Source organism: Denticeps clupeoides, chromosome 13 (assembly GCF_900700375.1).
Source record: "Denticeps clupeoides chromosome 13, fDenClu1.1, whole genome shotgun sequence".
In the NCBI taxonomy this organism is placed as follows: domain Eukaryota; kingdom Metazoa; phylum Chordata; class Actinopteri; order Clupeiformes; family Denticipitidae; genus Denticeps; species Denticeps clupeoides.
In genome coordinates, this window is record NC_041719.1 from 2,364,846 (window position 1) to 2,607,334 (window position 242,489).

At 47.3% G+C, this 242,489-nt stretch overlaps 12 protein-coding genes, 3 long non-coding RNA genes and 1 other non-coding gene across 24 annotated transcripts; 7 read left to right on the forward strand and 9 right to left on the reverse strand.

Annotated features, from left to right (window-relative positions):
• The first annotated feature begins 17,567 nt into the window (after nt 1-17,567).
• Nucleotides 17,568-22,446, forward strand: LOC114802703 (uncharacterized). Its single transcript, XR_003751763.1, has 2 exons — nt 17,568-18,301; nt 21,284-22,446. It is a non-coding gene; the product is annotated as an uncharacterized LOC114802703 (long non-coding RNA).
• Nucleotides 22,447-22,454: 8 nt separating this feature from the next.
• Nucleotides 22,455-25,460, reverse strand: ptmaa (prothymosin alpha a). The gene is made up of 5 exons (XM_029001883.1): nt 25,298-25,460; nt 23,535-23,603; nt 23,329-23,419; nt 23,119-23,192; nt 22,455-23,034 (listed from the first exon to the last, which is right to left on the reverse strand). The coding sequence occupies exons 1-5, from the start codon at nt 25,340-25,342 to the stop codon at nt 22,996-22,998; spliced, it is 318 nt and encodes a 105-aa protein (XP_028857716.1). The 5' UTR covers nt 25,343-25,460; the 3' UTR covers nt 22,455-22,995.
• A 3,904-nt stretch (nt 25,461-29,364) lies between these two features.
• Nucleotides 29,365-32,338, forward strand: LOC114801819 (uncharacterized). The gene is made up of 2 exons (XR_003751627.1): nt 29,365-29,987; nt 30,170-32,338. It is a non-coding gene; the product is annotated as an uncharacterized LOC114801819 (long non-coding RNA).
• Nucleotides 32,339-55,307: 22,969 nt separating this feature from the next.
• Nucleotides 55,308-61,386, reverse strand: phb2b (prohibitin 2b). Its single transcript, XM_029000176.1, has 11 exons — nt 61,290-61,386; nt 60,511-60,640; nt 59,926-60,010; nt 59,773-59,852; nt 59,021-59,205; nt 57,731-57,860; nt 56,591-56,694; nt 56,433-56,510; nt 56,204-56,280; nt 55,746-55,811; nt 55,308-55,658 (listed from the first exon to the last, which is right to left on the reverse strand). The coding sequence occupies exons 1-10, from the start codon at nt 61,308-61,310 to the stop codon at nt 55,790-55,792; spliced, it is 912 nt and encodes a 303-aa protein (XP_028856009.1). The 5' UTR covers nt 61,311-61,386; the 3' UTR covers nt 55,308-55,658; nt 55,746-55,789.
• A 1,353-nt stretch (nt 61,387-62,739) lies between these two features.
• pde6d (phosphodiesterase 6D, cGMP-specific, rod, delta) lies at nt 62,740-68,357 on the reverse strand. Of its 2 annotated transcripts, none has more exons than XM_029000177.1 (5): nt 68,120-68,357; nt 64,228-64,316; nt 63,713-63,838; nt 63,523-63,628; nt 62,740-63,259 (listed from the first exon to the last, which is right to left on the reverse strand). In XM_029000177.1, exons 1-5 carry the CDS (start codon nt 68,167-68,169, stop codon nt 63,178-63,180), a joined length of 453 nt encoding a protein of 150 aa, XP_028856010.1. In that variant the 5' UTR covers nt 68,170-68,357; the 3' UTR covers nt 62,740-63,177. The 2 variants fall into 2 exon arrangements, with proteins under 2 accessions (XP_028856010.1, XP_028856011.1); XM_029000178.1 differs by lacking the exon at nt 68,120-68,357 and adding an exon at nt 64,885-66,246.
• A 30,998-nt stretch (nt 68,358-99,355) lies between these two features.
• LOC114802680 (uncharacterized) lies at nt 99,356-102,001 on the forward strand. Its single transcript, XR_003751756.1, has 3 exons — nt 99,356-99,462; nt 101,329-101,494; nt 101,645-102,001. It is a non-coding gene; the product is annotated as an uncharacterized LOC114802680 (long non-coding RNA).
• Nucleotides 102,002-103,106: 1,105 nt separating this feature from the next.
• pex5la (peroxisomal biogenesis factor 5-like a) lies at nt 103,107-152,181 on the forward strand. Of its 3 annotated transcripts, XM_029000233.1 has the most exons (15): nt 119,010-119,299; nt 129,103-129,207; nt 134,295-134,406; nt 137,104-137,313; nt 137,567-137,690; nt 137,784-137,877; nt 138,289-138,318; nt 139,443-139,538; nt 144,771-144,887; nt 144,987-145,130; nt 146,934-147,004; nt 148,377-148,586; nt 149,765-149,930; nt 150,887-151,044; nt 151,864-152,181. In XM_029000233.1, exons 1-15 carry the CDS (start codon nt 119,258-119,260, stop codon nt 152,063-152,065), a joined length of 1,881 nt encoding a protein of 626 aa, XP_028856066.1. In that variant the 5' UTR covers nt 119,010-119,257; the 3' UTR covers nt 152,066-152,181. The 3 variants fall into 3 exon arrangements, with proteins under 3 accessions (XP_028856069.1, XP_028856066.1, XP_028856068.1); XM_029000236.1 differs by lacking the exons at nt 119,010-119,299; nt 129,103-129,207 and adding an exon at nt 103,107-103,328; XM_029000235.1 differs by lacking the exon at nt 138,289-138,318.
• Nucleotides 105,435-105,553, reverse strand: LOC114802762 (5S ribosomal RNA). The gene has a single exon (XR_003751780.1). It is a non-coding gene; the product is annotated as a 5S ribosomal RNA (ribosomal RNA).
• A 2,710-nt stretch (nt 152,182-154,891) lies between the features above and the next one.
• On the reverse strand, nt 154,892-174,061 carry usp13 (ubiquitin specific peptidase 13). Of its 3 annotated transcripts, none has more exons than XM_029000729.1 (21): nt 173,867-174,061; nt 173,426-173,551; nt 173,064-173,124; nt 172,625-172,746; nt 172,166-172,308; nt 169,815-169,999; nt 169,134-169,228; nt 168,861-169,048; nt 168,716-168,787; nt 168,543-168,615; nt 165,307-165,432; nt 163,937-164,090; nt 163,240-163,414; nt 163,076-163,164; nt 162,562-162,684; nt 162,161-162,187; nt 161,694-161,837; nt 159,840-160,000; nt 157,582-157,774; nt 157,043-157,127; nt 154,892-156,837 (listed from the first exon to the last, which is right to left on the reverse strand). In XM_029000729.1, the coding sequence occupies exons 1-21, from the start codon at nt 173,975-173,977 to the stop codon at nt 156,741-156,743; spliced, it is 2,550 nt and encodes an 849-aa protein (XP_028856562.1). In that variant the 5' UTR covers nt 173,978-174,061; the 3' UTR covers nt 154,892-156,740. The 3 variants fall into 3 exon arrangements, with proteins under 3 accessions (XP_028856562.1, XP_028856561.1, XP_028856563.1); XM_029000728.1 differs by having other exon boundaries at nt 168,510-168,615; XM_029000730.1 differs by lacking the exons at nt 173,064-173,124; nt 173,426-173,551; nt 173,867-174,061 and having other exon boundaries at nt 168,510-168,615; nt 172,576-172,697.
• A 1,139-nt stretch (nt 174,062-175,200) lies between these two features.
• On the reverse strand, nt 175,201-177,361 carry ndufb5 (NADH:ubiquinone oxidoreductase subunit B5). The gene is made up of 6 exons (XM_029000816.1): nt 177,216-177,361; nt 176,024-176,109; nt 175,862-175,928; nt 175,700-175,761; nt 175,508-175,614; nt 175,201-175,441 (listed from the first exon to the last, which is right to left on the reverse strand). The coding sequence occupies exons 1-6, from the start codon at nt 177,331-177,333 to the stop codon at nt 175,321-175,323; spliced, it is 561 nt and encodes a 186-aa protein (XP_028856649.1). The 5' UTR covers nt 177,334-177,361; the 3' UTR covers nt 175,201-175,320.
• A 242-nt stretch (nt 177,362-177,603) lies between these two features.
• On the forward strand, nt 177,604-181,344 carry mrpl47 (mitochondrial ribosomal protein L47). The gene is given in 7 exon segments (XM_029000815.1): nt 177,604-177,672; nt 177,675-177,900; nt 177,982-178,042; nt 179,198-179,294; nt 180,319-180,449; nt 180,533-180,628; nt 181,125-181,344. Coding segments are annotated over 7 exon segments (789 nt in total). The 3' UTR covers nt 181,234-181,344.
• A 98-nt stretch (nt 181,345-181,442) lies between these two features.
• Nucleotides 181,443-186,763, reverse strand: actl6a (actin-like 6A). Its single transcript, XM_029000814.1, has 14 exons — nt 186,587-186,763; nt 186,389-186,465; nt 185,722-185,896; nt 184,867-184,967; nt 184,667-184,764; nt 184,457-184,551; nt 183,945-184,051; nt 183,331-183,420; nt 183,164-183,225; nt 182,958-183,072; nt 182,798-182,878; nt 182,404-182,499; nt 182,205-182,291; nt 181,443-181,848 (listed from the first exon to the last, which is right to left on the reverse strand). Exons 1-14 carry the CDS (start codon nt 186,609-186,611, stop codon nt 181,768-181,770), a joined length of 1,290 nt encoding a protein of 429 aa, XP_028856647.1. The 5' UTR covers nt 186,612-186,763; the 3' UTR covers nt 181,443-181,767.
• A 303-nt stretch (nt 186,764-187,066) lies between these two features.
• Nucleotides 187,067-197,503, forward strand: LOC114801965 (guanine nucleotide-binding protein subunit beta-4). The gene is made up of 10 exons (XM_029000489.1): nt 187,067-187,188; nt 191,568-191,698; nt 191,796-191,834; nt 191,914-192,020; nt 192,906-192,969; nt 193,454-193,616; nt 193,719-193,785; nt 194,982-195,183; nt 195,271-195,487; nt 196,336-197,503. Exons 2-10 carry the CDS (start codon nt 191,642-191,644, stop codon nt 196,440-196,442), a joined length of 1,023 nt encoding a protein of 340 aa, XP_028856322.1. The 5' UTR covers nt 187,067-187,188; nt 191,568-191,641; the 3' UTR covers nt 196,443-197,503.
• Nucleotides 197,504-198,794: 1,291 nt separating this feature from the next.
• mfn1b (mitofusin 1b) lies at nt 198,795-209,952 on the reverse strand. Of its 2 annotated transcripts, none has more exons than XM_029000181.1 (18): nt 209,480-209,952; nt 208,849-208,979; nt 208,634-208,769; nt 208,232-208,394; nt 207,720-207,844; nt 207,098-207,206; nt 205,777-205,884; nt 205,552-205,705; nt 205,312-205,379; nt 203,257-203,378; nt 202,974-203,100; nt 202,393-202,497; nt 201,600-201,702; nt 201,296-201,522; nt 201,031-201,192; nt 199,872-200,068; nt 199,474-199,608; nt 198,795-199,388 (listed from the first exon to the last, which is right to left on the reverse strand). In XM_029000181.1, exons 2-18 carry the CDS (start codon nt 208,961-208,963, stop codon nt 199,316-199,318), a joined length of 2,229 nt encoding a protein of 742 aa, XP_028856014.1. In that variant the 5' UTR covers nt 208,964-208,979; nt 209,480-209,952; the 3' UTR covers nt 198,795-199,315. The 2 variants fall into 2 exon arrangements, with proteins under 2 accessions (XP_028856014.1, XP_028856013.1); XM_029000180.1 differs by having other exon boundaries at nt 209,615-209,951.
• Nucleotides 209,847-218,368, forward strand: senp5 (SUMO specific peptidase 5). The gene is made up of 10 exons (XM_029000179.1): nt 209,847-210,195; nt 211,914-213,480; nt 214,647-214,752; nt 214,843-214,987; nt 215,126-215,173; nt 215,327-215,404; nt 215,502-215,639; nt 215,733-215,816; nt 217,218-217,268; nt 217,407-218,368. Exons 2-10 carry the CDS (start codon nt 211,971-211,973, stop codon nt 217,515-217,517), a joined length of 2,271 nt encoding a protein of 756 aa, XP_028856012.1. The 5' UTR covers nt 209,847-210,195; nt 211,914-211,970; the 3' UTR covers nt 217,518-218,368.
• An 888-nt stretch (nt 218,369-219,256) lies between these two features.
• Nucleotides 219,257-221,777, reverse strand: s1pr1 (sphingosine-1-phosphate receptor 1). Of its 3 annotated transcripts, none has more exons than XM_029000183.1 (2): nt 221,678-221,777; nt 219,257-221,419 (listed from the first exon to the last, which is right to left on the reverse strand). In XM_029000183.1, exon 2 carries the CDS (start codon nt 221,250-221,252, stop codon nt 220,164-220,166), a length of 1,089 nt encoding a protein of 362 aa, XP_028856016.1. In that variant the 5' UTR covers nt 221,253-221,419; nt 221,678-221,777; the 3' UTR covers nt 219,257-220,163. The 3 variants fall into 3 exon arrangements, with proteins under 3 accessions (XP_028856016.1, XP_028856017.1, XP_028856018.1); XM_029000184.1 differs by having other exon boundaries at nt 221,514-221,689; XM_029000185.1 differs by lacking the exon at nt 221,678-221,777 and adding an exon at nt 221,579-221,648.
• Nucleotides 221,778-242,489: the final 20,712 nt, after the last annotated feature.

Sequence of the window (242,489 nt, forward strand, 5' to 3'; positions counted from 1 at the left end):
CCCAGTTTGGCCCGGTACTCCTCCAGCAGTAGAAGTGCTCTCTGGGCATCTACACAGAGAGAAGACGAAGAAGAAGAACATTTTTAAAAAGTGTTTTTTTAGTTTGTTTTTTTTTTTTGTTTAAAAGCGCGGCGGAAATTCACCTTTTTTCCGCACCGGCATGGTGAAGACCACGAGGCGCAGCCCCACTTCCTAAACGGACGGCCGGGTCCGACCGAGCATGAATCCGGGAGGACCGACCGGCAGGGAGGGAGAGACGGACAGAGGGAGGGACGGAGTCCCCGGAGCCCCGGAGCCGCTGCGCTGTCAGTGCGGGACGCTGACAGCGGCCGGACGCGCAAACTTTCCCCCCCCGCGACCGGCAGCCGGCCGCGTCGCCCCGCCCGATTCCACACCGCGGCGCGGCCGCGGCGGAGGAGTTACAAAAAAAATTTATTAAACAAAAAAAAAATACCCGCGCAAACTTTCCGCCCTTCGGCTTCGGCTCCCCCGTCCAGCGAATCGCCCCGAAATTCCAAACTTTCCTCCAAAATGGCGTCCGCGCTGAGGAGACGCGTCACGTGACCGCCTTCCAGCACCTCCCGCGCCCAATGGAGTCGGCGGCGAGTTACCTACGAGTAGGGAAGGAGGAGGAGGAGGAGGAGGAGGAGGAAGTAAGACGGGCGAGGATCTTAAAGCCGCAAGGTGCCGACCTCCGCGCGGCGTTGGTCCTTTAACGTTCCGGTACGCACGACGCGACAGTTATTTTACACGGTCGTGCTCGAGTTTCACCCTCCGGTGGACGTCGCGCCTGGTTTCACTTTTTATAAAGTCGCTTCGGCACGATTAGTGCGAACTGGTGGAGCAGGAAGTTCCGTCCACAGTTGCATCCACAGAGCGCTGTTCAGTCGGAGTTTGCTTAGTCGTGGGTCGTGGGTGCTTCCATTACCGAAAAAAGATTTGCACTGAAGTGAACGTAGCCGCCATCGATGATCAAAACGCGAGGCCGCACTGTCTCCTGTTTTACTGTGCAATAAATCACTTATTGACTCTTAACTTTGAACTCATTACATAATGTGCAAATGCTGCTTTAGCCATACTACATACTTATTTTTTTGTTGCTTCTTTTTAGTTCATTTTTACTTATCATCATAAATGTATGTCTGTCTCTCAGTCCCTCTGTGCGGCTTCTTGCATGTCATACATTGTAAGTACAGTACAGGCCAGAAGTTTGGACGCACCTTCTCATTCGACGTGTTTTCTTTATTTTCATGACCATTTATGTTGGTAGATTCTCACTGAAGGCGTTTCAAAACTATGAATGAACACATGTGGAGTTCTGTACTTAACAAAAGTGGAGACCTGGCCTCCACAGTCACCAGACCTGACCCAATCCAGATGGTTTGGGGTGAGCTGGACCAACAAGTGCTAAACACCTCTGGGAACTCCTTCAAGACTGTTGGAGAAGCATTTCAGGTGACGACCTCTTGAAGCTCATCGAAGAGAATGCCAAGAGTGTACAAAGCAGGAATCAGAGCAAAGAAACTAGAATATAAAACATGTTTTCACTTATTTCACCTTTTTTTGTTAAGTCCAAACTTTTGGCCTGTACTGTACATTGTGTGTCTTTCCCTCTAAGCAGTTGTAGCATAAGCAATTTTCTTCGGGATTAATAAAGTTTTCTTATTTTATAATGATAATTTATTTCCGCACTTGTGTTTGCGCGTCGCTGTTGTGTATTTTGAGCGATTGCTAGATCAGTCCGGCCTGATGACCTTTACTGGACGAGGCCACAACAATTACGGACGGGGCGAGTACACAAAAAGCCAGGGGTCACGGGGGACAGGCTGCTGGGACTCAGGTGATGACCATCTGTCAGGATTTGTCAGGCTAGGCCATAAACCAGAATCTGCAAGTACGCACGGCTTCCGACTTTCGGAAGTTGAAAAAAAACGATGCGGGCGTCCTTTCCACAAACACACTTTAAGGAAATTAAGCGATTTGGCCGCCCACAGTTGGTACGGCTTTATTAAAAAAAAAACATGCTTTTGGAATCATTCGTTTCACAGAAGCTGTAGGGGGCTTAGCCTCAACATCACGCGGTCAATCTGTCGGGCCAAATGCTCGGGAATCGGTTTCAGCCGACGAACTGTCAGACGATGTGCAAGTAACCTTCTTGCACCAGCCTGGCTTTCATTGGGCCAACTTCAATCCGCAGGGGAACGAGATCCCAACGACCAGTCCCACGCACGGAACAGTAAAATGTTCGTCTGTTTGCGTGTCTTTTGGACGGCGGGGAGGACATCGACGCGCGAAGCGAGCGCAGAACGGGAAGCGTGCAGTAAAAATAGCTCTGGCCCCGCGCTCGCGGAGGGAACCTCGCCGTGGACCGGATTAGAAGCGCGGCAGGGCTGCGAGAGAGGAGCTATTTCCGGAACGTCATGTTTTATGAACACGAACGTCTGGATGCGTGTCCTGCAGGTCGCCCCCACTGCCCGCACCACGTCTGCAGGAGGCGGGCTCACCACCGATGGCCACTGAAGTTCTGCTCTGATGAGGACGCTAAATCAATTTTACAAAGTCGAAATGAGAAATTAATTAGAAATAAAATGGTTCTTGATTACTGGGAAGCGTCTATTTAAATAAATAACCGCTTTACCGGTAATCGGAAAGTTGCCGGTTCGAATCCCGAATCGCTGGAGTGCTGCTGCCCTGTCTTGCTTTACCAAGGTGTGATGGTTAAAATGCAGAAGAAGCACATTTCACTTTAAATGCAACAACAGCCAAAGACAGACCACTACCACCTTTAAAAAAACAATTGAAAGCCCACTTGTTTAAAAGTAGTTCAAACGAGTTAACACTAACACACACAACACACACACACTACTCACAAAAAAACAATTCTAGCACTTAACAATTCCCCTGCATGTTCTATTCCTGACCCGTTCGGCCGTATCAGGGCTCTTAGTTGAGAATTGCTGGTGTCTGTCCTCTTGTAAGTCGCTTTGGATAAAAGCAGCTGCCAAGTAAAGTAAAGTAAAGACAAGTTAGCTCATTAGAAAATACGTTAATCTGGAGTATGTATATATCTAAAAAAATCCATTAGAATTAATTAATCGGCTACATTCCTCAAATGAACGTGTGTAGGATATTTGATTGCATTACGTATTATTGGGTTCGGTGTGCTCTCTCGTGCCCGTGAAGAAGGTTTGTATGCTGGATGAATTGAATTTTGCTTGTAATTTTATATTTAGTCCCTCGTCACGGTGTTGGTTTTGGTTTGCTGTTGTTGACCGATGTGTGGTTTCACGCCCTGAATCACTGTTGAATACTCGTAACAGTAAAGTACACTTCTTTTCAAACAGTGCGCCATTGTGAGCCTGCATAATGCCTCACACTGTCCCGCCTTTATTACGAACGTCCCTGAATGGTGGTCTTGTTTGGGTAAGTGTATGGTTTTAACTACGCCGCCACGAACCGCTCCCGCGGTTCTGATATATGGCCGTTGATCCGGCAGGACGGGGCGGAAAAAAACCGTAGCACCTTGTGAAGAAAAAAAAGAACGGCCCGTCCGGCCGTCGCCAATTTCCGGCCTCCCCAGACACCTTCGCGATTCCCCGCGGCCGTGCCGGCCGAGTTCTTAGCCACGGTATCGGGGATTTCCTTGTGATCTCGCGAAGCCTATCGCCGATGAGGAGAGGGCCGGGCCAGATGGCGTCCGGCAAATCCTGTCTTACATCACAATGTAAGTATATTAAAGCAATCCCTCAGGAGTATTAAATCATAAGCAGGTGATCTCACGCTTCTCGCCTTCCTCCGGTCGCGGCCACAGCAAGGAAGAGGCTTCAAGAGTTCATTTAATTGCTAACGGTAGAATAACGTAAGACTTGTAATATTTATCCCCCTGAATTATTCATCAGCGAACTTTTCCACGCGTCGGAGTCACGATGACCCCTGACCTTGGCGGAGACACCGCCATGAACCGGAGCAGCAGGAGGAGGAAAAAAAAAAAAAAACGCAGCGTTCTGTTGCTTGTTCTTGCGCTGCAAAATGCGGCCCATTGTGAGAGGGCCGATGCCAGTCACCAGATATCGCCGCGGTTTGGGTGGGGCAGCGCCAGCCACTCGCGGAGCACAACGGCCCCTCTTTCCCCCCCCGGCACCTGACAGACAAAGAAGGGATTACGCCGGAGGCGCGGGGAAACAATACCGTGGATTATTCCGGTGTGAAGGTCTTGCTGGAGTTTAAGAACTGATTATTTTTATTTTTTTTTTTTATTCATCCTTCGTCCCTCCACGACCCCCAAAACCAAATTTAAAACGACCACGCCTGCTTCCTGTTTACATTAAGGATGCTTATTAAACTCTGCAGCGATGATCCTCCAACGCAGAATTCTGCATCGCTGTCCGTTGTTTTCGTACAGGCTACTTCCATTTCTCGTCACACGCACACATGCTGGCACACGTCTGGATAAAAACAGCATTTATCAGCTAATCCTGAGAAACCTGGAACCTATTGCAGCATATTTTGCTGTGTCTATGAAAGGTTATAAAACCGTGCCGACCACACCCCTTGGATACCGCAGTTGCAGTGAACGCTGAAGGAAGATTAAAAAAAAAAAAAAACAATCATCTGTTCATAGGCAATAAATCAGGTTTCCCGGTATCTTGGTCCCCAACCCAACGCTTACAATTAATGAAATATAAATTTGGTGAAGTTTACAGCATTTATCAGAGCGGCTTTATCTGGAGCGGATTGTAATCAGTAGAAACAGGGACAGTCCGCCCTGGAGACACTCAGGGTTCGGTGCCGTGCTCAGGGACACGATGGCAGTAGGTGGGGTTTCCGGTTCAGAGCCGAGTGTGTTACCTACTAATCTACTACCAGCCTATAGAACACAAACATTAAGTTTGCGAAAATTTTTAATTCTTTTATCAATTTACATTTACAGCATTTACCAGACGCCCTTATCCAGAGCGACTTACAATCAGTAGTTACAGGGACAGTCCCCCCTGGAGACACTCAGAGTTAAGTGTCTTGCTCAGGGACACAATGGTAGTAAGTGGGGTTTGAACCCGGGTCTTCTGGTTCATAGGCGAGTGTGTTACCCGCTAGGCTGTCTTCCGTCTGTCATCGTTATTCGTCATGTGACCATCCGCTGAAAGGGCCTGATGTTTGTGATGCACGTGAAAAGCTTCGCCGCGTGTTTCAAGATGGATTTGGCGAGTCGTCCCCCCCCCGAACCGCAGACATCGTGGAATTGGCTGTCAGGGCAACCAGACGTGAGTTGGGGACAGGAACAATCGGCCCATTTTTCAGGCCCATGTGACCGCCGGCTTACATGCAGGTGTGACTCCATTAGCCTGCTATTCTCGCACCAGTGTCCCACCAAAGAAACCCCCTCAGAGTCAACAGCTGATTGGATAATTGGGGCCATGGGGTCTTCCCGCGTCCTGCTTGCCGGGACATTCTGTTTACTTCATCTGCTGAGGGTGTCCGGCTGCCAAGAGCAGCATCTCAGCTCAGACTGGCCGCGTTCCGCGGGCCCACCAGACAATAGGCACTGCAGCGGCTCTGCCGCTTTCGCACACCCACCACGATGGCCCAAGTCAGGCTGTCTCCCACACAGTGAAACAGTGTCTCCGGGCCCAGGAGGACATTTCTCAGAGGGCCACGTTGGCGTTCCGGCTCTATTGGATAAATGGCCTATTTATCGTGTCCCTGTGTGAGACCGTGGGCGGACATCAGGGTGTTTCACAGCGCAAGCAGGCCGTTCGAGGACCTTCTTTTGCCGCGTAGCGTAAATGGACGCCTGCGCGCTCGCTTACCTCTAATCCCCGCCCAACGCCGTGGAGCCCAACATGTGGATTAGAGTTGTAAGTCGGAGCGGAGACACGACACAGAGATTGGAGCACGGACGCTCCCGCCAGGCGCCGGCGGCGCTGGGGACACACTTGGGGACGTCTGAATATGCCAATCATGGTGGCCCACGCCAGACGCGGCGCATGCTGGTGTTTTCGCCGCCGACATATTCACATCAACTCTGCCACTGACCCCCTTACTCACCATCTGGAGGCAACATGGCGGCCAACTAATGTGACTATCTGTAAATGTGACTAATGCCACCACCCCTCTGCTGCCCTGACCCTTGCCAGGGACAGAAGGGGGTAGGACACAAATGTCCTTATTTTTAAGAAGATACAATCCAATCCAGTGTACCTTTACTAACCCCTCCAGTTAGAATATGTAAGGCAGGGAGATGCAGATTCTTGTGTCTCAATAGAAATGTTACCCAGTGCGATGAGGAATATTATTTTATTTAAAAGAGAAGAATGAATAATTCTCATTCCACCTTCATTTCAACTGGCAACGGACCTCCTTGTAAAATACTGCAGCTCTTGGCTGGTGCGTTAAATGTCACGTCGGTTAATCAGGAGCGGTTAACGACGTTGGTGGACGTCGGCCCAAGTTCATCTGGTTGCTCCCATTTCTCGGATGGACTCGTCAGTGTTCGTAATGAACTGGGTCTGCTGCTTCACACACTGTAGCAGGAATAGAGGAAATAGAGGGCGCAGTATCACTCACTCACACACACACACACTCACTCACATTCTCACACACTCACCCACATTCTCACATACCAACTCACACATTCACTCACCAACTCACACACGCACACATACACCCACGCACCCACATACTCACACACACCGACCAACGCACACACACTCACATACGCACACACCACACTCACACACCACACCAACCACACACACACAACACACACCAACTCACACACTCACACCAACCACACCACTCACATACACACAACAACAACACACTCACCGACTCACACACTCACTTACCAACTCACACACACACACACACAACTCACACACACTCACACACGCACACCAACCACACACATCACGCACAGACGCACACACAACTCAACACTCACCGACTCACACATTCACTCCACTCACATACCAACGCACATACTCCAAACTCACACAGCACTCACACACTCACTCACCAACTCACACACTCACTCACACACTCACCCACATACTCACACACCAACTCACACATTCACTTACCAACTCACACATTCACTCACATACTCACACACCAACTCACACACTCACCGACTCACACACTCACTCACATATTCACACACTCACATACCAACTCACACACTCACCAACTCACACATTCACTCACACACTCACTCACTCATACTCACATATCAACTCACATACTCACCAACTCACACATTCACTCACACACTCACTCACATACTCACATACCAACTCACATACTCACCAACTCACACATTCACTCACACACTCACTCACATACTCACATACCAACTCACACACTCACCTACATGCTCACCAACTCACACACTCCCTTACTAACTCACACACTCACTCACACACTCACCAACTCACTCACACACTCATTCACTCAGTCTCTCTAGTAAATGCTGTAAATGTAAATGTAGAAATGCATCAATAGTACATCGTCAGAATACCACATACGGTCATTCTGATTTCAGATGAATAAAGAAAAGATTTTTTGAAAATCATGCCACATGTGTGGTGTTATGCAATGTATGCAGTCAGCTCTTTATTGGTTTTGAAGACCTATAATGTCTGGGGACTTTTGCATAAAGCTTTAATAATTCTTGTTCTTCCCACTGCATACTGCTCACTAAGGGTGATACAGGGTTAAATACAGAGGACACCTGTATTTAATGGTTGTGAATGGGCTGTGAATTTTTTTGGTTTTCCTTTTCTTTTTTCACTCTACAACTGAAGAACATAAAATGCTGATTATGGTGCTTATTTAACTTCTGACGGTAGGCTTTTACCTGCCACTGTGAGCCTTTTATGCCTGGCTGGGTCAGGAAACATGCACATTTCCTCTCCAAACTCCAAAACTTGCAGGTTCTTGGGCTTGCAGGTTCCACAGTTCGGAGGTGGAGTTGGAGAAAGGCCGTTCTGTATTCACATGGGCAGGGAGTGCCGGCTCTGCTGGACGGAAGGTAATGAATGCGCTCAGGAAAGGAGAACAAAAAGCCCAAAGCTGGCTGGTGCTTGCTGGCAGGGCCTTATCAATCATCGGGACAAAGAGCACCATTCAGAGCAGATATCTTAGCATTCGTTCCAATACAGTCGAAAGAAAGAGTACGTTTATATTAGACCGTGTCCCTGTCTACCCCCCATCTATTTCTGACTTAAGCATTCCTGTGTAGCCCCTAGGTATGAAAGTTGGCCCTGGGTTTGTGCAGACCTGCTCATCACTGGCATGGATTGTTTGTAGGTGGCAGGTGTGTCTTGCCGCTGCTCGTGATAGAGGATATGGACTCACAAGATTGGATCTTTTTTTTTTTAACCACTTTATTTGTAGAGTACATCTGCTGCTCTTGCCACCTCTGGTAATGAAAAAAATAAAGGAATAGAAATCGATTGATCTGGAAAAAAATACAATTCTGAGCTAACACCAATTAATTTTAGGAAAGAAAATCCATTCTCGTGCATTTCAATCCATGTATTTCATGCAAAGTTAAAAAAAAAAAAAACTCTCTCTGCCCTCTGCTGATTCTCAAAAGCCTTTTAAAATGGAATGCGATCCAGCAGCCACCTCTAAAACACATTCATGGAAGAACCTGTTGGTCAAGATAACATGAAAGCAACCCCTTTCCTATTTTCTGTTTGCCCTTTATTCCTCGTAGAAAATACTGTGGTAATAATATGGTAAAATAAAAGGCTGTAGCCGTATCTCAGGAAGTGGGAGGATAAGTCTCAGCAAAGCAGTGCTGATTATCTCCCGCATTAAGATCCCACATGAAATCCCAGATCAGCATCTAAGATAAGCCAAGAGAAATCCATAGACCCGACAGATCTTAATTACAGTACACAACAAAATCATAGCATTTCTTTGTGTGAGAGGATATTAATCTAGAAATAGTTAAAAGAAAAGTTGAAATTTAAAAATGAATGTGATAAATGTGTGTTGGTTCTGCATAAATAATATATTCATGAAATTCTGCATTTAGCGAGCTGACAACAGTGAAAGTATTTTATGGATGATTCCAAAATCTTCCATTAAAAAAGCAGACTGCGTGCAGCAGCCTCATTACTGCTCGTCTCCCAGCTGACACCCGCACAGAAAAGCACTATTCACTATTTATTCTGACACTGATGGACCAGATCTTAGTGATTCTAACTTTAATGTATGAAAGAAATCAATCATTTGAAATTATTATCAGTATTTCACTGTGAATTAACCGTGGAGGTTAGTGGAGGTCTTCAGTTTACAACCTTATACTGCCACCATGTGGTAAAGAACAGGAATTACAATCTAGACTGGTTATACTGTGTGCTTCAGTTTATTTTAAATCTTAAGTAATGAGTCATAAAAGTGTCATATTTGTGTTAACAACAGGATTATCTCTAATTTGGCTGAAACCATAAAATCTTTTAATTACAGGGTTCAATTTGTTTCAATTTGTCAGTCAATATATATGATATGAATATAAAGGAATTGTTCCAGTATTTCACTTGAAATTACACTTGGAAATGTCATATAAAAAAGAGCATTTCATACTTATTGTGGAGCAAAGACCTGACAAAAACCATACTGAGATGGTTACCATACACAAACACACGCACACACATACATACGGTACATGCCAAAAGTTTGGACACCTTCTCATTCAACGTGTTTTCTTTATTTTCATGACCATTTACGTTGCTAGATTCTCCCTGAAGGCATCAAAACTATGAATGAACACATGTGGAGTTATGTACTTAACAATAAGTGGAGACCTGACCACCACAGTCACCGGACCTGAACCCAATCCAGATGGTTTGGGGTGAGCTGGACCAACAAGTGCTAAACATCTCTGGGAACTCCTTCAAGACTGTTGGAGAAGCATTTCAGGTGACGACCTCTTGAAGCTCATCGAGAGAATGCCAAGAGTGTGCAAAGCAGTAATCAGAGCAAAGAAACTAGAATATTAAACTATATATTAAATGGTTTCAGTTATTTCACCTTTTTTTTTGTTAAGTCCATAACTCCACATGTGTTCATTCATAGTTTTGATGCCTTCAGGGAGAATCTAGCAACGTAAATGGTCATGAACATAAAGAAAACACGTTGAATGAGAAGGTGTGTCCAAACCTTTGGCCTGTACTGTGTGTGTGTGTGTGTGTGTGTGTATACATGACAAATATGTCAGTTATATGTCTATAACCATGAACAAGTAAAAAAGCAATCTGGCTCAGTCAATTTCAGTCACTAAATTGCATTGCTGCAATATTGTATGAATATTATGAATATGATTTGTTTGACTTTGTCAAATTGCTGTGCTGTGCTGTACATTCTGCCGGTGCTCACTGTGTGTGAAAGTATGTGATTGTGAGAACTGGAACACTGGGGCAGAATATTCCAATTTAAACATGCTCCTAATCTGAAACTATACATGAATCATCTGAATTCCTCACACTCCTGCGACATCCGATGCACTGCTATAAAACTTTGTTTATATAAAAACATTAAAGTTCATCTTCTGAGTGGCACAAGTAATTACACTGGAGTTAGTTCCTGCTCACCAACATACATCTAACCAGCCACAGTTTCACCTTGTGTCACGTCCATGCGGGCATGACGCGGCGGGTGAATGGAGAGGAGGACGAGGGGTGACGAGAAGATGTGGAATGAAGGACGCTTTCACCTGACATCACGAAACCGAGGTTTAATTGTGAATCACAAGACAGGGGAGACATCAGAGACGTAGACACTGGTGAACATGGAACATAACGTTAAAGACCTGACAGCGGACAGAAACGAACAGGGCAGCTTTATACAATTAACACAGGTGAAAACGATTAGGGAACATTACACATGACAACAATTAAACTCCGGTCCGGATCCTGTTCCGGACTGGAGTAACCCCATTCCGGACCGGATCCTGACACCTTGTGCAATATTAGAAGCTTCATATCGGCGGCACTGGGAGTCGCCGGTGGAGAAGACGGAACACAATGCAGGGTTTTTCCCGAGGGCCGCTGGTTGTGCCAGGCTGGTGCCGACACGGGAGCTGCAGCTACTGGGTGGCACGACTTTGACCAGCACGCGGCAAATTCAGCACGTCCATGCAACTTCCTCACAGTCTGCTCCAACGTCTCGTACCATGCAGGAGTAGTGCCTGCTGCTTTTTGAAAAAATGCTGGATTTTTGCAAAAATCACATATCTGGTGAGGAAATATGATTCTGCTATGATGAACAAACCTTTTGTTCACCTCCTGCGGAGGGATAAATCAGTGTTTCTGGCTCAATAAAGTCGAACTAACAGCCATTTAATGCAGATAATATTAACACATGACAGCACTGTAGAAAACCGCATGGTCGGTATGGGTGGTGGAGACTACGCCCACCTCAAGCCATTTTCCACCCTGGACAAGTCCATTTATTTTTTATGGCCAAATCAATAAAATGTCTGTTCGTGCAGCAAGGCCAGATGGCTATGGAACTTCAGATGGTCTTTTAGAGGGTTGTGAGGGTTGGAGGTGCTATACGTAAAAGCATTTTGATTATTAAGTGGAAGTTCTGCTTGTGAAGTGGACTTGTTAAGGCTGCTCCATGTTCCTCCGGGTTCCAAGATCCAGGTTTAAATGTGCCATTTGCAGTTGCAGCTTCCAGGCTATGGAATAAACTATCTCTGCATGTCAGATCTTCACCACATTTTTACACATTGGCTTTTAACTCTGATTGAATGTATTTATTACTTAAATCTTATATTCTTAATCATTTTAGTATTTATTGTTAAGCACTTTGGTCAAGTCCTGTTGTTTTTAAATGCGCCCTATAAATAAACTGACTTGACTTGGACACGTCCACCAAGCCCCGCCCCCTGTGAGCCCTGCCCACTCCGGGAGCACATCTGTGGACGAACAGAGAGGAGTAAACGCTTTCATGCTGGAGCGGAGAGGCCTCCGTCACATCCACGCTCCTGACCTCTGACCTCTCACCTTGCCTGCCCCCCCCCCACATACATTACGTTCTATAGCCAGTCACACCCAGTAAAGGGGAGGGAGTGTGATGAGTGAAAAGTCCTTCTGTGTCTGAGCCGCACCTATAAAAACCCGGCTGAGCCAGCAAGCCGTAATATTGCAGTAAAACGTGGAGACAACCAATCAGCGGTGGGCAGCGGGTAACCTGACGCAGCTGTACAAATGTTAGCACACTGAATGGACCTTTGTGGAAGGGTCCGTTTGATGCCAACCTTGCCCATGCTGTACAAGAACCTACACTTCAGCAGTGTTTAAGAGAGTATAGACAAAGAGCATGATTTATAACACAACAATATAAATTCCCACATTCACAGTGGGGTCAGCAGTCCTGTCTTTACCGTGGCGTGAGTCTCCGGGCATGAAAAGCCTTTAGTTAGTTTCACTACTGACTGAAACTTGCACAGTACCGAACATATATGATGGGCAGCATGATGTTTGTGTGCTGTGTGTCCGGATATGGTTGTTATGGGGAAACATCATCTTTGGTCAAGTGTGGCGTGCAGCATCACTGTGGCCTGGTCTGTCGCATCACTCTGTTCCTTAACAAAATTACTTGTATTTGCGTTGTAATCCTATGCATTTACCTTTACAGCCTTATAACCAGTGGTTACAAGGACAGTCCCCCTGGAAATGCTCAGAGACACGATGGTAAGTGGGGCGAGTGTCCTACCCACTAGGCTACTACCATCCCACCCTTCATTTACACAATGGAATATGAGGTAATTACAACATTTTGTATTCCACAAATTCCATCACCAGCACATAGTGGAAAAAAATGGATGGGGAAGCTGTAATTTCTCATATTTCAAGTATTACTTCCTATTCCGTTATGTAAATGCATAGAATTACAATGTAATTACACAATGTAGTTACGTGTACCAACTGCCATGTACAGTAAACTGTTACCAGAAAGTTTGAGTGAGATCTCTCTCTCTCACACACACACACACACACACACACATCTAGCAAGTGGCCACTTGCTGAAGTGGGGTGTGGTATGCGGCCTTCCACATTCCTTTTGGAGGTTGGGGCTCCATGGAGAAGACCCACCTGCATAAAGTTCTAGGTAGGCGCTGACTAGCCATACCTGGAGTTAATCTCAATGTTGCCTTCTGCTTGTTTGCCCCGCCCATTGTCGGTGGGGCCACGCCCCTTCCATCTAAAAGAATTTATTCTTGGGTGTCAGGCGCCCACCAGCAACAATGAAGTCCACATTCCTCATGAGATCCATACAATTTCCCATAATCCTCATCTGCAAACAGTCTGTGTTTAAACAGTGGGAGGAGGGTGAGACTAATCAGCAGAATCAAGGGAGGTCCACACACGACAGAATAAAGATCTGATAATGAACTTTACCCCAAACACGCTTGACTTCTGCACTTTAATCCATTTGAATCCTCTCACAGACCTGGCAGAGGTGCTAAAAATATTTTTTTTGTAGAGCGTGGCATGATTTGAAAATAATACTACATGTGTAGAACTATGCAGCTTGAAGGCATTACTTTAGATTGCATGGAAGTTCACGATACTGGACGGACCAGCTCCACCGGCGGAGACTTTGATCCTTGATATCATTTTTCAGCGCAATGTGCGTTTTATTCTTGAAGCTTTTTGTAAAATCCGAATGCTGCTCCACATGGATCTCCCGGACAGGAAGAGCTTTCCTAAAATCACTCTGCAAATTCTGTATGAAAGAGGTCAGGCATGCAAGACAGGACTGTGTGATTGGGATGTATTATTTATAGCAAATCCAGAATTTTATGGATGTCATATATCTGTCTGTCATATTTCACAGACTCAAATTGGACAGCAGGGGACGTGCCCACAACCTCACTTTTTAATAATTCACGTAGTAATAACAGTTCGTGTGCAGCAAGTTGTACCCACTGTTACCACAAGAGGGAGACGAATTGGGGTTTAAAGGCATGGAGAAGGAAAATAGCCTACTAGCCCCTTATTAAAACAATATACTGTCTTTGAACCTTTTGCTTATTTGGTTTCACCACCTAGTTTTCCCGTGATGGGTTGGTTACATTTAATTATATATTCATATACAGTTTCTGTGACCATTACTTCTGTTAAAGAACCATCCACATGGATGTGAGATGTTGTTTTTCCTTTTTTAATAAGCAATACAACTTCCGGACATAATCTTTCATGAGGAGTTCTATTCAGACTCCTACCTTTTTGGTAAAATCATATATAGTTTTAAGGGTAGTGAACGTAATAATCTGCTAGTATGTCTGAAACATTAACAGTATGTGAATGTCCAGGTCTGGTTTTCTGGGGACAAGAAAAAGGAAATGAAATATGTGCGGCACCGACCGGAGTTTGTCTATCTTGAATGGTTTAATTTTTGAGATGTTTTAAATTTAGAAGTTTGGCCTGAAGCTGAAGAAGTGAATCACAAAGTCGCAGAAAACCTTTTCCCATGATGGGGGAAGCACGATGAGCAGATACTCCCGGATCCCCAGGGGATGGGCTGATAAGTCCCTCAACATCGGAGCATGTTCGCAGCTTATGACAACTGGCATGTGTAAAATTGTATTATAAGCAATAATGGAACATGCATTCCTACAAATGTACTGTTGCTGGGTTCACAACCCAACAGTTCACTGCAGCAGCCCTCGCTGTGACGTCTTGGGATAATATGTGGACACCAAAAGGCGGATGGCATGAAGAGCACGAAGAGTTATAATTTCAGGCCCGGCGCTGCAGCCCCGTAGATTGGTGTTTATCTGTCTCCGAGCCAGGCGCCGTCCCAGGCAGCTTCCTGCATGCCAGGCTTTTAACCCCACCACATCCTGTTCACAGACAGAGCGGCCCTTCCCAGCATGCCTCAGCCAGGGTCCCAGGATGGCTGAACACCCCTGACCCTCCTCCACACCCACACTGTGCTGCTTAAGGAGGCGAAACAGGATTTAATCTGCTCACTGGTGTGTTGAGGATATTCGTGGGCGTGTCACTGTGTCACTTCAAAACATCCTTTTTTCTTCAAAGTGTCGTTGTGATACACAGCAGTACAGCACATGGTGACACGGTGAAATGTGTCCTCTGCATTTATCCATCACCCTTGGTGAGCAGTGGGCACCATGAAAGGCGCCCGGGGAGCTCAGTTTGCTCAGTGGCACCTTGGCGGATCGGGATTCAAACCGGCAACAATCACAACCTTCTGATTATGGGGCAGCTTCCTTAGCCGCTGGAAGCCCCATCGAGGTGTTGAGGCACAACTTTTCATGTTCAGTGTTACTGTATTAGTGCATTGGATGGAACTAGCATCCTGAAGAGAACAGCGTGTTATTTATATGTTGATAAATCTAGATGGGAAATTCGCTCTTTTAGACAAACAGAGGTAATGAAAATAAGAGCATAAAAGATCCTACTGCAATATAAATTTGAATATATGTGCATGTATATGTACAAAATATATACACGTGGCTATACGTATGGCTATAATATATTTAGTTTGAACACACCTTCTCATTGGAGTTATGTACCCTGCCTCCACAGTCACCGGACCTGAACCCAATCCAGATGGTTTGGGGTGAGCTGGACCAACAAGTGCTAAACACCTCTGGGAACTCCTTCAAGACTGTTGGAGAAGCATTTCAGGTGACGACCTCTTGAAGCTCATCGAGAGAATGCCAAGAGTGTGCAAAGCAGTAATCAGAGCAAAGAAACTAGAATATAAAACGTGTTTTCAGTTATTGCACCTTTTTTTGTTAAGTACAGAACTCCATATGTGTTCATTCATAGTTTTGATGCCTTCAGTGAGAATCTACCAACGTAAATGGTCATGTAAATGACATTGAAAACACATTGAATGAGAAGGTGCGTCCAAACTTTAGGCCTGTACTGTGTGTATTTAGCGTTTAAAGTGTTTATTGCACAATCTCCTTCTTTTCATGAAACAGTGACATGATGTGTGTAGAGAACGAGACTCTGAGCAGAAATACAACACTGTTCTCCATCTGTAGATTTTTGCTTGTAGGAGATCATTCATTATTTTACAGAGTTGGGAGAGAACGACACCCAGTTCTTCTACAAACATCTCTACATACCGACATTATTACCACTTTCACTGTTTTAATCAGGATTAATTGTGTTTTACACTCTTATATGGTCCTTTACTGAACTATTTCAGAGATACTGTTGGGAAGATGAAGTTGAGGACAGATTGCTGTATTTGTCCGTTAGTGTCCAGACAGTGTGGACATTTAGCACAGGGATGTGAGGTAGAGCGCCATGAGAAATATAGGCAGATGAAGAAAGAAAGCTCCGGCCTTCTCTGTTTAAACCATTCATCTGAAAGCCGCGAGGGTGGTGCCACTGAACAATTTGTAACCAACTCCTTTGTGGAAATGTGCACAGTTATGGATCAAAATCGGATCAGGCGTTACACATTGACTTTTAATGCTACCTGTTCAGCTTGCACGTAATAAAATGCAACAAAAATGCACTGGATACCTTGAAATCTTGCATTTAGTGATTATTTAGCTTCAACGAATGCAACACTCTCATTTTCAATCATTTTCAATCAGCCAAAATACACCCATGTTACACCTCTTCTTACCTCCCTCCACTGGCTCCCGGTAGCTGCTCGCATTGAGTTCAAATCCTTGATGCTTGCCTACAGGGCTGTAAATGGAACTGCGCCCTCCTACATCAACACACTACTACCTAGCTACACCCCTGCACGCTCTCTCAGATCTGCAAACGAAAGGAGACTAAAAATTCCTTCTTCACGGGGTCTCCGATTCCAATCATGTCTGTTCTCTGTTGTTGTCCCTGGCTGGTGGAACAACCTGCCCTCCTCCACACGACTAGCCGAGACTATCACCACTTTTAAGAAGAAGGTGAAAACCCTCTTATTCCAAAAATATTACAGACAAATCTAACACTTACACACGCACATGCGTACACATTGCACAAAATAATACAAAATGTATAAATACATTATCATTTTTCTTAGTCTAGCACCCAACAATCTCCGAGCATGCTCTTCACTGACAAGTCTGAGCCTTATCAGGGCTCTTAGTTTGTAAACTCGATATTCTATAGAAATCGAACGAGAATTGCTGGTGTCTTCCTATTGTAAGTCGCTTTGGATAAAAGCGTCTGCTAAATAAAGTAAAGTAAAGTAAAGTAAAGTGTTTTTATGATGAGCTGGACTCACGCAGCCTGGTCAGGGGCTTTGTTAGGGACACCTACAGGCTTGCTGCCATCGTGTCACACCGCACATCGATTTATGTGGCGGCCGTAGGGCCTGGGCATGGCGTGCGGATTTACCATGTCACGCCCAGTGAGCTTCGGCGTGTTGAGTTTCACTGTCAAATCCACACACAGGCGTCTATTTCTGACAATGACATTACCAGGGTCACCGTAACAGACCGATGACAAAAAGCACATTTCCTCTCAACGAGATGACATCAGTGTGACATCAGCTGTTCCAGAATGACTGATAAGTGGCGCGACAGGATGCGAGGCGATCGGCGGATTCTCCATTAGTCCCTTACATAATGGTGGAAAATGGTGCATGGTGGAAAATGACGTGGAACGGCTGAAAACGCCACCGTGGGAAATGCCTCGTTATTTCATGCATTGTGCACGTAGGAGAATATACGATTGGCTTCTCGTGGTTCCACTGTGAGGCTGCAGTGATGCAGACGATCCACCTGGTGGCACCAGGGGCTCGGGGAAGGAGGCCATTGTCACTGCTGCGGAGGAGGACCACGGGGCTGTTGCGTTTGGCGGGGGACCGAACCCTCGTTCTCAGACCGCTATTTCACATCCAGCCACTTCGTGGGCAGCTTCACGCGCCCAGAACTCTGAGAAAGGGAGCGTGGAAGTTCTCGCTCTTAAAACCCAAACCTCCAGGTCTCAGCCTTCCTAGATAGAAATCTATCTTCATGCGATGTCTTTTTTTATGCCGTTTCTTTTTCTTTCTTTTTTCCTTTTTGAAGAGAGACAGAAATTTCTGTGGACTGATGAAGGTGCCCGCCCTGAGGCGTGATGAGAGGGGAGCTGACGGAGCCACCTGATCCTGAACCTGGACACGAGGAAAGGGGATATGAGCGATTACTGAACCCATGAGTGGATAACCACCATCGGCTGGTCGACTGGAGGGGGCAAGCTGGATATCACCACACACACACACACACACACACACACACCTGTAGACTCTTACACACAAACAGAGCTAAATCGACGAAAACAAGGTGCTGAAAAATGGCCATCATGTAAGTACGCTGTGCATTATGATTTTAATTCTATTCTTGTATGGAATTCTTGGTTATATATTTCATTTTAAGTCCAAATGATTCTTAACAGTGGCCAAAAAATGTGAAAATAAAATCCTAAAATACATCCATCTTAAACGTGGTCTAAAAATACAAAAATGGATTTAGTAATTACATGGCATGAATGCAGTAGGTACATGGTTAATAAAAGATAGGGGGCGGTCCTTAAGAACGTCCCTGCTCTTTCGCGTTGACGCCATTCGCCGGACGCGACGAGCTGAATCATAGAAAGCGGTGACCCAGTGAGACAATGACCTTTGGACAATTGCCTCAAGCTCCTCCACTTCTGTCAGTGCAGATCAGCTAATGGTCTCAGCCACACTCAGCCGCCCTGTGGTGCACACATACACAACACACACACACACACACGCATGCATTTAATCTCTCTCTCTCTCTCTCTCTCTCTCTCTCTCACACACACACACACACACACGCATTGCAACGCATGTGTTGGGAAGGGCTTTTCACGCGTGGCCCTGGACCCTGGCAGCTGTGTTGTCAATCGGCCATTTCCATCGCGGAGCAGCAGCTATTATCACAGGCAGTGGAGAATGTGGCAAAAAAGCGGAGAAAAGCTTTCTAACAGGATCAGAAACAATCCCATGGGCGACGTGTCTAATGGCTAGTCGGATTTAAGGCTTGCCTGTCAGCACATAGATTCTAATTCTTAAAGAAGCAGCGCATACATCTATAAATACAGTATGTCCAATCCCTGCAATACCAAACAATGCAACGTCTATCACGTACGACTTTCGTCTTTAAAGAATACGTAGACTAACTTGTAATTTTCTTATAGTCTGATTTATACAAGAAAAAAACTACAACAGAGTGAATAAAATGGTTGTATTCATGGTCTGAGTCCTGATGAACCAGAACTGACCACTTCATTGGATAAGGACTGATTAAAACAAGCAGTAATATTTCACACTAGTTGAGTATCTGGGTTCAGTCATAATTTTTTGGTCATTTCTATTTCTCATTAATACAGTATAAATTCCTAATCAAACTCATTTTCTAAATGACCCTAAACTTTTGAATGTTTTGAGGTGCATGGAAAGGATTCAACAGATTCAATGGCAGCAGAATTTGAGGACGCCTGCACTGCATTATGTTGGCCCTCAGAAACACTAACGCACACACGCTGTACACTGGCTGGGCGTGCAGGTCGTGTGCAGATATCGGTAACAGTTGTGTGGGTTGTGAAGTGATTTTTCCAGATGCAGGGTCCTTGATTAAAATACCCGCTCCACGGACGTCCACACGCCCTCAACACTGGCAAACCTGCAGAAATTCAACACTAAAGCAGAAGAGTCATTTCGCTTTCTGCTCAAGTGGTTCGAAACTCGGCCTGCTGTGGATCAAACATAAAAAAAGGAATATTGCACGCTGTAACACACTGTATTGCGAATATACATTACCTGACAGTCTTCGAAGACCTGATTATTGCATTTTATAAGTATTTATTGGAAACGTACAGTACAGGCCAGAAGTTTGGACACCTCATTCAACGTGTTTTCTTTATTTTCCTGACCATTTACGTTTCTCACTGAAGGCATCAAAACTATGATTGAACACGTGGAGTTATATACTTAACAAAAAAAGGTGAAATAAGTGAAAACATGTTTTATATTCTAGTTTCTTTGCTCTGATTACTGCTTTGCACACTCTTGGCATTCTCTCGATGAGCTTCAAGAGGTCGTCACCTGAAATGGTTCTCCAACAGTCTTGAAGGAGTTCCCAGAGGTGTTTAGCACTTGTTGGTCCAGCTCACCCCAAACCATCTGGATTGGGTTCAGGTCCGGTGACTGTGGAGGTCAGGTCTCCACTTTTTGTTAAGTACATAACTCCACATGTGTTCATTCATAGTTTTGACGCCTTCAGTGAGAATCTACCAACGTAAATGGTCATGAAAATAAAGAAAACACGTTGAATGAGAAGGTGTGTCTAAACTTTTGGCCTGTAATGGTTTCATTAACACATGCTTCACAGTGGGTTTCTTCCCCTTTTTCACTGTCACTGCTGCACTAGGCCCAGTGATTTACATACACATGCAGAATACCGTGTTCCGGAGCTCTGGTGGACTGAAAAGCATCCATAATGGTGGCAGGTGAGCTGGGAGATAAATGTCGGCTGTAGCAGGAGAGGTGAGGCCTGCGTAGCCATGACTTCTGATGAACCAAGCTCACACAGGCTCAGAATGGGATAGTTAAACTAACTACCCTCACTACCCTCAAACTAACCAGTACTCAGTAAGTCCAGTTGTTCCTGCCATGGTTGGAGCTAATTTAACATGTAGTATTATTAATGGACTGATCTCACTGTGCCACTTATTTTGCATAAACCTATTAAACTCCTATTAAACTACCATCCAAAGATTAGGGTCACTTAGAAACATTCTTGCTTTCCATAAGAAAAAAAAGTTGCATTAATGAACACAGCATCGTTCCGTCAGAACTCAAGACTCATTGTTCCATCATTTCCAGCCACCAGATCCATCTCTGGACTGGAGATTTCATGAGGATGTTTCTAAATGACTTCTCGTATTTTGTCAGGGAATCCCATGCACACATCACTGGAAGATGTCCCCCCCACAGCAGCGTGCATTTCAACGGCAATTTCCTCATTTCGGCAGTCATACACACCGAAAGCCGTGCAGCGGCTTTTCAACACAACTTGCTCGTAAATCCCCTCAGAGTGCAGAGGATCTTCGCTCACTGTCATTAAGCCGCCTTTCTTGCGGCGGTCTAGACCTGTTCCCGTTCGTTTGATAGTTGAATATTTTATTCTTCAATATAAGAGACTGTAAGATCTCTTGATGAGTATATTTATACACTTTAACCTGCCCCGTCGATCACAGCTCTGGTGCCCTAGTTCTGCGGAGGTCACAGGAAAGCCACCAACGTTCTATTCTTTCTCTTCCAGCGACAGACGCGGTGCAGAGGGGGGGAAAGCTTCGCCTCCTCCTCCGATGCGGTGGCAGCTTGCAAGCCTCGCTCACAACGCTTCAGCGCGAGGAGCGGAACCACAACGACTTCTGGCACCCGGCGCCCGGAGCAACATGAGCGCTCGGACGTTTGTCGGGTGCAACAGTATCTCCTGCACGTCCTCGCAGAAAGACACACGCGTCTCTGCGCGAAAGCTCCATTCAAACATTCAATTCATTAGAACGTGACCTTGTAAAAAAAAAAAAAAAAAAAAAAAAAAGAGGAAGAGGTAAAGACACATTCCAACAAGCCTTGGGGTGGTGCTGTTTGAGCTATTGTTCCGCACAACCCTGCTGACCTTTAACCCCTCAACACCCCAGGCAGAAAGCAGAGCACTCTCGCTTGCGCGGTGGGATCTCAGCTGTTAATCACTTCCTGCCTGAAAGCAGGTCACAGCGGCCGACCGCAGCAGCGCTGAGCAGCAAATCAGGCCGATATCAGGACTTCCAGCCTCAGGAAGCGCTGCCAGATGGTATCGGCACAATCCTTTCCTGCACGGTTCCTCTATCGGATGTTTTAGAGCATCACAATGAACGTTCATAAGTTCGTTAAAATGAACGAATGAGTGCCAACTGTGTAGATCGGGAGATGGGAACATGGGAAACATTCCATTATTCACTCGAAAAATCCTTTTTTATATAAACTAGTATATTTTGGAGGTCATAAAACATCATTTAAAACTGACTACACTTACCAGCGAACATGACTGAGCTCCTGCACGACTTCCAATCTTACACACACATTATTATACTGACACATTATTCTCCACACACACACACACAAGAAAGTGAAAACAGAGCAAACAAACCAGCGTGAATTGAAAGGAAAGCAATCACTCAGGTAAATTTATTAAATGTAATATAATTTACCAGATCTTGAAGTCTTAAGGCAATGAATAATTTACATTGATGTACATTTCTTTCTAACAGGCCAATAAAATGTCAACAGCACATCTGTAAGGATAGTTTTGTACTGATTATAGCTTTTATGAGCTGCTCGTCTAAGGGGTTGAGGTCGTCATTACATTTCAAATCCTGGCTACAATGTCATAAAAGGGACAAAAAAATAAAAATAAAAAACTGAAAAAAAAAAAAAAAAAAATTAAGAACTCACAAAATAAAATTCCGGTTTATTGTTGTACAACAAACTTCACACATACATCGAACAGGCCACAACAGACAGCAATTTAATAGACAATAAAGAAAAGAAATCCTTTTCTTTGGCCTTGCCATCTCATACAAACCAACTACTTATGGTACAACTAAAGTACATACACAAAGTTACTGGAATGCTTTGAATTGAACGGTTTTTGATTTTTTCTTTTTTTGTACAAGTTCCTGTTGAGATAACATGACATGGTCAAACCACAAGTAAAGTTTATTTTATAGAGAAGCATCAACTTCAAAGCACCGTTTGGTAACCAGAGATCACTGTCAAAAATGGCTGACCTCCTAACAATATGTACAAAAATATAAAATGTAAATAAAAATACAAACAAATTCTCCTTTTAAAGTATTTTGTACGAAGGTAGAGCTTTGAAGTCTTGGTTGTTCCTAAAAAATTTGCAGTTGGGTGAGAAGATACGGACGGTGAACTCTACTTGATGACCACATTTTTGTTTTCCAAAGGGAATCTCAGCAGGGAAGCGTCCTAATCGTCGGTCTTCTGTTTCTTGGTGCCCACGTCCTCCTGCCAAACAGAAACAACGAAACGTCAAAAGACGGTTTGTGCACGAAGGCGGCGAAGTAAACGCTCAGTCGCATGACACCGCACCTCGTCGTCGTCATCTTCAGCTGCCCTTTTGCCCGCGCCTCCCTCAACTTCGTCGTCTTCCTCATCATCATCACCTGCAGCATAAGGGACATCAGGGTTACCACCATGCTGTTACACCAAGCAACACACAGAGGGCGCCCTACTGGCACCTTCTCAAGTGTCACCTAACACAGGCACGATCATCAGAACAATGAGGTTCCATGAACACACCTTCTCCATCGTCTTCCTCGTCGTCCTCCTCGCCGACGTCATCGTCTTCCTCATCTACTTCATTTTCTGGATCTCCATTCTCCTCGTCCACCTGAGGCAGCAGGAAGAAGTCATTAAACGGCACGATGCAAGTAGACATGACAGGCTGATGTTGGTGCAAGCTGCACAACTGCAACGGAGGTTGGCTCGAATGGACCAGAACATACCGCGTTGCCATTCGCAGGGGCATCCTTTCCGTTTTCTGCCTCCTCCACAAGCTTCTTTTCTTTAAGATCCTGAAAAGGGAGCAAAAACGTATGAGCCATTTAACTTGCACACCAACAAAAGGTAAACTTGGTGAGACACGCTTTCGCTTTACATTTGAAATGCGACACTTTGATCCTCCGCAGCCCATTGGCTGCCGCCCGGTCCCTTCCCCCGCCCGCGTCGAAACGCCTTATTGAAGTGTTGTTACCCGATACGCCGGCGGGGGGGCGGGGCGCGGGGCGGGGCCGGCGCTGTAGTCCTCCGGGCGCCCGGCGACCGCCGCCCTCCCGGGCAGACACGCCCGGCCGAGAGACTACAACTCCCAGCGTGCACCGGCGCCCCCCCGTCCCGGCGCGGCCAATCAGAGCGCGGCTCCACAGCGAGGCTGCCTAAATTAACTCGCGAGAGGGGAGACAATAGCGGCGCGCGAGCGATACGTTCTACAGCCCCGCATTTTCCGCCGCCGGAACTGGGTTTTTTTTTATTATTCATTTTCTTACGGTACTCCGCGTTTGTCACGAACACACGCAACGTGTAACCCTGACAAGAGTTTCCACGTCTAAACGGCCGCCAGGGATTAAACTAAAAACGATAAAAAAAATAAAATAAAAAAAAAAACGGCGGTCATTTTACTACATTTCCTCAAGGCGTCTTCCGAAATGGCAAATCGCTTATATTAATTAGTGTTCGGTAATCCTGAGCCTTTAAGCCGGTTACCGGCTACATCACGCCAGTAACGCCTCCTTCACGCCAGCAGCGCCCATCACCATCATCACCAGCACAATCACCGCGACTCCACCAGCAGCCTCGGACCAAAAAAAGAAACAGGTCTCAAAGCACCCAAATATTTATCTGACGTGTGTGTAATGTAATGTAATATATATATATATATATATATATATAAATAAAATAAATAAAAAAAGTCCCCGGGCAGCTTCTACTCGTACGCGGTTAACGGGTGACACGGACCGAGGAGTTAGAATAAGAATAATGATTATTCCCATTAGAATAAGAATAATGGACGTTTCCGGTGCCGGAATCGCAACTTTTGGTCCGCGCCGTGCGCTGGCTGCGCGGCGGCCAGCATCCCGGCAGCCGCGGGTTCGGCTCGGGGCTCCACATGACCCCCGGGGCCGGCGGGGTGCGGGACGGGAGGACCGGCGATGCTCGTCCTCCGCACGCCGGCTCTCCCCGCGGCGAGGGTCCACCATCCCACTCCAGCCCCGGAGGACCGCGAACCCCGCGCCGAACTCGCGGAGCGCCCGGCGGGAGGAAAACAGAGACGCGCGAAGTAACGCGCTATACGGACAATAATAATAAATTGAGTTTTTTTTTTTTTTTTACTATTTTTAAAAAGTACCGCGCGGCGAGGAGACGGCGGGACGCGCCGGGCGCCGCGATGCCAGAGCGGCGCGTCGCGGGTAAAAAGTGACGACGGCGGGACCGCGGCGTCACCCGCGGACGCGGGGAACCGACACACGTCTACAAACAAAAGAACGCGGCGCCGGAACGCGACCACTTATTTATAATAATAAAAATAATAATAACAATAAAGCCACAAAATGATCGATTCTTGTTAACGAGTTAGCCGCGTTAATCCAGCCGCTGTGGCGGACCCGCGCCCCGGCCGAAATCTCGCTTTTTAATGATCATTTTTCGCACCCCGGGATACGTTACCCATCAATCAGAAATAAAATCCATCTGGATGAGATCGCGCACGTACCTTTGTTGAGATTTCCGAACTGGTGTCGACTTTTGTGTCTGCCATTTTTTGTACGTTTAAAATACTACGCGGGGGGGAAAAAGAACCCACAGCAAAAAAAAAAAGAAATCCACTCGCTGTGAAGGTTTTAATAAAGAAAAAAAGACTATTAAGTGCCAGTGGCGAACTCACGCGGCGGCGGCGCGTTTAATATAGAGTAAGGGGCGGAGTCGGGGGGGCGGCCGGTGCGCCGCGATTGGCTGGCGGGGGCCGAAATCCGCGACTCCGATTGGCCGACGCGGAACAATGGACAGTATTTCTCCAGCGCGAGGCCCCGCCCCCCAAACCAAGCTCTCTGAGTCATCTGTGTGACGAGTCGCCGCTCGCTCCAGCCTCGATTTGACGAATCGATGGCCCCGCCCCCCACACGCCCCACCCCACAACCGGCCCCGCCCCCTCACTCTCCCGCCTCTTCTCTCTCTCTCTCTCTCATACATACATACAAAAAAAGCGCAATAATAACACCAGTAATGGCATCAAACAGCTTAAAACCGACGGACCGGCTGTAAAAACACGAACGAGGCCGGTTTCTCCCGTCCGCCCACCCGCGTTTACTGTTCACTGTGTCACAACACGCTCACTGGCGCGGTTTGGGGGGGGAAAGTGGATCTTCCAGCGCGTCCCAGGGGTGCGCGTTTACGCGTCCAGATCATACGAATCCGACCAAAGCCCGGGCCCGACCTCCGGTACAGATCTCCCCGCTGATTGGTCCTGACGTCCCGCTACCGAGTCTGGAGTCGGTTGACTTTGGCCGCGGCAGGTAGACTGTCGGCTCAGCGCCGCGCAGTCGTTATGTGTTCACAAAAATATGAATAATGACGATAATAAAAAAGATTACATTAAAATTCGTTCAAAGTCGATCTCGGTGTCTTAACACCGTTTTCTCGATTATTCTAATCAAGCGCACTGTGAATTGTAGGGAATATATCAGGTTCCCATTTAGAATGCGTACAAAAACCGCTCAGAGACGTCGCTGCGTAATAAGAATAATTGCGGAAAATTACAATAGTCGACGCTGAAAATGCCACAACAAAGATGGTCGCCGCGCCGCGGACACCGACACAGTTGGAAAAGATACTAAGAAATATTTCGCAAACGCTCTACGTAATACGTAACACAATACGTGACATTCTTTATTTCAGAAGCTGCAAGTATTTCATGGATTGTGTCACAAAATTAGACATTTGACGACGACGTATAGTCCTCTTACCTCACCAATATGGCCAACAAATTTGCCAAATGTCGTCTTGAAAGAAACGCTGTTCCATTTTTTTGTCTGCGCGATAGGCTGTTCCCAGATCAGAAGCACCAACGATGTATCCCGCCCCGTCTATTAGCATAAGGAATTACAAGCTGATCTGAGACCAGCTGTAACACGCCTACGCATTGTTCGAGTGGGCTGGGTAAGAAAGGACTCTCATTGGTTCGTGAATTGGAGCGAACGCAGACTTGACGCTTTGCGGCTTCCGATTGGCTGTTGTCCGCGTCTGTCAGTCACGGGGCTTCCCGTCGCAACGAAAACGCGGAACGGCAGCGAACGAACTAGGTTTTTACGGAACGCACTAGTGCGCTCCTGACCATTTCCAGACAGTATTCGCTGACCTAAATGCTGCGAACCGTGAGGAGACAAACTTCTTTAGAAAACCAAACAGTACAACCCGTACACACTGATCTGCTCGCCGTCATTATAACACGCAGGCACTGCAGTACAACTCAGTGCTGTACCGTGGAAATGTCCTCACAGCTTTCAACTTTGGCTACTGTTGAGGCGAACCGGTGGCCGTATAAAGGAAGCCGGTGGAAAAATCTGCATTCAACGTTCTGTTCGGGCCACTGTGGTGGAGAGCTGCATTAATGCAGAGTGGAGGCATGTGGAATCGCTGGCTTCTTCTGGGGCCCTGGGGGTCCGTGCATGTAGGTACCTGCAGCGAGGCTCCTCATTTCCAGCCCCGTCGGGCGCTGGCAGAGGTTCCTTCCAAATCCTGCAGTCCCCTCTGCAAAACGCTTCTAGCAAACGTTGGGTGGAAAGATTTTTTAAAGAGTTACATTTCAGAACCTCCAGGCCACGTGTACCAGGTTTCAAGTTCTGTCTTAAACAGAACTGTCAAGATGAACCAAATCAATACGTTCCATGTGGCCAGTTTCACCGAATGCTGCTGTGATATTGATGGTTTACAGTACTTCCCCGCGCTAACCAGTCCTTTTATTATTTAAATTCGTTTAGGTGTGTGTGTGTGTGTGTGTGTGTTAACGCTCAGTGATGATGTGGAGTAGTGAAGGCAAGATACTGTGCAGGGCTGGAGTACAGTAGAGTAGATCTTGTGTAAACTGTACATTTCTCATTTTTTACATTTATATATATTGTGTCATCCAGAGAGACTTACAATCAATCAGTAGTTACAGGGACAGTCCCCCCCCGCCGGAGACACTCTGTGTTGAGCTCCTTTCTCAGTGGGGTTTGAACCTGTGGCTTTGTGGTCGTCTGGCCTCACCCACTTGGGGGGTTTATGAGGTTTTCAACATTTCAACGTTTTAACACAGTTGATCATTATACCTAATTATTTATGACAACATTTTATATTCCCTTCTAGGCCATAGTAGACTTCTGGGCTTAGACCGTGCCAGGTATGAAAGCACGGCTGTAAAAAACCACTTATTGTGGACAATAAAATAAGTTTAATTGTTCTTTGTACAGAGTACAGAGTGCAAGATCACAGTAAACACGGACTGTGTACAAAAGCGCTGAAAAAGTGGAACTGGAAGTGTATTGTGGGGGCTCATGATGGAAACGCGTGCTTGTTGCTGCCCCCTGGCGTAGCGATGACGACGGACCCCCACCCTCCCTCGCCCAAAATAACTCCTCTATCTCTCCGAGCAGGCCTCGGGCTGGAAATCCCCCCGCAGACCGTGCTGTGGGTCTCCAATCGAGGCAGGTTCAAACGCACATCGCTGCCAAAGCAGGACACGCGTCCCCCACAGGCCGACAGGAAGCGTGAAAATCTCTCAAGCAACCCCTCTTTCCCCTCGCTCGCCTTTCCTTGTTGTTTAAATACAGCCTCGCACTCTCTGGGACGGACCCCCGGGGGTCGTAAGGTGACCCGATGGGGCTCAGTGACGTAGCGTCATAAATTAGGCATGCCGTCCTTGGTTGCGGCGATCGATGGCGACCGATCGATGCCGCTGATGCGCCGGGGGACTTGACCCCGTGACCTCTGCTTGTGCTCGCGCCGCTCGCCTTTGTCTCAGCGGTCAGGAATGCGTGCGAAGTCCCGCCCCCCCCCCCCCCCCCCCCGCTGCCTGCGCCGACAGCAGCGTGAACGGACCTGCGAAAGTGCGTCTGTGGCGCGTCGTCTCGGGCCCGCGGCAAGCAGCGTGTTGCAAGGGGGGGGGAAGCGAAAATAGCCGCCGCCCGCTTCCTGTCTGCTCCGCCGCAGAGGCCCGACGGACCCCGGCCGAGAAATCGGGTTGGCAACCGGAGCGCCGCGTTGCACAAGCCGCCGTCTTTCGCTCTTCCGAACGCTGCCAAGCGCAGGAAAGCCAGGTGGCTATTTTAAGCGTCCTGGAGGAAGGCCAGTGGACACGGGCCGGATCCACAGGCTTTCCCAGCGGCCCTCTGTCCTCCATTCACTCGCACAAAGGGCGGCTTAGCCATTGTCCCCGGCCGCCCCCCGCGAGTCACTGATCTCTAACCCTGGACGCCCGCCGCAGCGGCCGGCTTACCGAAGAGGAGCTCCGGAGACGAGTTTTTACCAGGGGACGCAGTTCCAACTCTGTCCCCGACCGAGTTTTACCAGGGGGCGCAGTTCCAACTCCGTCCCCGACCGAGTTTTTACCAGGGGACGCAGTTCCAACTCCGTCCACGACCGAGTTTTACCAGGGGCCGCAGTTCGAACTCCGTCCCCGACCAAGTTTTTACCAGGGGACGCAGTTCCAACTCCATCCCCGACTGAGTTTTACCAGGGGCCGCAGTTCGAACTCCGTCCCCGACCGAGGTTTTACCAGGGGGCGCAGTTCCAACTCCGTCCCCGACCGAGGTTTTACCAGGGGACGCAGTTCCAACTCTGTCCCTGACCGAGTTTTTACCAGGGGACGCAGTTCCAACTCCGTCCCCGACCGAGTTTTTACCAGGGGACGCAGTTCCAACTCCGACCCCGACCGAGGTTTTACCAGGGGACGCAGTCCGTGGGGCTCGATGGGCCGAGTCGCCCCCCTGTGACAGTGATCTCTAACCCTGGACGCCCGCTGCAGCGGCCGGCTTACCGAAGAGGAGCTCCGGAGACGTCCTGGACCTAGTTTTTACCAGGGGATGCAGTTCGAACTACGTCCCCGACCGAGTTTTTACCAGGGGACACAGTTGGCGGGGCTCGATGGCCCTGTGTGACAATGATCAGTAACCCCGGCCGTCTGAAGAGGAGCTCCGGAGACGTCCTGGACCGAGTTTTTACCAGGGGACGCAGTTCATGGGGCCGAGTCGGCCGCCTGCATTCTCACGGACGGAGCCTAGGTGGCGCTGTGTGGCGCGTATAAAGCGGCCGCTCTGTCTGCAGCAGACTCACTCGCACGGCTGCCAGGTGAGAAGGCAGAGACTCCATCGCCACAACGTCCCCCTCCCAGCCCGCTCCCGGCACACGTGGCAGATTTTAACCGCAGGGTAAGTCCTTCTTCGTCCGCTGATCAAATAATACTCATTAATACCAAAAACTTAATTAATACTCAACACATTAATACCAGAAAACATGCCTCAAATGTCACCGTTCGGTAATTAACCGTCTAACGTACCGCAGCAGCGCCGTTTAAGCCTCATTACAGGCTGTGGCTGGTGGTTTATTTAAGGTTCAACGGGCCTTCTGTCCTCCGCACTGTCCTCCTGGGTGGAAGTGGGGGGGTCAGGGCCGGTATCTGAGGGGTCCCAAATATGGTGCCACTTTGAACCCTGATTGGGCAACCACCAAACGTACCCCAGGCAGATGCCACGTGGGGGTACGCAGCTGGCTTCCGGCGCAATCCCAGTGTCGAAACGCGGCGGAGTTTAACTCTGCCAGAGGGCACGCTCGTCCTCCACTTGGAGGACATCGGACATTCCCGGACGCTCTGAAGCCCGACTTTCCAGCCCGCTGTGGAGGAGACAACAGGTGACATGCTCCGCAGGGGACTTTTCCTGACCGGAGTAACGAGAATGATGCTCGCAGGTGACATCCGGCAGTGATGATCCGTTTTTAGCCGAAGAGCAGTAAGTAGCGATGAAGATTGATTCAGAACGCGTGATATGAATATTAATTGAATGAAATTAATTTACTCCCCATTTTAAAGACCAGCGAGCCCCAGTGACAACATACAACAAACATACATGTTCAAATGCACAAGTGAAAGTGTACGATCCCACACATCCATGCGTCCCTGGTCCAACTTCGGTCCGGGGACTTTTCCCAGATTCTGGTCTTTATGAGCCTCTCGGATCTCACGTTACTGCTGGTCCAGGCTGCCAGGTCTTCAGAGACCTCACACACACACACACACACACACACACACAAACACAAACTCGTGGCTTCCAGCTCCACCCTGTGGACAGGACAGGCATCTGCTCTGTGTGGGAGGGAGCCAGGAGAAACTCCCAGGATGCTCAGCAGGCAGTAAGTGTGTCGTTATTAGTCCATAAAACCAGAGAAAGCACATTTATCTCCGAGCACCAGGAAGAAGCCGCCTTCACTCTGAATACGAATGCGTCGCAGATGGTAGAATCTGTCTCGTCTCAAGCTGGAGGAGGGGGAGAAGTCCCATCGTCCCCCTCATCTGGACAGATGGACGGGGTGCAGAGGGGGGATCGGGGTCTGGAGGTAGTAGCCTAGCGGGTAACACACTCGCCTGTGAACCATAGGACCCAGGTTCAAACCCCATTTACTACCATCGTGTCCCTGAGCAAGACACTTAACCCTGAGTGTCTCCTGGGGGGGGACTGTCCCTGTAATTACTGATTGTAAGTCGCTCTGGATAAAGGCGTCCGGTAAGTGCAGACGTCCAGATGATTCCTAATATCCTTCCCCTGGTCAGGCAATTCTGGGACACGGGACACTTGTCCTGGCCTGAACGTGCCTAAAATGTATATTTTTACTCTTCCATTATTGCAAACGTATCTGACAAACAGTCTAATAATCAGTAATAATCAATTTGTGGCGTGTACAGTAAAATAAAACGCGCCTCAATAAACCATCTGTACACAAACTCATTTGATCTGTTGTCAATATTCTGGATTTTCGGTGACTTATTTGGCGGCGCGGAGGAGCCGGAGCGCCATCGCCGTCTCCCGCCACATTCCAGGCCGGCGTGGGCGGGCCCCCGGCCCCTGGCAGGCAAACATTGTCGCAGCTGCCGGCGGCGCGTGCAGCAGCTTGTCCCTGCAGTTGACTCCGTGGACTCTGAAGTGATACCATGAGAGCTGTGAACTGCTGAGCCCCGCCTGTGTGTGTGTGTGTGTGTGTGTGTGTGTGTGTGTGTGTGTGAGTGAGCGCACACCAACTCAGCCGTGAAACAGAACAAGCAGCCATCATCACGGACAGGAGGTTTCTCGCAGCCGCGGCGCCGCCTGGGAGCCCGGGGCCTGGGAAAGGGCAGGGACCTTCACAACAGACGCTGCCACCCTCTGCAAGGACGTCACCGGAGTGCCACACACTGCAAGACACGCGGCCGTGATGATGGCAGTAAATGGCCGGACCACTCCACCGGCTCGCTAGAAGGTGCTGTCGTGGCGACCAGCACCGAGGCCCCCGGAGAACCCAGGAGAACAGGAGGGGTCAGCGGGACCATTAAACCGGCGAAGAAATCGACGAGTAACGAGAGGAGGGGCGGTGTGGGCGTGGCTGGGTCATCAGAGTAGATTGAGAGACCACGACGTCCCCTCCCCTCCTCTGTCTGTCTGTGTTCTGTTGTCAACACAACGTTAAAACAACGTTTCGCCCAAATCCTCCACAGTGCATTAATATAAGAAGAATAAAATACATCTGTCTACCTGAAAGTGATGTCTCTTATGTGTCTATACAGTGACAAAAAGGACAGAAGGTGACAGTGTGCATGACAATATGTAAATTAAACATTTTTTAATGCACTGAGCAGCTTTATCTGACAGTCAGTGTTCTGCTGCTTTGGAACCCGTGGGGGGGGCACGGGAGGACAGCGGCGTGATGGGAGGGTGTCCCCGCACGTCCCCGGCATTCGCCATAAATCCGCTGTACGGGGCAATAAAACGCCGGCTTCGCTGGTTTGGCCGAGACCCTCAAGTGACGTTCGGTAACGGGCTCGTGTTGTGTAATGCGAGGACCTTCAGTCATAAACCGCGGAGCCTTTCCTCTCGAATGTCCCCCCGACGTCCCAGTCCCCCCCCCGCACGCTGCCTTATCCCGCCGAAACACGCCGCCTGCTATTCTGGAATACAGCGGGGGGAGGGGGGGGGCGCTTCCCTCTGATGCTCGACGTCCGTCTGGGCGGCAGATTGGATTACGTCTTATCCCGATCAGCAGATGCAGCTCCCCTCCCAAGGCCCACCATTCACCGCCGCCTTCCCTCAAAGGGCCGGGGCCCAATCCACAGAGCGCCGGCAACAAGACACACACACACACACACACACACACACACAGAGTGGGAGGTGGGAAGCAGAAGTGTGTGGTAAGATGGCGGGGACACTGCTGTCAGCTTATTGTCCTCAAACGCTCAGTCGGGGGCGCGGACCTCGGCCGTCCGCTCACTCCATCCCTCTGTGGCCGGTGACGCGGCCGCTCCAGGCACCCCGGTCGCGCCGGAACACTGTTTAACCCAGGAGGTCAGGTCGGGTCACAACACCATCATGTCTAGATCTTCTAGGTCACTAGAACAGCAGAGAAGGTGATCGGCTGCCAACTCCCCTCCCGGGACTCTATTTGTGGGGCGGTGGTGGCCTAGCGGTTAAGGAAGCGGCCACGTGATCAGAAGGTTGCCGGTTCGAATCCCGATCTGCCCAGGTGCCACTGAGCAAAGCACCGTCCCCACACACTGCTCCCCGGGCGCCTGTCATGGCCGCCCACTGCTCACCAAGTGTGATGGGTTAAATACAGAGGACACGTTTCACTGTGTGCACCGTGTGCTGTGCTGCTGTGTACCACAAGTGACAATCACTTCACTTTCAATTTTAATTTTTAAATGGCCAAAAGCAGGTGGAGCTCCTGCTGGATGAGAAGCTCATGTCACCATTATACAGGACGAAATGTAATGCAGCATTTCAACAGTCAGCAGGTTTATATTTAGGTTTTTAAAGCCACCGTGTCCTTTTTCAAGCACAAATGATTTAATTTTATTTTTACGGTTTTACAGTTGACAAAATGCGGCAGAATGTCAGCAATGTTTTAAATACGTTTTTTTTTTTTTTTTGTCTGCATACTGTCATGTAATCTGCATTTCAGTTCCACGCTCTCAGCAGACTTCACAGCGTGAGCGTCTAACATTGTGCAGGTTAATTTCATTAACCTACTTGGATATGACCCACTTTGGACCGGATTTTTTCCACTTTGCTCCAGGGTGTGTGTTTGATTATAAGTCCATCTGATCGCCTGTGTCCTCCAGGGGAAACGCGGAGTGTGAAGCCACGCCAGGCCCAGGAATCCCGGACAATGGGGGCCTGTGGCGAGCCTTGAAACGACGTCAATAAGGGCCCCCCCCCCAGCGGACTTGTGCAGCCGCAAATGAGTTTCTTCCGTACCTGTATGTGTGCACCGGTACCGAATAAATACAAAAACCATCAGCATGTGAGGCGGGTGGACGTGGCGGAGACGGCATGAGCCATGGAGAGTGTTAATGGGCTTAGTGGCAGTAAGAGGCGTCTCCCTATAATGCGTGGAGTGGATTATTCTAAAGCCCCCCCGGGCCTGGAGTCGCCCGAGGAACCCTCCCCACAGGCCGCGCTAATCCCCCCTGTCCACTTTCCACAATTCCGACTTGGCCAAGGGGAGCCGGGACAACCTACAGTCTCCGGTTGTTGACCGGGACGTTTAAAGCGCGGCGTAATTGCATTAGGCTGAGGTGCTCTCAAACACGCGCTGACCACAAACGACACGTATTATTTCAGTGCGGCCCCGCCCCCGCCCAGGCCGGCCCCGCCTCCAGACAAGCGCTCGCATCTGTTAAAGGTCGGTGGCAACGCTTGTGCTGGCTTGGCTGCATTAATGACCCTGCATTCTGCAAGTCAGCCGCAGTGCTGACAGTGAATAAATGGCCTCGGTGTAATTACAGTGCTAGATGCTGAAAGCATCCCTGCAGCACAGCACACGGTGGCACGGTGAACTGTGTCCTCTGTATTTAGCCTTCATGACAGGCGCCCGGAGGGCAGTGTGTGGGGACGGTGCCTTCATCAAGGGGACCACAGTGGCGCCTTGCCGGTTCGGGATTCGATTTTGATTACAAAAAAAATAAAAAATAAAAAGTGAAGTGATTGTCACGTGTGATACACAGCAGCACAGCACACCACACCACACACAGTGTTACAGTGTCCCCTGCATTTAACCCATCGCCCTGAGCGAGCAGTGGGCACCATGACAGGCATAAAATCATTTACAAAAGCATGGCCTTTTTGCTGATCCACAAGATTTTCAACTAGTCTTAATTTGTCCAGTTTTATTGCTGAATTTAGTTGTCAGAGACACGTCATTACTGCATCATCACTCAGTATGAACAATGGACAGGAGTTTTCGTCAATTCAGTTCTGTTTTGATTGATTCGAACAAATTTTGTTCTCTATAAAAAAAGGATATTTCTGAACAAACAAAAACACTTGAAAGTGAAGTGATTGTCACTGTGATACACAGCAGCACAGCATATGGTGACACAGTGAAACTTGTCCTCTGTATTTAACCATCACCCTTGGTGAGCAGTGGGCAGCCATGACAGGCGCCCGGGGAGCAGTGTGTGGGGACGGTGCTTTGCTCAGTGGCACCTCAGTGGCACCTTGGCGGATCAGGATTCGAACCGACAACCTTCTGATTACGGGGCCGCTTCCTTAACCGCTAAACCACCACTGCCCCATAAATGGAAGTACAGGTCAACGCCCACTTACCTGAACTCATACTCCATCTGGACCACTGCGTTCCTTCGAAGAACATCACCTGGCAACCACCATCAGAGCGGCTCCGCCACTCCTTACCTTCAAAAATCTTCAAGAATTTCTGATACAACCGTCATCTTTAACATTCATGTACTTCAGAAGGAGTTTTTTATGTCCTAAGCTTGAACATCAGTCCTCGTCTGTAAGACGCTTTGAAGAAAAGTCTCGGAATGCGACATGAACAGGGTGGGACAAATATTTCAAAAGATTTGCATACCGCTGGTCAAAATTTGAATGTAATTCCTCTGCAGCAGAAATATTGTGAATTCTGAAATGGACATCTTTGGGGTAGTGGTGGCCTAGCGGTTAAGGAAGCGGCCCTGTAATCAGAAGGTTTACGATCCGTCAAGGTGCCACTGAGGTGCCACTGAGCAAAGTCACCGTCCCCACACACTGCTCCCCGGGTGCCTGTCATGGAGCCCACTGCTCACCAAGGGTGATGGGTTAAATGCTGAGGACAAATTTCACTGTGTGCTGTGCTGCTGTGTATCACAAGTGACAATCACTTCACTTTAAGAACACATTCTGAACACGCATCACTGTAACGTCCCAGCCCTGAATGTAAATGGATGGGATGATGGTCATGGAGATGATTAGTGGATACTAGCTAATAATATGGAGGGACTGGATGTGTAAAAGACCCGGAAAAGCTTTCCAGAGTAGGACAGTCCCCCCCCTGGAGACAAGTGTCCTGCTCGGGGACACAGCGGTAGTAAGTGGGGTTTGAACCTGGGACTTTGAGGTCTTCTGGTCCGTAGGTGAGTGTTTAACCCACTGCCACCCATATAAACACAATTAAGATCTCAACAAAGGCTGAAGCAGCAGAAGATCAGATGTGCCTCTGGCCTGGTGTCACACACGGGGACCACGTCAGACGTGACACCGAGCTCGGAGGAAGTGGACGTAATTTGGTTGGAGAGAGACATGCATTGTCCCCGTCCTCCCCCCAGCCCCCCCTCCGTCTACAATGCTGCCACATTGTTCCTCGCTGGCGCGGCGAACGAGCCAATCGCAGACTCCGGATCTGAGCGGGCAGCGGCGTAGCAGAACATGTGGCCATTTTCTCATCGGCCTCAAAAGGCACTTTCATGAAAAACGAAATAATATTCACGTGCGTCCCGCCCGCCCCCCGCCAGACGTGCGTACAGGCGGGACGATGCAATCCAGAGATGCTTTCGTCCCACCACAGCTGACATTTTATTCAGACCTCCGTCGTTCCGTCCTTCACTTCAGCTGCAATGAAACGGAGAGGCAAAAGACGGCCGTGACAGACGTGTCCCCAGACTCGCATGAGAAAGTGTTCAGGGCGTTCGTCCAAATCTCTCGACTGGTGAGCCGCACTCGGGTTTAAGGAGCGGAGGTGACTTCTTCGGACAGAGGACACAGAGGACACATCTTCCACCTTAATTAAAACAAGGTCATCTAAATGGCGAGCCACGTCAGGGTCCGTGTCTTATGTAGGTCTGCACGGCTCAGCACAGCAAACTAGACTTCACAACCCCTTGGGTCTGAAATATATATTTGCTCTTAAATTGCATCATGAATTAATTTGTTCCCAATTGAAAGGTCAATGTGACCTTGAGCGATTCATTAATTATGTTCCAAAAATGAGCTTTCGCTGTCAATTAGAAACAGAATAACGTTTTTTTTTTCCTTCCTTCCTCTTCTTCTTCTTCTGTGGTTGCTCAACCCCTGCAGGCAACCTGCTGCCACGGTGATGAAGATTGCACCCTGAACCGCGCCTAGGTTGGAGGAGGGCGGAGCTGCAGACGCTGCAGTGCCGCGGCCTCTTAACAAACTCACGGAGGGAATTAAGATGTGAAATATTATACTTGCTAAGTGACTTGATCTGTGCCCACCAGGGTCATCCAAAATGACATTAGTGTCGTCAATTAAACAAGCGCTAATCATGGCCTCCCAGGGTCCAGTTCACTTTCAGACACGAAGATTCTCAATATGACCCGGGTTCGAATCCCACTTACTACCATTGTGTCCCTGAGCAAGACACTTAACCCTAAATTGCTCCAGGGAGACTGTCCCTGTAATACTGATTGTAAGTCGCTCTGGATAAGGGCGTCTGATAAATGCTGTAAATGTAAAATGTAAATGTAAAAAAGGCATTTAATCCAAAAAGCCAGCATCAAGTTCGCATTTTTATTCTCGCATGTATTTGCCTGGTTTGTGAACAGACAATCAGCAATGTGCTCAATGTGCTAATTCGCAAGGTTGGCAAGAACGCAGTACGTAATGTGATACACAGCAGCACAGCACACGGTGCACACAGTGAAATTTGTCCTCTGTATTTAACCATCACCCTGAGTGAACAGTGGGCAGACGCCCTTATCCAGAGCAACTTACAACCAGTAGTTACAGGGACAGTCCCCCCCTGGAGACACTCAGGGTTAAGTGTCCTGCTCAGGGACACAATGGTAGTAAGTGGGATTTGATCCTGGGTCTTCTGGTTCAGAGACGAGTGTGTTACCCACTAGGCTACTACCACCCGCATGCTGCTGGCCGCTGCGAAGTGATGAAACTCTCTGTATTCTACTATTAATGGGAGCATTTCGATGCAGGGAAATGAACCCCGCTGTCCTCGTATGATATCAGGTGTCCCAGTGGCTCATTCTGTTGCCTTCAACATTCAGGGATCAAATGGTGGCTGCTCAGTTATGGGAATAATCATTTTTAGGGGAAATTTATCTCAGGGTGGCAGAATGAGACGTCATTAGAGTAAGTGCGGCCTTCATCGAGCTCATTATGCTGCTCCCAATGAGACGCGGCGGCGGACAGGGACCCTGCCGAGACGGACACGGAGGCCGAAAGCCCCGGCTTTTAAGCTAATGAGGGACGGCGCAGCATTCGATAGGCGCTTTCTCCGGGCGAGGTGCCTTCCCAGACGCTCGGTCAAGTTACGGTGCCAGGTGTCACCGCGGCCGCCCTGTACTTCACCAAAGCTGGAAATACAATAGGTTCAGACCCCCTCAAAATGTTCACTCTTTGTCATAAAGTGAAGTGATTGTCACATGTGATACACAACAGCACAGCACACGGTTCACACAGTGAAATTTGTCCTCTGCATTTATCCCATCACCCTCAGTGAGCAGTGGGCTCCATGACAGCGGAGCAGTGTGTGGGGACGGAGCTTTGCTCAGTGGCACCTTGGCAGATCGGGATTCGAACCGGCAACCTTCTGATTATGAGGCCGCTTCCTTAACCGCTAGGCCACCACTGCAGCCATCTGCTAAAATCATTTTTTAATGAATGTACACACGGTGCAGAATACTTTCAGTTTTTCTTTGTTAATAAATCTGCAAAAATCTGTCAATATTTTTGCACATAAATGACTTTATCAAATGGCTGCAATATAACCAAGAGTGAAAATTTTGAGTACTTTCCCTACACACTTGCATGAAGGTGCTGTGCAATAGGGTGGATGTTACACACTCGCCCATGAACCAGAAGAGCACAGAGTCCCAGGATCGAACCCCACTTACTACCTTTGGGTCCCTGAGCTGGACACAGAACCCTGAGTGTCTCCAGGGGGACAGTCCCAGTCACTACTTATCTGGTGGGAAAATGCCGTAAATTTAAATGACCTCTTGCAATCGTGACCTCCCAGCCTGTGCCCTCGAATGATGATCAACAACGAATTATTTTTGAGGTTTTATGCATGTTGACAACAATGTGCAAAAACTAGTGGAGAACCTGCACACGCATTTCAGACATGCACGCAACCAATCAAACATTTTGGGCCGTGTAGAAATCCGTGGAAATCGTTACCGTATTACTAGTGTCATTAGCAAATGAATAACAATCGAACCTACATATGTTGGTGCCCCAGATCAAGTGTGACTGTGTCCAGTTTTCTGTGTGCACTGTTCCACTGGACGACCGGCATCGCAGTTTTCAGACGGAAGCCTGGCGCATGTCCGCATCAGGCCGCTCAAACCGCTCCCTCGTACGGAGATAATGGCACGCGGCCGATAAATTGCGCCGATAAGAGGGGATCACGGAGGAAATGAAACATTAATGGTGCAAATGCCATGCAAGCACTTAAACGTCAATTTGGGATTTTTTTGGCCCTGCACACTGGAGACGGAGAGAGAGTGGGAGATGGTGCGATTAAACTCCATCCATTTTCACTCCGGTTTACCCGGGTCAGACACACACACACACAAAACAGGTCTGGTTTAGCATTGCAAGAACCCCGGGAGGAGGAGGTGAAAGACCAGATCAGGACACAGAACCGGGTCTTCTAACCAATAAAGTGTCAGTAAACCCAGACACCAGAACCCATCTTCCACTGCAGTCACCCCAGGGTCAGCAGGTTATGACCTTCACTGTGCACGTTTAAATGAAAAAAGAATAAGGCTGGACTGGAGGCGGCGTGGTTCACTGGAATTGTGTCTTCAGGATTCCCAGAAGAAGCTGATAGAAACAGAAAACGTGGCTGCCTGGAGAGGAGGAACTAACTACCCACCAGGCCATTTCTGTTGGTCTGTAACTCTTTCTGATGCCCAGAAGATGAGCTTTAATGTCTGTTCAAATAGGGGAGGAGCCTGTAGGCATGGCTGGCAGCTCACAAACCCCCTCCTGTCACCACGTCCATCTCCTCCCTTCTCCACCCTGTTTTTAATACTCTAATCTATACAGGATTGAAGGGACCAACTGCAATAGGCCAGAAATGTTGAATAATCATGTGATAAAACACCTTCGCGTGAGAAATACGGAACCCGGAAGCATTATATCCCTCGCGCTCTCTCTGAGGACGCACTTCTCTGCTCTAATGGACTTTAAGACATAAAACCGAGACGGCTCGGCTGAGAAAGTGAGCTGGTACTTAAGATGCTCGGGAGGGATTCGGCCTCGGCTCGCACACCAGACACGTCTCCTCGTCCTCTCTCGGCTCAGGACAGCGAATGGAAGGCGGGGACCGTGGGGCCTGGCACCGTCCTGCAAGGTGACGGCCACCAGGAGCAGGTCATCTCCAGCACTCTGACATCCTCTAGTGGTCAGACCCATAATGCACAGGGGCCTGCGGTTTTTTACCTTTTTTTTTTTTAGGTCCTATTATAATTGCCTGATTCCAGCAGCCTGGTCCAGTATTCTCAGGCCGGACTGAAGCAGGCGAGAGGAACGTGTGAATAATTGCACGCTTCGTGTTCGTGGAAACGGCACATTTGTGCAGGACATGAACAGCCACGTGAACGCAAATAAAAGCAGGTCCTGGATGCAACGCTAGGTCTTCATGCAGTCGAGACAATGCGCTGGAGGACAAGCAGATGTTTGCAGGGATGGTTGGAATCCTGATACGAGGGGGACGAGTCGCCAGGCAAGGCGATAAAGACGCCATTCAAACCAATTTCAGAAAAACTGACTCAAGAAGCATAACAGTAATTACAGAGATTATTCATTCTTCATACCAGAATTGCAGAAGTAACACATGACGTTATGGCATGAAAAACTATTTCTTCTGCAGCACTGACTACACTTACACTGTGAATTAAAACTTGTTTACTGCAGCTTTTCAGCCCGTTTTTTAAATCATGGTAGATATGGATCTATATAGTGTTTTAACAGCAATTCCAGTCTTCGCTGGAAGTACATAAATGAATAGTAAGTATATGGAGAAAACACATGGCTGCCCCACAGGACGCACCAGTAAACAAAGCAATATTTTCCCACATGGCCCAGTGTCGGCTAATGATGGGGTGTCCCTCCGGGGTTTTGGGACGGGGGTGGAGGCAACGCCTTTGTTCCAGGGCCCTTGTTAACACGCAAGACTTTTCTTTAAAATCACTGCGTATTGAGGCTTTGTGCGTGTGGAGTTGTTGTTGTTTTTGTAACCAGACATAACCTCAAACTTGTATATTTGCAGAAATGAATATACAAAAGGCTTTTGTGACCCGTGGACGAGCCCTGCAGCTCGGACCCGGGTGAAGAATCACCCCGCCGCTGCTGCCACCTTGTGTTGAAAGACGGTCACTGCACCCATCTTCCAACTGTATTTTTAAAGAAAATGTAGATTAATAACACAAAAAACTAAACGTTTTTTTTTCTTTTTTTTTGGGGGGGGGGGGGCGCTTTAAATAAAAGCACGTATGGCCTGCGGAAGGAAAGTTGATCGGGGGAGGGGGTCTTCCTCGGGTAAATGCCCCCGGGACCACCTTCTTATCATATCAATGGGGAATTAAGTCATACCAATAACAGTTCTGCGTTAAAAGCACGATGGGGGTTTTATAATCACGACGTGAACGTGCAAACGTGCGGCACGAAACAAAGTTCTTCTGCAAACAAAGTTAAACCTTCATTCTGGCAATAATTAACAAAAAAAAATAGACCCAAGGTTTCCTTTCCGCATTTTCTCCTCGGCCAATCGGAGACTTTCCAGCGACGCTGCCCCCTAATAAACCGGCTCGGCGTTTATAAACCGGCGTCCGTTGTGTTTATTAAGTTTGTGGGTGAGCGTGTATGAAGCCGGGGGGTGACCCTGGTCGCCACGTCCCGGTTTTTTTTGGGGGAGGCGTCGGAGCGTCAGACACCGTCAGGGTCGCCGGGGTCCGGGCGGGCGGGGCTAAATGCTGCAGTCCGTCGCGCAGGCGCAGTGCTGCGCCTCCCCAGGCCCCGCCCCCCCGCCCGCGTATACACTGATAACAAAACGAAGTAGGAATAATGGCGCCGCGGAGCTTCGATTCGGTTCGGGCTTTTTGTTTGTTTGATCCCCTTCTTCGGAATGAAACTGCGTGGCCGCCGGTGTGAAGGCGCTGCGTAAAATCTGAAAGTGCGCGATCAGGTCGGGATACAAAACGCAGCAAAAAGAAGCAAAAAACGCGCGGAGGTCGAGTACGCCAATTAATTCAAATCCGGAAAATAAATATTTCATAGTAAATACATTCGATTAAAAAGAAAATGTGACAAACCAGAAAACCAACGCAATAAAACCTAATCCCTGTTAAAAAGAATAAAATAAAAAATATAAATATGTATATATGTGTGTAGGTATATAGATATGTGTATATATATATATATATATGGGCAGGTAGATATGTAGCTTTAAAAGAAGTAAAGTGCGCCATGTCGCCATGTCCTCCTCCACCTCGGCCGCGACACACACGGACGCCCGGCCCTCCATGACACGGCGGGGGAGAAGTCGCCTTCCCGTCATGCGAAATGGCGGAGCGGAGGAGGAGACAAGGACGCGGAAGCCGGACACTGCGCAACTCGCGGCGGCGCGCAAAACGCGGAGCGCCGCTCCGGCCGCGGATCCGGACTCCGGCCCGCTCGGCGACGGCGTCCCGGGTCTCTCGCTGGTCCGCTTTTTCTGTGTCGACGTCGTCTCGGCGACGTTTAAAAAAAGAATCGTGAAAAATATGGAAAAGTTCCAAATCCCCCCCTTCCCAAGGCAGGTTTTTGTGGCCCCGGTGCTGGTGCAGAACCAGAGTGAAAACGTGACTTACTGGCCGCAGTGTTATTAATAATCCGAGCAAGGGTGACCTTTCTGGAATCTGGGTCAGCGTTAATGTCACAGAACAGGACGAGCAGCTGCTCCGCCGCCACGGGGCTTTTAGCACATTCTCACGCTTTTCGGGGCCGAGGCTGCAGACCAGGAATGTGTCCTGTCCAGACAAGCCCCTATCCCTTATCAGTGCACAACTTCCTGCCCCCGTCCCCCCGTCCCACGGCGGGAAAAGGCCTAACAAAATGAGGCTGTGGTTGGAACTTGACTTCACCAGGCTCCTGCCATACATGGGCCTGATGGAGGAAGCCAGGGAGGAGGAGGAGGAGGAGGAGGAAGTGAGACGGGGAGGGAGGGGCTTTTCCTTTTTTTTTCTTTTTTTTTTTCTTCCATCTTCTTCTTTTCGTGGGACCTTCGACTCACCTGCTCGCCAGCCTGCTGCGCTCTGAATTATTTAATAACCGGTTACTGATTCTGTCGTGATGTAAAACATACTCTCTCTCTCTCTCTCTCCCTCCCTCCAGTAACCGGACCTGAAGGATGTAAAGAGAGGCGGTCGTTGGCGTCCCGCGGTAGGAGCGGTAAGTGGCGTGGACCTTCAGCCAGCGATGAACGTCAGTCTGTTGCTTATTTCTGCTGCCAGCGGAAGCCGACAGGTGCCGGTGCGGGCGACAATAAACGGAGCGCGTGGTCCCTTCCTTGTGCGTTGCTGTAGTCCGGGCCCTGAATAAAGTGTGGCAGGTGTGTTCTCTCTGTTCCTTCTCACTCCAAAGAGTCTCGGAACTGCTGTGGTCGCACAAGTCAGCGCAGAAAAAGTGAGACGTCCGGTCTGCAGGGTCCACGTCCAGGGGAAGAGTTTGAGGAAGCGTGGACAACTGCAGGTCACTCGTGCTCGCACACTCACGATCATCACCTCTGTGTGTGTGTGTGTGTGTGTGTGTGTGTGAGACCTCCTCATCCCGGGGTCGATCCCCGCTCTGTATCCCCTTCTCGGTCACCACGGGGAAGCCACCTGCTGTCCCAACGCGGCCCAATGCTTCAGCGAAGTTATTTTGGTTAAACTGAGAACAGTCGGCTGTAAAATCGGGCGCGGTTTGTTCCCATGAATGGAAGTGGGATAAATAATATCTCGGGTTAATAAAAAAAAAGGTAATTTTGAACCAGAAACATTGTCTGAACATAATAATCTGAACCAGATGTGAAAGGGGGCGGGGCTTGTGTTTTTAACAGATCCGGGATGTAAATGTGCAACTGTTGTTGTCGCGAATGGACTCGACGGCCGTGCATTTGCCGGCGAGGCGGAGGGAGGGAGGATCATGCATAAATGATGAGTGTCATGTCGAGTGTAATAGCGCGCCAGGAGTGTGCATTTCAACCTGCCACTTCGGGCACCTTTCACTTCAGCGCTCAGCATGCCCTTCGGATATTATTTTATTGAGGAATAAACGCCGTGGGCGGTTACAGTGACGGTGCAGTCGCCGAAACCAGTATTTCCAGTTGGAACTGGTAACTCTGCCATTATGCTGCTCTCTGTCACAATCTTGAAGCTCATAATATTAAAAAAAACCATTTTAAAATAAAAAAGAATAATAATAAAAGTGAAGTGATTGTCACATGTGATACACAGCAGCACAGCGCACACAGTCAGATTTGTCCTCTGCATTTAACCCATCACCCTGAGTGCGCAGGCGCCCGGGGAGCAGTGTGTGGGGACGGTGCTTTGCTCAGTGGCACCTTGGCTGATCGGGATTCGAACCGGCAACCTTCTGATTACGGGGCCGCTTCCTTAACCCCTAGGCCACCACTGCCCCAAAGAAGTTAATCAGAATAATCAGAAGTTGTAGGCAAACTTGTTTTTCCTTTAGAATCTTTGTCGTAATAATTTCTAAGCACGGACTCGTAATCGGAGGGTTTAAATCCCAAACCAACAAGGTGCCACTGAGGTCCCCTTGATGAAGGTACCGTCCCCACACGCTGCTCCCCGGGCGCCTGTCATGTCCGCCCACTGCTCACCAAGGGTGACGGTTAAATGCAGAGGACACGTTTCACCGTGTCGCCGTGCGCTGTGCTGCAGTGTACAACAATGATGGTCGATCACTTCACTTTCACTTCACTCCCTTTCTAGCTTCAGAAATGGCGGATGACTTATTTCCTGGACGGTCACGTGTCCTCGCCAGGCTTTCCAGACAGATGAGGCCGCGCGTCCAATTAAGATCAAATCGGCCCTAAACGGCGAGGTTGGCCAACCGATGCAAACTTGGACTCCGGACAAAATGGAATTGACACTTAGTGCATCGCCATGGCTACGGCAGCGAAAGTGGCAGGGTGACGAGGAAGAGCGTTTCTCAGCAAGCAGCAGTCGTGTGCCGACGGGCTGTCGGCCGGGGGACGGGGGGGGGGGGGGGGGGGGACGGGGGTCCTCCATCCAATCACACGTCGGCGGCGAGCGTCACTTTTTCAAGTTTCAACACAAGCCGGCGTAATGAGACCATCAATCAGACGCCCGTGCCGAGATAAAGATCATGTGCCAACGCAGCTATGAACATGGAAATCATCTCTGCAGCCCTGCGGCGGGGCGCAGCGGCCACTTACCTCTGCGGCTGCTCGCAATGTGCTGTGGGGGGCGTGTTTTTCACATGCACGGTAATCCACACACAGTGCAGGTCAAACGTTCGGAGACACCTTCTCATTCAACGTGATTTCTTTACCTTCGTGACCATTTACGTTGGTAGATTCTCACTGAAGGCATCAGAACTATGAATGAACACATGTGGAGTTACGTACTTAACAAAAAAAGGTGAAATAAGTGAAAACATGTTTTATATTCTAGTTTCTTTGCTCTGATTCCTGCTTTGCACACTCTTGGCATTCTCTCGATGAGCTTCAAGAGGTCGTCACCTGAAATGCTTCTCCAACAGTCTTGAAGGAGTTCCCAGAGGTGTTTAGCACTTGTTGGTCCAGCTCACCCCAAACCATCTGGATTGGGATCAGGTCCGGTGACTGTGGAGGTCAGGTCTCCTCTTTTTGTTAAGTACATTCCTGGTCCCTCCCTTTTTTTTCACTGGTGTTAGAACATGACGCTCAACCAGACCCACGAACTGAAGCCACTAGTCTGAAATTGGTGACGTAACAGGTAACAAACTCACCAATCACCCAGGTGACAGGTTCCGCTCTGCCTTTCTTACCATGCGCACCCCAAAGCGTCACACTTGACCCCCACAGAGACTGTGCCAGTAGTTGGAGAATGTAGGTCGCCCTCGAAACGAGCTTCCCCCCGGGCCTTAGATTCCCTTTCTGTGGAGAATATGCAGGCACCGGAATATTCAGGGAGCGAAGACTCCCGCGGTGCCCAGAGGAAATGTGTGACGTTGTGTTAATGCATTTTGGAAAACACGGATGACAGCATAACATAGGGAACCATGTTTTATATTTACTTCAAAAATTGTCACGAGCTGTTTTTGTTAAATAACGTAAAAACTAGTTGAAAAATGATTCATGTCCTTTTGCCGGTTAAGTGAGCCAATTGGGAGCTTTTCTTTATATCCGAAGGTCACTGAAAACCAGCAAAATGCCACATCTGTTTAGTAAATGCACACTTATTCGTACACGTGAGTTGCAAATTGTTTCTGCAGCAGCGGCAAGGATAAGTAAAGTAAAGTGAAGTGATTGTCACATGTGATACACAGCAGCACAGCACAGGGTGCACACAGTGAAATTTGTCCTCTGCATTTAACCCATCACCCTGAGTGAGCAGTGGGCAGCCATGACAGGCGTAATCAGAAGGCTGCCGGTTCGAATCCAGGTCCGGATTAACCGCTAGGCCACAACCGCCCCTATTCATGAAGGGGGCGTACAAAGCCCACATCGCCCTTCAAGGATTCGCCGCATCTTGATAAACCCCCCCCGACCCCGGCTTTATCAGCTTATCTGCCTTAATGGTCGTCATGTCGGGTTTCTGCCGAGACACGCCAGGCTCGTCCAGATAACTTCATTCCATTCCGTCCACTGGGAGATAATTCTTCTGGACAAGTTAAAAACGTGTTGAAATGCTGCGCTGCTCGGATTCCGAGTAGTCGGGGAAACATCTAGTTCCCGCCCACCCGGTACGATAGCCAACGAGAAGCAAGAACACGGGACTCTCTGTGGTCACGGCTCTGGACACCTCTGGGGACGTTCCTAACAAGGCCGCCCCTCACACACACACACACACACACCGTGGGCATCCGCTAGTAGAACATTAATCACAGCTGAGCGACAGAAGGGGTGGAGGCGGGTCGAGTTCCTCCTCTCCACCACACCCGCACGTCACCATCTCTCCCCCCTGACTGTTTACGTTCAGATTCCACTTTCCCGCCCTTTTCCTCTCCCGCACGGGTAGGGATACGTAGGCCGAGCCACGGCGCTCTGGTGTCGTGGCTTCATTCGCTCCCTCTGACCGCAGAATCCGATCTCTGCTCTCGGAATGTGTTCGGAGGTGCGAACGTGCATGGGCCCGTCGCCATGGGTAACAGAGGCAAAGCCGCCTTGCGCCGAGTCCGCGTTACGAGCGGGAGAGTGTTGCCGCTGCAGGGTCAAGCTCAGGGTCGCAACAGAACGCGGAATAACGGCAATTCGGTCCCCCGCATTTCCACCGGTCCCGGTTCCCACCGCCGCGGGCCTTCTGGCGTGCAGAATAAACGCGGAGTCACCTGACACTGTAACCAACCTGCAACGGGCCGAAATTCCCAAACGCCTCAGGCGTCCACAAGACGGGACACGTCACCAAGCCGAGCGGTTTAACACGAACCAAACCGACCGCATTTAATAGTCATGGCCGCCTGGTACAGCTCTAATGGAACGGGACCGGTTTTTAACTTTTTTACTCCGGTACGTGGATTAAAAAAACACAACAGGCTAAAACTAAGCAAGTTCCCGACCGCGCGGGGAGGTGCGTGAAGAAAATATCGAAAAAAATATGCGCACCTACGCGGTTATGACTGGCCACGACATGTCTTTCTTTGGCATTCATGCCGTTCATATTCCAGTAAATCCGATCTGGCGATCAGAAGTTAACGTACAGAGTCGAACGCTTGCAACAGGGTGCGTTCTTCATAAACACGAGTGTTACAGCAAGCATCCTATTAGAAAATAGCCCGTTAGAGCCAATAATAAATCGCTGGGCTTTTATTTCTGATGCTGAAGTACATTTGAAAGTCGTTACTTTAGAACTTTTAATTTTTTATTTTTTTTAACTCAAGTGCAATTGTCACTGTAGCTACATACGTGTTGGACAGTACGTCCCGAGCGGAATAGTAGAGCGAGGAGTGGTTTTTACACGATAATCCCACCGCCGCACACCTCATTACCACACAAAACCGCGAACAGTCCTGCCCTGGTTTTATTTCGTCTGCAGAGTTCCCAGGCCGAACGCTGGAGGAAAGTCCCCATTTAGGACACCCTCCTGTTCGGAGCCGGCAGAAAGTGCAGGCCCCTGTAAATGTGGAGCATCGTGGGCCTTGTGTGACGTGTGTGTGTGTGTTTGATGTCTGCTCGTGCACCACAACACCAGACAGCTGAAAGAAGAACCAGTGAGAACGTGTCCGGGCTGATGCCGGAACAGCGAGGCGGTGAGAGGGACGTGGTGGTGGTGGTGAGGGGGGCAATAAATACGCATTCGCTGTTCGCTAACGGAGACTCGTCTGTCCTCCCATCTCCATTTCAAACATTCTGCTGTGGAAATGGGGCGTACCATTATTGAAGGTGATGACGGGGGTGACCCAACCAATAAGACCTGCTGCTGGCGGCGCAGATTTAAACTAAACCTACAAACGAAGAGCAAGAACGTAACAGCGAAAGGAGGACAACATTCCGTACAGCAAACGGAGCCCACTGACACCCTTTTGTTCATGGCGTCTCCAGAGAAACACGACACTGTGTGTGTGTGTCTGTGTGTGTGTGTGTGTGTGTGCGTGTGTATATGCTTTAATTAACCTGCAAGATCATGCAAACTGTTCACCACCATCCCAGCACAGAACTTTCCCATAAATACAAACTAGCAGCCACAACCAAAGCAGAGGACATTGTTTCTGCTAGGACAGGAAACAAGCTCCATCCTCTTCATGGAAAGCTGAGATAACTTCAGAGCTGCGTTGCCAGATTTGATAATTAAATGAATTAAAAACTTTCAATTTCTCACACATTTCCACTCAAATTCTACAGACATCAGCCCGTTAGTTCAATATGATCTCAAATGTATTTTTTAGTTCCTCAAAAGCACGGGCACCTAGCAAACTGCACCACAATTGTTCCTGCATATTTATTTCTGAACTAAACTTTTTCCAATGAAAGCACTTATGTCTGGTCTTAAGTCATAAAAGCCCAAACAAGCGACAGCAGAGCGCCTGAAGCAGATGTCCGATGAAACAACGCTGAGATGTTTGGTCAGAATCGGTCTGGACCAGCAGCTCATAGTGGAACAAGTGCTGTCACGCCTCTGATGGGGCTGTATTCCCATGAAGAGGCGTGACCACAACAACACCGAACCTCCACTTCCAGGGAAAAAGCTTGAGGATCCGGGAGATGAGGCAATTCCTTCGGCTTTGAAGTTGGGTGCTGCTTGGGTGGGAAGAAGAACCTCGGGAGTCCGGTGACATCTGGTGAACAGAAGAAGGCCCGGAACCCAGGAAAGCTGGTGTCTGCTGTGTCTGGTTTTACGCGCCGTGATAAATGTTCCTCCTCTCATCCGGAGGCCTCCGCCCCCGCCAACCGCCAGAGTCAGCGCCGCAAGCAGATTACAAGCAGCACTTTAAGGGCGCCCCTGCGAACCATCTGGGCCCAATTGAGCCTGCCGCACCCCGTCATTACCGCCGGCAAATCGAATCAGGAGCTTCTCTTTGGCCCAAAGCCCCGACGGCATGAAGGGTGGTGCCGAGCGAGAGCGAGAGGAGGACGCTTTATACGACCTTGGCACAGAGGTCACGCCCCTTGAGAGAATACTGAAGCCGTTTCAACAAGGCGGCAAAAGGAGACTTCCTTCAAAAAAAAAAAAAAAAAAAAACCTTCTCGTGCAAACGCTGACCAAATGATTCCGGCCAGATAAATAGTGCCACGCACTCACCATCAGACGGAATGAGGAAACGAGCATAGGGATTTTCCTCCTCCCCACCCCGGTCTGGCCTTTTTGGAACAATGGAGGAAAGTGTGAGAGTGAAAAAGGGTCAAAGGTCAGTAATAGAACAGCAGGATCACGTAGCTGGGCAAGGTACAACATAACTTCCTTTATTTAAAATGGGGTGCTAGAGTAAAATGGGGTGCTAGTAGCCTAGCGGGTAACCGGAAGACCCAGGTTCAAACCCCACTTACTACCATTGTGTCCCTGAGCAAGACACTGAAACCTGAGTGTCTTCAGGGGGGGACTGTCCCTGTAACTACTGAGTGTAAGTCGCTCTGGATAAGGACGTCTGGTAAATGCTGTAAATGTCTGATAAATGTCTATTACATTCTGGGCTTAAACAACCTTTATTGTCAATAACTCCATATACACAGTATAGAGCGTATCGACGTGCTGTTTCACCCCAAGCCTACAGTGGTGCGTTTATAAGAACATCTGAATAAATAATAATGGCGCATTTCACATGATGTAGTCGGCGCATTGAAATTTCAGCTGTAGTGGAACTACAGTAAAGTAAAGCACAGATGCACAAAAGTACGGTAACAAGTGCACAGTCTAAGGCTAAGCACACTTCCTTTATATCCAGTCCAAGTGGAAAATGACTCCCGCCGCAGCACATCAAGGATGGAAAGTGTCCAGCGAGACTCCATGGTCATTGTCCCGGGGACCCTGACACAAAAAGGCAACTTCCATGAGGATTTACTTGAGAGCACATCTTCAATTATTGTGCTGTATTGCGGTAAAGTTGTTGTAAAACTTAAACCACATTTTAGATGTCAAAAAATGTCATGGGCACCTTTTTACCAGACGCCCTTATCCAGAGCGACTTACAATCAGTAGTTACAGGGACAGTCCCCCTGGAGACACTCAGGGTTAAGTGTCTTGGTCAGGGACACGGGGCAGTGGTAGCCTAGCGGTTAAGGAAGTGGCCCCGTAATCAGAAGGTTGCAGGTTCGAATCCCGATCCGCCAAGGTGCCATTGAGGTGCCACTGAGCAAAGCACCGTCCCCACACACTGCTCCCCGGGCGCCTGTCATGGCTGCCCACTGCTCACCAAGTGTGATGGGATAAATGCAGAGGACACATTTCACTGTGTGGTGTGCTGTGCTGCTGTGTATCACATGTGACATTCACTTTACTTTACTTTACAATGGTAGTAAGTGGGGTTTGAACCTGGGTCTTCTGGTTCCTAGGAGAGTGTGTGTCCTTGTCCTTGCTCCAGCATGACGTGTGCATGTGATGAACGAAGGTGTCAGTTTGTTAAAGGTGCGGCAGAGGGACAGAAAGGTGGAAAGTCCCTGACAAGTAACATTCACTCCTTCCTGAGATGAAGCGAGAGATGAGAAGAAAAAAAAAAGACGAGCTTTAATTTACTTCATTCTAACACGCGGAAAAGCAGAAGTGGGGCGTCCACCCGGCATCCAACCGCGCACCCCCATAAAACACAGGCTGCTGACACAGATCCCCGGACTGCAGTGCGGCTCGGCGGGCGGGGCAGCTTCCCGGAGGTCAAGCGCCGGTCCGTCAGGGGGGTCTGACTGGCGAGACCCCGTAATACGGTGGCGGGGAGACGGGGGGAGACCGTGGGGAGGTGGAGCAACGGGGCGAGACAGATCAGAGAGAGAGAGAGAGAGAGAGAGACCATCATTCATCATAATAGGGCGGGTGGGGTGTTTTTTTCCTCGTCTGCTGTTTGTGAGAACCTTCACATATCTGGTCGCACCTTTAATTAGCCCCATGACAACACACACACACACAGACACACACACACACCTAGACAAAGGTTGCATGCTTAATCTGACCTTGACATAGAAAAAATTACAGACAGGGAGTGCAAATAACTGGGACACACACACACACACACACTCCTCTCAGCACAGAAAGTGTCTGGCATCGTAACCATGGAGGAACATCAGAGCTTCGTTCTCCAGACGAGCAGAGCCGACGTGACGCTGGACGAACCCGAGCCAGGAGCCGAGGAGAGGCAGCGTGCGTGTACGAGTGTGTGTGTGCTTGCTGAAGGACGCTGAATGACCCACAGCGCCATCTTTGGATTAGATGCATGGACCATAATCCTTCACGCGTCCTTGGAGCCCCACGCAGGCTCAGTGCTGACAACACACACACACACACACAGACAGATCAGTGCTCTGTTCCGAAGTGGACAGGAAAAAGTCGTGTAATTGTGGGGGAAGTGCTGCAGGGCTGATGTTTACACGCACGCGCACACACACTCCCACTCCCACTCCCACACCCTCAGTGCCGCGGTTAACAGTTGCGGGGTGCCGGCAGCGGGTTCGAAGCGGGAAACTGGGACGCTGCAACTTCTCTCACGGCGCCGCACAGAAATAGCTGCTGAGCCAGAAGGTGTGGTGCCATGGCAACTGGAGCTCAGGTTTGATGTCATGGCTGGTCTCCATGGCAACCAGCCCAGACCGCCTGTCACAGCGTGAGGTCAGTGTTGCCATGGAAACACACCAGCTGAGCAAGAAGGCTGTCCTCTGCGCGCGCGCGTGTGGGTGTGTTACCCCCTCTCCCGCCCCGTTGCCTCCCCGTCTTGCCGAGCGAGAGGACGAGGGGAGGGAGTGAAGTGTGGCAGTCGCCCTCCTTTCATTCCCTTTAATTCATGAATGCGGGGCGCAGGCGGCCCAGCAGGTGTGGGCCCCCCGGGGTCTCCTGTCCCCACAGAAAGAGCCCCGTTCAGTCGGCCGGCTTCAGAACCCGCGGGAGGAGGACGGAGGTCGATGCGCCGCTCTGGTGGCGGAGGGCAGGGCCTGTAAGCCTCTTTTCATTCGACAGGCAGACAGCCAGCCTTCGTGAATGCCCGTGTGGCCCTCGGCATTCGGCCCCTGAGGCCAGGGCCCCCCTCCTCCAACGAGACCCGCCGCCCGGCACAGAGGTCCAGGATCAAGTCTCGACAATGGCACCCGCGTCCCTGAAGATGTCCCTGCATGAAACGAATATCCGGATGTTTGTAGCGTGGAGATGTGTGCGCCGCGCCACCTTGTGGCAGACATGAGGAACTGAAGCAGGGCCAAGCACAACCTACGGGGTTTCAGACCCAAAAGTCAAGGGATTTGGGGAGTATATTATGGTAAACGTGTTTTAATTATTTATAGCCTCTGACTTAAGGCTGCTTATGATATGAAAGGCTGAACGTTCTCAACAGAATAAGAAATTGGCAAGATGAAAAAAAAAGTTTTATGATTTTTTTGAACAAGAGGGGCAACACACATCTGGGAAAAAAAAGAATAGGAAAAATATTAAGGTAAATAATGCTTAAAATTTTCAAAGAAAAATGTCATTTGCACCAGAATATATTTGACCTTAAAAATCATTTCAGGTGTTTCTAGACTGACTGGAGAAATAATTCACCGCAAACCCTTTTTTTACATTTATTTTAAGTTTTAAGAATTACCCTTCGGCACATTTGCATAAATGCTCATGAGCGGCATGTTTGAATGGTGATTTTGAGTGACGGGGCTTATCGCTGTTGTTAAGTCTGCACTTTTTCCTCTGCATGCTCATAAACTGTTCGAACTCCTCACCATGCGTGCATGCCCGAGCACGCAGACAAAAGGACATCAGCGCGATCCAGTTATGCGCCAGACAAAAACATCCTGGGATAAGAGCTTAAGCGGAGCCTCCGATGATCCATTAAAAAGTGCTCTCTGTCAGCTGCTTTCTCCTCCTCATCCATTAATCTGCAGCTTGTTTACAGCGAGGCCGCGGCCGGTGCCGGGCACAACCTTGCTCGGCACGTGTTCAGACTAACCGAAAAGAAAAAAAACCCAACTTTATTTATTTTAAGTAAAAAAAGAAGCCTCCGGCCCAGTTTTAGCTCCTGGGTAAAGTGCTGACTGGTGCCGGACGGAGGAAGCGGAACGTGTTGGTGAAATGGAGACGACTCGCGCGGCGGCCCAGATGGCAAAACCTCCCCAGAGCTCCGGCGCGCTCGGCTTTTACGATCTGATTTTCACAACGTGCAAACACACGCGGCCCTGCAGAAGCCCACCGCTTCCCCTTCTCAGAGCAGCTGCTCATTGGCGCCGTTTGAAGAATGCCGGCACACAAAAGAGCCAATTGGGGCGCGGTGAGAAAGGAGCCGGTGGGAGGGCACGGGCCCTTGTGGCAGGTTGGACGGGGATGAATAGGCCGGCCTGCTGCAGGGGCCACAGACGGAGCAGATAAAACAGGGGCCAGATGGAGGAGGGTGGTGCAATTTGGAGGGGGAGGGCGGCCAGCTCTGTTCTTTTCACACACACACATACATATATATACACATATATATACACACACACATATATATATATATATATATATATATATATATATATATATATATATATATATATATATATATATATATATATATATATATATATATATATATATATATATATAAAGGTATATATAGTTCCTGTTCGGCTCCATAGCCCATCTTTTTAGACAGGTTTTAGCGAGCCTTCTGCAGTCAAACGTCTCAAAACATTACAAATCCAACTTTATCCAGGTAAAAAGAATGTAGGAGAGAGAACACATGCATTGGGGTTTAAGGCTGATTAGTTTCTAATTTAAACTTTAATTCATAGTCTTAATTAAAACCTATTGGGACTTCTCTTTGAAATAAATGAAAGAGTCCGCATTAAACCAGACTTTGACCTGAAGAGAAGCCTTGAGGCTTCTTCCGATCAGGATATTTTACAGCGAGAGCGTGGGAAAGGAGGCCATCAAGAGGCGAAATGGCCAAAGTACAACTGAGCTGTAGGATTTTTTTTATCCTGGGAAACCGTTTTCATGACATAAAAGGTTTTTGCACTGTTTTTCGTGCTGATTTTGGCTACTGGTCCTTTTTTTTTATATTTGATTGTATGTGTCCATGACACAGAAGACTTGGTTGGGGCTAAATAGCTATAGATTTATATGAAAGCAAGTGAGTTAGTTCAGCAACTAAACCTATACTGGGGCAGTGGTGCAGGTAAGGAAGCGGAATCAGAAGGTTGCGGGTTCGAATCCCGAAGCGCCAAGGTGCCGCTGAGGTCCCCACGCTCTGCTCACCAAGGGTAATGGGTTAAATGCCACGTCACTGTGTGCTGTGCATCATTACTTCCCTTCCCTTTGGAGAAGTGTGGTAAAATGAAACGATCTCTCCTGGTCAGGCACTAATTGCCAACATTTAAAGTTCCGGCCCTTTATTCTAGGGAGGAAAGAGAGTGAGAGAAGCATGGAGTACAACACATCAGTGTATAGTTATTGAAATATAAAATTTATTGTTTTATAGTGCCGTCCTTCTCAAGTTACAACCCCAATACCATTAAAGGAGCCACAAACACTCCGAAAATACACTCGTCTAGTCACATGATCGATAAGAATGTCAGAATAATGTTAACATGTCCATAATCTTAATAATTTTACAGCAAAAAATTATAATTCAATGAAACGTATGAGTGATTCCAGGCCAGATCTGACAAATCCGTAGAATCACAGAGGCGATTCCCACCCGGAGAACTGAACAGGGTCTGTTTGGAACTTACAATCTTGAAGGAAACAAAACTTGCTTCAGTAGATCGATCCTGCGCTCACTAAATGGAGAACACTGAAACACAAAGACGTAGTTGAGCATGATCACCTTCAGCCTCCAAGAGCTGAAACATCACGTCATAGGACAATTAGAGCCGGGCACCTTCGACAGACACTTGCTTATGGCCGTTGTGGAATGCATTCGTGTTACTTCTTTCCCAGAGACAATCTGGAAGAAAGAGAAGTCAGGATTAACAGCATATAAATATCCACAGCCAGGAGGTTCCTCTGCTCAAACGGAACAGACACACAGCTTGGATGAGTGAGGGATTCATGGAACTGGTGCAGATTACAAACCGTTTTATAAAAGCCACTTTGAGTCAGCATGACTGCAATTGTTAGGCTATTATAAGGTTGCCCAGGTGAATCAATGGAAACCCCATCATCATTATTTTTAATATTTTCCAAAAAAAAAAATAAAAGAGGAAGAGGTGTGACAGTTCATGCATGTAAAAATACAACAGTAATTAATGTTTGTATTCAACAATGATAACAGTAAAAATTATACTGTGTGTGTGGTGTCACATTCACTAGAACGAAATAAAAACCAAACACACTTACTTATTAAAAGAGTCGTCCTGGAGGTTCAACACTAAACTGTCCGCATTCAGGTAGATCTTGTTCTGTGAAGCCGCCACCTGCAACACAGAGAACCTTTCTGAGCGGGATGGCGAGGCTTTACAAGCGTTCCCGGGCCGCCGGCGAGGAAATGAAATACTTCCGCCGCTCCTCAGATGGGAAGCATTTAATGCGCCGGCCACGTGGAGCGCGTTAGCAGCTCGGTTCTTACCGTCTTAGCGATGTTCTGGGCGGCCCGGATTCGTCGAAGTTTCAGGTATCCAGGGTTCTTAGTCACGGCTTCTCCCAACTGAGCACAAGCGGACGGTGAAAATCGGTTACTGCTCGGGTAAAAAAAAAAAAAAAGATTCGCAGATAAGAGATTCTCACCATTTTGGCCGCCTGAGCTTCACCCTCAGCCTGGATGATCTTCTGCTTTTGATCTTGTTTGGCCTTCTCCACAAAGAACTGCGCCCTCTGAGCCTCCTGCTGAGCTGTGGTAAGACAGACAGGGGAACGCGGAACCTTAAAAGTCAAGACCCTGGCACGTCACTGCGGATATCGATAACCACTCCGCTACATTCCGCTATTACTGCAATGGAGATAGGGGTTTATTAAATATTTCTCTATTCATAGATTCTTTGGCTTAGGGCTGAACAATGGAACAATTTTTTTTTTTTTACCGAAATCACGATTTGAATAAAGGCAGTTTTTTTTTTTTTTTTAACAACTGTGATAATTTTTTCGATTATTGTCAGGGCTGCTGCGGGAGGACGCATGTGCAGACATGTTGGGTTGGCTGGAGCATTGCGGATGCAGGAAGAAGAGAGGCAGCTGCAGCGACAGGGCGGCTTGCGTTTGGCGGCGAAAGCGCCGAACAGTGCGTGCATGCAGCTGAATGGGCGGAGCTTGACAGGTGCCATGACTATTAAATCTCGTTCCGTTGATGTCCCTGTATTAAAGGCGATCACGCTCACCAATCAGATGCATCCCAACATAAAGCCACGCCCATTTTAAATGCAAGCAAGGACACTGGCTCTCAACTTGTGGAGTGCTATATAGTGTGTGTGTGTATATATATATATATATATATATATATATATATATATATATATATATATATTAGTATAGAATATAGTATATACTATACTGTGCTATATAGTATATATTTCAATGTATGGTTACGATACAGTTTTTAATACGTATAGTGAATACTGAACAGGCGTCAAAAATTGCCAAATTACATGGCAATCGCGATATCGGTCAAATCACATTTTGATGCTTCTTTTAATTATATCAACAGTTTGGCTTCCAAAAAAACCACAGAATTCCAACACTGCACAACTTGGGAGCGAGTTCAGGTTCGGCAGATCTCGTGCTCGTGCTCCATCTTGGGTTTCAGAGGCAGCTGCCATTGCGGTGTTTCGAATGGTCACATAAAACAAAGTCATTGTCGGGATCCAACTGCGACGTCACTTCGGGCCAATCTCTGCTTTAAAACAAGGAATAACGATTTAAAGGGTCACGTACCGACTTGCTTGGCCTCTACGGCAGCCGTGTACTCCTTGCTGAAGCTCAGCTCCGTGATGGCCACGTCGTCGAGGATGATGTTGAAGTCTTTGGCCCGTTCGAAGAGCTCTCTGCGAATGAGCAGAGACACCTGGGCGAAAGAGAAAAGGCGGGCAGCGTTGAGGTCGGGGACGCACTGATCCGGCTTGCTCAGATCCGATGCCAATAACTGAAGTACGAATATTGGCCGACGCGGAGTATCGATCCGATAACAGAACTGAACGAGTAAACTGAGATTACTAATTTAAATATCCATAAAACGATATAACAATTACAGAGACATCCGAATACATGACTCTTCTGGATGCGGTTTATAAAGATTGGTTTACGTCCCAAGGTTTGGAGCTGCAGATATCGCAAGCAACCACAGAACATATTACAGGATTATTATACATTTAAAAAAAAGAATATAAGAAATAAGACATAAGAAGATAAGAACATATTTTCAAATGTAAATTTGGAAATAAAAAAATTTTAAAAATCCATATGTATCATTGTTATATTGTTAGCTGAACTTAAACGACAGTGAGTAAAATGGCCCTAATCATGTTCCGGCATAGATCAGCTATAATTTACATGACTTTAAAGGAGATACGCAGCTGTGGAGGTGCTGGAATATGGAAGCAACGTGGAAAAAACTCTTACGAGAACTACGTACTTCGTAGACTTTTCCAGAATTTTACATGTTCATTTCGTACTCAAACTTTTCAAGACCTGGACAATTCTCTTTTCAAATTCCATGACTTTTTGCAGGTTTTTAATGACCGTAAGAACCCTGATGCAAAAATAAATAAATAAATAAAACACAAAAATAATAAAAGTTTTATTGTTCGTGACCTCCATACAAAGTTAGCCATCACTTAGCAAAACCACCACTGTGCACGGCCTACATATGTGGCCTAGCGGTTAAGTGGCCCCGTAATCAGAAGGTTGCCGGTTCGAATCCAGATCCCACACACACTGCTCCCCGGGCGCCTGTCATGGCTGTCCACTGCTCACCAAGGGTGATAATTAAAAGCAGAGGACACATTTCACCGTGTCACTGTGTGCTGTGCTGCAGTGTTTCACACTGACAATCACTTCACTTTCATAACAGAGAGCACAAATGCAAGATTTAGTGCGGGAGGCGTCCAGACGGCTACGCCGGATCGGTTTCATAGATCGCCGCACGGCTGGTTGAGGGCGAGTTGGGAGGACGGCCGAGTTCGTAAAACGTGCGAACGCCTCTAGCATTTGAAGGCCTCTCCGTACCTGCGCCCTCTGCGTGATGAGCTGTGAGGCGTTGAACTTGGCCACCACGCTCTTCAGCACCTCGTTCACGATGGAGGGCAGGACTCGCTCGTCGTAGTCCTTCCCCAGCTGCTGGTACAGGACGGGCAGGTTGGCGGCCACCGGCCGGGACAGCACGCGCAGGGCAATGTTCACCATCTGGAGGTCTGACACACACACAATAGCCTGAGTCATGACGTCCAAGAATTTACATTTACAGCATTTACCAGACGCCCTTATCCAGAGCGACTTACAATCAGTAGTTACAGGGACAGTCCCCCCCTGGAGACACTCAGGGTTAAGTGTCCTGCTCAGGGAGTAGTATGTGGGAATTGTAGTACTATGGTAGTAAGTGGGAATTTGAACCTGGGTCTTCTGGTTCATAGACGAGTGTGTTACACACAAGGCCACTACCACCCTGAATTGAAACATGATTAAAAACGAAATAATATATATTTTTTTTTAACAGTGCATTGTCTGTTTCTCTTTCAGTCTCCTTTCAAATACCCTTTTAATCTAGAACTAGGTTTAAAACAATTAATATGACCTGTACAAGATACAAACTGCGAATTATAATAACAGACTCGCATTTCGTCACGTGGCCAGGAGAACGCGTATGAATAAAACATTTTTTTTTTGTTGCTGTTGCAGGAAACAGACCGGCGGGTTTACAGAAGGCCTGACAACTTGCCGGGGTTTGTGTGACGCCAGATCGCGCCCACGCTGCAACGCACCTTTGCTTCCGGTCAGCGAGGAGATCTTCCTGGGTCTGGCTCTGATGTCATAAATGATGGGATACTGGAACCACGGCATCCTGAGGGCGAAGTCGGTCAATAGCCAGCCAAATTGCGGTGACACGAACCCCACCCGCCCAAAAAGGTCGGTACCTGAAATGAAGGCCCTCAGCCAGGACCGTGTCCGCCTGTATTCCACCGATTCGGTTAAAGACGATGGCCCTCTGTCCACCCTCCACTGCCACAGTCAGCGTTACAAAAGACGCACAATTAAATCACACAATTAATTAAAAAGCAGGTTTAAAGCACGCAGTAATCTGCACTTTCTAATCGTCTTACCTTGCAACCCTGCATTGACCTACACGTGACCTCTAACCTCCTCATCACGTTATTAAAGCCTGAGCACTCCCTGTTCTCCAGGCGTGAAGCCGGCTGTCCTGAAACACGTCTTTCTGAACTAGAACATCTTTACGTGGCTGTTTATTTTACAGACACTGTGCAAACAGACTTGACACTCAGGTTTCAAGTTCACTTGTCATGCATGATCCATTTTAGTCTATTTAGTCGCAGGTCACATTGCATAAAGATGCCGAGAATGAGTCGAACCCGCACCACCTTCGCGCACAAAAGGCACGCGAGGACGCAGGACACCGCCTCAGTGTGTCGTGCAGCTTCTTTCATTCTCAGTGGCGGCGAACGCGGTCTCGGGACATCAGGGCGACCCGAACGAAGACGCACCTGTGTACATGGCCTCCTTCAGGCCGTAGGCCATGGCTCCGGCGCCCACAAGCAGCTTTATTCCCAAGCCTGCCCCCTTGGAGCCGGAGGACATCCTGCTGGCCAGGTCCCTCAGGTGCTGGACAATCCTCTGTTGACAGGGAAGACGGGCCTTTTTAAATCATTCGTCTCAGGTGAAACAGAGAGCCAAAATTAAACTGAAAACCGGACATTACAACAGAAACTCGGACTAATAGGTGAACTTTAAAAAGGAATGTACGGTGTACGGCCGCGGTGACACCGACCTCGCGCCGGCCACCGCCTACAAGTGACATGCGCGGCGGTGACATAATGTACACGGGCCGAGGATAAAAAAAAAAAAAGGCGCGACGTGGAACGAGACGGCGAGTTTTATTAACGCACGACACGCGAAATCTGAACGCGGCCTAATAAAAGGCGGCTAGCCTGGCCGGCTAGTTAGCCAAGTTGCGCCGAAGACACGTGTCTTCCGGCGCGAATATTACTGAACTGCGCTTCATATTCAGACGTCGCGGACGAATAGTCTGTATTCGTCGCTGTCCCTGGCTGCGGCAAGACGCCATGTGCCCGCAAACAAGCCAGGTCTCCCAATCATAGCGGCGGACACATGCACCGAGCGGCACCGCTTCACGAACACACGTGACGTAAAATACGCTTTACAGCATGTTTCTGCTTTGCTCGTGACAAAGGGAGCGTTCTAGCTGAAGTCGGTTAGACGTCACCGCTTTTCCGAGCCTTTCGTCAAGACGAGAAGTACTCACGTTGGGCTCTTTATTCGCCATGCTTGCGCTCGGAATCCAAGGTCGCCTGTCGCCACGGACACCTTCTGGAGAGCCGGCCGCGAGGGCTGCTGGGATTTGTAGTCTATTAAAAGAAAAGAAAAAAGAAACATGGCGGCGCGCATGTACGCGCAAAGTGACTTTTCCCGTTTCACCTCCAGAGAGGGAGGGGGGTGTCACCTCACTGTTAAATAACGCGACAAATATGAATGATTTAAAAAAAAAAAAAACGTATTTGACATTTCGTAGATCACTGTTGTGGAAATGACATTTGGAGCTGTTCTATTCAAATGAAACGACACCCGTTAAACATCCAGTTCTCCATTCAAGCACCATTTATATACAGTACAGGCCAAAAGTTTGGACACCTTCTCATTCAACGTGTTTTCTTTATTTTCATGACCATTTACATGTTGATGCCTTCAGTGAGAATATACCAATGAACACACGTGGAGTTATGTATTTAACAAAAAAAGGTGGTAGTAGGGTGGTAGTAGCCTAGTGTGTAACAAAGACCCAGGTTCAAATCCCACTTACTGCCATCATGTACCCGAGCAGGACACTAAGCCCTGAGTGTCTCCGGGGGGACTGTCCCTGTAACTACTGATTGTAAATCGCTCTGGAAAAGGGCGTCTGGTAAATGCTGTAAATGTAAAAGGTGAAATAAGTGAAAACATGTTTTATATTCTAGTTTCTTTGCTCTGATTACTGCTTTGCACACTCTTGGCATTCTCTCGATGAGCTTCAAGAGGTCGTCACCTGAAATGCTTCTCCAACAGTCTTGAAGGAGTTCCCAGAGGTGTTTAGCACTTGTTGGTCCAGCTCACCCCAAACCATCTGGATTGGGTTCAGGTCCGGTGACTGTGGAGGTCAGGTCTCCACTTTTTGTTAAGTACAGAACTCCACATGTGTTCATTCATAGTACTGATGCCTTCAGTGAAAATCTACCAAAGTAAATGGTCATGAAAATAAATGAGAAGGTGTGTGCAAACTTTTGGCCTGTAATGTATTTACTGAATTTCATTACCTCTCATTGAGCCCATTGATTTTTTTCAGCTGAATCTAACGTCTGGTTAAGAACAAAGGCCATATAGTAAAAACCACAAATGAATGCTTCTTGGTGTATAATAAAAATGGTGAATTAAACTGTTACTTGGTGTGAGGCAAAAGCAACAATATTTAAAATATACAATTACTTCCACTGGCAGAAAATATACTAGAGTTAAATAATAAAAATAAATAGAATAAAACTTTTTTAATACGCAATCAAAAAGGCAGCGTTGGTAAGGAAGCGGCACTGTAATCAGAAGGTTGCTGGTTCAAATCCCAAACCGCCAAAGTGCCACTGAGCAAAGCACCGTCCCCACACACTGTTGTGCTGTGCTGTGCTGCACTGTTTCACAATGACAATCACTTCACTTTCAAAAGGCAACACAAGGGATATAGGAATGTTTAATTACATGTATTATTTATAACAACCTATTTTACAGTTTAGCTAAAAAAATAACATATAATATCAAGAACATAAGCATCCACATCAAAAGGAAGCAAACGTTGTTTTCTTTAAAAAGAAGACAGCACAGCAGTGTACATTTGTGAGGTGTAATTTAGGAATGACGGGGGGGTAAAATGTTCAAATAAAACAACTTGTGTGATCGGTCAGCCACGAGCACTTCTGCTCACGTATACGAAAAAAGTCGCCCTGCCACGTGCTGGTGTGATCTTTAAGACATGATCTCTGGTTCCTTGCATTGCTCCCTTGAGTGTACCAGTGGCGGTACTAAACAGCACCAGCACCTTGCACCTATGTGAGATTTCCAGATATTTCCTCCTTTTCAAAAATGGACAATAAAAAAAGCCCTTTTCAGCGTCAGACGTAGAAAAGTCGTACCCGAGAGGTGCTGACGTGAAGCTCGTCATCATAGAATTTGGTCTCTATAACAACATTGCCACTGGGGAGAGAAAGACATGGACAAACATTAGAAGAAAGAAAAAGCAATCTCTGATAACTGGGCCAATTACGCAGAATATTAAAATTCTTTGTACATTTCATTTACACTGTAATTCTGGACAGGCTACTTTTCTAGGAAATGAAAGAAAATTGTTGTTTTTTTTGTCCAAATTACCCATCATTTAAACAACATGATGGCTGTGTGAAATTGTGCGGACATTAGGCATTTAAAAAAAAAGAAAAAAGAAAGAAGGGGGATCTTACGTTAACACGTTCGCTGGCATCATCTGTGATTCTGGTGCTGCCTCTATTAAGGACTGCCATGTGTTTGTGGAGTTGGGAATCACGAAGCCAAACTCAAAGAACCATTCTGCGGATCAAAGTGAAAATGAAACGCACTTAACGCGGGTTTATTTTGCATCTTGGTAAAAGCCCGATCATTACAGGTGCCTACCTTCTAGGCACTGGCCTTTGAAGAAAACCTTTTGTTCCAGACGAAATTTCTCCAGCTTTTCTGACGAAGAGAAATTGAGCTCCCTGGAGACTGCTTTGCATTTCAGTATCTTTTTAGGAACTCGAGCTGCAAGGTCACAGGAGAGAATTTTTATTCATTCATTATTATTATGATTCACATGAACAGGAACAGCCCACGTGAGCCATGTTCCTCATGAGAGTGATCTTTTAAAAATAAAAATAAATAAATAAATAAAAAATAGTCCATAAATGATCTTGTAATGTGGTATGAATAAAAGCCGAGCACATGTTATACAGCATTGTAATTTGCCTGACAGTTTATATATATATATATATCGGGCCGGCCCCAGGAGGAACCAGAGCGAGGCAGCGAATGCGTTGCCAGGTTACACCTACATCAGAGCGCGCCTTGGCTCGGAGTTAAGCCCCTAATTACTTAATGAAACCCTCAGGTGAACTTTCGACAGCCGCACTCAAGACGCTCTCGCCGGCTACCTTCGTGCTCGACTCCAGGTAGGGACAGGTCCTCCGTTCCTTGCCACAACACCTTCCCCGTTTCGGCATCGCGCAGATTCATCCAGTTTCTGCAAAAGCTGTTAAAGGAAAATTCTCACGGCAAAAAAAAAAAAACTATGAATTTACAGAATTTAGATAGGATGAGATCATAGTCCTCTCAGAATGCATTTTTATATTCAGCTCCCAACCACGATTGATATACACCAACTTCTTACACATTATACACCACGCCCATGGCCTGGTGGATTGTAAGAACACGGTCTGGGATGGAATCAAATTCCCAAAAGAGGAGGTGCTGTTCCAGTCCACCCACGGTAGAAACGATCATGAAAATTATTAGCATTAGCAACTGCACATGATGAATATTTGAAGAAGCACAGTCGAGGTAAAAGGGTATATTTTACACTATATTTTCTTATCTAGTTAGTAAATTGTGCTGATATAAAAGTGGCGACTCACAACAAGAATATTCTCCATCTAAAGCTTTTAGTTTCTGCTAGATGGTTTACCATTTACTGATGATTTGATATGTAATTAATAGGATTCATACTATTTGAACCTATATCTGAGATAAATAATGATTTTTAAAAGGCTTTATTGACAGCACCACTCGCCAGGCTGGCTGCAGACGGATACCAGAGTAAACCAAACGCCGCGCCAGCTGCTACAAGAGCCGCTTGAGGACCGGTGAGAGGCTTCAGGTGGGCGTCCCGCATGTCCAACGCTACAGCGTGTGACAGCCCCAGCCACTCTGTCAACGCCATATGACCACCATCTGCCGGCGTGTCCTCGGTGGACGCACTGACACCGGAGCAGGGATTAGGATGGTGGCGGCAGTCCCAGTCTCAACTGGCAACGTGGGTTAAAAATAAAACATATAATGAACACAAAGTCCAGAAGGTTTTTTTTTTTTTTTTTTCCAGTAACTCAAAACTGTAGTTAATTACGTAAAACATATAAGTTTCTCACCCCAGAAAGAACTACATAGATTAAAGTAACAATGTTAAATTCTTATTTTAAAGGGAAAATTTGACCCATTTTCACTTTTGAGTTTCATAAATTAACGGTTCCTTACCCTGCCCTCTTACTTCGAAACCTGAACTGTTATATAAAATTCGGGTGGTAACACACTCGCCTCTGAACCAGAAGGCCACTTAGGGTCCCTGAGCAAGACACTTAACCCTGAGTGTCTCCAGGGGGACTGTCCCAATCACTACTGATTGTAAGGACGTCTGGTAAATGCCAGAAATGTAAATGTGTGATAGAATTGCATTTGTATTAGGGGATTGGTCTCTCCTAAATCTGTAAACAATGAATGATTAACATAATGGTGCCTAAGACTGCAGTGTAGTATATACACTTACAAAAAAGGGAACAACACAATGTAACTCCAAGTGAATCAAACTGTCCACTTAGGAAGCAACACCGACAATCAATTTCACACGCTGTTGTGCAAATGTAATAGTAAACAGGTGTGAATTATAGGCAATTAGCAAGACGTCCCCAATAAAGGCGTGGCTCTGCAGGTGGGGACCACAGACCACTTCTCAGTTCCTGTGCTTTCTGGCTGATGTTTTGGTCACTTTTGAATGTTGGCGGTGCTTTAACTCCAGTGGTATCAGGAGACGGAGTCTAGAACCACACAACTGGCTCAGGTAGTGCAGCTCATCCAGGATGGCACAATAAAAGCGAACTGTGGCAAGAAGGGTTGCTGTGTCTGTCAGCGTATGTTCTGCTGCCTGCAACATCCTACTGCATGACCGGTTTGGCAGTGGGTCAGTAATGGTGTGGGGTGGCATTTGTTTGGGGGGGCCACACAGCCCTCCATGTGCTTGCCAGAGGTAACCTGACTGCCAGTAGGTACCAAGATGATCTCCTCAGTGGGGCAGTGGTGGCCTAGTTGTTAAGGAAGCGGCTCCGTAATCAGAAGGTTGCCTGTTCGAATCCTGATCCCCTTGAGCAAAGCACCGTCCCCACACTGCTCCCCGGGCACCGGTCACGGCTGCACACTGCTCACCAGAGGTGATGGTTAAAAGCAGAAGACACATTTTGTTGTGTCACAGTGTGCTGTGCTGCAGTGTTTCACAATGAGTCACTTCACTTTCACTAATTGGTCTTCCTATTGCAAGACAATGCTAGACCTCATGTGACTGGAGCGTGTCAGCAGTTCCTGAAGACGAAGGCATTGATGCACATCTGGGACATCATGTCTCGCTCCATCCACCAATGCCACGTTGCTCCACAGACTATCCAGGAGTTGGTGGATGCTTTAGTCCAGGTCTGGAGATGCCACCTCATCAGGAGCATTGTAGGGAGGCCACACCCACTACTGAGCCTTGACATATATCAATATCAAAAGAGTCTTCTGGAGGTCTGAACGGACTTCAGTACAGGGGAAGGCTTAGCTAAACGTGCACTGAACCTCGATTATGGGTCGGGTAACACATGAAGCTGCAGCACCACTTCCAATACTTTATCCTAATCTCCTTAAATCAGGATGACCAGGTAGGAAGTTGTCCTCTCCCCATGTCCACCAGAACATTCCAGGTTCTGAACGGTCACCAGCGTTATGTGGGTTTATCGAAGCTTCTTCCCCGGCAATTTTGGAAATCGACCCGACCAAGTGTCCCTTTCAACACCTGACCTGGTGCAACCTGAAGCAATCAAACAACTGAAGAAGACCTTCCATTCTGTGATATGAATCACAGACCCTGAAATAAAAACACACACACACACACATACATACATACACACATACACACATATATATATATATATATATAAAGTTCCAGGAAGTGATGACTGGCATCTGCGTGCTGGAGTATTCGAGATTAGGGGTGACAGATGTCTCTGGGATCACACCTGCTGAGCACCTCCACCGGGAAACCGGCCCTTTTACAAGCAAACATTGAAACCGTTTGCTTAATTAGGCCCTGGAGCTTTGCGACAGTCAAGCCTCATGCACACTTGAAAAGGTGCCCATCGCTTCCTGCAGAAAGGACCGCTCGGCTGCATTACCGTCCCAACGTCGGTCGGTCGAGAAAACACCGAGCACGTGGCACAGAAAGCGGGATCCACTTGAGCACACAGCGCGGGACAAACAGCGCCTTTTTTTCCATTCGGCGTCCCGAGTTCCTGGACTCCACTCAGGGGACGCCGCCGCGCACGTCCTCCACCCCCCTGGAGCCGGCAAGAGGACGTCCATCTCCGACACCTGCTACAAGAGAAGACGCACCTCCATAAAATTCACTTTTAAAAGGGAACGGCAACCGATCAGGGACATAAACAGCCAACATGTCCCCGTAATTCGACGGTCACATCAGCAGGAAGCCCTCCAAACATCTGGCGCAGACTTCCACCAAGTCGACATTCTTCTTTACCAGCACACACTTCTTTTAACCGTATTGCATTTCTCCGCTCTGCCCATTTTCAGCTAATTGCAGCGATTGAGTGTTAATGAGCTACTAAGCGAGGGGTATTAAAGTTGGAGTGTCTGGGCAGGCACCGTGGACGCCCGGCGCGGTGCCCACTGGGAAATTTGCTCCATGTCTCATGCACACACCGAGCAGGTGAAGACGCGGCTCCTGCAGCGCCAGCGCCGCGGAGCATAAGGCAGCAAATCCCTGGCCTTGCAAATCAAGGATTTAAGAATTACCGGCACGCCGCGTCTTTCCGCGGAAGGTCACCGAGAGAAGCCCGCCGCTTAAGCCAGCAGACGGGGGGCCGGAACGGGCCGCTCCCGCCGCGCAGCCCCCGTGTTTACACCCGCGGCCAACTCAGCCCGCCGGGTCGGCGCATGAAGGGGAACCGCGGCCCCGCGGAGCCCGACGAACCCCTAGCCGGCTAGCAGAACCGCGGGCGAAAAGGATACAGTTTAAACCCCTTGAGGATCTCCTTGGCTCGGTCTTCGTCGGAAGACATCGTTGCAGAAATCTTCGCTTGTGACCTTTAATTATATATTTAAAAAAAAAAAAAAAAAAAAGCCCACCGACGCGACCGGCCGAAAGAGTCCGTTTTCCGCTGCGGGCGACCGGGCGAAAAATCCACTCGGCAGCCTGGCCACCGCCGCAGCCTTCTCCGCTAATCTCGACGCCTGTTTACGTGAGCCTGTAATCAACCTACCCTAAATATGGGCGCCGCCGAGATGGACAGCCGCCTCGGCCAATCGACACGCGAGCTTTCAAAGGCAAGACACCAGGCGAGCCAATGGCGATCGAGAGGCCGGACAGGCGGGGTGGGGTTTGGTTGAGAAGGACGCGTCACCGATGGCAACCAGGTCCGCTCGACGGACACCGCTGATCTAAGACGCCTTTTAAAATATATTCACCATAGGAGTGTCATTCTGTGGTCCGTACTGGTCACGGAATTTTTTCTTTTTTTTTTTTTTTTAGAAAATCCAACTGTGTATTTTCACTCTATATTAAAAAAAAAGTTTATATTGATTTACACTACAGGCCAAAAGTTTGGACACACCTTCTCATTCAATGTGTTTTCTTTATTTTCATGACCATTTACATTGGTAGATTCTCACAGGCATCAAAACTATGAATGAACACATGTACTTAACAAAAAGTGGAGACCTGGCCTCCACAGTCACCGGACCTGAACACAATCCAGATGGTTTGGGGTGAGCTGGACCAACAAGTGCTAAACACCTCTGGGAACTCCTTCAAGACTGTTGGAAAAGTATTTCAGGTGACGACCTCTTGAAGCTCATCGAGAGAATGCCAAGAGTGTGCAAAGCAGTAATCAGAGCAAATAAACTAGAATATAAAACATGTTTTCACTTATTTCACCTTTTTTTGTTAAGTACATAACTCCACATGTGTTCATTCATAGTTTTGATGCCTTCAGTTAGAATCTACCAACGTAAATGGTCATGCAAATAAAGAAAACATTGAATAAGGTGTGTCCAAACTTTTGGCCTGTACTATATAAATACTTAACGTTTCCTTCAGCACTTTACATTCACATTTACATTTAAAGCATTTGGCAGACACCCTTATCCAGAGCGACTTACAACGTGCTTCCATGTTACCATCAATGAAGTGATCAATTCGGGTTCACATTTCTGCGGTGTTTCTTTTACATTTACAGCATTTTAAAATGTCACAATATATTGTTAATGCAACATTTAGAGTGAGCATATATATATGCTAAACCCAGCCACTTACAAATGCATATCATTTCTTGGTGTCAGTCCCAAGCCCAGGTAAATTGGGAGGGTTGCATCATGATAGACATTGGGACAGAACACATTTAATGCCCAAGCATTAGATATGACTGATATTACAGAATTTACAAGGTAATTTTTTTACTGTATTCACTGTTAATTTCATGTAGAAAATGATGACATCACATCTACATAACATTTAGTCTCTGGCACTACAGTCCGCTACAGTAACTAGAAGTGTGCAGTAAGCACCCTCGTTTCTTTTTTTATTTTTCTGAATTTCACGAATGCAGCACACAAATGTTCAGAAGAGTTTAATAATTTAAGGGTTTCTCCACCATTTTCATTACATCATCAGAACATTTTCATTACATCATCAGATTTTTAACGTGAACCTGGTTAACCATGGCAGCTAAACTCCAGAAGATGGCGCTAGAGCACAAGAAAAAGCGCCCTTGAACACAACACTTTGTGAAATGCATTTAAAAGTGAGAAGAATAATTCGCTTTAATGAATATTTTCTCACCCCAAATGATGCATAATAAATATGCCCCTTTTGGCAGTAAAAATAAACAAGCCCACGTGATTACAACTTTAACAAGAGTTTCGGCGATTTGGCATGTGATTCTGTGAGTCAGGGAGAAAGGCTGCCAAAGGAGGAGTGAATGGAGAGCTCTTTCATATTTAATCAGGCAAGTCTGAATACATATCTTACATAATTCACCCTGAAACAGTCTCAGTAGACAGTTTAATTCTGTGAACAACATAGTAATACTACATAATATTAACTACTATAATAAAAATAGCCATATTAATTGCAATACCACTACTACTGCTACTAATAATAATAGCTTTTACCACTGTTGTTAGTATTGCTGTTATTATCAGTAGTATTGCTTTTTTATAACCAATTATGCCACTAATTTTCAATATTGACTTGAGTGCAGGATAAATATCATTTGTAAGGGTCAGTGGTGGCCTAGCGGTTAAGGAAGTGGCCCACACACTGCTCCCCGGGCGCCTGTCATGGTTGCCCACTGCTCACTCAGGGTGATGGGTTAAATGCAGAGGACAAATTTCACTGTGTGCACCGTGTGCTGTGCTGCTGGGTATCACAATGACAATCACTTCACTTTCACTTTATTATGTGGTTCCTGAGAAGACAGAAAAAATGGTCTTCCCAGCATTTATTCAGGTACAGTATGTTCTAGTGAATGCATTAGCATTTGCACCCTGTCACTGTGGACATATGCTCCATGACCATGTCACTACTGCGAAATTAATGGCTTGGGACGCCGGTGATGATGACAGGGCAGGCGTTACATAAAAGGACAATTTTTATGTGTGATGTCACAGCAGCAGATGCCGAGCTCCTTTCCAAAAAGCCAACCGAAATCATTATAAGCTTCAGGCCTTTGGGAATGGCAAGCGATTCGGGACATTTTTCACCTAAGCTAGACCAAAATGTAACACGAATCATTAGAGAAAATCACTTTTATTTTCTCACATTTAAAACAGTCCCTGTAAATATCATGTATGCAGGTAAAGACGGTGCCGGTTCACAGATCGGGTCAAGTGAGCCTGCATCCTACACAAGTTTGTCTTGCATTAATCCAACCTTTTTACAGCATTTGCCACATACGTTCCACATAGGGTGGTAGTAGCCTAGTAGGTAACATACTCGCCTATGAACCAGAAGACCCAGGTTCAAACCCCACTTACTACTATTGTGTCCCTGAGCAAGACACTTAACCCTGAGTGTCTCCAGGGGGGACTGTCCCTGTAAAATACTGATTGTAAGTCGCTCTGGATAAGGACATCTGATAAATGCCTTTAATGTAATGTAATGTAATGTAATGTAAATACTGCCCTCAGTTTGCCGTGTGCTCTCTTGCGTTCGCTATTAATGATGTTGAGTGTCTGTTCCTCCCTCACCTGCCGGCATTACAAACCCACACGATCATGGGAAGAGCGTGCAAACTCCACACATGCGAGGTCCTAGTCGGGATTCAAACTCACGACCGTGGACGCCGCCCCATCATGGGGCCCTGAAATTTTTCTCAACAATACCAACAATAACAACACTTCATAGAACTCCAGTACACTCCAGCACTTTCACTTTCACTCTCAATCACTTCTGGACTCAATTCCCCTAGAAATCCTTGCACAGACCTTTAATTTCATTTTTAACTCTTTTTACCTTGAACATTTACCTTGTTATACTTTGTCACTTTATACTTTGACTCCACCTATTTGCACACCTTCACCCTACCTGTTACACATATTTAATATTTTAGGTTAAAGACATTAAAGTGTAAGATTGGTTATGTTTGCAATATTTGCATATTGGTAATCATTGTACACTTGCAATATTTGCAATACTGTGGTCTGTATCAGTCGCTAAAAGCATTTCACTGCATATCATACCATGTACGACTGTGTATGTGACAAATACATTTTGAATTTGAATTAGAATTTTTGATGGAAAACGCCCACCTTGTTCTTCCTCAGACTGCTCCATCTAGTGGTCTTTCGTTACATGACACCGACCGCTGAGAAGCCTCCACAGAAACCTGCTGACTTCCGTTTCTTGCGTTTGGTAAAGAAGCGGGGTTTGAACAGGCCGCGGTTTGACGCGCTTGACGTTCGGACGTCCTCTCCGCTCCCAGCTGGAGGGCCGTGAAGGAGTGATGAAACGCACGCTGCTGCTGGAAGTTCAGACAACAGGCTGAGTCCTGCACTCTCTCGAGGACTCCGCGGCTTTGACAGCTCAGACGCTGTCAAGAGTGAATCGCTCCGGCAGTCTTTTATTGTCAAAGGTCAAAAAAGTTCGGCACAGGGCTTCCGAAGTTGCTTTTCGAGACGATTGCGTTGCTGATGTTGTTCTGAAATGGAGCTGAGCAGGTAATAGCGTGTGTGAAAAGGCTCCATGCGGCTAAATGGGGAAGAACGCAGGAAAGCGGGGGAAATTAAGCAAAGCTCATCAGTGCTGGATGTGGGATCCGGGGGACAGGTAGAGTGTGACCGCTCTATTATCGCGCAGCTGGCACCCATAAAATTGAACGTAGGCGTACTCGTCCCCGGCGAGACGCTCAGAATGACGCCGGACTTGGTCAGTCCAAATGCTCGGTGGTCTGGCGGTGGCACGGGTTCGGGGGGGAAGGTAAAAAGAATGCAGAATGGGACAGGGGAGCCTTGAGCAGAGGACAGTCTGAACTTGAGACGCGATTAAGCAGGACCTCTTGGCAGTAGCTCCCTGGAAATGTGGTTTACTGTATTGTTTCGGCATCAAAGTTCTCGGCGGCGTCACCTCTACGTGCCCTGAGGCCTTCCCGTAGACGCAAAGCGTCAAATGTCAAATGCTACACAATGTCCAGCGACGCAATGCAAGACGCGCCGTTCACCTTCCATTCACCTTCTTCGGTGGTGGGTCAACCTTTAGAACATGAATTCACGTCTTTCCATTGTCACCATGGCTATAGAAAGACCCGCATGAAGAATCTGTTCCTTACGGTTGCGTGTCAAAGCAGATAGGAGGACGAGCGAAAGCGCTTAAACAATTTTTTTAACAATAAGAGATTTGGACCGGCGAGAGACGGACTTTAAGACGAAGTGCGGACGCCCGTCTGAGGTGGCTGCTGCGGTGCCACTTTGAACAGACAGTGACTGTCTCTTGAGAAACCGTATTTGTGCTTCTGAGGGCGCAGATGAAAAGTGTGAACTTCTCGGCACTGATGGCTCTGACAAGGCCGAAAATATCCTCATGATGTAAATAAAAATGAGCGCATCCAACACACCTCAACAAAAGAACTACAGAAAAACAGGCATTCGCGGCAACGGATGTGGAATTAAGGGCAGATTCCAGTCCCAGAAGGTTCAAATCTCACGCCTGGCCCCCGGCAGAGCGTCTCTCCAGTGAACACAACTGTACTAGAACATGGTCTCCTGGTGTCCCCCCAACAGCTGCTCAATGGAAACGTTTAAGCCGCTTCATATATAGAGAGGGGATGGAGTGTCTGCAATAATCTGGGTAAGTGAAGACACAAATTCATTTTAAAACAATTTCAAGGGTGCATAAGTGTGGACACCCCCTTCTGAACCACTTTTTGAATGCATGTGTAATGCATTAAATGTTTGTGAGACTTTCACAATTCAAACCTCTTGATTGCTTTTTAGAACCGTTCCTCCCTCAGGGGTTCGAAATTCTAATTGCATGACAATGCTTGTCACATTTTTCTTACACAGCTAGGCCCTTTCATTTATGTTAAAATAATTAGTCCAGTCTAATAAAGATTAGTTTGAAGATTACGGACACTAAGTGCTATTAAAAGAAGCTGAGTGCTAGTAAATCCAACTCTGAAGCTGGCTTCAGCACCTGCCAGCCGCGGATGCATTATTCAGCCAGACACCTGCGGCGGGATGATTGGCAGCGTGTTTTGTACAACGCTGCCCGGCACTGGACCACGCGGCACAGGCGTGTGATGTATTATGCAAGGAGCTGATGTTCTGCCACCTCTGCGAACCCGGAACGACCCTGCCGGGGGATGAGAAGGAAGGGGCTGCACGGCAGCTGCACAACACAGGCGCTCGGTGGCCGGTGGGCCGGGGGCGAGCACCACCTGGCCGCACCGAGGTGCAGATGGGCCGGACGAGGGCCCGGGGGGGGACCCTGGGGTGATGTTCTCATTGGCACTCGGCAGCAGGGAGCAGGAAATCCAGATCGGCGACTGCTGAGCCACCACTGGTTTCAGGCTGGTTGTGTAAGGTGCCCACCCACACACACACACACACACACACACACACACGTTTTGGATAGTTTAGAAATATTTTCACTTTTGATAGAAAACATTTGTCTTATCCAACATGGAATTGATTGAAACTAGAAATGTCTGTTAATGATGGAAAATCTGCATACATGCTCAGCATCAATTAATCTCTCTCTGATGGATTGATGCTGTGTTCACTAATGCCACGCTTCTGAATAAACCAGATTGTATTTACTTCTGTATTTACTAGTTAATTATGTGAGTATTATAGGTTTAAAAGCATGAAACATGTGTTTATCTAATAATGATGGTACTAATGGCTAGAAAAAAATGTGTGTAAAGGTTAGACGACCCCAAGCTCAGAGGAGGAACGCGAAGCGCCATAAATGCAAAGATGGCGAAATGGTTGAGTGAGTGTCCAGATTGAGACGCCCTCCCGTCTCCAAACTCTTCATTGTGGGGTGAGGTGCATTTCGGCAGGATGTGTTGGGTAATTCTGTCCCCATGCAGCCCAGGCCCTTGGAAGAAACCCAATCTAAACTTAATCCAATCAGCAGTTCTCTTTGATCCCCCGGTATAGAAATCAAAAATTTTATGAGCTGCAGTAACAGACTTGCTTGTAGAGAGGAAGTGCATCAGGCTTTAGAAGCACATCTGACACCTGAGGAGGTCCTCTTCTCTTCTGGTGGTCTGTGGAAGTCTCGGCATGCGCTGGAGGTGGGAACAAAGGGCTCTTCAGTGCTCCAGCTTGCCCTGTCCTCCATCACGTGATTTCCAAGCTGTTGTCCCCTGTCATTCTGAAGAGCGATCGAGCTGCATGAAGAGGTCCAGCACGCAAGTGTTCCTCATTCAGACGGGACTAAAGACTTCTCTGTGTCCAAATCAAAATGCCAGATGAGGTCTCCGCTCCATTAATAAACATTAAAGAAGAGCAGTGTTTGGAATTCGAGAGCAGCTCTGAGATCTCCAGGAAGTGTGTGAGGAACAGGGCAACGTCAAGAGAGAGAGCGAGACCTCTCCTAACCCCCCTGCCCCGCCCTCAATTAATGCACATACTAGATCTTGCCTCCCGAGAGCCCCTGTCCTCTCCCTCGACCAGCAGGATCTACTAAACCACGTGCTGCAGAAGGCGTGGTTAAGAATTCCCTCCGAGATGCCTCCCAGGCTGCAGGTGCTGAGGTACTGATACTCCTGCAGCGGTGACAGCATCCAGGCAGCACCAAGCAGGACAGGTTCAGCCATCCAAGGTGCTTTCAATTCTCAGAGGAAGGTGCTTCAATGATCTTTACTTGTCTATTTTTTTAGTAATACAATTTTATTTGACTCAGTGAAAATAGTAAAAGTTCCTGGGAGAACAGACAAAAACAACCTTTTTATTTCAGTCAAACCCATTTCATAATTTAAACAAGGTTATCTTATTATTGTTAGGTTTCTTTTTCCGTCTATTGTAAAATAAAGTGCATCTAAAGATGGCTTTGGGAGAAACTTTGATGAAATAAAGCGATTAAATGCGAGGAAATAACGTCTCACCTTGTTTTCCTCAATGAGAATGAAGAGTATATTTTAGTCTAGTTTTTATCTCTGAAACCATATTAATTATTGTCTTTATTCATCAACAATTATATCATGATATATTTCATTATAGTTATTGTCACATGACCTGCATTTAAGTCTCTACATTTCTTCGTAAATTCCGTTGACGAAATCTACACTACGAAAATCTTTAACCCCTCGCCATCCACTTATCATCAACATGTACATCTTCCTATGAAATATTTTCACACAAGGAGTATGGATGGCTCAGATATATCTTCCATTACCGACCCTGCTGACCATCATTGGCCCTTCAGCGTGTGATGCACCAATATTCATCATCTTGACTACCATCGACCCGCACTGACTAACTGTTGTGTTAGTTATTTACCAGTCTGACATGAACAATGGCCGTCCCAACAGCAGTTCCGTAGAAGGTTCGATAGGTAGACTCAGACTGGGAGGTCAAATCGGAAGCATGTGCATAATGTGAGCAACCTGATCATGCCAGTGTGTGTGTGTGTGTGTGTGTGTGTGTGAATAACCTGATATTCTGCTAACGTGTGCATCTTGTCATGATGCTTGCCTTACAGGCTCCATCACCAAATGTAATATAAAATGACTTGAGAAGAGCTGTTTCATTACTGCTACTCCGCGCAGTTCTTCAAGCCCATTTTTCACGAGGGAACCATTATCCTCCCCAAATCACTCGCAGTCACTTCGTCGCGAGTGTAGGTGTTCTACAGAAGCCCCGCTAATGGCTTCTTCTGGATGCCTTGTGTTCAGGAAAAGACAAATAGGTGCAGGCGGCACTTTCCTTATGGCTGTTCATGGTGGTTACCACGGTGACCAGCTACCAAAGCCATTACCATTGACAACGTGCGTGAACGTGTGGCAAATTACTCCTGCTTAAAAGGATTTCTACCCGCTTCTACCCGCTCTCACAACACATTCTTGTTCAAAATGTAACTTTTATAGCCTTTGCCCACCTTCCATGACCCTGACCCAGGTTACAAGCTTGAAATGGCCTTTTCGCCCCATCCTACAGATGACTGTTTCTTGAACACAGACCCCATTTCACGGCCAATTTGTGCCAACATCACCTTTGGGAAAGCCCCTAAAATTGAAGCATCTCTTAATGGCACGTTTCATGACACACTTGAGGCGGCACCATGAAAGCCATGCCAGGAGGAGTTCAGAATGAATAAGTTTGTATGCAGCAGGATCAATCATGACAAGCGCTGCTGTTGTCAAGGGACAATTTCATACGGTATTTATCCATCCACCACGGCTCTTCACTTGTTTTTAGCCCAGCAAGCAGCAGCAGCAGAAGCAGCAGCAGCAGAAGCAGCAGCAGCGTGACGCTCTGGAGCTCATCAGACGTCTCCCGGGCAGCCTGGAGGATGATAATGCAATCATGGCAACCGATGAAACCCACACACACACACATTGAGAAGAGAAGTGGAGCTGGGCACGCTGCCCACCGACTTCTGTTGTTCTACTTTTCTACTCCAGGTCTCTGGAAGAGAGAGATATGAGGCCACACAGGCCTAATGGCCTTCTCACGCGGCCGCGGAGCTTCTCCTGCGGCTCGGCTACAGTCCTGCGAGGACCCATCACAGAGCCGCCTGGAAACAGAAAAAGAATGCGGTCCTGTGCACGGATTCCGAAACGGAGAAATTAAAACCAGCACTGCTCTCAGGTGCCACGCCGCGTGCCGAGGCTTAGTTGCACTTCACTGCGACACACAGTTCCGGGGCAAGAAAATCAATCCGTGTTTTAGCCAGTTTTCGCTGTAATTTTCTGCATCACCGACACAGCGAAAGAAAAAAAAAATTAGATTTTTCCCCCCTCATAGATCCCATTAGGCCATGGAGAATCTATCTACGTTCTGGACAAATGGCTTCTGATGTAAAAGCAGTGAAAGCATTTTTTTCCTGTCAGCGCACCTGAATAAATCTTGATTTGAAAAGCGAGTAGATGTTCACACGCGGCGCTTTGTTGAGGCAGATGCCTTTCGCATTATTATAGCGATATGTCAGGTGACTTCATTCAGTCTGGCCCGCATGAGGAAAATAAAAAATGAATTCCCGAGTGGATGATTGCTCAGACGAGCTGGAGGGGGCTGATTTAAGATTGTGTCCCAGTGGCTGCAACGTGAGCTCTGATTCTGCCGGGACTGACAATGTGGCCTCTTCACAAGTGGGCGAGAAACTGCATTTTTATGAATCTGAAGATGTTTTCTGCTCATTTGAATTGGTAGAACCAACACTTGGACACAAACTGAATTCAACACTTCACGTGCACACACATGTGTACAGCCATACATGTACGCGTAAGTAAATGCATCTATTCGCATACAGTAATGCACATAAATTCATACGTACGGGCATATGTTTGTCTGTGTGATTGTGAATGCATGAGTGAGGATGAATGTATTTGCAAGATAAAATGCAAATATGTGTGTTTTAGCATGCATGTATCCAAAAAGCACCAGATTTGAACCTGTACTGAAATACGTGAAAGAAGAAGGAACAGATCTGAATCTTCTTTGAGCTTTAAGTTCATACCAGCATGATGGTGGTAAAGAGATGAAAAATGCCTTCTTTTCAGCAACATAAAATCCAGTTTATATAGTGAAGTGACTGTCATTGCGATACACAGCACAGCACAGCACACGGTGAAATGTGTCCTCTGCATTTAACCCATCACCCTGAGTGAGCAGTGGGTGGCCATGACAGACGCCCGGGGAGCAGTGTGTGGGGACGGTGCTTTGCTCAGTGGCACCTCAGTGGCACCTTGGCGGATCGTTGATTTGAACCGGCAACCTACTGATTACGGGTCAGTGTAAAGCATGCAGTGGTCTCTCATGCCTTACACTGACTTTCCCATTGTTTGCGAGGTGATCCCTGAGCAAACTGAAGTCCTGATGTACTGCAGCAATAAGGCTGCCTTACTGAGATAAGGCATAAAAATTGACCAGCATGCCATTACATTACAATATGAGTGCCTGGTGGATTGTAGGTATTTTTTAAAAAAGTGGTTGGAGAAATGTAAAAAGCTTTGTGATTAGACCTCATGTTAATGAACAGCGTTCAGTGAGATAATGGCACTCCATTCATCATGAGGTGCGGAGCTGAGACGTTCTGCTACCTTGAAGTAGTGATGTGCTTGCCTCTGGCAGATTTATTATTGATGGCATTTCATGAGGGGCTTTGCTATAATATTCCTCAGCATATATGTCTTGATGTACCGATCCCTGGCATGGAGGAGGCAGAAAACTTTTCCTTGAAGGGATAGATAAAGTGTGTCCAAACATGTGTCCAAACTTTTGGCCTGTACTGTATGTGTGTGTGATTAATCTTGATTTATTGACTTTTCAAGACCTTTCTGTTGAATAAGCATGTAATGTGTATACGTGAAAATGCTGGAAAAATTGATTGCTTTAGTGATATTTACTCCATTATCGTGCACATTAGGATTACGTGGGAGGAAAGCACTGAATAGAGATAAATGACATGGACAATTCAGAACTGGCTTTTTATTTAACTTGCTCTGTCCTTCAGCTGATAAACGGAGTACGTTGCAGTGAACTGTGGACGTGTTTCGACGTGAAACCCATCCTACAGGGCAGGGTAAAAAAATGACACGGTGTATGTTACATGACCGCTGAGGATCTCTTACATATGGAGGTAAATCATTAAAGGCTTCCCATTTCAGAGGGGACAGTTCACCCAACAGGAAGCTGTGATGACATAGCATCTTCTCTCTGGCTCACCGGTGACCTTTCTCAGGTGTGCTGGTGAGCCTCACGCCGACAGCTGCGAGGCGGGAAGACTCTCGGCAAACGCTCCTGACTGCACTGACCTTTTGCAAAGGCAAGTGTCTTAAAAGCGTCCTTTAATCGTTTTAAAAAGGCCCTTTCACGTTTGCCCGCCTTTTTTGGACTACAAAGCTCCTCTGATTTCATTTCTATTTGCTCACATCAATGCATTTTTATGGACCAATGTGAGGGAAGAAGAATAAAACAGTCTTTTTAAAACTTTTTTGCTCTGAGCAAATTTTGAAAACCAATCCTACATCTTATAATTTACTTTTCATGTCTTAAAAATATCTCAAGCAATCTGCATGTTTATATTATTCTGTACACACACACACACACACACACACACACACACACACACACACACACCTTCCCTAGAGCTGATGAAGATATCTGAACCACACTGTCACTCCCCAGTCTCTGCCCTGTGATGCCCCATCGAGATGAGGCGATGCGACCAACCAGAGTGCTCTATTCAAGTGATTGTCATTGCGAAACACTGAAGCGCAGCACACTGTGACATGATGAAATGTGTCCTCTGTATTTAACCATCACCCTTGGTGAGCAGTGGGCAGCCATGACAGGCACCTGGGGAGCAGTGTGTGGGGACGGGACCTTCATCAAGGGGACCTCAGTGGCACCTTAGCGCAGCCCAAACCGGGTCACAACGCCGCTCTCCCTTCCTGACGGAAGATTCTCTGTCTCTACATTTACATTTACATTTACAGCATTTATCAGACGCCCTTATCCAGAGCGACTTACAATCAGTATTTACAGGGACAGTCCCCCTGGAGCACCTTAGGGTTAAGTGTCTTGCTCAGGGACACAATGGTAGTCAGCGGGACTTGAACTTGGGTCTCCTGGTTCATAGGCGAGTGCCCTGGTTCATAGGCGAGTGTGTTACCCACTAGGCTACTACCAGCCTAGTGGCAGACACCAGCCTAGTCTCCCAAGCGCTGCCTTGCTACCAGCCACAGCGCGCCTCCTATGAATATTCAAATCTTTTTCATTCGATTTTTTACTTATCTCATGGAGCAGTGGTGGCCTAGCGGTTAAGGAAGCGGTCCCATAATCAGAGGGTGGCCATTTTCGAATCCCGATCCGCCAAGGTGCCACTGAGCAAAGCGCCGTCCCCACACACTGCTGCCCGGGCGCCTGTCAAGGCCGCCCACTGCTCACCAAGGGTGATGGGTTAAATTTAGAGGACACATTTCACTGTGTGCACCGTGTGCTGTGCTGCTGCATATCCCAATGACATTCACCATCTTTTTATGGGCCTTTGACACAGTTTAAGTTTAATTTTTGTTTGTTACATTGTTCACCTGTATCTGTGTGAGTTTTCAGTAGTATAAATGCATGCTTATCAGTTTCATATGTGAATGTGTGGCCCCTCATAAAAAAGCATGCAAATACATACAGCATGTCAGAGCCATCAAAAAATAATTTTTGGCTCCAGGCAGAGGATAATTACAGAGTTGGGACACCCCCCCAGGTAACATCATTTTAGTCACACATCTGTAGTGGTGTGATGAACCCTCCTTGACCAATCAAAAAGAATCTCGCTGTCTGTCCGCCAGCATGGGAAGCTCAGTCTGGGGAACTGGAGCAGTGACTTGATGGAAATGTCCTGGGCCACAGCGGATTTTTTTATGACAGCAACATTAGAATGGTGCTGTCACCTTCCTGAGGTGTTCCCTCTCCACAAACAACTGGGATGTCCATCAGCAAAGAATCCTCCAAGGGGATTTTAAATTCCCACTTCAAGATTAGCCAGCACTTCCCAAAGAGAAGTATCACCAAGCAGGACCACCTGGTTCTCAGGAGGGACAACCCTCAAGACCCCAATCAGCAGGGGTCAAACAATATAGAACAGAGCCCAGAAGGTGACTGGGACCATAGACGTAGGATTACTAGATGACACATTCGCTGTTTTGCCCTGTTGACACCATACGTTGGCAAGTCTGACGTATTGCAACGTCTTCACTCATCAGATTAAGAAGAATTATTTGCATTATTATATTCAGCTAAGCACTAATAATGTCAATTAAAAATGAACAACGTCAGCAGTGAACTAATGAATAATAAATGAATAATGACCACAAATTACTGACAGTAATTTTACTATATACAATAACAGTACCAGGAATGGACATTTCTATGGGCAAATAATCCCAATACAGCGGTGACCAAAGCAAAGAACATATTCAGCAGCTGAAACTTTGTTAAGTAAGGTTATTTTAATAAATAAAACAAAAATAATAACAATAATTAAAAAACAAATCACTTTTTAATAACATGCATAAATGAATTGTTTATTGCACTAATCTCTGTCATACAATCTCTCTTCATTTAAATAATACAAATTTCAGTTGTAATTCCATTCCAAGTATTCCATGTTTAGTAATCTTTTCTTTGACACTATTTCACACCAAATAAAGAATAAAGAATGTAGTCCTGGGCTACAGCAGTTTTTGATGACTGTCAAGCTGTCATTTTAGGTTTTATTAGTCTTAATCACGTCCAGACTCATTTTAGTCAAGTTTCAGTCGACTAAAACTCAGTTGACTAATTTTAGTCAGAATTATCCATTCTTAGTGTAGTTTTAGTCAATGAAAATTGTATTTTGTCTACAGGGGAGTGGTGACCTAGCGGTTAAGGAAACGGTCCCGTAATCAGAAGGTTGCCGGGTCTAATCTCGATCTGTCAAGGTGCCACTGAGGTGCCACTGAGCAAAGAACCGTCCCCACACACTGCTCCCCGGGCATCTGTCATGGCTGCCCACTGCTCACTCAGGGTGATGGGTTAAATGCAGAGGACAAATTTCACTGTGTGCACCGTGTGCTGTGCTGCTGTGTATCACATGTGACAAATCACTTCACTTTCACTTGTTTTAGTAATACAATTTTATTAAACCCAGTCAATAAAGTACAAATACCTGGTAAAATAGAATAAATGACCCCTACTACTCCATTCTGCTCCCGTGTTATAAGGGCACACAAAGTGTGGTAAGATTATTACAATTTCCTCCTGAATTCACTGGACAGTGGACCGGACATTTAATGAAACTCAGTGCGCCATGTTCCACACTGCTTCATGCAACGCCGCTGTCCTTCCTGTTCCATGGGGAGTTTTTGATTCCATGTTCGTGTAAAAGGCTAACATCTGTCCGGTATTACACACACTGGCCCCCGGGCTACAGCAGCTCCTTTAATTACTCAAAACCAGCAGCGGTAGGTCGGTGAGGGGCTTTACGATGCTTTAATTCCAACGGCACATTCCAGCACAGATGTGCCTGAATAAATTACAAGATAAAAAGAAAGAGCAAGAAGAGGAAGAAGAGGGGAAAAAAAGCGCATTGACCCTGCTTTTCATCCGCCACAGAAGATGATCAAAGCCTTGATTTCTGACCTGTGCACAGGACGTACTGCAGGTGGGCAGTCTGCCGTATTCAGACGTATTCCTAATCTGGATAAATGCGCGACGCCCATCGTGGCTCGTTACAGCAAGGTGGCTGAAGGTCCCCGTATTTCACAGTCTTCATTCGTGGTGTCAGGTGGACCCCGTTTCTTAGAGGGCCTGGGAGGCGCAGATAAGCAATCTGGTCGCGTTCAGGGGACAATCAGAGCCCTCATCACTCTTATCAGCACAGTCAACAGGACTGCAGTCCTTTTTGGTCCATCCATGCTCACGACACACATGCACAGAAATGATCTCGGAAATGATCAGCTTGTGTGAATCCAATAAATCCAACAATTCAACATAGTTTACAAGCTGTTTAATGATTACGACCACGCCACACAATGGTACGGTGCTTTTTCTTCCATTTTCACGTTCGCCCTAAAATAAAGGGTATTTCATTGTAGTTAATTGCATTTCCGTTCCGTGGTATTTTCGTACGGTACGAGACTCTTCTGACCAACGAAAACACTGATGTGGGACTTGGAGAGTTGTTTGAGTGTCTCTCTGAGCTATTTACGATTTCTGTGAAAAAGGGAATTGCATTCGGCCCGCCCCGAATAAATGAACACGACCAGGCGCATTCGGCACCCGCACTCACCAACCTATTCAAATTCGAATGGTCCACAATGGTTATTGTGGCGGCACTGACGAAGGCAAAAAAAAAAAAAAAGTGGTCTGTTTTCATCAGAATTCAGGATTCACCCGTACACACTCAGCCATGACAAATAACCAGCAATTTCCTGACAAAAAAAAAGAAAAGAAATGCAAATCGTCCCTCTTCACAGGCGTCCGCGTTTTTTTGCCTGTATGTCTATTCTGGGCTCTCTTCGGCCACAACGATTCATGTGCATCCAGACTGCGAGGCCTCTGGCAGCCCACCAACTTTACTTCTTCGTCCGCCGCTTTCGTTTTCTTACTGACGTGACGCTTTGGTGCAGGTAAATGTTTCATGGTGGGTGAGATTGATGGATCAGACACCGTGATGGAAGGGCGGAAGAGGCACCTGATCTCTCTATATCAGAAATTATTCGATGCATTTTCAATTGATTCCCGGGAGCGCATTAAGTGCAAAGCTCTCAATTATCAGTCACAGGATATTAAGACTGTTATCTGTCAAATTTGAGAAAATGCAATATTTCACGGCTTGATGCAACCTGCTCTGTGTATTTGGTTGACTTGGCTTCAAACTCCTTTCAACAACTAAAGGCAAAACTTTCTTTTTTATGAAACATTAATCCCAATGTGTGATATCTATTTTGCATATAATGCAATAAAATGCACAGTTAAATTGAATTCGACACGCAAACGCACGCCTGCGTGCTCGCTCATGGTCTTATGCGCTCACATATGCACGATGTAAATGGCAGAAGAGATGGCATTTCCGCGCCAGTCATTATTGAAGCACGTTGAACCCGTCCACGGAACACATTTGTACATGGCTGCTCTGCGCATCCAAGCCCCCTAAATGTCCCCCATTACAAATTCATCAGCGTTGCCCCATGATTAGCGACACAGGCTACAAGTAATTAGCCTTTTCTTTGATGTCACTGCACATGGTGTTTGTGTGACATTGCCTTTCATGAATAGCATCAAATGGAAAATCAAAGATGGGATTTCCTCAGCCTGGCTATCTGATGGCCAGCATAAAACAGGCTGAAAGTGCAGATCAAGGACATAGACAGTTTCTTTCTTTCTTTCTTTCATTTTTTCTTTTCTTTTTTTTTTTTGATCAGTTTTTTACAGATTTCCTTGGCAACGAAAATCATTCCTTTGTTCTACGGGACATGCAAGGCAGGGATGATAAAAAAAAAAGGTCACTGCCACCTTTTGATTCTTCTGTACACACACCAAAAGGGCTTGGTAGTGTAATTCCAGTTTAATAGTCCTGTAATCCCTGCCATGCCCTTATCGAAATCATGACAGATCTGTCACAGCCTTTTCACTCCGATTTGACAGTTATTGAACCCTGTATTCCTTAACAGCGAAGAAACCTCAACCAGCTGGCCGCTACCAGGCTGGACATTACAGCACTGACTGGTAGATAGATAGAGGTTTTCTGCCTCAATTAATGGACTATTGAAAACAGTATTTGGAAATACACAAATAATTATTTTTGTGTCCAATTTTTTTACCTGCAACTGTCAACTATATAATGAATATAATGAAAATGAATCATACAAGAAATAAGAGCATGGAATGTTCTTGATTGGGTTTTTAGACACTGTATGGCCTTTGGTTTGGCCTTGTTTACTCTAGCAGTAGAACATTCCAACAATACAATTTTGTGAGTATGTTAAAATCCAAAGCAGAGCTGCCATTGAGAAAAAGCTAATTGGTTCTCCCATTTTCTTGAAGATAGTTGAAGTTGAGCTTTATTGTCAAGAGGTCGTCACCTGAAATGGTTTTCCAACAGTCTTGAAGGGGTTCCCAGAGGTGTTTAGCACTTGTTGGCCCCTTTGCCTTCACTCTGCGGTCCAGCTCACCCCAAACCATCTCGACTGGGTTCAGGTCCAGTTCAGGTCTCCACTTTTTGTTAAGTACATAACTCCACATGTGTTCATTCATAGTTTTGATGCCTTCAGTGAGAATCTACCAACGTAAATGGTCATGAAAATAATGAAAACACATTGAAGGTGTGTCCAAACCTTTGGCCTGTACTGTACATGTGGTAGGCAGTACATTGTGAAACGAAACAACATAGTCAGAGTGTGAACAACATTTACATTTATGGAATTTATCAGACGCTCTTATCCAGAGTGTCTTACAATCAGTAGTTACAGGGACAGTCCCCCTCCCTGGAGCAACTTAGGGTTAAGTGTCTTGCTCAGGGACACAATGGTAGTAAGTGGGATTTGAACCTGTGACTCTGTAGTCTTCTGGTTCATAGGCAAGTGTGTTACCCACTAGGCTGCTACCATCATTGTAGGCTCTTGCGGTCCGATGCGGTGCAGTTCCCAAATCACACCGTGATGCAGCTGGTCAGAATGCTCTCAATAGTCCTTCTATAGAAGATGGTGAGAATGGGTGGTGGGAGACGGGCTTTCCTCAGCCTCCGCAGGAAGTAGAGACGCTGCTGCTGGGCTTTCTTGGCTGTTGAGCTGGTGTTGAGAGTCCGGGAGAGGTCCTCCTTTAGATGAACACCAAGGAACTTTGTGTTCTTGATGATCTTCACACCGTACTTTTCCGGAGTAACAATCATCTCTTTAATTTTGTCCACATTCAGAAATACCTTACACCAGTCCATCAGTCGTTGCACCTCCTCTGTGTACACTGACTGATTGTTCTGGCTCATTGTTCCCACCACGGTCATGTCTTCGACGAACTTGATGGTTGGAGCTGCACAGTCGTGGGTCAGCAGGGTGAACAGCATTGGACTTGGCACACAGCCCTGAGGAGCTCCAGTGCTCAGTGTTGAGGAGATGCTGAGGTCTCTCTGTCAGGATGTGGACAACAGTGTTGCCAGATATATGAATTTTTCATGTCCAAAATTGTCCAAAATGTCCAAAATATGACAAGTATTACACTGCCACAACTACTGTAGCATACTTGCATGAAACAAATATATATTTGTGTGTCCAGAAGCATTCATTTCAAACTCCTCATTCTGGTAAGCCTGGCAAAAACAGGGCATATTTCTTGCTGGGCCTAAATTCACATTAAATTGTGCATAAACACAATTATGGCTTATGTATATTAAAATGAGCTTCTGTATACAATATATGGCAATATACTCACATAAATATTAACACTTTTATACAAATACAAACACCAAAAATGACTTCACTCCAACAGTCAGAAATCTCTGCAGATCCTCATTAGTAAGTTTCTAGTGAGAGCTAAATATCTAGTAAGAGCTAATTGCCCACGTTCTCTTGAAGACAGTAGTGCACTACTGAGCACCTTCCCCGGCACGTGGGAGAGGACACAATCAAAAGTGAACCCAAGTCTGACCTCATGCACGGCTGTCACTGTGATCGGCAATATAAATGGAAATTGGGTACTTGAGGACTGAATGCAGGAGAGGTAGGAAACAATTATGCCATCCAGCCAGGAGGGCCAGTAATAGTCGCCTTAGGATGATTTGGCTGCTTTATTATCGTTGCCTATGAAATCCATTATTTATTGGCCTCGTTATATTCCACGGCACATCTTTTGATATTCCGGCCGTGCTAAGCAAAGCACGTGGGCTGCAACAATGACCCGCCCTTGCGCTGTGCCCTGCTCCGTGCAATTTGTTTAGATAAGATGGGACGACGCCTCGCCCCCGCCGAGGTTCTCTCATTACGGTTCCGTGGCAAAAAAAAATAAAAAAGAATCGCTCAAGGCCCTGGGTTGGATGGCAGAGAAAAAAAAAGATGGAGTAACACGCCCTTTCTTTTCCATGCCACCTGGCTGCTCCTACACAAGATGGATGGAGCCGCCAACCGGAGCTGTCAGGACCGTCCTCGGTTAGTTTTGTGTTGGGTCTGCCAGGGTCAGAGGCGAGCCAGACACCCCCCTCTCAGGCTGGTGCTCCCATCACTTGGCTTGTTTTTTGGACATCAGGTTGCCCTGCAACTCCTACATCTATTTGCTCAACAAGCGGGTGTCAGGAATAAACAAAAAGCCCCATTATCTGAGACATGCAGTTATGCAATCATAGAATCCAGAAGAACATGCCCTCGACAGCACACGTGCCCACATCGTGACAGAATACTAGCGCCAAGAGTTTGCCTGATTAATTGATGCATGCATGGGTATGAGCTCCTCCGTGGGACTGCAGGATCAAAGTCAGGCAAAGCAGAGCGGCCTGTTCGTCATCCCGGCGTAATTACAGCACACGTGTGAAGAGCTTGCCGGGGACGAGAACAGACATTGGTCTCCATGAACAACAAAAAAAAATGCCCTCTGTTCTTACCATAGCCTTATTTTTTTTTACACTCTGACATCTAGATGGATGGTGACTTAGATCCCCTTTCATAATCATTCCTCTTTCAGACAGATGATACGGTGACACAGTGAAATAAAATAAAAAAAACCTGCATAATGACTGGTTTTATTTTAGTCCTGCCATTAGTCGGCTTTTGTTGCCAGAAGGATTAGCCTTTCAGAGCGGCGGTAACACAATTTCAGACGTTTCATTCACTTTTGAAGCAATGAGATATAAATATACATACTGGTGGCACATATGGGTCCTCTGTAAGTGAGGGGGAGTGAAGTGAATTAGATTAGGAGGAGCAGACGTTTTAAAATGCAGCCGAGGACCACGAATGGGAGGAGCGGTTTGGAAACCCGAATTAAGTCAACTGTTAAAAAGTCAGTCAGTCATCTAACGGGACACATGGCCACATTTGTCACGTGCCGGGAGGACCCGGCAAATGTTCGCCGAGTGCAACTCCTTGCCTGTCATTAAAGGTGAACACTGGGGCTCTGCTCCATAACAGCATTCACTTCCCAAAACTGGGAAGCAGGTCACCTTCCAGAAGAACGTTTGATTATGTATCTACATACCTCTGCACTTTATACCTCATTGCTGCTAATATGCACACGCTGCTATACGGACTACCTCTTCTTGTTGCACTGAAACCAATAACTGTACTATCACTACTGTTGTTTATTTGCACAGTCTAAACATGTATATATCACTGGTCACTTTTTAACACTACATTTTTAGCTAAATTGTATATTCTGTATCCTATTTATTTATGTATTGTATTTCATATGACGCATCTGTTTTCTGTTTTTTTTTTGTCTACTTTTATGTTGCACTGTAAATTGGAGCCACGTCTTCTCGTCTCTCTGTATATCTGCACAATATATAGAAGAGATGACAATAAAGGTCACTTGAACTCACTTGAACTTGAACTTGTACATTCCAAACATTCATCTACAGTCATCAAACTCGTGATACAGTACAGGCCAAAAATTTGGACACACCTTCTCATTCAACGAGTTTTCTTTATTTTCATGACCATTTACGTTGTAAGATTCTCACTGAAGGCATCAAAACTATGAATGAGCACATGTGGAGTTATGTACTTAACAAAAAGTCCACAGTCACCGGACCTGAACCCAATCCAGATGGTTTGGGGTGAGCTGGACCAACAAGTGCTAAACACCTCTGGGAACTCCTTCAAGACTATTGGAGAAGCATTTCAGGTGACGACCTCTTGAAGCTCATCGAGAAAATGGCAAGAATGTGCAAAGCAGTTATCAGACCAAAGAAACTAGAATATAAAACATGTTTTGACTTATTTCACCTTTTTTTGTTAAGTACATAACTCCACATGTGTTCATTCATAGTTTTGATGCCTTCAGTGAGAATCTACCAACGTAAATGGTCATGTAAATAAAGAAAACACTTTAAATGAGAAGGTGTGTCCAAACTTTTGGCCCGTACTGTATATTAGCACCAATTTCATGAACCAATCACATATTTAATTTCTTTTTAACATGTTAAAACATTTTACGTTTCAGGCAGAAAGCGCTCTTCTAAAGAGTAAAGCCAAAACTTCCAGCAGTTGTTTTTCAACTCCTGCCACCTCCATGCATGTTCTTGGAGGAGAAGTTTCCTGGCGTGTTCTGATGAACGCCCTTTGTCAGATTCTAATTCAGGTGTGCTCAGATGAACTCACACAGACGGCTGTAACTCTGCTGAGGTGAATTGATAAGACGACGGGAGCGGCACACGCCTCACTTAGATCTGCCAATATTCATCTAGATCCCAGTCCAGCCCCCCAGTGAGAGCACAGCGCTCTGCGTCCCCCCGCCACGAGTGTTGTCTCCCCGACTCACGCAACTCATCTACAATACTTCTCCTCCGCGGCCCCTAACTTTTTAAATTGTGTTTAATCATATATGGATACAGGAAATAACATCTCTGGTAGTTTAAGTTGCATAAAATTTTGGTTCCCTCAATTGATGTTAGATGGAATTGCAGTACATTTTTGTTGCAGGTCATTTTGCACAGACAACAGAACCATATTCCCTTATCCAGAGCATCTTACAATCAGTAGTGACAGGGACAGTCCCCCTGGGGACACTCAGGGTTCAGTGTCCTGCTCAGGGACACGATGGTAGTAAGTGGGGTTTGAAGCTGGGACTAGGTGGTCTTCTGGTTTATTGGTGCGTGTATTAACCTCGAGGGTACTACTCTCACGCCTGTTTGGCATGGTGAGGAAGGTGATCAGAGATGATGACGAGATAACAAGGAAGAAGGACACATTCGCATGACGTCATGAGACAAGGGGATTAATCGGTGATGGACTGGGGAGACATCCGGCAACTGGTGGACATGTAACACTTAACAAAGACCCAACGGAGAACAGAAATAAACAGGGCAGCTTTATACAATTAAACACAGGTGAACATGATTGGGAAACATTACACATGACAAACGTGAAACTCCTGGATCCCAGTCTGGATCCCGGACTGGATCAACCCCGTCCGGACCGGGTCATGACAACTACCATGCCGTCAGGGGCGGATGCATGAAAGAGATGACTGAGATCGCTTGATCTCGTCTGATCTCGGAAGCTAAGGTGAGTTAGTACTTGGATGGGAGACTGCCTGGGAATAAGGCTTTAACTGGGGCGGAGGTTGCCTAGCAGTCAAGGAAGCGGCCCCATAATCAGAAGGTTGCATGTTTGAATCCCGATCCGCCGAGGTGCCACTGAGCAAAGCACATTTCCATCAAGTCACTGCTCCAGTTCCCCAGACTGAGCTTCCCATGCTGGCGGACAGACAGCGAGATTCTTTTTGATTGGTCAAGCAGGGTTCATCACACCACAACAGATGTGTGACTAAAATGATGTTACCTGGGGGGGTGTCCCAACTGTAATTATCCTCTGCCAGGAGCCAAATATAATTTTTTGATGGCTCTGACATGCTGTATGTATTTGCATGCTTTTTTGGTTAAATGCCTGAAGCGGAAGCAGCGGTTGTGCTAGCAGGTAAGGCCCACAATCAAAAGGTCGCCGGTTTGAATCCCGAGCCACCAAGGTCCCACTGCGGTGCCACTGAGCAAAGCACCGTCCCCACACACTGCTCCCCGGGTGCCTGTCATAGCTGCCCACTGCTCACCAAGGGTGTGGGGATGGTGCTTTGCTCAGTGCCACCTTGGCGTTTCGGGATTCAAATGGTACTGTTTCCATACCCGCCAGGACACCACTTCACCATGACCACTACGATACTTTTGGCAAATCAATAGCTGCCAAGGTGCCTGATTATGTGTAGATTTGACTATATTTAAAACATGCAGGTCAGTTTCCCCCACGACATAATGGATGCATCGTGTCAATCGTGTTCCAATGGGAACCTTCCCAACGGGCTGGGGATGAAGGGCAGTGTGAGGTCACACCGAACAGCCCCGCTAATGAATCCTGGAGTCTCAGCAGAGTAAAGTGGGGTGTAATTAATATTTAAGGTGCGCCTGAGGTGCATCCTAATCTGCAGGCGGTACAATAAGAAGACTTTAGCTGTTTATGTGGTCGTGGGCGGTAATCCAAAGTCCCCATCGCGGCAGTCGGTGATCCGGCAGGAAGTGTGAAAAGCTTGTCGGAACTTTGCTTCTGTGCTTAACCAGGGTTCGGCGGGTCAATTTTTGGAGTTGTCGTCACTTAACCTGGCAGCGTGCCGCGACTGATAACCGATGGGGCCGCGATTAGCAAATTACTGGATCGTGAAGAGCTGATTTCCCAACTGAGCTTTCCAACGAGCGCGTTGAACAAATCGCACCGAGCTGCAACCGTTTCGTCACGAGCAATCAAAACTGCGTTTTCTCCCACACCGAGTCGGCGGGAGCTCCACCGGCCGGTCATTTACGTACTGGAGGCGCGGGCATCCCAGATGTGCGCCACAGTTGGCCAACGCGGCCGCCCAGGGACCGGACGCAGCATAACTCCACCAAGTGCTGGCGCAGCTACTTCATTACCCGCTTCCCTTCGCCTCACACTCCCCTGGCCTGAATAAGAACTGCCAGCCCAAGCGCTTTTGCTAATTGCACCGCTTCATCATTTAGGGCATTAGCAGTAACTGATGTGCCTATTGCAGACGTGCATTGTTCGTTAGTGCCGGAGTCGTTATTTATCGCTTACAGTACACGAACTGCCGGCCTTGCCGTAACATGATCAGAACAGTTCCATACTGAGAGCATCATCAGGTTCAATTAAACGCACACACGTTGTCTGAAAGTTGAGTCGTGGCATTTGGACTTTCCTTCTTTGAGGTAGAGACGTTTCATTCTGCAGCCACAGAACTTTGTCAATCTGAGGGATGTTGGCTTGTGACCGCAGATTTATCCTCCAGGTTGGTTTCACCTCAATCTCGCCTTGAATAGGCTCATTCCGTGGAACAAAGGCAGGAAGAGGGGGTGGGTAGATGTGACGGCCCGGCACTGGCAGCTCCTCCTGCCCCCATTAAGTGGGTTGTTAAGTGTGGCCAACCTGGTGGACGTGTGAATTGGGCCAGATTTTATGGGGGATGGATGAAAGGGCAGCATTATAGGCTGAAGATAAGTTGTGTCTGAGGCCTTCACCTCTGTTGAGTGAGGGGTTGTTGAGGTGCAGACCTCAACCTATAATGCTGCCCTTTCATCCATCAATTCGAGGCAGGAGTGGCGTGAAACCAACCTGGAGGGTACATTTGTGGTCACAAGCCAACTTCTCTCAGATTGACAAAGTTCTGTGGATGCAGAATTAAACGTCTCTACACTAAAGAAAGAAAGTCCAGTTGCCACGACTCAACGTTCAGACAAATTCACCTGGATGACTGAGAATCCTGGCATGTACACGTGCACAAATGTTTTATTTCTGGCTTCAACTAGCAAGATACAGTTCTTCTCCATTCTTCTAGCCCTTCTTTGGGCTATGTTCTGTACATATGCTGACGTTGCCTGTACACACAGAGACGGCAGCGTAAAAAAAACACGCATTGTTACCTTTTTTATGATTTGATTGTGAGCATTTTTACTTCATGGTACATCTCTGACTGTGTAGTACAAATAAGGATGTTAGCGTTGCACCAAAGCCGAATGTGCCAGAAACACAGATATATTCATCTAATACGCTATCAAGAGGACCATAAGAATAAAACATGAGGTTTTCTGGATTTATGAACCTTCCCAGTGGTCGAGAGGATCAGAAGATTAACTTGAAGGAAGAGTGGCTGCCAAGGAAGCAGCCCAAATGAAATCACTACACGACGGCTATGGGCTTTTCTTATTGGACGAGCATTGAAGGGAACTCAGTGCTTCCACTGAGCTTCAGATCTGTCAGGAGTCTTCAATCATTTATGGTGCAATGGTGCTAAGCGAGAGACGGACAAACAGATCGGCATGTCATAAAACTTTTAAAGTAATTTAGAATTTTTTTAAATGACAAACAGAGGCTCTCCAGGATACACAAAGCATGTGAGAATACTTATGTGCCAGCCTATACAATTCTATAAAAAAATCTAACAAGAGTTCTAAAAAACATAAATATACAGATCATTCAAAATATTAGCCATTAGCCAATTATATTTTTTGGGAGGTACAGTACAGGCCAAAAGTTTTCTTTATTTTCATGACCATTTACGTTGGTTGATTCTCACTGAAGGCATCAAAACTATGAATGAACAAGAAGGTGTGTCCAACCTTTGGCCTGTACTGTATATTTGCATGAGATTGGCAGTTTATACAGAGTTCATCCATCATGCAAAAAGAATGTGCAAGTGCATCATGTTTCTACACATTCAGAATTAGAATTAGAGTCAAAAGGATTATCAAATGAATTAAACATTCTATCTATGACTTTTGAATTTGTAATTGGCTTGTGTTGCACTTTCCACACCCCAGCAGATCCAGGGAGGAAATTTCTACCAAAGATCGGAAGGTCCCTTAATCAGGACATTGCTTTTGATCAACACTCTTACTGACTTTCATTTTTACTGGTTTAGCTGGTGCATGATTGAATGGTTGTCTATTGTGTTCATTCATATTAATGCACGTCTGTCAGCGGCCATGTGAACATGCATAGTAGTTTTTAGCAGTGAGCACAGTTACGTTTCACTGCTTGTTATATGAACCTTCAACCTGTAGCTCACATTCTATATTTCAAGCCAGAGTCAAGCCGGGTTCTTCTCTTCATTTTAAATGATTAATGTTGCAGCACCAGTGACAGCTGCAGTTTTGAAGAACTCTTTGGTCGGGTCAAACGGAGTGCAAGGGCCACTCTACACCAGCCACTCACATCATAAGAATATAAAGTCCTGAAAGGGGTCTTCATATTGCACAAAACTACTGGCCTGGATGGTCCACTGGTCATACTGGAGGCAAAGGAAGAAATGAAAGAAGCAATGTGTTGAAGCTAGAGTTCCTGAGAAAAGCTGTTTCAGCACTCAATGCACACAATAACCAATTCACCAAAGGTAATTTCAGCCAGGCTCTTTGGAAGTCCAAAGGGGCCTGAGACTGATGATCCAGGGACGGTACAGAATTTCATGCCACATGGAACTCGCCTGAGATCAAGCACCAGCCGATTCTCTGTCTGTGCCGAACAAGGTTCTTTCTGAACCCTCTGTATCGGCGACCCTGGTTAGAATTTTTACAGCATGGTTGTATAAACTCACGCGTAGAAGAGTTTGCTCTATTTAGTAAGTGATAAATTTCCTCTCAGGGCCACGTCAGAAGCTGAAGAGTCTACGAAGTGACCACTGGAGAGAAGTCTGCTCGTTCGATTGCACGTACAGCAGTAAGTCCACCATGGGCTAATTTGACCCGGACGCTGCTGGGGGGGGGGGGCATGTTTCTGCGCAGCGTGGAATCTGACCGAAATTAGTTTCCTTCATGTGAAAACAACTCAGTTCAATTTTGCTGGATGGGGTCAGAAGGGTCGGGGGATTTTTAACATGGTCTTAGACAGCTGGGGTGACGGCGATGCCATCGGTCTGTCCCTAACCGCAGAGATTCGAGCGTAAGCCGGCCAGCTGTTAGCCTTAAGCCACTCACCTCATCGCTACTGCGGAGGGGATCATAAATATTTTACAGGACAGGTTTTGGGGAATCTCTTCCACGAATTTGAGCGACGCACAATTAGGAAATTAATGACTTTGCACACATGTTTAATTTGCTGAAACTAATGATCTAAAGATAATATCCGTGATATCCATCTTCTCCATGATCCCACGCTGGAATTTGTACTTGTGGGCTTTTGTTTTGCCGTCCCTTTCCAATTTAATTCTGGAGCTTGATGAATCTATTGATCTTTATTTCACGGATCTGATGAATTTCGTCTATCCAAAAAAAAAAAAAAAAAACATTAAAGCGCAGCCACACGAGTTTGTGACCTTTGTCAGTCTGCAGCTAAGAACTTTTTAATTTTCTTCCCCAGAAGCTGTTTATTTGTCATCAGCCCCATTTTATTTGGATTTGACTTTATTCTGTGGTCAGATGTCAGAGAGAGATTTAAGAGAGAGCGCGAGAGAAAATCCTCCGAAGTGATCTAATGCTTTAGCGTTCTGGCATTAAGTTGATGGTGACCCCGTTCTCAAGAATCAGCTGAAATCCCGGCAGTAGTCGTCACTTGGCAGTAACTTTGACGCTCCCAGCGCTCTCTTTCCAGACGTTTCCTTCGTGTGGCTGCTCCGCTGTGGTGACTGGATACGTTAAGATGAGCTGTCTGTGATTTCCAGAGGGTTCGTTTTTTTGCTGCGGAGCACTCTGGATTGCCCCCACATCCCCCATCGCTCGGCCATAAAAGTGCAGAAGATTGCGCTCAGGCGTTCCTCATGCCTCGCAAAAAGACCTGCAGATCTACGTAATAGGAGGTTGTGACAGTCCACGGAGACCGACATACTACAGACAGAACAGCAGAACCTTTTTCCTTCTAAACCTTCGGTTCAGCACTTCCCACAAATGAATCCCCCAGCAAGCGAGTACGAGGCCCACATTTAATAAATAATAATAAAGTGAAGTGATTGTCACATGTGATGCAGAGAAGTACAGCACAATTTGTCCTCTGCATTTAACCATCACCCTGAGTGAGCAGTGGGGACCATGACAGGCGCCCGGGGAGCAGTGAGTGGGGACGGTGCTTTGCTCAGTGGCACCTTGGTGGATCAGGATTCGAACCGGCAACCTTCTGATTATGTGGCCGCTTCCTTAACCGCTAGGCCACCACTGCCCACATTTCCACTCGCTGAACTGGCCAGACTCTTGTTTTGGTGGGCTGACTGAGGACATCTTGTTAAATGGATTTATTAAGGACAATACACAGGAAATGCGTCCTCCAGCGGCTTTCTCTCTCTGTCGGGGCAGTGGTGGCCTAGCAGAAGCGTCCCTGTTATCAGAAGGTTGCCGGTTCGAATTCCGATCTGCCAAGGAGCCACTGAGGTGCCACTGAGCAAAGCACCGTCCCCACACACTGCTCCCCGGGCGCCTGTCATGGCTGCCCACTGCTCACTCAGGGTGATGGGTTAATTGCACAGGACAAATTTCACTGTGTGCACCATGTGCTGTGCTGCTGTGTATCACATGTGACAATCACTTCACTTCACTGTACATTTATGGAGCCCTGACTGATCAATCTGGGCTCCCCAATCAAGGGCCTGGTGTCCTAGCGGTCCCCACCTTATAGACACAAGAATGCTCACCATCCATTCTAGACTCAGAAGACCCTTCAAAATGTTTTTCGACACACACAATCTTTTCCTCTTCCATGTAATGAAAGATCAGATCTGCTGACCCGTCAGAGTTATCCTGAAATTGAATTAATGCGACTGGATAGGAGACCCAACAGAAATACTGCATAATAATAAAATTATATTGCATACTAAATACTGCATAATAGCAATATTATATTATTTTTGTCATAGAAAATAAACTGACATTTCGGGTTATGTCTGGACATTCACATTGTTCTCTGTGCCTTTTTAAAAACTTTTCTGGCCCGGAGAGCTGCGCCCATCGTCTGGGTAACAGGAACATGTGGCAGCTCCCGGGCCTGCTGGGCCAGATGTGCTCGGCCCTGTTTAAACTGGGCCCGGTGATGGATGTGGGGCAGATGACAAATCTCTGCTAGGAAGCAGCTTCCTGATGATTCAACTCCAGACTCCGCTTTTAGCTTCTCGGAGGACATTAATACTGCGAGTGAGATTAATGCGACTCGCCCACCTGTGCACCTGTACTGTTCCACTTGGTCATCCAGCAGCTTTGTTCTTTTACATGTCTTGGTGCAACTCAAGAATAGATTTCATTAAAAAAAAAAAAAAAAAACAGCAGCACAGCACACAGGGAAATTTGTCCTCTGTATTTAATCCATCATCCTTGGTGAGCAGTGGGCAGCCATGACAGGTGCCCGGGGAGCAGTGTGTGGGAACGGTGCTTTGCTCAGTGGCAAATCGGGATTCGAACCGGGAACCTTCTGATTACGGGGCCGCTTCCTTCACCGCTAGGCCACCACTGAATTTATTTCACTTTGCTGGGCAGGAGGCCTACAGATCCGCTCCTCCTGCCACTTTTTGGATTTTGGAAGAGCAGGAGCAGTTTTGAGAGAAATACAAATGTGAGAAGTAGTCCAGCTTGGGAAGACTGAAGCTGACGCTTGCTGCTGATCTCTACATGATCAGCTTTGAACAAGGAGTGAAAAGCAACGTGAAAATCCTCCCCGTGTGACCTGATGATGGTGATGCATGGGCTCCACGAGCCCTGAGAAGGTGTCCTGTGGTATCAACTTGTCAGCCTCTGGAGAATCCGCACTCATGATTGTGATACGGTAAAGGTCTGTACTTTAAATACATCTCAAAGTAACATGGACACGAATGTAAGAAATAAAGGTTCTCAGTGGGTCACACTGCCTCCCGCTGCCGTTTCTCCTCCAGGTAAACGCTCCATGTGCATCTAAGAGGTGGAGATGCTGAAGACGCTCGGTCCCACACATCACAGCCCTGGGCCCTTGTCCCCAGATCCCTCCACGCCGGTCTGTTATTGGCTGACGGAGGTCCGATGTCGATGAGATGGGACATGGACTTCGTTCATTTTCATGCTTTATTCCTTATCTGACGCTCACAGCCTGTCAAAGCAGGTAAAACCACTCACTTCAACATCGTTTATGGTATTTTGTGACATTTGATTATTTTTGTGCATTGTTTATTGTTATGAATATGAGTATAACCTACGTTATACTCATATTCCATTAATAGTTTCCATTAACGTGAGTTCAGCTCCAAATTCCGGCAGCTTCCGAACAGGGGGTTATAAACAGCAGCAGAGGCCAGATATAGAACATGCCGAGGCCACGCCCAGCCTCCCAGAGGGACGGTGTTAAATGAGCCCCGACGTGGCGACGTGCCGATTTATAAGCAGGGGGACGGGGACAGGCGGGACTGTTATTGTAATTGATGGCCCTTCGCCGCCTTTGCAAAGTTCATTAGCGCCGCAGCTCACTTCATGCCGACACTCGCGCGGCAGCCGAGACGAACCGACCGGGCCCGGCCTGTTCCACGCCAGTCACCAGACGGGTACAGGACGGGGAGGAAGAGGCGTGAGATGATGATGAGGGAACCGTACCTTCGCCACGTTAAACCCAACGTCCTGTGGCACAGCTGTAAATTCCACTCCTCTGAACCCGAATAGCACCGCCATTCACACCCTGCCAGGCGAGGGAAATATTTCTCGCGCCATAAAACAAGGTTGGGAGCCGTTTGTTATCGGCATATGGTCGGTCTGAGTCAGTGTGTGTGTGTGTGTGTGTGTGTGTAGAAGGTAGAGATGTAAGTAGACACAACTAATTATCGGCCTTCCTCTTCGCTGGCGGGGAGGTCAGAAGAGCATGACAGAGTGGCGGGATGTGCTGTGATTGGCTCCCCAGTGACAGGCCGAGTTTCTCTTGCTTTTCTCGCCGCTGGTGCCCAGCAGGACCGTCAGGTCCACAGCAGCTGAGAAACACGATTAACACTGGACCCTGCAGGCTGGAACTATCATCGTGCTTGCGATAGTGAAAAATCGTTTTTTATTTTGAGATGATGATGGAGTTTGTTATTTAATTGAACTTTTTCACAATTGAAATGTGTATAAATATATATATATATATGGGAAGGTGCGGCTGCGTTCTGTATTAGTTGTAGAAGGCCGGATGGGAGTTCCGGTAATCCAGTTGTGAGATCACTAGGGACTGATGGATAATAAATAAAATGGGCCACAGGGACCACAACACAGACGTGAAAGGAGGGTAAAAGACAAATGGCCAAACGAGGACAGGACATTTATAACAATAAGGACGGATGGGAAATATCAGGGCAATGAAAGACAAGGCAAGCACAAAATCCTGGAGCGAAGTACCAGGAAATGTCCGGATCGTCACATATTATATAATCTGCCCGCACCTTGTTTGACCACGATTGGCATTAAACTAAACGGAATGCCGATCAGCGAGCGCGGCGAGATTTCTTTTCTTTAATAGTAATAAACGAGCAGGAGCGGGAACGCCGGCGTGAGATCTGTGACGGTGAGTCCTGTAGTGGCACCCTGTCGTCCCCGGTAATTTAGAGCGTCAGTGGCGAATGAAATTAGCCGGGAAAGCTGGGCGTGCGGTGACGGATCGTCCGACTTCCTCGCGTCCTCCGCCTCCCCCAGTTACATAAATTTCCACCCAAGGACAGGCCGGGAATCCGATCCCGAACTCGGCTCATTAATCAGGCCGCCTGCGCCTGGACTTTGTGTTTTTCGTACTCGAACTACTTTGCATTTGTTGTGTCTTATTATTCCCGGCCGACAGGTTGATTACATTTACATGGGACCGAGCTTTTCATATTCAAACAAACATTCATTATTAATAGCGCGGCCTGCTCACGTTTCTGCGACGAAGCAGAGAGACGGTAAACGTCGTTCATTCTCTTTGGAAAAATTGAGGGTCCATTAAAGGAGGCAAAGCAGCCAGGAAGGCGAGACGCACAGAAAAACACAAGAAGGCGCAGATGCCGCAGATCCATGGCAGATTGTGGGATTCTGTTCACTCTTGGAAAGTGAAAGCGAAGCGATTGTCATTGTGAAACACCGCAGCGCAGCACACGGTGACAGTGTGACACGTGTCCTCTGCATTGAACCATCACCCTTGGTGAGCAGTGGGCAGCCATGACAGGCGCCCGGGGAGCAGCGTGTGGATTGTAGCCTAGGGTGCTAGTAGCCTAGTGGGGTAACACACTCGCCTATGAACCAGAAGACCCAAATCCCACTTAATACCATTATGTCCCTGAGCAGGACACTTAACCCTGAATGTCTCCAGGGGGAACTGTCCCTGTAACTACTGATTGTAAGTCGCTCTGGATAAGGGCGTCTGGTAAATGCTGTAAATGTAAATGGCTTCAAACGGCAACCTTCTGATTACAAGTCCGGTTCCACTGGCCCCTTTGTATTATATGTGTGGGAGTAAAATCGCTCCGTGCAAACTGGTAATACGACCCACGTCCCGGCTCTTCTCACCTCTCTCCACCGGCTCCCGGTAGCTGCTCGCATTGAGGTTAAATCCTCGATGCTGCCTACAGGGCTGTAAATGGAAGTTCTCCCTCTTACACCAACACACTACTAGTTACACTCCTGCACGCCCTCCCAGATCTGAACACGAAACGAGACTAAAAATTCCCTCTTCACGGGGTCTCCGATCCCAACCGACGCTGTTCTCCTTTGTTGTCCCTGGCTGGTGGGACAACTTGTCCTGCTCCATTCGACTACCACCACCTTCAAGAAGCAGTTGAAAACCCACTTGTTTAAAAAGTATTTCAGACGAATCCAACACCTTCACACACACACGCACTGACAAAATAAAATAAAAAAAAAATTTAATCTAGCACGTAACAGTTCCCTATCATGTTCTTTCCTGACAAGTTTGGCCTTATCAGGACTCTTAGTTTTGTAACTCAAAATCTATAGAAACCGAATGGGAATCGCTGGTGTCCTGTTGTAAGTTGCTTTGGATAAAATTGTCTGCAAAGTAAAGTAAAGTAAAGTAAAGTAAAGTAAAGTAAAGTAAAGACGAGAATCCAGAGTCAACCGCAGGACGGCGAAATAATAACATCAGCGCGGTTTAGGACGAAAAGGAAAGTTTCCTCCGACCTCGCCGGTAGAGCGAGGGCCGTACCTGCCAGCTTTAATATCGTCCCCCGGCTCGCATCATTCCATCTGACTTGGCCGCTCGATTAAGCTCTCGCCACCGCCACCCCTGTTCCATTTCTGTCCGACTCGTCCCCAAAATAGCCCGGCTGTTAGCGGCTCGCGCAACTTTGAGGAGCCTGTGTCAGGGTGCCGTAATAAAACGCACACCTGGCACAAGCGCCATTTTCTTGTCCCTCCTGATGTTGTGTCCCGTCCCTGACAGGACGCATCGCCACGAACACACTGGGAGGGGCTTTCACGCGCTGGAAGGGGAAAGGACGAGCGCCGGCTGTCACAGAGAGGGACATCAGTATTCCTGTCCTGTCATCGGGGCTCCCTGACATCACATTTCAACACACACGCCAATCGCAGGCCGTCTCCGTCCTGCCGTGAGTGACGGGAAGAGGAAGATGAAATGGGACAAATGAAATGGGACAAATAATAATAATAACAACAATATCCGCTCATTAAATTCAGCTGAAGATGAAGGTGAAAATGTGATTTAGTTCTGATCGAGATTTTCCATTTGAAATATGCAGAACGTGACCTGTTGACATCGTTTATGGACGCGGCGTCACGTGACCAGCTGCTGACCGGAGAGGGACGGCGTCTTCGTTTACATGAAATCTAAAGGTGATGAAAGTGAGTCTTTCTATCGTCGTTGCGCATCCATGATCTCCTGGTATCGGATGAACGGAATGTTTAAAATCCGATTGTATAAAACTCTCTTTTCAGGATTACTATCGTGGCAACAATGCGTCTGAACTGAGGCATCATAAATTGTTTTTTGCTATGTGCTACTCATATTGTTGCTTGGTGGTAGTAGCCTAGTGGGTGACACACTCGCCTATGAACCAGAAGACCCGGGTTCAAACCCCACTTACTACCATCGTGTCCCTGAGCAGGACACTTAACCCTGAGTGTCTCCAGGGGGGACTGTCCCTGTAACTACTGACTCTGGATAAGGGTAAATGTAAATGTAAATAAGTGCAAGTTTTTCACACGAATCGCACAACAATGCAAGTCAAAAGCGAATAAGATAATGAGACCGGGACCGTATTTCACTCTACTTTACTTGTCCTGATGGCCTGAGCCTGATGGACCTCGAGCAGAGAATTAGTCTTTTTTCTCTTCTTTCTTTTTTAATACTGACGCACATTTATCATATGCAGAAGTACAGTGATAGATCTCCAGAGGGCGCCAGAGTTTCTATTCTTGTCCCGTGGTATTAATATTTGAACCGCCTAATCATGCAGCATTTTAATAATATCCGAATGATAAAAGGTTTCGGTCTGATAAAGAATAGATCGTTGCTTTATTAGATTATTTCCAGAAAAGAAAAAAGTATTTTCGAGGAGAGAACGGGCCTCTTTTGAATTCACTGAAGTCTGGTTCTGATTCCTTCGGCAACATGATGGTTTTTCACCATTATAGCTGCCCAACTGCCGATACGTCCAACATTGGTCAAATATTGATTTATCTAAAGCGATTAATACAGAATTTCCATCGCTTCATGAAACAGTGACGTGACGTGTGCAGAGAAAGACAACTTTGTTCTCCATCTGTAGACTTCTGCTTGTGTGAGAGTGACACCAAGTTCTTCTGCACACATCTCCACATCTCAACGTGGAATCAGGACTAGTAACAGGCGCCCGTGTTAAACTGTGCATCACAGGACATGGTGACACTGACCTGGACAGCCAGGGACGATCATGGTGGGGACCAGGGACCCCTGGTTTTCCAGCCTTTGTTAAACCTGGTAGTAGCCCAGTGGGTAAGGTACTACCAGGTCCAAACCCCACTTACTCCCATCGTGTCCCCGAGCAAAACTCCAGGGGGACCGTCCCTTGTCCCCGCAGCTCTGGATTTGGCGTTGTGCGACACGTTTCGCAACGTTTCATTAACTGCGCCAGCTTCACGGCCGCCCCGGTTCGGTGTCGTGGCGTGTGACGTCACCGCGGACCTCCGTCGCGCAATAAAAGTTCTCGCGTGTAAGTGAGCGGTACGTGAAGGTCGGAGGAGGAGCAGGAGGAGGAGGAGGAGGAGGAGGAGGAGATCCCCGCGGCGCTGGAGGCTGGATCCCCACGATCCCGGATCCCGGGGGGTGTGGAGCAGGGCGATAAAAGACGCGCGGCGCGCCCACGGAGCCCCGTTTCCCGTGCAGCAGGGCGTCGGGGTCGATGTCGGGAGGAAGTTCTCAACATGTACCAGGGCCACTCGCAGGTAAGGGGACCCGGTTCCACGCCACCATGTCACTGCATGCTGCATGCGTCCTGCGTGTCCTGCTTCACGCATTCTTCTTCTTCTTATTATTATTATTATTATTATTATTGGAGAATTGTCGCTGGTCATCTGCTCCGTGGGCGACGTGGAAAGGACGCGGAACGTAAACGCGATTAAAAAAAATAAATAATTAAAAATGCAAAAGTAGCCCGAATTCCAACTTGTGCTGCACCGATCCTGCCTCCCCCGTTCTTCCCAGAAGCGGGAGGAAATCGGGGCGACCGGCGACACGACGACCAGCGTCCCGCTCGCTCCGTTCTGTCACTCGAGATGGTTGTTGCATTCGCAGGTGGGGTTCTGACGAATAACGCAGTAAAAGTGCAAACTGGACCATTTCATTAATTAAGGCGATCAGTCTGTGGGGACAGGGACAGGGTCTGCTGGGGGACAGCAGGTGCACGCAGCCAGAAGGGTCTTCTGTCCTGCGCAGGTCACGTTTATGGTCCGGTAAACGTCCCCACACCCATCGTTCCACGTCCAGACCGCCCTACAACGTCGCGATGGCTGTAACGTAGTTAATTTTTTTTAGCACTAATTAGTGTTAATTAGGGTTAATTCGGGTTAATTAAGGGGCCAGGATGCATTTAAAACATCGTCAGCTAATTTGTGTTTCTGGACGGTGAATGAAACTTTTTCCTTGTGACGAAGGCGAAGGTCTATCTTTAGCCGGGTGACGTGTGACCTGGGTCTCGGATGACACCGGCCCATTGTCACCTCAGACGTGGAGGAGATGATCCAGGTTGAAGATGGTACGGTGCTGCGTGCCGATTGATCGGGGCGAGTGTGAGTGGATCTTGAATGGCTCCGTGACGCGGGACCTGGCGGCCACCCCACGGCCGGCGAACGCCGGCACGTTTCCCCCCCTAATTAGCCAGGACGAGGGCGGCGTCCTCTCCTCCGTCTGACGTGCCCCTCCGTTGCCCTGGGACACCGCGCAGCATCGCCTCAGATCTCCATCCAGGCGAGCTCTCCAGCTCCAGCCTTCTCCAGCTCATCTATTTTTAATTCCCACGAGGCACGGGGAGGTATTAGATCCGGAACATTCAGCCATTCAGCAGAAATGGCGGGCCGCGACGAGACCTGTCCCCATGACAGCTGCTCGTCATCTAGTGTCCTCTTTAACGCCCATTCCCAGAGGGAATCTGGCACATTACATAACACATGTACTGTACGGGGCAAAAGTTTACCAGTTTACACCAGCAAGCAGTTTTACTAATAACCTCCATCAAATATTGATTTAATTTGCTTCTTTTCGTGGAACGGTGACGTGATATGTGTAGAGGACGAGACCCTGAGCAGAAATATGACATTGTTCTCCATCTGTAGGCCTTCGCTTGTTGGAGATCGTTCAGTAGACCGACACCCGGTCGTTCATTTTTAAAACCGGGATTATTCGTGTGTTTTAGACTTCCAGTTACTGTTGGGAAGATGGAAAAGTTGAAGGACATAAAGAACATGTTTAATTGCTGCTCTCGGCGTATTTGGCTGGAGCTCTGCGGCCGAGTGGCGTCTCTTCCTCCGGTGTCCCGGTGGCCGCATCGTGTAAAAAGTTAAAGTGTTAAAGTGAAGTGATTGTCACATGTGATACACAGCAGCACAGCACACGGTGCACACAGTGAAATTTGTCCTCTGCATTTAACCTCACCCTGAGTGAGCAGTGGGCGGCCATGACAGGCGCCCGGGGAGCAGTGTGTGGGGACGGTACTTTGCTCAGTGGCACCTTGGCAGATCGGGATTCGAACCGGAAACCTTCTGATTACGGGGCCGCTTCCTTAACCGCTAGGCCACCACTAGGTTGCCGGTTCAAATCCCGATCCACCAAGGTGCCACTGAGGTGTCACGGAGCAAAGCACCGTCCCCACACACTGCTCCCCGGGCGCATGACATGGCCGCCCACTGCTCACTCTGGGTGATGGGTTAAATGCAGAGGACAAATTTCACTGTGTGCACCGTGTTCTGTGCTGCTGTGTATCACAAGTGACAATCACTTCACTTTCACTTTCACTGCCCCCAAAACTTCATTTTAAAACGTTTTTCAATAGTTAAAGCTTACAGCACCTGGTATTCCCAGGCAGTCTCCCATCCAACTACTAACCAGGCCCAAACCTTCTTAGCTTCCGAGATCAGACGAGATCGGGCGTTCTTCGGCTGGTATGGCCGTAAGCTGAGCGTTATGAATGGGAATGTTGCACAAGATGTATTTTTATATCTAAAATTGCATTTGGAAGACAACCAGACATGCAGGTGAGGAACTGCTGGGACGTGCCAGGGCCATCGATCCATCGGCGATGGATGCCTTGATGCTTTTTCCTCGTGTGTTCTGCCACAGGGAACGCTGCATTTGTCACCGTGCTGCTTCAGGGCCACGTTTGTTCCTGTCGTTAAAGCTCGGCTCGAGGAGGAAAAGGGGGATTCTAAGAGGCCGTCGTCGAGTTAAAGTCAATGAGCCGTCCGTCACAATCCAAGGCTGTGGCCCTGATTTAATTCACGCCATTTTTGCTCCTGCGGTGAGTGGAGAAGCTCATGGAAGTGGAGCAAATTGCCGGCTCCGAACTCCGATGGCAGCACCCATGTGTGTGTCACCTCTCTCCAGGCCACTTATCTAGGAGTACAAAACTCAAGGCCGGCTAGAAAAACAATCAACAGGGAGCGCCCCGGCGGGACAATGATGAGGAGCCGAGTGGAAAAACGGCGTCCCCGGGAGAGCTGCCTGCCTGCCTGCGACGAGAAGACGGCGGGAGGCGGGCTTCGTAAGGCGGAGCGCTGAAGAAGTCGCGCGTCCCTCCCATCATGTGGCATTAAGAAAGGGCCCTTGTGCGACACTGACTACCAACTCTGGTCCGGAGGATCCGTTTAAGGGCAATAACAAGTGCACATCTACACCTCCGGCGCGTTGGTGTCGAGGTTAAGCGACGTCCACGTCCACTAGGGGGCAGAGTAACACGTTTCAGCGACAACAACTTCACACTTGCAGCATCTGCAGGGTAGGGAGCGCGGCGTGGAGGGATTTGAGGACTTTTCCACAATTCCACGAGGACCCTAGCAGCAGTTTGTTGAGGAACAAACAGGAATCCACTGCAGTGGTCCTGGCAAAGGTAGACAGTGATGGCCGGAGTCTGGAGACGTCCCTGAAGTGGACGGTTTGTGACTGGACTGAGACTTCCTGGGGATGGAGAGATACTGTTTTTTTATTACTTACCTTATCTGTAATTAGTAATAATTACCATCATGCCATTTTCATGCAACTAGCTTCTTTCAGAAACGGATCTACTCGATTGCTTTAACCTTGTAGAGAAGCGGTCAACCATCATCTTCCCCAATTCTGTATTTTGGGGTTGAAAAAAAGAGTTTTTTTGCAGCTTCTGACATGTCAGGAGCCGATACCATGTCGTGCATGTTGCTCCACGATGCTCTGAACTAGAAGACCTACCGGGGAACCAGAGCTTTAGAGGGAACCGGAGACGGTCTTTTAATTACTGTTATCAGTCCTGTACTGTACTTGAAACACTTACCACCCCAACCTTCTGTCTGTGGTGCAACAAAAGCCCGGCTTCCAGTGTCAATCCGGCAAGAAAGAGAGTGCCACGTTCCCAGGCCGGTTTTTAGTTGGCCGGCAGTCCAGCTCTTCCTATTGGCTGGACTTTGCGATTGGACTGGCGAGAAGTGAAACGTTAACCTTTCGTCTTCATTACATTAGTTTCACCATCCAATGTCCATGACCTTCCGGTAAATTCCACCTACACCAGTGGACAGTCTGCAAGGCACAGAGCATATTTCAGTATGAAATTGCATAAAAACGTTTTAATAGCTACATCAATAAAAATATTTTTGCTACGATTGGTTAAACTAGCAAGTGACGATGCTGATTTGGTCACGTCTGTGGACAAACTTTCAAAGTCTAATTTGCATCAGTTGTTGCGATTTGTGTCCTAGACAGGACAACAGGTTTCTCTTGGCTTCATCGTATTATTGTTGGTTCCTCGGGGTGGTCGTAGCCTAGTGGGTAACACACTTGCCTATGAACCAGAAGACCCAGGTACAGACCCCACATACTACCATCGTGTCCCTGAGCAGGACACTTAACCCTGAGTGTCTCCAGGGGGGACGGTCCCTGTAACTACTGATTGTAAGTCGCTCTGGATAAGGGCGTCTGGTTAATGCGGTAAATGTAAATGTAAACAACAGGTTCCTCTTGGCTTCATCGTGCTATTGTTGGTTCCTTAATACGGCCATGAAGAGCCGAGGAAATGATAGTACAATTACAAAAACTGACACATCGTTCCCCCGCTAGACGCCTAGCGAAGACGCTGATGGGCTTTGTGTGTGTGTATGGTGGCGTTCGGCTTCTTTTCCCCTGAGCTACAGAGCAAATCTCGTTCCAGGAAGTAGGCCAAAGCTCCCCAACTCGTGCGGGAGGGTAGCGTGCGCTGCTTCATCCGTCTCCGAGGGAACTGTGGACAACAGTCTGACGCTCATCGGGAATTTGTAAGGCCACGAAGAAGACTTCTCACCTGGCGAATATATGGCCTGCATCTAATCCAATAGGGTTAGTAGCCTAGTGGGTAACACACTTGCCTATGAACCAGAAGACCCAGGTTCAAACCCCACTTACTACCATCGTGTCCCTGAGCAAGACACTTAACCCTGAGTGTCTCAAGGGGGGACTGTCCCTGTAACTACTCATTGTAAGTCGCTCTGGATAAGGGTGTCTGGTAAATGCGGTAAATGTAAATGTGATCTGAACCTCGCACTGCATGGACTGTGACGTCTCGCTCTGTTCAAGGGGAAGACGTTCAGTCAATGACGGCCGGTCCAGATTCTGTCACCCCCCCCCTGTTGGTATGCAGATCCACTTGATCCATTCAGCAGATGAAATCTCCCGCCTAAGCGCTCACCTTATTGCGCAGAGGCGCCTTCGCGTTGCCACTCCGCCCTCATTGGTCAGCGAATCGCAAGTGCTAAGCCGGAGGAAGGAGGGAATGTTGGAGGAAGGTGACATCTTCGTCTTCCCGACGCCCTCGGATCCATCCCCTCGTCCCGTTACTAATCCTAAAGGGATCCTAAAGGGGCGTCTGCAGAGAGCTGATGGGGCAGTGAAACAAACAGAGATGCTCTCTGGTTTCCAAATTAAGTTTATCGGCTCGTTTGTGCCACAAACGAATTGTTTGTCTCGGAATCTCGTTACGTAAGTTGGTCACGAAAAAGCGACCGAGCAAATTCTCAATTATTAATGCTGAAGGTAATTACAGCCGTAATAGAACAAAACTCCTAGTTACATAAGCGGGCTGCTGAGATGAAAATAAAATGTATTAATTAATTAATTGATGAAACATATTCTGAATAATAAGGGGAAGGAAAAATAAGGACAAATAGAACTTTTATGGGATCGTTTTCAAAGGTTCGTGTTGCCCAGTGGGACTCGTGCTAGGTCTGAGGATGGTGATTTAAAGTTCTGCGAGAGTTTGGATTTTTAGGGCGAGGCATCGCTCAGACCCCAAATAGCCTCGCAAAGCGCCAGAGCCGGCGTGTGTGTTTTTTTATGTCTCGGGCTGTACAGTAGCCGAAACTGGCACTTCCTGTCTCTGCTAAAGAGACCTGGGAGCAGGGAATTGTACGTCTATAAATAGCCCACTTCGCACATGCTTTATTTCGCCGGCGCACAATGAACCGCTGCCGGAGAGCCACATGCTGAATTTCCAAGGGTAAAGTCAGGGAGGACGCCCCGCCCCCTCCGCTCCCATGTCCCCGGCCGCGCCCCGGGGCTCCGGCGCGAACATGTCTGGTGCTGATGGCTCACGGGGCTCAGGTGGAGTCAGCATCATTAGTGTCCCTCGCAGGGAGGCGGGGTCAGCGGGAGAGGCGGGAAGGAAAGGTCGAAGTGCACTGGCGCCAACTCCTCCACGGCTCAGTGATGGATGAAAGACTTGTTTTTGCTGGATGGTGGAAGAGAGAGAGGGAGGCAGGTGGGGCCATGCAAAAAAAACAAAAAAAAACATCTGCATTAGAATTACGCTTCTATCCCTACCGAGTCGTACATTTAATTAACAGATACATATTTAGACTTACAGCCTGCTGGCCATTCGCTGGAGTAGCTGCAGTTATAAAAGTCCCCTGCAGCAATGTTGCCAGATTGGTCCTTGTTTCAAATCTAATTCCTGGAATTCAGCCTAAGTGGGTAACACACTCGACTATGAACCAGAAGACCCAGGTTCAAATCCCACTTACTACCATTGTGTCCCTGAGCAGGACACTTAACCCTGAGCGTCTCCAGAGAGGGACTGTCCCTGTAACTACTGATTGTAAGTCGCTCTGGATAAGGGCGTCTGGTAAATGCTTCAAATGTACTGAAATGTTATTTTCAGAATCTTGAAAAGCTATAGGGACCTGAGAAGTAGAATTAGAACAAATCTAATGTGTAGATGTAATTTTGTTTATTAGATTAGTAAGTGGGGTTTGAACCCAGGTCTTCTGGTTGATAGGCGGGTGTGTTACCCACAACCGCACCAAGAGCAAAAGGAAAAAGTCATCTTCCCAGCGCCGCCGCCTTTACTGCAGACTCCTCATCATCTCACCAACCCCACACAAGCAGGGACACAATGCAGGCTTCCCTGGGGGCACCAGAGGCCACGTTGCATTGTGGGAGTTCAGCTTGCGCTGCTATTTTTGTGCTCAGAGAAGACGGGACAGTCTCCAAACGTCTCTGGTGTCAGCGTCTCCTCAAATTGGAGACCCGAAGAGGTCGTTCCTACCAAGACCCGGCTCTCCATAAATACACACACACACACCAACCACGGCTACGTCAGCAGCCGTCAGCTAAGATTACCACCTGTGTTCACGCGCCTTCGCCAGCGCAACTCTAATTACAGCTAATGAAATTCTGCTCCGAGGGCCCGGCGAGTGGCCGGGACGCCGGGGCCGAAGGGACAGATGCTCCAGAGCGGCCGACAGGCGACGGGGTTCAACGGGGAGTTATTTTAAATACCTCACTCATCCGTTTGTGCAGCAAATCCTATTAACCGCCGAGGCCGCGGCTTCAAAAGCGCGGCGCGTCCACACCGTTTACCCAGAATTCCTTTTCAATTTCATACCACCGGCTCGCTGCTGAGTCGGAGCCCCGTCCGATATTTAAATAAGCAAGCGAGCATTAATTATGGGAGGTTTTACCCAATATCGCGCAGCTAATTCAGACAGGGGGACGAGATTACTGGGGTAAATCCGGTTATACTGGGAGGGGCTCCAGCCCGTCTCCCCGTATGTAGGTGGCGAGGTGCATATATATATAATCATATATATACAATAATAATTTATGGTGATAAATACTGTCTGGCATTCGCCACAGCAGCCATTAGAAACCATGTCCGCCTCTTTAACTGATTATATGAAGTTCAACCTGATCCGCCGACTGACTTTATCAGCAGAGATTTAAATTTTAAAGATTAAAGTGAAGTGATTGTCACTTGTGATACACAGCAGCACAGCTCACAGTGACACAGTGAAAATTATCCTCTGTATTTAACCATCACCCTTGGTGAGCAGTGGGCAGCCATGACAGGCGCCCGGGGACCAGAAGGTTGCCGGTTCGAATCTCCAACCGCCAAGGTGCCACTGAGTAAAGCACCGTCCCCACACACTCCTCCTGCAGTGTTTCACAATAACAATCACTTCATTTTCATATCCACATGGTTGTAACTAATGGGATTTTTTTGATTATGATCATTTCAATAGAAAGTGTCATTTGATTCATTTTGACTGGTGTATCAAGTGTGACATTCACCTAAAATGAATTAATTAAGCTAGAGTCCCCTTGCAAAAATCATTAAAAAAAATCATCACACTTTTCATACTTAAGTTCACTTGAAGACAAATATGTTTACTTGCTATTTTCCATATTACAGCCTATGTAAGGCTGGTAGTAGCCTAGTGAGTAACACACTCGCCTATGAACCAGAAGACCCAGGTTCAAACCCCACTTACTACCATTGTGTCCCTGAGCAAGACACTTTACCCTGAGTGTCTCCAGGGTGGGACTGTCCCTGTAACGACTGACTGTAAGTCGCTCTGGATAAGGACGTCTGATAAATGCTGTAAATGTAAATGTAAAATGTAACAGATGCACATGTGCCTCCTACTTGATATAAGATGTTCTAGTGAAGGTGTGTTTGTGTGTGTGTATGTATATGCTTGTGACCTCGTAGCCTCGCAGTCTGGGGCTGCTGTAATTTGGGGCTGCACCGGGCGCAGCGCACAGATGGCTTTCTCAGGTGGCTCCAGAGCTCCGCCGCTCCCACGAGGCGGCGCGTGCTGAAGCAGCTTGTTTTCACAGCCGGGCCCATTTATCCTGCGAGCGGGGACAACTTTTCATTGCTCATGACCCCAACAGGCTGAAGTCGCATGATAACTTCATTCATTTTGCAGGAGAGGCCTATCTTCGGCATTCCGGTGCACGATTCAGAAACTTGGTGACAACTTGGTCATGGTTGCCAGATTGGGTGGACTCGGCAGTTTTTTTTTTTTTTTTTTACGCAAGTTTGAGTGTTGGGACAGTCATGGATCTGCCAAGGCTGCAGCAGGGCAGCATTTTATAATCAAATTGACCCAACGTGAGACCCAACGTTTGAGACCCAACAGCAATTTCATTTCGTTCTGATTTCACATCACATACTTTTATTCAACTAATGACTCAAAACGGGTTAACTAAAAAACTGAAAATTGTAAATCGTTAATGACTATTAATGTGAGCCATGATTCTACTGTAAAAATGTTGTTTTGTACACCCTTTGCCTTTTGTAACTGCCATTATAGTTTTTTTTAAGCAGTTACTGTTATAATAACTTTAACTGTGTTTATCCAAAGTGGGATAAAGTGCACATATATTCAGATTAAGTCGTAGTGTTTTTTTCTTTAAAGATGGAATTATTATAATTAATCGCTCTTTAGTCTGGCTCTGCAGACTCATTTTCACTTTTTTTCCACTGCAAAAAAGAAGTTATAAACCTCAGAAGAGTCTCATTTTCCTTCGCTCGATGGAGGGAATTAGATGAAATAATGCCCAGGCAAAAGGTCAGGGGAAATAGCTCGAGTGCCGATGCAACCTATGAAAATCCAAAACGACACCTCCAAATCCCTCATGAAGCAGAGATGACATTTGCGTTTAATAAACATCCCTGACGTGCTCGATTTAGACCACCGACCTCCTCGTCTCTTTCCGTTTCGGCCTGTCAGTTTGTACCTGCTCGTCTTGCAGAACCACGGTATCACGTCGTGTCAGTTAATTCCCTTCCTGTGCCACAGAGATGCCCCTCCACCTTGGAAAAGGTCAGAGGGAGCCCAAACCTGGGGCAGTGGTGGCCTAGCGGTTAAGGAAGTGGCCCCGTAATCAGAAGGTTGCCAGTTCGAATTCCCATCCGCCAAGGTACCACTGAGGTGCCACTGAGCTAAGCACCGTCCCCACACACTGCTCCCCGGGCGCCTGTCATGGCTGCCCACTGCTCACTCAGGGTGATGGGTTAAATGCAGGAGAAAAATTTCACTGTGTGCACCGTGTGCTGTGCTGCTGTGTATCACAAGTGACAATCACTTCACTTTAACTTCACCTGTCTGAGGATCTGAAACCGACAAAACCAATTCAAAAACACACAATTAAGCGGCAAGACAGTACAAATGCCTCCTGTTTTAATTATGTTCGTAAGTTTGTATTTATCAGCGATAAAATAAAAGTTCGACTAAGGCAGGATTACCCGTCGCAATCATGGCTGCGGTGAAAAGCTGAAGAGCTTCCTCCCCACCGCGCTGAGAGCTTAAGCAAAATGGCCTCTCTGTGACAAACTTGTCGGTGGAGTGACATTCAACCCCCACAGTGTCACAATCCGTCCCGCCCTGTCCCACCCACTCCTGGAGCACAGGAACTCTCGTCATCTTCCGACGACTGATTGCAATCTTTCGTTCGGCTTCTCTTGTCTCCTCCCGCTTGCTGCGTAGAACAATCACGCCGTGATGGAGTCAAATCAGGCAGAGAGCGGTTGGGTTCCCTGCGTTTCTGACGCAAGCGCCCCAAAATTAGCAGCTCACCTGAGAGGCGTCTCGTAACCTGCGGATCGATGCCTGGCGGGTGTCCACAGACGAAGCTAAATGTGTCCGGGCCACAAGAAGTCCGATAAAAGCGGATCGGGTCCAATATCGCATGATTTGGTTGCGCCTGAAGCCCCCTGTGCGCATGATCGATGACTTCGAGAAAAACCCCATCCTGTATCTTCTGCCTCTTTAATTAGGGCTGCATGCATCCTGACTAAATGGACAAAATACGATTATCGATTCACGCTGAAGGCTTAAACTAATTCATTTAATGACCTGCTGACAGAATACACAGTTTGACTGAATTTGTATTCACTGGTACGTGATGCTACTGTAAGTTCTCTAGGTTCTCCATTTTTGTAAAACAATAAAAAGTACCCCACCCCAATGAAGCATCTGACTTTCGCAAAATGCAACGGCACTGAGCGGGCGGGGCGCGGTGACCTTGGTCCTTTTGTTGAACCCCGAGGGCACCGGGGACGTCACCATTAATCCATGGAAAGAGGCTGCGTGGTCACCTTATGCGGGTTGCTGGTTTCCAATAATAGGCTCCTGCCATTGGGGCAGCCGTGGCCTAGTGGTTAAAGAAGCGGCCCCGTAATCAGGTGGTTGCCGGTTCGCCTCTGAGGTGCCACCGAGCAAAGCACCGTCCCCACACACTGTTCCCTGGGCGCCTGTCATGGCTGCCCGTTGCTCACCAAGGGTGATGGGTTAAATACAGAGGACACGTTTCACTGTGTGCACCGTGTGCTGTGCCGCTGTGTATCACAATGACAATCAATTCAGTTTATTAGTAGACTGAGAGGTCAGCCCCCAAAAACCACCCGGTTTTTCACAGTCTTCCAGAAGGTCCTGTTAAAACCCATGTTTGTGATATGGGGCTTTTCAAGATAATGTCCCTTCTGTGTCCCTCAGCCCTTTCATGAAAATGCTGCCATTAGTTCATACTAATGTGACGCTCTGTCAAGATCCCCGGGCGAAATTTGCAGAAGCAGACGAGCTATCAGACACATCGGTGGCAGCCAGGGCGAACTGGCCGGGGGTGAGATTTCAGTCGATTACCGTAATTAAAAGGAGACGTGGGCCTGGCGATGAATGGGTTTCCCGCGCTTCGTGCGACTCACCGCTCTCACAAGAGTGGGGGTTCTTACATGTCCATGCGGGGAAATAATGAACGGATCCCCATGCCTGATCCTTCTCTGCCTGCCAGCCTGCGGCTGGCTGATCGCAAACAAACCCCGGCACGTGGCACATGAAAGAGGCGCGATAAAGGCCCGTTTCCCGCTATCTGGCCCCTCGCAGCGTTCCGTATGAATGGCCTCGCCCCGGCTAATCTGCTTCCCAGATGCAGGGCTTACGGCGGCCATATCGCAACATCGGCTCCCCCGGCAGCCCGGAGCCTGGCTCCGAGACTCGCAGGGTCAGGTCCGGGGTCCCTTCTTCCTCCGGCATGAGCCGTCTGAGAAGTCAGGTCCCTACGCCAGGGCCTGCAGAATCTGATCTCAGGGAATATAGATTTATGTATATTAAAGTCTGTTTGGCACAACAACATGTTTTTTTTTTTGCAGTTTTTGGCAGCAGTATTTAGGCATAAAATAAATAAAACCCATATTTTAGCAAATCATTGAGTTGTTCTGTCTTTCTGTTATCTCTTGTGATGAAGAGTGTGCTTCCCAGTCATCGTTTTGCACACCTTACCGTAGTTTGCAGACAGTCCCTTACTTAGTAGCAGTCTTGTTCTGGGCACCTTCCTCCTGAAATCGTTTACAATTAAAATACTTAAGGCATCGTGTACGGTTCTAACGTACCGTCCATAACCAACCCTGGATCAACCGGGATGAAGATGCACCCTCAGGACCAGCATAAGTCTGGGGATGAGGCGCGCGCCCCATCTGCCAGAATCTGATCTTTTGCAGCCATCTCGGAGATCAATGTCTGCAGGAGGTCATCCGTCTTCTGACAGAGTTCTTTTGATTGTTGCAGCAAGGTAATGAGCTGCCCGATGGCCTACCACACATACACACACACACACCAACCCACACACACACACCAACCTCTCTCAATAACAAGAGATGGGGATATGGTGGTTTTGATCATGAATAGATTGAAGGGCGCCTGGTCCATTCTAATACGCTGGAGCCGTATGAGACTGTTAGTCGCAGTCGGGGGTTACAGGGGGGCCGGGGGAAGTTTAACAACGGCAACGGAGGAACAAGTTACTCTCCAAGGTGAGATGACTTCTTCGCTTAAGCAAAAGGGCGTAATAAATATTCGCTTTTACTTAACTTTCCTTCTGGACGGAGCCTTTTCCTGTCTTTAAAAATAATTCTTTTTGTTTTCCCGCATTAATGCCCGTCAGAATGTGCGTCACTGCAGCCGTTACCCGACGTGAAAAACGTACGGGTTTGTGCACTTGATTGTGCACTTGAATAAAACGCTGGGGTCTATAGAGCATCAGCTGGATTTAGATTTTTTAATGGAGAAAGTGAAAGTGAAGTGGGGGAGCAGCGTGTGGGGCTGGACCTCAGTGGCACATCGGCGGTTCGGGATTTGAACCCGCGACCTTCTGACCACGATTCTGCTTCCTCGCCCGTTAGTGCTGCGGTGCGTCGCGATGACAAAAACAATCACTTTCACTTCAAGTTCAGCAAGGGTGCAAAAGAAAATGTGGTGCAGGCCAAATCTGCTAATAACGTCTCGACCGAAAAAGGTCACAATCTCCCGTGCAGCGGCAGCGCATTAAATGATTTACTCCGAAATTGATTTCGGCCTTTTTTTTTCCGCCGACGAACGCTGTGGCGGCAGAAATCAATGGCGGGCTTAAGATGAAAATGCCTATACTTTACTGTAAATGTGCGCCGCCATTAAGCCAGTGATCCATGGTGGGCTGCCATGACTCCAGCCGCCTCTGGGCTCCAGCTCTACACAGCGGGACCCTTAACAGCCATCCATTAAGGTGCGAGGAAGCAGGCGACAGGGAGACGGAGGTGTTCTGGGTGGCAGGAGTGCTGATGCCGGCACAGAAAAAAAAGGCTCATTCCCCACCGCCGGTGCTGCTCGCGGGCTTCTTAACGGCGCGAAGTCAGTCGAGGTGAAGAGTCTCGCTTACAGGACAGACGAGAGTAACGAGACTCCAAACGCAGCCTGCAACAAGATGGCAACGTGCCCATGCCACCCATACCTAAAGCTGTAAATCTTAGCCTAAATTTCAATCATTTTGGCTCATGTATAGTGCCCATCCTTTCCGTATGATTTCCTGCTTGTAAACGTGTTTCGGTGATTGGCAAAAGTGTTGTAAATTAGTTTTATTAATTTATTCGTTCTTTTGATTTGCAATTCTCGTCCACCGTCGCCAGGTGATGCTTTATAATTATCGCGAGAGACATGTGAAAATGGATGCTGAGGAGGTGAAACGGAGGCTAGCCGCTGATGATCATATTTTAAACCTGTTCATTTCGCCACACTTTTCCTTTCCCTCTTAGTCTCATGGGGGGCACAAAGAAAGCTGGGCTTTTAAACAGCTGTACTTATCGGGTTCGTGCCCAATCGGGCGATTACAGCTCTACCCTCTGAAGACACCTGGGCACCACACCCACGGCCGATTATCAGCACTTCACTCCATGCATGAATTTTTTACGCTGTAGATGTGTTGTTTTCCTCAACATACTAAACAGCCCTAAACGCGATTTCATGATGCGAAATGGAGAGTTTTGTTGCAGTGGAGGTCTGTATCGTGGTACTGTTACAACCGTACCAAACACAACCACTCTCACCCACACAGAGACTGGAAGCCATAAAAAAAAATCACCATGTTGAATCACAGTGAGATCAATGCAACGAAAGTCAAGAGCAGCAATAAGTATTCGTTAAAACATTCTAAACTATAAATATAGGATATGGTTGATATCAAACCAGACAACTGAATATTAGAAATGGTTGCTGTCAACATGGTTTTAGAAGCGACCACGGTTCTTTCTGCATAACTTGTTATGCATCACAAAAGGCCAGAAGTAAGCAGACCCGGTAATTACCGCCATTGTCCCTGTTTCTGGCCCACCATGCCAGACAAAAGGTTTTTAAAGCTCTGAGTCCTCACGCTGCCGTACTGTAAGGCGGGCGAAGCGCTGGTGAGATCTGGGGCAGCAGGACTGGAGGATCTCCGTTGAGAACGATTCGGCGTTTCTGAGGCGGGATAATCAGGTTAAGCCACGGAGAGACGGGACCCTCTTAGCCGAGCAATGGCGAGGACAGGAGATGCAACGTAGTCAAAGTCATTAGCACTCTATTATTTTAATTATGCACTCAGCCTCTCTAGAAAGACAAACCACTCTGCCACAAACAAAGGAGTCCAGAGGATGTATGCATATTTACTGGCTGCAAGTGAACACACCATGCAGATGATGCCCTGTGTGGGTAATATGGCTTGCTGTTGAGGGGTGAGAACCATGTCGGCATCAGTGAGGTGCCAAGCAAATAAAAGCTAGCTTAAGATTCTTAATATTTTTAAAGTTATTAAACAAAACCTAATTGAGTTTACACTCATTATGGCTGTTTAAAAATGTAGGAAAAAACTGTAAAAGTGTCGTTATGGTAATGTTTGTTTCGTCCACATGGTTCTGGCCGCCCGATACGCATCCTGTGCATGAAGCAAGTTTCGCAGACGAGATGCTTATAAGCCATTCAGGGCACATCTTCACGTCATTCGCCGCATTTCGCTTCATTTGTCTTCCTGTAATGGATCGACAGTCAAATGCATAGCCTGGATTTAGGCGCAGCCCGACGTTCTCTGCAAGTCCGGACCGTGAATACAGAGGCTTTATCTCTTATTACTATGCAGACGCGGTGTGGTGCGCGGCATCCGGCACGGCCATAAAAGCTTTTCTATTACATTTAAGCTTATAAAAGCACATTGGTTCTAAAAGGATAACAGCATTTTGCTGTTTCATGGTAGCAGCGACAGTTGCTTCTATTTTAGCATGGAAAGCATGACAACTTGTGCGATTTTGGTCGTTCCTCATCATGCGATGGTTAAATCGTATTTACCGACAGAACAAGTAAAGCAAATTTCTTTCATGGCATGGAACGAGCCAACGGCAACTGGACAGGTGTGACGAAACCTCGGAGCTCTCGATTCCCCTCTCCACCCTGCGAACGCAGCAGAAGACCGGGAGTCTGGAGACACTTTGTTTCCTAAATGAATATACGTATCATCTGGCCACGGCTCCACCGACACGCCGCTGGCAGGGTAATGGAGTTACGGACCTCCTGCCGTACTTTTTTTCCCCAGTTCGGACGACTTTGTTCCCCCCTCGCCCGACCTCCTTTGTAGGGATTAGGCACTCGTAAACACATCAACCATCTGTGGGACCCGTAGACGGCGAGCTTGCAGAAAACCGCCGCGGTCGTCTGTCACGCTAATTTGTTCGTGGGCCCTTCCTTCCCCTCCCCAGGCAGGACAGATAAGAATAATGTTCTGCATCGTCGGCACATTTTATTCCTGACCGCACACCTGCCAGGGCTGGTGGATCGGAAATAAAATGCGGGCGGGTCACTTCGGCGAGTTCCCCCGACTTCCCTCCAGAGCGGCCGGCGGGAGCCGCGGCGTCGAGCGGAGGTGTCACCGAGCCGGTGACATTGAGGAACGGGGACCCGGGCGGTGACGAGGACGTGGATGGCGTGCGCGGGACCTTCGTTACTGATGCGGAGAGAATGGACGGGTACGACATAAATAAAAGTCTCAAGGAGGGGAGCAATGTCACCGGGAAGCAGATAAGCGGACTGGGGCTGAGGAGTCCAACATGGCGGCTAATATTCAAATACAATTCGCGAACATGGCAAAGGTGAGCGATGGCTGCCGTAATCGTCTTTAAATCTCGTGTTCTTTGCGCTGTTGATCCGGTCAGTCAATCAGTACGTTTAAATGCAAAGTTTTGTTGCTTCTTTAGACTTTTCTACTAATCGATCAAGTGACAGACGGTGAATTAGTGAACACGGCGTCGCCCCATCAGAACTCAACACTAATTGTAATACGAGTCTACATGTATGCAGATATTCCCTCATCGACAGACATTTCCAGCGACCAGAGTCGCTTACAACATGAACAACGTCTGGACTGGAGCTGTCATGAATTCCATGATGGAAAAACACAATTGTAGGTTTTTCTGCTTGACCTTTTAAATCGCAGCAAGAAATGGCGCTAAATTGGACTCGTGTTGTGCTGAACTGTATGTTTGCAAATGAGATGCTGCGTCTTCTGGGCCGAAGTTCAGAGAAGAGGATGTGATAATGCATCACATGAAATCCCAATAGGACTCACCGTTCAGTCATTCGCGGGCTGTGAGTTGTGTTCACGTGTAGTATAGAAGGCCGGTTTTGGTCTGACCAACACAGTTCTTCTGACAGCACCGCGGTTGAACGTTTGCACGGTAAAAAGGACAACGCTCACCGACAACAATCACGTTGTTAGAAAGATACAGTAAGAAGTTTTGAGGCATTTTGCTCTGCTTTGCATCCCAGTAAAAGAACCCGGAAAATTGCCAGTGAAATAAGGAGAAGTGAAGGGTGCGCGTGTAAACAGGAAAATTTATAAGGTTCACCGTCCGGCCGTGTCCGGGACGCCGTGATGGATGGAGGCAGGGAAGTCGGTTGTTCTTGCTGCGCGAGGAGCAAGTTCACTAACCAGGGACTTCATCGATCTCCCTCCCGCCGGAAGGGGAATGCGGCGAAGAGCAGATCATTCGGTGCCACTGTGCCTGTGTGGAGCTGGTGCCGGGAGGAGAAATAAAGAGGAACGGCGGAACTGCAGCTACGGCATCCTTTTAAAGCGTCAAAAGTATAGATTTAGACAAGGATGAATGGAGACGCCACAGGATGTACAGGACGTGTGCGTTTCGTTTCTTCTCATCCCTCCGGCCACACGAACTCAACGGGTTCTGACATTTCAATAGATTTGAAATAAAACTGACTCGTGGTCCCTTTTTAAAATATCGCGGCGGGTTTTACATGATTCCATCATAACGGTGAAGAGCCGTGAGGAGCGTAGTTCACGTTCTCATGAAACACAACCCCCTGCTGCCTGCTCCATCTTTCATGTCCAAGAGGCGCTTTTAATAAACCAATAAATTACAGCAGCGTAAGTGACAGTGTATCACGGCCGCGCGGTGACAGCGGGCTGACAGGCGATTTCGCCGTAAAACAATCTCATCCAGATACACCGTTATACAAAAAATATCGAACTGTTTTATCTCATTTTAAGTTGGGGGCAAAAAAAGATAAAAAAGTGGGAGTTTTAACTTTTAAATTATTTTAATTCGGAGAGTAGATTTAAATAGAAGTTCACAGCAGCAGAAAATAACGGGTTCATGGGTCAATAAGGTGGCCAGGTTGAAAGAGAAAACCCGCCGGGAGGATGAAAGGTTACGTTGTGAGAAAATGGTTCGGCCGAAAGGTCACCGTCATGTGATCTGCTCAGACAGCAAACCCTTTGGAGAAGACTTATTGTCCCACAGAATGCAATGGACAATTGAGGAGGACACAGGCTGCTCGGGTTCGTTTAAAATGCCTTCGATGCATAATTTTCTTTAATTTCCTAAGAAAATTCCACAAATTTTATATCAGAAGAGGTGCCACCGAGCACCCTGGGCGCCTGTCATGGCTGCCCACTGCTCACCAAGGGTGGCGGTTAAATGGCGAGGACACATTTCACTGTGACTCCACCGTGTGCTGTGCTGTGTTTCACAATGAAAATCACTTCACTTTCAACTTCCAGCTTTAAAATGTGGGGATTCTTTTGCCCTCCGTGTCCTGCGCAAAAGGTTCAACTTTTAAGTGGCCCCAGCAGAATTGCTGCAAGCGGGGTCTGGACATCAATTTAAAGGCTGATGAAAGTAAAACTCTGTGGACGGCGTGTGTTCATGTTGTGAAGTCATTTGAGGCCATTTGCAGCACAATCTGAACCCAACAACCACCTTCCATGGGCGCTTTTTTATTTTTTTATGGACCACCACCCTCATTAAAGATCTCCTCGTCTCCCAGCGCTACGTTCTTCCAGCCACATTTCCCCCCCTTTGAGACGCTGTAAGATTCACTGGCTGGTCCTGCATCTCCCCAAAAGCCCAGAGGAAAGAGGGGTGACGTTGATTAAGTGCGGACCGGGCGTCCCTGGAGACTCCGCACCCCTGTTGTTACAGCCAGTGTTTCGAGCTGGCAAATGAGTCGGGCAGGAGGAAAACGGTTCACTCGGACTGGAGAAATACGACGCCTGATGTTAATACTCACGCTATTCACAACTATATAGAACGTGCATTTGTTTTAATGGCTGGTGTGGTACTAAGTTCTATACAATCACTGCACTCCGGAACCAATCTCATAAAGAAGCGTTGTTTATCGGCTAGTCCTTGTACTCGGCCATTTGAATAAGTCACGCTAATGGAAGCAGAGCCTGGCCTGGCAGGACGGCGTGGCATGACAAATGCCCCCGGTCCCGTCGTCTTATGCACACAGCAGATGCATGCGGAGCCGTGAACCAATTACATCGAGCAGACTAATGGGCCCGGGTGCATGTGCGGTCTGAACTGGCGTTGGCCATTATTTTGCTGCAATTAAAACATTGAAATAGGACGGAATTAAATGTGGCGCCGAGCAGGTCGCACGCAGCCAAAGAGAAGAAGCACAAGGCGCTCGTTTTCTGGCAGAGGATGGAATGAAGCGAAGTGCCGCATCTCTTCAACCGCATCTCCATCAAAAAGTCAGATAAACAGCACGTACAGCATTAACACTACATTAACATTTAGAGCATTTACCAGACGCCCTTATCCGAAGCGACTTACAGTCAGTAGTTACAGGGACTGTCCCCCCCCCTGGAGACACTCAGGGTTAAGTGTCCTGCTCAGGGACACAATGGTAGTAAGTGGGATTTGAACCTGGGTCTTCTGGTTCACAGGCTAGTGTGTTACCCACTAGGCTACTAGCACCCAGTGGACGTTACCCATGGCACGTATACAGAACAACAACCCGTTTAACGCCTCTGGATTAATGCTGAAAGACGTCAAAAGGCCACCATGCGTCACACACGTCCTTTTGTAAATTTGTTCCCATGCTGCACAGACGAAGGAGCCTGTTATTTATGAGATCGACAGATCGACTGGGTGGGGCGTGGCAGGCATCCAGCCTCCCTGTTTTAGAATACACTCGTGGGTAAAATCCGCTAATGTCCGTTAAAGCTCTGGCTTTTTAGTCACGGCCCTTATCTCAGTGGTAAACTGCCATTAAAGGTCACGCTTGTGCTTTGTTACTGTCACCGACTCATGTTTAAAATTTGCCATTCAGATCAGGCCGGCCGACTGCCATTTCAAAGTTTGCCCTGCATAATTCCTCCATGCAGGCTCCCTTGCTGGACTGTATCACATTGATCCTGGTCTGCACCGTAGCAATCAGCGATACGGCAAAAATGCATAAAAAAATGGCAAGTACATTTATAAAAGACCATGCAGTGTGTCCTCCAAACCTGCACGACAAAATCTAGGCAAGGTAGTAGCCTAGTGGGTAACACACTTGCCTGTGAACCAGAAGACCCAGGCTCAAATCCAACTTAATACCATTGTGTCCCTGGGCAAGACACTTAACCCTGTAACTACTGATTGTAAGTCGCTCTGGATAAGGGTGTCTGGTAAATGCTGTAAATGTAATGTAATGTTAGGGAGAGCCAACTTCCAAAAACCAGGGGGTAGTAACCAGCACAGCAGAGGAGGACATTTAGAGCTTGGACAGGATTTCATTTAAAGGTGTTCGGCACCGACTTGTTGCCGTGTCATTTCTAGTCCTTCATAAGTCACTACTGTCCCTCTGAAACTGTGGCAGGAGTCTTTCAACTAAGAACGCTAGAAGTACTGAACAGTTTTCACTGGTGCCCTATGATGCGAAATGTCCCATGCTTGTCTTGTGTTTCCTTTCTTTAATCTACAAGTCAGGGTTTGTCCCTTGATACACGCAGAATCTGAGCCAATCAGATCAGAGTCTTTTAACGGAAGGTGGAGAGTTTTTTTTAAAGTGAATTGAAGTGATTGTCACTTGTGATACACAGCAGCACAGCACACAGTGCACACAGTGAAACGTGTCCTCCGTATTTAACCCATCACCCTTGGTGAGCAGTGGGCAGCCATAAAAGGCGCCCGGGGAGCAGTGTGTGGGGACGGTGCTTTGCTCAGTGGCACCTTGGCGGATCGGGATTCGAACTGGCAACCTTCTGATTACGGGGCCACTTCCTTATGTTGGTAAGACATGTCAAACTTAAGCATTTGCAAAAGGGCAGACATGAGTGGGAGGATCAAAATCTATGGCTTGAAAGTATTCGGGAAAGTAATTTCGAAGTTTGTCGCATGCCCTAGTTTAATATGATTTAGCACCACTGTTTCGGAATGCCGTGGTCATGGCAAGGCATTGATGTGGTAGGCCGGCTTTCTTTTTCTGGATGGAATGTGGCAAAACGTTACAAAACCTAAGATGGATTTGTTAGCCATTGGGTTAGAAGACAATGTTGGACCATAAAAGTTGCTTCTTTGCCCACTCTGACTTGCTATTACAGCAATTCACTATCACCTCTTGTGGTTTGCAGTGGTACTACAAGACAGGGACTGCCCTGCTAAGTGGTCTGCATGTTAACTCCAGAAAATATCACTGCAATATAGATGTCTTTTATCAAGACTGATAAAGAGGACATATAATCTCATCTTGTAACTCATACCTGCCTTGACATACAATGCCCAATAGTGGCAGGTTGCCGGTGAGGTGCTGAGACGTCCCATGGAGAGTCAATATCCGAAAATTGATGGAGTGGTGCAGCGCTGTGCATCCCTGTTCATCTGGTTCCTCATGACTGGCACATCTCAGGATGTTTCGGGACAATTTTGCCAAAGACCAATTGTTCCTTTGTTGGAGTGGGAGGGAGATTAGATGTCAGCTGAAAGGCCCACAGGACCACAGGGGTGGTAGTAGCCTAGTGGGTAACACACTCACCTGTAAACCAGAAGATGCAGGTTCAAACCCCGTTTACTACCATTGTGTCCCTGAGAAAGACACTTAACCCTGAGTGTCTCCAGGGGGGGACTGTCCCCGTAACTACTGATTGTAAGTCGCTCTGGATAAGGGAGTCTGGTAAATGCAGCAAATGCTGCTTTTCACATCACGGCCAAATCGGGGCAAGGTAACCAACCTTTACCACCCAAACATGTGCAGAGAAGGAGAAGAGATGAAAGAGAAGATGACAGGGAAGCAGGGTAAAGGGAGTAAAGACAGAAGAAAGGGGAGCCGGACAAACAGAATTATAAAGCAGGTACCCGGCGACAGCTGGCCTGAGATCAGCTGGCATCTGGCTGCCACCGCCCTGATCCCTGACAGAGGCCGGGATGATGCAGTAAAGCTCAAATGTCCCCTCGTGCTCCTCACTCATTACGGCTCATTACGGTTCCGCTATCCAGACCGAGACAATGCAGCCGATGAAATATTTATCGTACAGCAGGCGTGATCGCTTTTCACCACGTGAGCGGTAAAAATAACCGCTTTCCATGGGGTCTCTGAAAGGGTTTATGTAACTGGTCACAACCAAGGCAAAGGTCTGGATGCAGATGCTGGGTTATCCTGTTCCCAACTCTGGCAACAACAAAAGGGAACCGTGGGACCGGCTCCCAGGCAGCTGCTGTTGGGGAAGCTTGCATGTGTTTCTAAAAGGATCAACTGGCATCCATTTCAGCAGCTTAGCCCCTGAACTGGACCTGATACACAGATCCCGGCACAACACACTCATCCAAATCCTCCGGCATCTGGCCTCGGGCCGCGTCCCCAAAGCAGGTGGACGCATAAACGTCACAGCTTTTCAGGCGGTATAGGAGCTTATCGCCCCAGACCCGTCGCATGGAAGCATATTTACCGTTCACAGCAAAACAGGGTCGCGCAGATGTCAACGAGCTCGTGTTTTACACATCAGGACGTAATACCCCTTCATTCAACTGTGTCCCATATGCATACAGTTATAAACAGCAGCTAAATTAAAAAAAGAAAGGAAAAGGCTATGGCAGCAAATAAGGCATAATTTCAGTTTATTTCGTTTTATCTATATTTGTGTACAAAATAAATTTACTGTATTGAAATATGTCTGAGAAAAGGAAAAAACATCAGTACCTGTAATGTAGTGTTTTAATCAGTTTTGGACATGTAAATGCGTGCACGTTAGGGATATGGCTGGGGGTCTATATTCCGGGTCATCTAGTGGCAAACGCAATACAGCGAATGAAATTCAAATGCCACAAAATATTGCACGCCTCAGATGGGAGCAGAATGCAAATAATGTACGGTGCAAAATGCCATTGATTGCTTTTATGCTGAATCGCAGACCGAGTTGGGCCCAGATATTGCATGCATTACAATAGCTTCCCTACACCGGGGCTTACATGGTACACTGGGGCCTCGGTGCAAACTGGTTGTCACTACATGCTGTTATACAAAAAAAGAAGTTCCCAAAGTTGCCAAGCTCAGGTGCCAAGGGGACGCATCAGGTTGCCAACCCATAAACAGTGACTTGCAACGCTGTCTTAAATATTTCCCAACGTTGCGTAAGATGGCAGCCAGTGGCGGTAGGGAGGCTGATTTAGAGGAGAGACAGAGAGCCCAACTCCCTCAGCACTAATTAGTTCAGAACCCAAAATTAGGCCGCGCCACAGATAAAAAACACTGCCAGGGCATAATTTTTTACATTCTCTCAGTGGTGATGTGCATGCTGTAATAAGCGTCTTTTAATGTGGTTCAATTTACTTGCAATCATATAAAACAGCGGTCCTCAAACTTGTGCCACCATCATAAGCATAGGTATATTTTTACTCCTAACATGAATATTATTTATTTTTGCATTAACCAGACACCATTATCCAGAGCGCTTTACAATGAGTAGTTACAGGGACAGTCCCCCCCTGGAGACACTCAGGGTTAAGTGTCCTGCTCAGGGACACGATGGTAATATGTGGGGTCTGTACCTGGGTCTTCTGGTTCATAGGCGAGTGTGTTAACCACTAGGCTACTACCAGCCAACCATCAGATGCATCTACCAGATGTGGAGACTTTGGCTGTACCACAGTATGAGAACCAAGGATGTTAAAGTTTGATGTTTTTATCCCGACTTTTCACATCCGCATCTTTCTTTAGTGTAAAATTGCTGCTTTCAGAGGGTCTGGCTGGAGTTCAGGTTATTTTTATCTGTCGCATCAAACTTCACGCCTCTTCCATGCGACCCGGGCGTGCTGAGAGCAGGTCGAGGGCAGCGGGCCTGTAACTTGTGCCGAGGTTGTAAAACGTCCGGAGACAGGAGCCAAAACTCGGGGCGCGCCCGCGTAAAGGGATCAAAGGTTAACAGCGGAGACCCCATCGGAATTCATCATTAACAGTCCTCCGTCTCGGCTTCCCCAGTCGAGGCTGACGAAGGACGATCGTCTGATTGGGCGCGCCCATGTGCCCGACCTGAACCCGGGCACATATCCGAGGGTGTTGTGCACGCGCTCTCTTTGAAGCTCAAAAAGGGGCGGGGTTGTCAGGAGCCGTTCTGGTGCATTCGCCACGGTGCCGTTACACAATCCGGACCGGGCCACTCGGCTGGCAACACGTCCAGACCCCTATTTATATCACACTGTCAACTGCAAGAACAAGCGGCCGAACCTACACGCTACACACACGTGGCGGATTTCATGCAAAAAAAACCCATAAATTGTGGTAAATGGAGGCGTCGGCTGGTCGTTATTGAGAAACCTCCCTCGCGCATCTCAGGCAGTGGAGGTGAAGAGAATGAAGCCGTATGAGAGAACACCTCCCCATCAGCAGAGCGTGTAATTGACTGAGCGTTTGTCGGAATTGGATGGTTTGTGGGGACGGCGCCGCCGCTGTTGTTTTTCCGGAACAAGATGTAATTCTACACACCGGGAAATCTATTAGTTCAGCGTGACTGGTTGGATTTTACAGCTCAGGCAGGAAAACTTTATTTGCCCCCACAAACAACGCGGGCCACGTCATCGTTTGAAGCAACAGATTTCATATCAGTTTCATCCCCTGTAACCTTCGGCGCGAACCGAAATGTGATCATATAGAGGCGAGATATAGATCAGCGACGCTGATTTTAACAGGGTGCGGGGGTACGGAAGGGGGTCTTTATATGTGTGCGCTGTGATGATGGGACAAAAGCTCCATTATCATCTGTCATTTTTTTTATTTATGGGGCATATATGTATGAAGGAATTTTTGGATTTATCTGTACTTCTTGGTCAATGGGTGTTAGTAGCCTAGTGGGTAACACACTCGCCAATAAACCAGAAGACCCAGGTTCAAATCCCACCAACTACCATTGTGTCTCTGAGCAAGACACTTAACCCTCCAGGTTACTGTCCCTGTAACTACTGATTGTAAGTCGCTCTGGATAAGGGCGTCTGATAAATGCTGTAAATGTCATGTAATGGTCACTGTATATTGTCCTGTTGCTGGAAATAAACTGATGGGAAGTCTTTAATGGAACTGTTAATGTAAAACTCATTCTGCTACGTATCTGTCTGAAAATGTAGACTAAAAGAAACTCTGTTGTCTTACATAAAAAAAATAAGGAATGTACAGCACACAGAACTGTACTTGATAGAAGTTCATTATAGATTTCCCACAATCTAGTGGACCACATTTCTGTCTTGATGTCACAGTTCAGTTTACTTGTGTGGACGCAGCTGGCTCCTTCGCCCTATTAAGAGCAGTGGGATCCCCTTTAGGTGCCCACGCTCATTAATAGAATGAAGAGGAGGAGCCAACATCATGCTGTACACAGCAGACCAGCATCACTCATTTGCAACCTAAGGAATCAAGTAGGACATTTCAGCGTGATGAAGCTGCTATTTCTAGCAGGATCATCGGCAAAACTAGAACTAGTCCCATCTGTACAGTACAGCTGAGATACGTTACTATCTCATGCTATTATGTTATATCAATTTGAGTCATAGTTTCACTTTTTTGAAAGAACATTTGTATATTTTTGCATTTTCCGTGTAATCGGTGATATGCATTTGCTACTACATTCTGATTGATGCAGATTGCCTTGCCAGCACGGACCCCGGGTCTTTTGTTAAAAGGAAAATACCATCAGATGGGAGGGTGGCAGGCTTTTCGAAAAACCCATTCAGCCTCTTACGTAAAAGGACCTTCTTAAAGCTGGTGGCCCAGGTTCACCCTGTTTCCGGTGCAGAACGTGTCCCTGATGGTCACCATGGTGACTGGTGATGCCACACCATCACACAAGAAATACATCTGAGACAGGCCATGGCACGGGGCAAGGGCAGCCTGTGATGAAAAACTCTAATAATAATAATAATAATAATAATGGAAATATGTGTCTCCATCTCTATCTCCTTAATGGATATATGTGTCTCCATCTGCTCTGTCTGTTTCCAAGTCGATGTTACAACCTGTTGCAGGAGAGTCCAACCATAAACCATAAAACGCCATGACTGTAATTGAGTCTTTTCAGTCTGTTTATTCATGTTATTCAGTAATTCTTTCGGGAGTTACAGCTACTTTTGAATATATGAACACTCTGTCCTGACACAAGTCATTGTTGATTTCACTGTTGTAGGGGAAAGACTCTAGGGCCGCAGATAAGACTGTTGCCATGGTCCTGAAGGAGATACCAAGTAAGGCGTCTTCAGAAGGAAAACCCCTCCTCACTGTGACAACCAAGGTGGGCAGAACCATTGCAGCTACCCAAGAGGCAGTGACCCAAAACCATGTTATCAGTAGGGTTGTGAAGCACCAACATGCTGTGTTGCTCTGGGGGATCGGTGTCAGTGCAGACCAAGCCAAACGTCCCAACTATCCAACATCAACGCATCACTAACTACACGTATGAATTTTCTGTAAAAATGTCCCGACAGAATAATTATGGCTTGAGCATCCATCATTTTATTATTATTATTTTTTTTTTGTAGCTCTATGGTGAGGATGATATCCTAGTTCTAAAGCATCTCAACACACACACACACACACACACACACACACAACCTGTACTCTGTGTATGTATGCACTTGTTTATTATGAAGAACACCCTTCTTGAGAGAGTCCATAGCCACCACTGACGCCAGTGCGACATTTTAATTACCTTTCGAAAGAGAGAAAATGCCGATGTGAGCCTCTGGCTTGCCACGGTGTTTGGGTTTTTTTGGTGGAGACATTTAAATGTCATGTTTTATGGGCTGCATTTTTATTAAAGTGACTTAAAGCTTTATTCAGACGAGCAATTAATCAGCCATTATTCTTTTTTTTTTTCGTCTTGTTTTGTGCCGACTGTAGTGTGACATTTATAAGCATCATAAACTCAGTTATCCTGATTATTCTGGGAAGGAGGGTGATTGTCATGTGCCACGTTGAAGGCCATGCAGCCATAGCAGCGCCGTGGCGGGGTCAGACCCCCATCTCAGAGTGGGTGGCGCTCCTCAAGAGGACCCGCTGTTTATGCAGATCGATATCAATTCGCTGTGCCGGTGCGCCCCACAGTCAATTCTCCCGATTGCAGCGGTTCCGTGCAGCTTTCCAAACGGGAGGAAATGACTAAATTAAATTAAAGCCTACAGACAACGGGGAATGTTCCTCTGCCTCGTGCTGTACAGTGTGTTCTGAATGTGCTAGAACTTATTACACTTCAACTCGGGAACAGCTCTAAATCAATAGCACCTCAAAAACGGGGCTGCAGGAGCATCGTTCTGTCGTGGTGAAGGCTTAAATACACACCACAACACGTTCACAGCGGCCGTCCAATTTATGACACCTTTTTTTGCTTTGTCATTTGCATACTCATTTTTCCCATCTGTCCCTGTATGTATGTCACAGTTTTATTCCCCCGGGGCCCTCTTGACCTCCATAAATGAACATAAAGCTTTCAGCACTTACAATATACTGTTGCAATATGCCCACAGAAAGCTGCGCACGGTCTCGTTGAGATGAACGTGGATTTTAAACCGCCGCCCCCCCGGGCCCAGTGGCTGGTGCCCGACTCCGTCAGGAGGCTGTGATCCTAACTTGTCCTGAGTTCCCCTGACAACAGCATCTTAAGAGACCTCGCGCTCGGAGCCCTGCCCCGGAAGCGCAATTAGCTCGAGTTTTCCATTACGTAATCATGCGAAGGTCCACGAAATGACGACCCGCTGAGCGGGATGAAGAAGGGATAAAACCCGAATTCCCCTGTTAGGGGCGGCCAGCCACAATCCCCCCGTTTTGCTGCATGGACTGGGGTTAAACCTGCATCGTGTGCATAATGACTGTGAAAGCTCCTGCCCGGCGTCTTCGCACAGGGCTGGTAATCGAGTGGATTTTCCGACCCCATTAAGCCGATAATTAGCGGCAAAAGCTATAAAGGCCCATTGTGGCGAGCGGAAAGGTTAAGCAACATCATTATTTTGACAGAAGATCTTTAGGGGCGTCCTCAGACAAGACATCAAAGGACACGAATAGTATATTTCAAAGGCAGGAAATGTTCCACACTCCACGCTAATAGGCATAGTTCCAGTTCCCATCGAGCACGTCCGTAAGGCGCGTCCTTGACGCCCTGACCTCCAGCGGAAAGGGCTTTTGTATCTTTTTTTGTTGTCATTAGCACCAAAGATGCCCATAAATGACCTCATATATTTATAGATACGCATAATCATGTGTGATTGCATACACTCCGATGCGACTTAATTGCTTGCCACCCCTTATGGGATGGAGACTGACCTTACGAGAGACGGAACTGTGCGGGTCAGGGTTGCACAGGGATGAGTAATGATCCGGCAAGTTAGGAGTGATCCTTCTCAAGCAGGCTCCCAGGCTGGCATTTCAATTTGTCTTATCCGATGCTAAACAGATACGAGGCATGGGAGGGAGGCGGCCTATCTTAATTGTCATCTCTCATATGTGTACTTGGTGTGTTTCTTGGAGAGTGCTCCAGCTGAGTCGTGCACAAAATGACAAGCGGCATCTGTATACTTAAGAAGAATGAGTTTGCATCGGAGTACATACCATTAGTAGCACTGCAGATTCTGATAACACGTCATTGTTTTGCATTGTTATATATGCAGTACATTTCTATCTTAGAATCTGGAGCAGTAGGTAATGTCTATATTTTGATATGGGAAATTATAACATGAAGTGATTGTCTTGGTGATACACAGCAGCACAGCACACGGGGCACACAGTAGAAATGTGTCCTCTACATTTAACCCATCACCCTTGGTGAGCAGTGGGCACCATGACAGGCGCCCGGGGAGCAGTGTGTGGGGGACAGTGCTTTTCAGTGACACCTCAGTGACACCGTGGCGGCATGGGATTCGAACCGGCGACCTTCTGATTACGGGGCCGCTTCCTTACCCACTAGGCAACCACTGCCACCACAACGTATTGTTTAACGTAACGTACTGTGGTTATAATTATGGTATAATTTCACACATCAATATCATTACCTACTCTGTAACCTTGAGTGTCGCATCTTTTATTGAATTTCCAGTGGCAAATTCTACAATGGTGACCTAGCGGGTAAGGAAGCCGACTCGTAATGTAACGTTGTGGGTTTAAATCCCGACATCAAGGTGTCCCCTTGATGAAGCTACCGTCCCCACACTCTGCTCCCCGGGCGCCTGTCATGGCTGCCCACTGCTCACCAAGGGTGATGGGATAAATGCAGAGGACACGTTTCAAATCAAGTGTCTTGTGACTTATGTGACTTAAATTAGCATCAAAACTGGAATTAGTGTTGCAGCTCCCATCACATTCCGAGGAGTAATATAGGATTCCTGGGCTGAGGAACATTTATTGGCCCACAGTGTGATCTGAAGTCATATTACATAATTAATGGCCTTAATAATTCTCATTCAGGTCAGGAATGCTTTTCTATTTTCTGCCAAAAGTGCAAGAAAAATCTTACAGTTCAACCTTTTTCTCCTCTCATTTTATCTCTTCATAATTCACTCAGTGTATATTCTTGCCAAGTATGTAACAGGAAATGGAGGATGAAATTAAGAGCAGTTGTATGTGCTTATTAAACATAGGTGAGTTCGGTGAATCAACTCTTCTGCCCAGTGGCGTATGTGCGTTGGAGAAATGCTTCTCTGGGTGCAGAGTAGAGAGGTCATGGTCGAAGCCAAAACTGGAAGCACAAAAGAAATGAATCTATAGTCCAGGATGAAGGCTGCCCTTAATCCATATTATTTCACCTTAAAACTGACGCCGAAAGAGAAAGAGCGCAGGTGTGAAATGAGGTAGCGGCGACTCTGCGTTTTGGAAATAAATCGCCACACACGCAGTGGAGAAGCTCGAAAAAGGGCAATAAAAACCCAATTAACTTCAATGGTTTTGGTTCTCTGTGGTCGGCCTCCACAGACAGAAGTTCTGGGCCATCTGTGAGCGACGGGGAGACAGTACTTCCATTTAGTCGGCATGAAACTGGGAGAAAGATCGGATGTAAATTGGCGGGCGCCCTTATTAGAGGCCTTTTCCCACGCGTTGCTGTCGAAGTGAAACATTCTGAAAGTCGGAACTGTGCTGGTTGCCGACGTGTGGATCGAGTCAGAAAGCACTGCTCTCACCCGGTGTTCAAAGTTTGAGCGCGAAGCGACGGAACTGATCCTAAGTCGGCAAAAATGACATGTAATTGAACAGGCATTAAGTCACTTTGTCACTGGTGATACACAGCAGCACAGCACACGGTGCACACAGTGAAATTTGTCCTCTGCATTTAACCCATCACCCTGAGTGAGCAGTGGGCAGCCATGACAGGCGCCCGGGGAGCAGTGTGTGGGGACGGTGCTTTGCTCAGTGGAACCTTGGCAGACCGGGATTCGAACCGGCAACCTTCTGATTACAGGGCCGCTTCCTTAACCGCTAGGCCACCACCGCCCCCTTTAAGCCAGCGAACGGTGACGAGGCGCGTGACGTAAATCATGTTGTGGTGGATAATGGTGGCCATCTTATTTAACATAAGGGAGGGGCCGCAGAAGACATGATTTTACCTACAGCCCTCCATAGTCATACACTTTAGAGAGTTGTGCTTTGTTTACTGGAGAGAATCATGGGCAAATCAGCAGCGTGCGGCTTTGTGGCGTTTAAAACGGCTGTTGGGATGATGCACGCCGAGTGGTAATTTAGACGAAAATTAAAATCAGCAATGGGGGGACGGGTGTGGGGGGGACGTTGCTCATCCGAATTCTAGCGCCAGCGCTCATCAAAAGGTCGCTGCGGACAAGGAGGCGGTAGGAGAGCTCTCAGCAGCGTTGGAGCGGAAAAAACTGGAAAACTGATGCGCTGGTGACACCTTCACGATGCCGACAGGAAACCGGCCAATCAGAACACAGCGAGAACTGACGTCTAAATCCACATTCGGGGTACCTCTGCCCAAAAGAGCCTGCATTTATTGTCACTCAGCATGGGGGTCGTTCAGTAGTGTAAGGTCAAAGACGTGGACCTTAGGATCCACATGATTTTTTTTATATGTATTTATATATTTTTAGAAAACCTAATAAAAATTCGTGTTCTGGGAAATTCCACTCCAGCAAAAAAATGTAATTAGTTCCTCTTCTTCATGTTCATTCGTCTGTTTGTGTAAATTTTGAGTATTGTCACCACTGTTGGAGAGAACGGCGCGGTATAGTGTAGAGGTTTAGAGGTTCTACGGGCTGGTTAGAGACAGAAGATGTCTCAGTCCCCGACGCAGCGGGGCTCTCTGTGGACGGCAGTGTACGTTGGGTTGGGCGGTGTGTGGGGGTGACGTTCTCCTGAAGTCCTCCGCTCTGCTTCTCGTTGCAGCTGGTGAGCGAGCAGCAAGAGAGCCGTCCCCTGCTGAGCCCCTCCATCGACGACTTCCTCTGCGAAACCAAGTGTGATGGAGCCGCCCGCCCGGTGACCTCCAACACCGCAGGTATCCCCGCCCTCGCTGTCCCCTCGCCGTGGCTCAGGATCTTCTTTTTGGCTCCTGAAAGCCCCTGGCAAACATGTCAGCGTTCTCAGCTCAGCCCCTACAAGTGAAATGAACTGAGCAGCGTGAACAGATTATGTCACTCAGCGCGACCCGGGGCGTCCCAGAAGAAAAGGAAGGAACTGGGAGGGCGTCTGGATTTCACGGTGCCCTCGCGCACGAGGATTAAACGAACAAACTGAGCAATTTTCCCAAATGCTTGAGTGATTCGCTAAAGACTCATAAATTCAGTATACAGTGGGGACTTTGGGGTGCGTAGAACTTTTCTGTTTTGGCTTCTCAAGTGTCCGACATTAATGGCAGAAGGTCAGTGGTTGTATCAGATAGACACAAGCCTGGTTAGATGACAAATTGTCATCCATACCTGTAAGGCGTCTGCAGGGACATAAGCTGGGTTGTAAATCCACAGCCATGTGCCTACACTTTCCAGGGGGACATTTTTTGAAGCGCTACACCTGGTCATGTGACATGTAGAAAGGGGTTCGAATTGCAGGGTGTGTGAGAGCTTGGGAGAGCTGTCAATCATGCTTACAGGCCCCTCCCCTTGTAAGCATTGTTTATAAACACCTCATTAGAGTCCAGAAATAATTACACACCAGCAAATTACACACAGGTGTGAGTGTAGCTCTTGGGGCCGGTGGTGGCCTAGCGGTTAAGGAAGCGCCCCCGTAATCAGAAGTTTCCCGGTTCGAATCCCGATCCCCACACACTGCTCCCCGGGCGCCTGTCATGGCTGCCCACTGCTCACCAAGGGTGATGGGTTAAATGCAGAGGACACGTTTCACTGTGTGCACCGTGTGCTGTGCTGCTGTGTATCACAATGACGATCACTTCACTTCATCACTTATAACATGCAGAGAGCCAGCAAGCAGACACGTCTTGTTTCTAACTGTTTCACGTCTGCGGATCTGTTCGGGCAGGTTCTAATTTTAAATACCCAACGATTCCGCAACTCCCTTACAGCATCATGCACCATAACAGAGGCATAATCATCCACATTTAAACACATATTATTATTTCCTGACACGCTGAGGAGGTCCCAGGTAATTATTTTCTGACAGATGTTTTCTGCTGCGCACAACTACGGCGCTAAATAGCGCCACGTAATTCCACCTGGCAAGCCGACGTGGAGGTGAAGCTCTGAAGGAGCTCATTCATCTGAAATGGAGCTGCTTCCCCCGTTCGGCATTTGAACATCCCATATGAACATGCAATTTTTTTGTATTTAATTATTCTGTTTATTTTTTCTTTCTGGGAGGGAAGGACTCGCTTAAAAAATGTATTAGCACAGACCAGCACAAAACAAAGCCATTAAAGAAATCATTGTGCAGTTTATTAGCTTCGATCATGCACGCTAAAAGGCTGCTGAGTCATAAAAGAAGCATTAGGGAATATTTAATGTTTGACATCACACTGCCAAAGGGGAGCATTAAATGTCAATACCAGAAAACAGTCACATTAGAAACTTAAAATTACGAAAATCACTGCTGGCACGGTGCACGACTTCCAGATGCCGTTAAACTAAAAAAAAAAAAAGTAAAAATCCCAATTAAAAGGGCCTTCATTAGTGGGTGCTGGATTATTATCGCTTTACCTTCAGCGTCTCCTCGTAATTACAGAGGCACAACTTCCAAAGCAGAAGTGAAGAGTAATTAGAAAACAATGAGGTGAAAATGGGAGAAGTGCCCTCCCAGACGGAGAGAGAGAAGGGGCGACGGTCCTCGCCGCTCTGATGGCCCAGAATCAAACTGCTTAATTGAGCACGCAGACAACCTCCCCCATGGGCTGCTATGACCAGGCGGGCCCTGCCGGTCACGTCCACACGTCACGGTCACATCTTTTCTGGATCTTCTGACCTCACTGTTAATCACATATGTACATGTCCACCAAGGAGATTCATACGGTAGAGACAGACCATTCTGCGGTTCAAAGGGCCTTCTGGGGTGGAACTAGACTGAGAAGGACCTCTGTTCTAGATGGAGGGACACAGAATCATCAGGTCTGCCATAACAGTTAAAACTGCCACCAGTGATCAGAAACAGAACGAATGCGGGATGGTGAAAGTGAAGTGATCATCATTGTGAGACGCTGCAGCACAGCACACGGTGACACGGTGAAATGTGTCCTCTGTATTTAACCGTCACCCTTGCTGAGCAGTGGGCGGCCATGACAGGCGCCCGGGGAGCAGTGTGTGGGGACGGTGCCTTTGCTCAGTGGCATGTTGGAGGATCGGGATTCGAACCGGCCACTTCCTTAACCACTAGGACACGCCACGCCCCCTGCAATTAATTCTTCAAATGCATCTGCAGGCCCGGTCTCTTCATACTATGCACATATAGTACATCCTAAAAAAAAAAAGTGAAGTGATTGTCACATGTGATACACAGCAGCACAGCACACGATGCACACAGTGAAATTTGTCCTCTGCATTTAACCCATCACCCTGAGTGAGCAGTGGGCAGCCATGACAAGCGCCCGGGGAGCAGTGTGTGGGGACGGTGCTTTTGCTCAGTGGCACCTCAGTGGCACCTTGGCGGATCGGGAATCGAACCGGCAACCTTCTGATTACAGGGCCGCTTCCTTAACCGCTACGCCACCACTGCCCCTGACAGTCGTTTTTTTTTTCCTTCTTTTTCCCAGTGCTGTCATCTTCCCTGGACCTGCTGGACCTAAGTGAGCCCGGCAAGAGAAGGAACAGCAAAGACAGGAAGAGTCCGCTGTCAGGCCGCGGAGATGGACCTAGCGTCACTGCTTACCGGAAGAAAACAGATGAAACAGAGTTGATCCAGGTGGATGAAGAACAGAACGTCCCCAATTCACGCACCCTGGAGAGATCTTCGCTGGACTCAGGTGCTCCCATCTAGAGCAGGGCCTTAGATAAGATGTTTTTGATGATCAGCAGCCCAATTACCATAAATATTTATTATTCCATAGCTACGTCTAAATAGCTACCTGGACCCTTGAGGAGTCTAAATTAATAAAATAGGTTAAGGGGCATGAAGTTCAGGGGTTCTTCAGATCACTAATAAGCATTTCTGAAGCTTCTTGAAAAAACATTTTTGATGGGCAACATAACCACCACATATCATGTATTATTTTCCAGGAAATGTCCCCTCCCCACTGGAGAAATGGGAGGAACTGAACGTCCACCCCGACAGAAATGGCAGCAGGAAGTGGAAACTGGAGAGAAGGCGCTCTTCCAAAAACTCCTCCAGTGAACTTTTGTGGCAAGCAAACTGCCCCTGTTTCATTAGCCCGCATTCCGAATGTCGGATAACCGTTCAAATATGAATGAGTGACACCACTCCTGCCATCCACAGGTCAATAGACTGCAAAACCCAACCGGAGTTGGCGGCAAAAAACTCCCTGGAAGTTAATACCAAAGTGGAAACCGAACCAACTCCTTTAACCCAAGTAAGCACCTTCACGCCCGCGGGGCGGCCATTTCAACTCCGAAGCTCCACGTGAAAGTGAAAGTGACGTGATTGTCATTGTGAAACACTGCAGCACAGCACATGATGACACAAAGAAACGTGTCCTCTGTATTTAACCGTCACCCTTGGTGAGCAGTGGGCAGCCATGACAGGCGCCCGGGGGGCAGTGTGTGGGGACGGTACCTTCATCAAGGGGACCCTCGGGATTCGAACCGGCGGCCTTCTGATTACGGGGCCACCACTGCCCCGCAGGCGGGGCTTGAGCATGCATCATCCATGCATTATCATGTTAAATGCTGAGTTTGATTTATGTGCTTATGAGGTGTGGAGGGTGGATTAGTGGCGTTCCTCCACGTTCTGTGTTCTAACGCCCAGAATTCTTTCCTTCCAGCTCAACAGACAGTGTGTTAGTGGAAGACATGTAAGCTAATCTATGCATTCTATTTCTGTGAAGCTGAATTTTGCTGCTGTGCCGGCCGCTTTACTGCCGCGCAAACGTTAAGCGCTCCACGGCGGCTGCCCGTCGCTGTCCGCCATTGTTAGGTTAATAGCTGGTGAATTATTCAGCGGCCTCCGTCCCGAGCCCGTTGTAGTGTAGGGGAGCTCCACCAGCCCTTCCTGCTCCCCCGGCTGAATAATGCATACGTGGCGGAGGCGCCCCGGGAAAAAGACGGATTCTAAAATACAGAATCCGAGGCTGCATTCGACTCCAAAGTGGCACGATGGTCCCCTCGCCGTTCGAGGTCCACGTCTGCAGCGTCTGCTTCCTGAGGGGGCGGGTTTAATATATAAATAAATTGCCAACTTCGATTAGATCTCTCACTAACGGCCCCGTTATAATGGCCATGGAAATGGGAAATGTTCCGTAACGTTGAAGGTAACTGTGGAGTTGACTCTGGGCCCGTCTTTCCGGAATTCTCCCCGCATGGAACGCGCACTTCGTTCAGTACTTCCGCCAATCAACGTCAGGTCTTGTCGGGACCGCGCTTACGATGCAAATGCTTTCTTTGTGTGCAATGCCTTCTATTGCTGGGGACGTCATGGCCAGATTCTGAAATTAATTCGTCGTTATGAAACCATTGAATCGATTACTTATCGATAGATATGTAATTAATGGGGCAGTTCACAACTTCACGTCTTCCAGTTCCTCGTCTGCAGACATTACAGGCAGCCTGATGCATATTTTAAGCTTTTGGCTTGTTTGCAAGTATCATGAAGGCTGACACATTTCAAAAATGGATTTATTTGTGTATAAATATTTCCAGCGTTATAAGGCATTACACTGTCGGTCCTATTATGGCATGTAGCATGTGCACCGTGTCCCAGCACTGGCTGTTTTTGGGAGTCCTGCCACTTTCTCAGCTTCATCACTCCTGGGCGTCAGAGTGGAGGAGGCTGGTGATGGAGGGGCTGGGAATAGTGAGGAGATGCTGATGACGTCTCAGGGCAGGAGCGGGGCTTTCTCTTGGGCCGTCTGGGGACCGGCTGTGAGCCAGACGGCCCCCGGGCTCCCTCTGAATATTCCTGTCTGCCTGTGTCTGACAGGGCCGCTTGACCAAAGACCAAAGGTGGGGCAGCGCCCTCCTGTCCAGGAACCAGTCACTGGAGGAGGAGTTCGAAAGGGCCAAAGCTGCAGTGGAGGTAAGGCAGGAAGAAAACACCAGATAGAAGTATTATAAATCATATTTTACTTTATCAGTCTAGGGTTACAAATTCACTAAATAACGCACTAGTTCTGAATTCATCCCCTGGCCTTTAAAGTTGCACGACTTTCCGCCACCTAACAATGGAAGGGTATCTGTGGCAGCCGTTGCTGAATCAGACGCTCGGTATCGCGTGTCGCCGGGAAGTTATGGTTACTGTAATGTGATAGTGGTTACGTCTCTACAACTGCCAGGACCTTTTAACATCCAATGGCCGTGAAGGCCAGAAATATCTGATTCTGATTCCGATCAAAACACTGGCCAAATAAGAAAAGCGGCAGTAGATAACATGTCTAACCAAGTACCAAAACACAAGCACCATGCACAAGTAATTATGTAACACGCATTGGTTGACCTCTGACCTTATTATACACTGTAACACAAGCAGCTTCTGTTATATATACCCGTGTCGCCTTGTACGACAGGAAAAAAATCTGTAAACAGGGTTGGATTGCATTTAGAATACAAAAAAGATGAAGGTTACATTTTGCAATACAGCATTTAGAGCACTGTTACTTAACAGCAAAATCTACTTCACGCGCTCTAATGTGGATGTGGAGGGCAGTCAAATGAAAAAAAAGCTTGATGGCGATGCTGTATTTTGGCCTAGATCATTTAGCCCCGCCTTTTTTGAACGTGAATGGACTATTGCATGTAATTACCCATAAAACCCAGGTATCAAGATGATGTGACATAATTTTCTAATGCGATATCCTTCATGAAAGAAAAACAAAATGAGTTTTATATGAATTTCTGAAATGGAATACCTTACAGAATATCTTTATAGCCTTCATGTATTCAGTTTTGCATCAGTATTTTGCCCAACTGTGTAAATGCAGAGATGAATAATGGAGGATGTGTCCTTAACACATCTTCACCATGTGGGACGGGCGTGGACCGCTTTCTGAATGGGAATGCCAGCCCAGAGACGAAGGAAAGGCGTGACCGATGAGAAACGTGATCCTCCGCATCTCGACCAGTGTCCTGCTCTGCGTACTGAATGCGGAATGTGTCCAAGGCTCCACCCATCTAGTCATGAAAACAAAAGATTTAATGTCTTCTGTTCCACACAGATATTCAATTTGCTTAATGGAAAGGAGGGGGGAAGAGCAATATGTCAGGATTAATTGAAATGAAATCTCCCTCTTGTCAGAGGCCTGAACATCTAATGTATTTCACAAAAAAAATTATAAAAAAACGGGGGGAAAAATCACGAGTGAGACAGGGAGCCAATGGAACAGCACACTATGCATTATCTGAAGAGAGGGCAGGTAGGATGAGACATTTTTGGATATGTCAGATAGTACATGCTAATAAAAGAAGCACTGTGATCGGGATGATTCGCGAGGCCAACATTTTCTCTAGATCTTTCGGTCTCAGCCGTAAATAATAATTCGGCTCCAGGCGTTTGCTTTTTTTTCCACTGCTATTCTGGTGCTGTGGATGGCTGCATGAAAACTCATTTCAATTCAGAAGAACTTGCAGTTTAGTCTTAGTTAACGCAGCCAACCATCAGTGTTGCATAATGAATTTTGCGTATTCCGTTACCGCTTGTAATAAGGCGGCGGCAGATAAAAGCAACCTGTGATGGTTTTAATAGATGCAACCTGAACGTAATTTGAATGTAGACTTTAATTGGCATAAGTGGAAAATTGTTTCATGCTCGCACACGTAATGCACAAAGCTGCTGTATGACTTTTTAACTGTTTCCCAAGCCTGCAAAATCGAACGCAATCGAACAGAACGCTGCAGGATTTCCACCCCGGACCGGGCTGCTGTGTTCGGTGGCGGCTGGGATCCCGGGTCCACTGAGCACCTGACAGTCCGTTGCTTCCTCAGGTTCCCAGCTGTTCATAATGTGCCGAGAGGGCGGCGATGTTCTTAAAGGAGCAGGGCCATGGTTCTGCACATTTCCATCCAGAAGCCCTCTTCTTTCAAACTGTTCATACAAAGGACTTTGTTCTCAGTGTCTTTTTTTCGAAGGCTGAAAAAGCGCTAATTGCATTTGAGGGCCAAAACTGGAGCTGTTCATCTTCGGGGAAACCAGGCCAGGCGCAGCGGCTCGAACGAATGCCGAGCGCAGGCATTATTTGCACATCGCATTTCCATAATGACTCTTGTTGGCTATATTCCATCCATGGAGCACGGGAGGAATCTCCTTGACATGTTTCGGCAAGTGCGGCATAAACGAAAGAGACGTCGGGGGAATGGGGTTGCTGTATTCACCTGGCTTATTATGAAAATGAAAATAAGCGTAATTCCAGTGTCGGGGCCCATCATTTGGACCTGGAATGGGAATGCGCCGAGGTCAAGCCATCAAGCGGAAAAGCAGCACGAAATAGATTCTTGTTTTTTAATTACTTATAGACTTTCTCAGACGCAAGGCAGTGTCTCGGATGCAGTTGGCGTTGTGACGTCCCTCGCAAACAACATGGCTTTCGCGGTGAAGCTTCCGCAGTGCAATTATTACTGAATGGGAGGCTGCTGGCCCACTAATTGCTTGCCTCCAAGCCTGTTGTAATTTCGAACACAACGCGACCCCGAGGGCTCGACTGGTATAAATAGTTTGGTGAATATATTTTCATCAGCGAACAGGCGTAATTTGCGGAATCTATTAACTTGTGCGGTCATGAAGGACTTTTTTTTTTTTTTATTAATAACAATCACAATTAATACGCGGCTAACCTCTCTGAACCCAAGACAGGAAGTGGATTATGTCTGAAAGCCACAGATGGGGCAGGGAGTTGAGGGTAAAGATCCCAGCTGACCTCCCGAAGACGCCTGGAGCTCCAGGTTATCAGATGTAATGGTGCTGCTACAAAATAATTCGATTTTAGGAGTCAGAATACTAGTTTAAAGATAAGTAAAAATATAAATAACTACTTATCAATAATTTCATATTATTTATTTTAAATACCAAATGGAAATGCCCTATGGGCAGCCCTCCCTGGACCATCATCCATTTCTGCAGCCTTCCGAAACCCACTTGCTCACACCCAGACCTGTCAAAGCCAGACCCAGACAAGAGCCTCACTGCATGAAAGGAAGGACAGGACGAAGACATCGCTGCCTCTCAGCCTCCATCTCAGGAGTTCTGACGTGACTGCCGGCCGGGCTGAACCCCCCGTCAACATTCATCTCCAGACGGCGTTGAGGAGCTGCGCGACTGAATGTCGAGTGGGGACCAGAGCCACGCCGCTGATTAGGTCCACCTCATCAGAGTTAAATCCATGCGCTCGTCCAAGCACCACTGGAGAGGACGCGGCGATGGAAAATTGTGGTCAACATATCCAGGCTTTCGCTTTTTCACAATGCACTGTGTCCGCAGCGGTCAATGGGACGTTATCGTGGACAACCTCTAGACCAGTGGCAAGATAGGCCAGGACCCACCCACCCCAATTCCTTCACACGTACACACGTTCAAAGAACAAAATTATTCATTACAAACTTTTATTTGCAAAAAAAAGTTCATTTTTTGTTCTTATTCTCCTTGTTTTACACTACAGACTTCCTCTTGTAAGTCGCTTTGTATAAAAGCGTCTGCAAAGTAAAGTAAAGATAAGTATATGAGAGCTGTAATCGGTAGTTAGACCCGACATGACTTGACTATTATGCTCTGTGGTGCATTGAAATAAATGGCAGTCACACAGACAGGGGTTTTATTGCACCATTTCCATACAGCGGCGACCCCGTCAGCTCTGGCATTGTGCAGCTTTTTAACAGCCCTAGATGAAGAGGCGACGGAAATACGCAGGATTATACAGAGTTCGGCTGTGTTACTGGGATTTTATACGGTAAATGTTTACTATAATAATCATTTTGGTGACCTCAGCGCAGATACATCCCCCATGAACCACTGCTCTAGGGGAACCAGCTGAGGAATTTAAAAGGTTAGTGTTTTTATAGGAACCAATTCAACAGAAGCGCAGCCCACAATGCTGCACAGCCCACAATGCTGATCCCTGACCAGCTGAGCTGGAGAAACTTTAATCAGAACCTTATTCACTTGGCCCGCCCAACGAACTCTGAACTCTTACCTGTGACTTCCCGATGACGACTCCCATTCACTCACCTTAATTATCCACCTCGCAATGCGCCAAATAACGTCTCGCCGCACGAAACGTTCCCTGGAAGATGGTTACCAGGGGTTTGAGGGCAGAGCGGGGCACGTGTTTTAATTTGGCTCCATTGTGAACTGCCAACAAGGTCTGGATTTTCAATTCAGATTTGGCTGGCTTTATTTAAGCAGGTCTCCGTTATAGTCTGGGTTTTTCAAAGACTTGCCCAGTGGCGATAATACCCGCAATCAGAAATGCTATTAATGTGCAGTACAGGGGTGTGCAGGACAAATGTGCACCAGCAGTCCCCACACCTTTCACTCCACACTGTATTTCAGGCTCTGAGAGCTGTGTGGGACCTGGGTAATCAGTCCCCTTTGTCCCCCTACATGGACGTATTTCTATACAGCAATATTCATTTGGCATCATATGGAAGTACAATTTTTTTCACTGTGTGTCCACAATGCCTCATAAGCAAAGAATCTTACCTGAATAATTCTTTATATAGTTGGAATTGTCAACGATTATGAACAGTGGTCTTATGAGGGCTCTTTGGGAGGGATGCAGTATGTCAGCAGGTCTGTCATGACAGTTAAAACTGCCACCAGTGGCCAGAAACAGAACGAATGGGTGAAAGCGAAGTGATTGTCATTGTGATACACTGCAGCACAGCACACTGTGACACAACGAAATGTGTCCTCTGCTTTTAACCGTCACCTTTGGTGAGCAGTGGGCGGCCATGACAGGCACCCGGGCAGCAGTGTGTGGGGACGGTGCTTTGTTCAGTGGCACCTCAGCGGGATTCGAACCGGCAACCTTCTGATAAAAGGGCCGCCACTGCCCCACTACTGATCCACGTTCAGGGAGTTGTCCAAACACAACATTGTCTTTTCAGGTTTCATATAATGTTGCATACAATTACGTTTCCAACATTACTTTAGTTTACTTCAACGACTTGACGGAGAGTCTCGTCCAAACCTCACATCTCCATCAATATTCATGCGCATTCGTTCATTATTGATTCGCGTAGGTGCACGCACATCTGCACACACAGCTGCCACTCGCCAGCGTCCTCACGTCACCGTTAACTCGCATCCTCTGCCTGTCTGCAGTCGGACACCGAGTTCTGGGACAAGATGCAGGCGGAGTGGGAGGAGCTGGCCCGCAGGAACTGGCTGACGGAGAACGAGCAGGCCCAGATGCCGTCCTCCGTCTCGCCCCTCGAAAAGGTGAGCCCCCCCCCCAGGCCACGGCGCAGCGTAAAGTTGCCCGTTGTTGCCTGATTGATCGACTGATACATCCCTAGTCAAACCCTTTTCGCCCCCCAGGGGTACTACTTCCACACGGACAACCCGTACAAAGACTGGCCCAACGCTTTTGAGGAGGGGCTGAGGAAGGCCAGGGAGGGCGATCTGCCCAATGCCGTGTTACTGCTGGAGGCGGCCATCTTGCAGGACCCTCAGGACTCCGAGGTGAGTGGGCGGGAGCTGGAAACGAGTCCCTGTCCTTCCCTGCCGGAGCTGCCAGTCACGCTGGGGGACGTGCTGGTCTGAGGCAGGGCTGCTCCCGGGTGAATATTTTATGGCACGCGTGGCAGTCGGCGCGCACACACGCTGTTATACTGACGGCGGGGCGCCGGTGGCACGATGGCGGATGAGGGGTTCCAGAATCGTCCAACGCAGACTTGCAGCCATCCAGCATAAACACCAATAGATTCCCTTCATTATTTTTACAAGGAATTGTTTGAATCAATTGGATTCAATTTGGAGAATATGTTTGTTGAATAATGACAAGACAAGAATTTAAATTGTGTTTGAAACAATCATACATGAAGTCACACTGTGCATAATAACAGTTGGTCACACCCCTGTTTGCATTATGCAGGGGTCGCACCACGTAATATCAAGTGAAGTGATTGTCACATGTGATACACAGCAGCACAGCACACGGTGCACACAGTGAAATTTGTCCTCTGTATTTAACCATCACCCTGAGTGAGCAGTGGGCAGCCATGACAGGCGCCCGGGGAGCAGTGTGTGGGGACGGTGCTTTGCTCAGTGGCACCTCAGTGACACCTTGGCTGATCGGGATTCGAACCGGCAACCTTATGATTACGGGGCCGCTTCCATAACCGCTAGGCCACCACTGCCCCATCAAGACGTTGCCATGGATAGGAATGTAACTGAACACCAATAACTGGCTAAAAATCGATATAACTGTGTGATGATTAAAACCGAATTGACATACATTGTTTTTACACTGAAAAGCAGAAACGTACTTTGCCGCCACCTCGGTGGACTAGGAACTGAACCTTCGCTGGTCTCACGAATCAATTCGAATATCATTATCAATGCCTTGATTATCAATCCATTTTTCAATGTTATCGATCGATTTTCTTACATTACCTTTCAAATGCATAAGTGGGATGAGAGTTGAGGCCTCGTTCACTGGTGAGTGCGGACTGATCACTGGCCGTCCTTCTGTTTATTGGAACAAGTCAAAGTGTCACACATGCGTTCAGCACCAGCGTTCAGTCGGCTGCACGCTCAGCACCAGCGCATCAAATATACGCTGCATGCAGCGTTCTGTCGGAATCCTGACAAACGATAAAAAGCGTCAATCCAACGCAGCTACAAAGCGGGGCACAAACGCGTATGCCGCTCATAGGGCGTTCATTTTGAACATCCGTGTGGACGAGGCCAAACTCATGCCTGGAGCAGCGCTGTACTCAGATCAGGCCACCACAGTCACTTTAACTAGAATTTTTATACAGCCGCCAGAAAATCACCAAGCAACGTTACTATGATGCAGAATCGTCCACGTCCTCATCGGGATATATATCGAACGCAAGATTCATTTTTCACAACCCTACAGCACGTGTAACGTTTGCAAGATTTACCTCAATAGATATCATATCGGATCTCGAGTTGAGTGTATGTGGTCAGTACAATAGTCTCGAAAACTCGTCCCGTTCACCAGACACGCAGAGAAGTTCTCGCTGGTCCCACACATGATTTATTGAACGATAATGAAGGACGACTCATCAGGTTTATTTAACGACATTGGTTGGTGTCCAGCTTCAGTGGAAGCCCTCGCCTCAATTATCGCATCAAGGTTAATTGCGCTGATGACGTCCCTTCTGCACCAGTGTGTGTGTGTGTGTGTGTGTGTGTGTGTGTGTTTTATTGCTCTCATCTCTGCCTCGGATTATTAGATGCGTGGGTCGGATAAAGAATGATTCAGTGTTGTATTTCTTTCACAATGTGTCTCACCAGGCTTGGCAAGTGTTGGGGACCACGCAAGCCGAGAACGAGAATGAGCAGGCCGCAATCGTCTCCCTCCAGAGGTAAGGAGGTTCTCGGGGTTCCTTTATTTCGCCTGTTCGTTTTGGAGTGTTGCTTGAACATGATCTCACATCAACGAGCAGATCCTGCATTCGTCATTCCTCATTCAGGCGTGGAGTACTGGCCTGTGAGCTGAATTAAATGCATGAAATGAATTAAATCTGCAACAACAGCTGCCACGACTACTACTTTCCAGTGTAATCCAATCTAAAACACTAAATATATATTTTTTAAATATTTGCTTTCATGCAATAATTTATAAAAAACTTAAATGTAATCACAGTTAATTATTTATAACATATGTAACTGTGGTTTATATATGCATGTATTTGTGTGTGTGATGTAAATTATTGGATATATAGAGTTTTTTTTTTTTCACTTTGCTGTCTGTGTTGAATGGAGTTTTTGTAAAACCACATTGAGTTTAAAGGTGTAAAATCTGCAATAATTTCCTCCCACTCCTGCATAAGGGGCTGAACGAATCACTAGCGTCTCCCCGAGGGACAGTAGTCATGGCATCTGTTTCCGAGCACCAGGGGCGTCAGGTGAAAATGACAATATCTCCACTGAGAGAAATTATCTCGACGAGGCGATAGAGTAAACAACACCTCAACAGGATAACGTGGAACGTTCCGTTTGAATACGGCTCTCAGATTAGTTTTTTTTTTCCAACTATAGGCCTATTGTGTAATCAGAAATTTGTCTCTTGCAGATGAACATGGATTAGAGTGGGGATGATTCCACATGATCCCATTATTATGTCACGAAAGGCACCAAGAATTAGTCCAAAATGAAAATGAAAAAGTGACCCGATTGACCCAGGAAGTCTGGCTTCATGGAAAGTTGGAAATATTGTGTTGAGATGATTTTTTTTTATCTAACTTGCCCTCCAACTCCTGTGATCTCCTTAATTATTCTTCTACAATCCTCTCCTCCACCCTGTTTCCAAGGATCACGTCAACAGAAATACAGTGGGCTTCTATCAATTTAACTGGAGCTGTCAATCGATTAGGAATTGGAAACAACATTTTGCATAGAATTAATTGGGATTAATTGCATCACGTTGCCAACCAATCAGTCAGATTTGCTGTTGCAAATGTATAACAGTGGTTACCACATGAATTCAGACAATCCTACAAAATCCCTCATTATTCATCAGCAGCACAATAGTAATATAGAAAAAACTGATATTTGGTTTTGCATTTGAAAGAGGAGACCATTGGGCCACATGGTCTCCTCCTGCAAGGCCATATGGTTATCCATTCCTCTCACTGTGCACCTAATTGTCGTCTGCCTCGGGCCACGTTAATTAGTGTCCATCACAGGCGAGGACCCCTTTGATGTTCCCACTTCTGTTCTCGGCTCCCTGCGCAGGTGTCTGGAGCTTCACCCCAACAACCTGCAGGCCCTGATGGCCCTGGCGGTGAGCCTGACCAACACGGGCATGCGGCAGGAAGCCTGCGAGGCGCTGCTGGGCTGGCTGCGCCACAACCCAAAGTACAAGAACCTTCTGAAGGGCAAGAGCCACCTGACTGGCTCCCCCAGCACCCAGCGCAGAATGTCCCGTGTCTCCACCATGGGCAAGTAAGGGCTTCCTGCACCACTTTACTTCTACCATAATAGACCATTTTTCACAACGTATCTTCATTAAAGTGAAAGTGAAGTGATTGTCATTGTGAAACACACGGTGACACAGTGAAACGTGTCCTCTGTATTTAACCATCACCCATGGTGAGCAGTGAGCGGCCATGACAGGAGCAGTGTGTGGGGACAGTGCTTTGCTCAGTGGTACCTTGGTGGATTGGGATTTGAACCGGCAACCTTCTGATTTTACATTTTACATTTACAGCATTTATCAGACCCCCTTATCCAGAGCGACTTAGAATCAGTAGTTACAGGGACAGTCCCCCTGGAGCAACTTAGGGTTAAGGGACACGATGGTAGTAAGTGGGATTCGAACCCGGGTCTTCTGGTTCATAGGCGAGTGTGTTACCCATTAGGCTACTACCACCCACGAGACGAGACGCAATGTAAATGCTGGTCATGTGACCATAACTATAACAAAATGTATCATGTACAGGTACTTGTTCTATATTGACTGGGTTAAATACAGTTGCATTACAAAAAAAAAAGACTAAAATACAATTTTCATTGACTAAAACTAGGCTGAAATAGTCGTGGAAAATTCTTACTAAAATAAGACTAAAATTCTTGGCTAGAGTAAAATGAGTCTGGACGCGACTAATAAAAACTAAAATGACATATTTACGCAAAGAGTAGACTAAAACCAGATTAAGACTAAAATTGAGACTAAATCAAGAAAGGTCGCCAAAATCTGTACTATACCCACCAGTCAGGGCAGCAGGTAAACTTGCACATTGCAGGGTTTTATAAAGGTAGTCTGTGTCCTCGAAACTATACGTACATAACCATATAACCCTAACCAAAGACGCGTAGACTCTCTCAAATCTCTCTCGGTTGCCCAGAACGCTGCTTACGTATTTCCAACTATCATGAAGAGTGTCTATTGTTTCAGTCTTTGCAGATTTCTTGGGTTGAACAAGCCATGGGTAACAACACAAAGACCTGGGAACCAAAAATTGTCAGATAGCTGTTCAATAGGAATTTGGGAATTGCTAGAATTTCACGTCCTTGTTTTGGACCACGTACATGTGGATTTTTTTTTTTTTTTTTTTGCCCTGATTGATGGCGCTGTCTGAAGTGGAACTCTCAGCCTCTGTCTGCTTCTGCTCTCCACCCAGCACCCTGCTGTCCGAGGTCAAGGAGCTCTTCCTGGAGGGAACGCTGCAGAACCCGGACTCCGTCGACCCGGACCTGCAGACGGGCCTGGGCGTGCTCTACAACCTGAGCTCCGAGTTCAACAAGGCGGTGGACGCCTTCAACACTGCCCTGTCGGTCCGACCAGAGGTCTGCACGCACAGAGACACGCGCGCACACATGCATGGAACAGTTGTCTCCGGGGAAAAGGCGGAACACGCAGGCGAGAGGGACAGCATGAGGCAGTAAGAGTGAAAATTGTCGAGGAGGCACTGAAGTGTGCCGACTGTCAGCCGCAGAGCAAGAAAAAAAACACACACACTCACAGACTCACACTCACGCACCAACGTGTTCATGCTGGAGAGTTCCGTTTGATGAAACCTCTGATTCGCCTTGTCGCTGGCGCATGCCTGACTCCATCTCCACATTCGCAGTCGGGAAAATTCTCCCCTTCGGATTTGACTTGGTAATAGAGGCCTCCCTGGTGAGGAGGAGGGATGGAGTTTATAAGCGCCGGGCTGTACGTGTTTTCCGAAGGTGGACCGTTTAAAGCCAGTTTTAGGGGGTTTTGGAGGAGCAGCCATTTTGGGGAAATAAGAAAAAGGTCTGTACAGGCAGTTTAACTTGAAATGGGAGCAATGAAGGGATGAAGGGAGCGGTTCTCTTCCAGTTTCTACGGGTGCATGAAAAGAAAATCTCAAATGTTAATTACATAGCGAATCCTGCTCAGGGACACAATGGTAGTAAGTGGGGTTTGAACCCCACTTGTGTGTTACCCACTAGCACAACAGAGCATTGTTGCTCCTTATTTATCAGCCAGAGAGCTCAAACATGCAAGGTCACATGTTGACAGTCTCTTCAGTTAAAAAAAACACCATCTACTGTGTGGAAATATTGCCATAACCACATCCCGAATCCCACAGTTTTAATGTTTTTAGGAAACTTGATTGTAAGAAGATTGGCCTGATAATGCCATTGTTAGATTATTGATAACATATTTTAAAATGCACATTGGTCCCTTTATCTGAAGGTGGGAGGCGGGTTTATGTACGTGTGAAATATTCGGGTAATTCTGGGGAACATTGTGGCCTGCGCTGCGTTCTCAGGACTACCTGCTGTGGAACCGGCTTGGTGCAACACTGGCCAACGGCGACCGGAGCGAAGAGGCGGTGGAGGCCTACACCCGCGCTCTGGAGCTGCAGCCAGGCTTCATCAGGTCCCGCTACAACCTCGGCATCAGCTGCATCAACTTGGGGGCTCACAGGTCAGTGGCCGGTGCTGAGCAGAACATGAAATAAAAAATCAGCTTCTGAGCTGATCTGAAAATGAAAGAGATAGACATTGCAGCACAGCACATGGTGCATATGTATCGCCTGCGCCCGGGGAGCAGCGTGTGGGGACGGCACGCTGATCAAGGGGACCTCAGTGGCACCTCAGTGGCCACATCTGCCCTACCACCCCTGTCTGTTGCACATTCGACTGTTCCAATAATCAAATGCAGGGCTTTAGTGCGCGGCGTGAGAGAGGATCCACACAAAGTTCTTGAACAAACTGTTTATCCAGTATCCCAAGGTGGAATACGGGCAGGCACGCTTGCAACATGAACCGCTGCCAAATCGCTGGGTCACACAGGCCCGCGGGGAAGCGCAACTTCAGATGATTAATTAACAGCATGAGAAAAGAACACAAGTGCACGTCAGTGAAGCGAATTTATACCCCATCACTAGGGGGCAGTGTTTCACCAGAAAAGGTCTCTGTCGCGTTTAACCATTTTTCTCAGACAAACTCAAAAAATATATAATTCCGGTGTTTTACACACAGGTTTCCTTGCAAATCGATTGTGTTACTGGTTTATAGTTTTAGGTTATTGAGAAACGAAGGTACAGTGTTGGTTGTGGATCAAGCTGAAGAGGGAGAGATGCTGTTCTGGCTGCCCGAAATGTCCTGGTTTTAGAACTGACTTTCTGTTAATAAAAAGGATGCTATTTCGCTTGCATTATATTTTCAGTAAAGATCTTCAATACCATGAATATATATTTATATATTTAAACACATTGCATCATCTTTTTTTATTTCCCTGTAGAGAAGCAGCCAGCAACTTCCTGACAGCGCTGAGTCTGCAGAGAAAGAGCCGGAGCCGACAGCTCTCCCACCAGGTCATGTCTGGGAACATCTGGTCTGCCCTGAGGATAGCTCTCTCCTTGATGGACCAGCCAGAGCTTTTCCAGGCAGCCAACATTGGGGACCTGGACTTACTCATGAGGGCCTTCAACCTGGACATGTGATTGGGTGAACCATAAGCCCCAGCCACTCTGCCCCACCAATGAGAACAAAGAACGTACATCTCTTTACACATCTGATGTTTTCTTGCATGTTATTAAACCAGGTTTTTTTTTTCTTCTGATGAGCACTTTTGTGGTCCTTTGCACTACTGGTGCTTGAGGAGACCTCTTTAGATGGATTTGCACTGCGGTTTGTGACTTTACTCCCTTGAAGAGCACAAGGACGGATGAAGATTGTAACAGTATGCCTTAGAGAACACATCAATTAACTTTACTCATCCAGCAGAACAGGAAAGAATAATCAAGATCCTCGCTTTGGGATGTGAACTGAGGATCAACCTCAGCTGGATCGGAAATACTGAGTAATGACCAACGTTTCCAGTCATCAAGACCAAGTGGGCCCTTAAAGATTCTCAGTAGATGTTTACTGCATAGAAATAGGACATTTTGTTTCATTTCTGAGCATAAATGCATTGCATGGATCATGTTTTTCATTAGAAATCAGGTACTTCTGGTCGTCCAAAATCAACATCAGAATGTTCCTCTCCCGGTACCTGCACAGCTCTAAACGTACAGCATGTCCTCACTCGATTCTACTGAACTCGTCTGCCAGATTATAAAGCCTTACTCCACTCGCATGTGAAATTTATACTCATTTCTAACATTTTTTGTAGTTCAGAGACTAAGCTATTCCCTGCCACACTTTGACCTTGTGACCTTATTGAGGTGCACCCTAAATATAGCCGTCATTGACTGGTTTTCACTCTTGTACAAAGAACTAGAGATCTAGTCAGTTAACTAGGATGCAACTATAGAGGATTTAGTATTTGCATGAAAACCAAGACACGCATTTCCATTTTGTAAAAACGTTGACCGAGGACCATCCGACATGTTTTACTCGACCTTGAACAGTTAACCTGCCATGTTCCATTTTTTTCAGAGCACGAACTTGCTAAAGCTGTCAGGACATCAGGCCACACTGCTGGATTTATAAGTTTTTTTTGTTGTTTTTTGTTCACAGCCTGTCATGTGTTGCCATATACATACATATTCTCTCAGCATAATGGAGGCGCTGCACCACTGGTCAGCACATCTGCTCGAGCTCGGTCAGCATTTTCGTTTTCACGTTGTTACGACAGGGAGGGGGAAAGAAGAGAGCCGTTCCCATGCAGTGTGTCCTGAGACCCTTTATATCGTTTTGTAGTCAAATAGAACACTGGTAGGGGAATACGCTGTTATCTAAATCAATTCCATGCATGGATGGCAGGTTGTGATTTGTTCATGCTTGCATTTTAACCTTTAAAGTGGGTAGAGTGTGCGTGAGTGTGTGTGGTTTTTAGAGACCTATGCAAAAGCATTTACTTTTGTTATTTCTTTCATCGCTATAGAATTGACTGAATGGACCAACAGAAGGTTTTCTGGTCTTAAATCCCCATTCAGTGCAGCAAACATGTTTCACACACCCAGTTTAGCACCATCAACCAGAATGATCACAATTCATGGTCCACGGGGTCAGAGCTTCTGTCCCCTTCACCTGAGGTGTCACAGTCTGTTATTCCACAGTCTAATGCAGCATCACTTCACATCAGGACACTTATTTCCCAAACTGTAGTCATTTTTGCATCCTATTCCTGGAGAATGTTTCCTCCTCCACTGGAATAAATCTGCAGGTGAATCAGGCAGGTGCGTTCTTCTCTCAAATGCAAAGCAGGAGCGCGTGCAATCAAACACATCAGTGGCATCATGTTAAAAACATCAAGGCAATAACCCCACCATGAACCCTAACACGTCCTGATCTGTGTGTGTGTGGTTTTATTTACACAATCACAGCAGCCAGGATGCTCTTTGTTCAATTGTTACAAATGCATTGAATTGTTTCTGCATTTCATAGGCGATTTTTGCATTTATTTCCCCCTTGTCTGTCTTCATCGCAAAACAGGAGCATCTTTTTAGTATGAACTGCAAACCCGGTTGATTGGGAAATTGTGTGGGCATTTTTTTCCTACAGATGATTTTTGGAAACTGCTTATTTAACTGCTTACTAAATATTAAAGTAGAAGTAGATCTAAAATGAGAAAAAACACTGCTAATTGCATGCTAATTATTATCTACCCCCCTCCAAAAAAAGGCTTGCATGCTTTAATAGAAGTTTATTTTTTAACACTGATCTAGTTTTATTCATATGCATGGAAATTTACAATCAGAATTTCAGTCCCTCTATTTATGCAAATATGCTATTCTGCTGAATTGTTTTAATTTTGCATTTTAAATGCACACACTGGTCACTACATGTTGTATATCTTGACCAAATAAAAGTCTTATTTCTTCTGTACTTATACATGCTACTCACAATATAATTAACCATTACAAAGAGTATAAAACATATTTTCCCCATCTTTTCAAATAAACCATTTTAATATATAATTGTCTGGGTCTGCCATTTACTTTTTGCTGCTCCACTGTAGAAGTGATGTGGAGAATGTACAGCAGAAACATTTAATTAAATTAAATGGTATTTGTCATTGGGAAACACTGCAGCACAGCACACATGGGTGTATGTATGTGTGTGTTTGTGTATTTATGGGTGTATGTATGTGTGTGTGTGTATGGGTGTATGTGTGTGTGTGTGTATAAATATGGGTGTGTGTGTATGTATGTATGGGTGTATGTATGTGTGTGTATTTGTGTATGTATGGGTGTATGTATGTGTGTGTGTGTGTGTGTGTATATGTATGGGTGTATGATGTGTGTGTGTGTGTGTGTGTGTGTGTGTGTGTGTGTGTGTATGTATGTATGTATGGGTGTGTAAACACCAATCATCCCAACACCAACAGTTGTGCAGTTTATTGTATCATCCAAACATTCCAAGTCACCAGTGTGTCTGGACACATTATTACTGTGAACCGTACAGCGTTTTCCACAGTATCAGGATATGCAAAAAAAAGTCTTTAAAACAACTCTTTGGGAAACTTTATATAATTATAACTACAGAATATGTTTGAAAATTTCAAACTAAAAAAGGTAAGGGTGTTCCGCTGGACATTCATTCAGTTGAACAAGAGAGAAAAGGTAAAAAAATTACTATTAGTGCACATGCTGACAGTACAAAGGCATTGTGTGTTGGTGAAGAACAATCTTTACTTTTTTCACTGGGAAATAATCATTCAACAAAAATGGCGAGACAGGGGTGGGGGGCGGGGGGGTGAAAATGAGGTTGGGCCTTGAAATCAGAACCCTGTGAAGAACCCAGATGATGAGGAACAGAGGAAAAATAGAGAAGGTGGAGAAACTGAAATGCATAGCGAGACTTGCATAGAGTAGACGGCAACCGGCAACACCACAGGGCCCAGCGCGGCCCACCCGTCCGAAACGCCGCAACGCAAGAGGGGCTCTCTCGCCCGGCACCTGCAGGTTATTTCGAGCTGACAATGAGTGTGCAGAGTGGCATGTGATGGCGCCGCGTGATTCTGAGGCGAGGCGGCGAGGGTGATGTAAGTACCGTGCCTGTCTGATTCGGCCCGTTCGGTTTTGAAAGATGCAGGGATTTTTGCCACCGTGAGTGTCACACTGGGTCTGCAAGGTAACAACTGCATCGGTGTTAGCGGAGATGGAAATCAGCAATGGTGCAAAGTGGAGAGTTCTGAAGAAATGCGGCACGTCGCATTCTGTTGCTAAAAGGCTTTTCCGGTCACATTTAATGAAATGAATGGATGCAGTGCTGCAAATAAATCACAAAATCAACAGAGTAATAAAAAGCTAAATCTCAACTTCAAGTCACCTGTTCAGAAACAGCAGATTCATTTGGCAAATGAGGCCTGCAGGGAACATTCTGCATTAACAGAAATAAACAGTTCTCTGTAATTGAACAAAATTGAATAAATGATGCATAACAATGACAAAAAAAAATTATTTTTACATTCACTCACTTCTTTGCACGTCTTCTTGTGCAATAAGGAACTTATTTCATGTACAAATATTGCAGTGCTGCAACGGGATGATTACAAAACAGCAACTTGGAGGCAGTGGAAATAGTAGAAACGGCAGAGTAAATTTTTTTTTAGTTTGTTTGTGTGCGCTCGTGTATCACGTTCCTTTTAAATGCATCGGAGGCATTCTACACAAATGTGCCATTTAACACCGGCCGGTGCCACCAACGCGTCTAAATAACAGCGATTTCTCCAGACGTCACTGAAGAATATTGGGTTCCTCCTGCTAACCGCTGGGTGAACTCCATATTTCCTTCCGAAGCTCCCGTGATGTAAAGGAGTGTAAGCAGGCGATTAAAAAAAAAAAGCTCTTTTACGGGTAGCTAGTAAACGGAGATCAGGCCACTCGGGGCCGGCAGCGGGGGACACCGTACGATTCCAAAAATGAAAAAACGAATTGCACTGACCCTTCCCTCAGTCTGCTTTTTAGAGGCAAAAGCGCATTTTCCACAAACAACAAGAAGAAGCAATCCACACAGACAGACTAAAAGCACGGCGCTTTTCCTTCCTCCGCCCCTCCACTCGGGATTATTTAACCATCGACTGCTGGTTTCTGGTCTAGGTCGAAGGTTCCCGCTCCCTTTCTTAAGGTTGAAATGTTTCTCAAGTTTCCAACAGAGGTAATTAATCCTCCTCTCATCTGGCGAGAAGTCTTTGGATCTTGAAGACGGAGGGCATGGGGGGGTCCGGCTCTAGCAGCTCGACAGCCTGCGGTAGAAGTACATGTAGCCCAAGTCTTTCGGAGGCCTTTCCGAGAGACACACTTTGTGGTCGTTGTAGATCACCCATCTGACATGATAATGAAAAAAGAATAAACCTAATTAGCTACAAGCAAGCAAGATTAATGAAGATCCACATGGGATTCCATGTAATCTGGATTCCGTAATCAGATTACACCCTGACATGTGCATGGAAACAGTTATGAACTTTGGTGATGAATTAAGGGGGAGGTCACATAATCTGAACATTTGGGGTCTGGGGGTCCTTCACTCACCTCCCCTCCTTTTTAATGTGACACACATAATGACCAGACATCGTTGATTCTCCCATGTGACTTATGAATGCAAAGAGCTCATATCCTGGAAAAGAAAAAGATATATATCAAGACGGTTTGATTTCTTGCAGTACATCAATGTCATCTCATCATTATACTAATATGATTTATCATCTGCAAATCAAGAACTCCTCTTGTGTTATTACTTCTCCATTAATACTTTAATTAATGCTCCAAATACTTTAATTGGGTGAGTGGCACCTCAGCAAAGCATTTTTAGCCATGATTTATGACATCAGAAACTAAACAAACATGTACAAATGTGATGTAAGGATCCTATAATCATTTTAATAAGCAAGGTTTCTGAATAATGAGAGAGCAGGTCTCCTTAAGAAATTAGGCTGATCCATTAGGCTGTTAAATAATAGAACTTATAATATAATGAATACCACACATAGATCAGGCCAGCTGTGGCTTGACTGGACAGGAGCTTCATTTGGTGGATGATAAATAAGGAGTAAGAGGGACTGTCCACTCACTGCCCGGTCCGTCCTTGATCCGCGGGCCTGAGGCATCCTGGTCTGGGGACGGGGTGGAGTCGCTGTGCAGGTTGGCGTTGGAGAAGGCGTGGTCGTTGGGCTCTGTGTCTCCGGCGTCGGACATGGCCTCACTGTCGTCCTCAAGGTCTGGGTGGGTGAAGATCCAGTCCAGCGCCCGTTCCAGGTTATTATTCTGTTTACAGTAAAGACAGGGCTTACAAGGAAGACTCCAATGTGTCTAAATTCCACATTCTGCACTGTCCATAAATTATATTTAGCAGTTCAATATCCTTGTCATTTCATTTAGAACTGGAACAAACATCCGCAAACGTAAATAGAGAGAAAAGCCGCGATCGTCCTTTTGTGGTCAAGACCCCCATTTAGCCCCAGCGCCCAATCGGAAATAGCCGCGTGATTCACCCCAGATGGCAGCGGCAAGAGTGAATGGAGGTCGAATAGTTCCTCGCCGCCCCTGCGCTATTACAGGACATCCCTGCCACTCACATCCATGCAGGAACGCCCCTGAAGAAGGAGCGGTATTGTGAAATCTACCCTAGAGCCGCCATGTGTTTGCAGCTGTAGGAAGTCTCATATAACTCTCATATATAATATCAGACGAATCCGCCCTTTTCTGTCAACCCAGGCCACCCAACTACTGGTTCAGTCCTTAGTAATCTCACAACTGGACTACTGCAACTGGTGGTGGAATGAACTTCCCCTCGAGGTCAGAACAGCTCAGTCACTGAGCACCTTCAAACGACAGCTCAAGACCTTCCTCTTTAAAGAATATTTAGATTAAATTGTCATTTTCTTGTTGTCGAACTTTGTGTACAGAATCTACAACAGAGTGCATAAAATAGATGAATTCATAGTTGGGGTCCTAGTGAACCGGAATTGATCTCTTCATCAATGGTAACTTAAGCACGTCGTAAGTCGCTCTTCCAAATGCCGTAAATGTAAATGTAAATATTCCCTATATATCCCTATATAAAATCAGGATGAACGTCTGGGGCAGAAACACCAACGCTGACACCTGTCAGTGGCCGACCACGTCGGACATATTTAAATTGAAATGAATCATCCAAACAAGTAGGTCGGCCAAGTCGTTTATAGCAGAGACGCCGTCATGCTCAAGTTTCCAGACAAACTTCTCACTTGGGGTCTGTAACGTGCCCGGACTCGCTTTGGCCCCAAAAAAAAAAAATCCAAATGGAAAGAGGCAAAGCTGATGCTAAGTGGGGTTGTGAGTGGTGAGGAGCACGAATACAAACCAGGAAAAAACACCCTTCTTCCCAGCATAATGTGCTTTCCTGATAGGTAAACTCATCAGTGACCTTTCACCTTCAGTTCTGCAACTCGAAAACAAACTGGATTGATTATTAGATACGTAATATGAGTGTTAGCAGCGGCTTGATGACTTTGGGCAAATTTAAATCCACGTACGCCCCTCCACTCATTGATTAGTTTGGGGTGCCGGCATTTATGAAACCGCACTCAATCTTATCAGGAAATTATAAATGCATATTTACAACCTGTCCAATATCGTCACGCTGCTGGTGACTTACTCTACCTGATAAAGGTTTTTCGATTTGCAATATTTTTGAAGTTGAAGTTGTCCTTTTTTTTTAATCCAGCACCTGAAAGTTAAGTTTCCCTCTGACTGATACCACAGGAACCAGCTCACAACTCGGGCAGAACCAGAGTCATTTGTTCAAATGACAACAAGTGAAAACAAACGAGGCCATCAGCGAATCACGAAACAAACACAGACTCCGGTCCGGAAGACACGGAACCGGAGCGCCAGGAGATGTCCTGGATCAATGAATGACGGACGCCCCGGATCTTCACTGCTGGTGATTCGATTCGATTGCAATTAGGATTATGAAGCCAGTGTGCGGTCGGCTGCGCATTCGGATGGTGTCAAATAAGCAATTCCTGCAATGCAATTCCTGCAGAAATCCCGTCAAACATTGAACAGCGACGAGCATTAAACAGCATCAAGTGAACAGTAAAACCTGTTCGGCACAACAGTCGAGGGGTGCAGCGTCATTATAATATAATCGTGTGTGTGTGTGTGTGAGTGTATATCAATGCAGAATCGACCACGATTATGAGATTAATTTCAACACCCCACACAGTGTGCAGCTTTCCACATTCTACTATTGAATGGAACGTTCCGGCTCTTCCATTTTTCAATAATGCAGTCTAAAGCAGAACATAAAGAAGTGGAATAATCAGCGGTTTTGCATTCCACTCACCGAGCCTTTGAGGGCCCTGATGGCCTGCTGTCTGGGGAAGCCCATGGAGGTGAGGATGGAGATGCTCTCCTCTGGGGGCTGGTTGTCCAGCGGAGAGGCGGCACTGGTTCTCAGGAGCTCCGGCTCGGCGTAGGAAGGCACTGGGAGCGGTTCGGCGAAGTCTGGTGGGGTCGAGAAAACTGCAGTCAGTAAAACAGTGGAGAGAAGAGGAGGCCTGGGTCTCTGCGAGAATCAGCTGACCCCTCCCAAATACTTTTTGCGAAAGTGATCATTTTTGTCATTGTAAAACACTGCAGCACAGCACACGATGACACGTTGTGTCCTCTGTATTTAACCACCACCCTTGATCAGCAGTGGGCGCCATGACAGGCGCCCGGGGAGCAGTGTGTGGGGACAGGACCTCCATCAAGGTGGCCTCTGGATTTGAACCCTCAACCTTTCGTTTATAAGTAGAATTCTTTTCTTCAACAAAATCTTTGACAAAATCTCTTCATCAACGACCCTTATGTTTTGAACGAAACAAGGCGATGTAAATGCTGGTCATGTGACAATAACCATAATGAAATATATCATGTAATATTGTTGACAAATAGAAAAAAAAAGAGATTAAATGTGGTTTGCAAAATTAAAAACTACACTAAAATGTCTCTTTGTTTTCATTAACTAAGATGAGACGTTATTATTATGCAGTATTCGTGTTTCCTGTGTCTCCCATTTGGTCGCACAGATGATGTCACTTCCTCAATCCCCTTTTCCACATTATTGTCATAATTTTTAGAATGCTTGCGGTGGGTATTAGATATCTGGTGACGGACACTTTGGACACTTTCTTTACAATGAAGTGGAACAGAAAACAGAATATGTGCCAACAACATGGGGAGAAATGCGGCCACTGGAATGGACGTCGAGTATTCTAGAAGGTAAGGTCTATAATAAATAATCATTGAATGAAATAGTCATGGATAATTCGGACAAAAATGCTCAAGCTTTTAGTCGACTGAAACTTGACTAGCCTAAAATGAGTATGGATGTGATTAAGACTAATAAAAACTAAATTAAGACAAAAAGACCTATAGTTACGGGTCCACTTACTTCCTTACCAGGTGGTTTTTCTGAACGCCTTGAAAAAGGCTCGTCCCCTGCAGCAGGTTACTCAGCTATTAAAAACTGAGTGGCTTTAAGTGTCCAGCCACCGTCTCTGCCCCCGGCTGCTAATGGAGTCCAGACCTCGGGGGACGGGCAGGCGGTCGTGGGTCTGTGTCTCTAAGTGGACAGGTGAGGGGTGGGAGGCAGGACGCACATGTCCATGGCGAAGCAGCGACTGCAAACAAACTGCTGCTCTCAGCTAGTCTGCGCTGGCATAGAACTACATTTACATTTACATTACGGCATTTACCAGACGTCCTTATCCAGAGCGACTTACAGTCAGTGTCCTGCTCAGGGACACGATGGTAGTAAGTGGCATGTAACCTAGTACCTCACGTGATCACTCCTTTTTTAGAAATTGATTCATCTGATCACTTCCCATTTTGACAAATTTAACAAACATATAAAACAAGGTTTATTAAAACAATGAAAAAAGGAGCAGTATTCTCGGTCCACTGAAGGTGTCCACTGAAGGTGCCGAAGACACTCCCCTTTTCCTACGATCACGTACAACGCTCCGTCTAGATCAAACCACCAGAGCCAAAAATTTGGGACGAGAGGACAGCCGCCCTCGTTCATCTCAATCTCACCAGCAGGATGGATTCGAGCTCTCAAATCTTCTAGCAGGAGTCAACACAAGGTACCAGACATCGCTCCCAAGCCCACGTTTGTGGTGACAGCCGTCATTGATGCACATTTGGCTCTTACCAGGCTCCTCCATGTGGGCGATGATCCAGTTGAAGGCCATCTCGGCACCCATGTTTCCCGTGTAGTACACCGCCTTCCGACAGGCCTCCAGAGGGAAGCCCATCTCCGCCAGCTGCATCACCGACGACTCGTCTATTTCAGGAGCTTCGGAGGACAACAAACCCCATAATTAACCACAGTTCAGGTCTGCTCTCTCATTGGACCTCATTAGGAAAGGCCAGAGACAAGGTGCCCTGGGACGGGCATTGTGGGGAACTTCTAAAACATCTAAAAGAAAGAAATAAAGTAACCGAGGGAACCAACAAAAGGCCCTCTGCCTTTATATTACCAGGCTAGAAGGTCGTGGGGAGACACCAAAGACCTTCAATTTCCTATTCATTCATTATTCCAGCTCTTTTTTACAGGAAGACAAGAAATCCCTGTGCTAGACTGTGTGTGTGCGTCTGAAAGCATGAATAGTGACTTACAGTCCATTGAGTTGTTCACAGAGCTCTCTGGAAAGGAAGGAAAGAAGGCAGACGTTTAAAAGATTTGCTTTTAACAGCACTGCAAGAACATGCAATCTGTGCAGCAGTACATTTTATGAAGCATTATTAAATTATTATGTTCTCTCAGCCTGCCACAGTGGGCACAGGAGCCGACCCTGGCAATCAACTCAGCTGAAAAAATTAATTTCCCGCTTAGCGGTCCCTGCTGGATTTTGGGTGGATTGTTGCTGGGATTTAGGGGATTGACTAAAAAAAAAAATGTTTTTAAAGCTCTTCTCTTTTTGCAATACTTCAGGCATGCACGCATGCATACGCTATCTTATGAGGCTTGACGGAAAGCGAAAGGTTGCAGAGATCCAGCACCCGTGGGCGCACGGTACCTCTGGCGTCCTCGGGAATGACAATAGGGGGTGTGAGGTCTGGCAGCTCCTCCTCTCCCGCCTGCAGGCCGGTGGCTCGCAGTCGGCTCAGGTCCAGAAAGTCGGGCACGTCTATGGAAATATCTACAAATACGCACAGCCGGTCAGCAAGGGACACGAGCAGGTGATCCGTCTGAACGGGGAGGCCTTGTGTCAAACTCGAGTGACGGGGACGATAAAACGTTGGGGTTTTTTTTTTCTGCCGGCCCTCCCAGGGTCAGATGCAAGAGCATCCTCCTGTGAGCCGAGTCCACAATGAATAATTCATGTCGCTCGGAATGTTTCATGAAGACAGATTTGTTTTCTCCACCCAGGAGATAAAGAGCAACGGCGCCCCCTTCTGGCCAAACATACACAGGTTTACAGTTTAAAAGTCTGTTTTTTTTTTCAATCTGCAAACATCCACTAATGCAAAACATGCATCTTTTTATTCATACTGTATTGAAGATTGAATTTGAATGAACCTTTGACATACTCAATTTTTTTGGGACCCAGTCTTCTCCAAATGTGAATTTCTTTATCTGCACAACAAGACACTCTGGAAAGGAGGCAAAACGGGAAGTCCTAGAAAGACAAACGTAACGGTTCAGGAAGCCAGTAAATGTGTTTGCACCGGTAATCCCAGTTCAACAAACTTACTTCACTCCTGCTGACTTCGCCTGCAGCGCGGAGCTCCAGAAGTCAGGAACGTTCTCTGGCTCAGTGAAGGCCTGCAAACAGGCTGTGAAGGGGATGCGGGCCCTCACAGACTCTGGAGGAGCCATCATGTTCTCCTCCGCATCTTTCCTCCTGGCCTCATATGCCAAGAGCTCCTCTGGAACAATTAAAAAGCGTTCATTTACATTTACATCGTTTATCAGACGCCAGCAGTGACAGGGACAGTCTGGAGACACTCAGGGTTAAGTGTCTTGCTCAGGGACACAATGGTAGTAAGTGGGGTTTGAATCTGGGTTCATAGTCTACTTCCAGCCACACCCAAATCACTACAATTTCTGTTGCCATTCGAGGACATGGTGTTGCTGTATATTCCACAAATTCTGTCTAGAAAATATATTTTGTTGTCACACACTACCTCACATTGTATTTTTTGCATTGTGCATGTATGTTATATCTCGTATTTATTCATTTGCTTTAGTACATTTACATTTACAGTATTTACCAGACGCCCTTATCCAGAGCGACTTACAGTCAGTAGTTACAGGGACAGTCCCCCCTCGGAGACACTCAGGGTAAAGTGTCTTGCTCAGGGACACGATGGTAGTAAGTGGGATTTGAACCTGGGTCTTCTAGGCTACTACCACAATGCACGAAATGAAAGGAGCGTGGCACGCCGTACCTCGGTTGGTTGCAGCCTCGATGGGTGCGGGCAGCTGCATGAGGTAGTCCACGCGCTGTGCGTAGCGCACCTTGCGCGTCTGGCAGCACTGCACACGCTCCTCCACCAGGAAGCGGAACACGTCGCTGGGGTTCTCGGAGGCCGCGCTGTTCCTCTGCAAACACCCACATCCGCCTGGTTATTTACCACCATCGCTGCATTACCATCACTGTCACAAAACTCCACATTTTAACTAAACAGGATAACAAATACAAGTCTGGAACAAACACTTCAGTTTCATGATAAAGGCCCCGTCCCCACACACTGCTCCCCGGGCGCCTGTCATGGCTGCCCACTGCTCACTAAGGGTGATGGTTAAATACAGAGGACACATTTCACTGTGTCACCCTGTGCTGTATGGCAGAGTTTCACAATGACAATAGCTTAAAAAAAAAAAAAACATTAGTATCAAATTTGACTAATATTTAACTAATATTTTAACTTGTGTTCATGCTTTTACTGTATAATAAAAATGTTAGCGTGTATAAATTCTGCCATATAAACATGAATGTGGATGTTTCATTTGTTACGGGGTGCGGGATTTCACCCTGGCCACCACACGGCTGCCTCTTTAACGCATTTCATGCATCTTCGGACCCCCCGTGCTCTATTCTGGGAGGCTACAGAAATACACCACTTATAATTTCACCCCAACAGCAGTGAAATACTTCTGCCCAGCTGGCCGGAGGGGTAACTCGCTGACGAAGGAGGATCACTCTTCTGAGCGATGCCACCATTCCACTTCCTCCTTATAAATAAAATTCGAATTAAAGCGGCATGTGTCACTATGGCTGAGTAAAAGTAGGCCCAGGCGGCGAGGTCCTGAACACGATCTGCTGGCTTGTTTGTTGTTATTTAAAGCACGGAGGCGGCGGTGTCACCGGGTTTGATCCGGGCCATGGGTCATGCAGACGCGGTAAATAGGAGCCATTATCTGCCTTGTGTAAAGGATATGGGCGGGATCTAATTTTAACCCAAGTGTGTGTGTGCCAGCACCGGGCGCGGTGGGGGTGGGCGCGTTAGCTCCCTCACCGAGCGGAGTCGGGTGACACTTCTTTCATAAACGGCTGCACTTTCGGAAATAAATATTCTATAAACATTCTGGGAATTTCGTCTCAGAATTTGGTGCCGGCCTAGCGGGTAAAGCAGCAGTGAAAACCGCTTCGCACCTGCAGAAACGATCACGTGAGCGTATTTTGAGGTAATCCAATCCATGTGAAGTGTCGTCTGGTCATGCGATAGATTTAAATGGAATGAACCACATGGGATGGCCTCCGCTATTAAAATGTCACCTGGTCATTTGAAATGAACGAAGGCGAAACACCACGAACCTCAACGAGATTCACGACGTGCAGGAAGAATTCCTGGGCGTCCTGCTGTCTGCTGGAGGAGAACTCGGGATGTCCTCGGCTCACCAGGGCTTTGAACATTTTGGGTGAAATCCCCTTTGGCTGAAGCTGGAAGGAGAAGCGGGAGATTGTCAGACGTCGTGGTGAGGAGGGACGCCGTGCAAGGCGCCCCAATCTCAGCGGCAATGGAGCTCACGTTAACTTCTACGAAGACTGAAATACTGTTACTTGGCCCTAAAGCTGGCAGAAGGAATCCATTCCACTTCCCAGTCAATACTGATGTGACTCCTACCGCCATATGTACGACCACCAAGGACTTAGGAGTCCCAAGGAGATTGGTCCTGGGACAACATAAAAGTCATATTTGTAGGACTGCTTTCTTTCACCTACGTAATATTTCAAATGCAGGAAAACTGGCACATGCATTTATAATGTTAAGATATGACTACTGTAAAACTCTATTTACTGGAAACCCGGCATCATCTCTCAGTAAATAAACTACACTGACGTACCAGCATGAAATGTACCAGAGGGACAAAACAGCCACCAAGCCCCATAACTGATGAAGCTTCAGGGATCTTCAAATGGACCAGTGGCATTATAATGGACATAGACTGAGGACCATGACACTGGACTAAAATCTGGTCTGCACTGTTCAGAACCTCCAGATATGGACAGACACTCTCTCTAATTCACCATGTCGGACCTTTTTTTTTTTAATACAAACAGACCGTTGATTTGACTAATCCTTTAAAACCCTGAACAGAAGAAGGTCCCTCTGTCACTCACTCCTTCCCAAGGAGCAGAAAGGGTTCAATTGTGGGGCCTGACAAAGCCCATAGAGACCAACTGTACACGGTTTTGTGTTAAATAAGAAGTAAATGTTGCTGTTACGCTACTAAACTGAGTGAGAAAAGCAATGCAAAAAAATGTGTCAATTATGTCCTAATTTCAAGTTCATCCCTGAGATGCAAGCTTCATTATAAATGAGGGAGTAAGAGGGCAGCAGCCATGGGAAGAGACAACGAAACATTCTGCATTCCGCAGGCTACGCTTGCAAAACCAGGAAAAAGACAGGAATGTTCTTGGCTCCACCTCGCTGGTGTGCTTTACATACTATGCATGCACAGCAAAATGTGATATTTGGCCAGATATCTAGGCAAACAATTGAAGAAGATGCCGCTGCATGGGAACAAAAAATGAATTGACGGCAAAAGGCCTCTACGGTATGCAGGAATCCACGTGTAATGGTTTTAAAATGCTAAATTCAAGTTAGACCATAATTCAAGTTGGCCATAATATTGTTCATTCAGTCTCTCCAGGATATAACAAATTCTGCATGATTCTGTCTAAAGGCATTTTTGTAAAATGGCCGAGCGGTTAAGGAAGCGGTCCCGTAATCAGAAGAGGACATGTTTCATTGTGTCACCGTGTGCTGTGCTGCAGTGTTTCACAAACACTTCACTTTCACTCTACTTGCTGGTAACTATGTTTGTGTTATTTGCATCAGTTTTCGTGCACATACGACAAAATTAATGGAACTTACACGCACACAGATGCAAGACCTGCCTAACTTCATAGGGACAACGTTGCAAGATCTGCACTCAACAGATGACTTTTTTTAAGGTAAAGGAATTCATTCATGTTTGTGGCCTCGACACTGACGCCTAGTGGTTAGGAGTACACACTACAGATTGCGATGCACGGTATTGTATAGCAAGTACAGTACAGGCCAAAAGTCTGGACACACCTTCTCATTCAACGTGTTTTCTTCATTTTTTCACGACCATTTACGTTGGTAGATTCTTTACTTCATCGCCACCACCAAGGTGAGCAGGACGTCTCAAGCTCAGCAAAACCTGTGAAACCTCCTGACGATAGAATCGTAATATATAGCGCAAATTTTGCAATCAAAGGGCTAAAGTTAGCACACGTAGGTGTTGTGCTGTAACATGAGTCCCGTCTCTTGACTGCTGTGTGACAGTCACTTGCTGTAGCTGAGACGGATCTCTGGCCCACTGCTGACCACACAGGCAGCTGTCTTAGCACGTCCAAACCGGCCTGAACCCGAGCCTGTCTATGGTCCTGCAGTGACGATGGGTGTAAAGAGGGTTTGGTCATTCTGAGTCACCGTTCAGATAGCGGCAGCTCAGACAGTCGGATCTGGAATTTTAGCCCCTTATGACGTCATTCTGGAAAAACAGCGTCATGACTTTCTGTCTGTGCCAATCTAAAGTGTAGTGAAGTGATTGTTTCTTGTGATGCACAGCAGCACAGCACACGGTGCACACAGTGAAATGTGTCCTCTGCATTTAACCCATCACCCTGAGTGAGCAGTGGGCAGCCATGACAAGCGCCCGGGGAGCAGTGTGTGGGGACGGTGCTTTGCTCAGTGGCACCTTGGCGGATCGGGATTCGAACCGGCAACCTTCTGATTACGGGGCCGCTTCCTTAACCGCTAGGCCACCACTGGTGAATGGTGTTGATGACATCATTTCAACTTCTATAAGCCGCTTTCCTCCTCTACAGATGGTGAAACGGCGTGTCCCGGGAAATCTCATTGTGGGACTGGATCAAAGTGGCTGTAATTCTGCACCAGGGCTGAATTTCGGAAAGAGACGTCAGATACAGAATTAGGGGACCAACAAGACTCATATAAAAGCAAAACAAAAAAATTGATAATAGGGGAGCTTTAACCCTGCAATGTTTTTATTTCAGCACACTATTTAATGCATTCGATTTATTTTACTGTGCGAGACATAAAAAGTGAAGTGATTGTCACATGTGATACACAGCAGCACAGCACACGGTGCAGACAGTGAAATTTGTCCTCTGCATTTAACCCATCACCCTGAGTGAGCAGTGGGCAGCCATGACAGGCGCCCGGGGAGCAGTGTGTGGGGACGGTACTTTGCTCAGTGGCACCTCAGTGGTACCTTGGCAGATCGGGATTCAAACCGGCAACCTTCTGATTATGGGGCCGCTTCCTTAACCACTAGGCCACCACTGCCCCAGAACTTTAAACAGGGCTCGTCCGGGATATGTGAACAGATCAGCAGATCTCGCAGCTGCCGCCCTCTCTACACACTGTGCAGTGGAGGAACAGACCCCTTCGCCTTTAAACATCCTCTTTGGAGTAGTTGTGCTGTGTTCATGGCTTTACCCAGATATCGAGCTGCACATACCCAGTGAAATACCTTGTGTTCTTCCCTCATCACCTGTTCAATGAGCTCAGACTTCGCGGGGGGTTTGGAGTACTGGCCTGAGAGCAGCCCGTGGCCCAGCTTCGCCCTTGCGAACGACAGACAAACCAACACAACCAACACGGGCAAAAATTTAACCCAGAATCGACTCGCTTTAATCTGAAATGGACTCTTTCTAAAATTCTTACATCTGTGTGGCAAAGTCCTGGGAGGGGTCCAGAGGGGAGTAGTCAAATATCCTCTGAAGGTTCCCCACGTACCTGCAGGGGCACAAGTCAAACTGGCGGCCCGTCCTCGCGGAAAAAAGCCAGAAAGCGTCGGCGTGGTACTCACGCCCTCTGGAACTCCGGGATGCTGAAGAGGACTTGCATGGTGGTGCTCAGGTAGCAGCTGTTGCCCAGGTTCCTGATGCCCGTGTAGCCCGAGCCGTACACCGACTTCAGCTTCAGCCCCGCCTCCTGGACGACCTCCCACTCGCTCGCCCGCGACTGGGCGTGGTTCTCCGTGTGCCCGTTCTCCGTCTGCACGTGCACAAGCATCAGCTTTACTCTTCAGAATAAAGTTTTTGGTTTTATTTTTTGGACCACAACTGTTTTAGGATCGTACCCTCTGCATCTGCAGAATGTCTATTCCAAAATGTGCCAAGTGTTCTGAAATGTGCGGATCAAGAACCGCCTCTTCTTCGTCAAACGAGTAAACATCTGTAAAGGAGTTAAGACCGTTAGTCTTCCCGAAGTGCAGCGCAGCATCTGGGGTTGAAATGAATCTGAAAACCCGGGCGCGCCAATGCAGAACAGAACATAATCGATTATATACCAATGACGTAGCTGGGTGAGCTGGTAGTGACTGTGGCGGCCTGATCTGAGATGACATCATCAGCGCCACTCCGTTCGCCCTGTGAACGCCATACGAGGTTTTATAGCTGCATTTCACTGTCGTTCGCTTGACGCTGTTTAACGTTCGTCGGGATTTTAGCAGAAATGAACGCCAAGGAAACGCTGCATACAACACTATTTGATACCGGCATGCTGGTGCTGAACGGCAGAAAAAAGTGTGAACGAGGTCATAATGTATTTGAAAACATAACGTGAAGTAACGAAGAAAAACTGATGGGATGAATCATGATTAATCGATAACCGAATCGTGAGAACAGCAGAGGACCACACCTCCAGAGACAGAATGAATTATTCAAATTGTCACCGCGGGGGAACCCTGGCGCTATTAATCCCAATGTCACCTACAATAAAATCCCAGCAGTCATCAGTCTCGCAGCAGATAAACACTGACCTGCTCTGTCGGGGGTGATGGTGTCTAATTTGACTGCCAGGGGGAAGCTGGTCTCCCTGTAGTGCTCAAGGGCGTGGCCGTTCCCGCCGCTGCCGTCAAAGAACCACCTCCCACAGAGCACAGAGCCGTCGGTCAGATTCAGCCAAAGGTTCTCCCTCATCTCGCACTTGGAGCACCTCCAGCCGCTGTGGAGCAGAAGATGAGAACACATGATGGGCGGTGAGACGGCCGGAGAAAGTGAGAAACCGTACAGAGACGAGCTCAGCAAAGAGGTCAGGGGTCACGTCGGGATGAACAGGAATACTGACCCCTACCCTGCATGCTCCTGGCGAACGACTGAAAAAAACTGAGCATATTTTGGAGGCCCCCTATTATGATTTATTTTATCTCTGTCTTAGTGTCCCCTAATAATCTATCTGAAATTCGGCCTTGGTGCAGAATTACAGCCACTTTGATCCAGTCCTACAATGAGATTTCCCAGGACGTGCCGTTTCACCGTCTGTAGCTTTAAATGCTAATGAGGAGGAGAGAGGTGGGACGAGGAAATGACGTCATAAACACCATCCACCAACCACAACGGGTCTGTGTTTTTCCAGAAAAAAATTAAATTAACCTGCTGGTTCTTCAGAGTCTCGTGAGATGGAACAAAAAAATTCATTTGTGCTCATTTTCACATCCAATCACTGATCGACTGCAATGCTTCGCACGTTTGGAAGCCATGACAGTCGGTGGGGATAATGTTTTAGGGGAGGGGCAGGAAATTCTCTGGGTGGAAAAAGCATGAGAAACGGGAGGTAACCTTACCCCTTATGACATCATAAGGAGACAAATTCCTATTTCCGACCTAATTCCAAGCTGCCGCTCTCTGAACGGTGAAGCAGAATGACCAAACACTCTTTACACCTATCACCATTTCATTACACCATAGACAGGCTGGGGGAACTCGAATTAATGTTAAATAACCTCAGAAAGTCACATTTTCATAATAGGGGACCTCTAGCCTTTTTTAAAGCAAGTATTTGTTGATTTTTTAGAACATACATAGAAAAATAATAAGTAAACAAATAAATAAATAGTGAGATATTACATTAATAAAAAGAAGGTGTTGGTTGTTACAGGATTATGCTTGGTAATCCTTAATCAGAATTGTAGAAAATGGACATTTATCAATTTAATGCCTCAAAAACCCTGAAAACTGATAACATTTTCAGTTTTTCCGTTTTCAGTGGGATTTGAACCTGTTCATAGGCAAGTGTGTCACCCACTAGGCTACTTCCATCCCCCTTACGTAGCCGGTAGCAGGGAAACCACCTCAAAACTGTCACAACAAGGCAGCAACATTAATTATTCATTATTTATTAGGGGTGCTAGTAGCCTAGTGAGTAAGACACGCCTATAAACCAGAAGACAAAAAAAGTCCCAGGTTCGAACCCCACTTACTACCATCGTGTCCCTAAGCAAGACACTTAACTCTAAGTGTCTCTAGATTTTAAGGCGCTCTGGATAAGGGCGTCTGGTAAATGCCAGAAATGTACAGTAGAGGCCAAAAGTTTGGACACCTTCTCCTTCAACGTGTTTTCTTTATCTTCATGACCATTTACGTTGGTAGATTCTCACTGAAGGCATCAAAACTATGAATGAACACATGTGGAGTTATGTACTTAACAAAAAGTGGAGACCTGGAGACCTCCACAGTCACCGGACCTGAACCCAGTCCAGATGGTTTGGGGTGAGCTGGATCAACAAGTGCTAAACACCTCTGGGAACTATTTTGAAGAAACTAGAATATAAAACATGTTTTCAGTTATTTCACCTTTTTTTGTTCATAGTTTTCATAGTTTTCATTCATAGTTTTGATGCCTTCAGTGAGAATCTACCAATGTAAATGGTCATGCAAATAAAGAAAACACATTGAACTTTTGGCCTATATTGTAAATGTTATTAAATTTACAAAGAGAATGAAGGCCATTTCAGTCACCGATGACAGACGTCCGAATTCGAAGAGAGAATCTACTGTCACAAGGTGCCTTCAGCAGCATTTTAGTGCAACGGATCATATGTAGGCACCACATAAAATGTTTTTTTTTTTTTTTTAATGCTGTGGAGTTCTCTCCGCCTTAACTCAACTGAATAAAGTTCTCCAGGAGAATTTTCAGGCGCAGGCAGGAGGAAACTCGCCTAAATACAGGCCTAAGCAGCTGTGTGTGTGTGTGTCTGGGACCGTTATTTTTAGAAATGTAATCTTCAGCATAATGCACGGTCCCCTTCTTGACTGGCCAGGCCTCCTGCTCCGCGAAGAGTCCATGACAGACACTTTAAAGCAAAAAAAAATTTTTGTCCACATGTCCCACCTGGGCGGGATCCGGACCCCGCTGTCCTGCTGCCGCAGGCTCCTGGCGTGCTTGGATACCTGGATCTCCTCTTCCCACGAGTCGGGCTCGTGGTGTTTGTATGCAGACGCTGCGTTCAGCACGGCATCACATGCTATCGTTACCTGCGGTACAAAAAGAGACAAAATGCTAGCAAATTGCTGCAGAAAAGGATCTAAAAGGATCTAAAAGGATCTAAGAATTCAGCACACAGACAAGTCAGTGCCAAACGAAAGCAGAATAGGAGAAAATACGACTGGATTCGTGCTGTTTTTCAGACAACAACGCTGCGTTGCAATCGTCACGCTGTCACCAACGAAACAAACACTGTCAGTCGATAGATGGAAAAGGGCGTGAAAGCGGCGGAGAGGCGGGGCAGAAGGGGCCCGAACCTTCAGCATGCAGCGTGTGTCTGGAGAGCGTTGGCACACACTCACTAACCAGTGCTGGCAACTCCTCGATATTCGGCAACGGGATTTCGTAGTGGTCTGGGAAAATGACCAGCTTGGCCTCGTCCTCGTACTCAAAATCGTCGCCGTGCAGGTCGTGGCTCAGCTCTAGATCTTTGGAGAGAGAGAGAAAAGGGGGGGGTCGCCGTGAGGAACATACATGACGCGGCCCCGCCCACCCTGTCCCCAGATCAGCGGGAGGCCGGGTAGTTCCCCGCGGTGGAGACCCCCCCCTGATGGGGCGTAGCAGCTGAGACGAGGAGTGACAGGCGGGTGGCCGTCTGCGGAGGGCATGGGACGTTAGGACGGCCACTAGCCGCGTGTACGCCAATTCCCTTTTTTTTAAGGGGGGGGGGCTTGCGTCGAGCGAGGACCGAGGATCGAGTCTGGGTCCGTCATGGATATTTTTTTTTTCCCCCACACAGTCTTACCTAAAAATACTTTCCCGTTCCTCCTTCTGGGCACGGCTCCACCGGCGGCACCTGTGGCTTTCTGTGAACAAGCAATCAGCAACGTGATTTACGGCCGCCGACCAACACTTCAACAACAACAAAAAAAAACAGAACAGTTTCGATTATATTGTATTTACAATTACACAATTATATTATATTGATAATTATATTGATTCTGGTCACAGTCCATTTTTAACCCTTTAACACGCCAGGACAAACTTTTGGATTTTTACGTTATCGACCGCGTGTCAGGCACATTGTTGATGATGAAGGTCCCGATGTGCATTCTGGGCATTCCAGATGTTTCCAGGTGGACCAGGGCCAGGCTCGGGGCTGCTTACCTCTCTGGCGGTGCGTTTGAGGTGCATGTAGACGCTCTGGCCGGTTTTGCGGTAGTGCCTCTCCACATGTTCCCTGCCGAAGCCCAGGAAGGTGTTCATGCACACGTACAGGCCGCCGTCCGACTCCTGCAACGCACAAGCACCGCGGGGCGTCAGGCCACTCGAACCCGCGTCCGGGCGCGCTGCAGGCGGCGACATTTTCATCGCGATCGTGTCATTGTCGCGTTCGGAAGTTTTGGGGTACAAATATTTAAAAAATAATAAAAATAATAATAATAACTCCTCTCTGGCTGGACGCGGGTTCTAGTAACGCCGTCACCCGAGAAAACGGAGCGGAAGGCGCGGGGATCACAGGCGGGTTTTCGCGGGTCCCGGTGACATTTACTGGCGGTGACACGCACGCGCGTCGCCTGTAAACGCCGCGGACATCGGGGCACGTACCGGAGAGTCGTAGGAGAAGGCGCACTCGCTCCGGAACACCCGGTCGCCCGTCCGGGGCACCCTGATGGTGGGCATGTACGGGACCAGCAGCTCCCCGAGATCCGCAGCCATCTTCGCACCTTCACTGCCGCCCGAGTCGCTCCGGCGCTATTTTTAATCCGCACAGGCGCGACATTCCTCCACGAGTGGGGTGGGCGGGGAGGCGTGACGGACAAAACAGAGGGGCGGGCCCGGCTGGGGGACAGTAGCCAATCAGCGCCGGGTATGGGCGGGGCGATAAAGACCGTCATCGCGATATCTATCGGCGACTCAGTGACTCGTAGGTCGTACATTGAGGGCCCATATAAAAGTGTAAAACACACAAATAATCCTGATTTTAACAGTGAAAGTGGTGCTAGAAGCCTAGCGGGTAACACACTCGCCTATGAACCAGAAGACCCAGGTTCAAATCCCACTTACTACCATCGTGTCCCTGAGCAAGACACTTAACCCTGAGTGTCTCCAGGGGGAGACTGTCGCTGTAACTACTGATTGCAAGTCTCTCTGGATAAGGGCGTCTGGAAAATGCTGTAATTGTAAATGTAAAAATGTAAATGTAATGATGTAGAGATGTTTGTAGAAGAACTGGGTGTCGGTCTCTCCCAGTCCACAGATTCTCTGCACGCATCATCACACGTCACTGTTTCATGCAAAGAAGGACTTTTTGAGTAACCACCAACCAGCATTATGAGCAGGTTCTATTTAATTTCACTGGTTATTCTGTTACAATGTCGGGATTCATTGGGCAGGAAGTGAACATTTTGTCCCAGAAGTTGATGTGAAGCATGACAAAGAAAGATAGACGAGATCGGAGAAGCTCTTCTGGAGATCATATGTTCTTCCGAAGCATTACGATAACGTTAAGTAATTGCTGTTAACTATTAGCTATTAGTGTTCAGCGGTGTTTCATTGTGACCAATTACAGGTAATAAAGTTTCAAATGAAATTCAAGGCTGAGAAATTGATATATCCTTGCCAATAACTGTTAAGCACTCTTGTGGCACGAGTCCCTGTCTCAGTGGGACTGGAAGGGTGACCCAGTTGGCAGCATTATGAATTCATTAGATTACATTTTTGCACTTTCACCACAGACAGGTTGATGACTTTGGTCACATACCAACTAGCGATCACGATCACCCAATTACAATTAAGCATCCGACTGGACAAGCATAACTTCTATCTTAAGGTAACCCCAGGTTTGTGAAACAGCCCCAAAATGTGATAAAAGGGAAAAAGCCACCTGTTTTGGCATTTACAACATTTTTTAACCCACAGCAGAGAAATCAGAAACGTCGGAAACCTAATGTTATTTTTATTGGCGCAAGCACAAAATCACACAAATATTATTTGCAATAATGTACGAACAGACTGTTGTAACCATAGTGGGTACAACAGGACAGGACAGGGCCGCTTGGCTAGTTATCTGGCGTCGACTTCAAGCTCTGGTCGATCAGAGACTTGTCCAGCGTCTCAACGTGGAACCACGGCCCGTCCCCCTTCGCCCTCATGTGCTTCCGCACCTCAAGCTGTGTTTGCCTAAAAAGTAAAGGCACAAAATATGAAAATCGCCATTTCGTACACTTTCAGTAATATCAGGCTCACCTCATCTTAGCCTTCTCTGCCTCCAAATGAACCAGGGCCATCATCTTCTCGTAATCCTTCACGGGACTGTCGTAGAACGTCCGCGAAATCCATCTGGTGACAGGGTGCTGCGTGGAAGGCGCGATACGTTTCGTTAACAACAACCGCGCACAGACCGCACAAGGCACACGGTGCGTACGGCGTGCCGCATACCTTGTAATACTCCCAGTGCTCGGGCTCGTAACCTTCTGGGATTTCAGCCAGCTCCGCCTCCCCTGCGGCAACGTTAAAACACACACGGCGATGAAGAAGCGGTGGCGCCACCACTACAGTTATCAAAAAGAAGCGTGCAAAGTCTACAAATTGAAATTCTACCGATGAAAACGTTAATAAAGGTCAAAACGGCCGCCAGAGGTATTCCAGTGAGAAGAATGTAGTATTTCTGAAACACAGAAACAAGGTTTGGGATTAGTCATGAACTACTTCGACTGTTTACCGAGAAAACGTGGATTTTTCTGTAAATGATCAGGCACCTACCAGCAGGTGCAGAAACCTTCGGTCGTAGAAATCGGTGGGCTTGATGACGAACACCCTCTTCCCGTGGCTTCCATAGCGGACGAGCGCTGCATGGAAAAAGGTTGGCATGATGAGCGAAATCTCGCCCTGTGGCACGTCCTTATGTGACATTGTAGTGATGTTATATTTCTCTGTGCCAAGTTTCAGCTAATAAAATGTAATTAAAAAGTGATGAATTGAGAAAACCGTCCGTAACAGACCTCTCTCTTCCAAAGGGAGAAAATAAATGAGATGAATAAAAATGTACAAATGATTCAACACATACTATCAATTTCCAGAATCTGGCCATTCCCTGATTTACCAGACACCCTTATCCAGAGCGACATACAAAAAAAAGTGATTGTTGTGACGTATAAAAGTGATACACTGCAGCACAGCACACGGTGACACAGTGAAACGAGTCCTCTGTATTTAAATTTGTGAGCAGTGTGTGGGGACGGTGCCCTGGCGGCTCGGGATTCCGCTTCCTCACCCGCTACAACTGCACCCTGGAGACACCCATGACTTAGCATAGCAAGTGGGGATTGAACCCAGGACTTTGTGGTCTTCTGGTTCAGAGGCTCCCATCGCCACCCCACAGTCTAAAGTGTATAAAGCGATTGTCGCAGCACAACAGTGAAATGTGTCCTCTGTATTTAACCATCACCCTTGGTGAGCAGTGGGCGCCCGGGGAGCAGTGTGTTGGGACGGTGCTTTGCTCAGTGGCACCTCAGTGGCACCTTGACAGGTCGGGATTCGAACCGGCAACCTTCTGATTACGGGACCGCTTCCTTAACCGCTAGGCCACTACTGCCCCACAGTAGGTACCTGAGGGCTGAGTAGTAAAATACAGGCATATTTAGCACATTACAGACCCCACAGTGTGCAAGGAAGATATATAATTATGATTATGATATAATTATTATAATTCCAATATAAAGCTTCTGACGACATGGATCAACGCGAAAGCGCGACTGCTTAAGACCAGACTGGATCTAGATTGTGATAAATCCGAGTGAAGTTTAACGCTCTTTTTAATCGGAGTAAACCTGCTCCGTCTGACTCCCCGACGCAGGAGGACCGGCGAGGACCAGCAAGGTCACCGCCGAACGGGCGGCGCGTCCCGCGGGAAGGACTTCCAGGCCGCGGCACCGGCGCCGGGGCCCCCCCGTACCTTTCTCCGAGCGCACGGCCGTGCCGGAGAGCAAAGTGCCCGCTGGAACGCCTCTCCTCAGGGGGCTGAGCCGCGCCGCGAACGCCGCAGCCGACCGCAGGACGCTCAAGGCCGCCATGACTGTTGTGGTCCGGCTCGGCCGGAGCTGCTTTCTGATTGGCCGCTCGGAGCCCGGCTGACTCCGAGTCCGCCGTGTTTACTATGGGCACCGGGAAAACGCTCAATTCCCGACGAACAAACTGTTCAAATATGTCAAAAGTAAAAATATAACAGGCATTCTGTCGACGTGAAATGTGTAATTATTACAAATAAGTAACATATGAAGGAGACGAAGACGAGTGCGGTGCATTGTGGGTAAGGAAGAGGAAGTCGACGCCGTCCTCCGAAGATGGCGGCGACCGTGGCAGGACGCGTTGCCAACTTGTGCAGGCATTTTCAGCGGTCCTTCGCCATATCGCCGCCCTCGGTAAGACAGCAGCTCCCTCGGCCGCCGTCCATATGCTCCAGCCCCGCGACCAGGTAACGCTCCCCGGCCCGCGTTCGTTCCCCGGCGGTTGGCAGCAGGGTGACGGCCTCCTCTGTTCGCACAGGCATGCCGCGACCCTGCATACATCAGCGGGCAGGAGGGGCCTCGGGGAGTTCTTCGACGATCCAGAGAACTGGGGCGAGTCGACGGTAAAGTCCGGTACGTTCGAATCAGTGCGCGTCGGTTGCAACTCGCTCCGCGAACCGGTGACCGTAACACGGCTGTCATGTTGAACCCCAGGAGCGCCCTGGACGGCAAAGCAGCTGCGGACGAAGAGTAACGAGGACCTGCACAAACTCTGGTGGGTGTGAACGCTGTACACTGCGGCACAGCACACGGTGACACAACGAAATGTGTCCTCTGCATTTAACAGTCACCCTTGATGAGCAGTGGGCGGCCATGACAGGCGCCCGGGGAGCAGTGTGTGGGGACGGTGCTTCGCTCAGTGGCACCTCGGCGGCTCGGGATTTGAACCTGCAACCTTCTGACTACGCTTCCTTAACCGCTAGGCCACCACTGCCCCCAAGTGTGCAAAAGGAAAGAAATAACACACAAAGGGCCCATAAGATGGTGCAGGTCAAGACAAACTAGACAAACCAGCGATGTAACAATATCTAAAGTGAAGTGATGTGTCACATGTGATACACGGCAGCACAGCACATGGTTTGTCCTCTGCATTTAACCCATCACCCTGACTGAGCAGCCATGACAGGCGCCCGGGGAGCAGTGTGCGGGAACGTTGACCTCGGCGGATCGGGATTTGAACCGGCAACCTTCTGACTACGCTTCCTTAACCACCACTGTGCAAAAGGAAAGAAATAACACACAAAGAGCCCATAATATGGTGCAGGTCGAGACAAACTAGACAAATCAGCAATGTGACGACATATCAGAGCATGGATGTATTTAGTATGGAGTGTACAGTACAGACCAAAAGTTTGGACACCTTCTCATTCAAGGTGTTTTTTCTTCATTTCCATGACATCAAAACTATGAATGAACACATGTGGAGTTCTGTACTTAACAAAAAGAGGAGACCCGGCCTCCACAGTCACCGGACCTGAACCCAATCCAGATGGTTTGGGGTGAGCTGGACCAACAAGTGCTAAACACCTCTGGGAACTCCTTCAAGACTGTTGGAGAAGCATTTCAGGTGACGACCTCTTGAAGCTCATCGAGAGAATGCCAAGAGTGTGCAAAGCAGTAATCAGAGCAAAGAAACTAGAATATAAAACATGTTTTCACTTATTTCACCTTTTTTTGTTAAGTATATAACTCCACGTGTTCAATCATAGTTTTGATGCCTTCAGTGAGAATCTACCAACATAAATGGTCATGAAAATAAAGAAAATGCGTTGAATGAGAAGACGTGTCCAAACTTTTAGCCTGTACTGTATGTGGCATAATAAGAATAATGCGTTTAATGTGTCTTCACTCCTGGGCTTTGTTGTTTCAGGTATGTTCTCTTGAAGGAGAAGAATATGCTGCTCACTCTCGAGCAAGAGTCAAAAAGGCAGCTCTTGTCCATGCCCAGTCCAGAGCGAATGAAGAAGGTAAAAATAAAGTGAAGTGATTGTCACATGCTGCTGTGTATCACATGTGACAATCCCTATATTTGATGTCCCTGTATCACCACGTAAAATATCGTGATCTATTGCTGCATAAATATTTTCGAACACCCCTATTATTTAACATTAGTACGAGTTCCACTAGCCTGTCTATGGTCCTGCCGTGGATAGAAATGGCGATCGGTGTAAAGAGCGTTTGGCCGTTCTGCTTCACCATTCAGAGAGCGGCAGCTCAGACGGTCTGATCTGGAATTTGTCCCCTTTATGACGCCATAAGGAGAAAGGTTACACGACTTCCTGTCCGTGCCAAACATTGTGGTTGGTGAATGGTGTTGATGACGTCATTTTCCCTCAATTTCCATAGGCCGCTCTCCTCCTCGTCCCGCCCCTCTCCTCATCAGTATCATTTAAAGCCGCAGACACCGAAGCGGCGCATCCTGCGGAAATCTCTATGTGGGACTGGACCAAGACTGAATTTCGGAAAAAAACTTTAGACACTAGGGATGCTCGAAAATATCGATAGAGCAACATATCAAGAAATGGTGATACAGGGACGTCAAATATCAGTATTTTTGTATATAGAAATATGGGGCTGGTCCAGTCCTCTACAGGCACCACACCAGCCTTAGATAACCACCCGGGCACTTAAATATCTTATTCTTTTGCGTTTTATGGTAATGTGTTTAAATTAGAGGTGGTCATAGATAAATTTTCTTAATCTAGATTAATCTCACTGTAATCTTGGAAATCTTTTAGATTCATCTAGATTTATCTACATTAAAATGGCTCATTTGAACTATAACGGCCCACAACTAGTTAAAATGCAAAGACAATAAAGTAAGAGCTCTGTTGTTTGGGCTGAATTGTTAATGTAATGTGATCCACCCAGACCGTACACAGCATCTTGTATATCAGTTATATCGTGATATGATTTTAAGAAGTAAAAAAAAAAAAAGTCAAAATCAGGTCGGGGGACCTTTTAAATCGCCCTCTCGCAACCTTCTCGCAGGTTGACCGGTCCTTACGGAGGCTCGACACTGTCGTACAGGAGAGGGAGACGGCCATCCGGTTACTGCAGACCGGCCAAGAACGAGCGAGGCCCGGGGCCTGGAGGAAAAATGTGTTCGGAAAGGTCTATTGGTAGGATTAATCGTACGCTCGCAGCACGTGTATAACTACATATGCCAGAACTTCTGCAACTTTCTGCAATTTATGGTCCTTAGGTACCGCTTTAGAGAATACGCCATTCCCTGGTACCTGAACACACGGTACAAAAGAAAGCGCTTCTTCACCCCGTCGTTTGTTAATCCTTACACCAGGTAAGAACAGCATAATCATTTTGTGAAATTACGTTTTTGAAGGTGTCTCATTGCCATGAAGTGAAAGTGAGGTGACGGTACCTTCATCAAGGGGACCGCTTACTTAACCGCTAGGCCACCACTGCCCCAATCACATGACATGTAAGATGTGGCATGTGATTGGGAATTAACTGCCCACCCTGTCGTTCATGTTGGAGTGTAATTATTCCCAGGTGGTGAACTTTATTGATGTTTTAACAGGGGAGGAGCTTATAGGCACGATCGACAGCTCTCAAAACCCCCTGCTTCCTCATTTTGGACTTTTTAAACCCCCGTCAGTATGTCACACACCCAGGTGTATCGCAGCGTCCGTCTCCTTCCTGTCGCCCGTTTTCTACATTGTAAGGGGTATTAGGAAACAGGAGATTTAGTGACCACCCCCCATACACTGCACACTGTAAATAAGGTCACAAAAGAAAGCGCAATGTTCAGCAGTCGCTTTATTTTTGTCTCACAGGCTGAGCCTGGAGAAGCACCTGCGTGCCAAGGTGAGAAAAGCGAGGCTCGAAAAACAGAAGAGTAAGAGGCTGGATGAGATGTTTTCGAAAACGTCTGCGAAGGTTTGATCTGAAAGACAGATGCTAGAACCCTTTTGTGTTGTGCATGTGCTGTAACTGTACAGAATGTTGCTTATTGTACATCCCATAATAAATATGTAAACTTTTCTTTTCCACTCAGTGCTTATTTGGAATCATTTCTGCAATTTTATGATGGTGTACGGGAATTCTGCAGTAAAAGACTCTTTACAAAAAATGTTGACACAAAAGTACGAAAGTAAGTGTCTTTAAGAAACATTTATTTATGAAACCATTTGATATATATTGAAGCGGTTTTCCTTCAGGTCAGTCAGAGAAAAAACGATGGCAAAAAATGGACAAGTGGGGCGTGGCTTTTTTTTTTTTTTTCCTTTTTACAAAATAGCAAAAGCAATAAGAAATGTTTTTCTAAAGAAAATGAAGTATTACCTAGACTCATTTCTTAAAAAAAAAAAAAAAATCAAAAAACAGCAAAAAGTCCTTTGTTGTTCCTGAGTCCATGTTGAGGGTTGACCGAGCAAGGTTTAAGTTTCAAAAGGCAGTTAAGATTAAATTTGTCGGCAATTAAGGACATTTCCTGTCCACACACTGTTTTCCGCCTTCTTCATACTCCTGTTTGGAGATCCACATTTGTTGAAATGTCCCCTAAAAGAAAGAATATACAGGTTTAGGTATAACAAGAGACGAACCTTGATGTTGTGAAAGTGACATGATTGTAAATGTGGAACACGGTGAGGCAAAATGTGTCCTCTGCTTTTAACCATCCCCCATTGGTGAGCAGTGTGTGGGGACAGTGCTTTGCTCAGTGGCACCTTGGCGGTTCGAGATTCGAACCGGCAACCTTCCGATTAAGGGTCTGTTTCCTAATCTGCTAAACCAACCAATCATGTGATATAGATACTTCTAGAACTTAAATCTCATAGGTATTTAAGTTTAGTTCAGTGCAACATTATGTGTAATCGCACGATGGGGGGAGTGAAAACACATTCACGTGAACTCACTAGCGATGCGAGGATCGAGCCGCCAATCCAAGCACTGAACCTGCGTTCCACAGTTGTGTTGTTGGCGATCAACTTCAAGCGCATACTCTGATGGGGAAAAAAACAAACAAAGGAGACATAAAGGCACAAAAAAATAAAAATCTGAATGAATAAATGCACAAACAACAAATAAGCAATGGTCCGTCTCAGTGTCCCTTACCGGTGGTGTCTTCTGGGAGAGTTCCCTGTTGAGGCGGTCTGTGAAGCCCTGGATGAGTGTGTTTCCACCAGTCACAATAACACTTCCATAAAGACCCTGGTGATAAAAAAATAAATGTTGTCCTCCAATATGTCTAAAAATCAGACCGTACCATTCGGGGAAAATGTTGTAGTTCACCTTTTGCCCATTAGATGGCAGAAGAGGCATTTATATATTACGTTTTTGGTAAACGTAAGAAACGTGAGTTTGTCTACTAAACAGGATTATCTGAGAGTAATCCCATGATGTAATTGTACGCTACAGATTATCGCAAGCGTTCCATAATGAGTGCCATGTACAGGATGTTAATTCACAGGCCATCCTGAGCACCAGCGTTCACAGATTCAATACGTACCGGTCGAATGTCAATGTCACACATGCCAACACTGGTGGTGACCACGTGTCCAACCCCCAGCATGGTGTTACCAGAAAGTCCCTGGAAAGACAGGCAAATTGAGCAATATTTAGCAGTCGTTCCGAGAAGATAGTGAATTATGTAACTATACTACACTCACCTTGGCATTGGATGGATCGAACAGACCCTCGGGAATCTTGAGCCGTTCGGCTCCGAAGTCACAGTTGTATCCGTTGGGCAGCTCATAGTGAACAGTGGGCATCTGTGCAGCCACTCTGCATTGATTAAAAGAGGCGCCCATCATGAAACAAATCAAATAGAAGCAGCTGGTCCAGAATACCAGCAATCTTACTGCAGCAATCTTACTGTTCATCGTAAGGCGAGTCTGAAACCTGCAGAACAGAAGCCTGGAAGTCCTGAATGACGGTCTGGCAAAAGAGAGGGAGAGAGCGGGAGGAATAAAGAACGTCAAAGAGCCCACTACCTTAATGTAAAAAAATAAAAATAAACACGACGTTAAAAGCGCAGCTTACGTTACACATGTAGTTATGCCATGAACGAGTCACTTGAGGTAGCTTCTCCTTCTTTTTCCAGCTGGCGGGTGACCCTTCACGTACCGGATCCTGCGTGGAGAGTAAAGGCGTTGGGACTTTACAGAGGACTGCAGCTACAAAGACCGTTTACTTTACTTTACTTGGCAGAGGCTTTTATCCAAAGCGACTCCAGCGATTCTCATTCGGTTTCTATAGATTTTGAGTCACAAAACTAAGAGCCCTGATAAGGCCAAACTTGTCAAGAATAGAACATGCAGGGGACCTGTTAATGTGAGTGTGTGCATATGTTAGTGTTAAGACTCGTCTGAAATACTTTTTGAACAAGTGGGTTTTCAACTGCTTCTTGAAGGTGGTGGTAGTCTCGGCTGGTCGAATGGAGCCGGGCAAGTTGTTCCACCAGCCAGGGACAACAAAGGAGAACAGAGTCGATTGGGATCGGAGACCCCGTGAAGAGGGAATTTTCAGTCTCGTTTCATCTCTCTGAGAGGGCCTTTCATTTTGACAACTTCATACCACAGTGAGCATGATAAGCAATTAATAATTGTGCTTCTTCACTCAATTCCCATCGCCGTGTCATGCGCAGCAGCCCTCACCTTCGATGCAATGATGTAGGGAGGGACGATCTCCACACTGAGGTCCTGGAACAGTTCCCTGCACTGCATGCTCATGAAGTCACCGGCAAGCGGAGACTTGACGATGCCTGAAGACCCCAAGAGATGAGAACATTCTTAATTCACAGTGTCACCTTCATCTGAAAACCGGGGAGCGGGGGATGAAATGTAGTAGCCTAGTGGGTAACACACTCGCCCAAACCCCACTTACTACCATTGTGTCCCTGAGCAAGACACTTAACCCTAAGTTGCCCCAGGGGGACTGTCCCTGTAACTCGCTCTGTATAAGGCCGTCTGAAAAATGCCGTAAATGTAAAATGTGACTGAGCAGCAGACTCATTGTGCGGGGAACTATAAACCCTGCGATGAAGAAGTTATTGTGTGTTGTGCCCAAACATAAAAGCATTTACCTGAATGCACATCAACAAAGCCATGCCATCAAATTTCAAATGAGATGTCTTTTAATGGGCTTTAGGCATTAAAACGACACTTACACTGCTGCAGGACATATCCATCATGAACTGGAATGGCTGTTGTGTGTGTTGCTCCACTGTCTAAAACCAAACCTGTGGATCGTCCATTGGCAAACCTGGAATATTTCTAATTAAGGGAAAGACAGCCCCTTGCCATGACACATGATTATTTTGCATTAGAAATATAAAAAAAATTAAAATCATATAAAACCACAGTTGAGCAAAGGATACGAGGACAGCACAGCCGTTTTGCACAGGAAAAAGGCAGGGATGTTGTAATGTTCAAACATCAGCTCAGTCAGCTTCTCCCGCTTGGCTCGGGTGTTCCACTGAATCAAGGAAGAAATAAAAAAAATCAATCAAACAATTCAACAGCACCACAGAACTTCTGACAAGCTTAAAAAAAAAAAAAAAAAAAAAAAAAAACTCACCGATGCCTCAGACATGAGCACAGGATGCAGACTGGGTTCTGATTTGAAGTGCATCTTATAGGTGTGATCTAGAATGGCCTGGAAACTGTCCCAATCCTCAACTTAACAAAAAAAAAAAAAAAAAAAAAGACAGATTAAAGGTCCCCTGACATGAAAATGTGACTTTGTGATGTTATTTAACATTAATACGAGTTCCCCGAGCCTGTCTATGGTCCTGCAGTGGCTAGAAATATCGATAGGTGTAAAGGGCATTTGGTCATTCTGCTTCACTGTTCAGAGAGCGGCAGCTCAGACGGTCAAATCTGGAATTTGTCCCCTTTATGACGTCATAAGAGGAAAGGTTACCTCCCGTTTCTCATGTTTTTCCACCCCGAGAATTTCCCTCCCCTCCGCTAAAACATTATCTCCACCATCTCACGAGACTCTGAAGAACCCAGTGGGTTAATTTAATTTTTTTCTAGAAAAATGCTGCCAACTTCCCATCTGCACCAAACGTTGTTGGTGAATGTCGTTGATGATATAATTTCAACTCGTCCCGCCTCTCTCCTCCTCATTAGCATTTAAACCTACAGACGCGTCCTGGGAACTGGATCAAAGTGGCTGTAATTCTGCACCACGGCTGAATTCCAGAAAGAGATGTCAGATACAGAATTAGAGGACACCAAAAGAGAAGGAAACCTAAAAGTAAAATAGTGTTCGCATGGAAGGAATTTCACTAGATAATTAAAGCTAAATGTTGTGTTAACTGGCATGGCTGTAAACTTGAAAGAAGGAATTCAGTCTGATGGAAGTGTGATTATTTCAGACACCAGCACCAAGGACAACTCCAGAACACCTGCGGCGCAGCGGACGTACTCATGCCGTTCTTGAGCGGCGACATGACCTCCATCTGCTCCCGGGGGACCCGGAGCTGGTTGGTGTCGATGTAGTATGCAGTGCCGCTCTGCTTGGGCTTCTCCCCGTCCGTCTCCATCGGCGCGGAGCCATCCTCCCGGTCCAGAGTCACGCCGATCACCGTGGGGAAGTCCGCCTGCGGCGCGGACAGAAAGAGAGAGACAGGGGTTTACACCACAACACCGGGGCACCAGCGCAACAAAAAGACCTTGCTCTTTAGAGAATATTTAGATGAACTTGTAACCTTCTTATTGTCTGACTTCCGTATAGAAACTAGAAATGAGTGAATAAAAAGATTGTATTCATTGTTGGGGGTCCTAGTGAATCAGAACTGATCACTTCATCCATGGTAACATGGAAGCACGTAGTTAGTCGCTCTGGATAAGGACGTCTGCCAAATGCCTTATATGCAAATGTAAACAAGTAGTAGCCTAGTGGGTAACACACTCGTCTCTGAACCAGAAGACCCAGGTTCAAATCCCACTTACTACCATCGTGTCCCTGAGCAGGACACTTAACCCTGAGTGTCTCCAGGGGGGACTGTCCCTGTAACTACTGATTGTAAGTCGCTCTGGATAAGGGCGTCTGGTAAATGCTGTAAACGTAAATGTAAAGCGCTCCGGGTCACCTTGGGGCAGTCCTCTCCCGCGTAGCCGGCTCGCACGGTGTACGAGCCGATGTCGAAGACCAGGGCTCCCACCTCATCTGCGGAGGAAACGGCCGTGTTACGCACCGCGCGTGTTAATTAAAGACGCTTCATTGACGGTATTAGCACACTGCGGCTAGCCACGTTAGCCGCGAAACCGCGTGGGGCGCACAAACTCACCGCCTCCGTACACTCCGCCGCTCATCCTCCTAGCCGACGAACGCACGCAAACCGGGCGAGAAGAGCCTCTCGGCGGATTCAAAAAGAAAAGGCGGCAGCGACGCGGCTCCCCGGACGCGGCTAACGCGCAACCACAACAAAAGACGCGCACCGACTGCGTGCAACCTATCCTGCGCAATTCCCGGATCCGGAACGGGCCAATCAGATCCCAGGATGGCAGGTCGCCCCGCCCCCCACCGCCTTCGTCACAAACAAGTTTCGTTGAGGCGAACGTCGATTTTGCCCGCCGAGAAATAAACGTCAATCAATATCTTATTAAAACCAAGGAAAACATTTTAATAAACGTTTATTTTCTTTTTCACATGTGTCGTGCAATGCTTATTATTGCTGCTTATAATTTAATGTTTGTAAGAGTTGTGTTGTTTTTTTAAAGTTAATAATAGAGCGAAGGAACCTGAAATTAAGGACGGTCCCTTTAAAAGAGTTCCCACTCTTCTCTCCATCTGTGCACTGCCCCTCCTAAAAGGCCGTTCCTGCAGTGAGAAGGAGGAACTTCGCCAGGCGCGCCGCTCCTCTCCTCCCATGCACCAGCGCAGGACCGAGTAAGTCTGTCGCATCTTATTTCTGTCTGTCCGTCCATATCTCTCTCTCTCTCTCTGAACGTGATGGACGGAGGATCCGTCTTACGAGCGGGACGTCGCGCAACGCGACGTGTCACGTGTCCGAGATCGGTCGCGTTTGTCGCAGCTGAGTTCTGAGTCCGCTCCGTCCGACTTCTGGACCGCGGACCGTTACACGGTTATTATGAAGGGAGTCCCCCTCTTCACACCAACATGTCAGCTCGTCAGTTATGAGGTTTATTTCCCAAAACCTGTATTTTTTTAATGGTGAAGACTCGATATTTGCGTGATCAGCCACAACATTAAAACCCAGTACTTCTCAGACCTTGAAGGCGTGGGCAGCACATCCCAGAGATGCTCAGACCGGCTGAGGTGCGTTGTCCCGCTCAGCGGGGTCATTGTCAGCAGTGTTTAGGTCGAGATCACCCCAGAATCGCAACTTCCATGCAACAGGAAAATAAAAACGTGATTCGGCCTCCCCCTGGCGTTCCGTGATTCCCTATTTAGGCGTTATAGTTGATGGGTGGGCCGGTCGTGGTGCACTGCTAGGCATTAATGTCCTTTTGTGCTCCTTGAATCACTCGGAAGTGGCAATTTGATTTGAGATACATTACAAAAATAAGTTTTTCCTGTTTCCGACCCGTCGGTGTCAAGTGGTGACTGGTGACGGGCGATGAAACGAGACAATCTTTCAGACATTTTCAGGATAATGTGGCAGCAGAGCTCGGCATTGCTGCACGAGATGTCACAATGTATTCGGCGTACGTGTCTGAGTGGCGTCCTCATTCGGACTCACGGTGACGAGCAAGGTGACAGTCCCTTCGCAGACAGACTTCAACTGAGCCTGTATTTCTCCCCCCGGGCCGACATGAAGAAAACCCCGACTGAGCAATGCATTATGCAGAGCGGCTTCTGCTCTCTACGGTATTTCTCCATCCTCCTTGACGTCAGTTGCCATTTGTGAGTGTTGCCCTGGCAACAGCCTGCCTCCCCTAGAGATACGTCTGGCCGATAAGACGGCCCTGGTTTTGGCTTTAAAACGCTGCACCATACACACACGTTTTTATTACATTTGATTTGGAAATAAAAATGTGCAAATCAAGGCAATTTTATAGGATATGTATATTTTAATGATTACATGGAAATGAAATGTAAGCAATTTTATCATTAAAAAAAATCCATTATCACAATCCACCGTTTTCTGCCGTGAAAGGTCACGGACGAAGACACACCGCTCCCCGCGGCTGTTTATAGAGGAGCCGCGCTGCTCGTGTCCGATCTTCTCGCCATCAGGCCAACAAAGTCCAGTTTCCTCCTGCAGAATGTCCTGGTCCAGAGCTCTCAGTCGGCCAACTTTACACCGATCGAGACGTGGCCTGGTCAGTGGGGCGAATTTCTCTTTAAATTTAATGGAACTTGAAGCAGTTTATTTGAATGTGGACAGTTTTCAATTAGCTCTTAATCTGACCCCATGCTATTCCAAAGGGAGGCCAGGGGTTGTGGCCCTTTCATCTGCCTCTCATTGATTATATTTCCTGCGGAGATGAGGCGAACCCTTTCCCACTGCTCCCTTTCATTGGCCCCATTAAACATTCAGGGTGTCCTAATGGGAGAAAATCCCCTTTCAAATATGACTTGACTCTTTCAAACTCGGAAGAGCCCACTTTCGTGGGGTGGGGGGGGCAAATACGTTAAAATAATGTGCGCTTCAGTGGGATGTGGTTACTTGAATGTTAATAGGACTTTACTCCACCCACGGTGTAAACCCGCGGATAACAAAGCCGTGGTTTATCTAAGCAAATAGGTTCAGGTTTCAATGTCAGACAAAAAAATCTAATATTCATTAGAATTTCCTTCTTCTCATGAAACAATGAAATGATGTGTGTAGAGAAAGAGACTCTACTCCTATATTGTTCTCCTTCTGTAGACTTTTGCTTGTAGGAGATCATTTAGAAACACTGCAGCACAGCACATGGTGCACACAGTGAAATGTGTCCTCCATCACCCTGAGTGAGCAGTGGGCACCATGACAGGTGCCCGGGGAGCAGTGTGTGGGGACGGTGCCTTCATCAAGGGGACCTCAGTGGCACCTTGGCGGATCGAGAACCGCCAAGGTGCCACTGAGGTCCCCTTGATGAAGGTACCGTCCCCACACACTGCCCCACTGCTCACCAAGGGTGACGGTTAAACCTACATTATTTTAGTTGGGAGAGACCAACCCCCATTTCTTCTAGAACATCTATGTTATTACAACTTTCACTTTTTAATCAGGATTATTTGTGTCTGAAATCGTGCCTCACTGAATTACTTCACAGTTACTGTTGGGAAGATGGAGGAAAAACTAAAAACTAGTTTCTATACATCTTGTTTTCAGTATTAATATGGTACTTTTGATCTCTGATGCCAGTTCCTGGAGTGACACTGGTGTAAATTTGCTGCTTCTCGGCACAATGTTCATGTCAGGATGTGAATGGTCATATATGCCGGTGTTGGTGGGAATTAAATGCTGGAGCTTCTCTGTACTCGCGTAGTTATTAAAATGTCGTTCTATTGACTAATATCAGCTCGGTACGTAGTTAAGCGATGGTGTCCGAGAGATGGAAGGTTCCGTTTTTTTTGTGTGTCTTGTTGACGGCCAGACGCGCCACTACCGAGATTCAGTGCCACAATGCCGGGCGCCATGGATACAATGGACAGAACTCACCAGACGCGTCCTGCTGTCATAATCCACGGTCAGCGCGGGAAATAACTGGAAAGTTTTGTTGTTGTTGGCGTCGGTGTGACTTTTTCTCTGTCGAGTTCTATGCATGTCTGTCGAATACAGAACTCGCTGCTAACTTTACTGCGGCATCAGGATGCTTGTGGATGATGAAAGTGAAGTGATTGTCATTGTGAGACACAGCAGCACAGCTCACCATGACATGGTGAAATGTGTCCTCTGTATTTAACCGTCACCCTTGGTGAGTAGTGGGCACCCATGACAGGTGCCCGGGGAGCAGTGGGTGGGGACGGGGCTTTGCTCAGTGGCACCTCAGTGGCACCAGTGGCACCACTGCCCCAAAGGCCACCTCCACTTTCACTCCACCTCCACTGCCCCAAAGCTCCTTCCTCCCTCCTTCCTTCCTTCAAGGCACAGTGACAACACACAGAAATCCTGTGAAAAGGGACGAGACTCAGCGCTGTGTCCATGTTGAGTCTTGTCAGGGTCACTTGAGGAGAGAGCACTGGTGGCACTGCGGTCCTCGTCATCGTTGTCATGACCTTGCCTGCCGCTGTGATTCTATGCTTTATTCCTTCATTGCGTTTTTCTGGGTTCGTCTGTATTTAAGCCTCCATAGCGGATCGATTATGTTTTTTGTCCATTTTCCCTGCAGGGGACTCCTGATGTCCTTCCTGATGTCCTCCTAGTTGCTTCGAGAGGCGGAAATCTGGTCTCAGCACTGCTTTCAAAATGACTCCTGGCCAGGCTCGCACTTGTCATGCATTGCTGTTACGGGTTCAAATCAAAATCATTTTTTTTATTTATGGAAGAGTCTGGTTGCCCCGGCATGTTGGTCAGTGTGATCAGCCCCAGCCTGTGGAATAGGCAATATAGGCAAATGCTAAGGACAAATGTGTTTTAATGTGAAAAGAACAAGCCATCGTGACTTTACCTGCATGGCAAAGCCTATTACATAGTCGTAGTAGTATTAATAATAATGGCGATACGTAACTTTCCTACAACAGGGCCAACAGGTCAGTGGTGAGAAAACAGCATGAAAAATGCCGCTCAATCCCCCCTCGATACCGTTCTTTACGGTAGGGCTGAGTGCGATGGTGGTGCGTGACTGGGTGTTAGGAACCAGGAGAGCACAAAGTTCCAGGTTCAAAGCCCACTAATAGTACCATTGTGTCCCTGAGCAAGACACTTAACCCTGAGTGTCTCCAGGGGGGGACTGTCCCTGTTTTTACTGATTGTAAGGTGCTCTGGATAAGGGCGTCTGGTACTACCATTGTGTCCCCGAGTGTCTCCAGGGGGACTGTCCTTGTCACTACTGATTGTAAGGCGCTCTGGATAAGGGCATCTTGGACTACCATTGTGTCCCTGAGTGTCTCCAGGGGGACTGTCCCTGTCACTGCTGATTGTAAGGCGCTCTGGATAAGGGCGTCTGGTACTACCATTGTGTCCCCGAGTGTCTCCAGGGGGACTGTCCCTGTAACTACTGATTGTAAGGAGCTCTGGATAAGGGCGTCTGGTACTACCATTGTGTCCCCGAGTGTCTCCAGGGGGACTGTCCCTGTCACTACTGATTGTAAGGCGCTCTGGATAAGGGCATCTGTATAAATGCTGTGAATGTAAATGTTATGCTGTACGTTTGCAGGCGTCCACCGGGTCGTCTCTCCCTTCCTCCTCCTCTGGGTGCAGGTTGTGGCCTGAACGTGTCGGGCGGGGACCATGAGTGAGCTGGAACAGTTGCGGCAGGAAGCGGAGCAGCTACGCGACCAGATCCGGGTACAGATATGGCCACTGCGACGTTAACGTAGCGCCTGGTCCATTTTACTTACATTAATAGAACCTTTTATATTAAATAAGTATCTCTGCTCGACAGGATGCCAGGAAAGCGTGCAGTGACTCCACTCTGACTCAGGTAAATGACGTTTCCCAGAATTCCGTTGGTGTGAAGGGAGTTGTCCTGTGGCGTGAGCTGAAGGACCTTTATTTGGCAGATCACCTCAGGCCTGGACACGGTGGGCAGGATCCAGATGAGGACGAGGCGCACCCTCAGGGGACATCTAGCCAAAATCTACGCCATGCACTGGGGGAGCGACTCCAGGTCTGTTGTGGTGGATGGGGGTGAAGTCTCCGACTTTCTGTACTTCCTCTCTCTGGAACAGGAGACTGAGTGCAGGGCAGGAATCAAGTTGATTTAAATATATAGATATGGACATATAGATATACATGTGTATTGAGCCTTATCAAAGATTCAATATTAGTATATTGCTCTCAATAATGATGACATCACAATATTCTACATACAAAATAATCATGGGACCAAAAAAAAAATAATTCATAGTCAATTGTAATATCATGAATATTAGTTATAATGCCCAGAATGAGTGTCATTTTTGATAAAGTTGAATGAATGACTGGTGATAAATATTGGGAATTGGGGGCGTTCAGATACAGATGAGCTGGGATGGGAAATGATGTGTGTGTGTGTGTGTGTGTGAGAGAGAGCTCTGAAGGGGGTGGACCAGCAGCCCATGATTATTTTATGTACAGCGGTTGACATTTGAGGGCCACCGCTCTCCTTTATTGTGCGCTGGCGCCACAGATGGTGCCAGGCTACTTCCTGCCTCTGTAGTGCTGGGCAGCAGAGTAGGGTGGAGGCACCGTGGTGGTTGGTGGCTTTTTTTTAACGGGCGACCCTCTCTCTGTGTGTCCCCCTGGCCTTGGGGTGATGAATATTACATGAGACCCCGCATCACACCCCACCACTGACTGTATTTCCACCCAGCTGCTGCTCCACATGCTCTTCTCCTCCTCATGTGGAGGAGCTGGGACTTCTGACTGCTGCCGTCAGTGTTGTTTGCAATGTATCTCCTCTACATGCATGAATATGGTCATGTCGTGTTGGTTCTCCTGATCCAATAAATGCTTCCAAAGGAGGAAGCAGATGTTCCTTCAACGTTGATGTCTGAATTCTGTCTGCTTGCAGGCTGCTTGTTAGCGCATCTCAGGATGGGAAGCTGATCATCTGGGACAGTTACACCACAAACAAGGTGATTTTTTTTTTTTTTGGTTCAAATAGTAGTGGTAGTAGCCTAGTGGACTCTCCTATGAACCAGAAGACCCAGGTTCAAATCCCACTTACTACCATTGTGTCCCTGAGCAAGACACTTAACCCTGAGTGTCTCCAGGGGGGGACTGTCCCTGTAACTACAGATTGAGTCGCTCTGGAAATGGGCGTCTGGTAAATGCTGTGGAGCAGTGGTGGCCTAGCGGTTAAGGAAGGAAGCGGCCCCGTAATCAGAAGGTTGCCGGTTTGAATTCTGATCCGCCAAGGTGCCACTGAACAAAGCACCGTCCCCACACACTGCTCCCCGGGTGCCTGTCATGGCCACCCACTGCTCACTCAGGGTGATGGTTAAATGCAGAGGACAAATTTCACTGTGTGCGCCGTGTGTCGTGCTGCTGTGTATCACATCACTTCACTTTCAAACAGAGAATATTTCATAATATTCATTTTGTTCCTGTGGTTTCCAGATCCACGCCATTCCTCTGAGGTCATCCTGGGTAATGACTTGTGCCTACGCCCCATCTGGAAACTACGTAGCCTGTGGAGGCCTGGACAACATCTGCTCCATATACAGCCTGAAGACCCGCGAGGGCAACGTTCGGGTCACCAGAGAACTTCCAGGACACACAGGTTTATAATAAAATATGTCTATACAAGTGAACAGACACATACAGAAAGTGAGAAACTTGTTAGAATAATGGATTTCTGGGGTTTTCTCCCATTTTTCTTCAGGTTATCTGTCTTGCTGCCGCTTTCTTGATGACAACCAGATTGTCACCAGTTCTGGAGACACCTCCTGGTAAGCATGAAATCAGAATCCACACACCTCGTTTCATGTAAAGTGATTCTTTTTAATTAATAAAGCTTGAATTCTTCCATAAGTTCTTTGGACAAAAAAATAATCATTAACAAGATGCTCTAAAGTCACATCTACACTCATGTTTCCACTCATTCAAGATCCTCATACATGGACATTAGTCCAGTTTGAAATGTGGTGCCAGTGGTGGCTATGAAATCTGTTTACTTTCCTATTAGAAATATGCTTTATTTGAAACATGTGTGGTATTGATTATTTGGGTCATTGTCTGGACACGTGACCCAACTTCTGGGGCTCCCACAAAAGTCAAGTGCTCTGTTGTTAGACCCGCCTTGACGCAGCCCCAATTTATTAACCAAGGCGGCTGAAGGTCACCTACATCCTGGATTCAATTCATAACCCCGGTCAAAGCAGGTCCAGTTTTCCACCCTATAAATCGTACTTTTTAATCACAAAAGCTCGATATAAACATTGTAAACAGACTAGTGATTTGGAACGGAAATCCCCCGGTCCACAAAGTGGTATTGGACCGGGGGATTTCCGTTCCAAATCATTTTGAAATGCCCATGGATTGGACATTAACTGGCAGGGCGAGGCTTTCAACGTCTTCTTCAACGTCACAGCGGACATCATTGTAGCACCAGAGTCTGGCAAAGGTCCCCTCACATGGAAAATGTCACTTTGTGAGATTATTCAACATTAATACGAGTTCCCCGAGCCTGTCCATGGTCCTGCGGTGGCTAGAAATGGCGATAGGTTGGCCATTCGGCTTCACCGTTCAGTGAGCGGCAGCTCGGACGAACACGAACCCTGGCGAACCAAGAACCGTAGCGTGATGTAACGAGCTGCAAATGGAACGTGTCTCGTCTTGGCATATGCTTGAAGTTGAGAGAGCCTGGTGAGAAGAATACTGTTGTCTTGTCCTCCTCTGCTTGAGCAGCAAGATTTGTCTATAACGGCCCTATTTTCATACAACATACCGACGTATTTGGCATGAAAATATGGAATATTAAAACATTTATTTCAACATTAATTGCATGCAGTTTTCCAAAAATGGCAAGATGCCCCATGGTGCGTAATCTGCAGCTTGGTGTGACAAATGTAATAAATACGTATTATGGACAACTGCTTCCATGTGACGTTAAATAGAGAAGAAGATCCTTTCCTCTGTCTTGTAGTTCGTTGTGGGACATAGAGACGGGTCAGCAGACCACCAGTTTCACTGGCCACACTGGTGACGTTATGAGCCTGTCTCTGAGCCCGGACTTCAAGACATTCGTGTCTGGGGCGTGCGACGCCTCCGCCAAGCTGTGGGACGTGAGGGACGGGATGTGCCGGCAGTCCTTCACCGGCCACGTCTCCGACATTAACGCCGTCTCCGTAAGTCCCCCTCGAGTGGCATGAACAACAGTCTTTATTGTCCATCCCCTTTCCTGCTTCCAACCAACGTCCTGCTCCTGTCTGCAGTTCTTCCCAAACGGAAATGCCTTCTGCACCGGCTCCGACGACGCCACGTGTCGGCTGTTCGACCTGCGGGCCGACCAGGAGCTCATGGTCTACTCCCACGACAACATCATCTGCGGCATCACCTCCGTCGCCTTCTCCAAGAGCGGCCGCCTGCTGCTCGCCGGCTACGACGACTTCAACTGCAACGTCTGGGACAGCCTGAAGGGGGAGCGTGCAGGTGAGAGAGCGTCGGCGACGTCGCCACGATCGATTTCCTTTTCGATCCGATGCCAAGTAGAATTCAGGTTGGTATCGGCAATACCTGATCATCTATACGAAAACTAAACGTGGCTGGAAAGTCGAACCAAAAAGTGGGTGTCCTGTGGCGGTGGGTGTTTGTCTTGGGTACTGAGGTTCTGGGGGGCGGGGTTTGTGCTCGCTCAGGGCACCAAACAGGCTGGGCCCGCCCCTTTCTGTGACGTCACGTTGATGTGTGAGTATTTCTACAGCAACGTGGGGCAGAAATAGAAGAGTGAAAATATTGATCCAATACCGACACCAACTCGGTATCGATAGTATCGATAATTCAGATCAATCCGCACATCCCTACTCACCAGTAACATGGCAGTCGTGGTAGGACTGGTTTTCCATTTTATATTGTTTTGAGAACATCTGGAGTAGGGTGGTAGTAGCCTAGTGGGTAACACACTCGCCTATGAACCAGAAGACCCGGGTTCAAATCCCACTACCATTGTGTCTCTGAGCAAGACACTTAACCCTAAGTTGCTCCAGGGGGACTGTCCCTGTAACTACTGATTGTAAGTCGCTCTGGATAAAGGCGTCTGATAAATGCTGTAAATGTAAAAGTAAATGGACTGAAACCAGAAATAACATTTTATTAACCAAGAAGCCAAGTCAGTCAGGCGCTTAAGGCCGCCATGTTGCTGTGAGCGAGGAAAAGTGGTGTAGGACAAAGTCGATTGGCGGTTGTGGCCACCACCGCGTTGCTGCGATAAGTTAAATCTGTCCTCGTGTGGACGTCTAAGAAGCAGAGTCGGCTTGATGGCTGTTTTGCTGGTTGTGCAGGGGTGCTCGCCGGCCACGATAACCGGGTAAGCTGCCTAGGCGTGACCGACGACGGAATGGCGGTGGCTACGGGCTCTTGGGACAGTTTCCTCCGAATCTGGAACTGACCGGGGGTTCTGGAGGACGAGGACGAGGAGGAACTGAGGGAGAGCCGCCGTCCACGCAGCCCACGGGAGGCTGCCGCCGGTCCACCAGCTGCCAGAGAGTCGACCGTTTATCCGCTTATTACACACCGCTTTCAATAATTCATTCAACCAAAACGAGGAGAGGCCAGATTAACAGGTTTTCTTTACTAACAGACTAGAGAGCATGTTACTTGAAGATAGGACTGTCATTTGTCATTGTGTAATATGTAAATATATATAAAAACAGCGTGTGTTTGTGTATATATATATATATATGTATGTATAGCATTATGCCTGTATGCTCCATATATATATATATATATGTGTATGTATGTGTATAATTTTATTTTATGCATTCACTTCCCAAAATTGCTGATGTTCTCTACGCTTGCAGAGATAGCGGCTGTAATTCAGCCATCGTGGGGTTAGAACACGGCCATCCTGGTGTGGCACGTATTTTGAGTACTGGTCAGTCTCTCCTGGCCCACTGGAAATGTCGCTGACTTGTAGAAAACGTTTCTTCGTTTAGAACCGATGCCATTTGCCAGAATGTCTCGGATTTTGTGTGCATGCATGGTGACTTTAGACCCGCCAAGCCCACATTAGGGCCGGTTCGTGGCCAAAAGTGCTTCTTTAGTGGACCCACCCATCGCGGCCAGATACACATCCTCCGCCTGGACGGAAAGGCGACCGAGGCCTGTGTTCTGCCAGTTCAGCGGGTGAAAAAGGTCCATCCAACAGTGCCTGATACGAGGTGTGTCGTGGACGGACATGAAGATCTCGCCACATCTTCTCGGTGCTAAACAACCACGCTTGCTGGACGTGTCGTTCTAGCGCCCACTCTACAGAACTCCGTATAGAACCTCCTGCCATGGTCCAGGGTAGTGGAAGTGTGTGATGTAGCCGTAGATGCTTAGGGGGAATCGTGAAGGTCATGGAGTCGGTTATGAAGAAGCACTACAGTATTGCTTGGAATGTGAAAAGTTCACTTTGTTAGCCTATTCCATCCCGTCGTGATTAATTGTTCACTTTTCTAAAGGTATTTTATATATATATATATATATATATATATATATATATATATATATATATATATATATATATATATATATATATATATATATATATATGTTAAAAATACAGTACAGGCCAAAAGTTTGGACACACCTTCTCATTCTTCTTATTTAATGTGTTTTCTTTATTTTCATGACCATTTACGTTGGTAGATTCTCACTGAAGGCATCAAAACTATGAATGAACACATGTTTTGTATTCTAGTTTCTTTGATCTGATTCCTGCTTTGAACACTCTTGGCATTCTCTCGATGAGCTTCAAGAGGTCGTCACCTGAAATGCTTCTCCAACAGTCTTGAAGGAGTTCCCAGAGGTGTTTAGCACTTGTTGGTCCAGCTCACCCCAAACCATCTGGATTGGGTTCAGGTCCGGTGACTGTGGAGGTCAGGTCTCCACTTTTTGTTAAGTACAGAACTCCACATGTGTTCAGTCAGTTTTGATGCCTTCAGTGAGAATCTACCAACGTAAATGGTCATGAAAATAAAGAAAACACGTTGAAGGAGAAGGTGTCTCAACTTTTGGCCTGTACTGTAGATGTAAATCATTATTCATTTAGGTATTTTTCCTTAGTATTGTATTCAACTGATAAATTAATAGTAATTCAGTGGTATTTTTGAAGGACTGTAAATGTCTCATGTTAAAGCGGATCGACACTGACCTGTTACAGTCTGAGTTGTGCCAACCTCACCTGCCGGACCCTGATGAATAGTCTCGTCTGGGCCGTAACCAGCGGGCGGTTAGTGAAGAGCGGCGTGTTTGGTGAAAAGCGGTCCCTGGGTGTCTGGACTGTGGACCGTGCTTCGCCGGCGGTCGTATTGAACACTACACAGGCCGAACAGCGAGTGTGGTGCGAGCAGGCTGTGGGAGGTCGGGCCCAAACGCCTCCCTCGCTCCCGGCGGAGAAAATGTGCCACGGATTGACCCGTGAAGCGGCGCCCTTTGGCTTCGTCTGTGGTCGAGTTTTGTTTATTTCATTTTTTTGATGTTTTGAGTGAGTTCTACTATTAGGGACTTGGTGCCTTGAGTCTATTACAGTGCTACTATGTAATCGTTTAAGAAATATCACTTTTATAGTCTCATTTTGCACAGGTGTGTTTTTTTTTTTTTTGTATTTGTACAGTGGCTTTGTCATACTGATATATTGATATTGTAAACAAATCAAATAAAAAAAAAATACTGAAAGCTTTGTTTCTTATTATATCTAAATAAAATGTAAAAAAAATTTTAACAGTGGTGGCAGCAATAATAATAATAATATTAATACAGTGGTAATTCAGTATTTTATTGTTTTTTCCTTCACAAATCAGGAGGTAATCTGACATTCAGAAATCTGAAATTTCACTTCATACTGTGAAAGAAGGCTGTTTTTAAATTATAGAAACCATTTACAGAACATAGAAATAGGTTTACAGTGGTCAAGCCTGATCTCCCCCGGTCAGACTTGAGGACTTGGTTTGTTGAACGGACGCCGTGGAACTGTGCACACCGTGGGAGGTAATCCTGAAAAGTGGACCCGCCCCACGTGCATCTGGACAGAACTCATTCCATGCGCCACTCCTGCGCTCCAGGAACGGAGGCTGGCCAGCCCGAATAAAACCGGCGGCTCGTTCGCGGTCGGAGGCGGCAGTGTTAGTCTAACTACAGCGCTAGGTCCAGAGTAGCTCTCGACGTTCACAGCAAACAGAGGAATTCCAATACAACCGGAAAGTGTGGGCTTCTGTACGCCTCCCACCACAACAACACCGACAGAGAGAGAGAGAGGAGTGACCTGAAAAACCTGGTTTAGTGGTGCTGGTGCTGCAGGTACTGCTCTGAAAAGCCGTCCAGCTGCCTCTCCAGCTCGGTGGCCTTGTGCCTGGAGACACACATACAAGAGTGTAGATCTGGACCAGATTGTAGAATACAGACACGTTAGGAGCTGAGACGGAGGCGGCGCATACCTCAGTGTTTTGGACCGGCTCAGGACCGTCTCCAGCTGCTGGATCTTGGTGGTCAGGCGGCTGATCTCGCCCTCCAGGTCCTTCTGCGTCAGGTCCACCTGCTGGCACAGCCGGGCGAAGGTGGTGGCCATCTCCCTGCGCAGAGAGGGCGTTACAGGGCAACGACCAGTTATTTACGCACGACGTCCGGTACGCCGTCGCAGAGCAAACAGACAAGTTCAGAGGTCGGAGATCAATCGCCCACGAGATTCGTTTCAACAGCCCTAGACCCCTGACCGGTATAATGCCAGAGCTCGGATACGTTTCTGTGACATTAGTTAAAAAAAAATACGTTTTCCTGCGATAGAAAATATGGCCACCGATTTTTTTACACGATTACAAGATGACTGGCCACTTACTGCTGAACCTGGTGGCTGCAGTTGTTGCTGGTAAAGCTGACGATCATCTGCAGCTTCTCGGTAGCGTAGTCGACAAACTGCTTCTTCAGCGCCCGCTCCTTAGCCCTGGTGGTCCAGGTGAGCTTCTCATACAGGTAGAGCAGGCCGTACAGGCCCATGGACAGAGCGATGAGCCTCCAGCCCACAGTCCTCCACACCTGACGCAGCCCCAGAGCAGGAAGAAAGTGGCTCTCAGATGGTCTCAACAATTACAGTACGGGCCAAAAGTTTGGACACACCTTCTCATTCAATGTGTTTTCTTTATTTTCGTGACCATTTACGTTGGTAGATTCTCCCTGAAGGCATCAGAACTATGAATGAACACATGTGGAGTTCTGGACTTAACAAAAAAAGGTGAAATAAGTGAAAACATGTTTTATATTCTAGTTTTTTTGCTCTGATTACGGCTTTGCACACTCTTGGCATTCTCTCCATGAGCTTCAAGAGATCGTCACCTGAAATGCTTTTCCAACAGTCTTAAAGAAAGAAAGTGAAGTGATTGTCACATGTGATACACAGCAGCACAGCACACGATGCACACAGTGAAATTTGTCCTCTGCATTTAACCCATCACCCTGAGTGAGCAGTGGGCACCATGACAGGCGCCCGGGGAGCAGTGTGTGGGGACGGTGCTTTGCTCAGTGGCACCTCAGTGGCACCTTGGCGGATCGGGAATCGAACCTGCAACCTTCTGATTACAGGACCGTTTCCTTAACCGCTAGGCCACCACTGCCCCAGGAGTTCCCAGAGGTGTTTAGCACTTGTTGGTACAGCTCACCCCAAACCATCTGGATTGGGTTCAGGTCCGGTGACTGTGGAGGTCAGGTCTCCACTTTTTGTTAAGTACATAACTCCACATGTGCTCATTCATAGTTTTGATGCCTTCAGTGAGAATCTACCAACGTAAATGGTCTTGAAGATAAAGAAAACACATTGAATGAGAAGGTGTCCAAACATTTGGCTTGTACTGTACATTAAATCTGATTGAATAATTCTGGGGCTTTTTTTTTTTTCTCTAGAAACTGCCATTTACAGCTTTCACCCAAAACCACAATATCAGGTACTATCATATCAGCATGAATGTCAGAAGTCTTCTCCAGCCTTCATAATCTGTACTTACCACTCCTCCCACCACCAGCACGCTCATGGAGGTTCGGGAGGTGACCGACGCCAGGTTGTTGACCATGGACATCATCAGTTCCTCCTGGGTCATCGCTGCGTCTTGAGGCGGGGCCACTGGCGCCGGGGCTGCTAAAGGAGTGGTGACCAGGGGCCGAGTAACCTAACATTTGTAAATTATTGTATAAAATTAAAATGTAGAGTGAGCACAGTGCAATAACAGAATGAACAGACAAGATGAATGAAACCAAAACTCCTGCAGCCACCTGAAAGTTCTGGTCCATGAGCATCAGTGCCCGCTTGGCACTCGCTGGACCTAGAAAACGGCTGACTAGTGCGGTCCATCCCAGTGAAAAGCGGAACTCGATGTCCTCCTGGAAGTCAGAGCAGAGTATGGCACAGTTGAGGTCGTAGGTCAGGTCAAACTTCCTGCTGGGAATCAGCATGTGGATCTGGCTCTGAACAGCAGGGGGCAGCAGTGGCTGGAGGAGGTCTGATGGGGAGAAGTGCACAAATCAGGCACGTAAGGCCCCAAGAGTCGATGCACTGCTTTATATGGACAGAGCGTACCGATCATGTCTTTCTGCGACGACTGCATGGAGGCATTGACGGCATCTGTGCAGTGGAAGGCCAAGTTCTTCCCCATGCCCTCCTCCACGTGCTTCAGTAGATCCTGTCAACAGATTTGGGACATGTCATTACTGTCACAGGTTTCTTCCCAGTTGCTGCACGCATCTGATTAAAAATGTCAAAAAATTAATGGAACATGCTGCAGCCAATAGGGTGGGTTTATTTGCATGTGCCCGCCTCCTGGGGATACACGGGCACGGTTTATGGGTTCTGCGTCACCGTTACTTCATTGTTAGCATTGGATCAGGGGAGAGATGATCGGAACGGGGTTACCAGGGGAACACACTGTTTGGGTGAGTACTAGTTTAGGTGATTGTGTGCTAAGAAGATTAGGATATTGCAGAGGTTGCTGGGATCAGTGTGAATGCCTCCTCCTGATCAATAAATAAATGGCTATGGCTGATAAATTCTCTGCCCCGGCTTATACCCCATCCAAACCCTATGCTATTGTCTAGGGACAATTATCAACAATCACAATTTAAAATTAAAACAACTATTTTAATTGTCATTTTTTTGTCAACTAATAGTGTTCAATAGTCCCAGTGAGGTCCACAGAGTCTGCACTTCCAGCACTATATAACATGTGTGGTCACTGTTCACTGTTGGTAGCGGGTGTGGTCGCGCTTGTGGTGTCACCCTCATACCGTGTGCAGTGTAGAGACAGGAGGGTGACATCATCCAGAAGGGCTACTCAATATTCACATGTCACCTGTGTCAAAACTGAGGGACTTACAGTCTTATAGAGCTGCAGAACGTGGGGGGAGGGGTGGAAGTCGGAGCGGAACTCATCCACCAGCACAGAGAGCCGGCATATCTCCTCCGCCATGGCGCTGGACACCTGTCAGGGGACAGCGTTTCAGGTGGGACCACGTTCTACCTGAAGTGTTTACTATTTCAATCCATACTGATCAATTAAAATAGTTGCTAACACCCCTGGACTCCAGTGATCGTCGTAACAGGTAGGTTGATTTAAAGAACGTTGATTAAAGAACATTTAATCAACATTTAATCGACATTTACAGCATTTATCAGACGCCCTTATCCAGAGCGACTTACAATCAGCAGTTACAGGGACAGTCTCCCTGGAGCAACGTAGGGTTAAGTGTCTTGCTCAGGGACACAATGGTAGTAAGTGGGGTTTGAACCTGGGTCTTCTGGTTCATAGGCGAATGTGTTACACACTAGGCTACTACCACCCTATCGACGTTTAACCAGGTTGTCGGTTTCTAATAAAAAACCTAGACAACCACGGGTCACAGCGCCATCAGAATGCGACTTCCTTATTTCTTGGTAATTTGGATCTGCTTCGTGTACCTTGGCCTCCACCTGCTCGGTGATGTCCTTGATCTTGTTCTTGACGTCCTCGGTGAGGAGGTTCAGCTGGTTCCGCACGAACTCCAGACGGTCCACCTGGTACTCCCTGTCCTCCAGCGACAGCACTCTTCGCGACAGGATTCGTGGAGGGGGGGGGGAGACAACCCGGGCACCCGGTTAGATGGTTACAAGGAGCTTCTCTAACCAAAATGCAGGTGCACTCTGCGCCTGGGTCAGACTGGGTGAAGGTGTTCGGGACAGACGGAGCGGCGGCGGAGCCCACCTTTTCTCCGCGGCGGCGATGTTGACGTGCTCCATGACGCTTTTGACCGCGTCGGCGATCTGCTTGGCGGTGACCGTGTGCTGCTCAAACTTTGTTTTCACTGCTGACTGCGAGATACACTCCTGCGAGGCCACAACATGTTACTGTGACAGAGCCGCGGCGCCCAACGCACGCGGTATACGGGCCCGCTGCCGCCGGCCAAAGGGAGGGAGGCGTTCAAAACAGCGGGCCCGCACCCCGACTTCGGCAGGACTCTCACTGACTCACAGCAGCATGAGAATTAAGCAAACAAAACCATGACAGACAGACAAAAAGGAACAGAAATACGTGCAACATAAACGGAATATTTGCTCTGAAACAGAGGAAATTGCAAACAGAAAAATAAAAATTCAAAAAAATTTTAAAAGGCCGGGGTCGATATTCTATTTGACTTCAGTTTCCATTTCCTGCAAGGATTATTTTGGCAAAATGTATTTTTTAATGCTCTAAAACAATTGAGCCGAACAGAGCCAACTGCACTAAATTTCACCAACATGAACAGAAACTGAACTCAATCCGAACTCCTGATCGGACCCGGGCCTGCATTCGAAACGCAAGTGGGGCGTAGCGTGGCGGGTCCTCGCCCGAGTAAATCTAGACTTCAGCACTGAAGACTCAGGATGAGGAGGGAGGCGGCGCACCGGCGGAACGGAGCTGCTGCGTGGTGGAGAGAGACTGAAGAGCCGAGGGGGTTAAAGGTTACGAACTCCGAGGTCAGGTGGCACGCGCGTTACAGCCTCATTCAGCAATGATATTGTAAGATGGGACATTCTGCAGGACCACGACACTTCTGCAGCTTTTGTCATGTGGAGAGGCAAACACCTCCTTGTTCTCCATGTCTTTGTCAAACGGCATTACAGCATTTAGCAGCCTTCCCCCGACCAAAAGGTGCGACGCGACAGCCATTTGTTTCAGAATCGCCTGCTCTCTTTGTCTGCTCCAGACGGGAGACACTGGGGGCGCGACCACAGAAACGACAAATTCTGATTGGTCTGTGACAACTTCCCGGGTGTCATATGTATAAAAGGAATTTCTCTTGTGGTCTGGGGACTTTTTCTTTTTCCATCGGGAACTGGGCCTGCCAGCTCCTGAGTCTTTTCCTTCTTTCTCTGTCTTCCTAGCTTTTTCCTCTCTCTTTCCTCCTTTTTCTTAATTTTGGTTTTCTTTACTTTACTTTACTTTACTTTATTTAGCAGACGCTTTTATCCAAAGCGACTTACAATAGGAAGACACCAGCAATTCTCGTTCGATTTCTATAGAATATCGAGTTTACAAACTAAGAGCCCTGATAAGGCTCAGACTTGTCAGTGAAGAGCATGCTCGGAGATTGTTGGGTGCTAGACTAAGAAAAATCATAATGTATTTATACATTTTGTATTTGTTTGTGCAATGTGTACGCATGTGCGTGTGTAAGTGTTAGATTTGTCTGTAATATTTTTGGAATAAGAGGGTTTTCACCTTCTTCTTAAAAGTGGTGATAGTCTCGGCTAGTCGTGTGGAGGAGGGCAGGTTGTTCCACCAGCCAGGGACAACAACGGAGAACAGACATGATTGGAAACACAAGTTTTCTCTGTAACATTGGTACCTTTTTGTACAATATTCACATGTAACTGTAATAATAATTTACTTGTGTTAATAAATTAGAAACTGTTCATTCTTTTAACCTCTATTGTGCCATGCCTCTCTCTGCCAGGTAACATCAGGTTGGAGTGGGTTTTAATACAGGGCTTTTGTGTGTGGAGAGAGATTTTTAATAACTGTTCTCCATTTTTACAATATGTACAACGTTTACTGCTGGTTTTCATCTTTAAAGCATTTTGGCAGTGAAATTGTGGCAGTAAGTGAATATAAAAGATAAAACTGACGTTTTCAGCTCTGGGATTCTGGTCAAATTCGCCGAAAGCTCGCGAAATGAAACGAATTCACAGCCAACGCAGGGATGAGAGACGCGTGACCCTAAAAGAGCCGAGGTCAGAGGCTTCAAAGTGACGAGCGACTTTGCCGTCTTTCACTTGCCTCAAACGTTTTTTCAAAGCTGTGAAACTCCTTCAGCCGGTCCTGGAAGCCCTCAGCCAGGGCACCGCCTGAAAAGGAAACGCGTTTATTATGAGCCTTGTGTTTTGCCAAAAACAATCGGCGAAAGGTCAGTTCGGGGACGTGCCGACCCGGTCGCGGCCGGCTGGCGCGTGGCTTTTATTGCAGGCATCTAATCTGGGAAGGCGCTGGAAGCGGCGCCCCTGTGAACCCGGCGCTCACCTGTCTCTGGCATACCCTGGGCCCGCTGCATCCGCGAGTTCAGCACCTCCTTGGCCGAGACGAAGAAGATGCGGTCGGAGGCCTGATCGCGGTCCACCACCCTCAGCTCCTCCGCCAGGAAGTTGACACAGCGGTCCGTGTGCTGCTTGCGTACCTGGGCGCCGGACACGTCTCCACTGTCAACCGGCAAATCGTAACTAGCACGCGGCGCCGGAAAATACGTACGTCCTGCATGTACTCGGGCTCGGCAGCAGAAGCATCCCAGCGGTTGTTCAGGATGAAAATGTTGGGTTTGGAGAGGCGCTCATTCACCTTGTGGAAGAAGTGCTTTTCCTTTAGAAACAAGACGAAACAAACAAACAAAATAAGGTGTCACATCCAAACTAGGATCATCATGAAGATCATTACCTAATTGTGATCCCCAGAAGATCATTACCTAATTGTGATACAGAGCAAGCACAGCACATTCTGTTCTTAACCCATTACCCTTAGAGGAATCAGAGTGTGGTGACGGTTCCTTGGGGACACACAGTACAGGCCAAAAGTTTGGACACTCAGTTGTCATTTTATGTGTTTTCTTTATCTTCGTGACCATTTACGTTGGTAGATTCTCACTGAAGGCATCAGAACTATGAATGAACACATGTGGAGTTCTGTACTTAACAAAAAGTGGAGACCTGGCCTCCACAGTCACCGGACCTGAACCCAATCCAGATGGTTTGGGGTGAGCTGGACCAACAAGTGCTAAACACCTCTGGGAACTCCTTCAAGACTGTTGGAGAAGCATTTCAGGTGACGACCTCTTGAAGCTCATCGAGAGAATGCCAAGAGTGTGCAAAGCAGTAATCAGAGCAAAGAAACTAGAATATAAAACATGTTTTCACTTATTTCACTTTTTTTGTTAAGTACAGAACTCCACATGTGTTCATTAATAGTTTTGACGCCTTCAGTGAGAATCTACCAACGTAAATGGTCATGAAAATAAAGAAAACACGTTGAATAAGTTGTGTCCAAACTTTTGGCCTGTACTGTACTGTGTGTAAGCATTGCCAACCCCATTACTAGACTATTAGAACAACATTCACTTACAACCCATAAACCCCGTTTGTCCTTTTAGTCATTAGACACTTAACTTAGTGTCTCCAGGGGGACTGTCCCTGTAACTACTGATTGCGGGGCGCTCCGGCAGGGTGAAAGTGCCTAGCAGCTGAAACCCCAGCCGTTCCGTTTATTTTAGCAAGTTATGCAAGCAGCCTGTAGCTTTAAGAGGCCAGGCTGGGGCAGAGGTGGACCACGTGTCCCGCAACACGACTTGCGCTTCAGCTGACATGAACAGAGGCGGCTCTGTAAGGCGACTGGAGCCGCACAGCACAACCAAGTCCCGTCCTGCTCCCACCGTGAAAGCTACATCTATCTTAATTTCTGTTCAATTATAAAGCGAAATTAAGATTTGCATAAAAAGGCATAAAAGCTGCATATTCTCAGCACAGAGGGTGACAGAGACCCGGCCATCAGGCTGGTCCTCAGCCTGTAACAGGCCCCTCACCGTGTTCATTAGTGTAGACTCGGAGTTGGCCACCAGCACGAAGACGTCGGCGTCCAAGCAGAACTTGTCGATCCAGCTGTCCAACTGTGTCGTCACATCGGTCCCCGGGCTGCAGGAGAACAACGTCTTACATCTGAGCAGCACTCACCTTCCCCCCGTAGCTGCTGCCAGTTACACTTTTGCCCACAAAGTCAACAAAACTGAACACTTTGAGTTTAACTTAATGCGCAAAACAAAGCAGAGAACCTAAAGGTTTATATTACTCTACAGGGTGGGCCATTTATATGGATACACCTTGACAATCCAACACAATGGGCAGCACATTGAACACAATTTATAAGCGGTCAGAAACTTGTGAATAACGCATGAAAGAATAAAGTTACGTTAAAACCAATTGTTCTTCTTGTGAAATTACCAACCCTCTTCCTATTGAAAAAACAAAAGTTGGATCCAAGATGGCCGACTTCAAAATGAAAAGTTTGCCCCCCTCACATATACTAATGTGCCACAAACAGGACGTTAATGTCACCAACCATTCCCATTTTATTAAGGTGTATCCATATAAATGGCCCACCCTGTACATTTTACAGCAGGATGTGTAAGAGATGAGAGAAAGGTGTACCTGTCCACAAGAACCAGGTCGTCCCTCAGCAGGGCACACTTAGTTTTAGGCCAGAAGACCTTGACGAGACAGCCGGCGTCCAGACTCTCGTCCATGTGCAGCGCATGAGCGAGCTGGTTCACGGTCTGCGGGAAGCGGCACAAAAGAAGCTCCTCGCGTTACCGCCCGGTCCACCGAGCTGAGACCGCGCGATCGCCTTACCGGCTGCCGTTCTTTCACGCCGCTACCACAATCCAGCAACTACAGACGACGCGAGTAATGCCCCGTCCACACGGGAACGCTTTCCGGTTTCTAAAAACCCTGCGTCCACGCGGAGAATATCCCGAACGCTGTTTTAACCCCCCTGCACACCTGTAGGTGGCGCTGTAACTCCCCGCTCGCCTTGTTTGGTAAGCCGCTGTGCAAACCACAGGGACGCGCGGAAAAGACAAATTCACTCTGGAACCCGTTCTGGGGTGCCAGAAATGGCATCTCCGTGTGGACGGGGCCTTTAAGTTCCACCTTAGAACCACCTTAATGCTTTGCTCCTCTTCTGAGCCCTCCGTTTTGAGGTACGCCTTGTCTTCATCGGTGCCCTCCACGCTGAGGAAGCAGTTGGTGGTGTGCCCAATACCACTGGGTAGGACCCGGTCCCGGAGCATGGCGTTAATCACGGTACTCTTGCCATTGCTGGTCCTGCAGAGACAGTACAAGTGCGTAAACGTGCCACTCGTGCGAACGTGCATATGAAAGTGAAAGTGAACCATCACCCTGAGTGAGCAGTGGGCGGCCATGACAGGCGCCCGGGGAGCAGTGTGTGGGGACGGTGCTTTGCTCAGTGGCACCTCGGCGGGTCGGGATTCGAACCGGCGACCTTCTGATTACGGGGCCGCTTCCTTAACCGCTAGGTCACCACTATACGTATATATATTCACCTGCCGAAGAAAGCCACCTTCATGTGCCTGCGAGCCAGCACCTCTCGGATGGTCGTCAGCCTGCTGGTGTAGGCCTGTATCTCGTCCAGCTGGTCCGTCCTGGCGATCTGCTCCAGCGCCGCATTCTGGCACGTCTCTAACCACAACACAGACACGACGGTGGTCAGCACACTTCCTCTGGTGGCAAAAATCGGGTCTCGGCCATTCGGGGTCACCTGCGACAAACGCCGAGGTCTCCTGGACATAGCCAAGCAGCAGCTCGAACACGTCGCTGATCTTCCTCTTGGCCAACACGAAGCGTTTAAGCGGCGAGGGGTCCGCCGGATCCATACTTCTCTCTCTCTCTCTGCCGCAGGAAAAAAAGCCCATTTATTCACACTGAGCAAAAGTTGTCTGCAGCCAAACTGAGCTTTCTCTCCAACTCTAAAAACCCACAAACAATCCGGATCAAAAAAACGATCGTGGTAATAATGTTGATGTGTCTATCTATAATTACTGCAATATCATTACTTCTATTCATATTAACGCGGTTGTCTTTAGGCTTTACTTTATTTGGAGAAGTTTTAGACTATTCAGACCTATATTACATTATTCTGCTGTCTTGTGTCTCTCTTTGCATGCAATATCATTACTTCTATTCATATTAACGCGGTTGTCTTTAGGCTTTATTTGGAGATTTGTTTAGACTATCAGACCTATATTACTGTTTTTACATTATTCTGCTGTGTTGCGACCGTCCCATGAAAACGAGGGAATTCCGCACATGGCGAAACGCGAAAACGAAAGCGCCGCTGCGGCGAGTCGGCGCCCATTTCACGGGAGAAGCGTCCAGAACCGAGTACGTACGTATTCCGCGCGGCTGGACGGAGTCCTCACGTCCGAAGATGAGAAAGTAGGAACTGCGTCCCGGACGCGGCTAGGCTAGGCGGAACACCCCACTGCCGCCTGAGGGGAACGTGTTTATTTCGACGCGGGCCTCACCGGGAACGGCTTTAATTTCTCCTTCTCATGCTCAGGGGGAGGTCCGGAGCGGAAACGTGTCGGTCTGTGTCCGTGCGGTAGGCCCAGCTAGCACCTTCGCCCGGCGGTCGGTCGGTCGGTCGGTCGGTCGGTGTGACCTGGGACCGGAACGACGCGATTCGTTCGGCCGGGATGAATCAGCGAACGAGTCATTCAGGTGAACCGAGCGCGAGTCGAACTCGGTGCGCCGACTCGTTCCTACAGACGCTGCGCGCCAGTGCGTCCAGATTCTGGACGTGGGACGGGGCCGTCCGTGATTCAACGTCACGGCAGACGTCCCTCAAATGTGACATCGCTGTCAATATTGCTAAGCAGAGTCGATTCGGTCGATCAACTGCACCCCCTGCCCGCTAGGGTGCGACAAACGGCCGGCTTCGAAGACGCGTGACGTCAACAAGCCGCGACGCCGAGCCGCTCCGCCACAACACTTGAATTCCGATTGTAAACTGTTCGGTCGGGAAAACGATGGAAATATACTTGAAGTTCGGGGGCCCGTAGGCGTTTCCGGGTCGGACTGGACTGCGGAGGCCACCAGCCTGCAGGTAAAACGGAGACGGGCGGCGTTTCTTCTACGGACCCCTATTTCGTCGCACAATAAAAAAACAAATGACCCGAAACTCCCAAGTTCCTACACAGAAACCTCGCGTTCTGCCTCCATTTAGGCGGCCTTGTGCGCCGAAATGTTCAGGGCGCGGGTTCCGACAGACGGATCTCGGCTCGGCTCTCCGGGCTTCGTGGCATATGCACGAACACGCAGCCCGGGAGTCCGACCCTCCATCGGAGCCGCCGGGCGGGCGTTCATCCTCCCTCCAACCGAGCAGCGTTCCCCCCGACCTTCCAGATAATCCCGCATGCACGAACCGCCGAAGACGCGGGGCCTGGAGACGGAATCTAGCTTGGGCGACTCGAGCAGATCCGTAAAGACAAAAAAAAAACATGCAGGAGATTCGAATTGATGATGAACTAGCATACGCGTGTCAGGTAGACGCAACTCGGCTTTATCGTAGCGAGAAGGACCTTAAAAGTAAAATAGTCTTCAGCTGTCACCTCCGCACTTCCGGTTTCTGCTGTGGCCTTTTCTGTCTGTCACGTCCATGGTCACAGCAGCACAAACCGCAGTGAAATGCATCCTGAAAAGTTGAGCAGAAGTTATACAAGTAAATTAAGGTAGAATAATGTAGAGTGGAGATATATATATATATATATATATATATATATATATATATATATATATACGTACACACATTTATTTTTTTGCTGCCGTGACAATGCACAATGCAGGGGTGGTAGTAGCTTAGTGGGTAACACGCTCGCCTATGAACCAGAGGTCCCAGGTTCAAATCCCACTTACTACCATTGTGACCCTGAGCAAGACACTTAACCCTAAGTTGCTCCAGGTGGGGACTGTCCCTGTAGCTACTTGTTGTAAGGCGCTCTGGTTAAGGGCGTCTGATAAATGCTGTAAATATAAATGCAGTTTCCCACTTGTGGGACTAATAAAGGTTTATCTTATCTTAATAAGGCAGAGTAAGGCTAGTAAAAATAAATAAACGCAAGCACGACGTTCTGTCGTGAACATCATGTGTATTCTGTTAAAGTGCGTTGCACGTGGACTGTACAGTGGCCAGCGTGACAGTAGAGGTTGCGGTAAAACCACGGTGGTGAGGATGGTTCAGACGGCCGGGCCATGTCTCTACGTACCAACATCCGCATTATTACCACTTTCATTTTTTAATGAGGATTATTTGTGTTTTCCACAGTCAGATCCCTTCCTGCCTACTTGGGTGGTAGTAGCCTAGTGTGTAAAACACTCGCCTGTGAACCAAAAGACCCAGGTTCAAACCCCACTTACTACCATCGTGTCCCTGAGCAGGACACTTAACCCTGAGTGTCTCCGGGGGGGACCCTGTCATTACTGATTGTAAGTCGCTCTGGATAAGGGCGTCTGATAAATGCCATAAATGTACTTGTGCACGGTGCTGTACGTTAAGCACGCTGTTTTGACAGAATGGCACAATCTTGCATCGCTTTTCTCAGAAAAAAGACTCTTCGATAAGAATTTAGGCAGCGAGCCTCCATGTTGGTTACTTCAAGCGTCACTTAACCCAGAAAACTGGGAAATCCTGTTTTGTGGAGGAAGAAGGAAATCGGTCTTCTGGTTAATGTCGGAGAAGTGAAGGCAGCTGAACTGTCAGCAAGGCGAGGTTCAAGTATGTGTAGATAATTACGTAGAGCATTAATTTGCGCTTTGTTGGTTTAGCAGGTGGACCCCTGGATCTGCTCGGAGGTGTCCTACATCGCCCGGGAACATTTGTTGATGCGTTGCATCTTCAGTCGGCACAATCTGGGGCGAGCCAGGAAATTGAGCTTTGAAAGCCGCAAGAAAGGGAGGAAAGCGAAGCTCCTGTCTCGAGTCTCCACCCTAAGGGGCAAACGTCTGAGGGCCGAGGTGCTCACCTACCTCTCCAGCTTCAACCAGGAGTCCAAAGAGCTGATAAGGGAAGTCAATGGTAGCACCCTGCTGAAGCACAGGCCGAGCGATCAGGAGAACCGTCAGAGGAATGGGGTAGAGTCCGATATGAGGGTCCTGGTTGACAACAGCTCAGACTCAGCACCGTCCAGCCCAGTCCAGATGCCAGAGAATGGCCGCTCGAGGAGGAAACGCGTCCCCAAATCATGTGACTGCTGCAGGTCTCAGCTGAGCAGAGGTCACGCGGCAGAGAAGGTGGTCGGCCATGGTCAGGTGGTCAGGAAAAGGGGCCGCAGGAGGAAAGAGGATTCGGCGGCTGCAGATGTGCAGGAGACATCGCTGGCAGATGCCGCAACGTTATCCCCAAAGGACACTTCAACAGTAGCGCCTGTGGCTGCCTCCACCACAGTAGCTGCCACAGTTGTAGCCCCCATGGCTCCATCAAGAGTAATGGCTGCTCCAACATTAACTTCCATGTCTCCAGTGACCGTGGTGGCTGCTCCAACGTTAACCTCCATGGTTCCCTCAGAAGTTGTAGCCTCTGTGGCTCCATCGACAGTAGTAACTGCTCCAACGTTAGCCTCCATAGTTTCCTCAGCAGCTGTAGCCTCCATGGGTCCATCAAGAGTAGTGTCTGCTCCAACATTAACATCCATGGCTCCATCGACAGTAGTAACTGCTCCAACATTAACCTCCATGGTTCCCTCAGCAGTTGTAGCCCCCACGGCTCCATCAACAGTAGTAACTGCTCCAACGTTAACCTCTATGGTTCCCTCAGCAGTTGTAGCCCCCACGGCTACATCGATAGTAGTGGCTGCTCCAGCGTTAACCTCCATTGTTTCTTCAGCAGTTGTAGCCCCCATGGCTGCCTCGATATTAGTCCCCATGGTTTCCTCAGCGTTAAGCCCAGTAGCTCCATCAGCCGTGGTGGACACCTCAGTCGAGGTTCCTGTGGCTTCGTCAGCAGCAGTAGCTGTCTCAGCATTAAACCCCAAGTGTGCCTCAGGCACATCATCAGGCGTGGAGCAGAGTTCTGAGATGGAGCAGGTTGGAGCGCTTGATTCCGTGGTTAAAGTAGACGAGACCCAGAATGAGGCGGTCGGCGCCGGCGTCGAAGCCTCGGCCGCGCTCAACGGCACGGCGGACTGCTCTCGGGAGGAGACCATGGTGTCGAGCGATGTGGAGATGGAGGTTGAGATGACAACGCCGTCACACAATCACTTTATTAGCCCTTTCTGGGACCACCATTACTGTAAGAGTCAGCCGTCGGAGTTTGGCTCCTCGGAGAACAAGAGAGACCCTCCACCTGATGGCCAACCAGACATCACCACTGAAGGAATTGTGGACCTCATTCACGGTAACAAGACGACTGGGAATTATTTTTATTATTATTATTTTTTTTACGATGCATTGATTTACATTTACAACATTTACATTTTAGGAAGGTGACTATACATTGTCATGTAGTAGACAGAGAAGCAACGTTGGCCGGGTTAAGGGGCAGTGGTGGCCTAGCGTTTAAGGAAACGGCCCAGTAATCAGAAGGTTGCTGGTTCGAATCCCAATCTGCCAAGGTACCACTGAGGTGCCACTGAGCAAAGCACCGTCCCCACACACTGCTCCCCGGGCGCCTGTCATGGCTGCCCACTGTTCACTCAGGGTGATGGGTTAAATGCAGAGGACAAATTTCACTGTGTGCACTGTGCTGCTGTGTATCACGTGTGAATCACTTCACTTTCACTTTGGTGCTGCTTAAACATTCGTAACGTCATGGCCGTCCTACATGCCTGTTTGCGTTTAGTGGATTGATTTCTTGCCGTTTATATCTACTCCAACATTGAGTATAAAGTACAACTTATGGAAAAAATGAAGTAAAGGGAACGTGAAATTATTGTCATTGTCAAGCACAGGGCACACAACGAAATGTGTCCTCTCCCCTTTATAGGTCCCCTAATTTTTTTTTGCTTGTATATCGGCCTTATTGGTCCCATAATATTGTATCTGAAGTCTCTTTTCCGAAATTCAGCTTTGGTGCAGAATTGAAGGCACTTTGAGCCAGTCCCACATTGAGTTCCCCGTAGAAGTTGAGGGGGCATTCCTGGAAATGATGTCATCAACACATTGTGTTTGGTGTAAACAGGAAGTCATTTCAGTGTTTTCCAAGAAAAATAAAAACGAACCCGCTGGTTGTGCAGTCTTGTGTGACAGAACTCATCTTTACATCCAATCACCGAGCAACAGCAATGCTTCACACATTTGGAAGCCATGATGGTCTGTGGTGATGTTTTTTTTTGGGCGGGAGATGCCCATAGAAACGGGAGGTAACCTTTCCCCTTATGATGTCATAAAGGGGACAAATTCCAGATCCGACCGTCTGAGCTGCCGCTCTCTGGACTGTGAAGCAGAATAGCCAAAGCACTCTTTACACCAAGCTTGTAGGCTTCTACAACCTTGGGGTCATTGGGGACATTGCAGCATTGCTGGAAGGGGCTTGTGATTGTTTTTCCTGTCCCCTCCTTCCAGAGTACCTCGGGGACTTCCACGAAAAGTATGGGAGCTTCATTCCCCTCAGTGAGAGCGATGTTCACGAGCATTTAAAGAAGAACCTTAACACTGACCTCACTGACAGGCAAGAGCCTTGGTACAATACTGCCCAGCACATCTGCCTGTGATGAACTATCTCGGTTGTACATAAACTTCTCGGTTTTGCCATTTACAGAAAACTGATCAATGCAGAAGTGACAAAATACAAGGCTGGCTTGGCCTCGGTTCCTATGCATCACTTCAAGGTGTCCTACAACAAGCACACCCTGACCCTGGAGGACCTTTCAACGCTTGATGACCAAAACTGGGTCAATGACCAGGTGCTTTTATGGAAAAAAATGTTTATAAATGAAGATGTCTGACATAAATCCCATTTTGATACGAATGACCTCCAATTTTCACATTTTTTAAATATGGGAATTAACACTGATCACCCTTGTGCTTTTTTCATCTTATAGGTGATAAATATGTATGGTGAATTAATTATGGAAGCTTCAAACCACAAGGTGAGATTTTTTTTCCTCTGTCTCCTACATCAATGTTTTTGTACAATGTTAACTATTAGTTTAGAACGAGCATACAGAATGAATTTGAGATTTTTTTGCCTTTTATTTAATTGATTCCTTGTGGGAAGTTTAAGTTTGTTCTTATTTTTGTAGGTTCATTTCTTCAACAGCTTCTTTCACAGGCAGTTAGTTGCAAAAGGTTACGAGGGAGTGAAAAGGTGGACCAAAAAGGTGTGTGAACCATCGAGCAGATCTGATTCAGTCTTCAGAGAACATTGAAGGGAATGTCTTGCTCATGTTACGTGTAATTCTTTTGCGACACACACAGGTAGATCTTTTTACGAAGAGATTGCTGCTGATTCCTTTGCATCTGGAGATCCACTGGTCTTTACTTACGGTGGACATTGCCAACAAGAGCATTTCCCTCTATGATTCACAGGGCATTACGTTAAAATACGCCATCGATGTAAGTACCAACCTGCAGAATAAGTCAGTGAATTCTTATCTTGGACATGTGTGATGATGCTGAGTGTCTGTATGGTCTTTTGTCTTTTAACAGAATATAGTAAGATACCTTTTAGCTGAAGCGAAAGAGAAGAAGCAAATAGCATTTCAAAAAGGCTGGAAGATGAATGTCAACAAGGTACACGTGTTGCTGTTGTAATACAGTCGGGCAAAGTTGTCCATCTTAGAAAGAGGAGAGTGGTCTGTAATCTTCATCATAGGTCCATGACAACTGTGAGCGGTAGAATATAAAAATAATTTTTTAAAGAATGTATTTGTAGAATGATGCAGAAAATCACTATTTGGTCAAAAGTGTAAGTTCACCTCAATATTGTGTAATGTAACCTTGGTTGGCAATGACAGGGGTCAAACGTTTCCTGTAGGTTTTTACCAGGTTTGCACACACTGTAACCGTTTCCCCGCCCCATTCTTCCATGCCGATCTTCTTTAGATCTTTGGTTGTTGCCCAGGTGGTGTGTTTGGAATCATTGTCGTCCTGGAAGATCCGGACACTTTTCAGATTCATTTACATTTACAGCATTTATCAGACGCCCTTATCCAGAGCGACTTACAATCAGTAGTTACAGGGACAGTCCCCCTGGAGCAATGTAGGGTTAAGTGTCTTGCTCAGGGACACAATGGTAGTAAGTGGGATTCGAACCCGGGTCTTCTGGTTCATAGGCGAGTGTGTTACCCACTAGGCTACTACCACCCCTTTTTTCAATGTTCACACTGATGAAAAGAGGTTTTGCCCAAAATGTCACGATACATGGCCCCGTTCATGCTTTCCTAAATACGGATCAGTCATCCTGTCCCCCAAAGCATGATGTTTCCACCCCCAAGCTTCACAGTGGGATCGGTGTTCATTGACCAGTTAGCTCCCCCCGTGTAGTTTTGGGCTGTTTCCTCACCGTTTTCAAGATCATTTGTACCCCACGATGTGAGGACTTGCGTGGAGTCCCAGGTCGAGGGAGATTGTCCGTGATTCCAGTTTTCTAATAACATCTCCACCAGTGGATCTCTTCTCACCGAGCTGCTTCCCTGGTGTAGGTTGGCTCGTCCCAGTCTTGTGCAGGTGTACCGTCGTGGTGGAGGTTTGAGTCTGACGGTTCGAAGGTGTGGACAGGTGTCTTTTATACAGAGAACCGGATCAAATGGGTTACGAGTGAAGGACAGAAGGTCATCTTAAAGAAGAAGTAACAGAAAAAGTGAAGTGATTTTTACACCTTCTGTCTCTGACAGTTGAAGTGTACAAACCCCTCTCATCTCTTTAAGTGGGACAACTTGCAAAATCGGTGGCTTCTTCTCTGATTTACTTGCAAAGCATCTTGAACTTCACAGCTGATTTAAAGCGTTTTACAAACTGTATGCCGAGCGTGTAAAGCCTGCATTAGATACGGTACACCAAAACTGTTACTTCAAGTGGAGTTTTTATGCATGCAATGAACGTAGAGAAGAACCCACTTGAACCACTGAGTGCATCAGATCCAAGGATTTAATTTTAGAATTCAAATCTATTTTTCTCCACGTCATCCTGCAGTGTGTCCCTCAGCAGAAGAATGATAGTGACTGTGGAGTCTTTGTTTTGGAGGTAAGAGAGGAAATAGCCGTTCAAACCGTGGTGCACAGAAATACTGTGACTGTCGGTAGAATAAATTTTTATATTATGCTTTATTATATGTTTTAGTCAGACGTTTGTGACGTTTGTTCTGCTCTTTCCTCTCCACAGTACTGTAAGTGCCTGGCTTTCAAAGAGCCATTGCAGTTCACCCAAGAGGACATGCCCAAAGTCCGCAAGAGGATCTACAAGGAACTGTGCCAGTGCAAGCTCGTGCAGTGACTGACGGGGGACCCTCGCGTCCTTCCCCAGCTCCGTCCCACGTCACCCGGCGCCTGCCGACTGTTCTCTCCATTCCTTTTCCGTTCCTTCCGTCGCGAGCCAGACTTTGTCGACTGATTGGTTCCACACAATTTGATTTTGTTCTCGTAAATGGAGCGTCTGGAACATTGTTGAAAGCACTGCTGAAAATGGAACTTGCATGGGACTTGAAGGCTCACCTTTTGTAAAAAAAAAAAAAAATTTTTTTTAATGGGGCAAAAAGATGTTTGTTAGAGGCAAGCTACTGCTGAATGTACTGTGAAAAAGAACCGCTTGGTTAGGAATTTGTTTTTGCCAGGGTCATATTTCAGTTCATCACCAGTATTTTAAAGGTTTTCAGGTCTCATGGTCAGGTCACCTCACACTTTTTTCAACTTCACTGTCTAATAGTTTATTTCCTTTCGTTATTTTAACATGAAAAGCATTAGAAGTCTACAATGGGAAGAGACAGCGGGCAGGTGTCACCGTTTTCCAAAAGTGCACATCAGGCTCGGTTCGCACTGGACAGTTGGACTGTTTTTATAAAACATTTTTGCCTTCGGATTCGTGTTTCCAGTCGATTTCATCGTCTTCGTGTGACTTGGGCCTTTCATGCAGCTATGAGTCCGATTGACTGACTAATTTATAAAAAAAATGAAGACCTGGATAAGCAGGGGCGTGGAACCTCTGCTGTCCCTGGTTCAGGACAGCTGCACGATGACACATGTTGAAAGGCCAAAAGGTGCAATGTCTTCGCCTTTTGAGGAAGTAAAGTAAATGACATGTTACATTAAAAACCATGTTTCTAACAGTGCATTAAACTGAGTAATTTTTCCGGGCGTGCATGTTCGCTTGTGGGTCTATTGTTGGTGCTGATTTACAGCCTCCAAAGTTTCTTTTTTTTTTTTTTTGTTTTAAATGGTGGGGCATTTAATGGAAAGCAGATAATCTTTAAATGTTACAGAACTGTTCCACTAGGTGGAGCTGTCTGCCCGTCCCTCCACCCATATTCAGCTCTGCTTTGGGCTCCTCAATTATAACAACAATAATAATAATAATAATAATAATAATAATATTAGAGGGGTTCAACAATATCGATACAGCAATATATCACGAAATTCGATGTGATATTGTATCAATACAGGGACATCAAATACCGGGTGGAGCTGTCCAGCGTTATCTTTACATCTTTACAGCATTTTTCAGACGGCCTTGTCCAGAGCGACTTAGAATTAGTAGTTACAGGGACAGTCAGGGTTAAGTGTCTTGCTCAGGGACACGATGGTAGTAAGTGGGATTTGAACCTGGGTCTTCTGGTTCACAGGCGAGTGTGTTACCCGCTAGGCTACTAACACCCTTTTAAAAGTGATGTCAGCAGAGCTGAGAATCATCATGTGACCTGTAGAATATCACAATATGTACAGCACCGCAATACATCGTGACCCGTGTATTGTACGGTGAGATCCTTGCCCCTAATTATTATTATTATGGATGAATGCTGCAGTCATACAACAGGCCCCCTGTGACAGCTTTCATATTCACCTGGGATGCAGGTATTTCTTTCATCCAGTTCTTCACCATGTTGTCTCCATGTTGGACATCCAATTAATGTCAAGTTTTTTGGTACGGGAATTTATTATTAATTGCTTTGAGATCTGAGAGCCCTTTACGTTGGCAACTATCGTAAGTATCGACAAAAGAAAAGACAAGTGGTCAGAACATAACAGGATTTACAAATATTTATTAACAACTAAGTAATAACTCAAATGTTACAAAGTGCAAACACAACGTTGGACCAGATTTTGCTGATCTACTTTTCAATATTTGCTGCTCACTGCTGAGCGGAGTGCTTGCGAGTAAAAATGACTTTTCACGTAAAAGAAATCGGCCCGCTTCACTGCGGCGAAAAGCGGGCCTTTTCCAACGCAACCCAGTCGATTTCTCTACCTTCCCGCCGCCCGAGCTTCCGGAAAACCTGCAGCCGCGCTATGTACAATGCGGCCTGGCCCGTCATAAATTAATATTCCGACTACGTTTCACTACCAAAGTCTGAAGACAGTGAAGTTGCAACCGTTTACATGGAAAATACATTCTTAATCAGGGGCTGAATACACACACACACACACACACACACGCACACACAGACTAGACATCAGGGTTAAAGGTCCCTTTTATATGGGTCTTGTTGGTCCCCTAATACTGTATCTGACGTCAGAATTACCGTCACTTTGACCCAGATTTGATCGGGGAGATTTCCCGGGACGCGCCGTTTCGGCGTCTGTAGCTTTAAATGCTAACGAAGAGGAGAGAGGGCGGGGCCAGGAGGAGAGCGGCCTATAGAAGTTGAGGGGACATGACGTCATCAACGCCACCCACCAACCACAATGTCTGGCTGCGTTTCTCCAGAAAAAAAAAAACCCTTATGACGTCATAAGGGGACAAATTCCATATCCGACCGTCTCTTTACACCCGCAGCAGGACCGTAGACAGGCCGGGGGAACTCGTACTAATGTTCAATAACCTCACAAAGTCCCATTTTCATGTCAGGGGACGTCTAAGACGGGGTCTGTCCCTTAAATTCGTCCGACGTCCCTGGGGTGAACGGGGTCGGCCCCGGGTGGGGTCGCTCTAGGAGGAGGAGGACGCCACGGTCTCCCGGGGCGAGTACTCCGGCTCGTCCTTGTTGGGGTGGGACGAGTTGTCGGACTTGCTGCGGCTGAACTCGGCGCCGATGATGGGCCGCGCGAACTTGCCGGCGGGCCGCGCGCACGCGCCGCACAGCAGCGTCTTGATGAAGGCGCGCCGCATCTCGTTGCTGGTCAGCGTGTAGATGAGCGGGTTCATGGCCGAGTTGAGCACGGCCAGCGCCAGGAACCACTCGGCCTTGTAGAGGATGGGGCAGGCGCCCGTCTCGCACGCCACGTCCAGCAGCAGGAGGATGAAGAGCGGCGCCCAGCAGGCGATGAAGCAGCTGAGCACGATGATGACGGTCTTCAGCAGCGCCATGGACTTCTCCGAGCTCTTGCTGCCGCCGCGGCCGTTGGGCACCTTGCGGAAGACCAGCTTGCGGCTGCGGGTGCGGACCAGGGCGTAGATGCGCGCGTACAGCACCACGATGGCCATGAGGATGACGCTGAAGACGGTGGTGCAGAAGAGGATGTAGGCCTTGTGGTAGAGGGGCAGGACGGTGGAGCAGCTCTTCATGCTGGCGATGCAGTTCCAGCCCATGACGGGCAGGCCGCCCAGGATGGCCGCGATGAGCCACACGGTGCTGATCAGCATGAAGACCCGGCAGGTGTTCCCGCTGTTGTGGAGCTTCATCTTCAGCATGGTCAGGTGGCGCTCGATGGCGATGGCCAGGAGGCTGAAGACCGAGGCGGCCAGGGCCACGAACATGCTCCCCTCGCGGAAGAACCACTGGGTGGGCGTCAGCTTGTAGGTGTTGGCCCCCGACAGGAGGATGTTGGCGGTGTACACCACCCCGGCCAGAAGGTCGGACAAGGCCAGGTTCCCGATGAAGTAGTACATGGGCTTGTGGAACTTCTTGGTCCTCCAGATGGTGAGCAGGACCAGCACGTTCTCCAGGATGATGAAGCAGCACACGATGATGAAGACCACGGAGTCCGCCTTGAGCCTCGAGTCCTGCTCGCCCTTGCGCAGCTTCCCCGTGAAGTTGTAGTGCCTGGCGATCAGGTCGGAGTACATGGAGTCGGCCATGGCTCCGTCTCGGCACCTGCGTCCACCAACTCTGTCCACTGGGCGGCGCTGGCGGACCAGTGAATTTCTCCTGGTGCCCGGTCGTGCTCAGCTCCTCATGTCAAGAAAAAATCCATATTTCGGGCGAATTCTCTGGAGAAGGTCGCGGACCCCATCATGAAAAATATCTGGAGAGGAAAAAAAAAAACAATTCGAGGTTAAATGTTGATAATAAAAAAAAAAGTCGAAACGAAATGATCCACATAAATAATTCTGACGTACATTAAAAAAAAATACTACACGGTTCTGAGGGAGTTTTTTAGGTCTTCAGAATAAGATTACTGAACTCCATGGAAACTTTACACAGTCGAGAAGAAGAAAAGGAGGAAGATCGGGACGTCCAGCTCCACGGCGGGAAATGCGACGTTGCCGGTGAGGGTTCTTACCGTCCGGGAGAAGTGCGGAGCTCCGCGGTGCCTGCGCGCCGGAGTCGGTGTGCGGGCGGAGAGGGTGCAGCCCACCGGGGTGAAGAGCCTCCTCCTCCTCCTCTTCATCATCATCATCCCGAGCGGGACTCCGCGAACTGGGCGGGTTTTATCTCTGGAGATGAAACAATGAAACAATCGACTACAAATATAATAAAAAATGATTATTGTTTACTTTTTTTTATTGTATATCTATTTATTCGTTAATTTATAATATTGTTGTGGTAGTTGTTGTTAGAATTATTATAATTCTCATAAATAATTAGAAGAGCCAGGTTCAAACCCCACTTACTACCATTGTGTCCCTGAGCAAGACACTTAACCCTGAGTGTCTCCAGGGGGGGACTGTCCCTGTAACTACTGATTGTAAGTCGCTCTGGATAAGGGCGTCTGGTAAATGCCGTAAATGTAAAATGTAAATGTAAAATGAAATTATTATTATTATCATGTGTGTTTTTAACAATTCATTAATGTAATAATCTAATCTATTGTTTGTATAGAGTAATAATGTATTTACTTCTATATACATGATCATCAATAACATCAACAGCCATAATGAAAGTTATTATCATTAAATACATTGTTTTTGTTCATTTATCATCGTTTCATTATCTTTTGTGTCTATGAACGAATTCTGATAAATTCCATACATGTAAATACACACACACACACACACACACACACACACACACACACACACACACACATACTATATATACATATATATGTATATGTAATATATAGGTGTGTGTGTGTGTGTGTATATATACACATACACACACACACACATGTATGCTGCATGTATGCTGCTGCAAATATATATGCAGCAGTAGTAATAGTTGTTGTGGTTATTAATTAAAATTCCTTTGTTGTTGTAATCTCCTGAGAATGTACCAGCTGTGGAGAAAAAGCACCCAGCCCCACCCACCCCACCCCACCCAAAAAGGCCTGTGTTGGACGCCACCCCCCCTCCACTGACATACACGTCATGCCCCACTTCCTTCTGCACATTAATTACATGCGCTGCTCCGTCTCTTCAGGTCTGCTGCTCTCATCCCTCGCTGCCCGGCTCTGGGCCTTGGGGGGGGATACGACCCCCCAACATCAGACGCGTTTCATTATCTTTTCTGAACGAATTAGCGTGAGGAGTCACTGGAAGGGGCATTTGTCGATTTGCAGAGAGTTCTGTAGCCAAAAACATTGATGATCTCAAACAAACACTTCATGTTCTACATGTGTGCGTCTTGCCAAGATCTTCAAAAGCGTGAAAACGGCCTCAAGTATCCATGAATATCCGTGTTTCACTAAAACATACAAACACGAAAGAAGCGAAAACTAATCAGAGTTGTCCAGACTGGGCAGAACAGGAATCTTTTCCACCCTGTGGTCTTTCCAGCCCCACTCAAGGCCACCACGTGCTGGATGGCATTTACAGCATTTACCAGACGCCCTTATCCAGAGAGACTTATAATCAGTAGTTACAGGGACAGTCCCCCCCTGGAGACACTCAGGGTTAAGTGTCTTGCTCAGGGACATGATGGTAGTAAGTGGGGTTTGAACCTGGCTCTTCTGGTTCATAGGCGAGTGTGTTACCCCACCAGGCTACTACCACCCAGCGCAGCACACCCAGCATGGCAGAAACACGAAGCCATGTCATTTTACAGGTTGTGCCACTGACACCTTTTGTTTAATTCCGATGTCCACAACCCCCCCAGATTCGCTGCACTAAGGTCAAATGATGCAACAGCAGAAAACCCAAACCAAATGGTGCCAACAGCTGTTTCCTTACAGCCTGGTTACTCCGGTTGTACTGAACAATCTGCCTAAAATACGTCACAGGGTGGAAGTAAAGGGTCCTTGTCTTCATCGATGACCTTAAATACGCCTGTCCATCCCACAACTGGGTCATGGATGTGGTGGGAATAGGCGCAGGTTGCCAGGTTGTGAGAAGTGAAACAGCTGAGGGCCCAGAGGGAAGGAAAGAGGGGAGGAACAAACCGAGGAAGTGATTTTTTTTTAATGGGGTCTGCATTCCCTCTTGCTGCTAGCGCCGAAAGAGTGTTAATGGTTCCGTCAGGAATGGGAAAATGTTCCATATGTTCTGTGCTCTTCTCAGTTGAATGAGTGACTAACAGACACCATTTAAAACACTCCTCACACACACACACACACACACAAAGCCTTTCAATGCACATGTCATGACGTTCTTCATGTCCTTCATCTCATGTTCCCACTGTTTTTCGTGTAAAATTGACAAGAGAACACAAACAGGTGAGACCGAATAGATTATACATGAAAACCGAATAAGAACACTGACATCAGGCCCCTATAAAGCAGATGCAGGGTTCAGGTCTGCATTTATATATTATCCTCCAGCATCAGCCTTCCTGGTGCTACGTAGGGTTAACTGTGCTTTATTACGCGACAGGAACTAGACTGGTTGGTAGTAGCCTAGCGGGTAACACACTCGACCCAGGTTCAAACCCTACTTACTACTGAGCAAGACACTTTACCCTGAGCGTCTCCAGGGGGGACTGTCCCTGTAAATACTGATTGTAAGTCGCTCTGGATAAGGGCGTCTGGTAAATTCATGTTATTATTATGAAGAACTTCTGTGACGTCACGTCCTCAATGCGCATTCAGGGCATATTAGACTTCACGATACTTGTGATGGTTCAGCAGATGGATGCCGGAAAATGATGAAGCAATCTTTACACCGTCTCTACAATGAAGTGCAAAAGAATGTGTGTCGAAAAACACGGAACAAATCAGAGCAACCATGTCTAGAATGGTTCCTTTTGTCTACAAGGAAACAATAATATAATAATAAGATAACCTTGATTTAATGATGAAAATGGTTTGAGTAAAAGAAAATGTCGTTTTTGTCTGATCTACCTGGTACTTGAACTATATTGACTGGGATCGACAGAATTGTATTACTAAAAAAAACGAAAAAAATGTATTGACTAGAACTGGACTGAAATACCATCAGTTTGCATGACTAAAACTGGACTGAAATAGGCCTGGATAATTCTGTCAAAAAAAAGGCTAAAATGCTAAGTTGACTAAATCTTGACTAGATTAAATTAAATCTAAGACAGGCTGCCAAAAACAACTATATTGCAGAGTTCAAACTTTCAACTACTGGCACGCGCTCGAACACGTTCAACGTTTCCCCGGAGTCGGATGAGTCCGCGCTCCGTGTTCAGGTGCATCATGGGTACTTCATAACGACTATACAGCAGAGGGCTTAGAATCTGGTACCTGCTTCCCAGGTCACAAGATACCGTACGTCATGACCTGTGTGACCTCCGCGATCAAAAAGCACAGGGGTGCTTCAGAAACGCGGCTGTTAAAAACAAGGCTGTCGTTTGTTATTTTCCCCTCCAAAATCCCGTTTTTTTATCAACATTACGCAATTTCCTCCGTTTTATAGGGCTCATTTGCTACAATACACCTGACTGGTGTGGATTCTCTCTGATGGGGCCGAGCGTGTTTTGTATTACAATCGCCCGTCTGAAAAAGGCCAGAACCAACAGGCTCTTACTGTGTTCCTGCACACGGAACATGCGTCCTTACCCTGAATCGGAACCTGATAACGTTCCGTTCGCATTTTACGATGATAATAAGGCGCATGCTGCCGCAGTGAGAGCGCATTCGCAGCCCGCTGGGCTGAGCCAGCCGGCCGTTCGGAGTGAAAACACGGTCATTACACTGTTGTTCTAGTCGCAACAAAGACTGATGGGAAACGGGCTGCGGGCCTTTGGCGGCCCGCGTGCTCCCCAGTTCACTTCGCCCGGAGAAATTCCTGCCGCATAATCAGATCCGAATGGGCAGCTGCGAATCCTCAGGAATCCGTCAAGAACAACAGAGCGGGTGGAGGGGGGGAAGAGGAAAGGAACGGAGCGGAAAAATGTTCCGAGTGCAACTCTTGCCAAGAACAGCGGCGCTCGCATGCGGAACACGGTCAGCCCGAATGTGTATTAATCGTTGGTGATGGGTGAGAGAGAGAGAGAGAGGCTGATGGGAGCAGAAGGACCAACACGCCTCTTGGCTCCAATTATTGAACCTGAGGTACAAAAAGAGATGCACAGAAAGCCACACCTACTGCTTATGGGTCTTTCTTTTTCTGACAATAGAAGAAATTGCACACAGGTGGTCGCAGCAGTGAACCTCTGGGCTTTTTTGGTCATTTCATGAAGCTGCTAATGATGTGTGCAGCAGATCAGTCACGACGGAAAAGCGAATCAGATTCGTAGGTTAAAAATGTTTCATGCATCAGGTTCTTTACAATAGGCTCAGTTATAGCCTCCATGGTCTCCATAGAGTAGTTCCATCCAAACCTTTGACTGGAGAGCGTACACAGGATTTGGAAATGGTTCCCTAGTCCAAACCAAAAGATCCTATTTTTCGTTCCAGTCAGAACAAAAGTGAATTTGAGGTACATCTCCCGTGTCCAATATTAACATTCAGAGCCTTCAGCACCTTGTGATGGATTTGTGATGCATCCATCCACCCACCCAGCGACCCATGTGGTAGTCGCCTGGTGGGTAACACACTCGCCTATGACCCAGAAGACCCAGGTTCAAACCCCACTTACTAGGATTGTGTCTTTGAGCAGGACACTTAACCCTGAGTGTCTCCAGGGGGGGAGTGTCCCTGTAACTACTGTTTGTAAGTTGCTCTGGATAAGGGCATCTGGTAAATGCTGTAAATGTACATAAGGTCTGAACAGGAGGCATAGAAACGGGGTTCCTAACTGTGTGGACCATGTGACGTCAGTGAAATGGTCAGGTGCAATGGTCTGTTTCCTACCACGTTTAGAACCGCATCTGACTGGCTTATGCATCCGACGGCTCCGTCATTTATTCTGCACAGATCCCGCACTCCAGGTTCCTTGTTAGCCAGTGTGAAGTTAAGCCGGTCTAAGGTGTACGAAAGGTGATGACCGCGGCAGATGGGCAGATGTCAGACGGAGGGAGACCTTTCAGACCTTCGGCGTGGCCTTCAACGTCAGTGTCACCTCCAGAACAACAGTCCCTGTGGCCACGTCTGTGTGCGAGTGGGCCAGCGAGCAGAGAAAAGCCCCACGGACCCCGGACTGCTGATCAGACACTCCTTTGTTGGCGGGTAAATCCGAGCGCTATGTGATTCAGCTCAGCGTAAGCCTCTCGGCCCGGCTCCTCTATTAGAGGGGCTTTGCGGAATTCTGGACAAAAGAGCACTTTGTGTTTTAAACGGGGGAAAATGGAGCCACACACACGCAATCGCACCCTCGCTGAAAGACGCAGACCTGCGCGGTGCTCCGCGAGGAGACAGTGGGGTCCGGTCGTGGTGGACGTGCGCGGGGAACTCGAGAGGGGATGGACCACCGGCCCAGAGCAGCCGGGTGTTGACCTGTGGGGTTTTACAGGGAGGATTAAACAGCATTTAGGGCTCAGTTTGTTGGATTTAAAAGTCACACACTTAGCGTTTCAATTCATCTGAAACAGAGAAGGTGACCAGTCACCATATAATCATCACCATATTATCATGGATAATCAGAAAAATAATGACACTATATGTGCGTCAGATTTAATGGGACAATATTTACATTTCACCTTTACAGCATTCATCAGGCGCCCTCATCCAGAGTGCTCAGTAGTGACAGGGACAGTCCCCCTGGAGACACTCAGGGTTAACTGTCCCGCTCAGGGACACGATGGTAGTAAGTGGTAGGTAACTACTGATTGTAAGTCGCTCTGGATAAGGGCGTCTGATAAATGCTGTAAATGTAATGTAATGTAAATGTAGTAAGTGGGGTTTGAACCTGGGACTTTGTGCTCTTCTGGTTCATAAGGTGAGTGCGTTACCCGCTAGGCCACTACCATCCAGTCAGAGATTCAAACCCTGGTTCCTGCGCCAAAGACGAGCGACAAGAGAAATTTTTTAAAAACTTTTAGTAACAACAGTCAACGTAAATACAAACAATAACCACAGTCCTGAGATTGGGTCCAAGCTCTCAAACAAAGAGATATATAATTACAATAAGATCTGAGGAAAATAAATAAATAACTAAATAAATAGACACACTTTAAGCAAAATTATTAAATAAACTTAAAACAGACATAAGTGGGTTTAGAATTGCACACGTTATTATCATTATTGTTCTTCGAATATGACTAAATTGCCATTTTTTCTTATAATACTGTACTGCAATGTTACCCGATCTTTGTATGTAACTCTTACAGGATTGACTTACTTATTGAGATCTTTTTTATATTGTGTGCATTGTATTTTTATTTTTGTTGTTTTTTTTCTCTTGCTTAACACCAATAAAAATATCTTTGAGAAAACAAAAGAGACATAAGTGTCCTATCCAACAAGGCTTTGAACTGATCTCCATCTTCTTTCAAGTCTTCAGCTGTAGTTGTGCTGTCAACTGTTCCATTAAATATAACTGTCTGCTTTTTTTTATCCACAGTGAGATTGTGGGTGGTTCAGGTTTCGACCTATTGATGTAATGTGAACGCATGCTCCTGTAATATTTATCAAAAAACCCTTACATTTTTATTTCCTCACCCACAAAACAAAAAAAAACGAGAAATTTGGGACAAATTTTCCTTGGCTTGCAGCAGCGTACACACACAAAAAAAAAACAAAAAAACACAAAGTGTGATTTGCTGATTGAGGTAAAGGAGTTTCGGCTTATGCGCAGACAGGAGATGTGACCGGTTTGTGCCCGAAGGCTGGTCTCCAGGGAGCGTGGAGAACTATGCGGGCTTCTAAAGACCCTGAGCTGCACACAGAAGGAAACTGCCTTTGTTAGATTTTTTTTTTTTGAAGCCCCCTTTTCACTTCTCTCCCCCTCTCTTCTCTTTCGCATTGAGAGCCATTCTCCATCTCTCACAGCCTCTTGGGCCGATATGCGGAGACCCTGGTGCAACGTGCTCCTCAAGTTCTCAAGGCGTCCCGAATTCACCACTGTGGGAAGCCGCCGGAGCACTTTTTGAAATTGTCATTGTAACCCATACGCCTGAAATTCGTGCATTATCCATACGAGCAACAATTTGCCATGGGACATGCGGACTGGAACCACATGAAAAAACAACAGCACGGCCGTTGCTCTTCTTTTTTTCCAGATAGTTCTATGTGGGGAAGAAATGGCTCGCTTTGCTGTGATATTTGCTCCATTCCTTATTATACAATGTCAACTTCGGTGGGAGTTTCCTGGACGTCTTTTATTCACATGCACGCCCAGTCAGAGGTTTGCATTCACCTACTCTGTGGTGGTTGTGGAGATTAGAATGTGGCCCTTTTGAACAATCCAATGCAAGAAACACATGGTTGTATCAGGAGAAAGTGAATGGCTGCTTTGTTCACTATTGTCATTCAAATTACCCCAATAAATCAGTAATTTCCTTCGCCGCTCGTCTTTGGCGCAGGTAGCCAGGGTTCGAGTCTCTGATTTGATGGTAGTGGCCCAGTGGGTAACACACTCACCTTATGAATCAGAAGACCACAAAGTCCCAGGTTCAAACCGTGGGAAACCGATTTATTCAGTATATACTAATTTTTTTGCCTTGTTTGCTATATATTTTGTTTATTACAGAACCTGGTTCTTCAGTTCTCTTCTATAATGTAAAAAATGCAAGAGCCAGAAATGAGTAGGTGCATTCAAACCTTTGACTGATTGTGTAAATCTGTATTTTAAAATATGTATCCTGACCCTTCAACTGTAGCATATTTCATTGCATGCATGCATTTGCTGGAATGTGCGCATTACGAAATACTGAAATGACCTGGGCATAACAAAATTATTAAAGTACAGGTTGCAAACAATGGGAGAGAATAGAAAAAGTGATGCTTTCTGAAGCTGGACGTTGGAAACAGACGTAAACGGCGGCCTGGCTCGCCATCCTCCATCACGGCACAGATACGTCCCTCCGATCCGCATGTTAAGTCCTCAGCCGTCGGGGTTACCTTAGCGCGTATCCAGACCCATCCAGAACGTACATGCGTCAAAGGTCAAAGGTCAGGTTCATGGTCACAGCAGTCGTCCGTGTGGCTGTTGGCTGATGCGTGGTAACCAGTGGCGAGGTTTTCAGGCTGAAATAAATCTGGCCCGACTCTCCCTGTCGTTCCAGGAAACAACGCAGTTGTTTTAGGAAGCACCAGCTGGCTGCGGATTTTCAGGAAAACAGAAGGGATATGCGAAGAGGCCACATTTTTATTTCCCCTGGTGGGAAATCAAAGGCAGGCTGGTCTGTCCCTTTCCAAAGAAATATGATCAAGTCAAGCCGAAATGCCGCGGCTGGTGAATTAATTTATAAATAACGGCTAATCAATCACGCAGCAGACAGCGGGGTTTCAAACAAAGGAAAAGCACTAACTATCATAATTGGGTTTAAAGCTTGTAGTATATTGTAAAATAAAATGTGACTTATTACCAATTAGTGGTGTCAAATGTAATAAAGTAACGTAACAACACAATAGTAATGCAATTAGTCTTTCTTTCTCCCCATCCATTCTCCTTTCATTCTTTTTTCTGCCTTCTTTTGGACCAAATGAAAACAGACGAGCCCAACATCGCTCTCCTTACACCAGCGCCTCACCACCGCAGTTCAATTCATTATGCATTTTAATGGAATCAGTGAATCGTCACCAGCAAGTAAATTTAATCAGCCCCTCTCGGGCAGGGGCGGGCCCGAGGGCCAGATGCTCCGCCTGTTCCAGCACTAACCGGCTAGCTCCGGGCCACGAAACCGCTTCATTATTTCGGTTACCGCGGCGTCATGGCGGCCGAACCGATTTCCTACATGTTTCTTTGAAGAGGACAAGATGTCACAAGTGCAGGCGGGGCGTTTTGGGGCAGTAATGAGCGCTGCTTATGTAATCAGTGATCGCATGATAATTTGGTCATTTTGAGGAAATGGGATTTGCTGCTTTTCACCCCTGAAGGAAGGTCTCGGGTCACATGAGGTGCATCGCCAAGAGAGAAGACAAGGTCCCTCAGTATGAGGGCCTGAAGAAGGACGTCCAGGTTGTGAATAAAGACTTATTCCGACTGGCTGTCCAGATAAAGCCAGAAACCGGAAGGTGTGAGGCAGCCCTGGGGCACCTCATACCTCATGAATCAGACTTCCAACATCAGCTACTCAACGAGCCTGGAGAGTCGCGGTGGACCTGGCACGGGCGAACGGCCTGACAGGAGCCCCCGTAATTATGACTTCACTGGGAAGTGTTTGTGGAAAAGGGCCTGTGACGTAGTGCAGGAAACCGTTAACCCGGAGCAAGACTTCCTCCTCTTCTCCCTCACTTCCCGCCCTCATCCCAGTCCAGAAAACTGGACATCTCTTCAGATAGCACAGCACAGACGCCAGAAAGTGAGATAAGTCACATCGTCAGACCAGCTTATCGTGCGATTGCAATCTTAAACACATTAAGTCATTTTTTATTATTACATAAAATATTTTTGGAGCTATTATTCACCATACGGTACGGTTTCTGGTAGTTCTAGTTCTCAGTTCTCCAGGCAGTGAGGTCACTGTCTCACCCGCCACTCAGATGGGACGTCAGATCTAATAAGAAGAATAATAATGAGGTTTGTCGTTACACTGTTACAAGCATCCATTTCAACACACATTCATCATTGAAAATTACAACAAGCGGAGAATTTGGCGAATTAAATCTACAAGACTTTATTGGAATTGGACTGGTGACGTGTTTGAACTGAACGGCGAGATCCACATGAAAGACGCAGTTGGTGGTAGCTGGAGAAAAGTCTGGATGGATGTGTGAAAGGAGCGTCCAGGAATGCGTACGGAGATCCCCCTTCAATTCACATCCTGCTTCTGGGAACAGCGGCGTATAAACGCACGGAAAAAACATGCTGATGGTGTGGAGAGGAGAAATCCCCAGCTCTGGCATTTCAGAGGGAACTGACCTTCGCTGGCAACAAAGCGTGTGTGTGTGTGTGTGTGTGTGTGCACATGTGTGTCTGTCACTGTTTGTGAGGACACAGTGTTGTGCAAAAGTTCCTACCAGCAGAGGAAATCTGTCCGACGACTAAATTCAGAGGGGACAGGTACAACCTGTCCTATCGATATTCCACCCAGCTGTATTTATAACATTCAAAATTAGAATTGACACCGTTCCAAAAAAAAATGGTGGTAGTAGCCTACTTAACCCTGAGTGTCTCCAGGTGGGGACTGTCCCTGTAACTACTGATTATAAGGCGCTCTGGATAAGGCCGTCTGATAAATGCTGTAAATGTAAATGTAAAAAAAATACTAATTCCAAAAACTTTTACATATTAAGCGCATTCAGATTATTAAATATTCATTAAAAAGTTCAAACAAAATTAAGAAAAGTGAAGTAAGAAAAATAAAGTTCCTGATCCTAATAATAAGCCAGTCAGCAAATACGTGTGGAACTAACAGCATTCTGAGATGGAGAGTTCTGCATAAATCCTGGTCTCGGGAACGCCATGGTTGTGGACGTGTGATGGATTCGGCGGAGAAAAATCACACGTGAGCGTGAATAATTACCAGCATAAATAAATAAACAGCGTCTGACGTGTGGTCCTCAGCATGGACCGTCTAGACCAGTGTCTCCCAACCCCTGGTCCTGCTGGAACGTCTGCCTGGAAGTTTTTGTTCCAAACTACATATCTTCACAATCGACCCCACTCATTATTAGGCCTGAACCGAATGAAGGTACCTGAGCCTAATGAAGGTACCCGAGCCTATTTAAGGTACTTGAGCCTAATTAAGGTACCCAAGCCTAATTAAGGAACCTGAGCCTTATTAAGGTACATGAACCTAATCAAGGTACCCGAGCCTAATTAAGCTACACGAGCCTAATTAAGGTACCCCTAATCAAGGTACCCGAGCCTAATTAAGCTACACAAGCCTAATTAAGGTACCAGAGCCTAATTAAAGTACCCGAGCCTAATCAAGGTACCTGAGCCTAATTAAGGTACAGAGCCTAATCAAGGTACCTGAGTCGAATTAAGGTACAGAGCCTAATTAAGGTACCTGAGCCTAATAAAAGTACCCGAGCCTAATCAAGGTACCCGAGCCTAATTAAGGTACCAGAGCTAATTAAGGTAACTGAGCCGAATTAAAGTATCCGAGCCTAATTAAGGTACATGAGCCTAATTAAAGTACACGAGCCTAATCAAGGTACCCTAACCTAATTAAGTTACCAGAGCTAATTAAGGTACCTGAGCCTAATTAAAGTACCCGAGCCTAATCAAGGTACCCGAGCCTAATTAAGGTTCCCGGGCCTAATTAACGTACCTGAGCCTAATTAGGGTATCCAAGTCTAATTAAGGTACCCGAGCCTAATTAAGGTACCCAAGCCTAATTAAGGTACTCGAGCCTAATTAAGGTACCCAGGCCTATTTAAGGTACCTGAGCCTAATTAGGGTACCCAGGCCTAATTAAGGTACCCGAGCCTAATTAGGGTACCCAGGCCTAATTAAGGTAGGGCCGAAGTGAAGACTCTTTGGTGGACGTTCCTCCAGGACCAGGATGGGGAAACGCAGTTTTTCTTTGAATAATCATTTTTATGTGCATGTTCTAATGATGTGTGTGTTTATTACGCGCCGTAACCACGTTCCGAGTGACGTGACCATGTTCCTGTTCCTTACGCCTGAATGCCTTGAGGCGTTTGTGTGACTGCGGCGGGGTTTTTTTCAGCTTCCTGTTTTGGTTTTGTTTAGGTCTGTGATTCTAATCTTCTTACTCAGAATTCAGACCACAAACAGAAGCAAAATCCTTTGAGTACGGGAGCTTCGGAGTCTTCGGACCTTCTCTCCGTGCTGGTGCACTGTTGATCCAACACAGGCCTGCTCTGATCCCTCCTGTTCCTTCTGTTTTATCTACATCTCTTCCCCAGTGAACGATTGGTTCTGTAAAAGCTGCTAAAAACGGACTGTAAGAAAAAGCCACAGATACTGTGTGCAAGTGAGCAGGTGTGTGTGTGTGTGTGTCTCCTGCGTTGTGACACCTGGCTCCACCCAACAGAGTCCGTCTGCCGAGGGAATTACAGCCGCAGTGTCCAAAACAAACCAAGACGTGGCAAATCAGCGCCGACATGACATCTAACACAGATATATATATAATGTGAAAATGATGAAATATTCAATGAATATTCCAAAAAAGAAAATGTCTTGCTGAAATTGGAATATAAAAAAAATAAATGCAATAAATTCCAATTCACCGTACGAAACAAGTTTATATCCACTAATACATTTTATAACCTTGGGACGGGTTAAGGCCACTGCAGCGGATCTCAGATCCGTTCTTGTTTGGTGAGATTTGGTTGACCGGACCATCTAATCATGTTGAAGAAGTTGTGTTGGGGACGAAATTCAACAAATAATAAACAGGAAGGTGCTTCTCTTATTCTCTGTGGTTAACTTCAGCAGAGTCCTGGCGAACTGAGTTACTCGTTTTTTAAGAATATATACCCTCACAAGCCAGAGCTGCATGTGTTTGCGCCACATGACGTCCTGCAGTTGTGGGGCGTGAGGACATCTGTCCCAGCTGTTTCACTTCAAGAGTTAAACGGGCGTGGCCCCGCAGCTGGAGCACCCCCCTGCTGGGGAAAGTACCGTTGCGGGTCCCGGGGTGGCTACAGAAGAGCATTATTCCCAGGGGTAGAAGAAATAGGGCTGCACCTGAATAACAGACATCAAACTCACGTGGGAAAGTTTCACAAACTCTCACACACACACACACACATCTATATAGAAATTTATAAATATAGGCAGTGGTGGCCTAGCAGGTGAGGAAACGGACCCGTAATCAGAAGGTTGCCGGTTTGAATCCCGGGCGCCTCTCATGGCTGCCCCCTGCTCACCAAGGGTGATGGGTTGAATACAGAGGACACATTTCACCGTGTGCTGTGCTGCTGTGTTTCACAATGACAATCACTTCACTTTCACTTTCACACACACACACACACACACATATATGTGTAACTGAGCTGGTGTCTGATACCAGTAATAATCACTCCAAACAGCCATAGAAAGGTAGCGTTTTTATTGATTTTATAATTCTTGCCTTATCCAGTGTGGAGTTTATTAGTGGGAAAGGACTGTGGGGAATTCGAAATAATTCCCTGGTGCTGGGGAAGGGGCGGAGCTCAGGGTTACCAAATAACATTAAGGCAGAGAGGGGTTATTGGTAACGATGTAAAAAGATTTATGCATTAATTTGTGCATTTGAAATGTTTTTTTAAATGCATATTAATTAAATTAATGTGCAATATGAATTAATAATGTTCAGTGTGAGACTAAAATTGATTTACTTACTACCAGGTAAATGGTTTGGGCCAGCACTACAAAGTTTTAAGTCGAGGGATGAGGTTAGAGATGACTGGCGAATGAGAGAGGCATGACTTCCTGTTTATTACTTATTCCTATTTTTTTTTCTTGTCATTGAAATATTATTTAATAACGCCTCCGAACGGCATCCACCATCGCCGCTGAGCTGTCCTGCACAGGGGGATCTTCAGGCCCCCATTACATTACACACACACACACACACATATATATATATATATATATACACACACACACACACACATATACGGTGTTTCTGCACAATAGCACGGACCTGCATGCAGCAGGGTTTTTATCGGAGGCCACCAGCTGTTTTCTGGTTTTTCTGGTTTCCCGCCGGGGCAGGAGTGAGTAACCTTTCACGCCGCGTAGCTGTCAGGACAGCATTGTGTCGCCCGGACCCGACAGTAATAACCGCGCGGGACGCTGAAACGTTCGCTCCCACCCCCCTTCCCATTGTGGACGGGGCGGCCATTGTGTGCCTTGGTGCTTGGCTTCACCTCGCGGCCTGGCCTGCGAGCAGAGGAGGGTTCTGGGGACAGCGGCCTTTTCCCACGCCACGCTCGCCGCCCAGCCCTCGTCCCCGAGGACCCCGAGCAGGAGAAGAAGGGAAGAAGAAGAATAACAAACAGCCGTTGAAATAGGTGCCGTGCAGCTATTCACACCAGGAGCGCAGCACTTTGAAGAACAAAAGGAAAGTAAAGTTTCGTACGATCGTTCAGTGGTAACAACGCGCAGTGAGAACAATGTTTTCCCAGCTGTCATCAGCCCCTGGTCCAACTCGGCGCCTGTATCTGCTTTATGTGCTTTAAAAGTCACTTTTAATGAATCCCTTTCAGGGCTTTGTGTCCACGGGGTCACGGGAAGCATTTATTTGTCACCCTTGGCTAATTATTTACCGAGCGAGCGGATACGTTTGCTTTAGGAAGGTCGCCCGTTTCGCCGAGAGAGAAGCCCGTATCTCCCCTCTCAATCGAAACAGGCCGGCCGGTTCCAGGAAATTCCTCCACAATTAGGATTTTCCCCCCTGTGCCCATCTCCTGCCACCTCCTGAGGAACAAACAAACAAACTGCATGTTCCGGATGCCATTTTCCCTGCCATCTCGGCCGCATCTGGCCGCTCTGTGGATCGGAATCCGTGGATTCGGTAGAAACACTGCGGCTGTAAATGCACAACTGCTTTTATTCCGCAGACTTCCAGCCTCCCCTGTCTCTTCATTATCACCGAGACGTCTGGCCTCCCCGTCCTTCCCCTGGGAGGACTGCTGACGTCAGATGCACACTCATCCAGGCCAGGTCTTTTCAGGGTTCTGCTGAAGGTTCCCTCACACTAGGCAGCATGTTCCACACTGTACAGAAAAAAGGTGAAACTACATTCTAATGAATCCTCTCCGGAAAGAGGTGCTCAGATGTTTCTCTCTGCACCTGATCCCGAATTCTCACTTCCAACTTGGACAAGCAGAAGGGTCACGGAGGAGAGAGTGATGGAAGAAGTGATGGTTGTACGGAGGGATAGAAGGAGAGAGAAGGAAGAGAGCTTTAAATGCCTTTACGTCTTACTTCCGGACAGAATTCCTGCAAGCCATTAACCACATCGGGCCGGAGTGGGAATGGTCAGATCCGAACAGCTTAATGGCTGAATTGATGGCGGGGATGGAGGGTGGGGGCTGGGGAGAAATGGCTGCAACATTTCCATAACCATTCTCTCGCTTGCTCTCTCTCTCTCTCTTCGTTGCTCAGAACGTATCGGCGTCGAGCGCAGAAATTCATCCATCGTCCAATAACACGCCTGCCACTCTCACTGCACCCTGCAAGTAATGGACAACATGGAATCGACCAACAAATGGATTCTACGTCAGCAACTATCAGCAAAGAGAAACTAAACAATCATAAAAATAATATTAATAAAATCGGTGGTAGTAGCCTGGTGGGTAACACACTCGTCTATGAACCTGAAGACCCAGGTTCGAATCCCACTTACTACCATTGTGTCCCTGAGCAGGACACTTAACCCTGAGTGTCTCCAGGGGGGGGACTGTCCCTGTAACTACTGATTGTAAGGCGCTCTGGATAAGGGCGTCTGATAAATGCTGTAAATGTAGAAAGTAAATGTAATTAACAATAATGATAATACGTGGTAGTTGTCTAGTCGGTAAGATGAACCAGAAGGCTACAAAGTCCCAGGTTCAAACCAAACCCCACTTACTTTCAAAGTGTCCCTGAGCAGGACACTTAACCCCGAGTGTCTCCAGGGGCGGACTGTCCCTGTAACTACTGATTGTAACTCGCTCTGGATAAGCGGATAAGTGCTGTAAACCGCAAAACGACACATTTTGAATGTCCAATCAAAAATATGCAAATGTAATTTGTTGGTGTGTCTCTGTTGATCTCGTCAGGGGCGAGAAGCGCGTCTCCCATTCAGAAGTCCTTCCAAAAATACGGCCGGGCAGCAAGCGAGTACATCTTTACGCAACAAGTTACACAACCGCTGTTTAGGGGGCGTAATGAGGATGACAGGGGGAAGGAGGGATGAAGGGAGAACTTGGGAGAGAGGGACCCAGCAGCCCTTTTGTTAGCCACACAGAATGATTTCCAATTACTGCACAAAGGGGGCCCATTCAGAGCCCATGGGCCTGAACAGTGGGGCTTCGCATGGGTAATGAGCGCCGCGCTGAATGCTGAGAGGGACCCCAGTACGAGGGAAGAGGGGGAAATTCCCCAATGCCTCGCCAAGAGAGTCCATTTTCTGCTAAAGGCCAGCCAATCTTCAGCGAAAAAGACACGCCCGACCTTTTCATTTCCTCATGAGCATCAAAGAGCAGCTCCAGAGTGGAGGTTTTCCCATAAATCATAGCGGGCTGGATCGCTGCATCGCGCCTATTGAGGTACCCGGTGGTAAAACAAGTCAGGGTGGGCCCAACTTTTTCTGTATGAAACAATCCTGCGTCAAAACCGAAATCCGAGCAGACCACGTCTCCGAGAGCCAGGACCTGAGAGGGGAGCAGCAAAGGCCTCATCACCGGTGAACCTGCGCTGATCTCCGCTGATATCATGACCCCATCCGGGTCTGGGCACGATGCAGCGGTGGCCTAGCAGGTGACCTGGGGCTTGTAGTAGCCTAGTGGGTAACACACTCACCTATGAACCAGAAGACCCAGGTTCAAACCCCACTTACTACCATTGTGTCCCTGAGCAGGACACTTAACCCTGAGTGTCTCCAGGGGGGGACAGTCCCTGTAACTACTAATTTTAAGTTGCTCTGGATAAGGGCGTCTGGTAAATGCTGTAAATGTAAATGAACCGCCAAAATGCCACCGAGGTACCATCAAGGCACCGTCCCCAGTCACTGCTCCCCTGTCATGGCTGCCCACTGCTCACCAAGGGTGATGGTTCAATGCAGGGGACACTTTGTGCTTCACTTCACTTTGATGTCGGTCAGCATTATTCCAGCCGGAGCTCTGCGGATTGGAACAAATGACAGTGGGGGCAGTGGTGGCCTAGCGGTTAAGGAAGCGGCCCCGTAATCAGAAGGTTGCCGGTTCGAATCCCGATCCGCCAAGGTGCCACCGTCCCCACACGCTGCTCCCACAGCTCACTCAGGGTGATGGGTTAAATGCAGAGGACAAATTTCACTGTGTGCACCGTGTGTTGTGCTGCTGTGTATCATCACTTCCCTTTATTTATTTATTTATTTATTTATTTTAAGTTTTAGGCTGCCGACCTTGTTTCTGTGTCTTTTCTGGGACTTTTAAACCAAGACGGTTTTCCACTTTTAATGATGCCGTGTTGTGTGTGTTTGGGAGGTGGGGAGCTGTAAAACATTGTATACCCAAAAAAGGCGCTCCTCGCCGATTCCCCCGACGTGGGGACAGCGGAGCACCCAGGGAGGTGACTCCTCTGCTGTGAGTCGTGGGAGAAGTCTCCCGCCGCCGAGGGAAAACATCCATGCCGTGCCCGGGGAGGGAGACGAGGAAACCGAGCCACAACCTCCCCCACCGCGGGTTTATTTCAGTTGCCGGAGCCCCAGTTTGTGTTTGTGAAGGTCAGATACCCCGATTGGCTAGCGGTGACCTGGAGGTGCGTGGTGAGAGGACAATCTGTTCTTTCTAAGAAATCGCCTGACAAGGAGAATGATTAAAGTCCAATTTAGTAGTGTTTTCCACCAGGACAATTCAATTTGCCGCATTTAATGTCCCGAGAAACTCTTTACTGGGGAGGCTTTATTTTATTGTTCCTCTGCCGTTGCTCTACCGTTGGTACTCTCGCCACTCCGGTCCGGGCAGCCCTTCCGTCCCATGCCGAGGTTCCAACACTGGTTTCGGCACAGAGAGAACGTCGGCAAGCGGTTAATCTTGGGCGAGAGGAGTCCCTCGACTCGGCCCCAAACCAGATCGCGCCTCACTTACGGGACAATTTGCCACTGGCTGACTGGCCTCGGACAAAAACAGAGCAAAAAGGAACCTCGGGACAAAAGCGTCCCCACAGCAGAGAGAATAACGTCACGCAAGGCGTGGGCGCGGCCTTACATAATCCCGCAAATCGACCAAATCGCGAATGCAATTGCGTTCACACTAAATGAATGACGTGCTAACTGAAACAGTCGATGAGTAAGGCCTATAGGTCAGGCGTTATAAACCTTTCTAACATTATTTGAATCTTTGTGAGCCAATACAGAAACTTCTACATTTACACAGTCAGTACTTACGAGTTTTACCTTTTGGAATTAAAATATTTTTAAAAAATTGTATTTTTGACAAAGCATTAGCTTGCATTTATTGCATACAGGCAGTCTATGGACAGTCTTTCATTCCCCTTTCTCCCCTCGACCTCCCTCTCTCATGCACACACCACACACACACCCCCATTTTCCCACCGTTCCCGCGAACTAAATTCTCATTAAGAACCAAATTGTTTTCAGATGCTGGCCTGCCAGCGTTGCCGTGGAAACGGCCGAGTGGCAGGGAGCAACAGGCAGAGACAGAGATCCGGGCGCCGCGCACATCCCTCTGCCAGGCTCCACTAAGCCCTTTCTGCCGGGCACAATGCGCCCTGACGGGGGCCTTTCTGCCCGTTACAAACGGCGAGGAAGCACCACTGGAGAGGCCGGCGACCACTTCCACCCGCTTCCTGAAGCCTCATTCCGCACAGACAGCGCCGCGCTGTCCGCCCGGCACTTTAAATATTTATGGCAGCGTCTCAATTAGCAACTCATGAAACCATCACGAGCAGTCGGCCGTCCAAACAGCGACTTGTGTGAAGTGAGTTAATGTCTGTCGTGGGCTGGGAACCGTATGGTTCTGCCTGGCACTTTTAACACAAAGCAAAAAAAAATATGATTGTACTGTGAAAGTTTTCATTCTGAATTCATGCTGGTGTGTGTGTCACTGTGAAGGGGCATCATCACATGTACGGGGAAATAACCCGAAAAGGTCAAATACAATTCCACTGCGATGCCATTCTTTCCGCGTTGCTGTGAAAGTAGTCGATCAACTCATTCCTGTGTAAAACGTTTGATTAATTTTCTTCAATAAAGTTATACAATTATATACTTTTACAAAAATAACCAAGCTTTAGGATGCATTCCAGGAAGGTTCATCTTCTCAGATCTTTCCTTGTTTGGTGAGATTTGGTTGATGGGCCAGTCTGTGCCTCTGGAGATGGCAGGTGTGTCTTCTGTCTGTTATGGAGGAACTGGGAGTCAGAAGAGGAAGGACGTGGCGGCCCCGCCAGGCCTCGCCAGGCCGCAGCGCCGGTTCCCCGGTGTCCGAAATCGTCGAAATGTAAAACACATTGTGCAGATGTCCTGTTTAGCAGTGACCGACTGATGTAAAATAAGAAGAAAAGGCCCAGATTCATAACTCCTCCTGCAGCATTAAACCATTTTGGACACTTTTATTTATGCTATAAGTGTCTAACCTCAACTCTAAATGCATATAAAACTATTGTACCCCTATAAATATGTGAGTGTGTATGAATATAAATATAATATTGGGCAAAAGTCTTAATCATTAGCAAAACTAATTGAAGGGTTTTTCCATCTTTGAACAGTAAGGAGTGTAAAACACACAATTAATCAGATTAAAAAGTAAAAGTGGTAATAATGTCGGTATGTAGAGATGTTGTAGAAGAACTGGGTGTTGGTCTCTCCCAAATAATGAACGATCTCCTACAAGCAAAAGTCTACAGATGGAGAACAATATTGTATCTCGTTCTCTACACACATGTCACTGTTTCATGAAAATACAGAAATTCTGCCAGAACTGCTTTAGGTAAAACAGCAATTGATCAATATTTCACATACGGTACAAGTCAAGGTTTGGACACAACGTGTTTTCTTTATTTTCATGACCATTTACGTTCGTAGATTCTCACTGAAGGCATCAAAACTATGAATGAACACATGTGGAGTTATGTATGTAACAAAAAGTGGAGACCTGGACTCCACAGTCACCGAACCTGAATCCAATCCAGATGGTTTGGGGTGAACTGGACCAACAAGCTAAACACCTCTGGGAACTCCTTCAAGACTGTTGGAGAAGCATTTCAGGTGACGACCTCTTGAAGCTCATCGAGAGAATGCCAAGAGTGTGCAAAGCAGTAATCAGAGCAAAGAAACTAGAATATAAAACATGTTTTCACTTATTTCACCTTTTTTTGTTAAGTACATAACTGCACATGTGTTCATTCATAGTTTTGATGCCTTCAGTGAGAATCTACCAACGTAAATGGTCATGAAAATAAAGAAAACACATTGAATGAGAAGGTGGGTCCAAACTTTTGGCCTGTACTGTATGTGGGTACTGTTAAGAAAAAATTTCTTCTGCGGAGCACTGTATATGTAAAAATTTCATGCCGATAAAAACTGTTCCTCAGCTCTCCCTGTTTCCCACACTTTGAGCTCTCAGAAGATCTGTCTGGAATTTTACTGGTGCAGGGTCAGCAACCCCTTTTAATGGCGTCGCCATTCCCATCGGTGCTCTGTGTGGCATGGAGACATGATTCCAGCGAATTAAAGCGCAGTGCTGAAAAACATGAAACAGCCCTGAGGAATTCACGGCTGACATGTTAAATGACAGGGCCGACCAGGAAACGGAGTTGCTTCCAAAGTTCTGGTGCATTTTTAATAAGCCGGCGAACAGAAGGCCCATTTAGGCCTCCATGCCAGTGGAACCGCTCTGCCGCGGGATGAAGAGCGCTGCGGAGATCGCATCTCCGCTCAGATTAATGCACAATGCAAGTGATGAATCAGCTGGGGCCTAAACACATTCCAGGCAGACTAAAGTCACCGCGCTCCCCGTTCCAGCTGGAGCGCGGCAGAAATGCCAAATGTTAAGCACCGCCGTGAGAGCTGAATGATTGCCTTCGAGTTTTCTCTGAAAATATGCACATCTTACAAATAACACAGGCTTTATTACTAATAAGTCATCTATGGAAGCAGAA

Excerpts from the sequence above, each read along its gene's own strand:
- mfn1b (XM_029000181.1), bottom strand. The coding sequence starts at position 208,963 with ATGGATCCGGCGGACCCCTCGCCGCTTAAACGCTTCGTGTTGGCCAAG. Across the intron at positions 205,885-207,097 it reads AGTCTACACTAATGAACACG|GAAAAGCACTTCTTCCACAA; the intron begins GTGAGGGGCCTG and ends TTGTTTCTAAAG. Across the intron at positions 205,380-205,551 it reads CCAGGGTATGCCAGAGACAG|GCGGTGCCCTGGCTGAGGGC; the intron begins GTGAGCGCCGGG and ends TTTCCTTTTCAG.
- senp5 (XM_029000179.1), top strand. The coding sequence starts at position 211,971 with ATGCGTTGCATCTTCAGTCGGCACAATCTGGGGCGAGCCAGGAAATTG. Across the intron at positions 213,481-214,646 it reads AATTGTGGACCTCATTCACG|AGTACCTCGGGGACTTCCAC; the intron begins GTAACAAGACGA and ends CCCTCCTTCCAG. Across the intron at positions 214,753-214,842 it reads AACACTGACCTCACTGACAG|AAAACTGATCAATGCAGAAG; the intron begins GCAAGAGCCTTG and ends TGCCATTTACAG.
- phb2b (XM_029000176.1), bottom strand. The coding sequence starts at position 61,310 with ATGGCGAATAAAGAGCCCAAC. Across the intron at positions 60,011-60,510 it reads GAAGGAGGCCATGTACACAG|TGGAGGGTGGACAGAGGGCC; the intron begins GTGCGTCTTCGT and ends TGACTGTGGCAG. Across the intron at positions 59,206-59,772 it reads CTCGCTGACCGGAAGCAAAG|ACCTCCAGATGGTGAACATT; the intron begins GTGCGTTGCAGC and ends TGTGTGTGTCAG.
- usp13 (XM_029000728.1), bottom strand. The coding sequence starts at position 173,977 with ATGGCTGCGGATCTCGGGGAGCTGCTGGTCCCGTACATGCCCACCATC. Across the intron at positions 169,049-169,133 it reads ACATTCTGCAGATGCAGAGG|ACGGAGAACGGGCACACGGA; the intron begins GTACGATCCTAA and ends GTGCACGTGCAG. Across the intron at positions 157,128-157,581 it reads GATCAAGGACGGACCGGGCA|GATATGAGCTCTTTGCATTC; the intron begins GTGAGTGGACAG and ends TTTCTTTTCCAG.
- actl6a (XM_029000814.1), bottom strand. The coding sequence starts at position 186,611 with ATGAGCGGCGGAGTGTACGGAGGCG. Across the intron at positions 184,968-185,721 it reads GCCGCTCAAGAACGGCATGA|TTGAGGATTGGGACAGTTTC; the intron begins GTACGTCCGCTG and ends TTTTTTGTTAAG. Across the intron at positions 183,226-183,330 it reads GGCATAACTACATGTGTAAC|ACCGTCATTCAGGACTTCCA; the intron begins GTAAGCTGCGCT and ends CTCTTTTGCCAG.
- ndufb5 (XM_029000816.1), bottom strand. The coding sequence starts at position 177,333 with ATGGCGGCCTTGAGCGTCCTGCGGTCGGCTGCGGCGTTCGCGGCGCGG. Across the intron at positions 176,110-177,215 it reads GGCCGTGCGCTCGGAGAAAG|CGCTCGTCCGCTATGGAAGC; the intron begins GTACGGGGGGGC and ends TTTTCCATGCAG. Across the intron at positions 175,929-176,023 it reads GAAGGTTTCTGCACCTGCTG|AAATACTACATTCTTCTCAC; the intron begins GTAGGTGCCTGA and ends TCTGTGTTTCAG.
- LOC114801965 (XM_029000489.1), top strand. The coding sequence starts at position 191,642 with ATGAGTGAGCTGGAACAGTTGCGGCAGGAAGCGGAGCAGCTACGCGAC. Across the intron at positions 191,699-191,795 it reads AGCTACGCGACCAGATCCGG|GATGCCAGGAAAGCGTGCAG; the intron begins GTACAGATATGG and ends TCTGCTCGACAG. Across the intron at positions 193,786-194,981 it reads AGTTCTGGAGACACCTCCTG|TTCGTTGTGGGACATAGAGA; the intron begins GTAAGCATGAAA and ends TCTGTCTTGTAG.
- pde6d (XM_029000177.1), bottom strand. The coding sequence starts at position 68,169 with ATGTCTTCCGACGAAGACCGAGCCAAGGAGATCCTCAAGGGGTTTAAA. Across the intron at positions 64,317-68,119 it reads ATCCTCAAGGGGTTTAAACT|AAACTGGATGAATCTGCGCG; the intron begins GTATCCTTTTCG and ends CAGCTTTTGCAG. Across the intron at positions 63,629-63,712 it reads CAAAGGCCAGTGCCTAGAAG|AATGGTTCTTTGAGTTTGGC; the intron begins GTAGGCACCTGT and ends TTTGATCCGCAG.
- pex5la (XM_029000233.1), top strand. The coding sequence starts at position 119,258 with ATGGCGGCTAATATTCAAATACAATTCGCGAACATGGCAAAG. Across the intron at positions 129,208-134,294 it reads TCCTCACTGTGACAACCAAG|CTGGTGAGCGAGCAGCAAGA; the intron begins GTGGGCAGAACC and ends TTCTCGTTGCAG. Across the intron at positions 137,314-137,566 it reads GAGATCTTCGCTGGACTCAG|GAAATGTCCCCTCCCCACTG; the intron begins GTGCTCCCATCT and ends ATTATTTTCCAG.
- s1pr1 (XM_029000183.1), bottom strand. The coding sequence starts at position 221,252 with ATGGCCGACTCCATGTACTCCGACCTGATCGCCAGGCACTACAACTTC.
- ptmaa (XM_029001883.1), bottom strand. The coding sequence starts at position 25,342 with ATGGCAGACACAAAAGTCGACACCAGTTCGGAAATCTCAACAAAG. Across the intron at positions 23,604-25,297 it reads GTTCGGAAATCTCAACAAAG|GATCTTAAAGAAAAGAAGCT; the intron begins GTACGTGCGCGA and ends CTCCCTTTTCAG. Across the intron at positions 23,420-23,534 it reads CCCCTGCGAATGGCAACGCG|GTGGACGAGGAGAATGGAGA; the intron begins GTATGTTCTGGT and ends CTGCTGCCTCAG.